The sequence below is a fragment of the Vulpes vulpes genome, chromosome 9, assembly GCF_048418805.1.
Source record: "Vulpes vulpes isolate BD-2025 chromosome 9, VulVul3, whole genome shotgun sequence".
In the NCBI taxonomy this organism is placed as follows: domain Eukaryota; kingdom Metazoa; phylum Chordata; class Mammalia; order Carnivora; family Canidae; genus Vulpes; species Vulpes vulpes.
The window spans coordinates 26461695-26750052 of record NC_132788.1 but is presented as its reverse complement, the minus strand read 5'-3'; the positions used below and the strand labels follow the sequence as shown (position 1 = coordinate 26750052).

General features: G+C 34.6%; 1 protein-coding gene, 3 long non-coding RNA genes, 1 other non-coding gene and 1 pseudogene across 8 annotated transcripts; 5 read left to right on the top strand and 1 right to left on the bottom strand.

Moving 5' to 3' along the window:
* The first annotated feature begins 63737 nt into the window (after positions 1-63737).
* On the top strand, positions 63738-100471 carry LOC140593847 (uncharacterized). Its single transcript, XR_011994182.1, has 4 exons — positions 63738-63851; positions 91864-92006; positions 95345-95552; positions 96650-100471. It is a non-coding gene; the product is annotated as an uncharacterized lncRNA (long non-coding RNA).
* Positions 81685-265398, bottom strand: GLRA3 (glycine receptor alpha 3). 2 transcript variants are annotated; one of them, XM_026017550.2, is made up of 10 exons: positions 264851-265398; positions 228025-228152; positions 210497-210564; positions 160711-160934; positions 152506-152588; positions 131319-131456; positions 124153-124367; positions 105984-106127; positions 103718-103762; positions 81685-89094 (listed from the first exon to the last, which is right to left on the bottom strand). In XM_026017550.2, exons 1-10 carry the CDS (start codon positions 264919-264921, stop codon positions 88816-88818), a joined length of 1395 nt encoding a protein of 464 aa, XP_025873335.1. In that variant the 5' UTR covers positions 264922-265398; the 3' UTR covers positions 81685-88815. The 2 variants fall into 2 exon arrangements, with proteins under 2 accessions (XP_025873335.1, XP_072575755.1); XM_072719654.1 differs by lacking the exon at positions 103718-103762.
* Positions 119310-119443, top strand: LOC112908195 (small nucleolar RNA SNORA70). The gene has a single exon (XR_011994595.1). It is a non-coding gene; the product is annotated as a small nucleolar RNA SNORA70 (small nucleolar RNA).
* Positions 132973-140395, top strand: LOC140594053 (uncharacterized). The gene is made up of 3 exons (XR_011994581.1): positions 132973-133276; positions 133809-133863; positions 140312-140395. It is a non-coding gene; the product is annotated as an uncharacterized lncRNA (long non-coding RNA).
* On the top strand, positions 148598-164625 carry LOC140593848 (uncharacterized). 3 transcript variants are annotated; one of them, XR_011994184.1, is made up of 4 exons: positions 148598-148688; positions 156460-156533; positions 158300-158384; positions 162302-164625. It is a non-coding gene; the product is annotated as an uncharacterized lncRNA (long non-coding RNA). The 3 variants fall into 3 exon arrangements; XR_011994185.1 differs by lacking the exon at positions 148598-148688 and adding an exon at positions 155637-155722; XR_011994183.1 differs by lacking the exon at positions 148598-148688 and having other exon boundaries at positions 156398-156533.
* Positions 265399-282451: 17053 nt separating the features above from the next.
* Positions 282452-288145, top strand: LOC112934174 (cytoskeleton-associated protein 2-like pseudogene; annotated as a pseudogene).
* Positions 288146-288358: the final 213 nt, after the last annotated feature.

Genomic DNA, 288358 nt, shown 5'->3' with positions numbered 1-288358 from the left:
ATGAACCTCATGTGTTTGCTACTTTATTATGGCATCCTTATTTCTTGTTTAGCAACGTATTAAACAGGCTCTGCAAGATGCTCAGAAATTGGTTTCATGGGTGTAGTTACAGGCTAAACAGGAATGCAGAGGAAAGAACTAACAGGCCCTTCTGGTTTCTCAGAAGCAGTGCTATATATTGCAAGAGCCTTAGGAGAGATGCACCTCCAAGCCAATCTGCTAGCTGTAATGTCAAACCTGCTTACAGCTCACCCCTCTACTTGTTAAGATGTAATCAAATAGTCTTAGTGATGTAAGGAATCTTCACACAATAAATTCTCATCATTCTAATGCAATCATCTTGTAAGACTCCTCATCTGATGCTTGAATCCTAGGGCAGCATCCCTCATTATTATTGACTAGGCTCTGTTTAACATCTTCAATATTGTAAAACTAGTTACCCTAAGCAATCTTTTATTGAACAGCTCAAAATGTTATAAAGTTGTTGTTTTGAGCAGCACAGTATTTTCCTAAATGGAAAAAGACCTATTGTTCAATTCTATCCCTCGGGATGGCTTAAAGTAACTCTGCTCCCTCTTCGGTTATTCTTTCAAATCTTTGGAAGCGACAGTAGCATTTTGCCTGAATATCCTTGTTCTCATCAGAGATATTTACAGTTTGTTCATCACAAGGTTTCCAGGCTCTTTGCAATCCTAGCCATTTTGCTCTGCACATATTTTGAATTAAACAGTTTCCCAGATGCTGACAAGAAATTTTAACAATATGTGCTACATGTAGTAATGCTGTGTGTATTCCCATGGTGCTTCAAGCTAAATGCGAGTTTCAAGGCCTTTGCAGATGTATTATCTTACCTCTTTCTCTCCATTGTACAGTTTAAAAATACTTCTTCTTAGTGCACTATTTGAATTTTATTCCTAGCCCTGTGGAATCTAACAGTTGATGCAATATAACAACCCAAAGATCCTTTTAGATCTCAAATTCTTCATGCAAAAACGTGTTTGTCTTGATCAGCTTATAGGACATGTGTTTTTCCTTTGTACTTGGATATGATGGCTCTAATGGAAAGCTCCATCCACTTGGCATAGGAAACACCATGTTGTAGGCTAAGAGTGGTGCCAGTTCAGATTTCTTGTTGCCCTAGCCATACTGGTACCTAAATACTTTGAATGTTACCCACTCCTGCTTTTAGATATGTGTCAAAGACATTAAACATAGATTGAAGGATAGGTTTAATATAAAACATCATAATGATACCCATATGTGCTCTCCTCTAAAATGAAGAAAATAAATTTGCAGATGCTATATTTATGGAGATATTCTTCAGATTAGCCAATTTCTCTATTTTTTTTTAAATGATGACAGTTACAAAAGTTAAAGGTTATCCAACCTTCAGGAGTACATCTATTTGATTTTTTTTTTAAGTTCACCGCTTTTAAGCAAAACGTATTATTTGTAATGTTTAGTTCTTTCCATGTGGCTTAGTCAAAATGTAAAATAATGCATTGTTCTTGGTTAAATTTGCTCTCTGTGACTATCTTCTTTCAATCTTTGCCCTTCGTACAGTTTTGAATCCGGATACATGATTTTCCTGCCAGAAGTTCGTGCTTACTCCTCATTGGTTTTCATTTCCTGTTGCCTTCTGAGCTCTTCAGAAAAAAGATGGTACATCTGCACTCTCTAAGATGTGTGGCTTTCCCAGGCAGATTGTTTATTTAACAAAAAGGATGGAAGAGAGGTCCACTCTTTTTGTTTGGAGTTATATAAATATTTTTAAAAGGGAAGATTTCCTCATTTATTTCACTTTAGCCTTCCTGTTCAGGGAGAGGATGAAATGCACGTTTAATCGCTATATGATGACAACCTGAGTTACAATTTCTTATTTGCACCAAGTATATTCAAGACATTGGAAATAAGGGAGGTAAAATGGAATGGTAATTCTGAATTTCTCCCAACATATACTATAAATGTAGGATTATCACATATGTACAAATTCAAAACCAACTTATCATTATTAACCCAATGATAAAAACATACATACTGTTATAATAATAGCTGAATTTAGATGAGAATTATCAAAGAAAACTCATAAATAATTGTTTTTACATATTTAATATTAATAAACCTCAAAACATCTAATATGATTGCAAACACATTGAATTCTTAATATGTAACTAGGATAGGACTACAGAGAGAAGAGAAGCAGCAATGACAATAACATTCAGAATAACATTTTATAATAAATCATAATATTTAATATAATAAATATTGGACATATATTTCTATAAACATATTGCCTATTACAGATAACATATTATACAATACATATAGTCCTTGTAAAACATATAATTACAGTTTATATTTTAATACATAATTTTTATAATGCATAACACATAACATTTTAATACATTATACTTAGTATAATAAAATCACATGATAGTATTTTGTGTTTGATATTTTTCAGGACCATTTTATAGGATTTATATATCATCTCCTTAATGTTTGCGCCTCTCACTGAGGTAGGTCCTACTTTATCTCCAATTTATTCATGAGGAGACAAGAGAAAATATGTTAAGTAATGTGCTCATAGCAACAGAGATAAGTATGGGTGAGGCAGTGTCCTACTTTTAGTGGACCCCCATGTTTGTATAGAACTCCGTTATGTTAAAAAAGCAGACAGTTTAGAGAAGTATTATCCTGAATTTGTAATTTGCCACAATTTTGAATTTTGTCTTAGATTTACCTTCAAAACTATGTTTAGCCTAGTACAATATTGGAATAATTTTGTTGTTCCAGAGCTCAGAATTTACTGAGTGACCAGCACTAACTGGACTGGGATATTTTTATGTGCTGGGGCTAACCTGTAAAGCAAATAATTGTGTATACAGAGGCAGAGACTGATGTTAAAAACTGGGCAGAGGATATTTGGAAAGACTGTTTTGACAGGACTTCCTTGGTCCCTCTTAAAAAGTTAATTTATGATTTTATTAGAAGTGACTAAAAACCATAACAAAAACTTGTTCTAAATCATATTTCTTATAATGTCTATTACCATTACTAGCCACGAAAGAAAAAACATCCAGATGAAAATAAAAACAATAATCAAGCAGAAGTTGTAAAATGAGAAGAGTGTTAATACAATAGCTATCAATGGATACTATGTTTTTTTTTTTTTTAATTGAAAAATCTCTACAAGAACTGATGGCAAAATCCTTTGATAAACTTGTATAAAAGGAGAGATATAAAACCATTATGCAAAATCCCTGAGAGTTAATTATCAAACTACATTTACTTTACAAAGCTAGCATACAAGGATCTTTAAGGCACCACTGTGTAAGAAAAGTAAACATGGACACTGATTCATGAGATGTAATTCAGTCCTCACAAAATTAAATCTGGTTTCTAAGTCATTTAATATGGTTATTACTCTAGAATTCCATATGATATTAATAGTATAAATACCACTTAGGCAATATTTTTATTGCCTGATGGAACTTTAACTTTTTCTTTAATTCTTTTTAAGGATTTTATTTATTTATTCATGAGAGACACAGAAAGAGAGGCAGAGCATAAGCAGAGGGAGAAGCAGGCTCCCTGCAAGGAACCTGATGCAGGTTCCCAGGACCCTGGGCTCATGCCCTGAGCCAAAGGCAGATGCTCAACCACTGAACCACCCAGGAGTCCCAACGTGGGATTTTTTTTCCAACATGGGAATTTTTAAGAGAATAAAAACATGTACCCTTTTATACCAGTTTTGTCTTTTGGGTATAAAGGTTGATAGTAGCCTAGATTGGTGGTTGGGCAATTTTATGCTATTGAGCTCTGAATTACATTAATGCTTTTTCATTTTATAGGGTGAATAGTTATAGATTGGTTACTGATTTTTTTTTCTCAGATCATTTTTGTAGTACGTTAACCATTCTAGAATAAAAACAGTGAAATAAAACCACCTAAATGACTATACTAGCTCAATATAATTACTCAAAGAAAAGAAGGTGAAGTTAGCATATAATACTTACTTAAATCATGATATCAGATGACTTTATTTAAGGAGAAAAGAAACATTCAAATCATAGTGACACAGCAGGGAAAAAGATGTTACAGATTTGATGTTATGTTTGGGACACATCATGTTTCCTTCAAATAAAATCAGAAAATAAAATAAAATAAAATCAGAGCTTGTCGAGTGTTTTACCACAGCTTCTTGAAGTTGACACATGACCTTTAGATTTGTCAGGCATAGTACATGATTTTCTTGTAGAGTTGCACTGGTCTTGTTCTGCAATGAGGTACATTAATTATTCTGCAACTCTTTTTAATTAGAATTTTGGATATTATTTTTAGAAGGGTCACAGTTTGAAGTATCACAAAATCTTTGAACTCAGAAAGGTAAAGTTGCTCTAATGTAATTAAAATGCAAGGTAGAGACATAGGATAGTCACTGGAAGTTCATGGTTAAATGAATGTACCTGGTGACATCTGTCACAGTGAAAAATACTCTTCTGTTTTTCAATGCTGTAACAGTTACATTCCGTTTCTTGAATAATAAGAATCAGACTCAGATTTTAAAGAAACCTAAAATGTCATCAAAATGAGGGACTGTGTATATCTTATTACTGCTTGACTGTTTCTCTTTTCAACTCTTTTCGGCTGATTGTTTTGACAGATAGTAGCTATGATACTTAGCTATGAAGGGTTGCTATTGATTCTAGATCATGGAATCTGTTTTTCTACTTGCTTTAATCTTATCAGGGAATTCAATCAGCTAGGAACTTGGTACACATTACCACTAGAAAACTGAGGCCATGGTTATTGTCAACGATGAGAGATTATTTTCAGAATATATGAATATACACAAAGAATAGACTTCTACTTTTTTTATACAATTGCTTTAAAAATAAATTCGAACGTATTTACTAGAGGTTTTGCTTGTTTCAGAAATGAGTTTCAAACTTCAGTTACCTGAATTTAGTTATTTCCCAATCTTCCCTCTATGGCAAAGTTCAGTTGGAATTTATGTCAAATCCATCAGATGCATATAGCAATTGTGTGCAATCAGGCAAATCCATCTAATATAACTTATTAACAATAATAATTTTAATAACAATGGTTCAGAAGACCTAGTTCTATGCAGAACTTGATTTATATCAGAGAAAATGAAGTAGAAAGATTAAACAAACTAAAATAAACTCAGCTTCTCTATGGTATTTTCTTTTATAAAATATTTATACATCAAGAATAAACACTGTGGAGAAACCATTGAAATAGATAACAGTGTTCTGTGAATCTAGTGATTATAAAGGAATGCAACTAACTGATAAAGGGAATGTGTTTATATATCTTCAAGACTGTCACCACACTTTTACAACAGACTTGATTATTTTCTGGTAATTATGTTCTATCGAAAAACAATACAACTCAATTGTGCTTTATAATTTAACTTTGGAACACAAAGCCCCAAATAACTGATGATGTTTGCTTTGTTTCTAATTGAAAGTTAAACTTAAGAAGTCAAACTTAGAAGAGTGAATACATCTACTGTGGGAGAAATATTAAAAACAAAAATCTTCTGCAATGCAGGAAACCTCTCTACAAAGGTAGTATAGAAATAAACCAATTTTATAATTGAATAAGTATTAAACCAGAATGTGATGTGCATCATGACAATCTGCAAAGGGATTGCAAAGACAGAAAGGAACCTCACCCCCTACGTGGCCAAGCACATCTGACCCATTACATACGTGTTTTCAATGTAAACAATAATTAGTCCTTGATAAAACCTTTTGCCACACGCAGTTCATCTGAACTTTATCTTGGTAACTGGAAGAATCTCCTGAATTGGCTTTATCTGGAAGAGAAATGCACTTCCCATAAATTTAGGCAAGGATCCAAAGATATTATTCTTTTACTCTCTCCCACAGGTTGAGGGACATAAGGTAAATATCTCCTTCCATATGTGCATTGCAGAAAGATGGCTCTGAAGCCCTAGTCAAAGATTCATATATATCTGAAGAAGAGAGAGAAAGAAATTCTGAACAAAAGGGAGCAGGGGAGAAGTGTCTTCCTTTTTTTGAACAGGGGGAATTAAGCTTCTTATTTTTAATTTCTATTTGCCCTTATAGCACTTACAGGGACATAGAAATATGTTATTTCATTATGATTCTCCCCCTCTTTTTTTTTAATCATCTGAAGACCTTTCTATAGATGCTACTTATTTTTTAAACAGCTTTATTGAGATATAAATGCCATGTAATCACTGCCCATATTTAAAGTGTGCAATTTGATGTTTTGACATATGCATGCACCTGTGAAATCATAGCCACAATCAAAATGGTAATTTTTTCCGTCACCCACAAACATTTTCTCCTGCTCTTTGTAATTCCTTCCTTCTACCATTTCTGCCCCTCCTCTCTGTGCATACATATTGTTCTACTTTCTGTCACTATAGATTAATTTCATTTTCTAGAATTATTCTATATGTACTCTCTTTTGTCTGGCTCTTCACTCAGCATAGTTATTTTGAGACTCATCAGTGTTGTTACAGGTAAGAATAGGTCTTTCCTTTCATTGCCAGATACTGTTCTTTTTTGTGCACACCACAACTAGCTAATGCATTCACCTTTGCTTGTTTCCAGTTTTGGGATTACAAATAAAACTGCAATGAATGGTGTAGTATGTGTACCAGTCTTTTACTTAGCATAAATACCTAGGAGTAGAGTGACTGAGACTGAATTACATGGTATTGAAGAGTAGCAGAATACCCTAACTAAAATGCGCCTTCTTGGCATAAGGATTTTTCTGAGCTCATTATTTCCAGAAAGAGCAGACACAGCAGAAGCTCTGAAAACAGAGTAGAGGTTACCTTTCTGCAGGGGAAATATATTTTATAAAGGAAATCTCCATTTGGAAGGATGTCTTCTTGTCTACCAGAAAGAGAAGGATGACTCAATTACAAGCAAGGTTTTTAGTCAATGAAGAAAGAACTGACATAAATCTACCTTTGCTTGCCATGTTTCTCTCAGTAAGCTCTCTCTATTTTTTTTTTTTTATTCATTTATGATAGTCAGAGAGAGAGAGAGAGAGAGAGAGAGAGAGAGGCAGAGACACAGGCAGAAGGAGAAGCAGGCTCCATGCACCGGGAGCCCGATGTGGGATTTGATCCCGGGCCTCCAGGATCACGCCCTGGGTCAAAGGCAGGCGCCAAACCGCTGCGCCACCCAGGGATCCCAGTAAGCTCTCTATAATTGGTCTACCAGCCCCAGCACCTTTCTTTTCTTTTCTTTTCTTTTCTTTTCTTTTCTTTTTTTTTCTTTTCTTTTCTTTTCTTTTCTTTTCTTTTTTTTCTTTTCTTTTCTTTTCTTTTCTTTTTTCTTTCTTTCTTTTCTTTCTTTTCTTTTCTTTTTTTCTTTTCTTTTTTTCTTTTCTTCTCTTTTCTTTCTTTTCTTTTCTTTTTTCTTTTCTTTTCTTTTTTTCTTTTCTTTTCTCTTTTCTTTTTTCTTTTGTTTTCTTTTCTTTCTTTTCTTTTCTTTTCTTTCTTCTTTCTTTTTTTTTTCTTTTTTTTTTTTTTTTCTTGGTTCTTAGCTGAAGATGGTATCTGAGCTGGAGTTCTAAGCAACCCTGAAGAGTTACTCATTTTTCCATGGGTTTCTCCCATGTATATGTGAGGTACACATGTTAATAAACTTTTGTTTATTTTCCTCATATTAATCTGTCTTTAATTATAGGAGTTTTAACCAAGAACTCAAAAGGTAGAGGGAAAATTATTTTTACTTCCCTACAGTAAATATATGCTTTTTAAAAAATATTTTATTTATTTATTTTTTAAATATATATATATTTTAATTTTTCTTTATTTATGATAGTCACACAGAGAGAGAGAGGCAGAGACACAGGCAGAGGGAGAAGCAGGCTCCATTCACCAGGAGCCCGACGTGGGACTCGATCCCGGGTCTCCAGGATCGCGCCCTGGGCCAAAGGCAGGCGCCAAACTGCTGTGCCACCCAGGGATCCCCAAAAATACTTTATTTTTAAGTGATATCTACACTCATGTGGGGCTTGAACTCACAGCCCTGAGATCAAGAGTTACATGCTCTACTGACTGAGCCAGCTGGGTGGACCAATAGATGCTTAATTTTTTAATGAACTGTAAAAGTGTTTTTCTGGAGTATCTGTATCATTTTAAATACCCATTAACAATGTATGGCACCCTCTCCCACACTTGGTTCAATCTGTTTCCGTTTTTTTTGTTTTAGCTAACATCATACATGTGTAGTGGTATCTCATTATGGTTTTAATTTGCTTTTTTCTAATTATGATGACCTCGAACATGTTGTCATGTGCTTATTTGCCGTTGAAGAGTATCAGAATATGCCACCCTAAAATATGCCACTTTGGCATAAGGATTATTTTGAGCTGAAGGCAATTAGGAGCAGCAGATACAGGAAGAACTCTTCTCCTCAGTTTGCTTAAAAGCTGGGCACAAATTTCCTTCTGTAAAGGAGACCCTCCTGTACAAAGAAGAGGAGTGTTCTTATCTGCATAACAAAGCTTACTAAATAATCCTTATCCATCATCCATTTCCTACTCACTTTTTCCACCCCAGAACTCAAACCTTCTTCTGTTTTTGTCCAGTCACTTTTCCAATGCATCACTCTTTTGAAGTGGTATACAAGCCCTTGAGTCTAACTGCCTTTCGGTTTTTTGCTTCTTTCTCATGAATACTCTGTGCACAGAAACTTAAAACCTTGAATACAATGTGTGTAAATTTTGTCAATCTGTCCTTTCTCACCTCAATTACATATCTTAGAATGCCAACAAAGTGGAGGAAAGGCTTTTCCTCCCTACAGAATCTATACATCTTTGGTGAAGTATCTTTTCAAATGTTTTGTCCAATTTTAACTTTTAATTGGGTTTTTTGCTTTTCTATTATTGAGTTTTAAGAGTTATTTACATATTTTTATGTAAGCCCTTGCAAAAACAATCCTGTCTTTTCATTTTCTTAACAGTGACTTTTAAAGAGCAAAAGTATAGAACTGTGATGAAGTCTAATTTATCAATATGTTCTTTTTATGGATTGTACTTTTGGTGTCCTTTCTGAGAAAAATTTCTCTAACTCAAAGTCACAAAGATTTTCTTCAGTATGTTCTTCTTAAAGTATTATAGTTTTATTTTTTACCTTTAGGCCTATGATTCATTTTGAATTACTGTTTTGCATATGGTGCAAGATATGGAGTGAAAATATTTTTTGTTAGTTTTTGTTTTTACAAATGGATAGCTAATTTTTATAGCACTCTTTTTTTATATATAAATCTATTCTTTGTCCAATGAAATGCCTTTGTCAAAGCTCACTTGTCTATATACATATTGATCTATTCTGGACTATTTGTACTATTTTTGTTATTTCTATTTATTTCCATAGTACTTTTTTAATTATTTCAGGTACTGTGTCTTAAAATGCACTAGCATTTACCCTCCAATTTTATTTTGCCTTTTCAAAGTTGTTTGGCTATTCTAAATCTTTTGTATTTTCATAAGAATTTTAAGAATTATTTCCAAAAAACATTTTTTTTTTTAAATCTGGGCTTAGACTGGAATTACCTTGAATCTATATAGCAACTGGGGACAATTGACATCCTAACAATTTTGAGACTCCAATCCATGAATGAGCTATGCTTCTGTATTATTTATTTAGGACTTGATTAATTTAATTTATACACATATTAAAAAGCTGCAAATTAATCATTACAATAGAACTGTGATCCTACAAGGGAAAGGCTACAAAATTATTGCCTTATATATCAGAGTAATTTTTGAAGAGAAGGTGAATTTTCTTCAGACTCTTGTAGTAAATAAGTGGTTATTGGGTGAACAAGTGGGCTTAGAGAGAAGAGAAGCATAAAAGCACTGGGATATGACAGGAGTAAACATTTAAAGATATGTACCTAGTTATGGTTTGACATATTTAAAATCACTGTGTATATGGGGGAATAGGAAGGGAGATGCATGGCTGGATACTTATCTTATGTTCTCCTTGAAAACAATTGTTCTTTTTCCTGTAAGCAATGGGTGCTATTGAAGGATTTTAATGGAGAAGTAACAAGCATATTTAAAAGATCAATCTGAAAGTTGAATGACTTGTTTAAACATTTTAAAAGATATTTATGCTTTATCTGTTTGAATTCCTGGGAGAAAAGTCTCCACATTTATGGAATATCAGTACATTTATACTGTATGAATGCTATTTGTTTTTGTTTGACTTAAATTTATCTCTTTATTAATATTACAAAATACATATTAGCTTTATAGACATTGGACTTGGGTGAACAAATTTAACTCAAATTCTGTACCTGATTCTAATGGTATCCATATCTTTCATGGTTTCAGTTCTTTCAGCATATTCCCTCATCTTCATTTAATGATACAAAAGTATTTAATTGTTTTTCTTTTTTTTTCTAAGATTTTATTTTTAAATAATCCCCACACCCAATGTGGAACTTGAACTCACAACCCCGAGATCCAGAGGCACATGCTCTGCTGACTGAGCCAGCCAGGTGCCCACTTGTTTTTCTTCTGCTGTTATTGTTATTGTTTTTCTTATGCTCAGTTATAAACTCCCTTGTATACTTAATAACTTAAATTAGTTACCTCTATACGCATTTCTCATCAGTAATACTTGCCCATACTCAACACTGACGCCAAAGATGTCATTTTCACGATGTCCTGTCACATAATTAAAGAGTTGTGATGGTATTCTATTACATTATCTCTTGTCATTAAACTCTCTTCATATAACTAAATCAGTTGCTTATCTTCTTAAGCTTTTCACTTTAGAGAGGCAACATTTCATTTGTTCTTTGATCCACTTCCTCCTTTACTATAATCTAAGTAAGTGTGGAAGGCTTGGCTTCTTAATGTTTCCTTGAATTCCTGTGTACCTCTTTAAAAATTGCCAGGCTACCAACATGCATTTTGTTCAGTCACATAAAGAATGTTGACAAAGTAGGTAAGACATGCATTAGGGATGAACAATTGAGTCAGGTTGTAGAGACAGTAAAATCCAGCCTTCTAAATTTCCAATCATAATTCTCTTTCACTTTTTAGGTTTCAAAATTAAGTTATACTATTTTGAAGAAAACTATTTTTTGTAGGTAAATATTATTCCTTAATATGTTTCCTCCCCTTATATCATTTCTTTTGGTTGTTGACTTTCTTTCTCCAACTTTGAACATCTGGTTTCCTTGGCTGAGTAGGTTCCTCATTGACCTTAAAACAAAACATTGACCTTAAAACCCCTTTTCCCTACCTTATTAGTTTTGTTTGTATACCCTGAAGAAGGTGAAAGAATATTTCAGATTGAACATAACTTCTCTGTTTACCCAAGTACTTTCAAAAACAATGCTTCTTAAAAGTCATTGTAGGATCTTAGAATACATGTCCCTAGGCTAAGCAATAAGAGTCAATTTACCAAATTCCACATCTTCCTGGTAAACATTGCTTATCCTCCTTAATCTTCTGAACATTGTTGACTCTGGTCTTTGATTAGCTGTATCTTCATGTCTAGAATACTGTATGCCAGCTTTATCTTAATCAAGTATTGTTCTATTTTTTTTAAATATGGAAACTTGGATTTACTTACTATATCACTGAACTGAGTCTTGATTATTAGAATGTTTTATTATAATTTATTAACTTGCCTCCCTACGTATATTTAAGATACAGTTCATGTAAGTCATTCTGTACTTGACAAAAATTTCAGTCTTTTGAAACTAATTTTCTAATATGACTTCTTGAATGATATGGGTCTACAGTGTTTTCTGCTTGTATTATGATTAGTTGTCATAAGACTGAGAGATATGGACATGTGTATAAAGGTGGTGAGTAGCTAAGAGTTCTTTTCCTGAGGGTATTTTGGATAAAACTTGAGCTGGGTTGCTTAGTTTAGTGTGGGTTCATAATTAGAGTAATATGATATTTGCTGAAATTTGTGACTGAGACAGACTAAAATACAGAATCAAATATAGTTCTACTTGAGACTAAAACAAACATTGTGAATAATAGATCAGCCTTTTTTTCTCTTGATTACATGCTTCCTAATATTACATTGACCTTTCTCTCATTATATTTAAAAAGATATGTAATTCTTATGGTGTCATGGTCTGAAAGTAGTAGTAATATAAGTTTCAGAATCTTTTAAAGTATGCAAAACATTTGAATCAACTGCTTATAAGATAAATAAACCATGACAATTTTCTACTATGAATCCTAAAACCATTTTAGATTAACCAATATTCTATGAATCATAGCAGTACCCTCATTACTTAAAGTAGTAATATACAAATACAAATATGTCTGAAACTTACCTTTTATTCATCTGCAGACAATGTTTGGAACATATGTGGGTTCCCAGACTCTTTGAATTAAAAACAACTGATCAGTGTGTGGAATATAAATGGCACAGCAGGCATAGGTCAGGGGAAAGAATTAAGGGGTTCATAGGAAAAAATAGGTCAGTGGGGTAGAGATGGTCAAACTCCTGTGTAATAAGAGATGCCAACTTTTGTTTAGACATCCATGCATTTGGCATTTGCAAAACTAATAATGCACTGGGCATTTCAGGTCAAAGGGATGCCAGGTCAAATGTTGAGATATGTCAGGCAGGAAATGCCCTGTGCAGTTAATGTGTAGCTACGTGTTCTAACTTCTTTTTACAGATTCTCTGTCTCTGGATAGAACCAGGATTGTAATATTTTTGAGATTTGTTACAAATATGATCATATCTAAGTGTTTTCTGGTGGAGTTTTTACTAGCCTTAGCTCCACTGAATTGTAGCTAACCAAACTGACCACAGATGACATTTTGCTACAAAGAGTTCAAGGGTATGGCTCAATTAATGGAAATAGATTTGTGGCGCCTCCACATAAATCCAAGAAATTTTAGAAACCATGCCAAGTCAACCAATATGAGTTTGAGCCAATGATAAGTGAAAATAATTCCTTAGGCCACTGAGTACTACTTGGCATTGAATAACAACAATTTGATTTATATTGCCTTTATGTTTTTACAAGATCAAAACTCTTTTTTTTAAATTTTTTTTTTCCAAATGTATTTTGAAGAACAATTAACAATCTCTTGAAAGTAACTGAGAAAATGTTGGGAAAGGCATTCTGTCAAGTTATTCAAAGCAAAGGGTATAACTCTTTTTCTGCCTTTGTTTTATGCTTTGATCTCAATAAGCCATTTTCCCCTTCTAGGCATTTAGGTTAAAAACATTTAACTATTTCACAATAAATAACATCCCTATCCTGCTGAAATTTTCAGATATGATTACTTCTCAATGTATTGCTCTTAAGATAGATATATTATTTATAGATATATTATTTTGATTTACACATGTCACTAAGCATTTAAAACAAGATGAGGTGGGATAGATGAAAGCAGCAGAGATCAGGATAATCTTCACAAACTCTCTTCTATCTTTCCCTGTCTACCCTTGGTCTCCTCTAGCATGTACTTTGAGGAACCATCAAATGTAAGCATTATTTTTTCAATAATACAGAAGCATAGGGAATAGTACTCCCAAAATGTTTAATTTAAAACTTAGAAAAAAAAATGGGTGTTTTTGCTTGTTTTTGTTTTTGTTCTTTAATTTGAACAAAATAAAATACAGTGCATGCAGCAGATTTTAAGGAAAGGGCAAAGGTAACATTATATTTAGCTTTAATTTTTTTGTAAGAAATGCTATACAAATTAAAGAACAGCTAGAATTTTCTTTTTTAAATGTTAATCTGTTTAGGTCAATTTGACATGTACATAAATAAGAAATTAAGAAAGTACTGAATAATTAATAGAAAATAATTTGTTTCCCCAATATTCTCCTCACCCAAGTTTGTTTTTCAGAGAAACACTCTGGCAAATATTTCAGGTATTTTAAAGTATTTTGTTCTATATGCATACATATTATGCCATTACTGTTATTACTTAATTTATCACAAATCATATGGTATCATATATATGATAAATCAAGTAACAGCAGTAGTAGTATATATATAATTGTATATAAATATATAAACAGTAGTATTATATATACTGTATATATATTCTAGTTTTATCTTCTGCTTAGTTAACATAACAACCTCTAATATTTTTCCAAATGTTCCACCAGATATATTAAACACCTATCAGTAGGTTTACCAGAAGTTCAAAAACATCAAATTATCTCTTAGTTACACTTGTCTTCTTGGATTTCCCCTTCCACTCATTTCTAGGCCTCATACACAGCTGTCTTTGTAGGGCTTGCCTTTTATTTTCTTATTTAGAATCAATATTTTTCTCTTTTTTCTTTATTTTTTTAAAGATTTTATTTATTTATCCATGAGAGACATAGAGAAAGGCAGAGACATAGGCAAAGAGAGAAGCAGGCTCCATGCAGGGAGCTCGATGTGGAACTCGATCCTGGGACTTCATCCCGGGACTCCAGGATCAGGCCCTGGGCCAATGGCAGACACTCAACCACTGAACCACCCTCAAAAAAGAGCATCCCTCTTTTATCTTTTTCTTTCTTTTTTTTTTTTTTTTGATCTCATTCTTTCCTCATTTCTAATTTACTCATTTATTTTTACCAAAAATTATTGTCTAAGAATTTTTAGATTTTTAAAGCTTTGTTCATATAAAATTATCTTTATATCCTCACATTGATTTATAGTTTAGCTGAGTATACAATGATAGTAAAAAATCATTATCCTCTGGAATGTTGAAGACTCTGCTTTACTGTCTTTCAGCCTCCAATGTTATTAGCAGAAAAAAATCAGTTGTTATTTGAATACTTCTATTCTTTTTGAATGGTTACTCACTCTATACTTTCCTCAAGCTATTAGAATCCTCTTTTGATCCCTGATGTTTTAAACTTCCCCAGTGAAAGTCTTGAAGTGAATGTGTTGGGGAGGATGTGTTTCAGTCTGAAGATTCAGGATGGGGATGTTCTGTTATTAATCATTTGATCATTTCTCTCTGTTAGTTTATCTGCTCTGTTTCCGGAGCTCCCTTTAGGAAGATGTTGGACCTTCTGGACTAATCCTCTAATTTTATCTTTTCTCTCCTATTTTCCTTCTATTTGTCTATTTTTATGCCCTTAAGAGATTTCCCTAAATTTACCTCCATTCTTCTGTCACTTTTACTTCTATTTATTTTCCATTCTAAATGCTCTTTCTTATTCTCTGATTATCTCTTGTTAAATGGATATGGTTTTTTTTCCTACCTTTAGAACCATGCCACATTCCTGCCCCATTATCTGCTGCTGTGAGTGCTAGCTAGTCTTTAGCATGACTGTGGAGCAAATTCATTAGTTCTTATGTCATAACTTCCTCATTTTTCCCACATCAGTGAACAATCCTCTATCTAGTTTTAATTTTATAAATACTTATTCAAATCACTTATCCTTTATTATTTCTTTTTCCATGTTTCTTTGGCTATGTGGATAATGCCTTCTTTGGTACTTTACTGATATTTTAGTTTTATTTTTGGAATATCAATTTCAATATGCCATTTTTAACTGTATACTATGCTCATCTAACTTGAACCAACTCCTGAATGTAATTTCTGGAATGGAGAGTCATCTTTATACAATTTGGAATTTGAAGTAAAAATATTTTTTCTAGATTTTTCAGGACTTATTAAAATAAAGATGTGTTAGATATAAAAGTCTTTGTATGTGACTAACTTGAAAGGAATGTGAGAGAAATTTTTTAGTATTTTGAAATTTCCCTTAGTAGTCAATGCTGAAGGAACTTGTCTATTTAAACCCCCGTTGTCTCACCATATGATTAATAAAGTAGACATGTATAGAATATTCCACTGGGCAAATCTAGAGTTATTTGTAATATCCTACATATAGCAGCAACTTTATCCCTTTCTGTTTTATCCAAAAAAAAGGATATTTAAATATAAATGTGGATAATATTATTAATACATTTACTGTATTAAAATTTGTGTCTTAGATTAAATAAATTATCTGTTTGGGAAAACATTGACTACCTACCTCATTTCAAGCACAAAACCAATTTCAGATGGATTGTAATTCTAAATATAAAAGGTAACACAACAAAGATTCTGGAAAAAAAATGTAAAACAATTTTTTCATGTCCTTGGGAGATGAAAAGTTTTCCTAAACAGAATGTAAAAGTCACTGTCTGAGAAGAAAAAATTTTGAGGAAATTGGACTATACTGAAACCAAAAACTTTGTTTATCAAAAGACACCATTATGAGAATGGATAAGCAACAGAATGGGAGAAAACATTTGCGACTTACTTATCTTATAAGGAATATGAATAGAGAATATTGAAAGGACTTTAATAAAAAGCTGAGCCCTGTAGTAGAAAAATGGACAAAAGAGTCAAACAGGAACATTACAAGGGGGATATTGAAATAGCCAAAATACTTAGGAAAAATGTTCAACCTATTAATAATCAGGGAAATGTAGATGAACACCAGTGAGATACATACCACTATGCCTGCATCAGGATACATTTGCCAAATGTAGCAAATGAAAATATGGAATTCCCAGATATATTTGAATTTCAGATAATGAGCACTTTCTTAGTATAAGGATGTCCCAAATATTTCAAATAAATGGAAAACTTGTATTTTATCTGACAACACTAAACAGACAGGCTAAAATGGACATGATTAATAATATCAAGCATTTCTGTAATGTGGAGCAACTGGAATTTCCAAGCCCTGCAGTGTGGAGTGGCAATCAGTACAAAACCACTTTCAGAAGATCTTTTGGGATTATTAATTAAAGTTGATCCCAGTAAATCTTAGGACTCAGCAATTCCTCTCTAAAGAATATACCAAAAGACAGGTACACTAATGTTCACCATAATACTCTTGGTATTAAAATTATTTTCAAAAAAGCAAAACAAAACCAATGTCTATTAATAATGCAACAAACTACAGTATAATCACAGAATGAAATGTCAAAAAACAATAAGGAAGAACAAACTATTGCTGCACTCAGCTCATTGGTCATATCCTAAAACACGATGTTAAATGAAAAGGAGATAAGCAGAAATTAATACATTTTAGATGGTTCCTTTTGCATAAAGTTCAAGGATAAAGCAGAATTAATCACAATGTTACAAATCAACATAGTGGAGGATCCTGACTCAGTCAGTTAAGCATCCAACTCTTGATCTCAGCTCAGGTCATGATCTCAGTATTGTGAGATCCAGCCCTGTGTGAGGCTCTGTGTTGGGTGTGGAGCCTGCTTAAGATTCTCTCCCTCTCCAGATGCCTGGGTGGCTCAGTGATTGAGCATATGCCTTCGGCTCAGGGCATGATCCCATAGTCCTGGGATCAAGTTCCACATCCGAGTTCCTTGAGTGGAGCCTTCTTCTCCCTCTGCCTGTGTCTCTGCCTCTGTCTCTCTCTCTGTCTATCATGAATAAATAAATTAAAATCTTAAAAAAAAAAGATTCTCTCCCTCTCTCTCTGCCACCTGCTTGTACACACACCTTCTCTCTCTCTCTCAACAAAACAAAACAAAAAAAAAAAAAGAGAGAGAGAGAGGAGAGAGATCAACATAGTGGTTCCGCGGAGGAAGGCAGTGATTGGGAGGGGGCACAAGTGGGTGATCTGATAATATTTTATTTCTTGATTTGGGTATTCAGTACTGGGGTCATGTTCATTATGGAAACCATCATGCTGTATAGCCTTTTGATTTGTGTACATTTCTTTGCGCAAATTATATGTCAGCAAAAAGTCTTTTTTAAAAACAACCTAAATTTGAAAATTTAGTAATTTGTTTTTAGTCATAAAAAATTACTCTGATACACATGATTAGTGATTTCAACTGGTGAGACATGAGGACACATTCAAAGTGAGGCACTGTAAATAGCACCTCAGCCTGTGCTCGGGGAGTGGTGGGGTCCTGGCATTCCTCCTGTGTCACCTGGGGGAGGAGGAGCAAACGTGACTGTTCCAGCAAACACCCACAGCTGCACGTGTCAGCCTGTTGAAAACAACTGTTCCTCAGGTTTAGTTCAGTGTACTGATATCTGTGTCCTTCACTCTATTTTCAACATTCCCTCTCTCTTGTGCTCTGTCTAGTTTGTGTCCTTTGTTCATCTTCCTAACAATCGGCTAGGATTTGACTTTGCTTTAAAGTTTAAATGTTTCCTCTTTGTATGCCTCACCTTCATGCTGTCTGCTTATTAAAACATAGGATAATCTGAATCAGTACCCATGTCCTTCTTTCATTCTGTGCCCTGGGATTCTATTCATCTAGGATACAGATAAAAATTAAAAGCATTGTAGTATAATGAAGGGGCATGGCTTTCTAGTTATAAAACTCTGGGGTCCCTTTATCTCAGAACATTGTGACTCAACCATTTATCACTATCACAAACTCTAATGAATAATGAGGAGGAGGAGGAGGAGGAGGAGAGAGAAGAGGAACAGGAAGAGGAGAGGGAGAGGCAGAGGGAAAGGAAAAAGAGAAGAGAAGAAGAAGGAGAGAGAAAGAGAAAAGGAAAAAGGAGGAGGAGAAGGAGAATTCATTGTGTCACTGCTCCTGGTATGTGGTCCTGGCGCCTTACTTAGTTGAGGACAGATTCCTAGTCCCCTACTGACTCTTCCTAAAACTCCCCATACTTTAATATTATTTTAAAAATCAGAAACAACTCTTAGTTTCATATGTTCTCCATGATCCTTTCCTGACCTTCTATAAAGTTGAGTACAGATCGTTTGGAGTACATGTTTCTCATGTAGTGGAAAGAATGCTTTGGAGTTGGACAGACTTGGCTTTGTACCCAAGCTCCCCCACTTGCCAGCTATAAGAACTTAAACAAGTTATTCTCTGAGTTTCCATTTACTCTGATGTTAAAGATGATATTAATAGTAAGACCACAGAGTTATGGTTTGATGAAATGAAGTATAAGGCACTTACCACTTTATTTAGAGCATGACAGATTTTTGTGTTTTTTGTTTTTTTAAAGATTCTATTTGTGTGTGACAGAGAGTGAAAGAGAGAATGAGAGAGAGAGAAAGAAAACAAGTGGGGAAAGAGAGGGAGAAGGAGGGGGACAGCAGACCCCTTGCTGAGCATGGAGCCCGCCTCAGGGCTCAATTCCAGGACCCTGAGATCATGATCTGAGCCAAAGGCCAAAGTCATATACTTAAGGGACTGAGCCATCCAGGTGCCCCACAACAGATTTTTTTTTAAGTCTAAGTTCTTGTCCTTCAGCCTTTCTATTCTGTCCCTACACTTGTGTTCTTTGCTTAGCAGGTCATTCCTAAGTTGATCAAAGGCACAAAAATGTATTGATTGTGTGATCAGCACAACATCATCATGTACATAGCTGCTCAAACATTCCTTTCCTACAGGAATGTCTTCAAATGATAATCTTGGAATATATTTATTGAACCCCATGTGTGAAACATAGGAAAATCACAGCCAAATAAAATGATAAGAGATGTTTAGAAAGAGATGTCAGATCACCTGACAGATGAGGACAGGTTAGGGTTGGGGGGAAAAGGGGCAGCAATCTAAACTGTGGGCGGGGCCATGTCAAAAGAATAAAGCCTCACATTCCTTTCCCAGTCTTCTTGTGAATCTTTCCAACATAGAATAGACCAAAATTCCCAAACTATAATTTCACTTTCCCCAAATATTCTTTTTTTGTTCTCTCTCCATGACAAATGCAAAGGTTAGAGATATGTAATAAATACTTCTTTGTTGAATGAGTTAGATGAATGAATGCTATAGTGACCATTATAATGTATAAAGGGTATGAATTTTGGTACAAGAAAAAGTAGACTTAAATCCATGATCCACCAGTTACTAGCCATGAGCTATTGGAAAATGTAATTCAGTTACTTGGTCCAAGATTCAGTTACCTAAGTGCCAAATAAAGAGAATGATATCTATTTTGTAGGACTGTGGCGAGGATTAAGATGATACTTATAAGGTCTGTGGCACATTACTTAATAATGTTTATTACTAATCTTACCACAACTATTATCAGCACTTCTCTTACGTCTCTTGTCCATTTCACGTCTCACAAACAAATATAGATCCCTTCTTCTCTTTAAAGGCATCAGAGACCCCAGGCTTAAATTCCAATGTGATAGGTTGCTCTACAGAGGTACATGCTCCCTTGCTACTTCCAAGGGTCCTGATTTCCTTTTTCCAAGATGAGAGTCCCTGGAGTCATGGCCTCTCTTATTCTAAGTCTTCAGGAGTCAAATGATCACCTCTGTTTTCTTCTCTGGAGAACTGGGAAAAAGCTTTAGTTCTGGACAGCCTGGGTGGCTCAGTGGTTTAGTGCTTGCCTTTAGCCCCGGGGCGTGATCCTGGAGTCCCAGAATCGAGTCCCATGTCGGGCTCCCTGCATGGAGCCTGCTTCTCCCTCTGCCTGTGTCTCTGCCTCTCTCTCTCTCTCATGAATGAATAAATAAAATCTTTAAAAAAAAAAGCTTTAATTCTTCTATATTCAGTGTTTGTATCCATGGCTTAATGAATTTACTGAATTTATATAATCCACATACCCTTCAAACTCGAGATGAAAATAAGAAACACTGGAGAATCTATTCAAACACCTAACATAAAATTTCCCTGGGTTATTTAAATCAGATGTATATGTGGTTCATTTATTGTGAATAGATGGTAGTTTGTTTTTGTAACTTAGCTTTATTTATGGCTGAGCCTCATTTCCCATCACATTTATATAGGTGTAAATACAATAAAAGCTGCAGTATTGTAAACAAATATTTCTGAAAGCAAAGAGCTATATTTCCTTAAAATATGTCTCCCTGATGACATTTCCCGTTGTTTTTGACAAAAATATTTCTGAAGTAAACTCTATTATCTTGTAGCAGGAGCTTCTTTTCCCTTTAAAAAAATCACTTCCATAATTTTTAAATGTTTTGTTGACAATGCTTATGTAACCAGTTGGTGACATCAGTAGGATTGAATAGGCACAAACATAAAGCATCTTAGTTTCTTCTCCCTAAATGCTCCTTTTGACTTCAACTTTTAAATGTTCACTTCTATCCCTGGATGGAAATTAAATAGCTTTCCCAGCAATGCTCAGGCATTAATGAACGGTGTCATTTTTTAGTGAATAGAAAGTGCAGCCCAATAAATTATGGTCAATTTCTTTTAAAAAAAAATATTTTATTTAATTATTTGAGAGAAAAAGAGAGAGAGAGAGAGAGAGAGAGAGAGAGAGATAGCAAGAGAGAGAATGAGCAGTGGGGGAGGGAGAAGCAGACTCTCCTCTGAGTAGGGAGCCCAACCTGGGGCTCCATCCCAGGACCCCAATCACAACCTGTGCCCAAGGCAGATGCTTAACTGACTGAGCCACCCAGGTCCCCCTATCATCAGTCTGTTATCAGATTTAAACCTTTTCTTCTTCTGCAGCTCAGTCCTGCCTCAGGAAAACCTGTAGAAGGAAGGATTTTTGCACTGTTCTGCCATTCCCCCTTCCCTGCATTCACCAAGTCACCTTGACTCAAGGGTTGGGTCATCAAGAAGTTAAAGGACACACAGATTCTACTTGACTGGTGCAGTTATAATCTTGTATTCGAGTCCTTGGGTGTGGCCAATTTCAAGGGCTGATTATTTCTCCCCTGAAGAATCTGTGGGTGGGCTCTTTGAAGTTCCCCTATTGGAAGTCCCATCAGCAGATTCCTGAGGTGGGTAATATATCTTAGCTGGCCTCTTTTGATGCTTGCCTCAGCTGCTGGCTTCTGGCAGCACTCCATACTGACTCCATCTGTTGGGTCACTTAGTTCTGGACAGTACTCTCATATAACATCTTTTCAAGATGACACAAGCTCAGTTCCTTTAAATATAGCTCTCATCTGGTCTCTGGAAGACAGGACTTACAGCTCTGGAACAGCAGGCCATGTTCCAAGCCTCCCTCTTTGCTCTTTGCTGTAGAGGGCTCAGTAAGCCTCTTCCCTCTAGACTCCTGAGACACAAGATGGGTACCAGACGCTGCATCCCTCAATTCTCCAAGGTCGCCAGATCATCCTCAATTCATCCTTTTCACTTAGCATGGTGCTTTGGGACTGGGGCTGGGAAGGGGAGCAATTATGAGGTGCTCTCATGCTGTAAACGCTTCCTCTCAAGCTTCTTTTGATATACACTTGAGATAACAATAAGAATGCATTAGGGATCATGGGACTTTAAAATTTTATTTATTTATTTATTTGAGAGAGAGAGAAAGAGAGACAGATCACAAGCAGGGGGGAGGGCAGAAAGAGAAGTAGACTCCTCGCTGAGCAAGAATCACAATCCAGGGCTAGATGCCAGGACCCTGAGATCATGACCTGAGTCAGAGGCAGAGGCTTCACTGACATTGCCACTCAAGTGCACTCTTTTTAGATACCCTATTAATAAGTTCCGTAGAGATGTTAGAACTTCTCTTTAGACTGTGTGAGCTTTGAAATCCTTTATTTTCTATTGTGGAGGCTCAGCTGAGATTAAGACAAGAAATATAGTACATATATAACAAAATTCTGTGTCATGCATGGCAGAAAGTTCTTATAACAAATTTCTGATAGATAAAACGTTAATCGTAATATAGTTGAAATTTGATAATGAAAGTATTGTCATTTATGGTACTAATATGAAGAATGCAATGGTACATCAATTAAATGTTAGCTATACTGTTTTATCTCTCTCTTTTTTTTAAAGTTTGAAGATCCTTTCTTTCTATTAATGTGACCAAACTTATCTGGATAGCTCATCATTTTCCTTTGTAATGGAATAAAAAATAGTAAGACAAGGTTTCTTTATATACTATAGTTATCAATCAAAACACCCTTTCTTGAACAGTATAAAAATATCACTTCAAAAGTTATTTGTACTAACACTTAACAGATTTAATCATAAAATAGTAAATGTTTATGTAGAAAATCAAAAAAATATTAGATTCATAATAAGAAGATTGAAACCAACAAGGATTCAGAAAACTAAGGAGAGTTTCTTTTAAATGTTGATGTATATAGTCTTGTAGTTTCTACTTTCACAATGCATATTTTGTTTCTAATCATGAGATCACATTGTGCATATGCAGTTTATTCTACTTTTTAATACTGTACATTAGCATTAATGTATGTATACATTATATATACAGGAATATAGAATATAACATAAATATTTTTAAAGATTTTATTTATTTATTTATTTATTTATTTATTTATTTATTTATTTATTTATTTATTTATGTGACAGAGAGAGAGTATGAGCAGGGACAGAGGCAGAGGGAGAAGCAGACTCCTCACTGAGCAGGAAGCCCAATGGGGGGCTCAATCCCAGGACCCTGAGATCATGACCTAGTTCTCAGGTTTTATTTTATAAAGCATACCAAGAAATTTCTTTATACACAAATCCATTTATATAGTTCTTATTATTACTTTAGGGTGCATGCCTACACTGCATGAATCAAAGATCAAAGGGTTTGAACATTCTGAGCTCCTGAAAAAACTATATAATTTCCTTTTAGATTCTAAATCTTTTTTTTTATAAGATTTTATTTATTTGTGAGACACACACACACACAGAGAGAGAGAGAGAGAGAGAGAGAGACAGGCAGAGGAAGAAGCAGACTCCATGCAGGGAGTCTGATGTGGGACTGGATCCTGGGTCTCCAGGATCAGGCCCTGGGCTGAAGGCGCTAAACCGCTGAGCCACCCGGGCTGCCCTCATTTTAGACTCTACCAGCCATACATGAATACTAGGATTACCTAACCCTCCTAGATTGAGTATCGCTTTTCAAATTTCAATAATTTCACATGTGAAGATGGTATTTTATTGTTTGTATTTTTACTTCTCTAATAATCATGCCTTTTCAGTGGCTTCCATTTACAGTACATGAAAATCTGAGACACTGGGAATGTTAAATCTGAAGCTGCCTTGTTCAAAATGAAATATTTAATAAGAATCTTTTCTATTATTATTATTATTTTTCAAAGAACTGTATTGGCCCAGTGTAGGGTGGATCGGTAACTCCAGAAATCTGGGCCCAAACCATGTCACCTCTGGCTTATGTTCAAAACTATGTGGCCTTAACTTTTTATGTCCTCTGTGTGCAGGGGAGCATGAAATTACCTGCTTAATTTGGTTCTGGCCCCACTGTGAGCACAACCTGTATCAGTTCCTTGCAGGGTCAACCCTTCCTTTCCTGTGAGGGGCGCCCTAGTGGCTCCCCTCACCCTGGTGGCACCTATGCTTCGTCCCTTCCTCCAGGCAGCAGCTGAATGTGATTTGCAGCTTCTCCAACACTTGCAGAAACAGCTCCATCACATTTTACCTCTAGAATTTCAGCCCGGGGCCATTTAGAAGGCCCCTCTGGAGAAGCTGGGGAATCAGGCCCAAGGAAACTTTTTCCTAGCTCACAGGCAACTGGCATCAGTTGAGCAGCAAGCTTCTCCTCCTCAGAAGTTTCATCTTTACGGGACTCCTCCTCCAGGTTTCTAAGTGTTAATCATTTCAACCTTTTTTCTTTTTTCTGCAGCCTAAGAATATTAGCTGTTTCCTGTGGTTGTACCCAGCCCCACCCCATGGTACCTTCCAATTCTCTTTTTCCCCTTTTGTTAACTGGTTAACAACTTTCTATCCAGTTAGCCATTCTGTGTGTTAAATAATTTTTCCTTTAAACAACAGGTGAAATTTCTCTCTTTGTCCTGGACTCTGACAACTTCAGGAAAAGACAGGAGCAGAAAATATGGACATATTTCTTGGTTGAAAATAAAAAGCCAGATGTCTACTATGAAAAAGGACCAGATGGTTGACATTTTACTCATGGATGGGAACCTTTGAGTTAGATTTGGATTTCATAGTATGAGACATAGAATCACACCTTGTAAAGTTGAAAAGATGAAGATGGCACAAATAAAAATTATAGTTTTTCATAGGTGCTATGGACTGAATTGTCTCCTCCCCAAATTCATATATTGAGGCCTACCCCTAGTATAATGGTATTTAGAGATGGGTACTTTGGGAGGTAGCTAGGTTTAGACGACCTTATGAGGGTGGGGTCCTCATGATGATTAGTGAGGTTTTGTTGTTTTTAAGTAGGCTTCATGACCAATGTGGGGCTTGAACTCATAACCTTAAGATTGAAAGTCACATGCCTTACCTCTGAGCCAGCCAGATGCCTGAGATTAGTGCCTTTTTAAGTAGAGATACCAGAGCATTTTCTCTCTTTCCCTGCCACATGAGGACACATCGAGAAGGCAGCTGTCTATAAACCAAGAAGAGAGTTCTCACCAGAAACCAACTATGCTGGTACTTTGATCTTGGACTTCTCAGCTTCTAGAACTCTGAGAGAATGAATTTCTATGATTTAAGCCACCTCATCTGTGGTATTTTGTTAAGGCAGCCTAAACAGCCTATTTATAATATTCTGTTTATCCTCCGTAATAGTTTCTACTCTGTTTGAAAGAAATTATTAAAATGTAATGGTTGGTAAATTAAGTAATGAATGAAAACATTTTTAGGGAGATATCTAAAGGAGAGGAAATGTTCACCATGCTCATTAGATCAGAGAGATTCTATGGTCTGGGATGCCAAAAACCTAAGTGACTTTTATGACTGACAGTCATTAATTTAAAACACCATGATATTTCATTCACTTATAAAACCATTGACCTTTTAATATAGTCTTTCAGGGTAGTGTGAAGCATATCCAGAACATCTTACTTTCTCATATGAACCACATCAGTGACCAAGATGGTATAAGAACTTATTGGAAGGTACATGGAAAAGAGTGATCTTGATCAGAACCTGACTGAATGTGCAACTACAGCTTCTTTAGCATTGTATCCTACCTGGCCAAAGTATTTTAGCCTTAATTTATAGTATTTTATTACCCAAATTTCTTGGATCAGACATTTGCCATCCTGATAAGGAATTTCAAGGGACAGAGCATTGAGAGGCCGGTTTAAAATCACCTTTTATTCTGGAAGTTGGTGTAAGACACTATCCATTAAGGAAATATCAGGAAATAGAGCAAGAAAATAAAGTACTCCTAGGGTTAGTATTACCAAGAAACTGTTTATTACCACTCTACAATATAGGAATGAGGCTTCAAAACCCATGCAAACCTGCTAAGAGGAGATTCATGGCAGAACAAATCTTCATATAAGAACTGGAAATAGTATAGAATAAAATATTTGATTAAAGAAAAATGACATATAAATCAGAGATACACAATAAAAAGCGAGCAAACACAATAGCATTTAGAGCATTTAGATTTGTGGCACATAAAACTACTGAAAAAGAGCTGATTGATGTAGCATGGGGTCTCCTGAAAAGATTCTTTTGATTTTACTGTTGGTTTGGGGACAGAGCAGAGCATAGAGACAGAATGTGAATTTGTAGTTGTGATTATTCATCTTGTATTTTAATTCTCATATTTAAATCCATATAAGAGTAAAAATAAGATATAATCTGTAATACTATAATTTTTTTCTCACATCTGAGCTAAATTAGGTATTTTCCTGCTTTTTTCATTTTTAAGAAGACTGCATCTAGAGCTATTATTTCACAAATACAGAGATGGAGAAATATAGAAGTAATATATTGCAGAAATAACAAAGCTATTTCTATAGTAACGCAACTGCTTCACAAGAGCTTAAAATTATTTTTGGAATATTTAAGACAATCTTTTTCTTATTAAATCTTTCTCAGTTCTCCCTAATCTATGATCTTGTTAGGTGGAACTTGACATACATGATACAAATATTTCTGTAGCAATTGTATAGCAGTTATTTGGCAGAATTATTAATAATTTTATTTTAAGTGACTAACAGATTCAAAAATATGTATATTACCTTTTCCTCAGTACCACACACAAAAATAAGGGATCATATACGTCTTAAGATTTAGATTGTGCCTAGCATCTTCCATGAATGAATAATGTATCACTCTCCCAAAACCAGATTGAAGGAAGGAGTAAATCCTAGAGTCAAAAGAGAATGAGTGACTAAGAAGTATCTGAGCCTTCCTTCTACATTTGCATATCCCAGTTGCTAAACTGCCAATAATTCAGAAGAATTGGTTTCCAGATGGAAATTATCAAAAAACAACCCAGGTTTTAGAAATCCTCAGGATCACAGTGGCCTGAAGTAGGAGATCAGGATTACATAAATCATGGAAAGTATAAATAAATACAAGAATATAAATGTCAGGCCTGACCACCAGTTGCTTTTCTGAAGCAAGTAAGTAAAATGCAATCTAGTTACTGAAAACTTTTGTGACTTATTATCTCTTGCATTAACTATTATTAACTATTATTTGTATGTATATGTACATATAAAATGCATAGGGAGTTGTACTTCTATTTCTTTATTTGCTTATTTATAGGAAAATAACATAGAAGGATGCTTAAAATTGAGGGAAAAATCACCTGCAATCCCAGAAAGTAAGTAACATACTATTATTTTGTTTATTGTCTTCAGGTTTACTTTCATATATATATGTGATATATATGTTCAGTGACTGGAAGATTTTTTAAAATTATATATATATATCATATATATATCACATAATTTTAATCTCAGTGAAATGCATTTTTTCATTTTAATATCTTAAAATTTATTGAATAAAAATCCTATGTAAATATATAGATATCTCATATCTATATATTTTATATTTAATATGTATTTTATAATAATTTTATAGTATAATTTAAATACCTTGTTAGTATTTAAGGCTTCTGATTATTTTTTTTCTAATTTTTTTTAAGATTTTATTTATTTATTCATAGCGATGCAGAGAGAGAGAGAGAGAGAGAGAGAGAGAGAGAGGCAAAGACACAGGCAGAGGGAGAAGTAGGCTCCATGCAGGGAGCCTGACGTGGGACTCAATCCAGGGACTCCAGGATCATGCCCTGGGCTGCAGGCGGCGCTAAACCACTGCGCTACCGGGGCTGCCCCTTCTGATTATTTTTTTATTAAAAACAATAATCCTATGAATACCTTTATTCACATAATAAAGTTTACAGTTTTTTTGCTTTTTCTTTTTTTTTTTTAGATTTTATTTATTTATTCATGAGAGACACAGGGAGAGAGAAAGAGAGAGAGGCAGAGACATAGGCAGAGAGAGAAGCAGACTCCATGCAGGGAACCCTATGTGGAACTGGATCCTGGGACTCCAAGATCACTCCCTAGGCCCAAGGGAGGCGCTCAGCTGCTGAGCCACCCAGGCGTCCCAGGGTTTACAGTTTTTAAGTCTTATCAAACACCGCTATATGTTGGCAAATTGGACTCCAATAAAAAAATAATAATAATCCTTTGCAAAACAAACAAACAAACAAACCACAAAACACAGCAAAGATAAAAACCTATAATGAGAGTTAAGTCTGTAGTTTGGAACTCATTAATACAGTAAGCGTTAGCCAATGTAAATTAACCAGCTTTGCTAATGTATTCTTCATGAGCTAAGTTGGTGTTTTTTGTTTTTTTTTTAATATGACCTTCAGAAAATTATGAGAAAAGAGCAGGAGGCATTTCAGGGTGACTTTACTTCCTGACTTTAATTTCTAACTCTAGATAGTTTCTCCTTTGCCTGATTGAAGACCCCTGGGTAAATGTGGTGACTGACCACTGTGGAAAATGAAATCAGGGCAGTGGTAAGCTCTGAAATAAATGAACTTCTGAAGCAGGATATTAGTGGGCTCACTGGATGAGCTCAACGTGAGTGGGAAAAGAAAATATAAACAAAAATCAAGAAATTCCAGTGAAGATGGTGAGAGCCTGAGGTAAGAAAAACAAATTCTATGAGGTTTTTCTTCAGAGGCTCTTAGATTTCACAACCAAAATGGAAGTCAAAGGAAGAAAAGAAGACTTTGGTTACATTTTCACATCTCCAACTACCATTCAAGTATTTAGAGTAAGGAGAGGAAGTGTATTTTGTCTGAGTGTAAGAAAAATTAATTTTGATTCAGTAGAGACTATTTAAAACAGACATTTGGCTACTTCATAGTGACCTGAGACTAACAAAATCTGTTTTTGCCAATTTATCACTAGCTCTATTTGAATCAAGGGGCCAAAATATCATTTTAATGGATTTTGTTGGTCAATTTTGCCTCTAGGTTAAATATAGACATATAAATCCATTTGACCTCAATTTGGTCTTATTTATGGTATACATATAGCCCACATAAATTCTTAAAAGATCCTCCAGTCACTGAACATATTTTTAAGATAAGTCGAACTTGCTAAATTTTCCAAGAATGGTTTCCATGGATTTTTGAAAATAAACTTGAATATGCCCACAAAAATAGGACATTATTAAGATACTCTTCTGATCCTCTCTTGACTCTTTCCAAAACAAAAATTGAAACTTAGCTTGACCTCTTGTACCATGGTGTTCACCATGTATTCCAGAACTAAATTATATTATCACAAGTGAAACATTCAATAAAACAGCTGCCATGGAAAACTGATTTTGAATGGGGCATTCCAGAGTTTAGCTGTATCTTTAGCATCAGCATCAGACAAAGCTTAAGCTCTCACAGGGTATTTGGTACTCTGATAGACACTTTTCCTGTTCCTCCTCCTTTCCTTCCTCCTCCTTTATTCTGATTAACTTCCTATTATTTAATACCATACTAAGTAATATCATTTGTTACCTAAATGGAGCTTTGACTGGAATTGAAAAAAATCTAACAGGAATCTTTTTATTCAATTGATGATGTAGAAAGGGCATTTTAAGCTGACTCATTGGACTCCTACAAATGTTACTTGATTCATACAAGAAAGCCCCTTGATTGTTATACATTTTGAGTTGGTTTTAATGTTTTCCCCATCTTTCCTGAAACAGCAAGGAGCAGATTGCCATTATGCCACATGAAACCTCCTTGTCCAGGCTCTGGCACTTGGGGTTCTCTCAGGAGTGGACTGCTCAGGGACTTGGGCACCTATCCTCCAAGCTGTTTTACTGATGGCAAGTCAAAAGCCAGGATACAGTCATTCACTGAAGTAGGGTTACATGCTTTTGGTTTTCTTCCTTCAATGATGAGATAAAATTATGAGCCAGAGTGTGTTTTTTAAGGGGACAGTGCAGAGGTAGTGGGGGGGGGGGGTGCTAAAAGGTAGGGGCTATCTTTTTTTTTTTTTTTTTTAATTTTTCTTTATTTATGATAGTCACACAGAGAGAGAGGGAGAGAGGCAGAGACACAGGCAGAGGGAGAAGCAGGCTCCATGCACCGGGAGCCCGACGTGGGATTCGATCCCGGGTCTCCAGGATCGCGCCCTGGGCCAAAGGCAGGCGCCAAACCGCTGCGCCACCCAGGGATCCCCAAGGGGGGGGGGCTATCTTTTAAATTTCCTATATCTTCCCAGATATAATCAGGTCACCATCTCAAACATTGGGTAATGTCACTATAGACACTCATTTAACCTCTGCCATCAGATTTAGATGGTAACAGTACCTATTGTAAGTAGTTAATACTTATGGCACAACATTTATTGTGTATCAAACAGTATAAACAAAGTCCATCATCTGAACTTAGGTGTGGTGCATTATTACCGCACTTTGTAGATGAGACATCTGAAGCTGAGCTTAAAGAAGTTTAAGTAGCTTGCTCAAGGTCACACAGAAGATAAGTATCAGGGTGGAGATCCAAACCCAAGTAGTCAGGCTTTAACCTAACATGTTATGATGATCTTTGGTAATTTGTCCCTCTGTCACAAACCGAAATTTTAAAATAAATGACTTTGATTTTTCTATTTGTCGTTTTCAAGAACTTAAAACTATAGACTTTATTTATAAGGACTGCTTCAATCTCTTAAGCAGAAAGCATGATATATCTGAGAATGTTGAAATTGGTACATTCCTCAAGAAATTATTGTACACGGGGTAACTTAAAAAGCTATAGTTAGGAAGAGCAAATGAAGAGACAAATGTGGTATCTGATCTATGACCCAGCCCTATAGTCCCAGGAACATCTTCCCTTGTTCTTTGTGGAATGGTAACTAATTATCAGTAATTGCTAAGTGCCATACATTGTGCTAAACACTTTGATTGTAAGGTATCACTTAATCAGTATCTTTTGTAATTTATAGATGACACAGCAGAGGTACAGGAGGTTATGCAATTTACCAACTCTCCCACAGATAACAGGTGGCAAAATATTGCCTACCATTCAGTTATGTTAAAAGGATTAAATACAATGTATGTGAAGTTCCTGAAACATAGTAGTCAAATAATAGTTTCTGTTATTATTGAAAATTCTAACATTTTACAAGTTCTAGTCTTCTTGCCAGAACAAAACAGATCCAAATCTATTGTGAAAATTAATAAAGGGAAACCTCACCAAAGTATAAGGGGGTAGCTAGAAAGGGGAGCCCTACCACTCAATATCAATTACAGGAAGAATTGTCAATTACAGACTCCAACAGAGATGTCAACTACAGTCCCCAACAGAAGAATCCTAAGAGGAAATAATCATCAATTAAGTCTCCAAAGAAAAAGATGTACATTGCATCTCCTACATGAAATTGACTACCCCTTCAACTCAGCCACTGAGAAACCCTCATCACCCTGAACTGTTGTTTTTCTTCAATGGACTTTTCTTCAGAACAAACCCTGCCAGTTCCCACCCTCTTCTCCATAAAATAACAGTCCTTTTCTTTGTTTGTTGGATTTGAACTCCAGGCACTTTGAGTCTAGAGCTTGTGCTTTGGTATGAAGTAATGGTACCAAACTTTCCTACACTGTGGATCTGGCACAAGGAAGACTGAATGTAACATAGTACACTTTGGCCTATGTGGATTCGCTGCTTTATAAGCTCTGGAATGTCATTAACCCTGGAAGAGATATTTTCCACAAAGATGCTGGCAACATTGGCAAGCAAACCACCATCCTTGTGTGGCTTTGCAGTAACAGACATGAATGTGTTAGAGGAAGGAGGAGAGCAAGTATGAAACTTTCCTGGAGACTCCCCATCAAATGTGGGAACATTTCAACTGAAATCTCATAGTAAATAGCAGCAAATACTTAGTCAAATCTCAGCATTAATGTTACTGTGCTCCATTTGCATCTACATGCTTGAGTAGTCTAAGGACATTTGAGTTCTCAGAGCTCTTTTTATAATTTAAATTACCAGAGATTTGTTAGGCTCAGATTAAATGAATATCTAAGCATAATAAGAACATCTAGAGTATATGAAACATGGATCATTAGAGAAAGAAATATTTTTTTATGTTTAGAAATAATCTCTGAAGTATAAGGTATAGACTATAGAATACCCAGTCCCTCCACCTCTTTTTTGGACTTGATATTTCTTTCTACATGAGAAAACTGCAAACACTCCTTACTAATTGGGAAGCTATTTCCACTTATTTTTGAGTGACCCCCTTTGCCCCAGCCCCTCCCCCAGATTTCCTAGCTAAGTGTACATGCCTGTTGTCCCTTCTTTGTCTATCTTTATCATTTCCTGGGAGTGTGATCTTCCTTTGATCTGGGACAACTTCTTAGCCTTCTCTTTCAAGACATGTCTATGATAATGCATTTAAAGCATTTAGTGCCATACCTCTGGCAAATTTCTAGACTTTCTATGTAACAGATGCTGAGGACAGTAATCTTTTTTTTTAAGGCAGGGACCAGGTGGTTTATTTTGGTACAATGTTTGCCTAGAAAGCACACTTGCTGTTACTTGCATGTGATATTTATCTGAAGTGGCTTTGGGAAGGTTGTTGGAGAGTGTTAAGGGACCTCGGGCTTCAACACTTCTTGTCTGAATTGGTGCAAGTAGCAAGTATTTAAAAGTTGGTGGAAATTTATCTGAGCCATTTATTGTGGTACAGGAGATTTAGATATAAATATTTGACAGGTAGCATCAAAGAAAATGCATTAGTTAGCTTTCATTTAATAGAATTTGACTGAATCCTATTTTATTCGTTGCTAGAAGAGTAGAGCAAGGACATGAATGACATTATTACTTAATATCTTATCTGTTTATATCTGTGGAATACCCTGTATACACAGCTGACCTTGTACTTAAGTATTCCTTTTATTTAGTTGACTTACATGAGCCAGTGGCTATAACAGAGTTATAGTGGAGATTTGTTTGCTGTCTCAATATCCACCTTGTCCTTCCTTTATTGTGTAGCTGCAGTGTGATTGGGTTGTGTCATCTTCTCTCCCACTCTAAGAGTGAGTCCAGGGTATTCTGAGGCAATCAGAACAGTCCCTTATCCCTTGGTCACAGAATGCTTTCTTGGATGGCTACGGAATCCGGACAAAACAATCCACATGGCTCCCAGGGATTGGATCAGAAGCAAACATGTCATGAAGAAGAAACCAGTTGGAACTGAACTCAGAAATTTCTTTTTTGCTGCATGTGAGAAGAGATTCCTTCTCTCTCCCTGCATGTGAATGAAGTAGAATATACCCAGGAGTGCTATAGTACTTCTTTTGGCAAGCGGTGTATGTGGAGGACAGAGCCTGGAAAACCAATCACAAAGAAGTAGGGTGTGAACCTTGACTAAATCGTGCCTAAAGTTTATCCTCCTGGGTCTTCTGTTACATGTATTAAATATAATACTTGTATATCATATCATATCATATCATATCATATCATATCATAACACATCATAACTAGGGTTGACTAGACCTGATTTTTTTTATTACTTGCACCCCAAAGCATCATAACTGTTATAAAAATATACAGCCAATGCCATTTTGGTGTGCTTTCATAACAATAATATGCTTTCTGACCTTGGGTGAAGAACTTTGAAATTTGTTTTCAAGGAGTTACATACATATATTTCTTCACTCATATTTATAATGGTTGGTGCAGCAGGAGTACATGGTTTTATGATTATTTTGGCTTCAAAAGGAAGCCAATTGCTCTGTGATACAGAGCAATTAAGCATTTTGTTGCAACCCACTCCCTAATTATGTAAAATTAGAGAAGAGGGTGTGTAGGAAAATAGAGGGGGAAAAGTTAAATAACACAGTTATTTAAATGGGGAAAAACATAAATGGAAAAACTCATTTTATTTCATTTCTCTTGTTACCAAATTAAAGAAAAAATATATGGGTTAGGTCTCATAGTCAGAGAGAAAATATTTATGTCTTTAGTCTCTTTTCAATACTTCAAACTCCACAGTAATTAAACTCTTTTAAAGCTTAGTATATTGAAGTGGAAGAAGGAACATAGGCCTAGCTGAAAGCTGGATGCAAAAGACAATTACTAGTAAAATGATAAGATGATGACCTTATTAATATCTTCTTTATTATTCTCACTTTTGGGATTTGCCAGCTTCCCATATTATTAGGAATAAGATTGAATAGTACTTTTTCTTTTTATGGCAATCTATTAACTAACTATAATCTAGTTAAAGGAATCCTGGCACACAGTAGCATTCCTCCCCAGTTTGGGAGACTAATCCAGGGGCATTCTTCATAATGAACAGGATAAGCCTGGATCAGGGGCTGTGGCTACCACTATGCCAGCTTCTAGTTTTTATTTTCAGCACTGACTGGAGCCTCAAAGCTATGCTATAAGCCTGGGTGAGTCATGGTTCATTCGCTGATAGTCATTTCGTTGCTGAAACTTTCCATCTTGCAAATGTCAGAATCAGAGTGCTCAGAGGTCCCAAGAGTTAAAGAAATGAGCTCCCAATTAAAGCTCAGCATTTATGTGGATTAACAAGAGAGAAAGTACTCTCCAGAGTACTAAAATGCTCTCATCTGATAAAGTAGGGGCAGTTTGAGACAAGCAAACATGTGGCATTCTCAATCTTCTTGGTTGCAAAAAGTTGAGCTCCATTTGTGGCCAATCTGGCTATCTAAGTTGGCCATGGTAAATTATTTTCTCATTTACATTAAGCAGTGTTATATTTTATGTAGGATTGTTCAGATTTTTTCATAAGAAAAATTGTATTACCTAAGAAACTCTACATCACTCCCATGCCTCTAAAATGGAAGCACTATTTTTTTAAAGACATTAAGACCTTTTATATTTGGCCATATGTAATACTGAATCATATTATTATTACCGATTAAGAATAGCTTCCAGATTGACTTAGTCTTCTATCATAGTCAATGACATTTACCCTCTGTGTACTTTAAGCTCCTGAGAGAGACTGGCATTTGTATATAAAGCTTGTAATAAAATGCCTGTTTTTTTTCTCCAGATAGTACAGACACTGCAATTCTTTTTTTTTTTTTTTTTAAGGATTTATTGATTTATTTGAGGGGTGGGAAGAGAGGAAGAGGAAGAGGGAGAGAGAAACCGAGCAGACTCCCCACTGAACATAGAGCCCAATGTGAGGTTCAATCTTATGACCCTGAGATCATGACTTGAGTGGAAACCAAGAGTCTAGTGACTGAGCCATCCAGGTGCCCTACAAACACTGTAATTCTTCTCTCTGACCTTGACCAAGATTTCATTACTTTATAGCTCAAGATTGTGGGAATATTCTCATTACTGGCTTTCCTTAACACATCTTTTTTGAGTGCTTCATTTGGTAAGGAACCATACCCTCGACACTCTGAAAATACTTTTCTCAAGGTGCCATCACATTAAAAGCTAGCCATGTCCATATTGTTAAATCAGATGTCATAAAGTCACAAGTGTAAGGTCCATATCTTATAGCGCTTTACTGAAACCATCAGGAGCAATATGGAAAGCTCACACTGTCTTCTAGGCTCTTATGAAGACCACCATATTTTTCTAAGTTGACTTATTGTCAGTAAATCAGAGAAAAGGTGTACTCACTCTGTCCTATTGACAAAGTGGTTACTTATATCATTTTCATTTGGACAGATAAGAGGACCTTTTTTTCAGTGCATGTGTTGTGGTATAAAAAAGGGACAATAAGATTATCTAGTAAATACTCAGGCATGCTTGAGACTCATATTTGGCAGATAAAGAGAATATAGGTCTTCCTTCCTGTGTTTTTAGGCTTTACTCCATTTGTAGTATCCTGCTATATATATATATACACACACACACACACACACACACACACACACACACGGTTCCTTCATGGCAACATACAATTAAGATTCCTTCCCCCTACCCCCTCACCAATTCCATGAGAGAAGGAGATTGAAATTTTTTAGCATAATGCATAAAAATTGAAATCAAAAGAATATCAATTCTCATTTATCTCTAAAACATAATGTAAAACAGATACAATTTCATTTAAAAATAATTTTATCAATAAATCAAAGTATCTTAACTAAATTTTTATTTTCACCATTTGTTCATGAATATTCATAAATTTTTATGGATAAATATTACATAGAATGTAACCAAGTAATGCATGTTTCTTTATTCTATAAAGTTTATAATTATTTTTTCCATCTATGTAATATTTTACCTAATTGATGAGCCATAATTTATTTGAACACTCCTATGGAGTCAGATATGTAAATTTTTGGTAAGATTTTGCTCTATTGGGTGCCGTTAGGCTTAGCAACTTCATTCATAAAGCTTTTGCTTTTTCAAAAATAAATTTCTAGGGAAAAAGTTACTAGATCATAGTGAAGATAATTTTCATCTTTTCTAATACAATTGCTAAAAGAATTGCTTTAATTAATTAATTAACAGTGCTGGGGAGGGCAGAGGAAGAGGGAAAGAGAGAATCCTAAGCAGGCTCTATGCCGGACTCGACTTGGGACTCCATCTCACAACCCTGAAATCATCACCCTGAGATCATGACCAGAGCTGAAATCAAGAGTTGGACGCTTAACCAACTGAGCCACCCAAGCACCCCTAAGAGAATTGCTTTAATTTCCTATGCTTCAGGCAGTGTGAATGAGTTCTCGTTTTACCACATGACAGTCAATAGTTGAGTATGGCCATTCATGCAATCCTTCACAGAATATTTATGCCAGGCAGTGTCTCAGGAGTTGGGATATATCAGTGAACAAAAAAGCAGGCAAAATCGTCTAGTCTACCCTTATGGAGAGAAAAAAAGAAATCTATTTAATATGGCTAAAATAGGCTGTATGATTGGTTCTAATTTATATTATTTTAATTGCTAATGAGAATGGACATTTATCCATGTATTTATTTACATTTTCATTCCTTTGTGTGTAAATTTTCTGCTTTATTCTGGAGTCAGTCTTGAAAGCAGTGAGTCTATGGTCACAGGGCCTCACTGACCTAAATAAACTGCTCCACCATTTTAAGTAGGTCAGGACTATCATTTATCACCTCAGTTTCTTATGCTCTGATCCAGATTCATACTTCAGGTATCTGGTGGCAAAGATTTCTGGTAAAGTCTCACAAGTAGTTATTACTTCCAGAAAAAAAGGTCCTAAGGCAGTGTAAAAGGGAATGTTTGTAGCCATAGCTATCAATCACCCAGGAGAATCCACAATACCATTCCCCATTCCATCAGCTTTTGGAACTCACCAAACATTTGGAGTGGATTAAATAGATGATGTAGACTTCAACAGCTCAAAAATATCCATTTCTGTCACATTTCCTGCTACCCTTTTACTTGTGTTGAGTTAGTGAGTTGTCATGTTAGATGAGTGTGAGCTATCCCTCCAATGAGTCACAGAACAGCTTGGGTGTGCCTTATAGAGGAAAGGGCAGTGCCTGAAAAGCTTGTAATCAGGAGCTGCATTGACAAAGTATGGCAACAGTTCCTTGTCAGATGCTTTGCCTCGGCTGATTTGACTAGGAGCACTCAAAGAATAGGGAACAAACTCCCAGGGCACAGAGTTTAAACATAAGAACATTTTGTACTATCATTTTGATAACAAAAATAAATGGAAATACCTCTAGGGACCAATATTCAAGTTAGGGTGGGTGATTTGCCCAACATTTTTTCAGACTTAAGCATCCCCAGGCTCACATGCATTTCATGGAATGGTAAGTCCATGAAAAATGCCCTGTGGTCTCTGTAATCCATTTCTTTCAGAAATGCAGTGACCATACACATGGTGAATCTGCAGAGACAAAAATACCAATATATAGAGGTCTGAATCTACTTCCTTGGTAGATTTTGAGAGTTGTGTTCACACTGGATAGCTGAATATTGTTCATGTTTATTTTGTTTTTAATTGGCAAATGTGATCTTTTCAAAATAAAAATTTGGTAATGTCTCTGTCCAGCCCCAGAACTTAACATTTTCCACCTTGTACTATGTCCAGCTACTCATGATTCTGCATTGCCCCTTGTTTTCTGGGCCTTTGCCTCTTCTGCCTGTAAAGATGTTTTCTTCCTCTGGATAGTACCTGGATCATTCGCAAGCATGAATTCCCCTGGAAAGTCTTCTTTTTCTCCTTTTCCCCTTTCCCCCAGGTTTGGTGAAATATAATTGACATATAACATTGTATAAGTTTAAGGCATGCAACGTGATCATTTGATGCAAGTATTTATTATAAAACAATTACCATAATCAGGTTCGTTATCACCTCCATCACCTCATGTGATTTTATTATGTGTGTGTGTGTGTGTGTGTGTGTGTGTTGAGAACTTTTACGATTACTCTCTGAGAACTTTTAAGATTACTCTCTGAGTGTATGTATGTATACTTTCAAGTATACAAGACAGTATTAGTAACTATAATCACCATCTTATACATTAGATTCCCCGGAATGTATTTATCTTATAACTAGAAATTTCTATTTTGGGGGGCATCTGAGTGGTTAGTGTCTGCCCTTGGCTTGGGTCATGATCCTAGAGTCCTGGCTCCCCGCATCGAGCTCTCTGCTTACAGAGAGTCTGCTTCTACCTCTGCCTGTGCCTGAGAGCGCCTCTGACACTCTGCCTACTTGTGCTCTCTCTCTCTCTTTCTCTGTCAAATAAACAAATAAAAACCTTAATTTTTTTTTTCTATTTGTACCTCCATGCCCAGCCTCTGGTAACCACCAGTGTATTCTGTCTATGAGTTTGACTACTTTTTTAGATTCCCAATATAAGTGAGATTTTACAGTATTTGTTTAGTTTATTTCACTCTATATAATGCCCCCATGGTTTATCCATGTAATCACAAAAGGCAGGAGTTCCTTCTCTTTTATTTTCATCTTCTTTTTATGGCTGAACAATACTCCATAGTGTGTGTGTGTGTGTGTGTGTGTGTGTCTGTTTATCATATTTTCTTTATCCATTCATCGATGGACACTTAAGTTGTGTCTATGTCTTGGTTATTGTGAAAAAAATTGCAGTGAATCTGGGGTATAAATATCTCTTTGACATAGTGATTTTATTTTTTTCAGATATATTTATGAAGTGGAATTACTGGATTATGTGGTACTTCTTTTAATTTTTTGAGGAGGCACCATACTGTTTTTCATGGTGGTTGCACCAATTTACATTTCTATATCTCTCCTTGCTCTGTCCCCCTAAGCTAACTACTCTTATAGTATTGTTTATAGGATTAATTATACCACACCATATTTTAATATTTAATTTCCTATTTGTTTCCCTCATTAAACTGAGAAACTTGAAGAAAATATTTATTTTACTATGTTTCTGATAGTGGTTGGCATATACTAGGTTCTTAATAAAAATGAGCTGAAGGAATGTATGACAGAAACAAAAGAAGTAAGGATTTCCAGATAATAAAACCATTTTCACAATTGGAAGAGGAAGAGCATGTCAACAAAAAAAGAACAGGGCAAATGACTGGTAGCTCCTGTCTGAATCTTCTCTCTTAAATTTCTTGTGGACCTCTTTAACAAATCTTTTATCAACTAAGTGTATACTGTTATAATCATTCATTAGCTGCTTTATGAATCTCTACAATATAGTAGACCTGCTTAAAATGAGAAGGGATTTACATAATCAACTGTTTGATGTTTTAATAACAGAGAACAAAGGAAGGGTATTCATAGGAAATGACAAGTATACTCATTTTTTAGTAAATACATGAACTTGTTGTCATCTTAAATAAATTATGATTGAAATGTTGAACAATGACTGGAGTTATAATGCAGTGCTGATGGAACAATGGGATTGCTAGAGTGAAATCTTTCTGTCATTTCTTTTCTGTATTGCTAAGGTGGTATATGTGAGATGAAAAATCTTGGGTCATTTTTGTTTGTTTGTTTTTTTGTCTTAGCTGGTATGGCCAAAAAAAAAAAACCAAAAAACAAATAAACAAAATATAAAACACTTTATAGATATTGCCAAAAGTAAGAATTGTAGTTATTTACAATCAGAGAAATTGATAATATCTGTTTGGGTCCTCTGCCCATTTTTATTTGCATTATTTGTGAGTTTTTTTGATGGTGAGTTGTAAAAGTTCTTCAGATAGTTAAGATATTAACTCCTTATTGGATAAATCATTTGCAAATATCTTCTCCCATTCAGTAGGTTGCCTTTTAGTTTTGTTGATGGTTTCCTTTGCTTTGCAAAAGCTTTTTATTTTGATATACTCCCAACAGTTTAATTTTTATATTTGTTTCATGCCTGAGGAAATATATCTAGAAAAACATTTGTATGGCTGATGTTAGAGAAATTATGGCTTATGTTTTCCTCTAGGAGGTTTATGGTTTCAGGTCTCACAGGTCTTTGAGTTTATTTTTGTGTGTGGTATAAGAAAGTGGTCCAGTTTCATACTTCTTCATGTTGCTGTTCAGTTTCCCCAACATCATTTACTGAAGAGACTGCCTTTCCCCCACTGTACACTCTTGCTTCCTTTTTGATATGGATTGCATTAAATCTGTAGATTTATCTGAATAGCATGAACATCTTAACAATATTGATTCTTCCAATTCATGAGCATGGAATATCTTTCTATTTGTGTCATTCATCTTCAGTTACTTTTATCAATATTTTATAATTTCCAGAGTATAGATAGTATAGGTAGAATGGTTGTGGTATTTCTGGTGGAAATTTTGGCAATAGTTTCAAAAGTAAAAGTGTATGTATGTTCCCTTTTATTCAGCAATCTCATTATTAGTAGGTTTGCCTATTTTTTTTTTTTTGCAATCCCTGGTTGCATCTTTATTTAGTTATTAATATTTAATAATAATTAATAATGGACATTTCTTTCTTTCATTGTTACAATGTCAGGATGAACATTCTTATAAATACATCTTTGCATACTTAATGCTTATTTCCTTAGAAACAAATTACCTTAAGTGAAATTACTGAGTCTAATACTGATCAAAAAGCATATACATCTTAAAAGCTTTTGATGCACCCTAGAGCAAGAACATTTGTATTTAACAGTCTCCTATGTTTGTCAAAAAAAAAAAAAAGCCGGTAACCTGGCGACATAATCTATCTATAAAAATTCACATAAAGGACTGATTATATCTTGAAGGCTGGCTGCCTTCCTAACTATCTGCCAAAAACTCAATCAAAACTGAGATAGAGAGACTTGCTTCAGTTGGTCCAAATCAGTCTTAGTGCTGTGTTCTTTGGGCTTAGCTTTGCCTAGCACACTTTAGGTCTTTTTAAACACTATGAAATAAGAAGCAGCAAGAGATTAAAAGTTAAAAATTTAATAGAGAGACCCACTTGTCATTATTGCAGGATGATTGTGTTGATGAAATTGTCATTCAGAAAAGTTTTCAAACACACAAAGGCCTTAAATTTAATCTCTAGTGCTTAAGCTTTTAAGATTACTATTAAGAATTTTTTTTTTGAGACAGAAAAAGGGCATCAGCAATTTGGTATGTCGGGGTCAGCATCACTGAAAAAAGTTGCGAATAGGCATTAAGCAATTTTTCCTGTGCTCACAAGTGGAGATGTCTGCCAGTGCACATGTAAACGATATTTGTTGAACAGAGTTTATTTAAAAATTAAAATGATAAGTAGAATTGTCCATCAGTGGTGAATGGGAAAATACATTTAATCATTACATGTAGTAAGTAGAATGCTTTCCAGTCATTAAAAAGAAGGGAAAAAGTAGACCTAGATGTACTTATATATACACACATGTATATAGATAAAATATATTCTCTTTCTGTATGGTGAGTGCTGGAACTATGCCTTAAGAATAAAAGATGTTGCAAATTGATGAGCATCGAACATCTCAGTCACCACTTTTCCAAGCCAATATTTGTAGGAAATAGCCTGGATGTTGTGAGCACCGCTGATACTCCACCCAGACTCCTTGGACATTCTTTCATATTTTCACTGAGGGGTGGCAGCGTGCCCTGAAATGTGCTGTTAGTGGCAGTGGCTCTGCTTCAGAGAACTGCCCTGGGACCATTGGGGCTGATGGGCCAGCAGTTGCAGAGTGGAAGGGCCTGGAAGTTGACCACTCTGGTCCCTGATGCAGTCGGACAGTGACTGTGGGGTGAAAGAGTACGAATGCCCAGCCTCCTCACCTCTTTCTTCCTTACCTCGGGGGTTGGAATATGAATATCTCTGAGGTGTAACTTACATCACAGTTTGTCAATGGGAGCAAGCTGAAGTTTATCCAGTTGTGGGACTCATGCCTGTGGTCACATCTTTGCTTGGTTTCCCCATTATGCTCTGACGCACCTCCTTCATTTCCTTACCCTCTCCCTTAGGAATCCTTCTTTACTAAATCATTCACAAGTGAATCCTGATCTCAGCATCTACTTCTGGGGAAGCAGACTCTTATCCAAACACATGTTGTTACCGTACTTGTTGCTGTACTACCCTCCTTCAAATATGGCAGGGCCTTGGGCAATCTCAGATTTCCCAAATTATTTTATACGAGAAAACAGAAGTAGTTAATTCATTGGAGACAGAGCAATTCTACTTTTAAAAAATACATGAACATTATTACCCTACTAAAACAAGTTACAACTTTCGACATGGGTTTTTTCATAAGGTAATGCCAAGTTCTCATGAAATGATGATATGATAGGGCTGTTCAAACCAGGATACTGGCTTCATTCCTTCCTTTCCGAACTGCTTAGGCAGTGTAGCGAAAACATAAATGCCTTAGGCTCTTTTTGTTTTTTTTCTTTGGGGCTTTCTTGCCTTTCTCTGCCAATTACGGTTGGGTTTTGTACTACGCACAATTGTTCATCAGAAACAAGTTTAGGGCATTTAGTATCAAACAAGTGCCAACCAAACTGAAGTGGATAATGGAATTCTAGGCTCTGTCCCAGCTCCTCCCATTCTCTCCCCCTGCATGAGAGATGTGTAAGTAATAATCAATTTTGTAAGTAGCTCTTAAGCTCCATCTGATAATTTTCATAGTCACAACTTGAAATCATGAAATGAGACTGGATTTTAGGGAAATCACTTTTCGTTGCAGCAAGTTTGGTGGTCTCTGCTGACATTCCTTTAACTATTCCAACCAGGCTTATTGCAATCGTTTGATAGAATGCATGCTAGCACAAGAGCTTGCTGCATATAAAACACGCTTGAGACTAGGCCAGATATATAATTAAAGCATTTTTGGTGTTTTATGGTCAGTACACAAGCTGTAGTGTACACAAACTGTGCACTATAACACTTATTGCCAGTTCCCATCTATCCCTTCAGGAGAAGAAATTCCCAAAACATAAAAGCACACAATTTCATGAGTTTTGACAAATGTTTACACCCATGCAACCACCACCCCATCAAGCAATCCCAGCAACCTTATTGCCGGAAAATCCCCCCATACCTGTTCTCAGAGAGCTACCACCCTTCCTCACAAGCAGAGGCAACCAGTGTTATGTTTTTGTTTCTGTTGTTGTTGTTAACCACAGATTAATTTTGCCTCTCCTGGAGCTACAAATGAATGGACTCATACACTGTGTACACTTTTTTTTTTTTTTTTTTTTTTTTTTGCCTACCTTTCACTTAACATAATTGCTGGGAGAGTCTTCTATGCTAGTGACCATGCTAGTTCCTTTCTTTTTATTGTCAAAAAATTTTCCATTGGATGAACACACCAAAATTTGTGCATTGTCTCATTGATGGGCATTGGGGTTGTTTACAGTTTTTGGCCATTATGACTAAAGCTGCTATGAACAGTCTTGTACCAGAGTTTGTGGTCATATGTTTTCATTTCTCTTGGGTAAACATGAGGGGGTGCAACAGCTTGATCATATCGTAAGTGTATATTTAATCATGTAAGAAACTGCCAAACCTTTTCCCAAGTTGATTGTACTGTTTTACATTCCTACCAGCAATGTATGTGTGCTCTGATTGCTCCTCAACATAGCATAAGGTAGTACCAGTGTTTTATTTGAGCAATTCTTGTGTATATGTTACAGTATTTCACTGTGGTTTTAATTTGTAGTTCCAAAAAATAAAAATAAAAAATAAATAAAAAAATAATTTGTAGTTCCCTGATAACTAATGATGTTGAGTGCTTCTTAAATGCCTTTCAGACATTCATATATCCTTTCTGAAATATCTTTTGACCTATTTTAAAAAATGGAACTGTCTTATTAATTATTGGGTTTTAGGATTTCTTTATATAGTCTGGATACATTTTTTTTCCAGTTTGGGATGTTATGAACATGTTTACACATTCTGTGTCTTGCTTGATCATTTTTATCAACAGAGACTTTTGTGAGAAGCTTTTCATTTTGATGAAGCCTTATTTTTTCTGTAATAGTTGTTACTTTCTATGTCATACTCAAACAATCTTTATCTACTTACAGATCAAGAAGATATTATCCTATGGTTTATTCCCAAATATTTATGGCTTTAGGCTTTATCTTAAGGTCTATGATCCACCCTGAATTAATATTTTGTGCATGGTATGAGGCAGGAGTTGAAGTTAATTCCTTTTCCTAGAGGATATCCTATTGTTTCAACACTGTTTGTTGATAAGAATTTCCTGGGATTTCAGGATAGCTGGAAATAACAGTAGCTGCTCTGGTTCCTGTCTCCCAATACTTCCTCCCTAATACTACAGAATAACAAGGAGTTTTTTTTTTTTTTTTAAAAAAAACCTACCCCCAAATGATGACCCCATGAAACTCAAAGACATAGAATGTTCAGATCTCAAAATAACTAGAAAATTTAAAAGCAAAGGCATAAAATGTTAGTGAACAATCCGTGACTCTCCTGTCTTGCTGTCAGGCTTTTGGGTAAGAAAAAGCAGGCTGAGAAATAATGTGAAGAGAGAAGAGAGAAAGTGGTGGCCCTAAAATTGATCCAAACTGCCACTGAACGTTCACCCTTCCTCTAAAAACAGCAATAAAACCAACAACAATATAAAACAAACAAAAAAGTGCCCCAGTAGACCAAAAAGAAGTGGCAAGTGGCAGTTCAATGGTGGAGAAAAAAAGAAAGGAAGAGATTTTAAAGAAATTCTGCAAGAAAAAAACTAACAAAATCAGGAAACAAATGATCCCTTTCTCCCTACCACCAGAAAAAATAACCCACCGAAGAATCTGGATTTTGCTATATTGAATGAAGTTCATGTCATTGAAGTAGGAATCTTTTAAAGTTCCCCAATACCAAAAAACATGAGCAAAGAAAAAGCAATATATCCATACAGAGTTCTTCTAATTCCTATGAAAAATTAGAAAATGAATTTCAACATTCCTTGACCAGTGAAAAATCCTCCCCTCAGAAAACAAAACCCCAAAAACAAACCCATGAAGTAGACTCAGATGATGATCCCTAAAATACTTTATTGTATAATTTGCAGATTGAAAGGGTTTTACTATTTAGTTCTGCCATGATCTGAATATTTGTCTCTTTCCCTCAAATTTATATGTTGAAATCCTAACTCCCAAAGGTAATGGTATTAGTAGATGAGGACTTTGGGGCATGCCCTTCCCACTATGTGGGGGTACACACTGTCTGTGAACTGGCAGAGTGCCCTCATCCAGCCATGCTGATACTCTGGTCTTGGATTCCCATCTTCCAGAACTATGCAAAACAAATTTCTGTTGTTTATAAGCTGCCTGGGTCTGTGGTATTTTGTTATAGCAATCTGGACAGACAAGAAAGGGTCTTCTTGGCTAGGACCAGCTCATAGTGATTCCAGAAGCCTCTGAGGGCCTACAGCCCACACAATGGCTAAAATATGGTATATTCTGGTAACTACTTACATTGGGTCAGGCTGGGCCACTAACCAAGACTGGTTATCCAAACTAATTGGAAGGTGGGAAATTGAGGCATGAGGCAGATACCTGGGTTTGGAGAGGAACAGATTTGACTCAGTCCCATATTAACCCTACCCCAAGTTGTGAAGCCTTCCTCTTGAAGCATTGAGGTGTGCAGTGGACAGAAGCCTAAGGGCTTGGAGTGGGACATAGCTCATGCTCCTTTCAAGGTGTTTTTCCTCCCCCCCATGTGTGAGGAGCCCCCTATGTTCTTTGGAGAACACTGTTCCAAGTGGTCAAGTCAATTGTTCCCATTCCACTGGCCTGGTTACATGGATTTTCATGGGGAAGGGGAGCCATACCCTACTCCTTTTTCATCTTTTTGAATTTGTAACTATTCTGTGTTCTTAACAACTACCAAGCTTGTCCATACTGGAAAGTTTTGGGGTTATTTTCTGAATTTTAATACTACCTTACTGTTTATTCTTTTAAGTACTTTTTACATACCTTATTTCTTAATTTTCCCTTGGCTATTATGTCAAATTAATACAATATATGTTACATTATATATTCTGGGAAAGAATTATGTTTGACTATGTTGGTCTTTAGGGAAAGGTGAGAGGAATATATGTCATTATAATTAGGCATTAAATGGTAAATATTTTAAAACAGTGATGTAATTTTAACCCACTGAAAATCTGGTCCAAAGATTAGATTAAGGGTTGGAAAAGATGTTAATACTGGACCTGAAATCAAGGACTACAAGAGGAAATATGGCACAAGTAAAGATAGGGTTTTACATAAAATAAACCGAGAAAATTTCTACCTAAGGGAATTTAGAGAATTGTGTAACTACTAAAATTTGAAAGATACTCATATTTCAAGAGGAAGATAAAAATTTAGGTTGAAAATAATAATTAACTATGGATATAATATTGGAAATTTCAACATGGTATTTCCAAAGACAGAGTCATTTTCGTATGGTCTAGGAATACATAAATGTTTGCCAAGAATTTGTCAGTATTACGTAATACTGACTCAAAAACAGCCTTCTCCCTATATTTGGAGGACACAAATGCTCAAATCACTAAACAATGTACTCTTCGAGGAATAAGGACTATTTAACTCAGACTGTCATATTGCCTAATTAATTATTACTCTTGCCTAAAAATTATACATTGTTTAAGACCACGCATCTTACTGTGCTGATTCAACATACACTTAACAACCAACACTGGGAACCTTCTAGAATGTAAGCACTTGGGGGTTGAATTTCTTTTATTTACCACTGTAACATCAGTTCCAAGACAATGTCTAGGAAACTAGGAGGCACTCAATAAAATTAGTTGAAGAAAACAAGGAAGACTTACATTTAAGTGCTATAGTTTACATCTTTCTAGCTCCATTACCTAGCACATACTAGGAAGTCAATGAAAGCTTATTGAATTAAGCTTCTGACCTACTTTCCTTGAAATGGTGAACTGGAAACTATAAAATTAAAATAGAAAGGTACCATCGAATGTCAGGGATTTCTGGACAAGGAAGTCATGTTTTTATGGGAGCCCTAGAATCTGACTTTATTTTGAATATTGCTCTAAAATCAACCTCCTGATTTTTAAAAATAATTATTGAATTTAATCTTTGTTTGTAAATGCATACTTAATCAGTATTCTGAAATTATTTTAGCAACATTTTCCCACCCTCACTTGTACACCTAGCAAAACTAATGTTTTTATACCTGATTTGCAAGATAATTTTAATAAGAAAAGAGATGTAGATTTTGAGAGATCCATTCTACCTCATGGCTTCACAGATTATCTACAAGCTAATTATTCTTCAATCTGTATCTTCAATTTCTTTTTTTTTTTTTTGTATCTTCAATTTCCACATCTCTCAAGCTCCAGACTCATAAATAGACACATTCAGAAAAACACATGCAAAAAAAACCACATTCAGAAAACACATTCAGACAGATGCAGAAAAAATAGACACATTCAGTTCCATCCTTGGGAAGACAGCAGATGTGCCCCATATGGAATTAGTGACCTTCCTGAACCTGCTCTCCAGGGTCTAGTGTCTCTATGCCAAGTCATGTTTCAAAAGTTTCCCAAGTCAGCAATTTTCAGTGTCTTCTCAATGCTTCCCTCTGGATTCCCCTTCATTGGGCTTAGGGTAAAACATATTAACAAAGAATAATGTGGTATGAAGAAAGTAAGAAGACCCTTCCTGTTCCACCAATCACTGTCTGCATAGCATAGCGCATATGCCCATCAGCTGCTCCTCAATTTATTTATCTGAAAATGTCAGGTGTTGGAATTAATGATTACGAGGACTCTTTCCAATTTAACATTGACTACTTCAATATCTCTCTGGGGAAGGATAAATATCTGACTTCCTGTAGCTGCCAAATGTAGTTGGTGGTGAAGACCCATGTTTAATAGTAAATTGTAAGATAGTTAACTTATTAACGAAGAGGACAATCTCTAAATTGTCTTCTGCTCCATGGGTGTTGGATGATTTTTGCAGTTTCCTGTCATTTGAGTCCTCTCATTTTGATGGCCACAGCTTCTTTTCCCTAAGTATTGAAATCTGACCATTCCTGCAAGGCTTACTCAACCTCCATCACAAAGCCTTGCTTGATTATTCATATCTTTCCTGGAACTTCTATGCCACAAGTCATCGCTATCATTTTAAAGGCACTGATCATATCCCGGTTTATTATCATCATTTGCTAATAGAATCAGCAACAAATATAAAGGAAAACAAATGTAAAGGAAAATCTCCAACTCAAACTTAGAGAGAGACAAAATTTAAGTGCTTTCCTTAACAAACATAGCCAAAATAATTTCAAAAAAAAAACTTAACTAAATACTATGATGACTTTTAGATCTGTCCTGTGGAAATTGAATTGAGATGTGGAAATTGAAAGTTATTTATAAACATTCTTGGATGTTAGGCTTTTGAATACAAGGGTTATGAAGCATGTATCTGTGGATGTTCCACAGCAGCAGTAGAATAACTTACACAAAATGAGAATTTGTTCAATAAACAAATGACTGATTGCATAGTTTTTGTTTTTTGTTCTTTTCCAGGGATGGCTGGATGGTTTTGTTTTCTTGTGGTTATAGCCATGTTTCCTAGGGGAAACATAAGGGGAATGGGACCCCTTATTCCTTTCTGCAAATCACAGCTTGGCTTGTTGGGGAACTTGCTGAGTGGTGTGTCACTTTGCTGCTGAATGGAGTGAAGCCTGCTGGTGAACATAGGATCTGAAACTGGACCTTAACCTAACTGATTTGTCCTCAAGCAGATGGAGCAATCATGTCATAGATAGAACTGTGACAAAGATTCTCTCCTTGACCAAACTCTAACATGGCTCCTAGAAGCCTAAGACTCTGTCCCTGTGATGGCCCAGCCCCCGTCGAGTTCCTGTCTGGAAAAGCTCAAAGCTGTCAAAAGAATTTACCATTTGTTCCAACTAACACCTGAAGATAGGGCCCCCGACCTCCCTGTCTTAGGGCACTTATGAACAAAAACAAACAAGCTTACTATTGTAAATTCTTCCTCTGTCCCTTTGAGATGTGTGTGTATCTTCCAAAACGAAGTGGTCTCTTTTTCAAGAACTTGAAAGCCATTCTTTTGAAATGTAATCATCAGGAAGGATGGGGCCCCTGTCTTCAAGTCTAGTGGGAGAGTAGAACCTAAGTTCAGTAAATTCTAGTTAGCAGGCACAGATGGTCTGAAGGCATTGACATTGACCTTTTCTCCCACTATTTATAATTTTTCACTTTCCTGACTCTGCAGGGGCCTCTGCTTACTGCCCCTCCCTACTCTCTCATTCTCCCTTTAAAACCAGTCATCTCTTTACATCTCCAGTCATCTCTTTACAAATCTGAGAGCTCAGTTTACACTGAACTCTTCCCTACTGCAGTAGGTATCACTAAAGAAAACGGGTCTTTGCAGCCTTTAGCTAGTACCCAGCTTTATCTTTGACAATTGTTATGTACCTCGTGGAAAACAACTTGCTCTATTGCTTTTTAGGGTAAACTTTAAGATTTATTGAGAGATTATTTCATTTTTGCCCTCTTTTTCATTGTCCTTTGCAACTGCTAAGTGTCCATGATTATTATAGTTTTAGATCTGTCCTGTGGTCTAGACATTATTAGCTAGTTAACTGCCAGGTATGGATTTGCAGAACTTTGAAATATTGGATGTAAAAAATATTTTATCTCCCAGTTAGAGATAATCAGGACCACCATCTGACATTAATTAACAAGTTGTTCTGTACCTGGTTTTAAGATCTGTAAATATTTCCTACCTCAGTTGCTTCTGCGTTCATAAATTCAGGTCATTTGTTACAGTTATATGGTATTTAGGATTACTCTTATATCTATAATAGTAATATAGATAAAATATTAAAAATATTTCTACATATAATAAACCTAGATTTGTTTTGTCAACATAAGTATCTGCATTTTTTCAATTTTTAATAGTATGGTCCAAGCAGAAAAAATATGTACATACTATATATTATACATATATACATATACATATATATGTATATATACATAGGTATATACTATTCATCTTAAAAATAAAACTACCAGTTACTTTTTACCACCAAAAATTATTTTATTCAGGAATAGCAAAGAATTGCAGTTCAGATCAAGCAAGCTTCAGCAAAACCGTAAGCAAGTCCAACAAAAGAGAGGAATGTTATTTTGTGGAGAAGAAGGAGGACGTTAGGAGGGTTTGTTTTGAACAAAAGTCCATTAGAGAAAAACAAGAGTTCAGGGTGATACTACTCAATGACTGAGTTGCATGGGTGGTTGCTTTCTCATAGGAGATGCAATATACATCTTTTCCTGTTGGGTTGTGGTTGATGATTCCTTCTTATTGAAGATGCTTCTGCTGGGGTGGGTGGTGGACACTTGTTGGGATCTGTAATTGACAATTTCCCCTATAATTGACTTTGAGTGGTAGCCCTTTCAAACCTATCCACATTACTGACTCTACCTCAGTGTGATTTCTCTTTATTCATTTTCACAATATATTTGAATTAATCATTTTTGTTTTGGCAAAGAAGTAAGCAGAATAGACTGTTGGAATTTACAATAATAACAGATGCTATTTATTATTTACCAACTATGTGTCAAGGAGCTTTATGTACATTACATTTAATCCTTACAACAAAACTACAAGGTAGGCATTACTTTCCCAACTTCGGAAAGAAGGAAATGAGACTCAGAAAGGCTTTGTAATATGGAGTTTCAACCTAAGTGTGTCATTCCTAAATCTGTACTCTTCTTACTATACCATACATCATTTGGAAAGAAAAAATATTTTGCTGACCTATTCTCACAAATTTGCGAATAGAATCAGCAACAAATATAAAGGAAAACAAATGTAAAGGAAAATCTCCAACTCAAACTTAGAGAGAGACAAAATTTAAGTGCTTTCCTTAACAAACATAGCCAAAATAATTTCAAAAAAAACTTAACTAAATACTATGATGACTTTGTTTATTCCAAATTGAATTCCTCGGGACTATGGAGAAAGATGAAAACTTAGCTGTTTTGCACCTAGAATGAATATATTGTATACTAGTTATTAAGGTTGCAAAGAGCTGCCCTAGGAGGTACATTAACATGACATAAACAAAGGAAAAGACAGCAGTACAAAAGGAAATTGACAAGAAAACATAACAAAAACAAAAATACCTTCCATAAAAAGAAGTTAACTATTCAACCTGTTAACTTATACCTTTTTTATGGTTTGTAATTTGTTTTTATTTATCTTCTTGTCAGATTTACTGCTGAGGTAGAAATAACTGCCCTCTTTTTTCCCATCAGTGTGTTATTACTTATTTTGGTTTCTGCTACGTCTTCCAACTATTTGTAGTTAAACTTCACTAATCTATTGGAAATCATGAATGTCCCACACTTAATGAAACTATTTTGCCTATTTGGTAAAGTAATTTATCCCCATCCAAAGAACTTCTAGTCTTACAAATTAATGAAGTGTTGTATCAGGGTTTACTGTGTGGTCTATAAGGGTAACTGTGGCATAAGCATTTTTTTCAAATCACAAACAGAATTTCATATTTTTGAGGGCTTCGGAAGAGCTGAATCTTGTAGATCAGATTACATTCAGAATCCATAGCTCTTTTCAACTTGGGAATTAAACATAATTCTGTGCAATTATGAAACCTATCATTTTGCTTTTGTAGGGGAGGGAAAAATTTTTTTCCACTACGCATTTTAGGATCATTGGCTGGGGTCCTATAAGTCAGACTGGCAAAAGACAGATTACCAAGAGAAAAACAAACAATTTTATTAACATGTGCACCACACATGTACACATGGGAACACTCAGTGATGAGTAACCAGAAGAGTGGTGAGAACTTAGGTTTATCTACCATTTTTGGCTAAACAAAGGAAAAGGAGTTTGGGGGTTCTGAGTAGGGGACACAAGTTATGGGAAGGTGATTAGGAAAATTGTGGTAAAGAAGGGTAGTTAAGTAATGTTTGTTATGTAGATTTATTTAAGTCAGTGCCTACTTCATGGGGCCTCAACCTGGAAAGAGTGTGGACTCTTGACCAAAAGGCAACTCTGAGGTTTCTATCTGGCCCCTGCGGTTTTGAAAGGAGTTTAGGGTAGTTAATCTGCAAAGGAAGTGCAGTGGCTTGCAACATTTCTTGATCACCTGCAGACTCCCCGATGCCAGCTACAGACACTATCCCAGTGTGAGGAAGTCCTGCAAGGGGGTAAGGTTCTTGTTTCATAAAGTGCACTAATACTCTGTTCTTTCTGCAAAGGAAGGCCAGGTCTACAAATGCACAAGGAGAGGTCAGTAAAATCATTTGTGTGATCTAAAAAAGAAAAAAACAATTTACTAAAAAAAATTTTCAGCCAATCCGAAAGCTAAGGCAACTTCTAACTTGTTGGCTTCTGTGGCCTGGGAAAGTTCTGGTCCTTCACCCCTCAAGGCCCGTGGTCTTCAACCCTCAAAGAAAGTAAATTGGTTCTGTTACAGATCTAGGGAGTTAGGTCAACAAGTAAGGAATGTGTTAACCAGAAGTAAGTTAACCCTTAAGAGCAGCTGGAGTACTGTTACAGGAAGAGCCCTCTACCTGGTACTGGAGCGGAAGACATCTTTACAAATAGACATTCCCTTTATAAATAGAAGTTTCTTTTACTGAAGGAGAACTTGTGCCTTGTTTTTAGAGCTTGTCTCAGGTTTATTGGTCTTACTGACTTTTAGCTCAAAATAATCTGTATACTGAAGAGGCATATTTTGAGGTAGCATATCCTGGTAAATTTCAGTGTCTATTCTTTATGCTAATTTTTTAAAATCTATGATTTGTTTTTCAGCATTTGGTCCACAAAATGGTTTTAGTATCCCCAACTATGTAAGAATAAATTCCTAAATAGTTAAATTATTATTTTTTCGTTTGGACATAACAGAGTTTTATACTTTCAGAAACAAAAAAAATTGTCAGGGAATAATCTTTTAAGATAATTCAGAAAATCCAAATCAATTGTTGTATTGTCTTTCTGTGTATGGCGCCTAATGATGATCCTTTTAGTACCTGTCAATTATAGTACTCATGGGGCTTCACTGTAGCTCAGATTTGGAATGTAGCTTTGATTTCAGACAAAAATACAACTGCATTTTTCCTTGTTATTTAAATATAATTTTAAAATTTTGTTGTTAATGACCTTCTTCTTAGTTTCAGAGATCTTCATCTAATGCTTTTTAATGTTTTTCATGCTTTTAATTTTAAAAATTTTAACATTTTGTATTTATAATTGAAGCATAGTTGACATATAATATTTGTTTCAGGTATACAGAATAGTGATTTGACAATTATATATATTCTACAATGCTCACCATGGTAAGTGTAGTTACCATCTGTCACCATACAAAGTTATTACAATATTATTGACTGTATTCCTTATGCTGTATTTTCATCCCCATGATTTATTGATTTTATAACTGGAAGTTTGTGTATACTAATTCCCTTCACCTATTTTATCCATTTACCCATTCTCTTTCCTCACCTCTCCCTACCAGTCTCTGTATTGAGTCTGTTTTTCTGTTTTTGTTTGTTTTTTAGATTCCACGTACCTGACTTATGTTACTTAATATAATACCATCCAGGTCCAACCATGTAGTTGTGAATGGCAAGATTTTATACTTTTTTTAATAGCTAACATACCACTGTGTGTATATATACAAACATGTATCTTCTTCATCTATCAATAGACACTTAGGTTGCTTCCATATCTTGGCTGTTGTAAATAATGCTGCAATAAACATCGGAGTGCATATGTCTTTTTGAATTAGTGTTTTTATATTCCAGCAATGGAATTACTGGATTATATGGTATTTTTATTCTTAATTTTTAGAGGAACCTCCATACCATTTTCCACAAAGGCTGCACCAATTTGCATTCCCACCAACAGCACCTGAAGATCCCTTTTCTTCACATCTTCACCAACACTTGTTTTTTCTTTTCTTTTCTTTTTGATACTAGTCATTCTGATTGAAATGAGATGATATCTCATTGAGCTTCTGTTTGCATTTTCCTGATTAGTGATATTGAACATCTTTTCATGTGTGTTTTGGCCATCTGTGTATCTTTGGAAAAATGTCTATACAGGTTCTCTGCCTGTTTTTAACATGTTAACATATAACATGTTGTGTATGTGTTTGGTTGTTGTTGTTGTTTTGGTATTGAGTTGTATGAGTTCTTTATATATTTTGGATATTAACCCCTTATCAGATGTGTCATTTGCAAATATATTTTCCCATTTTTATTGTGCCGATGGTTTCCTTTGCTGTCCGTGCCAAAGCTTTTTAGTTTGATATACTTCCAATTGTTTATTTTTGCTTTTTTTCCTTTGTTGGTGGGACAGGTCTAGAAAACTATTACTAAAGCCAAAGTCTGAGAAATTACTACCATGCTTTCTGTTAGAAGTTTTATGATTTCAAGTGTTCTATTTAGGTCTTTAATCCATTTTGATTTGGTGCAAGAAAGTAGTCCAGTTTCATTCTTTTGCATGTAGCTGTCCAGTTTTCCCAACACCATTTATTTAAAAAAAAAAATCTCTTTTCCTCGTTGTATATCCTGGCTTTCTTTGTTGTAGGTTAATAGATCATATAAACATGGATTTATTTCTGGGGTCTCTATTCTGTTCCATTGATCTGTCTCTCTCTCTCTCTCTCTCTCTCTCTCTCTCTTTGGCCAATATCATATGGCCAAAAATATTGTTTTGAATACTAAAGTTTTTAGTATAGTTTGAAATCTGGGATTGTGACACCTTCAGTTATGTTCTATCCCAATATTCCTTTTGTTTTACAGGGTCTTTTGTTGTTCCATATGAATTTTACAATCATTTGTTCTAATATCGTGAAAAATACTATTGGTGTTTGGATAGGGATTGCATTAAATCTGTCAATTGCTTTGGATAGTATGAACATTTTAACAATATTAATTCTTTCAATCCACATGCATTGAATATCTCTCCATTTATTTGTTTTGTCTTTGATTTCTTTCATCAGTGTCTTATAGTTTTCATCGTATAAGCCTTTCACATCCTTGGTTATATTTATTCCTAAATATTTTGTTCTTTTGATGTAATTGTAAATGGGTTTTCTCAATTTCTCTATCTTCTATTTCACAGAAACACAACAGAACTTTGTATATTAGTTTTGTATTCTGTAACTTTACTGAATTTATTAGTTCTAAATGTTTTTATGCTTTTTCTTTTTTTTTATTCATGCCTAAAGTGAAATAAAATAGTTAATGCTTGAAAACTGAAAAGTTTAAATAATTTTTATTGCCAAGAAAATTGGTTTTCTTAGTCTTGTTTCTGCCTTCACTCTGTCTTTTCCTCTCTCTCCATCCTTCTTTTCATCCTCTTGTCCTCTTTCTTTCCATCCATGATTCATTATTTTCCACACTTTTAAAAATATATTTCAAATACATTAAATATTAGCAATTTTGGGCTTCTGATGCCTCCTAAAGGATCTAGTTTCATCCTGAAGACTTCTCCCATTTCTTCTATTTCTTATAGTTCTGTTATTAAGCACACATTATAACTAAAAGAAATACGAATTGGAATAGGAAAACAACAGAAATTGGCTCTTAGATACTTTGATATATGTAAAAAGCTTAACTGATTAATGCTAATATGATTAGAAATTAGCTTGGCCCCCTAATTTGATATAAATATTCTCATTTATCTCTGCCTTGAAAAAATGTTCTCTTTTGACATTTACCATATTCTACTTTTCTTGCCCTATAATGTTGAAAATGAACATATTTAAATAATACAACCAGGTGTTATTGAAATCCAGATTATGAAACACAATTATTTTAATGACCTTCCTCACTAGTGTGGTTTTTCAAACATGAAAACAAGTCCTGGTCCAAATGCCCACGTTTGACAGAATGAAGGCAGCAGATACCCAGGATTCTGGGGATACATAGAGGGAAAACATTGTCAATCTGAAGAATCACCTTTCTTTCTTTCTTTCTTTCTTTCTTTCTTTCTTTCTTTCTTTCTTCTTTCTTTCTTTTTCTTTTTTGAGTTTCCACCATAAGAATATCTAATTAATTTCTACTCTATCCATTTCAGATTGTGATGTCTTACACCTAATAGAACACCAAAAAAAAAAAAAAAAAGAATTAGACATGTGAGGGGGACAGAAAGGAGAGTATTGATAAGAGTGAAAAGGGGGTCAATTGAGTACTGAGAGGAGGATGTTGTGTGGAGTTCAATAGTTTGAATGCTGTTTATCTAAATTCTATCACTTACTTATTTCTTCTTTCTCAGACTTTGAGGAATGATGTTAATTTGTTTCCACTATGTTATATAAGGCTTCTTCAGGTACATATTTTATTTCTTATTTTCCCATTACTTGGTTTATTATTTCATTCAATGGGCCATATTTGAATTTATAAGTTTACATATTTCATATAAGTATAGTTTTATAATCCACAAGGGAATAAATTAAATCAAATCAAGTTACTGTACAGGAAGCAAATTCTTAGACACCTAACTGGGGCCTTTATGGACCTTCAAAATCTATTCAACACCAACCTGATCCTCTTTTTGCCAAGTTACTTACAGAGAAACTTACTCTCTTTTTAAGGAGATAGATACAAATATAAGCAGAACATAGAGATTAATTTAACTCTGACGATAAAAAAGAAGTGATATATGAATTTGGCCTTAAAGGATGTCTAACATTTCAATAAATCTTGTTACCATATCAGATTCTTTTTTGTCATCATTAGAGCTACTAGCATACTAACTTAGGTACAACAGCTGTTCATACTTGTTGTGAGTTTGCCTGTGCTGTACTACTTTGTATTTAATCTTTCCTACATTTTATTATTTCAATATTACTTGAGAATCTCTACTCAGTTCAGGCACTAGGAATAAAACTAGGTAGAGAGAATACCTTTTCTTTCCCCCATGAAATTTATGCTATTATAGAATAAGATTTCATTTTGTAACAGCTTAGTCCTACCACTAATGTAGTCACTTTGTACTATATACAAAAAAAGAAGAAAGAAAGAAAGAAAGAAAGAAAGAAAGAAAGAAAGAAAGAAAGAAAAGAAGAAGAAGAAGAAAGAAAGAAAGAAAGAAAGAAAGAAAGAAAGAAAGAAAGAAAGAAAGAAAAAAGAAATTCTGGAATGAATATGAAATTCCAATAAACTTGAACCTTAACTGAGGTTTTTATATGAAGGACAATATAAGAGAGTTGGATTGTATTATTATTATTTTTAAAAATGTATTTCCTGCCTTCATTATGTAGATTTCAGATCTTTTAGGCTACTATACAAGTATTCAGTGATACTGCTTTTGCAATCTCATAGAGATGGAATTCTTACGGCTTTTATTAACCAAGCCTTAAAATGATATAAACAAGAGTATTTGCTAGCTCTAATTCTCTGTTAAGTTCTCCTTATTCTAGATACTACTTTAACATATATATGTTGCTTTTAAAGCATGTTTATATGAATTTATGCATATACATATATTATATTGCATGTTTATTATTTGCTATTTTATCTTTAAATTATAAGCTTCTTGAGAACAAGGATTCTGTTATAAAAATTTTAGTTTTCTGAATAATATCACATTTGAAGTGGATTGTTGCTTTCTCTAGTAGTTGATAAGGAAATATAACAGAAAACTTATTTTGTCTTATTTTAGAATCTATATTTAGCTCTGTAGATTGGAGTAAGGAACATGAAGATGAGTATGAATGTTTATTCTAAAATATATATTTCTTGTTGTTCATTTGGATTCTAAAGTCTTAATGTTACAAATCTCATTTATTGTATTATGTTTCTATATATTTGCAGAAATTCAAAGAACAAATCAAAATTTTTTAAATTTGGGTAACAAGAAGGTGAACTCATTCTCTAATTTTTAATAAAAGAGGGAAAATTAATCTTTGTCTTTTTTTAACAGGTTGTGATACAGAGAACTGAACTTTGAAAAAAATCTCATTATATGGTTCTATTAATGTCTCTCTTTCCTCCACTTACCTCTACATGAATCCAAATCAGAGCAATTTTTTGACACTTAAATTGTATTTTTTAATACAAGTATAATGAAAATCTCCAAGAAAGAATAGTGGTTAGTTGTTTTTAATGGTAACAGGGTATATACATCTTCTGACACTTGGCATAAATACCAATTTTTCTGTAAGCAAGTTAACCTATGACTATATTTGAAAACTATTAAAATACCAAACACCTGTTTAAATACTTTGAAAAAAGAACATAATATTTTTAAAAAGAAACCTTTTAACTGAGCTTCCAAAATTATATATAAATGTATGTATGTATGTATCTATCTATATAATCCTTATATTTCTTTTGTGATCTGTCCTATGATTTTCACTGGAACCTGAAATAAATTCTAGAACCCTGGTCTTAGGAGAAGTTACAAAAGTCATACAGATTAAGAAATTTGCAAAACTAATATTTAACATCTGTGATAACGAGCTCAAGATGGTTAACTGAAAAAAAATTAACTGACTAGCAAGGAAGATGAAAGTAGATCAGGGGCACCTGAGTGGCTCAGTTGATTAAGCATCTGACTCTTGGTTTCATCTCAGGTCATGTCCTTGGGATCATGAGATAGAGCCCTGTGCTGGGCTCCATGTTCAGTGGGGAGTCTGCTTGAGCTTCTCTTTCCTCCTGCCCATCTCCACTTGCACAGGGGCTCTCTCTCTTTCTCAAATAAATAAATAAATCTTTAAAGAAAGAAAGTAGGTAAATATTTTGAATATTCAGTTATTATCTTCTTGATTTTTCTATTTTGCTTGGGAAAGAGAGAAAAGAAGCATGGAATTATAGGACAGAAAAGCCATATAAAACAGAAATCTCTAAACTTATATAAAAAGTCCTTTTTTATCAAACAGATTTCTGTAAATCCAAATATATCTGAGAGGCTTAAGGCAGCAAAACGTATTTTCAATAGTGGAGATGGATAAAATTTATCAGACCTATTTGTAATAAGAAGAAATGAAGTTTTTTCCCCTCAGTGAGTAGGACAGATCCCTGAATTATACTAAACACATCAGTAAGTAATTATTTTTGAAAAGACACTAACATATTCTTGGATGTGTAGGTAGCTATAAACCACATGTATTATATAACACAGTTTCAAACAAAAAGTGGATATTTAGGAACTTTTAATTTTATGTTTCTAAAAAGAATTACAAATTAAAAATTTAGAGCTCTAAGACCTATTTTCCACCTCCACTTCCCCCCCAAAAAAATCTACTCTCATTTCCATATTATTGCCATAATATGGCAATAACAATTCAGCGGGCTTGCTTACTTCCTTGTGTACCTTCTTTTATTCTTCCTTCAAGAAGTCATTATTGAGTGTAACTGAGTGCCAGGCAGTATGTTAGATGCTAGTACTTAGAGATAAAAGATTCTTCCATTCAGGGAGATCAATCCAGGGCAGACAGACAAGAAAACATGCAATGACAATGCATGAACATAAGTTCTAGAAGAACTGAGGATATTTGCAGGAATTTGAAAAACCCAGGTGAGAGAAATAGAGTCTTTAGGTTGAGGATGCAGACTGCGTGTGGGTGTGTTGTGGCAGACATCTGGTAGGAGGTGGTGCCTGAGCAGAGTTTAAAGAATGAGAATGTCTGGCTGGATGAGAAAGGGTATGAATTTTCAGGAAATGGAGAGACATACAAATACAAGGTGGCATGAAGAGTATGGCACATTCAAAAATTGTTAAGAACGACTAGAGCCAAAGGCACCTGAGTGGCTCAGTAAGTGTCTGCAACCAGACACTTGGTTGCAAGTGCTAGGTGACCCCACATCATAGATGACAATATCCCACTCAGAATTTTATGTCAGGAATAGGACCAACACCCTTTTAATTGCAGCTCTCCGTCTAACCTTTACATCCTCTTTGAGAATTCATTCTAGAGGGAACATGAATCTTTCACTCTGTGCCTGTCCCTATCTCTGTGCCTCCCCAAAACTTTCATACTTCCCTGATTGAGGAAGAGATGACTTTTTTCCCCTTTCCCTTATGGCAAGGATTTCCCTTCTGTCATATCTTTGTTTTTATATATCCCTGGCTTATTGAAATCTTAACAGTCGATTTGACCAGATACTGGGCCTTGGATTATTTAGCAAATCCTGTTGGTAAAGTTTTTTATTTAAGTCTATAGGCTTATTTCAGTCTTAAAAATGTTATTTTGTATCTCAAAATCTGAATATTGACTCTTTATCTTTAAATTCTTTATTAGCAATTCTAGACCATCTTGAGGCAAAGCACACCTTTGGTAGAATAGAGATGAGGTGGGTAAAAGGAAATGCAAAGGAGAAAAGGCACATTCAAATCATTCTACAAATAATGCCATGCTCCATTGGTGATGCATGGATGCTGGAAGGAACAAAGCAATGTCTCAGGAGCCTAATCTTTTGATAATAGAGATCGAAATTCACAGAGAACAATGAGGTAGAATTTTGGCGGGAAACCTTCAAAACCAGTGTTTGGTGGTGCTACCATAAAGCAGAGTAACAAAACCCACTACAAAAATGGAAACACTAAATAGAGCATAGAAAGAAAGGAAGTATGTTAAACAGAAGTATTGTAGGAAGCCCACAACTTCTCTGAATATTTTAGCTTCCATTTTAAACTATGACATTACTCGTTGATTCTCTAGATTTCATCTGAGAAGTGATTAATCGAGAAAGTAATTAGATAATAGGGCATTCCTTCCATGTGGTAGAATGCAAGGCGTACCTTGTTAATTTGGATGATATTTCTTGAAGTCTTTTCTTTTCTTTTTTTCTTTTCTTTTCTTTTCTTTTCTTTTCTTTTCTTTTCTTTTCTTCTTTTCTTTCTTTTTTCTTTTCTTTCTTTTCTTTTCTTTCCTTTCCTTTCCTTTCCTTTCCTTTCCTTTCCTTTCTATTCTTTTCTTTTCTTTTCTTTCTTTTCAGATTCTATTCATTTGAGAGAGAGAGAGAGTACAAGCAGGAGGAGCTGCAGCAGGAGAGGGAGAAGCAGACTTCCCACTGAGCAGGGAGCCTGACTCAGGGTTCATCCCAGGGCCCTTGGGTCATGACCTGAGCCGAAGGCAGATGCCCAACTGACTGAGCCACCCAGGAGACCCTCATGTGTGTTTTTCTATAAAAAGGAGGAATATCTAGAAAATTGAATTTAGATCTTGACCATATTAAGCAAATGATATAGAATGAAAGCAAAACCAATCATATAACCCAAGGTCCACAAGTTTAGATCTATGGAGAGAAGGTACAATGACGATTGCTTTGAAAAGTTTAAGTTGAATATGTATCACCTGGGGATTTTGTTAAAATGTAGATTCTGATTTCGTAGGTCTGGGACACAGTGTGAGATTCTGCATTATATCCACAAGCCCTTGGGTCACTCCAAGACCCCAGTCACAGATCCTTCTTTGAGCAAGATACTAGAAAAGAACACTCTGACTTGATTGGCTTACCTAGGTTTCATAATTATCATTTTTTTGGATTTTATTTTTCCAAATGAATTTTAGAATTAATTTATGTAGTGAAGGGTGAGGTACTATGCCATCTCCAAATATACCATTTAGCATAAACAGTATTTTTATCCAAAGGTACCTGACAGACACAGAAAGGATACCCATGATCTCCTCTTTTCTTCCTAAAAGCAGGAAAAAAAATTCCCATATGAAATATACTCTCTCTGTACCAGAGAAAAAGGAGCATTCTACTACCAGAGACAGGGAATTGAGGCCAGAAAAATCCATACAAATAGACCTTGTTAAAATAACTCTGATCTTCCTTTAATCTCCCTATACATTTTAGTTACTTTTTTTTTTTTTTTTTTTTTTTTTACAACTGTCATTCTGTCTGTTGAGTGTAGCACTGGGGTCTTGCTACTTCTTTGGGTCTTCATTTTCCTATGGAGGCTCCCATGTAAGAATAAATTTCTGTATGCTTTTTCCCTGTTAATCTGTTTTATGTCAACTTGATTCTCACGCCTAGTCATGGACCCTAAGAAAGTAGTGGTAAAGTTTTATCTTTCCTATGGGCTTCATAAAAAATTCCCTGAGTGTTTTAATTGCAATTACATTAGACTTGTAGATAAATTTGAGGAGAATTTGAAAAATATATAATGTTGAACTTTCTTCAATTATCTAAATGGTATTTTATGTCCATCTATAATACTTTGCAAATTTTCTGTGTTGCAGTTTTGCTTATCTTTTATTAATTTTGTTCATAGAAACACAATGTTTATGCTATCACAAATAGAATATTTTTATATTATTACATTTTCTAATGTGTTATTGCTGATGTATATAAACACCACTCACTTCTTTGTATTGATCTTTTCCTCATGATTCCTGCAGAACTCTCTTATTTGTTCTAACACAGTGTATGTGTGTGTATTTTAAAATTTTCTATAAAGACATATATTTACAGATGTCTCCTCCTTTCTTATCCCATAATACTTTATTTCTGTTACTTCCTTCTTTTATTGGCAAGGCACTCCAGTAAGATGTTGATTTATATCAATGATGGTAGGTATTATTGTATTATCTTCTCTTACTAGGAGATAAAACTATTAGCTTCTAGAACATGCTATAGAATTATTTCCTTTCTTAGGAAGTTTTCACATCCTTTTTCTCTCTGCCTGTGATGCTGCTCCATATTCTTCACAATTGTTTCATTTATGTCATTCATGCCAAAGCTTAAATCTCACTTATGAATAATTAATTCATGGACCTTTCATGAATAATGGTATAGGAATCAATGACAATCCAACAAGCAACTTAGGAGGAACTTATTGGCCCCAGACTGAAATGTGCCGAGGTGGATTGTGGCTTTAGTCACAACTCTGTTTGTTAAGCTCTCCCTCTCTCTTTCTCTTTCGTTTCTTAGACAGACTCCCTCTAAGTTGTCACTATGACACAGCTAACTTCTCACAAGCTTAGCACCTCCACTGTAGTGGTAACGTTTTCCTTATTAAAGTATAAGATTCTGGTTGTCCTCAGTTGAGTTATGTGCTTGTCCCCAAACAAATCACTGTTGGGAGGGAAAGAAGCCATGATCCTACCTCTATGGTAGGTGGAGCAGGCACCTTGGCCAATGGTCTGTCACAATTTCTCAATGCTGAGAACAAATAGTTCACTAATCACTGAGATACAGGCTGGATAGACCAGAACATCTGAAGTTCACTAAACTTGATCCCAGATAACCTTTCTGACACACCTCCAACCCTTTTGTTTTCTATGTCAGCTGTCTGTAACTTTATATCACTGATCCTGATTGGGAATTATTTCATTTATCTGTGTTTCCTGAACTGGAATGTCAGCTCTGCTACAGAAGGGATGCTGGCTTCCTCGCTTACTGTTGCAGCTCCAGGGTATGTGATGATGTATGCCACATGGGTGGAATTCAATATATGGTTAAAAAGAATAAATAAGCAAAACTGTAAATATCAGGAATCCATAATTGTAAAAGTTAAGATTCTAATATTTATTAAGAGATGATTATACTCAATATTATTGTTCTCTTAACTTTTTTTGAGAAAAGTTGGCGAGAACATTGGCTTTTTTACTTCTCTTTTTAAAGAAAGTCTTTGTCAGAGTCCTACTTACTGCCATGCAGATCTATTAATCTCACCCTGAATTGGAATGAATGAAATATTTAGGTTGATGTATATGCATAATTTAAAATTTTTCCTTTTTTCATAGCTATCCCTTGCCTTGTACATATGTGATTATTAATGTATTTTCATATATGTCCTTGCTATGTTATCTTAGGCATTTTAATTTTCTAAAAGTTTTCATTTTCTTCTCAGTAAAATTGGAGTCTTAATATCTACCTCATAGTGTATCATGAAGATTAAATAATGTATTTTTAAAAGCTAGCACAATACTGGGGTGCCTCGGTGATTCAGTCCGTTAGGCATCTGACTCTTGGTTTCGACTCAGGTCATGATCTCAGCTGAGGTTGTGAGATTGAGCCCCAGTTCAGATTCCACGCTTAGCGGGGAGTCTGCTTGTCACCCTCTCCCTGTGCCCCTCCCCTCACCATGAACATTCTCTCTCTCAACTAGGGGTGGTGGAAGGGGAGGAGGACAGGGGTGGGGTGAATGGGTGATGGGCACTGAGGGGGGCACTTGACGGGATGAGCACTGGGTGTTATTCTGTATGTTGGCAAATTGAACACCAATAAAAAATAAATTTATTATAAATAAATAAATAAATAAATAAATAAATAAATAAATAAATCTTAAAAAAAACAAACCTAGCACATTCTTTGCAATAGTCAGAATTAAAAATGATAATTATTATTTCAATTGTTATTTGCCTTTAGGTGTAGGATATCTTTTTTGGCAGAATATATGTCAACCATAATAGAGGTATCTGAATCCCCTTATAAACCATCCCTCATAAAGTCATGTTTGATAACTAGAGAATATGTACATATACATATGTACATATAATTCCTGGCAACTTCTGTCTTTAGGTTAGTAGTTTAATTTTTTTTTCAGTTCTCTAAAAATCATATTTCAAAGAGAAAGAAAATAAAATTGGTTGGGGCCATTTTCTCATAAGATGTCAGTGTCCATGGCAGGCACCTAGGTCTTACAAATTCACTGATGTTCACATCATTGGTAGAATGGTGTAAGCGAGGAACACTGAAATTTGAACTTCATTCATGTTTTCTGCTATCTTCATGTCATTCCTTTCAACTGGCTTATGAAATATTTTCTAGGGTTATTATACATCAATATATCAGATGGGTTTACCATTAAAGACATTGATTTACATGTAAAGTAGTCTAAAGTATACCAACTACACAAACAAGCAAAAAAGGAAATAAGTGCACATTATCCCGGGCAGCAGGGTCTGAGCTGTCTAGATCTGTTTGATGGAAGTTTTCCTTTTGGCAGGTACACTCCTTCATCTGAGCCAGGTGTCTCACAGTCTTGCTCCCAAATTCATACTTAGATTTGTCTCTCTAGAACTTTCCAACTGAAGATATTAGAAGCAGGGTAAAAGGCTGAGCTCAGCCAGTGGGGAGCTGCAGGAACTCACTCTTGCTGGGAGAACTTCATGCCAAGTCAAAGATCAGTAAAGGTGAAGACAGCTGGAACCAAAGAGCAGGGAGAAGCAAATATTGAAAGCTTGGGTTCAGAGCCAAGAATTGCAGGGCAAAAGAAACAATAAGAGAGGCAAATTAAGGTGTTCCAGTCTATTTCTTGGAACAGGTTTTGTTGTTTTATTACTTCCTTTTATGTGTAAGCCATCATAGGGTGTGTGTATGTGTGGAGGGGGTATTAAGCGTGGGTGTGTGCATAAGAACCATGGAGGAGATAGACACTTATCCCAGCAGAAATCAAATAGGGCAAGTGAGATCAAAGCAGCCAGCCATCTCAATCATTAAGCTCTCAATACTGGTGCTATGTGCTTATTTGCTTTTCCACATTTTGTGGATTTCCTATTTTTCTTTTTATGCATTTAGTTTTTCTTTTATTTCTATCTGCTTAGATACTTTACTACTGCATGTCTGCATGTTTGACGTATCTTCCAAGGATCAGTTTCACTTCACATTTTCTCTTGGCCTATCCTTATCCATTCATACTCTTGCCTACTTTTCTGTTTAGTAGGTTTTCTCAGTTTCTTTTGTTCCCGTGTTTATCCAGGTGTTGATTTCCTGTTCATCCTGACTTTAGATGCTGGTTTCAGCCTGTAAGTTTTGCCTGAGCAATGACTCACTTCCTGGATCATGGGACAGGATTGGGTGGATTTTTCAAACCCTGCAGTGGGCAGCTCTAAAAAGTTAAGAAGTAGTATATGTCTAGTCCATGAGTGGGAAGAAGGGAGAAGGTCCCTAAATGAGTACCACCTCTACACATCTTTGGTTCTGGTATAGTTTTATTCAAATCCAGCCCAACTGAGTATAATTTCTTTTAACATCTATAATTTCTTTTTAAGTGGCCTCTGTGTTATCACTGTTTCCAGTTCACCTATATTTCACAAATAAGCTTTGATTATCTTTCTTAAAGGAAAGCAAGTTATGGTACTCTACTACTAATGAGTTCTCCTTGATTCCCATTACCTAAAAGAAAACCTTATAGCCAAGCTTGATTAGTAGGAGTTTCACAATTTTACAAAAACACCCCTGTCTTTCAAGCCTTATCTCCCACTACCTATCACTCTTCTCTCTACACCAGGAACCAATACTCTATTCCAGCAGTACCTCGTCAAATCATTGGTGTCATCTTATGATTTTTCTTTTTTTTTTTTTAAAGATTTGATTTACTTATTTGAGAGAGAGAGAGAGAGAGAGAGAGAGAGCAAGGGAGACCACAAGCAGGGAGGAGAAGGAGAAGATTTGTCTCTGAGCAGGGAGCCCGATGTGGGCCTTGATCCCAGGACCCTGGGATCATGACCAGAGATGAAGGCAGACACTTAACCAACTGAGCCACCCAGGTACCCCATGTCATGATTTTTCAACGTTATACATATTCCTTCCCCTGAAATAATTTTCTTCCATTTATTTACCTCATTTTTTATTTTTATTTTTTTTATTTTTATTTTTTAATATTTTATTTATTATTTATTTATTTATTTATTTATTTATTTATTTATTTATTTTAATTTATGATAGTCACAGAGAGAGAGAGAGAGAGAGAGAGAGAGAGAGGCAGAGACACAGGCGGAGGAAGAAGCAGGCTCCATGCACCGGGAGCCTGATGTGGGATTCGATCCTGGGTCTCCAGGATCGCGCCCTGGGCCAAAGGCAGGCACCAAACCGCTGCGCCACCCAGGGATCCCTATTTACCTTATTTTTAAAAACTCACTTTCAAATATCATCTCTTCTTTTCAGGCTGACTCTTTGAAATGTTCATTCATTTTTAATTCTTTTTCTTTATATCTGTGTTACATATATTTAGTCTGTCTTTATAGCTACCACACAAAGAAAAACGTGAACAGCACTACCATTTGGGCACTGGACAAAACTCAGCATGTGCAGAATATCATTTATGCTTCACAACTCCCTCAGAAAGTTCCTCTGTGCCTGTTTTGAAGCCAAAGAAACTAAGGCGTGGAAGGGTTACTCACAGAGCTACTACACAAGAGGTACAGCTCAGACCTGTACCAATCTTGATGAACTTTAACACCTGAGTTCTTAATCATTTAAGAACTTAATCATCCTCTCCACTGTCTCCAGTTCCAATCTTCTGGTCTCTGTTAACCATTGGAAATGTAATAAAAGGAGTGTTGTCATTTTGATTTTAGTTATCTATATACAGTAAAACTCAAGTGGCTTAATGTTCATTCAGTATATCAGCATTTTTATGAAAGAGAAGGTGTCCTATCTCAAAAACAAAAACAAAAAAAGGAGAATGGGAAGTTATAGTACCGAACATACACATTTAATTTTAAATACTAAAAATAAGAGCATGCCCTAGGTTTCTCTAAGGTATACACCAAAGTGATTGTTTGCTTAAGACTTTCTTAACTTGGTACAAAATGTTTCTACTTTAAACTTCAAACAGGATTGCAAGGAATTTCACAATCAGTTGTCAGTGTGCTTAAAATAATGAGCTTCTGGAGGCTTACCCCATAGGCCATGTCCTAATGACAACAAAATGACTAATGAAAGTAAAATAGAATTCTACCAAGAGAGATTGGGTATTGTAGACATTCCGTCATGGAGAGATTGATTTTATAATTCATTTTGTTATTATTTTCTCTTTAGATTTGGTCTCCATTTTTCTAGACAGGCAAATAGAGGCATTTTTCCCCTCAATCATAGAATTTCATTGAAGTTGCTAGTTGTGTTTCTTGTTTCTTGTTGAGCCCTTGTTTCTTTCCATGAAATATTCAACTGAGAGCCATAACTGTGTTGAAGCCTTAAATTAACTTATGCTGTTCATTTTTATCTGATTTTGTAATCCTTTAGTGTCAAGCATATATTTTCTTAATTGCCTTTAACTTGCTGTTTTCATGCAAATTCTAATATTCTCATTCAATGTCCAATACATTTAGACTTTTTCATCACTTATTTGTCCTACCTTTTCTGATTTTGAACATTATCCCTGAGCAGTTACATAAAACATATATCTCACAGAAAAAAAACCTTTATAGTTGCTATATTATGAATAGCATGGCAAGAAAAGTCCAGGAGATTAAAAACAAACTGAAAGATCCCATCCAAAAAACTTAAATTATAAAGTTCATAAATACATTAATCTATATTAACAATATTAACATAATGTAAAACCTAAATTAACCAATAACCAATTACTATAATAATAAGAAGAAGGCTTAATTAATGGGGTATATATGGATTTACTTTCCTGATTTAAAATTCAAAAGGAAACGTAAATTAATCATGTGTTTGCTAACTATGTACTTCTGTATCTCTATTTTCATACAATTTAAATTGTTGATAAATGATTATCTTTTGACAAATTTTCATCTTTTCAGACAACACAATTTTGCAGTCTGACTGGATTATACTTACTATAGCTGAAAAGCAAAGTACCGAGTCTTTGAAAAAATTTCTATAGCAGTGCTCAAATTACATAGGTTCTTATAGAGCAGCCCGGGTGGCTCAGTGGTTTAGCACCGCCTTCAGCCCAGGGCGTGATCCTGGAGACCATGAATCTCGTCCCACGTCAGGCTCCCTACATGGAACCTGCTTCTCCCTCTGCCTGTGTCTCTGCTTCTCTCTCTTTCTCCCTCTCTCTGTGTCTCTCATGAATAAATAAAATATTTTAAAAAATAAATAGGTTCTTATATTAATACTCAATTTAATAAAGAACACCCATTCTCCAAGCATATAGGTTCACTGCAGGTAAACTACATCATGTTTATAGAGCACTTAGTAAATTATGTCATAATTCTAATACATGACAATCATATGTTACTGCCTTAGAATGGTCTTACTAAGTAGCAGAAATGTATTTACATCATTGACAATGTTTAGGACATCTCTGGTATATGATAAATATATTTTAATATATATTACAATCCTGTAATTTGACTAATAATGCAGATATGACTCAATCCCAAAGAATCTGAAGAGCATGATGCCTGGATTCTTTCCATATTACAGTTGGTAACAATGTGTGATCTACAATATCTTACATTATCTTCTTATCAACTAAAAGATTCTGTTTAACAAGGAAAACAAAATAGGATATAATTCTCAAAGATATGAAGGGATAAAAAATCAACTATTATTTTTTACATTTGAATACTTTACTTGTACTGAATACTTTTCTGAGATAAGTGTTCAGTTAAATCAAATTTTGAGTTGCTACTTTTAGATTCTTATAAAATGAATTGATTGACCATTTTAGCCCAAACAGTTGAAGCATATTTGCTTGTTGATAGCATTTTTACCTATCTTTTCTTGCCCAGAAGGGTGCTCTGCACAATGTTATCTCAGCAATTCTGTTCATTGTATTTCTAAATGCTATAACAAAACTCTACAAGATCTGTTATGTTCATACAGTGGGCTATTATTCTGCTGTGAAAATGAATAAAATATTGATTCATGCTACAACATGGATGAACCTTGAAAATAGTATGCTAAGTGAAAAAATCCAGAAACAAAAAGCCACATACTGTAGAATTTAATTTACGTCAAGTATTCAGTATAGGCAAATCCATAGAGATAGTGGTTGCCAATGGATAGGAGAAAGATAGGAGGAAATGAGAGAGTAAGTGATAATGGGTAGAGAGTTTCTTTTCAAGGTGATAGAATGTTCTGGAATTAGTGATGGTGGTTACATAACTATGATTATACTAAAAACTACTGAGTTGCACATTTTAATTATGATATGTGAGTGACATATCAAAAATGTTATAAAATTTAGTTAGAGCTTTAAATCTTCAACTTTTATTAAGCACTGATTAATACAATGTGTATCTTTTACCTTTTTTGCAATTTATTCATTTTTTAAATGCTTTTTCTTTTAAGATTTTATTTATTTATTCATGACAGACACAGAGAGGCTGAGACATAGGCAAAGGAAGAAGTAGGCTCCCCGCAGGGATCCTGATGTGGAACCCAATCCAGGACCCCAAGTTCATGACTTGAGTCAAAGGCAGAGGCTCAACCCCTGAGCCACCCAGGTGCCCCAGCAATTTATTCTAAAGAATGTGTTTTATGTATTCAATAGGATATTACTCAGCCATTAGAAATGACAAATACCCACCATTTGCTTCAATGTGGATAGAATCGGAGGGTATTATGCTGAGTGAAGTAAGTCAATTGGAGAAGGACAAACGTTTTATGGTCTCATTCATTTGGGGAATTTAAAAAATAGTGAAAGGAAATAAAGGGGAAAGGAGAGAAAATGGGTGGGAAATATGAGAAAGGGAGACAGAACATGAGAGACTCCTAACTCTGGGAAATGAACAAGGCGTGGTGGCAAGGGAGGTGGGTGGGAGGTTGGGGTGACCGGGTGACGGACACTGAGGGGGGCACTTGACGGGATGCACTGGGTGTTTTGCTATATGTTGGCAAATTGAACTCCAATAAAAAAATATACAAAAAAAAAGAATGCTTTTCTTAGAGGAAAATATGTGACATGGTACATGGGTTAATTAACTTGATTGTGGGAATCATTTCACAATGAAATGATTATATCAAATCAGCACATTGTACACACCACATTGTACATCTTTTTTTTTTTGCCGCTGCGGGCCTTTATTCACATTATATACTTTATTTTTTTTAAATGTTTCATTTATCTATTCATGAGAGACACACACAGAGAGAGGCAGAGACATGTGCAGAGAGAGAAGCAGGCTCCGTGTAAGGAGCCTGGTGTGGGACTCAATCCTGGGACTCCAGGAGAATGCCCTGAGTTAAAGACAGATGCTCAACCACTGAGCTACCCAGGCATCTCCACATTATATACTTTAAATGTTAAATGTATCTCTAAGACAAGAAGAAAAATGAAAGGCTTAGAAAACTGAAGTTGGAGAAGAGAGGATTGGCAAAGTACAGACACATGGCTAGGAAACAGCCTAGTAAGAAGGAGTATGAAGGCAAGAGGAAGATTTTGGGGGAATTTCTCCATGCCTCTAAAATGCCATCTTAGCTTTTGGAACATAGACATCTTTTCTCATGTTAGAACCTCTCTGCTCAAATAAGAAAGATCCAGGGCACAATAAAAACAAACCAAAACAAAACCAAAGAATGTGTTTTCTTGTGCCAATCATTGTGCTAAAGAGTTATCAACTGAAAACACTTTAATAAGCTATAATTGAAGTAGTTGGAGAAAAAAATTGAACTTCAGATATATCCCAGCAATGATAGTAGTGGTAGTTTTGAGTTATAATGACCTGTTTTAATAAATTAAAGATATGATGTTTTGTAAAGTAATTTATGGGCGTGTGCAAAATAAAATAGATGTGCTATATTTAAATAGCCATGGGAGGAGTTGTAATAGATGAATATATGCCCTAGTGGGACCTAGTTTGTGTTCAATGTCTACAGAAATACAACCCCTCATACTGCAACTGGCTTTGTTTCAAGGATCTTCATATGTACAAGAATGGATTGGCAAAAGGACAGGCAGCCCTTGACATCTAATGCTCTTTCCATAAGTTTTTACCCAGTCCCATTGTGTTTTGGTGGCATGACTGGTGAATAAAGGGATAAGTCCTTCTGCATCCCTCCTACAATTATTCCTGCTGGATGAGCTATTTATAAACTATTCCTTTGCATGTAAGTGGTTGCATCTCATCGATGACATTATTATTTAATATACCTGTGGGTTTTCCTTCTTTCCCAAATGAAAACATAACATTTTATGAATTTGCTTGGATAGGACAAGTAAAGGTTTTTACTGTTTACATAGTCCCTTTCTTGGAAACCTCTAAATGAGTGCTCTTCTACCGGTCTTCTTGATATTTTCTCACGCAGATTGCATGCCATACTGATGCTAGCTCTGTACTAGATGATTCTCTTATATTATCACAGCTCATGAAACCAGTATTGGTTGCCTAAACCAAATTAGGACCACTTATAAAGTGGCTAACAGAGTAAGAGGTAACCTAAATGTAAAAGTCTCTCCAATAGAAGCAGACTATAGTGGCTGAACCTATTAAATTCTTGCTTTGGAGGGTTGACTAGAGGACTCATGGGGAGATTAGCAGTTGGTAATGGGAGTCGGAGCTGAAAGACATTAGGAAATGACAAGTCCAGAGAAGTCATTATACTTAGAGAAAAAGCTAGGGAAGACTCAGGTGTTATTCATAGGAGCAGTTGGAAGTAAAGACACAATATGTTTGAGGCCCGCAGCCATGAAACCATGAGCCATGGTGCATAGGAAGAAGTATATGCCTGCTGCGAGCATATGACCAAATAGTTAGTTATTGCTAGTGTTTTGGCATATACTGTGAATAACTTTCCAATGTCTATAAATATTGGCTTTGTGATGTTATTCATTCCACAAATACTTATCAAGTGTCTATGTACCAAGTGAATATTCTAAGTGGGGGATTCATTAATGAACAGGAGAGCTCTCAGCGTGTGGAGTTTATATTCCAGTGCCCAAGATTATTTTCATAATTTTCTCTATCTCTTTATAATAAACCTGTATTACCTAAATTAATACAAGTGTTCCTTTGTTCCTTGCAGCCTGAAGAAGTCTAATAAAAATGCTGTTCCTATATCATTCTGCAGGCATTATATATATATCTGTATATATATAATTTATGAATTTAAATATCAATTCATTAAATTTTCACAATTCTGGAATTTTACAGAAGATGAAATGAAGGCAAAAAAAAAAGACAAAAAACAATTTGCCTAAGTAGATGGTGCTGTTAGTAGCATCTACTACTAGTAGATGGTGCAATGAAGTTTTTAAGTCAGGTAGCCTGGTTTCAATGTTCATGTTCTTCATCACTTTTATATGCTGCCTTTTAAACACTTGTAGAATTCCCTTTGTGTTCTATGGAGTTACATTTATATGGATATGATTCTTCTAATCTAGGACTCCTCTTGCATCTCCTAATTAATTGTATTTTTCTTAAGGACAGAGTTTCTATTCAATGTTTAATACATATCATTACAAGGATCTATGGCGAAGGGACTATAAATATTATGGATGATGAAGTGATAATGCTACTGGTTATGTTGGTCACCACTTATATCAGAAAAAAATCATTGTTCTTCCTTGAAATCTTCCCAGAATCATCAATCATGAGTGAAGCACGTATTATCACATACAGTAACATCATGGTGAATCACGATGATTCTCAGAGGGATTTGTATATTAACATATCGCTTATATATATATATATAAGGTCTGAGTCACAGGGGTGACCTCACTTAACACAACTAGCCTCCAGGTACTATGGTAATTCTTCTGAAAGGTGACTTATGTTGTTTGTTATATAACATCAGTGGGAAAGCTTTCCATATTATACTTGCCTCTGTTACATGGTAAATCTGTATTGGTTTAGGGACCTTTTTTTTTTTTTTGCATTTTCTTTAGGTTATTTTATTATGTGGAAATTGTGTGATATAGTTGAAAATGGTAATTCATAAAGATCCCCAAATCTACCACAGATGTTTTTTATATTTACCAAATAGCACCATCGGAGCAGCTTGTTAAAATTCACAGTTGAACATACTTCATTGAAATTCCCTAGTGCAAAAGGATCAAAATGTTCAAGATGCTGCAGGTGGCTTTCAAATTTATTCCCTGAGGTATGAATCTGTTACCAAGGAAACATTTTGCAAATGTTAGTAAAGCTCTCACTTATTTTGATTTTTCACACATCCCTGTAGTTTGTGTGTGTGCTGAGCCCATTTCACAGAGTGCTGCTGGCATCTACCATCCTCACTATAAATACATTATAGCCCCACAAAGAACTAAGCAGAATTATCTGGGAGAAAATTCTGGTTTTTTTTTCAGTGAGAAAGCAAAAATGGAGGATAATACTGATTAGAGATGGTTTTACCAACTCAAAAAATCCTGAAAGATATGGTTGGAGAGAATTTGGAGAAAACAAAAACAAAAACAAACAAACAAAAACCCTCAGCAAATGTAATGGTCATAGTAATTTTTTAAAAAGATTTTATTTAAAAAAAAAAGATTTTATTTATTCAGAAGAGACAGAGAGGCAGAAACACAGGCAGAGAGACAAGGCTGCCTGTGGGGAACCCAGTGTGGGACTCAATACCAGGACCCTGGGATCACTTCCTCAGCCGAAGGCAGTTGCTCAAACACTGAACCACCCAGGTGTCCCATAGTTCACAATATTTAAATGAAATCATACTAAATAAACTGTATAATTGTAAATTTGAGTGCTGATAATTCTAGGAACAGGATAGATACTAAAGTTTGGCTTATAATAATATCATTTTCTGGGACAAATAAAATACCATTTGATATTTTTAAATGATCTTCTTAACCACATTAATTGTTCACTAAAAAATGTACTAATTACCTTGTGATCCAAATTTTATTCTACTCTCAAATTCTCAACTTCATTGCATGAACAGACATACATTCTCAATATTAGAGGTCTCCGGGGTACTAAATGCATTGTTTTGTCTATTTTGAAAAGGTAATTTAACTCCATCTAATATAATCTGATAAAGCAAATTTTTAAGGAAGCTAAGCTATGGGCACACTAACAATCCATTATATGACTCAATTTCTACAATAACCAATATTTGGTAATTTTCTATAACTCAATAATTTATAAAACAATAATGCATTAATTGATCACTTGCCAGGTAAGTGTTTGATGTCAAAGTTATAAAACTAACATACATCTTCTACTTTTAAAAATGCAGCTAGTTCTAATATGAACATGATGAATGATAGTCATGTGGTATTAGGGATGAATTAGGGAGAACACGTGGGTTTTTTATTGATCCTGATACTTATTACTAAACTTTTAACTCTATCAATAGGGAGATTGTATAAAATATGAGTCTTGGTGCATATGAAGAACAGCTTATTCATGATTTCATGCCTGGAGTGATATTTATATGTTTTAAGAAAAGGTCTAGTGACTGAACAAGTCTAGTAATAGGTAGAAGGCTATGACTTTCAGCATTTATAACAAAGGAGAATGCACTTAGTTTTGGCCTTGAGCCCTCTTTTTTTCACTCTTGATTTTTTCCCCACAGACGACCAGAGAAAATTAATCTGCCACAGAGGTCATTGAACTACTGTTAGGTCATCTCCAAGGTTTAGATTGATTTTACATGGACAATTGCCTCATTTAGTGATGAGACACACTAATGATACACATTGAGTAGAGACTCTGAACTAAATTAATCTCCCTTAAATTCTAAAATATGAGGATGACATAGGGCAGGTATGAATTTAAAAGTGGTACAAGAAGATAACATATTTATCTTGGAGCATTCCAATTAAACTCTACTGGATGTTATTGTAATAGTTTCTAAATTTCCAGAGTCATATAAGAATTATTTTATTCATTGAAAAATCCTTGGGATTTATTTCAACCATGATTATCCCTTGATTTATGTACTTGCTTCTCAGTTTTTAAAAATGTCCACTTAAGAAGAGTTTATAAACTACACAAACATCCTAAGGAAATTTTATTATTAATAAATATTCAGAACTGAATGTAAACTCATAGTTTCAACATTTATACTCTACATTAAACAAGCAACAAAAATATCATAAATTTGTTGAATAAATACACACTTAAAGAACTTAAAGAGGTAAGGGTGAATAATGAAGAGCACAGAGGTATCCAAAGAACTTTAAACAGTTTAATTAAAAAAATTTCATGTTAACTTTCTCTAATACATGTTTCTCTGTATTACAATTTTAGCAGATTCAGCATAATTTTCAGGCCTGATGCCAATTCCTGTGTTTTTCAATTATTATGATAGGAGGGATGGATTATTGATGATTTTTCTTCCTAGATTATAATTTTGCCATGCACAAAAGATGTTGGTTTAGAATATATTTTATTTTCCTTTGAATGACATAGGACAGAGATGAATCAAATAATTTTATACAAATATTTTCAAAATTAGAGATTCAAGCATAAAAGTTTTTTTTTTTAATTTTTATTTATTTATGATAGTCACAGAGAGAGAGAGAGAGGCAGAGACACAGGCGGAGGGAGAAGCAGGCTCCATGCACCGGGAGCCTGATGTGGGATTCGATCCCCGGTCTCCAGGATCGTGCCCTGGGCCAAAGGCAGGCGCCAAACCGCTGCGCCACCCAGGGATCCCAAAAGTTTTTAATGTCTAATTAAAATATTTCTTTTTTATTATTAAATAGAAATGGAGTAATAGTCCATTGTATATATACACCACATGATAAAGAAGATGTGGGGTGTGTGTATATATGAATATTTCTCAGCCATAAAGAAGAATGAAATCCTGCCATTCACAATGACATGGATGGAGCTAGAGAGTATTATACTAAGTGAAATAAGTCAGTCAGAGAGAGACAAATACCATATGACTTCACTCACATATAGAATTTAAGAAACAAGACAAAGTAGCAAAGAAAAGAAAAAAAGAGGGGGAGAGAGAGAGAGAGACAAACCAAGAAACAGGTTCTTAATGATAGAGAGCAAACTGATGGTCTCCAGAGGGGAGGTTGGTGGGGAGATGGGTGAAATAGGTGATGGGGATTAGCACCAGGTGTCATCTGGAATTGTTGAATCACTATATTGTAAACTTAACACTGATATAACACTGTATGTTAACTAACTGGAATTTAAATAAAAAACAAAACAAAAAAGAATATTGTTTATTCCTTTAGCTTCAAAATTATTCAATTTTTATGTGATTGGGAATTTGTGAATTTATGCAAATGACATCATTGAGGTGAATTTATTCAGTTGACTAAAAAAGCTAGAAAATGATAATGTTAAGAAATAGCTGAAAGTAGCAATTTGAGTTCTCTTACAATGCTAGAGCTGAGTGATTATGATATTGTGGTTGTAAATAAATATTATAATATCACAGTGTTCAGATTATCCCAATGCTGGCTAGTGTTATTTCATTTTAAAAATCCCAAATTTTGTTTTGTGGAATATACATAATTTCTTAAATTTGATGAAAAACATGGTGTTAATTTGAAGCTGTTCTGTCTCTGAATAGAAGTTGTCAAGTTTATTAAATTTGAATGAATTGGAAATTCTGTGGCTTTGTAGCAAGATAAGGCACTACATTTAATTTGGAAACACGTATGTATTTTGGGCTTGGAGAAGAGAAACGAGAAAGGAGATAACAAAAAAAGTAATATGATAGAAAATAGAGCCAGAGAGAGAAAAAGAGAGAGAGAGAGAGAGACAGGGAGAAAGAGAGTGGTGTGGACAGAAAAAGCACTAATAGCATTCCTTATTTTTTAATTCTATTTTTTTAGCATGTTATTGTGATTGTGTACTAGTACGTTGCCTGAAGAGGACATTTAAACAAGGTTTACAATGTTGTGTACTTCCATTCCTGGATAGTTTGTGTACTGAATTTTTTTTTCGTATTAAAGATTTTGATGAACACTTTAAAAAATAAATAGAAATTGAAATTAAAATGAAATAGCCATATACTGAAAGACAGAAAGAAATAGTAAAAGGAAACATCTGAGGCAACAAAGCTTTGCTGTCATGGTTTAAATAACATAATTAACAGTATTGCTACTTTGAAGGTAGAGATTTTAAACCATATGTTGAAATAGGCGAACTATAGGGTACAATTGAACTTGGTCAACCTGACAACATATTTTAATTTCCCATGGATTATTTTCCCTTAAATATTTGACATGCTGGGGCCATGTCTTCTACAGTATTATTGGACAGTTAACTCAGTCAAGAAATTAAGCTTAGTTATTTCAGTGTTTTAAGATGGAGGACTTTTATGTGCTCAGAAGAAAGAGACACTAAGTAAGAACGTTTCTTATCTCTTCTCCTTTCCTTTCATGAAAAGTTGTCTCTACATCTTGCCTTCCCAGCCTTTTGGCATCCATTTAGGTGGGAAAGAGTATGTTGACACAAAATGAAGCACAGGGAGGAGGAACATGAACTTAATGTTAGGAGGTAAATAGTGATGAGAATCCCTGGATATTTTCTTGACTTCAAAATTAATACCTATCCTCTGTAGTGGCGACCCTATATTTGTACTTTTTATATTAGCTCAAAGAAGGACTGCATGATTCCCAGTGATGGCTAAACATTTCCAACAAGAACCCTTCATGAAACTGGAATGGAATTGGAAAACAAAATGGTACCTGTAGCAGATTTTCTTCTAGAATATCAAAATTTCTTTTCTATTTCTGTTTCATATTTTACAATCATTTTCATTTTAGATTTATTTCATCATATAGGTTTCTTGAAATGTCATAGTAAAGTTGTCAATCTAGGAAGACACTAATGTTTTGCTTGTAGCTTCTGATCACAGCAATCTAAGGCCCTCTTACCTTAGCTTGAAGATCAAGAACAAGGATCACCTGGGATGGTAGTAGTAGCTCTGGCTTCGATAGTTACTAGCTCTACAATACCAGAGCTTCAATAGTAGTAGCTCTGACTTCAATAGTGGTGTTGGCTTCCATAGTTCAACAGTGACATTAAGCACAATTGCCTTATATTTTTAGGCTCCATTTTATCACTGGTATAATAATGGTTAGGAGGAGGTTATCCCTCAAAACCCTATTTAAAGATGTTAAACAGAAGAATTACACTGACTTGTATAATTTCTTAAAACTGTAATATACTTCTTATGCCTAAATATTGCCCTCAATCATTAGTGAAATCAGCCTTATCATTTTAAATGACATTTGAAATATTCTGACCAATGAGAGGGAGCCATCTTGTGGTTTAGGCCCAGAGTGGCTTACATTTATTAGAAAAGAATGTATAATCTGTGAAAATATAATAGCCTTAGATACCTTATGAATGTGATCTAAAATTTTAACTTATAGGTAATTGAAAAAACTCCAATTATGAGTATGAATAATGGTTCTTTAGGCAATTTGAGGGATTTGCTGGAAACTAAGGGTATGTAGCGTATAGCATATTACTGCTTGTGATTTATTTTGTGAAAATCTTTCAGTATGTACTAAGTTAGTAGTTAAAATGCTTACTGAAGGTACCAAAGGGATTTGTGCCATCTCACTTTAGGAAATAACAGAATAATGATATTAAAATAGATAATTGTATATTACTTTTTATATTTTATAATTATATTTCTGATTCATAAGATCTAACTTTTTAATAATTTAGGGATTTAAACATGCTAATAATGGCATATGAGTTCATCAGACTTTGTTGCTTAAGAATATAATATATAACACATACTAAAATGTATGCACGTTTAGCATAAAAATACCAATGTAAGAGTCCATGAAAATATGCTCACAATGTTAAATGCTATCACATTAATATTACTTTTTAAAGTTTTAGAAAATAAATTATATTTTCTATTAGGTAAATAAGTCATATGAACACAGCATCTCTAGATGTATTTCTTTATGATATAAAGTAACATCTTTTTTCATTAGTTAACTTTCACAGACAATATGGAAACATGATCTCGAACATAACCAATTCAGTTGGGTTCTGATTTTAGAGATTCAAATTAGATTATAAAGAATATACAATCCTTTTCTCATTATTTTCTTTATTTTCATTCAAAAAGGGATAAAAACAAATAGCTGGAACTGGAAAAAATATTTTAATTTGCTATATGCAACATTTGAATCTAAACTCCATAATTTTATACAAGAATGAGTCTTATTTAGAGATTATTGATTACCTAGAAATAGTATAAACTATATATGAAATAAGCCTCTTGTCCATGACACATGGTTCCTGCAGATGTTATTTCCTTCCTTGCTTTGCTCCTGAACTTGGAAGAAGCTTTCCTGTTTGCCACCCCTTGAGATTTTCATGGCCTAATCAGTAAAGACTCAAAAAGATCTGCTGCTGATGATTAGGAGAACAAAGGGACCAGCCAGAGATAACAGCTTCCAGTCAACCATGTGCCGGAGTGAATTTTTTAGAGTAGTCCACTGTTGCGTAAAGAACATCTACTAAGGTAACTTAATAAGACAACACATGGACTCAAAAATTAGGAAACAGAAAAGCAAAGTATCTGTTATTTAGTATACTATCGTTCAGTAATGATGGCTCCATTTCTGTTTAAGACTTCCAAGGATGGGTAATTAAAAATGTAAACTGTACAAAATTACAAAAAATATATTTAGCAAATAAGCTTCTCAAAGAAGAAAGCCACAGTCAGCAAGAATAAATTGTGATGAAATACCTGGAGAAAAACAACCAATTTAGTGGTATCAAAAATGGTAGATATAATGAGAATAATGAAAATATTTTAAAACGTGGTAGTACACATTGGTTTTTTAAAAAATAAGTTTACCAATAAACTATAGTCACACTATGCTTATTCATGTTCATTTTGTTGAGCATCTATCACTTGTACTTACAGAGGTCATTGCCTAGATTCTATGGAAGCATTTCAGTAAAAAATCTGCTAATGTTATATGACTATTCAAGAACAACTCAAGTGTGTAGTGAAGGTCAACCCATCAAGGAAAATCATAATATCAATTGAGCAAGGAATTTTCAGCCTATCAATGTTCCTCAACCTTGTGCAGCTAATAAATATATGAGATTCTATAAAATACTGTTACATATAAATTATAGGTGCTCCAAAAATGAGACTAGTTATAAACTAGTTATAAACCATACTGCAATATTTTCTTGGATTTTTTTATACATTAATTTTCCTCTTATTTCTTTACTATCATATTATCACTAAATTTCAGTCTTCTATGTAGAGGAAAAAATTTCTGGATTAAAAAAAGAAAAACAAAACACCAATGTTCTATTCTGAAATGGTCCTTTTGGGGTAGTGAGGTATAAGTGGTTTATTCAATAAACATATTTAGAGGAAAAGGCTTTCAAATAAACGAAAGTTATAAATATGGTAATGTCAAATCATTTTTCTAGATAATAACACATCTCTCTATTCTAAGTAGAAAAGCTCCATTCACCGTTTCCTTTATCATACTTTTCCTGTAATGGAAGGCATATGTTAAAGCTTCTCTGAATGATATATCACTGGGCTTGTGACCTAGAAGTGATAGTTTCATTCAGAACAGGAATCTAGTATGACTTTTATCAGGAAGACAACGTGACCCTTTGATAAAATTTGATCTTCATAAAAATGGAACAAAAGAGGTATCCACATTCTTGAAAAGTGTTAACTTTTATTATTTTTGATCAAATTATCTACAGTTACATGATAAATACCACACACCATACATGAGTTAATGACTCTGACTAAAGAATTTGTTAGTTGTAAAATTGAACTAAAGACAGTATCATGAGAAACAAGTTGATAAAATCATGCATACATTTTTAAATATATTTTCAGCATAATTTTCTGAAAAAAAATATGACATCATCTGGACAGGAAGACAGACAGACATCAGACCTAGGAAGACATGTTTTGAATCTACAGAAAAATAGTTAACACCATAAAATAGCAATACTATTTTTTTTGGTAGTCTTTTAAACATGTTGGCTCACTAATAATAAAGTCACTGTATGTGATATTAAGATGGCACATTGAAAATATATGGCACATTTTCTTTTTCTTTTGTTTTCCACAGCATATTATATAATATTCATAAAATGGTGGGCTACTTCACTCTATTCCCCTCCAGTATTATCATCTGTCATACTCTAAAATATAAATTTAAGGAATTAAGGAATGGTTATTGCATAATTCATAGAGGTGAAAGTGAAGGAGTGCAAAATTATTCAAGCATGTTTAAACACAGTCTTACATCTGAATCGTTTTCTGGCCTTTAACCCACAACTCCTTTCTCTTTGTTCACATTAACAAAGCCAGGCTGGATAATGTGTGTGCTAGTGGGGCTGCCTGAAGGCACCATCGCAAAAGCTGCCTCAAGAGAAAAATCAACTATTAAAATGAAACAACTTAATCCATTATATTTTTATTATAGCTTTACCCTAAAAATATGATTTACATTAGGCTGATAGTTTTTTAAATTCAGGTCATTTTGGAGAGTTTTATGTAATATCTTTGAATGATGAAATATATTTTTAGGGACTTAATAGGATTGTTGTACAGCGAGACGTTTACAGTTGCTGCAAATAATTTCCATAGAAATTTGGGTCAATTTCTACTTATCTAAATAGACAATTAACTTTAACTTTATATTTCATTATGTTATAAACCTGAAAATGTCTCATCATTGTTTAATAAATAGTGTTTATAAATGGCTTAAAAAAGAATAAAGCCACTTGTAAGGGGTTGAGAAAATGGTACTGACTGAGCCTAAATGTAGACAAAAGATATGAAAAAATAAACAAAGCCCTGTCTCTAGGGAACGGAGTAGACTTATTTGCAATTTACAAAGTAAAGTCATTTCTTAACAAATATAAGCTTTCTTTTATCATTTAGATCTATGTCACAATGGGACAGGCTGCTTTCAGAGTAATGAGCTACGTGTTACTGAAGAATTTTGGAAGAATGTGAATAAATTTGTATCAGGAATGTAATGGTGGGAAGATTCAGACATTGGGAAGGAAGTTGATCTGAAACACCTTACAGGTTTATTTTTTAACTTTAAGGATGTAATTGAGAGTGAAAATGAATTTGAAGAAAGAAAAATTAAAGAAATTTAGATTTAAATCTAGTCTTAGAACAACAGGTTTATGTATGTTCACATCAATTGTTCTCATTTGTGGAACTTTGCCAATAATCCAGATTTTCATGTCTTACTCCAAACACACTGAATTCAGCACTTAGAACAATGGCAGGTACATAGAAGTGCTTGACAAATATTTGTTTAGTCAGTAATTGAATTATAATCTTCCGTGTTGAGCCTCAGCCTGAATATATTTTTAAAAATGCATAAGGGAATTTTGATGTACAGAATCAGAGTCTAATCAGAATCATTAGTTTTTTAAAACAGTACACTATCTGATTCTGAGAGATGCTTCTCCAGAATATTTTCCCTGCCCTTGTTATTTTCAAATTCTAGGGAGTTATATTTTATGCACAGGCCTAAGCATCTTTATAGTGGAAAAAATAAGCATCACTTTGCTTTTTTTTTTTAAGTAATTAGAATAGCAGCCCTCTCCCTTTGGAAGTTCACTTCTAATATCAGTATGTTTCTAAAGAGGAATAGGGGCTGGGATAAGAGTTTAATTTTAAAGTTAATTATATCAATACAACTCATAGTATACACTGTTTATTAATGAAGAGTTTATATAGCAATGAGAAAAATGGGACTGCTATATTTTACCACTCCCTGGTATACCTGAACAAGAAAATGAAAGCCAATGTATCTGCTGAGGAAGACGTCTCTTAGAAAGGATTAAAAGTACAACTGGTATAATGGATATTTCATTCAATCAATAGGGAACCTGTGTGTCCATGTATGTTGTAATTTTTAAAATATTGTGTTAAAAATCACCAGATTGTCTTGTTAGCCAAGCAGTAATTCTTCTTTCAGCATCTCTTTAAAATCTCAAAGTGAATGAATTGATACACTTTGAGGCCTAAGTATGGAAACTAGAGCTGACTGTGTGCTTAAAGATTATTTGATGATTATAGAGATGGATATGATTATTCCTACACTGCTCAGAATGGCATTGTGACCCAAAACAGAGAATGCAGTCAGGACTTATGAAGGCATTGTGGAGAGCAAGACTTGGTTATCATTATATTCAAAATTTTAGTCTCTTACAGAATTCTAATCTTCAAGTCAGACCTTTGCATTGCCCATTATTCAGGTAAGTCCAGCTAAATAAAGTAGTCTTGACAAAATTATTTGAAAAACTATACTAGAGAGTCCTTTAATTTTGCTTGAGCAGATAAGGTAATTGGGGTACAGTTTAGAGACATTAAAATTTGTCATTTAAAAAAAATGTGCAGTCTTTGCAACTAAATTCTTCTCTGTAATGCCCATGAAGCCAGCAAGTTTATAATCTGTCAGAACTGAGTGTACTGTTTCAATACTCTACAATAGCAAGTAACAGTTTAGAAGTCAAGCATTGGCAATAAAATTATCTAGTTCCCAAACTGAATACCTAAATTAACCAAAAACAGTAGTTATCATAATTGTGCTTAATGGGATGCCTGGATATCTCATTTGGTTAAGCATCTGTCTTCAGTTCAGGTCATGATCCCAGAGTTCAGGCTCCCTGTTCAGTGGGAAGTCTGCTTCTCCCTCTGCCTCTTACCCTGCTCATACTCTCTCTCTCTTTCAAAAATCTTCAAAAAAAATCACTGTGCTTAACAGTGAGTGCATTTGAAAGACAAGCTTGCAATTATGAAGATACAAAAAAATATTCTCTGAGTCACTAGATAATTTTCGACCAATCTCAGTGAACTAAGATTACTATTAGTTTATAGGCTATTTTCTATTGATTATATTTGCTTTGGCTAGATCATAAAAATGCAAATTTCTGTGGTAGAAACCATATTTATTCTTTTAATTTGTTTTAACCCATCTAATTATTTTATAGCCTTTGCTTTCTCACTATCAGTGAATACTGATAGACTAAATGTGCTGCATACATGGAATGGCTTGGTTTTTTTTTACTAGTTCAGCATCAACTAGATGAGAAACACGGATCATTTGTGCTGATAAATTTTGAGAGGTTTTGCTATTACCTTTATTACAAAGTATGTGAAATCTGTCTTGGAATAACATACATGACCTCAAAGATTGTTAAGGATTGACTGGTTTAAGGACTGTGGCACAATCTAAGAGTTTCATTTTTAGAGTGCTCTAAGCATCTTTGTAGTTGTTTTAGAGACATCTATGAATATCAATATTGTCAATTTCCTACTTTTAATATGATAATATTTTCTACTTTTAATATTGGCAATTTCCATATTCCCTGGAGTCCATGTCATGGACTATATATATATATATATATATAGTCCATGTCATGGACTATATATATATATATATATATATATATATATATTTAAATGGGATGTATAGTGTGAAAGATATACCTATCTTTCTCTTAAAATCACAGCAATGTCAGTCATACAGAATGCTAACGTAGTTAACAACTTTCTTCTGTTAAATATGTTGGCTTACTTTTTCACATTTTCTTTCTAAAATTTCCATGGTCTTCTGTAAGATCCTGGGAATTCATAAGCTCATTGTATTCATATTTTAGGGATAAATAGATTTTAAAGCACTTATAGTTCGAAATTAAGGTAAATGTTATTAGAATATATCCATAGAATAAGAGTTAATTATAGAATAAGATAAGTAGTCATACAATCTTTTAAACACAGCAACTGGGAGTTGGTTGGTTCTGCAGGTGAGTAACTGTCATGAAGAAAAATGTGGAAAGGTTAGAGATAAAGATCCTTGGCTTTCTTGCTTCTACAGTTTCTTCTGGAATCTAGTTTAAGTAGTAAAAAAAAGTTCTAGATCCCCACAATAGTTAAGCTTCAATTCTAATGTTTGGGGAAGAAAGAAGTATGTCATATACATGCTAAGGTATAGGGTTTCCTAAAAATTCATATGCTATGGAACCATAAATTTCAATGATTGTGATACATAACACTAAGAAAAATTGCAATAAACTGCATACAGAAGTTACAAACTTTCCAATGTGGTCATTTCAAAGCATTTCTGTATGTTTTGTATGAATGTCTGTATTAGAATTCCAACTTGCATGTGGGTAATTAGTGATATGTACACATTTGAATTTTCTCACAATGAATAGTTTTTCGTTGGTTTAATGTGCAATATTAGGGTTTGACCTAGGGCTTATTCAAACAACTACTACCTTGAGATGCTAATTGCAATGTAATTTTCCAGTTTTAAACAATCTTCATTGTTCAAGTGTTCATTCGAGGGTATGCATTCCTTTAAATATTCTGGTTTCAGCCATACAAATACTATCATTGTTGCCATATGAATCACAACCATCAGAGTATTTCCTTAGTATAGTAAGACAATAATAAACATATATACCTCAGCAAAGTATAATACTTTTAAGGTAGGGATTTTTACCATACCAATGTTCCTGTGACAAATTGTCTTGTGGCTAGTATTTTTACATTCCAAGTCTCAGGTATAAAAGAGACATTTTTTAACATTCTCAAATATGAAAATGAGCAATATCTGTGAATTTCTCTTGGGGAATATGTCCATTACATTTCTGTTTGCTCCTGGCAAGAATTCACTTAATTGAAACAATGATGGAGAACTTTTGAAATAAGATGTGTAAAGTACAGAAAAATGTATTCAAGTATTTCAGAGACATATTAAGACTATATAGTTCATCATAACTTCAAACCACCCAGCTTATCCTCAGGGAACACAAACACACATCTTGCTCTAATCTATCTTTAGTACAAGAATACATTTTCATGATTTTGATTCATACACACCAAGTGAAGTAGACTTTGTCCAACTTTTGGGCTCACAGTCCTCAAAATAAGTAAAGAGTAACAATTTCTTCCATTTGTGACATTTTCATTTAATACTGAACATGATTTTTTTCCCTAGTAGTATTTTAATTTTTTATAAAGGAGAACAGTTTGCTCCTTCACTTGCAAAAAATGCTGAATAATTCTTTTTTCAAAAGTTATTTTTAAAAACTATAATTGGATGGACCAAAATTCAGTAACATTGAGAAACTTTTAACTTTAAATGGCAGTTCTTGCTTTTAGTTCGAGAATGATTAAAGTTCAGAAAATAATACCATATGATTCAAAGACTGGCTTATTTTTTCCTCTTAAATCTGAGTTGTTTTCTTAATGTTTAAACCTTTCTCTGTCAATCATTTGGCACATTGAGTTTCCATTTAGCAAATCTGACCAATAATTAAACTTACTAAAATGCATTCTAGAGCTTTTTAAAAATACAACAATAATGACAAAAATAATGCAAAATTTGCAAAACTGAAAAAGAATTGGAGTCTGGTTTAATTTCACCAAGAACTCTATCATATATTTGTATTTAATCACACTGCATGGAATGAGCCATTGCAGTTAAAATAATTCCATTGGGGTTGCTGATAAATTTTAAGTAAAAATTTTATTTAAAATTATTCACAACCAGTGAATGGCACAGATATTGAAATCACTAATTCATAAATATAAAAACAATCCATCCTTACTTTATAGAAATGACTTATTTATATAGGTTAGAATTAAAATATTCCCTTGTTACATTGGGAGCTAAGAGTCTGAACCCATATAACTTTGATGGGAAAACTTTTATTAAAAAAATCTTTCATAAATCCAGTTTTGTTTTAATTAAATTCATTTTTATCAAAATGTATATACTATAATCCCATTGAATTTTAAAGTCTCATTCTAAGCTAAAATATAAAAATCGTACTGAACTTTGTTCAGTTATATCAAAACATTAAACATAATTACGTACAGACAATTAAGCAGCTATTAAAAATCTAACAAAACAAGGGTACTGGCTTGCATTTTGCAGTGTTTGGCAATAATTCAAAATATGCAGCTTTAACACTTATTTAAAAACAATGCTGTTGTTTTCAGTACTTCCATCTTCATTCATAGAGATATAAAGTTAAGAAAGTAGATTTTGTGTATAATAGGATCTCTTAAACCATTTGTTTTAAATTTCCGAAGAGGGAAATTTTGTATTCTAAACAATTAAATTTAGTTTGTAAATACTAAAATTTTTTAATTTTAATTCTAATTTTTTTGGTAGTACATAAGTTTTAATTCTATAATTTGAATTTTTTGGAATTACATAAGTTTATTCATAGTATTTGTATGTACAATCCTTTATTACTGAGTTTTCTACTGAATTAATTGATTATTTTTCTATTTTGTAGGTACAGCATAAGAAAATATTTTAAAACCTCAAGCTACTGATTTTTAAAATCTTCAACATTTCCACTTTTCTCCATTTATAAAGTTAATTGTGCAAATTTTACTTTTGTAAGATTTAATGTTATTGAACTGAAAACCAAAGATTTTCAAAGTAGTCTTCACATGTACTATTATGTGATATTATATAACAACACAAACACGTTGGCAATAATATTTCCACTTACATGATATACTATGAAAGGACAGATAATCTTAAATTAATAGGAAATAGAATCCTCATAATACATATTTTTGTATTCAGTAAAAGACTCTTAATCTACCTTGTGACTCTGCATAGCAAATCATAGTACCTTCCGATACACCATTTTAATAGGATGGTCATCATTTGTATGCCACACACACACACACACACACACACACTCACACACATACACACCTATGGCAAAGAAACTTTCTTTTGAATTGCTCATTTGCACTTGCGTGCCCCTAGAGGCTTAATCTTGTTGCTGATGAATATCCTCATGTCTAAGAATTTTATAGATAACCCAGTAGAAAATATTAAAAATCAAAAAGGCTAATGGGAAACAGGCTCGAGAGATGGTGTCAATCTTCTTGGCTCTGTCGATAAAAACCTTCCTCATTTCATCAGGGCTTTTCGGCATTACCTGGACAGGATGATTTGGGCCCTTTGGGGTCACACCATCTTTTGCTTGCAGACAGGGTCCCATTCCATAGGCTGTGAAGCTGAATCGACTTTCCCTTACCTCATCATCCTAAGAAAAACATGAGAAAATACTTTAGTCAAAGAATAGATCACGTATTTCAGAATCATAACTTAAACTTTATCGTGATAAATGTTACCATTATTGTATTGGAAAGATAACTGAAGCATATAAAGATTGAGTTGCTTTTTTTTCCCCATTGAAGTTTTACTGATTTATCCTGCTCTATCATATTAATGTGTCCATTAAGAAATCTGAAGCTCTTAAATATGTTTTGTTGGAAAAGCAGAACATTTTGGTATTGTCTACATATTGCTAGAACATCAAAATAAATTCAACGAGAAAAAGAATCTATTGGGATATTTTATATTTTCACAGACTAGGTTTTTTATGTGTTTAAATGTATAAATATATGTTGTCAAAGGGGACAATATCTTTTTTTAATTTTTTAAATTTTTTTAAAAATTTTTATTTATTTATGATAGTCACAGAGAGAGAGAGAGAGACAGGCAGAGACATAGGCAGAGGGAGAAGCAGGCTCCATGCACCGGGAGCCTGATGTGGGATTCGATCCCGGGTCTCCAGGATCGGACCCTGGGCCAAAGGCAGGCGCCAAACCGCTGCGCCACCCAGGGATCCCCCAAAGGGGACAATATCAAGATCATTGACTGGATTTTTCTTTTTCATTGCGGCAAATTTTAATGTTTATTTCCTATGATTTTAATGTTATTTCATTGGAAAATACAGTCTAGCTCAAGAACACTGCCTGGTTTTTGTTATCCTCACTTAATAATACTTCTCTGTTTTACAGTAACCCGTTTGAAAGACTAAGGTAGTCACACATTCTAGTTTACATGCAATTACTTTTCAGGTACATTGATTGAGTTGAAATTATGAATGAAATTCGGCAGGAATTTATTTCAAGTTAAAGAAAATTGTTTAACCTATTATGTTCTGAAAAGGTATTGTTACTTTTCTCTTAAAAGTTGCAAATTAAAGAATCCTCCAGATATGCATTATATGTACATGAAAAGAAAACCAAAATTTAAAAGAAAAATAATTTAATAAAAATATGATAAATGAAATGTGTTCATTATAGGAAAATATGGTATTTAGAAATTTATGACATTCATTAATGAGCAATTTAATTTAATGCACTTATTTAGAATGTAACAGTAGATGATTGCCAATTAATTGGATTGTTTTGCTCCTAAAACTGAAAGTTTAAAAGATGACATTTTATAAAGTTGTTACAGCTCTCCTTTATGTAAGTAATTTTTAATGGTATAATAGGAGACAAAAGGAATTGACTCAAACTCTTGAAAAATAATTCTGGGTCTGTGGAAGTAGAGGCTCAATAAACAGTATATTGCAAAATACGAAAATGAGAAATGGAAATTAAAATGTGTTCTAAACATGAAAAGATGATCAAAGTTGATGTAATAATGTGTAAAATAGTTTTTTGGGGGAATTATAGAGTAAGGCAATTTCACATGACACACAAAAACAAATAACTATTGGAAAATAGCTTACCTGCATAAGCAATTGAATTTTGAGGTAACAAGTCTGAAATAAAAGCTGATGATCCTAATTACATAACTACTATTGTAATCTTATAAAAGTTGGAAATTGATTTTTCAGTACTCTTTAATAAGGATGTTGATTTATACTGGCAATTTTTTTTATCTACCATGGAAATTTTAAAGCTAAATTATTGTTTGCCTTGAATTTTCTATTCTTGGGGAAAAGTGTATATACAAGAAATTAAACTTTTTATGTAAGTGCTAAAGTAGCATCCTTATGGTTTAGAAAATCATGCTGGTGCTTATATTCCAGAAAGAAAGTGTAGTTTGTTTGGATAATTTGTATAATTTTTGTGTGTAAATCAGCTGAATGCTAAAGTACAAAATAATTTATTAACTTATATAGACCCATGTGTTGAAAAAATCCGTCTCAAATGTAAAAAAGTAATTTCTCAGTGAACATTTACAATGAAGGCTGCTTGTTAGTTGAGGTAATGAATAGATAAATTATAAAAATACTAAAATTTTAGGATTCTAGCTGCTGTGTTTAATAAAGTAGAATCTACTTTGTGTTTCCCTCTGGTTTTACTAAGAAACAATTGACATGTATCACTGTGTAAGTGTAAAGTATACAGCATGATGGTTTGATTTACATATATGGTGAAATGATTATCACAATAGGTTTAGTTAATACCTACAATCTCATATAGATACAAGAAAAAAGGGAAAAAATCTCTTGTGATGAAAACTCTTAGGAACTACTCTCCTCCCAACTTTTCTGTAGATCATGTACCAGTCATAGCTCTAGAGGTCATGTACGTTATAGTCCTAGTACTTATCTTATAACTGGAAGTTTGTATTTTTTAACCACCTACCCCCACTGACTACCTTTCTAACTATTCTGAAGAACTTATTTTCAAACCTTTGGAGACACCCCCTCCCCGCCCCGCCGTTGCTCATCTCAAAAAAAAAAAAATCTTTTTAAGATTTAAGATATTCAGTGATCACCTACGTTATTTTCAACTGCATCTTTCCACATAACTGCGAGTAGAGGGTTAACATCAGGTCCGGGCTGATGAATGGCTGCTGATCCTTTCAGCATCATTTCCTTGAAAACAATAGTTAAGCTAAATGGGGAACGTGGAATTTGCTACATTTACTGCACAGGGGTTGCTGTGTGGGGCCTGAAGGCCTCTGGCCTACGTGACCAGAATGTATACAAGCTTGGTAAGAAATCAAGGCTGTGGCTTTTCTGTGTCAGTGTGATAATATGTGCCTTGACGTTTGTCCTTGGCAGTGCAACTCCTGGCACCTGTGGATGAGGGTAAAAGCAGCTGTGCTCTTCAGCCAATGCCCTGCCTCCTGATGAGATGAAGATGCTGTGTCTGATGTATCGGCTGTCTCACATGCTCCTGCAGGACTGAGCAAATTTTACAATAGGTTAAAGCCTATTGTGTGTCGAGGGTTTGATTGACGATTTTAACCCTGAATTTCAGTGGTGGTGACAGAAGTTGGCTGGGCTTTCCAATCATTTCAGACTCAGTATGGCCCAAAGTTCTGGGAGGGAGTTTGAAGAGAGTGTGATCCTGATTCACCTTTGGGTTTGAGGTAGCTAGAGCTCTGCAGAAAATAACTGGGATAAATCTTATGATTGTAATGTGAATGACACAGAATTCTCCCTGGTTGTGTTGGCAGATGGGTGATTAATGAAATAAAACTGAAGGAGACCGAGGTAACAGAACTGAAGGGAAAGTGGCTCAGAATACAATTAATTTCTTATATCCTATTTAGTTGATTGTCTGTGAAACTGAAACTACTTGGCAGAAAGAGAAATTAGAGCAAGTAAAGCAAGCAGCTTCATGCCTGTTCTTGAAGTCCACTTGGTACTTGGAAGGATGTTGCATTTAATCCTGATAGTACTTCTTTGCAACCCCAAGCAAGCAACACTGGAAATGACTGAGTATCCTGCATCCCTGTCCAAAAGAAATGTAATAATGTAGGATGGCTCAGTGGTTGAGCATCTGCCTTTGGCTCAGGGTTCTGGGATCAAGTCCTGTATCAGGCTCCCCGGAGAGAGCCTGCTTCTCCCTCTGCCTATGTCTCTGCTTCCCTCTCTGTGTCTCTCATGAATAAATAAATAAAATCTTTAAAAATTTATATATGAAAGAAATCTAATGTGAACCACAGATGAAAGCCACCTGTATAATTCTCAGTTTAAATTTTAGCTACATTTTAACATGTTAAAAGAAACAAGTGAAGTTAATTTTACTATTATATTTTCTTTTTTAACTTACTATGTCCTAAGTATGATTTATACATTAGTCAAAGTAACAATTAAAGAGATATTTTACATCCTAAGTCTTTGAAATGAGTATATATTTTTAATACGTCTCAGTTCACACTCTACATTTCTAGTGCTCAATAGCCGTGGCTTATATCTACCATTTTGGATAAAGCAATTATAACAGAAAGAAGCTGGGGCTCTTTACTGTGAAGTACCAGACAATAACTGGGGAATCTATGCCTTCTAGCATCCTTAGGTTAGAGGACATAGGAATGAAAAACATGAAAACAATGTTGTCTGTGAATGCTAACTTCTAATTTGCTGCAGTTCCTGGCAGGCATGTAATCAGTGACACTTTTGGAGTGGGGAAGGCCTAGGATGGTATGAATCTGCGCTGAGGAACCAGCTGCCTGCTTCTCTCACTGCTGTGAAATTGAACAGCCCTTTGGAAGAAGTAGCTATGTTAAGGGTAGTAGCAAACCTGGGCTGGCCACATGATCAATAAAAATAAGCCTACCCAAACCACATTCTCTGATTCAACTCTGGTAGACAGGACAATTAGGGGAGTCCCCCAGGGCATGGGTTTCCCATGTGGCTCTCCTTTTGGAAAGGCAGGAGGTTAGGTGCGATTCACAGGGACACTTTATAGTTGCCATGCTGGGTTTCACTGATGGGAAAACTATCTGGGCTATTTAGAAGAAAGATCATGGCCAGAGGTAAATCTATTAGCTCTCTTTAGGTAGCTTTTAAGACACAGAATGAATATTAACAGGAGTCCTATGAAAGATTTCCTGGCACATTATTGCCAGCTGAGAGGAAGGAAATCTTGCAGTTCCGGCAGCTGCTTCCCTTAAGGAACCCTGTTAAATCTGCTGCTTTCATCTCAGAAGTTAAATCAATGATGCTGATGGGGAATGGAAACAAAAGGCACTGATATGGACTGCTGAATTTACTCCATCCATTAAGTCATTTGAAACAAAAAAGACTGGCTTGAAGGCCAGGCTCTCCTTGCCCAGTCCTGAATTTGGTATCAGTGGATGGTACCTCCTTCGACTCAATGCATATTTGGAAAGGACGTGACACATGATGAAGTATCTTGTCATTTCTGGATTGAACTTGATCTTGGCTCTCATTTCTTAGCCTAGTTGTAATTGGATAGATGTACTAAAACAAGAAGCCCTAAGAATGGCCTAAACCTTCCTCTATGGGAACTATCAAACAGTACAAGACCCCAGGAAGGTAAATGAAACTCTTAGTTCTGATTAAGGATATAGTGGATGGAGGGGTGCTAGTCCTTCATTAATTTTCTCTAGACTAGCTCTATCTGGCCTGTGATAATGCCAAATGGGGCCTTCAGTCTGACTGCTGACCACCTGGGGTCACTAAAGAAGTCACCCACCAGCTTCTACCATGATAAATGGTAAAACCCAAAGAGTTTCAAGAGAAAGGAGGCTGGTATGCCGTTTTTTGTTGTTGTTGTTGTTGTTGTTGTTGTTTGTTTTTTTTAAGATTTTAAGTTCTCTTTACATGGCCAATGTGTGGCTCAAACTTACAACCCCAAGATGAAGAGTGGCATGTTCCACCCACTGAACTAGTCAGGCACTCCAAGGCTGGTATGCTTTGACAGACTTGAACAGGGCTTCCCTTTTAAGGTCGATAAAAAGGAAAAAGTATGACACTGTGTGTCTTCATATGGGGTAGACCCAATTAACAAACCTGAGTTCTCCAGGATATTATCACAAGCTAGTTGGAAATAGTTTGGTCCAGGCCACTGTCAAAAGAAAGTTAGTGATAAATGGTACTCTGCTCTCTGAGCAGAAAGTCAAGAGAGAGTTTGGAAACTAGTGACCCATGTGACTAGGTGAAGGAGGTTAACTAATCCAGCTGAAATTCAGGGCTCAGCCCCATCAGTCAGTTTCTGGAAACAATCTAGGTAAAGCACTAGAAACAATTTACAAATGATAAAGGACAAACTGTTATGTCTTCTGCATCCCATTGTGAGAAAAATTACTGTAGCACTATTTGAAATTTGGCAGATACATCTTTATTTCTGTTGGCCCTCTTGCATAAAGTGACTAGAAAACAGACTGAACAGGGTAAACTATGAGAGGTCTGAGGCAGGCAATAGCCCATGGAGCCTCTCTGAGGCCTAACATTCATCCACTCTAGGGAAATCTGCTATTAAAACCCATGTAGACTGGAATTTCTGCAAAAGGCTCAATAATGGTACCTTAAGATTGCTGCCAGGATTCTAGACAAGAAAACTCTGGATACTCTGAGTAGGTATAATCTATTTGAATGATGACTACTGACATTCTCCTGGGCTCTGGTAGAAACAGTCCCCAAACTGAAGGAAACTGGGGGCATCTTAGGTATATTTAGGCTTCAAATATCTAAATATTATGATGGGTAATACCAAAAAGGTATTTCAATAGAAGTAAAAATTATATCATTTAGGAACAAGCTAAGGGGAATTACTTATGAATTACTTCAGGTGAAGTAAATAATACCCATGAGAAGGTGGCCTATATGACAGTGGACTGGAGATTCCATCTGAGCCACTCAGAGTGGTATGGACCTCCTGATTCTCTTCTCACTGAGACAAAGAAGGTCACCTGGCCCACTGAAGGAAACTTATATGGAAAGTCAGCACTCATACCATATCTGCAATCAAATAAAAAATTGTAGTTGAAGAAAGCAAGGTAAGTCTACAAAATAGGCTAACTTGAGAACCAATATGCACGGCAGTATCAGAAGAACTGGTTCTTGCTCTGGGAGCAATATCTGGATATTCAAAGACCCCTGGCCCTAGCCAATGGCATTGCCTTATGGTCAGGCAAATGGGCCAGTTTAAATGGACAACTAAGAACAACAACCGGGTGGGTGATGAAATTCCTTATAAACATTCCAGGGTAGAATTAAATTAGGTCAAGTAATCCCTGCCTAGTCACTGACTCAGAGGGGAACTAGAATGCCAAGGCAGATGTCTTGGACTGGCCGTGGATGCAGCCATGGTGGTGTCCAAGCCATGCAGCAATGGACAAAACCATGACACATTTCTCTGTTGTGCAATAGAGCCACTGGTGTAGTGAGAGCTTGACCTGAATATTAATGAAAGAATATATTGCTTGAAAATTGCCTCCGAGCTAAATCTCCTGAGGATGAGTATTAACACATAGCTGGCAGATGGAATCCTAAAGTCTTTGATTATGGTTCCTGGAGGATTCAATGGATTTTGGCAGATATAAGACAGTCTATCTTGGGCTTTGTTTGTACTGTAACAAGCCAAAGCTGAAAATACTGTTAATGGCTTGAAACAAAGCATTTTTTATATCAGTTTGGGCTCCTGGAACAGATCTCATTGGACAAAGGAATACATTTAAACATGACCAGTGTATAAAATGGCCCAAGAGAACAACATAGCAAAGGCATTTAAATAGAAGTTGAAATGAGCAATTGAAACACTTACTATTAATGACAGGGTGACAAGGACATAAAGAGCTGGCTGTTTCCCTGGATGAGTGTGCAGATCATGTGGGTATGAGTTACAGTGATGAGGAATACCTTCAATACGTTTCTAGTTTCTGGTGGTTCAACTAGTTTCTAGTTTCTGGGTCGGGAGCAATGCTGGGATACAGTTCTCTTTCTGCCTCACAGGTACTTTTGTGTTATAATGGTTCTGATGCAATATATCAGATACATATTATATACTTGATATAATGGTTCTGGGTTCACGATTGCATTTTCTAGCTCTAGGAATCATTGCTGCTTATGATACTATATCTCTTTCTTTAACTAGGAAGACATCTGTGCTCTCTGTGGGTGAGGGGACAAAGCATCTTGTGCACTTGAGTCCTGTGAAGCCTCCCAATTAGTGGAAGATTGGGAACTTTCTCTGCTGTTTCTCCTGCCTTTTATCCTTCTGTAAAGTTAAGTAAATGACATATGAACTGAAAGCTTATTTCTGTCTTGTAAGCATGATTGCTTCCTCAAACCTGTAATCAGAGCTCTAGTGCTATAATGAACAAAGCTACTTGACATTTGGATGTTGGTTTTAATAGAAAAGATGACACATTTGAACAATTTAAACTTAATTGTCTTTATGTAGCATTTGTCCCTCATACAATTTGGCAACAGCTTGTAAGATTGCCATCATTCTATGTTTATGCAATAATGACAGGCTAGGGGAAGGCATTGTTTCTCATACAAGTCTAACACCTGTCTTGGAATCACTGGGAGGGGTTGTGAGATCCAGTTTTCTGGATGGGCAATTGTGGAAGTTTGTACTCTTTAGCCTTTAGGTTGTTCCAATAACTGCATCTCCACCAAACTCTCTAGGTGATTAGAATGCACAGCCAAGTGTAGAAACAAGGGTTTCCAAGAGGCACAATGTGTCTATCCTGGTAGGCTTGAATTTTTAGTGAGGTCACACTGTTTGGATTCCTCTCCTACTCTAATTTACATTTTAAGTGGCAGTTTATGAAAACATACTCTGGGATGACTTTTGTGTTAGCATTTAACTATTATTATTTAATAATTTCTGCTTTTCAGTAAAGCTGTTTCTAGATAGGGCTATATGTCAGGTAATCTAATGATTTGTATCTTTACCCATTTTTAAATCTATGGGGCCTAAGGATATCCTCAGCAATAGATTTCAGGTAATTATATGTTACAGTGTGATTTAGTGCTTCAAAGCAACTGGAATATGATTTCACTCATATATCATATTTCCAATTAGTTGTAGAATTGGAAAAGTAGAAACTTTTAATTTCAAAGAAAACATTTCCCCTATGAAAATGTCTTGTTCAAATATGTATTCCTTGGTAATGGTAATAACAAGATGTTGAGGAGAACTTAGGTTCTAAAAACATGAAAATAGCTTGGGTATTTGCATTATAAAAAATACATGTTACGGGAAGTAATTTTCAATTATTTCCTATGTCACAAAAACATTAAATGATCCAAGTTGAAAATCTGACTCAAGATTGACATACAAAGTGCAAATGTATAATTAAGGAATTCCACGGCTTTATCATCTATTGCCAGGAGTCTGGATCATCTTAATTATTTAACTCTCAGATTCTTGGTTTCTTATTCCAGGGAAAGATGACAGGCACTTTCTAGCAGAGTTTTTTTTTAGGGTGAGGGAAAGAATATAAAATCTTTGATAAAGTACTCAAATTATAGCTGTAACATTTTTAAAAATATTTTTCTTATTATAATTATATTATTATGGAAATTGCATAATGCACACTCTGAAAGGAAAATACTAATAACAACCTGAATCATTATCCAGTTAGATATTTTAAAAACCAAACTAGCAACAAAGTACCATGTAAAATAGGCCAGTGCAGTTGCTTACTCTGCAGACTGTCTTGTACTCCCGTACTGTTGTCCTAAAAGTTAACCAACCTCTTAAAACTGAAAAGACCACCTTGCTGCCTGCCATACCCTCCACTGTAGAATTGTTATAATAGATGGGTTCTGCTCTCTGGCTGCTAAGGTTCTTTGCAAATCTAGTTTCTGGAATCAAGAATCATTAGTGTTTTGAATATGTTCTATGAAACAGCACAAGTATTTTGGGGGTGTGCCCTTGAGATAGGGCACATGGAGACATCTCACTTCTTCAGAAATAGAGTCTCAGCTCTGTTGGGCCAGACTTTGATCTGCAGTCCAGGAGGCCATAGAAGGAGAAAGAGCAAGGACCCTTGGACTGTAAAAAGTCATGTGATTTTGTCATGGTTGTTAAATGACTGGCTTATAGCAGTTTTTATCAAAGGCTGCAAAAAAATATTAATTTTAAGCATGGGGCAGCCCCGGTGGCTCAGCGGTTTAGCACCTCCTTCAGCCCAGGGCCTGATCCTGGAGACCCAGGATCAAGTCCCACGTCAGGCTCCCTGTATGGAGCCTGCTTCTCCCTCTGCCTGTGCCTCTGCCTCTCTCTATCTCTCTCTCTCTCTCCTGTGTCTCTGCCTCTCTCTCTCTCTCATGAATAATTAAATAAAATCTTTTAAAAAAAGTTAAAAAATAAAAAATATTAAAAAAATAATTTTAAGCATGGATGAAACATTTCTAATAGTTCACTATTAGTATTAGATTACTATATTATAAGGTGCATTAAACTATTTTATGACTAAACTAATTTCTTTGTTTTGTAAAACTCAGTCATAAAATTATCATGTGTTTATGTATGTTTAGATGTGCAGAGAGTGATATTCTTTATTCCAATTAGTACTCAAATATTTCTTGAAAATATTTCAGTTTTCTGCAGGTATCTTCAGCTTGAGTTTCTGATTGTCTGAAGGCCACACAAGCAAATATTTAGACAAATATCTAAAATTTTTTACTCTGATGCTATGTGTTAGCCAAAATTTAATATTCATAAAATTAAGCACTTAATTTAACTCAAAATATAAGCAGTAATAAAGATTAAATAGAATAAACTAAAAATGAGCAAAAGGACGTGGCTGATTAGAAAGGTAAAATTGAAGACATAGCTTAATTTATTTACAAGTAAAACCTCCTAGTATACTTTAAGCAAGTTAGAAGGGTAGGCAATGAAAAATGTAAAAACCTATTTAGTTAGTATATAATTCTTTCTACAGGAGGACCTGTTTTTACTGTTTGAAAGAAAAATGTTTTGGTAATTAAGCATCAGTACTGCATTGTGAAATATTCTATATGTTTTTTCATTTTATTAGAGAATTAGGCCAAGACTGACTCATGCTAACATGCATATTTATAAGTAGAAATATTAAAAATAGAAAATTCAAGGGTAGGCTTAGTCATTCAGTTGAATGGTTTCATTTCCACCACAAAAAAATACATATTAACATACATGTAAGATAAGATTTAATTTCCTATCCTCAAAATGACCAAAAAGAAGAACAAATCATATTTTTGAGTGTAGATTGGTGAAGACATGAAGCTTGCTAGTGAGTGGTAATAAAACATGAAGCCTCTAAGACAGCATGAGTGATGATTTATTGTGTGAACTGCTGTGAGATACAATAGCATTAAATATATTATTTTCATCCTAATGTTTCTCCCCTGGTAGGTGCCTTTGAGTGTTCTATATATAATAAACATTTTTTATTATTTATTATTTAAATAATTTATTATTTATTATATTATTTACACAGAAAGACCTGTTTAAATAGTTTTCTGTAACTTCTAATCGCCAAATAGGAAAGTGACAAAGGAAGGAAAAGTTAATTGCTATTAATTTCCACTTGCATGATTTCAAAGTGTGTGGATTTTGAAAAAAGTTACTAATAAACATAACAGCGGCTTATTTTTGTTGGGAAAAATTGCCATCACTTAGAAAATTCTGAGCTAAGATGAAATATGTGAATAAATTGAAAATGCTTTTCTAAAATAAATGTCAGCTTAAAATAAAATATTCAGTTTAATACATCTGTATACATTTCATTACTTTGAAATGGAAAGCTAAGAGTATAATTATAGATGAGGTTAAAAATACTATAGTTGCACATCAATTGTCAATATAAAATTCTTTGAAATCTAGTTCCCAGGAGAATTTTGCATATCATTGGTGACATATAAATTAGTTATGAATTAGCCAAATTTATGTTTGGCATATTGAATTTAGATTCAGAAGTGGTTTGGAAATTATTAAAAGGTAAAATGTAAGCTTAAAAAGATGAATGCTTAAAATAAAACAATATAAAAATGGAATACATACAAAAAGATTGATGAGAAATTAATGAAATAACTTTTTAAAATACCTATATATTTATTTCTAGCACAATATGCTAGATTCATTCAGTGCCAACTCAGAATTATGGAGTGACACAAATAATACATTATAATAGACAACATGTGTAAAAAGCACTATATGTATTTTAGTTAATTTTGAGATGTAATTCACTAAAACACATATGAAATTAGATTAAGTAGAGATTAGTTTGAGTACTATTTTCCTAAACACATATTTCAGAGGGAATATAGCTCTAAGAATTAGCTCTGTTTATTTTTTTATTTTTATTTTTTTTTTATTGGAGTTCAATTTGCCAACATATAGCATAACACCCAGTGCTCATCCCGCCAAGTGCCCCCCTCAGTTCTGTTTAACACAAACTCTGAATATTTGTTTGCAGGAAGTCATTAAATTCTTACTATTTTTGTTTTCCTTGAGAGGATGAAATTTTGAACCCCTATATATCAGAGTCATTCAAGTATACTTTAGTTTGAAATTATTGGAAAACTGCTTTTCCTTAGGCATGTCAGAAATTTATAGGAAACATTTTCCTACTAAAATAATATCTTATACCCCATAATATTCCTAGGATGGAAATGTTATGAAGTAATTTAGAATATATGGGTGCCACATTGCTTTCAACTATGTAGAGCCTCATTCCTTCAAAAGAGTTTCCATATATATTTGTGTTTGCCCTAAGACAATAGGGCTGAAAAACTGTGGAGGGCAGAAAAAAACAATTATTTGTTATTCTTAGAAGTTACCTTGAGTTATTTTTGAAGTAAGACAGCATGTAAATATGTAAGGCAATAAATAATGACAAGTTTTTTGTACAGGTAGTCAAAATGTAGTCAATGATATCTTAATCTTAAAAAGATGACCATCGTGCCTTGCAGAATAGAAACTTGATCATTGTTTCTCAAATCTAGAACTCAGAGTCCTTTTTTATTTTATTTGAGTATGTAAATAATAATTAAATATACAATAAATCAGGAAGATAAAAGTGTTAGAATACCATGTGAATGTTTTATCTCTGCAAACCATTGCATCATTACCTCGTGATGCAGAAGAAGCTACGTGAAATGCAACCCTAAATCCATTTATCTCAACAAATAACATATATTCAGAAACATTATGGCACGTCTTTATAATCCTGCAGGCTAAAGTAATTATATCAGATGTGGGAAGAGCAAATTCTCACCAAAACACTTTCATATCATGCACACACCCACACAAATACAGCACTGGGAATAAGCGTCTATGACATGGTGCAGTGGGTAACCAACACATAACAGGCTATGACAGTGTGGGGTGGGGAAATTTGGATATAAGAGCAAACTTGTATTCTTTCACAATAGACCAAAGATTCACCGGCTTGTACCTTAATAGAGAAAAAGTAAGATATGAGAGATTCCATATGAATGCTAAGCCAATGCTGAACCAAGTTTAAACTTTCCGAGGAATAACATTTACATCAACGTACGGTCCTTTGTTGTGACAAACTTTTTATACTGAAGTTATCTTATTTACTTCATCTATTCTGCCAACTTAAAGTGCTTGGGAAAACTATATAAACCCATACTCATGAAAATAAAGGGCTTTGGGTCAGTGTTTAGACTCATTTAGATTATTTTGATTTAAAGATTTAGATTGCTCATACTGTTTCTAAGAAAAATACATACTTTTTTTTAAATGATGAATTCAGTCAGCCCAGAGAGTTGTTAGGTTGAGAAAAACAGTTTTCAAAAACTTGAAATGATCAACCCCAAATCTACACAAAGATGGGAATATTACAAAATAAATGGAATGCGTATAATTTCTAACAAATCTATTTGCATTACCATATTGTTTCTTCTTAAAAAAATAAGTATGTATTGATTGTTCCTGAGATAAACCTAATTTTTCATCAGACTTCTTTGTGCATTGTTTTGTAAAGCAATATTTAGTTAAATATATATTTTTTATACTAAAGCTCCTATAGGCATTAACTGCTTAGTAACCAGAAATTTAAATATATTCTTTCCCAAAGAGGCCATTTGTGTTATGCAAATACAAAGCAATCAAAAAATTTTCAAAGTTATAGTTACGATAATTAAGTAAAACTAGTCGTATCCAATTAATTTTTTCCCCCAGGGGTGAAAAAAATAGAGTGGCTAGCTAGGTTGGGAACAAATATGCAATTTAGTAGAAAAATATTAGTTGAATGATTACATATTATTACATAAGAAAACTTAGTAAGTGCTTATAAATAACACTGGCTCTAGATACCTACTATGAAATTGAGAATCCTTCAATTAGATGAATATAACATGTTTCTGGTCTGTTCATCTAACATTATTTCTTCTTAACCAAGATGTGCAACAGAGTTATCTAGGGAGGTATATTTAAATGCACTTTATTCCAGAAATTTTAGTTTAATAGACTGGACTGTTTGTGATTCCCCAGCTTGAATTCTTGGTTTGTGTATGTTTAAATCCAACATTGAATGCTATATTATGGTGGCCAAGTCCAACGACCAATATGCTGTAATATAGACTACTTTTCTAACTATTAGCTACTATACTTGGACATGTGACCTTGTGATTGCTCTGTAATCAACATTTCAAAGGATGCTGCTATCAAAACCAAAATCATTAATTTATTATAAAGAATCTCAACTTATCTTAACATTAAAAAAGGATTCTAAAAATACATAGGTTGGACAAAGTATTTTATTTTTGACTTATTTTTAGGCCTCTATTATCTGACCAGAAAGGATGCATTTAGAACTTCTTTGTACAAATAAATTTTCTATTAAATTTGGAACTAATTTTGTCAAAACAAATGACTACTTCTTTCATGGAGACTATTATAAAATTATATATGTTATTTTTGCTTAATATATGTTTAAAAATCACTTTGACCAATCAAATAGCTCAGTTGATTAGGTGAAGGGTAATATTTAAATATCTTTTTACTGAGTGAGGGAAGACAACTGGAGTTTGAAAAAGAGAATATCCTTGGTTGAAGGGAGATGGTGGTTGTTTGGCTTTAAATATGCAAGGGGCTGTGTTTCCCCACCAAACACTGCCTAGGTGCAGAATATGCTGTCTGCTTTTTTCACTGATGACCACATTCCTCTACTTAGAGTTAAGAAAGTGAATTTACCGTGTCTGAGAAACGGTAAAACTTCTCCAATGCAAAAGCTTCTGTCTGTGGGAAGGTAAAGTGGACCAAGAGGGATTGAGAAACCAGAGAATCAAGTCATATATGAGTAAATATAATTGCACAATTGGTTTAAATTGCATATATCATTTTCACATATATGTGTGTCAATTATTCGATTTTCACATATGCAAAGTATCCAACCCTCAAAGTATGAATTTAAAAAAACCCAACCCCCCCCGAAAAAAAAACCCAAAAACCAAAAAACAATTTTTCCCCACATTAAATCTCAATTACAATATTTGCTCCTTGAATATTTCAACTGGTCTTTAGAAAATAATAAGATGTTACTATTTTTGCATTTCTTTATTTTCCTGGAGAGCCACTCACTAGAAAAATGAATCTTGCCATCTTCCTGTGAGCTAAAGAAGAAGGGGCTTCACTATTTACCCTGATATTCTTACAGGTAGTAAAAATAAAGAGCTGCTTTGGTAGGATAATTTTTTTTTAAAGGAGAACCAAAATTGAGCCTCTACACTTATACTCTATCCTGTTTCTCTTGGGAACTGTGGTTGTTGGATGCATGGTGGGTGTGGAAAGAGTGAGCTCTCAGCCCCCATTTGGGCACCACATACCTAATACTTCCCAGCACCTGGTTGATACATTCTAAATTGTATAGGAAGGGGGAGAGGTAGAGAAGTGGAAAATAAAAGTGAAAAAGCAAATCAAAATGAGGAGGAGAGGTAAGTATTACTTTACTTTGGATTCATGATATTAGAAGGGAAAACTTGTCTTCATCAGTCATTTAATGGGAAAGGAAAACAGGAGATTTCCTATTGTGATACAGAATTTTTTTGTCCTGTGATAGTGTTACAGTCAGTGCCAAGTGTCACGAAAGAGGAACAGATAGGCAGCAGGGAGGAAGAAAGGAGAGGAAAGGGGCAAAGAATGAGAAACCAGTAGATGGGGGTGTGGTGGGGAGAAAGATTATTAAATTATGTTTCCATATACAAATGATGTGCTTTTATTTTCATAACAACTTGATCAAATAGCAGCTTGGGCACTGTTTTTGTCTCATGTGTCACTCAGAGTATCATAGTCCCGAAGTTCCTTCCACACTACTGTGAATTGGGTATTTATTATGATTTGGGAGAGTCAGTTAGACATGACTGAATTTGTTATTACTTTAGAATATGTTAAATGCTCGGTACTGAGAGATCATGGGCTTAGGGCTTTAAAAAATCTTATGAATATATAAATCACAGTAAATAATTCAGAAGCCAAAGGAAACCTTTAAAAAAATTAAATCCTTTCAAAATCCTTTAAAATGTACCTATATGAACGAGACTATTATTTTTAAGATTTGAGTATGTTTTGACTTAAATATTCCAGTATATTGGATTCTGGCCATAATTTCTCCTATTGCATAAACTTTGACATTTCTCTGTTGCAGTCCATCTGCTTTTAAATGTCAGTTCTCACATTCACATTAACAGCAGTAAACTCCTAGATATGCTGATCAATAGAAACTCTCCCTTCCAGAAGAGGAAAGGGAGTTGATGGAGCTTATGTGCACAAAATGAGAGATGACATTACAAGTCTTAATAGAGGGGAGCAAATCCATTCTGTCCATCCAAATTCAATTTTGAGATTACTTCTACAACTTCCTGTGGTCTCCTAATGATGTTATCAATACAATTTCTTCTGGGTTTCATTTAACAGGTACAGCAAGGCACCAATAGCCTTTCTTGTGTTTCCCATAGGGATTCAGAATAAATATCTTAACAACATGAAAATATGCATGAATGAGAGACCACATAGTTTTACAGAACATCATAGCATTAACAAATAGGTAACCTTTTATGGAAACAATGAAAGGAATTACCTTGATAAAGGGAACAACTTTAATAGCTATATTTGATGACATGTTAAGTAAGACCATCAGGAACACTCTCATGTTGCAGGTAAGAAATTATATATTTTGTTAATTGAAGCAAAAAATGGTATTGTTTCAGGGAGTACATTAGAAAGAGGTTGATAAAGCTCTCATGTCACCAGATATGCTGTGTAAGGTAGAACTGGATGTCACCATTTTATTCCTGAAGCTATTTTTGACAATTTCAGTTTCGATTGGACAAAACCAACGGAAAATTCATATCCTTTGGTTCCCAGACTCCATTTCCTCTCTGCACCACTGTATTAAATTTAACAAATTTACTTTCTGGTGAAAATCAGTATCCCTCCGAACCCGATGCATTTAATCATGTACCTTATTCTTTCTCTTCCGTCGAAATCGCAGAAGTTCTTTGTGTTGTCTTGATACAAAATTTACAGCTGCGTATTCCAGAAGTGCTGAAAACACAAAAAGGAGGCATACTGCCATCCAAATGTCAATCGCTTTGACATAAGAAACCTAGAAAAGAGAGAAAGAGAGAGTGAGCAAATTGAGTTGTATTATTGTTTCCATTGAGAACAAAACTGAATGTCTGATTCTAAATTATACCATTTATTTCAGCTTGAAAAAGAAAGCAGAAAGACCAAGACTTTTTTTAACTTAATAAGTGATTTTTTAGAAATCAATTATGCAAGTTTGTATATTAGTCATATATTACAAACTGGGTATGTTTTGCTAAAAATTGTTGTTCAATGAGGCACAAGACCAAACATCTGATGAAGAAAAAATAAATTGAAGTGTGACTTTACCTTCAGTGTAGCATAGGATAATGCTCAAAAAATTATAAATTTTGTACTTTGAAATACAGATAATGCCATTTACCTTTTAGTTCCATATTTTATTTACTATTTTTTTCATTTTGAAATAATTTTAGCATTGACAAACATGTTGCAAGAATAGTCCAAAATAATAATAATAAAAATAAAAAACAAACCATAAAAACCCTCCCAAGTCCTCCAGTTGTTAACATTTGACCAAATGTTATATTTGTCTCTATCTCTTGAACTATTTGAGTATAATTTACAGACATCATGCCCTGTTACCCCAAAATACCTATGTGTATTTTCTGAAAGAAAAAGACAATCTCCTCCTACATAACTCTAGTACACCCAACAAAATCAGATTGACGTTAATAAAACCCTACCATCTAATCCTAAAAAAGCCCATTCTTATTTCGGCAATTGTCCCAACAATGGCATTTTTAGCAGAAAAACATTTTTCCATCCAGTCCAGGATTTAATATAGAAGTATGTGTTGCGTTTTGGCATCGTATCTCTTTAGGCTTCAGTGTCTTCAGTTTAGAATACTTGGGTCTGTCTTTTCCCGCCTACTGTGACCTTGATATTTTGAATGAGTGCAGACTAGATATTTTTTGAGTGTCTTCTATTTTTTGTTTATCTGATGTTTCCTCATTTTAGACTCAGGTTAGGGGATTTTAGTAGGAACAGGGATGCCCTGTTCTTCACAGTATACCATATCAGACCGCACTCAACATTGATCAGTTGGTTAAAGTGTTACCTACCAGGTTTCTCTATTATAAATTTACCCATTACCCTTGGGTGGAGGTTATTTGAAACTACATAATATCTTCTTCCTCCTTAAACTTTCATCTTTTAGACACTGATGATTTTTGTCTGAATCAATTATTACAGTGATGATTTCCAAATGTGACCTTTCTGATTCCATCATCCCATCCACATTTATTAGGTAGCATTCTACAGTAAGGAAAGTTTCTGTCTCCCACATTCCTTTATCTATATCAGTAGAGACTAATAAATAACGATTTTGTTCAATTAGTTATAAAACATTAGCATCACTATTTTGATGCTCACATTATACAGATTGGATCAGTAGGAGCCCCTAGAAACATGCTTTTGGCAAGTCTCCATCATAATTTCAGTACTTTCTCACTTTCTGGCACAAGGCCTTCCTGACTCATCTGTAATTTTGTATTCCAGTCCTTGATTAAGACCTTTCACCTAGAATCTTTTTCTTAGAAAGATTTCTTCAGCTTTTAGAAACTGAGGATCTGGGCATTGGGTGTGTTCGTTGTTTCCTAGGTATTACTATTTCTAGGCCCTCTTAACAGACAGAGTTAGGGATTACGCACACACACACACACACACACACACACACACATAACTAATGTATCTCAAGACCCCGAGATCATGACCTGAGCCAAAATCAAGAGTCAAATGCTTACCAACTGGGCCACCCAGGTGCCCCTTTTGTGTATCTAGCTATCGTCTATCTATCTGTATTTAAAAACATGAGTTCACACTGGCATCTCTAACTCCAATGTAATTCCACAGGGTTAATTCTAGCTTTCACCTTTTTTTATGCATGTAACACTTTCTCAGTGACAAGTTTGTCTTTGATTATCTTTAACATATATTTGAAGAGTCTTCCTGTATGGAACTAATATCTTAATTCTGCTGGCCACTTCCAGCCTGAGCCCCATTAGCTCCCCTTAGCCCATCATTGGCTCTGGCCTCACACCCAAAGACTCCACTGGCCACCTTGGTCCTGACCATCTCCTCAACCCATGGATCCAGGTCCTGCCAGCCAGGTGACCTCCTTCACCCTGACTACCTCCTCAAAGGTAAGGAAGAGAAGATAAAGAAAGGAAAAAAAGAACAGAAAGAACAAAGAATTATTATTATTATTATTATTATAACTATTTTTAAAGGGAAAACATACACAAAGAAGTGAAACAAAGGGAAACATAAAAGGAAGAAATATGTTCCTATTTCCTAGAAATAGATTCATATATATTGAAGACCTTTGGAGGGAACAATTTAGTAACATTTAAAAAACTGCTTTAATTTTTCTCTCAGCTTAAGGGGGCAGTCATTTGAGGATCTAATTAGACAAATATTGCTGTATACGTCAGTTGCTTAAGGATGAAAATTTTCTGGAAGCTTCAGCATCCTTTCTTATTGTATATGTGTCTGTATCACACATGGTGTTATATCATGAAAGTGATATTGGTAAAATCACCACCTTTTTGTACTATAAGCAAGAGCCAGTTCATTTTGTTGGGTACATTAAGAATGTCAATTAGACATAGGGGAAAAAAATTCTCTCATTTGCCAGGAATCAGGTTAAGAATAAGATACATTTACGTGAAGTGTTTTTTCCCCCACTTTTTCCTGGGAAATAGACAATTACCTAAAACTTTGCTTCCCCAGTGATAGAAATAAATGTCCCTTCCTCAAGATGGTGTGGATCCAGCAGAGCAGAACTCTAGATTAGATGTAAGCAAAGACCCCTAACTACTTCTTTGACTCAATGTATAGTTATCCTTAGGATCAAAACCTTACACTTTGAAATCTGATCATTTCTGTAGTTGTTTGTATATTCTGCATTTTTTTTCTTTCTTCATTCTTAATATTTAGTGGTGTTTTTGTCAATGTCAACCTGTGGAAATCTTGATCAAATTTAGGTTGTGGTGAGGAAAAGTGGCTCACTATTCAGGGGTAATCTATGTTTGGGGGAGCAATAAATAAAGTAAGGACAAACCTCTCTCTCCCTCTTCTCATTTGGCCTTTTCAGTCTCAGGCTTGACTGCCCAAGTCTGGTTCAGAATCCCATGGCACTTGTGTGCTAACTTGACCACAGTGTTAATACCTTGGATTGGATTAATTCTCTTTTAAAAAGAGGCCATTTTGGGGATCCCTGGGTGGCGCAGCGGTTTGGCGCCTGCCTTTGGCCCAGGGCGCGATCCTGGAGACCCGGGATCGAATCCCACGTCAGGCTCCCGGTGCATGGAGCCTGCTTCTCCCTCTGCCTGTGTCTCTGCCTCTCTCTCTCTCTCTCTCTCTCTCTATCATGAATAAATAAATAAAATCTTAAAAAAAAAAAAAGAGGCCATTTCTTGACATTTCCAATGGTGTCAATTTACATATGAAATATGCAAACAAAAGAGTCCTCTGCATGTCCTCCTTTTTTTTTTTTTTTTCATGATGGTCACACAGAGAGAGAGAGAGAGAGGCAGAGACACAGGCAGAGGGAGAAGCAGGCTCCATGCACCGGGAGCCCGACGTGGGACTCGATCCCGGATCTCCAGGATCGGGCCCTGGGCCAAAGGCAGGCGCCAAACCGCTGCGCCACCCAGGGATCCCTGTCCTCCTTTTTTAAGTGTAATTTCTGTTGATCAGAATGACCTTTACTGAGCAAAGACAGGTATGCCCTCATTTAATTCCAGTGCTGTGCTAAGTGTCCAGTTGTTTATAAAATATAGATTTAAATCTCATAAGTTCTGCAGTTATGCCAGAAATCTTTGGCTGCCCTCAAATACATACTGTCCTGAAAGATATAATACAGATTTCAAAAGTGCTGTCTCAAGCCACACCATTCCTGGAAGAATATGACTCATAAAATATGTGCTCATTCTTCAACAACCTGAATCTATAATGACATGAACCAGAGATAAATCAGAAATTTAATTTCCATATTAATCCAATGAATATTTTCAATGAGATCAGAGAGATGCAAACATCTTTTATGACTGCCAGGATTCTGCTGACTGTGAATAACTCCCAAGTGTTCAGTCCAAAGGGTCTACTGTCTTCATCCTTTCCTCTGACCTCCTTCAATTTCAACTTTTTTCTCCTCCTTCACCCTCACTACTCATCCAAATACAGCAAACTTGGGACCTGGGAAGTTTGGAACTCTAAGGCTCAAAACTAAAATAAGGACAGCAGTCCTTACTCCGACACATGCCCAATGTACTCATGACATACAACATACCCCATGTGATTCAGAATTATCACCTTCTTTCCAGCCCCTTCTGGTTGCTGCCCTTTGGGACCACCTTGTCAACAGTACCATTGTCCAGTGTGCTGTTGAAACCCTGATTCAATTTTAAGGAACAATCTCTCCTCAATATTACTCCTTGAATATAAAAATATGAGAAAATAAAACCTAAATGTTTACTAATTAGATGCACCAGTCAGGAGGACCTTTGTCCTAGAGACCTGTTCAAAGCCACCATATTGAAGACTGCTTCCTTCTTGGAGCACTCTTCCCATGGATCCCATGACCCATGTTTTTCAGGTTTCCCTCCCTCAGCTCCACCCCACTGTGCTGTGTAGGCCATCCTCCTCGTCCTGAGTTCCTCAGGGATAGAGTCCAGGCAGTCTTCTATTCTGACTGAAGCTCCTCACTAGTCAACCTCATCTATTACCATAGGTTCAATTTCTCCTCTGTGCTTATGGCTGCCAAATCTCTCTTGGCTGACTGGATCCTTCTCTAGCCTGGTTCTTACTTGATTGCACCTTTTGGAAGTCTTTGGCACATCAAATTTACTCTGACTAAAACCAAAAGTTATGAATCTCTACCAGACTCCACCAAACAAAGAGCAAACAGACACAATCGTCTCTTCCTCCTCATTGAAAGGTTACACTATGTCTACTGTTGTTCATCTTCACATTAGGGGTCCTCTCCTTCTCTCATTTCAGATTCAGCCCTGTAAATGATACTTTCTTGCTACTTCTCAAATTTATCCTTTTCTACCCTTCCTACTGTTGTCCCATTGACCTCAACCACAATAATCTGTTCCTCAGTCCCTCAAATCTATCCATGACATAATAATAAATGATTATTTTAAAATGCAAATCTCACTCCTTCTCCTTAAAATTCTTCATTTGCTTTCATTAAATTGAGAGTCTCGAATCTGTTTTATGGTATCTAAAGCCCTTCATGATTTGCCACCCGCTTACTTTTCTTACCATAGGCATTCAGTCTTTTTTTTTTTTCATTCAACGTTTATTGAACACCACTGAGGTACCCAGGTTTGGTTTTCAGTGTTGCAGTTATGGAGATGGGGAATATAAATAAGATCCATCTTCAATGGAACTTATATTTAATTTGGGAAAAACATACAATAGAAATACAAAGATAATTTTAAAAAGTGCAGTAGAGAAGTCACAATGGGGTAATGGGAAGAGAGGGACAGGGCGAAGGGGACTATGTTAGGTGGGGATGGTCAGGCCTCTGAGGATATGATAATTACCATCTTATGCCACTTTCTTACTTGCTTATTATGGTAATTATTCTTCCCTTCTTTTATTTATTTTTTTTTTTTGGAAACTGGAAGCAATTGACAATCAATTGACAGCAGCTTTTATTTCTGTGATTTCTGTCTAAAATACTCCTTCTTTTGGGTAACTGCCCTTTGTCCATCAGGTCTCAGCTTAGACAACATATTATTAAGGAGCTTTTTCCAAATGCCAAGACAGCCTTTCTTAGCTTCCTACCTCCCCTTTCCTCATAGAAACCTTTTCTCAGTTCACTCACTACTGTTGTAATTATATTTATTTGTAAGCAGGTCTTACAAGGTGACTGCTGTCACTTGCATGTCCCACCTTCAGTTAATTATTCTATTCCACAATCCCTAAGTGCTTTCTATTTTTCAAAAATGTTGACTAAGAGGATATAAAAATGAACATGTTCTTGAAGATTTCAAAGTGAAATATCTATACTGATATTTTAACAAACTGTGTCTAAGCTAACACCAAATAACTCATCCTATAATTGACCTTGCTCCACTGGACTGACCTTATACACTTATGTATCTTTCTCTTTTTAGGCTAATATATCCCTTGAGCTAAGACAAAGGCCAAGTCTTATTCATCTTTGTGTTTCTAGGACCTTTAGATGTACTCATCATACTGTGTGCTCTCAGGTCATGTTGAACTGATGGAGTCATGTGGAATCACTTCAAATCACTGGCCATTTGTTATTAGAGAAATAATTATAATAATTCACATGCCGGGAAATGTTCCTGATAGTGCCCACCATAGAACTACTGAGTCTTCTTAGTGGTTTTCTAAAACTAACATCCTTAGTCCTCACAACCACGGAGGAAAGTATTCCCATTTTAAAGATTTAGGCACAATAAAACAACTTGTTTAAGTGAAATAACTTATCACATAGTGACTATTATGGACTGAATATGTTCTTCCAAAATTCAGATGTTGAAATCTAACCCCCAAGGGGATGGTATTAGGAGATGGGACCTTTGGAAGATGATCGGGTTGTGAGGGTAGAGTCATGAATGAGGTTAGTGCTCTTGGAGAAAGGGTCCCAGGGAACTCCTTTGTCATCCTACCATGAGGAGACATGGCCAGGGGAATCACCATATAGGAGTCAGGAGGGAAGTTCTCACTAGACACTGAATTTGCCAGTGTCTTGATCTTGGACTTCTCAGATTCCAGAATTGTGAGATTAAATGTCTGTGGTCTTTAATTTTTTTTAATTTATTATTTATGATGGTCACACACACAGAGAGAGAGAGAGAGGGGCAGAAACACAGGCAGAGGGAGAAGCAGGCTCCATGCACCAGGAGCCCGATGTGGGATTTGATTCCTGGTCTCCAGGATCGGGCCCTGAGCCAAAGGCAGGCGCCAAACCGCTGCGCCACCCAGGGATCCCTGTCTGTGGTCTTTAAGTCACCTACTCTATGGTCTTCAGTTACAGGAGCCTGAATTGATTAAGACAGCTACCAAGTTGCATAGCTAGATTTGAATACAACTCATCTGGCTCCAAAGCCCATAAAATTAACTATTCTTTTTTGTCATCCAGTTTTTAGGCTGCTTCCTTTTAGGCTATGGCTACATATCAACAACTGTAAACACACTAAGTACGAATACTCTCTGCACTTTAATATTGCAGTCTCTAACTTTTATCTGATAGTTAAGACTAAAATCAGTATGCAGAATACATATTGTAAGGCCCTCTTTATTTGCCAGTTCTAAAATCTGACAAACAACTCTAGCGGAGAATGTTGAAAAGGGGACATGAGCATTGTATTTACCATATAAAAACAAACTAGCTGCTCTAAGGAAGCAAAACTAGATCAGGAAAACATTTTATCCTCTGAAATATAATGAAAGTCCCCTCGACAACACTCTTCCATTAATTATAATGAAGTGTTTTTGTGAGCCAGGAAACCACTGCCTACCTGCCATGTGATAATCTAAGAAGAGATCAGCTCGATGAATTATCATTTGTGTATGCAGAACTAGTTACTGCAAGGCCTTGTCTTTTTCACTCTAAAAATGTTTTATAATATAGGGAAAGGAATATAAGCATTATTATGTTCTATAGAGTTCTTATGCCATTTTTTTCCAGAAAAAGTATGCATTCATTCTACTCTTAATGTCAACATTAGAAAGTAGAGACAGTCTATTTTTGGAGTCCCAATTATTTATATATATGGTTATAAAGGCTAGAATCAAATCACTTTGACCTAGGGGGCAGGCATGTTCCGGGAGCTCATCTAAGTATGAATTTCTCTACACCTACCCTTCCAGTGATGCAAGGAAGTGGGAACAAAAGGGATTTGAGCTAGAATAGGATATAGTAACCAACAATCCTGAAATCTTACTGGCTTAAAGCAAAGAAGAATAAAAGACACTGCATGTCCACTTGAATTTTTTTTAATTTTTATTTATTTATGATAGTCACACACACACACAGAGAGAGAGAGAGAAAGAGAGAGAGAGAGAGAGAGGCAGAGACACAGGCAGAGGGAGAAGCAGACTCCATGCACCGGGAGCCCGACGCGGGATTCGATCCTGGGTCTCCAGGATTGCACCCTGGGCCAAAGGCAGGCGCTAAACCACTGCGCCACCCAGGGATCCCCTCCACTTGAATTAAATAGTGACTTGTCACTATCATTATCACCGTGACAGCTGACAAGGCAATCACATCTGGAACACTGGCAGTGGCAACAGTACAGGAAAACTGGGCACTGATGGCTCTCATGTTTGCTAACAAATACTCTAGGCTAGAAGTGGCACAGGTCACTGTGCTCAAGACTCATGAACCAGCACTACTTACAGCAAGTCCCTACCATAGAATTAAGAGGTACAACCCTACCATGTGCCTGGGATGAAGAGAAAGCCAGCATGAGTGGTAGAGGACTAGGGGTGGAACGGTTTCCACTATTTTTATTTTTGAAACAGAAACAAGGATTCCTGGGGTGCCTGAGTGGCTTAGCCATTTAAGTGTCTTCCTTCAGCTCAGATCATGATCTCTGGGTCCTGAGAACCAGCCCCAGGCTCCACGCTCAGGAGGGAGCCTGCTTCTCTATCTCTCTCTCTCTTTCCCTCTCTCTCTCTCTTTCTCTCCTCCTCCCCATCACTTGTTCCCTCTCTCTCAAATAAACAAATAAAATCTTTGAAAAAAGAAATGGATTCCTACAGGTACAGGATTGAGGACACTGTGGATTATGATCTGATCACTGTGATATCTTCATAGAGAACTACAGCAGGTGTGCTAAAGAGCAGAACTGACTGCCTTATTGAAAAAAAAAAGCTGTTAATTAATTAAAGTGTGGCACAGAAATGCCAAGTTCCCTTGATCTTCAGCCAAAAATTTCTTCAAACCCTAATGTCAGGTTAAATTTCAGTACAATCAATTGTAACGGGGCATGAAAAATGGAGTTCAGGTAGCATTCTAAAACACAAACTTAATCTAGGATAGATAACAGATTGACTAGCTCGTGGAGAGTAAAGACAGGCAGGCTACAAGCCAAACTTAGGCATAGAAACGAGTTTGAATGAGCTGCATAGAATGCACCTTACCACTTAACCATAATGCTCCTCCCCACCCCTTCATAACTATACCAGAACACTTTGTTGCGTGACTTATATGTGCCTATGCCCTCTGAAGCCATTTGATTTTGTGTTCTCTAATTCAGAAGAATAGATGAGTTGCATTTATCTCATACAATCCATTGTAAATACACTTCCTTTATGCTAGCTTTTGGTAAGATTATTGAGTAGTAACAGTTTTAGAATACATTCCTCTACAAGTATATTGGGTGAGCTGTACCACAAGTATGGCACCAGACGGTGTAGGCAAGATGCCTGCCAAGATACATGGCTTTACCTTACTCTGCATAGGTAAAGTTTCAAAAGATTACCTGTTATGCTCCTGGCCACAACTCATAAATGACAATGCATTAGTGGGTATTTATTAGATTATAACCCAGACTACTTATTTATTGTAAATTATGCTTGTTAAATTATAAAAATTATAATCCAAACTATTCTTAGTCAATGGTTTACAGAAGTAGAATTTTAAAATGCCTTTACAAACAGCACAACTTAAATTTAAGAATAAGAAATGGGTTAAACCAGAACCAGGAGGTAGAATCACAAAATCTCATAATGTCAGCTTTATTTTAACCATATACTTTCCTGTTCACTTTATCTCTGAGGTTCAGCTCTTCATTTACAACTTCAGACAGGAATTGCAAAGACAGAGAAAGGCTGTTAGTTGCTTAACAATTCTGATGTTGGGACTCTCTTTATTTCACTGGTGGGGGAGTTTTATATCCATTTTTATCTGTTTGTAGGATTTGTGGTATGATTCTGGGATATATATGAATACAGTAAAGGGAATTTCAGACATTATTTACGTAAAGTTGTCTCAAAGTGGCACATACTTGTTTTGTTTTTAAATTTAGTTTGATGACAAAGCCATTGTATTACATCCTTTTAAAAAATATTTAAACTTTGTGACTTAATACATGCTTTTCCCCAATTTTTCCATCAGATTTAAGAGTTTATGCAATGGCTCTGCCTCTATGTCACCTACAAAGGAATGCTTGATAACTGTTAGTTTTCAGCCTAGTGAAATCTCAGTAAGCCTAGTAAATGTAGGTTCTAACATTAAATGTAGAACCGAGATATCTATCAATTTCTACCCTTGCTATTATAGGACCTTCTTTACGTTTAGAAATTATCTTTTTACAGATAATAGATAAAACACTAACAAAATTGAATGACATTCACATGCATTATGGTCTGTGATTTTTAACAAAAAGGGAATGAACAAATGATTCTTTCATTTTCTAAACTTTTTTCTTTTTCTCTCTTTTCCCTAAGTGAATCTAACATGAAACCAAATTCTTAGTATTTTCCATACTTAAAAAAAATAAATATATTGCTCACATAAAATATGATATTGTAAGTTAAATATAATTATTAAAATTCTGTCACTTTAAGAAATTAAAAATGAACTTACTTGCACCATATTTGCACTGAACTGAAGTAATCTTAGTTAATTATATTTTGAATAAATATTAGGGTGTTGCATTTAAATGGCAAGGACCAAAACATTACTGACAGTAATAGTTATTGCTATATTAATAGGATTATTATGCAGCCCCTCTCTCTCATTTATATTATTGTTGGCATTTACAGCTTACTGTCTCTCCTTTAAAACTGCAGAGTACTTTTTTTCTTTTTTGAGAATGAGAACTAATTACATAATAAAACAATAGTGAGTATAGATCCTCAATTTCCTTCACATCCCTGCCTTTTCATTCAATGTAATCTCACATATAGATCTTTGTATGCCCATACAACCATAGCATGCAAATAAAAATATAAGAGTTCAATCGATATTTTCTAACAGTTGTAATCATTTCTATAGCCGATGTCTTTAGAAAGAGTAAAACCTTAATATAAAAGTTATCTTTGTTACATCTTCTAAAACCAATGTTTTTATTACACTGTAAGGTAGATATATTGAACGTTTATTTTTTTTCATTAATTTGGTATTCTCAGGGGAAAAATGATACTATACAAGAGTAACTCAATTTAGCTTTTATATTGTCTTTAGAAAGACATGAAAAGAATGGCAGACTCTCTTGTTACTCAAGATTCAAGTACTAAGTAAATGTTTAAAATTTCTTATCTTTAAATATCTGCATGATATTTACTCAGGTGACATATATCCTATACTGAATAGGCTTTGAGGATAGAAATATATAAAAGATCTTTTGTTCTCTCAAAAAAATACTCCTGATGTGTTTCACAAACTTAAGGGGGAAAAAATTAAAATAACTTATTCAAGATAAACAACTTTTTGTGTAGAATTTGAGATTTTCATAGGCTACAGGCTTTTGAGCTTCTGTGAAATATGTAATTGATTATTCACATTTGAAATTTCAAGTGTTTCTTATTTTCTAACATTTAGTAGCTCTGCTCCAAATGAGATGACCATAGTGGTGGGGGCAGAGTGGGAGAAATTTACATAGAACTTTCCAGAAATCCCTCCCTCTTTCCTCTCTCCATCTCATTTTTTCCTCTTGTGTTCTTGAGTATTTACTAAAATGGCAGAGTCCAATCTGGGAATGGAGACAGAAAGAAAGGTTTTTTTTTTTTTTTAAAGATTTTATTTATTTATTCATGAGAGACCCAGAGAGAGAGAGGCAGAAACACAGGCAGAGGAAGAAGTAGGCTCCATGCAGGGAGCCTGATGTGGGACTCCATCCTGGGACTCCAGGATCACACCTTGAGCTGAAGGCAGATGCTCAACCACTGAGCCACCCAGGTGTCCCAGAGACAGAAAGTTTTAACAAATCATTGTCCTTGAGGTAGACAAGATTATTTGTTGACAATCTTGTTTTTCTCTTTCCCTCTCCAGTGCTACCCTGTGGGTGGAGTACACTCCCCCCAACCCCTTGATTTCGGGTTTGGCTGTGAGATCTGGGAAGACTTACAAACTAACAGTAGTGACTGTGCCAATTCTGAACGAGAGCATTGCATGCCTCTGTTTGCCTTCCTGTTTTCCTATATTTCATGAAAAAGCATTCTACCTGCACCTACAGTCCCACAATGGGAGACATAGGAAGAAGATGTGAGCCTACTCCACAGCCTAGATCTAAGTCCACCCAAGTCAGCCAATCTCAGACAAACCTAGAAGAATCACAGGCAACTCACAAGCCTGTGAGCAAGTATAGATGTGGTAAACCATTGAGACTTGGGATTATTTGTTATATAGAATAATTGCAACCTAACTATACAGAAATAATCTTGGGCCCCAATACTATATTGTGGTAAGAGCTAGATGCTCTTGGGTGCACCTAGGATCTTGGGTGCACCTAGATGGCTCTGTTAGTTAAGTGCCTGAGTCTTGGCTTCAGCTCAGTTCATGATCTCAAGTCCTGAGACTGAGCCCTCATAGGGCTCCACACTTAGCATTGGGTCTGTTTGCCCCCTCCCTCTGCTTTACCCCTGCTACCAGCTCAGGTGAGCACCCACTCTCTCTGTCAAATCAATCTATCAATCTTTACCCCCCACCCCCCAAAAAAGCGCTAGGGCTTGGATGAACTTGGAGTCTAGAGATTCTCTGGCCCCTGCCAAGCTTGTGTCTGGGTGTGTGTGGGGGTGGATGGCGTGCACACACGTCTATCTGTTTAACATGTTATGTTCAAAGATCTCTGGTATGACAATAGTTTAGAAACCCATTTTTAAAATACTAAACTAGTGTGTAATGGTGATATTTGTGTACTTCTGCAGATGGTGTGAAATTGAAAACATGTAACAAAGCTGCACCTTGGTTGGTCCCTAAAAGAGAATGAAAAAGAGGTGGGAATAGGTCCCCAATAAGAAATAACTGTTCTTTGAGAGCAGGAAAGAAAGGATAAAGTGTATATGATATTGCTGTATAATGTAGATCTACCCAGAATTCCCTGGTGTGGAGTCTTGCTAGAACCTATAGTTTCTAAATTAAAATTATATTTTATCCCTTCTACTGATTTTCTCTCTTCTGACCCATTTCTATAGTTTTTATTTATTTTTTGACCCATTTCTATACTTAATAAAAATATAATTCTCTCTGCAGCCAATTAAGCCGACTGTGCTCTTTCTCCATGGGGGCCCAGTGTGCCATGGCTGCAAACAGTAGCCTCCTTGGTAGTGTATGCAGCCTGTTGATTGTATGGGTTGCCCTAAGGGACCTTGGAGACAGCCCTTTGTGGTCTGACTTTGAGGTCTGACATCATGCTATCTCCAATCTAGGCTGCAGACAGGTATGCGAGGTGCCTTTGGGAAGCCCCAGGGCACAGTAGCCAGGGTCCACATTGGCCAAGTCATCATGTCCATCCGTACCAAGCTGCAGAACAAGGAGCATGTGATTGAGGCCCTACGCAGGGCCAAGTTCAAGTTCCCTGGCCGCCAGAAGATCCACATCTCCAAGAAGTGGGGCTTTACTAAGTTTAATGCGGACGAATTTGAAGATATGGTGGCCGAAAAGCGGCTCATCCCAGATGGCTGTGGGGTCAAATACATCCCTAATCTTGGCCCCTTGGACAAATGGAGGGCTCTCCACTCATGAGAACCTTGCACCACCCGAACCCTATTCATGCCCACCAATAAATCCTGCTTCCTGTCAAAAAAAAAAAAAATATATATATATATATATATATATATAATTCTCTCAATGCCAAGATCTTAACTAAGTATTAGTATAAATGAAATGTAGACTCAAAAATAATTAAATGATTGTTATTATCCTCTCTTTGAACCCCCGATTAACCCTAAGTCTTCTGGGGAGGATTGCTTTTCCACATCTGAAAAGAAAAAAAAATCACAGAATGTTGAGATCTCAATGAGTTTGAGAGTAAAGTTTTAGAGTGGGTCTTGCCTTTAGAAAAACTGTCTAACCTATTCTGTGGGGGAGGGGTGTGGAGAGAGGGTTAGGGGTGGAGAAATGGCCCTGGGAAAAGAAAGGAGAGAGAAGACTGAATATTCAGGTTCATTTCCAATTGGAGGAGGACGGCCAACCACAAATACATCTTTTCTATTCTTTCTGGGATTTCTTTCATTCTTAGAAAAATTATCCCTATTCTGCTTCCTTATCCATCTATAGTTTTATTTCCTGAAGTCTGAGGCATGAGTGTCCCTGTCAAAACTTCTCAAGTTCTGACTTTTTGACCATTCCACTTGGCTGTTTTATAAACATCTCAGAGTTAATATGTTCAACCATAGATCAGTTACCTCCCCCAACCTTCCTCATTAATTATTACCATTACTTGCCCAGTTACCTGAATGCCACCATTGACTCCTGCCTTTTCCCTTACTCCTCAAGGTCCAGTTCATGAGCAAATCATGTCTATTTCACTTCCAAATACATTTTCTTTAAAATGCCCACCTCTTTCTAAATCCATCTGCTACTCTCCACCTTTACTGCTACCAATCTAGCCAGCCTAGATTACAATAGTTTGCTTGGCAGTTTCTATACTTCCATTTCTACTCTACCCCTTATATCTAATCTTCAAATAAAAGTCAGAATGATTAATCCTCTCATTAAAATCCATCCAAAATCCACTCAGAATAAATCTAATCTTTATAAAAGTTTTAAAAACCCTCCATTGACATGGCTCATGATCATCACCATTTTTTCTCACTCATTCTGCTTCAAGAACACAGTGTTAGGGGATGTCCCTAACATTACACAACTTTGAACAATTGCTGGTGATAGAATGTACTGTCACTCCTTTCTGGTCACCTAATGCAGGCACTGCAGAAATGCCAAATAGCTTCATGTTCCAAGAAATGAATCACATATGTCTTCTTGTTTTGGGCCATTACATGCTTGATTTATTATGACACTGTAGAGGGCAATGCAATAGGAAATATCTGAGTGGAATCTCAGCTCTGTAGTTCTTAAGGTGCTGATTAAGTAAGGTATATCCTTTGAAATCTTCTTTTTTTTTTCTTTTTTTTTATTTATTTATGATAGTCACACAGAGAGAGAGAGAGAGAGAGAGAGAGGCAGAGACACAGGCAGAGGGAGAAGCAGGCTCCATGCACCGGGAGCCCGACGTGGGATTCGATCCCAGGTCTCCAGGATTGTGCCCTGGGCCAAAGGCAGGCGCTAAACCGCTGCGCCACCCAGGGATTCCCTTTTGAAATTTTCTACCCTGAGTCTTATTTGATGATTTCCAAACTCCTTTGTATCCTACAGGAGATGTATTGGCAAATAGCTTTGACAGAACTCTGAGCAATTATCATAAATTAATGATTTATTGTTTCTTCCTCCTCTGATAATCCTCTATTGGTTTCTTGAATTTAATTTTGTTTCCCCACTTCCTAGATTTTGTTAGTAGGAGAATGGTGGATATTTCAGTGGCAAGACTTTTAGACATCTGAGGGTTCTTTTGTGAGATTGAGAATATAGCAGGTCCTAAGGTATATGATTTAGCCACCTGTTCCTAAAGGCAAGTGTGGGCCTTCCCTCTTGCCTTTCTAGCCTTCCCAAATCACAGAATCAGAATCATATTTTTCAAGAGATTTTCTACTTTTTGGAGTGGTCTCTTCCAATAGATTAATTCTTGTTGTTTATCCTGGGTTTTCAGTGTCTACCTTCCCGAATTCTGATGTACATAACTGAATATTCTCAACCCCCCATTCCTTAACTATCGCAAAACCTAAAATGATATAGTTACTTTCTCTTAAGATATCATTTTGTTAGTCAATTATTTTTGTGGGTCAGAAATAAATCTATTATCACATTTCTAGTGGTCATTGTTTCTATGGTCTGAGAGATGTAAAGGCTTTGTGTGCATCTGTGTATATAATTGAGCACATGGTCGAAAATTTATTCTTTCCCTGAGATCACAGTGAAATTAATGATTTCTGAAAAATCTTTCCTAGGTCTTTAGGAAAAGTATGAAAAAAAAGAAAAAGAAAAAGTATGAAGCCACCTCAATATTGTCTTTCCTTTAAAAAACAAACTTGTGTCTCCACTCTGATATGTTTTTTTTTAAATGTGTTGCTTTATTTCTGCTTCTTCCACTCTGATCTCTATGCTCTTCTGATAATGCCTTAATGTTTGTATTTAAAAATTGTCTTTATACTGTGTCTCACAGAAGCTGTAGCTTTCTGAAATGGAGCATTTTGTTCTCTTCTTTGGTTGACAACCTACAGAATGAATGAGCTTTTATTTCCATTTAGCATTTGAGGAAAATGAATGAGTAAACTGGCAATTTTCTTTACAAATTGACTATGGGACTTCAACTATTACTCAGAGTCCTTGAAACATTTACACATATATAAATAAGCATTGAGACTTATTAGTTTAATCTTATAAGCAGATTTATAATTTCCATTTGAACAGTATTTTATAAAGCAGTCGTTGATATGGATCATTTTGAAAATTCAATTAAATGTTAATAAAAGTAGACTTTATTTTGCAAGACAACCATTAAATTTTATTTAGGCAGTGTGAGCATTGTTAAATATCAAGTTCTTCCTTTGTGAAATAACTTTTTTAGTGATAAAATGTGCTGCCATCAACTTGTATTTATTTAGGTATTTTAATCTAATAAATTGAATTATACAATGCAATTCATGGTAAGAGTTAAGGAAGCCATGACAATAGACTTATAATTTGCTTGGCATTGCAAGTAGATAGCATCAAATGCACAAGAAAAGTTAATATAATTTTATGACATCTACATCATTGTAATGAAAATAATAGTGAAGCCTGTTGGAAGCTGGACAGGATTACTTAATTTAGATAGTAGAAATTTTTCTTAGATGTCATTTAGGAGAGGAAAATAATTTTCTATTGTTATTTGCTAAATGAATTAAGAAAGAGCTTCCTATGCTTTATTTCAGCATATGCTGTAAAAAGAAATACCGTGTTGTGTTTTTGTTTGTTTGTTTTTGTTTTTGTTTTTTTATAATGTCACAGAGAGAACAGTTTATTTTAATTCTGGCAGCTCACGTGGACTAAAATCATATTAGATAAACTTTCCTTTTTGTTGACCTATGACAGCCTAAAAGCCAGGAGGGACAAACACACACACACACACACACACACACACACACACACACAAATAGTAAGTGCTATATACAGCACTATGGGCTCCCTCATACTATACCTTGGACATCTAACTGCTGTAAATTTTTCTGGAGGGACATTTGGCAATTCACACCAATATATACAGCCATCAGTGCAATATTTCCACTTCTAAGTATTTATACTAAGAAAAAATGCAAAATATGTGTAAAGCTATGCATATCCACACCCACATATATTCATGAATATACCATGCATCATATAAATGTTCATTATTGTGTTAGTCCTAATAGTAAGTAGATTACCATAGCACACCCATACAATATGATAAAAGTTGATGATTATATATGTATATGAGTTTTCTATGTAAAAATAATCTTTATTATTAAAAAAGATTTTATTTATTCATGAGAGACACACACACAGAGAGGCAGAGACACAGGCAGAGGGAGAAGCAGGCTCCATGCAGGGACCCCAATTCAGGACTCGATCTGGGGTCTCCAGGATCACACTCTGGGCTGAAGGCGGCGCTAAACCGCTGAGCTCCCCGCCACCCCCCCACCCGCCCCGGGCTGCCCAAAATATTCTTTTTTTTTTTTTTTCATTTTAAGATTTTATTTATTCATTCATGAGTGACAGAGAGAGAGAGAGAGAGAGAGACACGCAGAGGCAGAGACACAGGCAGAGGGAGAAGCAGCTCCCTGCAGGAAGCCGGACGTGGGACTCGATCCTGGGACTCCAGGACCACGCCCGAGCCAAAGGCAGACGCTCAACCGCCGAGCCACCCAGGCGTCCCATATTCTTTATCGATAAGTATTTGCACAAATATATGTATAGGCACTAAGACATGTGTATGTCCATTTGGTACGCTTACCTTTGGTAAGGAAGCTCGTGATCCTGAGCTCTGGGTGGTCATAGTCAGCACAGTAGTTATCCCCAAGGCTACCCTGGCGGGTGCAGCATCCATATTGATCCAGAACGAAACCCATGACAGAATAACAATCAGGAGGCTGGGAATGTACATCTGGATCAGATAGTATCCCATTTGTCGTTCCAGATGGAATCGCACTTCTATACACGTAAATTTTCCTAATTGATTGTGAAACAAATGCAGCGGTTGGTAAAAACAGGTCTTTGTTATGACATAAAATGTCACATTTCTTCCCACATTTTGCCCTAAAATTTTCCATTCTGATGAAAAGGGATTCTAGAGCATGTATGCAAATTGATTTCTGAAAAATATTTTTCTTATTTTTCTGTTAGCATCCGGAAGCAACATGAGGGTACACTTTCCAGGAAATAGTATGTAATCTTGTTGCTTCACATTTGGTTAGCACTTCATACTTTGAAAGTCCTCAGAAATCTATCATTTCACTTGCTTCTAGCAATTGTTTCTGAGTCAGACCAGAGAAATGTCTATCCCTTCCTCATTGGTTCTGTCTGGTACTTTTTAGTACTTATTGACAGCCAGGTGCTATTTGTTCCAGAGGCCTTTGCATTTATTTATCTAAAGGGTAAGTTCAATTGAAGATGAATAGTTCCTTAAATGTAATTTATGTAAGTTATCTTATGCATTTATAATTTGGAAACTGTTAGCAAAAATAAGCAAAATATGTTATCTCTATTAATAAATTTGAACATAATTTAAAAGCACACTTACTAAAAAAACCTGAGACATATTTGTTCTATATATTTATGCCTGGTGTTTCTATTATGGTAAGTAATTAATAGAGGAATAAATTATGTCTTAATTAACCATTTTGTTGATATCTCTGCTTATCCTCTGGTTAAACTTCCTAATACCATGACCATGTTGTCTTTCCTTAAAATAATTGTTTATGTGAATAACCAAATTCTTGGTTTTATTTTCTCCTTATTCTAAGTATTTTAAGAAGGATAAGGTCAGTGAATTAACATGCTAATCTTTTTCTAAGTGGCATTCTCTGATCTAATTGTGAAAGAGAATCAAAGAGCACATCTAGGGAAATTGCTAGTGTATTTTTAGATAAGTTTCAGTGCAAAACTTCCAGGATTGTGACTTGAGTCATGTGCTACGTGATTCACGGGCACAACCACTGGCTGAAGGAATGGATGAGATTCTAGGGCTTAAAATTCCTAATAAAGTTTCAGAAACTCTGGGAAAGTCAGATCCCACTCCTAGATGTTTAGTGATCAGAAACACACATGCAAGTTCACTGTGATTCTTTTATCAACTACACATGAAATGCCTAAAAATTCTTGAAATACATGAATATACTTTAGATTTTTAAGATTCTATTAAAATACAAAATTTTTAAAATAATGAAATAGGGCAGGAATAATTTAAACATTTTCAAGATACCACTGTTAAATTATCAAAGTAATCTCAGGGCATCTGAGTCTCACAGTTGGTTGGCATCCACATCTTAGTCTCAGATTGTGCCCTCAGGATCATGGGATTTAGCTGCCCATCAGACTCTACACTTGTCGTGGAGTCTGCTTAAGTTTCTCACTGTCTCGCCCTCTGCCTCTACCCCCACTAACCATCCCCACCATCCCCTCTGGCTGGCTCATGGGCATGTGTGCATTCTCCCTCTCTCTCTCTTTCTCAAGTAAATAAATACATAAAGCTTTAAAAAATTATTTAAAAATTATTCAAGTAATCCCACGATGAAATTAGTAATAATTACTGACCTTTTGAGTACTTAAAAATTCTCATTTTGACTTATAAAGAGTGTGTTCATAGCTAACATGGGGAAGAAAAATAATGGCAATATATACATACACACACACACCACATGCATATGAGTGGCTCTAGAGAGAAAAACGAACAAGTTATACAAGTTCTGACATGGTAACACTAGTAAAATAAGACTGGAGCTTCTTTAAGCACATTTATATTTTGACTCTCATTTTTTTAAATTTATTTAATTATTTATTTTACTTTTCAGACTTAAAGTTTATTTCTTTTAGGTGATTCAAAATTTATTTTGATTAATTTATTCATCTTTATACAAAGAAAAAAAACAAAAACAAATGTATTCTAGTCTCAATTCTCCTTCAAACAAGAGACAATATAAAGAATATTACAATTCACTGATGAAAAGACAAATAATCCAATATAAAAATGGGCACATGATTGACTATTTTATGGCATTTGAGCTACTTATTTTTGGTTGTCCATGATTTGCAATTAAAAGTATCCTGGCTGTGGAGTGACTGGGTGGCTCAATTGGTCAAGCTTTGGACTATTGGTTTCAGCTCAGGTCATGATCTCAGGGTCATGATATCCAGCCACAAGTCCAGCTCCTTGCTTAGCACAGAGTCCCCTTCAGATTCTCTCTCTCTCTCTGTCTATCTCTACCTCTCCCTCCCCCTCCTTCTTTGTCTTTCTCTAAAATAAATAAATAAATAAATAAATAAATAAATAAATAAATAAATAATAAAATCATTAAGAAAAAAGTATTCTGGCTGAGATAGATGAAGCAAGAAAGGAAGGAGAATCAAATTATTAAAATTAGGTATGAAAGAGGACATCACTACTCAGAGAAATAAAAGGATTATAAGGAAATATTATGAAAAACTGTATACCAACAAGTGGAATGTCTTAGATGAAATGGACAAATATATAGAATGATACATATACTAAAACCGACTCAAGAAGAAATAGAGAAAAGTAAAGAGATTAGATTATCAATTTTAAAACTTTACACAAGGGACAACTAAAAACCACAAAGCTTAACTTGTGAATTCTGTTAAACTTTTTAAAAAGAATTAATAACAATCCTTCAAAAACTCTTCCAGGAACTAGAGAGCAAGGAATAATTCCTAAGCCATTCAATGAACTCAATATTACCCTGATAGTAAAACCAGACAAAGATATCATAGGAAGAAAAAAGTATATAGACAATTTCTCTTATGAATATAAATATAAAAACTTCAGAAAAATACTAGCAAACTGAATGCAACAACATATGAAAAGAGCTATACATCATAACCAACTAGAATTTATCATGGAATGCAAGTAAGTTGGGCTTAACCTCCCAAGTCAATGTAATACACTGTATAAATAGAACAAAGACATATAAAAACTATATGATCATCTCAATAGAAGTAAAACTGTCAAAAATCCAACAGTCTTTCATAACAAACACACGCAACAAACTAGAAACAGAAAGTAATTTCCCCAACTTGATACAGGGCATTTATAAAAAAACTTATAGCTGATACTGTATTCAATGGTGAAAAGCTGAATGCTTTCCAAATAAATTCTGGAACGAGGCAAAAATGTCTTTTCTTACCACAACTATTAAATATTATACTGAGAAGGTCTAGCCGGGATAATTAGGGCAACAATATACGTAAAAGGTTTAGATAAGAAGGAAGTAGTAAAACTATCTATAGGCGGAACATTACCTCACATATAGAAAATCTTAAGGATTCACTAAGAATGTCTTAGAACTGCTGAGCTCAGCAAGGTTATAGGGTACACTATCAGTATACAAAAATCAACCTTGTTTCTATACACTAGCAATAAACAATCAAAAAATTAAATTGAGCAAACAACTCCATTTACAATATAACCAAATGAAATAAAATGCTTACAAATAAATTTGACAAAAGAAATGTAAGGCTTCTACACTAAAAAATGCAAAACACAGCTGAGCAAAATTAAAGAAAGTTGAAACAAATGGGAAATCATTCTGTAGTCATTAATTAGAAGACTAAATATGGCCAGATCAAAATATTTCCCATATTGCTCTACAAATTCATTGTAATTTCTATCAAAATTTCACCTTGATATAAGAAAAAAGATTTTATTTATTCATGAGAGACACAGAGAGAGAGAGAGAGGCAGAGAGAGAGGCAGAAGGAGAAGCAGACTCCATACAGGAAGCCCAATGTGGGACTTGATCCCGGGACCGCAGGATCATGACCTAGGCTGAAGGCAGATGCTCAACCATTGAGCACCCAGGGGTCCCAAGTTCTTGTACTTCAAATAACATCATTAAGAAAATGAAAAGACAACATATTAACTGGAAAAAGCATATGTAAATCAAAAATAGAAATAACTGACTTAGAAAATGGACAAGGGAGTCTAATGAACATTTATTTTCCAGGAAGACATGCAAATATTAATAAACACATGAAAAGATGCTCAGCATTACTCATTAGGGAAATACAAATCAAAACCACAATAAGATATTACTTCACTCACTAAAATGGCTATAATAAAGAAGACGAACAATAACAAGGGTTGGTTAGGATGTGGAGAAACTGGAATCCTCATTCATTGCTGGAAAGATTGTAAAAAGATGTGAATACTTTGAAAAACAGTTTGGCTGCATAGATTTACCTTATGATCCAACTTCCCAGTCCTAAGTCTATACTCAAGCTATATGACATATATCCACCCCAAAACTTGTATGTGAGTGTTCATAAGTGGTCCAGAAGTTGGAAATACCCCAATGTCTAGCAACTGGTGAATGAATAAACAGAATGAGGATTACCCATACAATAGAGTACTTGGCAATAAAAATGAATGAAGTATTGAAGTATGCTACCATAGAGATGAATCTCAAAAACATTCTTCTAAGTGAAAGAAAACTATCAAAAAGACCACATATGGTTTCATTTATATAAAACATCCAGAAAATATAAAGCTATAGATGCAGAAAGTTGATTAGTGATTGCCTGGAGCTGCTAGTTGGGAAGGACTGCTAAAGGATATAAGGTTTATTTTTACAGGTGATAAAAGATTTCAAGATTATGGTGATGATTGCACACATATGCGAATATACTAAAAGTCATTGAGCTGTATTCCTTAAAAAAGTGAATTTTATAGTATGTAAATTATTTTTTTTATTTTTTTATTATTTATTTATGATAGTCATATATATAGAGAGAGGCAGAGACAAGGCAGAGATAAAGGGAGAGGGAGAAGCAGGCTCCATGCACCGGGAGCCCGACATGGGATTCGATCCCGGGTCTCCAGGATCGCGCCCTGGGCCAAAGGCAGGCGCCAAACCGCTGTGCCACCCAGGGATCCCTAGTATGTAAATTATATCTCGATAGAGTTGTTTTTAAAAAAAATCTTCAGTTACAAGATGAACAAGGTCTGAGGATCTTATATAACACAGTGACTGTAATTGATAATGCTATACTGAGATTTGCTAATAGAGTAGAACATAAATATTATCTCACACACAAAAGGTAAATATGTCAGGTGATGGATGTGTTAACTAACTTGATAGGTATCCTTTCACAGGGTATACATATATTAAATCATCAGGTTGTACACTGATTATCCTATTAATTTATGTAAGTTCACCTCAAAAAAACTGGAGGAACAAAAAGCCTTCTTGCTGATACAGATCTAAAGGAAAAGTTTCCTGTTTAGAGTAAATCTGCTCCTCCCAAGGAGGCAAGTTGTAATAGTCTCACATGTACAGACAAATTTTCCAGGTTCAAATCCACTTTTTACTTATTATTTTACTCAACAAGTATTTATTGAGCATCTACGTACTTCAACAGAGTGCAGTAACATAGAAACAGAAAGAATATATATAATCCTTGGCTTTAAAAACTTTTGGTAATAAGGGAAACAATCAATAAGTAAGCATATAAATTAAATATAAAATTTCAGACAGTGAAAGCAGTAAGTGGAAGGTGGGATGTTGAGTGTTTAACATATACTTGTTACACAGACTCATTTGAGGACTGGCATTTGAGCAGTCTTGAAGTATGTGAGAATATTTGGTTTAGGATAATTTGGGGATACAGTATGTATGTAGTATAGAAGTACTTATGTATAGGAGAGTATAAACAGAAAGAAGAGAAAGTACAAAGGCCCTGAAGCAGGAATCAGTGTGGCATATGTAAGAAAGCAAATCATGGTGGCCAAAATATAGCATAAGGGGACGAGATAGAAGAGGATCTTGGGGAGACAGTCAAGGGATACCACCAAGTTTGTGGTACTTTGTTACAGCAGCCCTAGGAAACTAATCCACCAACTTAAGCCAACTCTTGAGGCCTCTTAGCATCTAAAACTTGCTTGTCATTGTAACTGCCCCTAGGGAGTTGGGCAGGATACTGACTGATATTGACCTGTTCTCCCTTTCTCTTTGTGTTCAGATGTTAACTTTGAACTCGCCATTAAATATCAGCCTCATCCCTGGGTTAAGAAAATGACAGTGACTTTTTCACCAGATCATGTGAATTGATTAAAGAGATAAAAAAGATTAAAGACCTTGTATAGTGAAAGGTCAGGTCAGAATCCTGGAAAATGATGAGCCAAAGAGGAATCATAGTTACTGTAATGAAATAATAAGAGCTGCAGTTGATGATAGTGGGATGCTGTGGACTAGCCACATTGAAGTGATGGCCCATTTATAGGTGATCGTTAACGGAATTTGTAGGAATAGGCTGGGCAGCAAGACTAGATATTATGAGAATAGCCCATGATGGTTGAGAGAAGCGAACAGGTCTCATGAATGTGCAAATGTCACATTAAGTCTATCAATCCTTAATAACAATATCTTATCTCTATCCACAAAAACAAAAGGCTACTGTGTCAATGTGAGTAGTAGGTACCTAAGTAACAATAACTTGAAATGCATGAAATTGTAGCCAAAGAGAGATTTAGACAAATGAAGCCTTAAAAACAACAACAACAACAACAACAAAAAACAGTTTCTTTCATTTTGTTATCAAACACAATGCATATTGCCCTAGAAAGGTAAACAGTACATTTTACTGCTCACACAGAAATGAAAGGAACTTGTTTTGGAAACATTATTCATATATAACTATGAGCTTTTCACACACACACAAAAGAACCCCCAAAAGATATAATTGAATATGAAGCATTTCTTTGAGCCTATACGAATCAATTATATAACAGTATGCATTGAGTCTAAGCATATGTAAGTTTCATATGAATTCATTTTCTGCTCTCTGACCATGAAAAACACTGAGCTATAAATAGTTAAAATAATTAACCTACCACTATAATTAAGAAGCACTGAATATCATAAAACCAAAAGTCACAATTGTAATTACCTGTGTTGTAATGTTTAGTGCAGTATCGTAAATCTTTCTCTTCTTTTAGCAGAAACTGGGGCAAAGTGAGTCCTTCGGCCACTTGTACAGGTGCCTCATCTTGCCATTCAAAAATGAGATCATTCATTGTGTACCCAACTAGGCAAAACATAATAAAAATATTTATAATATAAAAGGGCATTCAAAGAAATAAATTTAAAAAAAAAGCTTGTACATTCCCAAGGGTGGAAAGACCAGTGTCATCTTAACTCAAAAGGCTGAGTTATGCATCACACAATCCCATCTCACCAAATTCTGTTGAAGTTTATTCACATAGAATACTCATCAAATAATGTAAAAAAATGTAGCAGGCTAATAAAAACCATAGCACAGCATATATAAACTTCAAAGGACATGCATATACAATCTTTCTTTGGAATGGGCAGCTACTGGATTAGTTCAAGAATTCATTTTGGTTCCATTCCATTTCTCACCTACTCTGAAATTATTCAGGGCTCTTAATAACAAAAACTGAAATTTTTACTGGTTAGGAAAAGACCTAAATTATAGTATCTGTGGGGAAAGTACCAAGGCTTTTATCTTTCTCGATTTAATCATTAACTATTTTAGTTCATGGCATCTGCTTCTTTGTTCCAAATCCCAAATGAACAAAATGATATTTTAGATAGAAATGTCAGCTATTCAGAGAAAATCAGAGGACAAAGAAAAATCCATGTGGAACAGTTTGTGGAGGAGGAAACCCTTGCACGTGCTATCAGTGAATTCAGGATAGAATTAGCTAACATATTTTGTAAAAATAAATCAGCGTCTTTTAGTAAATGGAAAAATTTGTATTTATATAGGAGAGGTATCCAAGAAAAGCAGGATCCCCACCCCCACCCCCTGCATTAGAAGCTGCTGAAATGTGCACTTAAAGTGTGCTGTAGAGAGGGAATCAAAAGTGAATGGAGCTTGTAGGGGGAGATTTTTGTTACAGGTAGAGACAGAGAGAACATAGGATCTGTTGTTTGTTTGTTTTAAGATTTTATTTATTAGAGAGAGAGAGAGAGAGCACAAGCAGGGGAAGCAGCAGGCAGAGGGAGAGGGAGAAGGAGGGGCCCCACTGAGCAGGGAACCCAATTCAGGGCTCCATCCCAGGATTCCAGGATCATGACCTGAGCTAAAGGCAGACGCTTAACCGACTGAGCCACCCAAGAACCCCAGGATCTGGCTTTTGAACTCAGTCAAGTGGACAGATCAAGGAAGCAGAAGCTCTAGATTCATGAAGCAGAAAACAAAGGAAATTTTCCCAAACAAGTTATCCTGGAGGCAAGCTGGTATTGTAGGGAAGAGGCTGCTGAGTGATTAAAAACAGCTGGCACAAGCAGAATTGGCTGGACACAGCAATGTGTAGGGAAGGGAACTGATCATCCTCCCTTCTCCCACAATACCTGGCAAGGAATCTTCTAGAAAGAGCAGAATCAGAAGTAGCTGTGATAGTAGTGACTAGAGTCAGAGACTCAACTGCACCCACCTAAGCCTTGGGCGTAGTCAGCAGAATCTACTCCATTGGCAATGGGGAGGGATGGTGGTAGTAAAGGCATCAGTGATCAGAGCATCTCTTCATATTCTCTGGGAGTCAGCTGTTGAAGTTGCAGCACAGTACCATCAGAGAGATGGCTCCTTATGGTGCAATGACTATTTGGTAGATGTAAAGTCATCCAGATTGAAGAGGCATGTCTGAATTCTGGTTTCAGAATAGATATGGGAACCTATGGGGCTATATTTGACTCGCTTCTAGTGGAATACATTTCACTGGACCTTGCAATTAATGATTTGGTTGCTAATAATCAGAAGGATTTTCCTTGTATTCATAAGCCCTCTGATAAATCCATTATAAATGTCATTTTACCTAGGGAGAAAATAGATGCAATCTCTTAGGGATCTAAGGATGGGCATCAATACTTATCTGCTTCCAGGTAAGACATGTACCTATTCTTCCATACAATCACTAAGACAAAATATGTGAAATTATTTTGCCCCAATTTAGGCAGACCAATAGAGAAACTCCATTTTGTTTTTATATCCTGTTTTTTTTTTTTTTGTTTTTTTTTTTTTTTTTTTTTTTTTTAGGGACTTCCGTGAAAAGAAACAAACTCTCTGAGATTCTCTCAAAGACAAGCTTTATTCTCTAATGCCAATTTTAGGCCTTGTATTTAGCTTCCTGTGTTAAATAATCACCCACACCAGTTATTTAGGTATGGGAAACTCCTAATCAAAATATGCTACTTCCTTATGGCCCCTAAAATAGTTGTTTGAAGCCAAAAAGAATATAGTGAGATGGCATGTGTAAGGGGTAATTCTTTTGTTCTGAGTAATTTACATGGATGTTCAAGGAAAATAACTAAATGGTAATTTTGTCTCCGTAAACCTTCAAACTAACCTAAAAAAAATCAATACTCTTTTACACAGTTCAAAGTGTTTTAACATCCTTATGCTTTTGGTTGGCAGATCTTTATACAAGTCTGAGAATGTGAAGAACAGATCAGCTAATGAGATCAAGGTGGTGAGTTGAACTGCCTTATACCATAATACATTTCACAACAAGAAATACTTTATTTGGGGAAGAAAGACAAACCCTAATTTCAGCCAACAATCCCATATGGTAATTGCAGTGAAACACATTAAACAAATGACTCAATGCAACCAAACATTTGTTTCTTCAAGTATTTATTGAGTACCAACCGCATATAATATATCCTACTAGGCTGCAGGGCCCGAGAATGTTATTACAGGGTAGAAAATAAGTGGTAAGTGTTATGTGCATTGGGAAGAAAGAACTATGATACCCACTTAGGCCTCATTTGAAATGGACCCTGATAAAAGACAGCGGCTTCTTACAATGAATGTGAGAAAAGATAAGGTACTCAGGCAAAGAGAACAGTATAATTAGTTGAAAGAAACTGCAAATCCCCAGGGTATATAGTAGGAATAGAAATAGCTTCATTTGTCTAGGGCCAATTGGCATGAAGGAACATATGGAATGAGAAGATAAATTAATATAAGGTTGCGTGAATTTTAAATTCCAGGTTGAAAACTTTGATTTTTTTAAAATTCCTTGTGGGCAATGATGAACAATTGGAGTGTTGAGCAGGGGAGTGACGTGACAGAAATTATGCTTTAGAAACTGTAGCATGAGATTCGCAAGGTCCAAACCACTTCCATAATCAAAATGAGACATTTGCTTTTCTCATCATGTTGACATTTGCCCAGATTGTCAAACAACAATGGAAAGGTAAAACTTCAAGTGCTTTAGCATAATTACAGACAGTGGCAACAAACTGTGTTGGTCCTTATTGTGTTCTTTACTGCCATATCTTGTAGTGCAGGAATAACAATGCAAATTTTAAGGAATGCCCACGATCCCTGATGAAGCACTAACAATTATAATTTTATTAAATTTTGACCTTATATAAATGCTCTTTTAATATTCACTCTGTTGGGACACCCGGGTGGCTCAGCGGTTGAGCATCTGCCTTTGGCTCAGGTTGTGATCCTGGGGTCATGGGATCAAGTCCTGCCTCAGGCTCCCCACAGGGAGCCTGCTTTTCCCTCTTCCTATATCTCTGCCTCTCTCTGTGTGTCTCTATTGAATAAATACATAAAATCTAAAAAAATAAAAAATAAAAAAAATTATCGGTCTTAAAGTGTACATGTAAAGTACTTCAGCTGCATATTTTATTATAATGATTCTTTTAAGGAAGAGAACTGGGGATGATTGATTCACAAGTTAAATCAGTTTTTTTTTTTAATGAAACACTATTTTTACTTGAAAAAAAAGATTAGCAAATTATGGTTATTATATATGGCAGACCATTTCTCAAAAATAAAGGAAATGAGCCTAGCATATTGAGGGAAACAACTGAGAATATTTATCAGCAATGATAGATTTTGAACTTTCAAGTCAAAATTAGAGTTTTGAAAAAAATCATTTGCCCAATAAATAATGATTTTTTGAGGAGATTAATGGTGATATTAACAAAAGTGACCTTTCAATATATGGTCAATGACATGCATTAGTGTTTGGAAGATCTAAATAACTCTTCAAAGTAACATTTTCCAAATGTCCGAACCATGATGTTAAAAATTTTACATAGGCAAAATATCCATTCAAAGGGCAAAATAGACAAATGGACTTTAACTTACAAGAGTATTAAGAATTTGTTGATACAGTTTCCAAATTTACATTGCAACTAACCTTTAGGAAACTATTACCTTAGAAACTAAAGTATTTTTGCATAGTGCAGATTTTTTTTTAAAGGCTGAGTAGTATTGCATTGTATATCTATACCACATTTTCTTTACCCATTATCTGTCAGTGGGTATTTACATTGTTTCCACATTTTGGTTATTGTGACTAGTACTGCACTAAACATAATAGTGCCAATATTTTTTTGAGATCCTGATTTTATTTCTTTTGGAAAAATGCATGTAAGATTACTGGACCATTTGGTAGTCCTATTTTTAATTTTTTAAATTAAGATTTTATTTAAATTCAGTTTGCCAACATATAACACCCAATGCTCACCTCATCATATGCCCTCCTTAATGCCCATCACCCAGTTACCCCATCCCCCTCCTCCCCTTCTGTAACCCTTTGTTTCCCAGAGTTAGGAGTCTCTCATGGTTTGTCTTCTTCTCTAATTTTTCCCTATCCAGTTTAACATGGATAAACCTTGAGGACATTATGCTAAGTAAATTAAGCTAGTTATAGAATAACACATACTGTATGATTTCACTTATTTAAGGTGTGTGAAATAGTTAAATCAATAGAATCAAAGAGTAGAATAGCAGTTGTCAGGAGCTGGGGAGAAGGCAAAATGAGAATTACTAATCCACAGGCCTAAAGTTGTAGTCAAGCAAGATGAATAAGTTCTAGAGATCTTCTGTAAAACAGATCTGTTGTACCTACAGTCAACAATTATGTATTGTATACTTAAAAATTGAAGAGGGTAGAGACACCTAGGTTGATTCAGTAGGTTAAGCGTCTGACTCCTGGTTTCCACTTGGATCATGATCTCGGGGTGGTAAGATCAAGCTCCAAGTTAGTTTAGTGGGGAGTCTACTTGAGATTCCTTCCCTCTGCCCCTCCCACTCCCCCTCTCACTGCTCTCGCTCTTTCTCTTTCTAAAATTAATAAATTTTAAAAATTTAAGATGGTAGATATCATGATAAGTGTAATCACAATACATACAGTAAATTAATTTTTTTAAACAGTCATTTGCATTCTTGAGATGCCAAAGGAGAAAACTCTCATTCTTTTCCAGTGGTTGTTCAGGAATATAAGTCAGAGGCAAATTTCAGTAGCTCATTTTGTCAAAACTGGTGATTAAATATATATTTAAGGAAGAATAAGAAGTTGGAGCAACTTCAAAGTTTCAAGTCTAAGTCACTGACAGGTAGCTATGCCAGTCTATAGCTCATATCTCATGTCAATAGAGCAGCCTTCTCTGTCTTATAAAATACCTTTCCTCCAATCAGTAAGCATTAGTTTTTTTCTATTCTCTTTTCCTGTAGAAATTATCTTCACTTGACATTGTATATATTTGTCAAGTTTTTTTTAATTTTAATTTTAACTTTTTAAAATTTATTCATGAGACACACACACACACACACACACAGAGAGAGAGAGAGAGAGAGAGAGAGAGAGAGAGGCAGAGCTAGAAGCAGGCTCCAGGCAGGAAGCCTGATGTGGGCCTCGATCCTGGGTCTCCAGGATCAGGCCCTGGGCTGAAGGTGGCGCTAAACTGCTGAGCTACCCAGGCTGCCCTTCATCAAGTTTTGAAGTATTTTTCTACCTAGATTCTAGGACTGAAACTTCATAAAAGCTGAGATTATTTCATTTTAGTCACTGGAATATTTTTCAGTACATAAAATATTATTTGCCATCTAGCAGGCTGTTTGAATATCTGAATTAGAAATAGAGAAGGAAGGAAAACTTGCATGGCTCAGTGGTTGAGTGTCTGTCTTTGGCTCAGGTCATGATTCTGGGGTCCTGGGATGGAGTCCCGCATCAGGTTCCCCACAGGAAGCCTGCTTCTCCTTCTGCCTATGTCTCTGCCCCTCTCTGTGTCTCTCATGAATAAATAAATAAAATCTTAAAAAAGAAAAAAAAAAAGAAATAGAGAAGGGAGAAGGGAGAAGGGAGAAGGAAGAAAGGGAGGGTGTGTGGGGGGGTTGTATATGATGATCTTATTTTGGGGTATCTTGAGCTTAAGATGCCAACAGGATGGTCATAAATCTGAGCATTGATATATATGTTGAAAATAGTTGAAATCACACATATATATTGAAAGTGAGGTTAAGATTATTGAAGATAAAGGTTTGAGAGTCACCTATTTATAGGTTATATTAAAATTACACAACTAGGTTTGCCAAGACAGCCCTACATTACTTTTTTTTTCTTCATATCCTCTTTGGTTTAGCACTTGTTCTAGATTTTTCATTTTTAGATTAGATATTATTAATTACTGTGTTAAAATACTTCATTTTTGGTTCAATAGATCCTTCAATTTTATTTCTAGATTCTCCTATGGCAGAAGAGTATGAGACTACTTTAGTATCTTAATATTAGGTTAAATCTGTACAAAAGCAAACATCAGGAATGGTCCATCTATCTTTACTGGACCCTTTCAGTAACAAGAAACTAGCATCTCCCTTTCAGAGGCAGCTGAGTTTTGATCTGAGTAGTGGCAGAAGTGTTCAACTTTTCTCCCCCACTGCTCCACGTGGTGTACAAACCAGTGACGTCTGTAAGGTGTCAGTTAAGGTATCCAAGTGTCATGGAAAATTAAAAGTTACTTGTAAGTAAAAGCAGAGCAGTGCTGCTATGGAGCATATAGAACGCGATCTGAATGCTTTGAAACCTAGACATTTATTTTATTACTTGGCAACACTCATATCTTTCAATAAATCTTTCTAGCAGCAATGGGCTAAAAGAAATGAAAATTCAACATTGAAAAATTAAGCACCAAATTTCCATTTTACAAGAGAATTGATGAATGTGCAGCTTAAAACAAGACAGTGTTTATATTTAACATTCATGAAATCTTACACCTACATAAAAGCCACGAGACACACAGCATTGATTTCAAAAATTACAGTCTCTTCAAAAATAAAACAAAAGATGGTCATTTGATATGTGTATTTGTAAGGGCAGCATTTACACATTACTCTATAAAAATGAGTTTTTATTTAGATCAAATCATTACTTTTCTGAATTAATTTCACTTTTTTTAAATTTCATTTTTTCTTGGAAAAGTGCATGACAGGAAATTTGCAAGCAATTAAATGATGTTAGGCTTGTTTCAGTATCATTTCTTGCTTTATAGAGAAAATTGGTCAAATTAATTTTAAATTAATTTTTAAATCTAATTCTGTAATCAAGGTAAAGCTTTTGGAATTACATTTGTCAAAGATGAACTATGTAATGCTATCATAAATTCTATTGTGAAGTCCTTCTTACATTCATTTAAAAAGTTCAACCTTGAGAATAAATGTACTCATGACAGATCTGAATAAAATATTTGTTGGAATTCATCATTGTTGTAAAAAAGCCAGTAAGCCGGGAATGAAAGTACAGCATAGGGAATACAGTCAATGGTATTGTAGTAGTGTTGTATGGTGACAGATAGTAGCTATGCTTGTGGTAAACACAGCATAACTTAAAAAGAAGAAATCTGTGGAGCTGCAGTGTTCTTGGAATTATTTGTGATGCATACATGATTTATTTCATTTTATTTCTTATTTATCTTTCTTTAGAGAAGGAGCGGGGGTAGTAGGGGGAGTGGCAGGTGAAGATGGAGAGAGAGAATTTTTAAGTCAGTAGACTCCATGACCAGCAGGGAGCCTGACCCAGGGCTCAATCTCACAATCCTGAGATCATGACCTGAGCTAAGAGTCAGATGCTTAACTGACTGAGCCACCCAGGCACCCCATATATAATTTATTTTACATCCATAAACTCTTGTATTCTATCAATGAAAGAGAAGCTGTAGTTGTTAACATTCATAACTTTTTTATTGGAACAGAGTACCTGAAATACAAATTTTGTGTGTGTGTAGGAGAAAGCTAATGTCGAATTACAAATTATATTTCATTATGCCACAACATGCTTTTTCTATTTACTGCTTGTTGTCAGTTAAATTTTTTAAAAATTATAAACATTTGAAGAAGCATTTTGAAAACCAATTTATATGTTTTGAAATGTTATTGAATTTTCTGTAAATAGATTCTCTAAATTTTGGTTGCATTTGTTCAAAATCAGTTGGAAATATTTAATTAAATTATTTTATGAATGGAACACTAACATTTTGGATTCTGATGGTTTTAGCAAACAGCAACTAAAAAAATAAAGTTTCTAAACAGGAACACTTTGAGATTAATCTCTACAACATAAGGGAGAAAGGTCTCCTATTATAATTCGATAACTATGTTTTGGAATGAAAAGACTATATTGACTGCTTGTTTATAATTGGATAACTTAAATAGAAATGGAAATGGAATTAAGAAGACACATTTTCCAGCATCTAAATTACACAAAGAAATAAAAAAAGATTCTTAAGAAGAAACAACTACTTTGACTGGGTTTTGTCCTAAAAGCGTGTTTATTGATAAAAGGTACTCTTATTCAAGAAAAAGACAACATCTGTAAAAATGTGGCTTAAACAGTTACCTGTATCAATATAAAATACGTAAAACCAACCTCTGAAATTATCAAGTATTGATAATTGAGTTGAGCTACCTCAACAACAGGGACTATTTTCTTATTAAAAAAATCATAGGCTATATAGCAGGGTCCAGTGACAGTGTTAACAACTTCAAATTCAGTACCAAAATTGCAACTTTTAAGATGATTCCAATTATTTTGATTTTTTAATATATGTGCATATATTCCTTTAGAAATGATATATTTTATTTGTCTGCTTGTTTGTTTGTTTGTTTGTTTATGACAGGAGGTGGACTAATGGAGAGAATGTGTACTGCCACCCTGGCACTTAATCATGTTCATGGTGAGGAGAGAGGCACCTTGAAGTCGTCCTCAAGGTAGAAAGGATATTTTTAAAAAAGAAACAGTTTGGAACTATTGAATTCATTCACTAATATTAAAAAAAACTATCAGCTAATAGACATTATAAAATATAATAATTGAAATATCTTTGGTGCCTTTCTTTTAGTCTCAGATGTGTCCCCATATTTGGATGACCGGGTGGTTCAGTGGTTGAGCGTCTGCCTTCCGCTCGGGTCATGATCCAGAGGTTCTGGGATTGAGTCCCGCATCAGGTTCCCCACAGGGAGCCTGCTTCTCCCTCTGCCTAGGTTTCTGCCTCTCTGTGTGTCTCTCATGAATAAATAAATAAAATCTTTAAAAAAAAAACCACACACACAGAAGAAAAAAAGAGGTTACTGTTTAATACTTCATTCCATGAGTAGTATGTAAAAGAAATACTGGAAGGGAGAATACGATTGAGAATACATTTAAGGTGACATCAGTTTTAAGAACTGTAAATCAACTATAGATTCAGTTTTAGGTGGTTAAGAATGACATTTGGCCAGCTTTCTCAATTGAAAGAAGAGAGAGAGAGAAAGAGGCTGAGACTTCTGGGTTTGACAGAGCTTACAGATGCTAATGTCCTTAACTAGCAGCTGGAATTTAAAAAAGAAAAAAAAAAAGGAAGAAAATCCTCACACTTGGCACATACTTGCTGATTATTGCCAGGAGGAATATCACTCAAGTAAATTTTATTGACCTGACAAGGAACAACGGCTATGTCAAAATGTATTTAACTAAAACATTTTTATGTGTAATTTGTGCATTTAATTTGAATAATCCTACCATTAGCAGCTTGTTATGTGGTTTCCTTTAAGTTATAGGTCTGCTCAATTGTCTTCTTAGTAATTATGCTCTCCCTAAAACTCTCTGGTATAACTAACCTCTAACTATTATTCTATACTAGTGGTTCTAACTTTGGTTACTGAAGGTTTGTGAGCTATTAATTTACAGACGTTTGGTCTGTCCACTTCATCGTTAGGTGACTTTGGGAAACTCACTTAACCTTTCTTGACCTTAATTTGCTGACATTTACGATGGAGATAGGACCCATCTCATTAAGTTGCATTTAAGATTAAATCATAATAACATATGTAACACATAAGAAAATGAGTGTGACATCACCTTTTTGTAGACTTGTAACTACATTGTTTTTATTATACCACCGTACGTTTAGAATATCTGATAATCAGCAAAAAGTCCAAAGATGAGAACAAACTAGGAAAGAATAGTCACGGGGTTAAGTAGGATGGAATAATGTTTAAGTGGGGAGTAATTTTAGAAGTAGCTAGTTCATTAATGAATATTTGTGTCTTGGGAAAACTTGCTTTCTAATTAACATTGTAACTGCAGAAGCTTCAGGAAAATAAGAACAGCTTATATCTCTGACTAGCCCTGCAAAAGGCATGGTATTATTCTGAATACTATCTACACTGTTCTAAATTATGAAAGAGCTTGGAAACAGCAAAGATTATTAGGAAATAATTGTGAAAAATCTTCACCAAATTCCTAAATAGCTTTGGCATAAATTCCAGAGTAATGGTCTGAATCATATCAGATGCGGTTTTGAAATTCATCTGAAAATAAAATAAGAAAAACTTCTCATCTATCATTAGATATTCCTATCCAAAAACCCCATTAAAACATATTTTGAAGGCTTCTTACAATTTTTTTGGCAATTTAATTGACCTTAAAATGATCTTTTCTATAATTTTAGGGATTTAGGCTGCTCTTTGTGGAAAAGAGTCCTTTCTTCCCTGATTTATTTCCTCATATTTTCTTTTCTAACTGATAAATTAAAATTTCTTTAACTTTCTCACATTGGTGGGGTTTTCCTGTGTTGTTACCTACATTCCTCTTTAGATATGAGATGAGGAATTGGACCTTTTATAGATACAGTGATAGTTTATATACCCATGCCATCTTTGTCTTTTTATAAATAAAAAAGCTTTATTATGACATTAGGAAATTATTATTCAATGTTCTTCCAAGATTAAAAATATCTTCAGTCCTTTTTTATTTTCACCTTGGGAAAAAATGGTCAATTTAGGTAATTTTCCTATGGTATATATTAAAGGCTGAAAATTAAATCTTTAGTTTGATTCTCATCTTTCTTCCTGCATAGCAATTCCACTGTCAATCCCTTAGGGACATAGTTTAACTCATAACATAGTTGTGTTTCCTTCTCTCATAGATTAATCATTTGTGAAGCAAAGAAACAAGATGCATTTATAAATAAAATTATTATATCAATGGAAAATTGTCTTTTGAAAAGATAGCTTTAGGGGCACCTGGGTAGCTCAAATGGTTGAGCATTCAGCTCAGTTCATGATCTCCAGGTCCTGGGATCAAGTCCCACGTCTGGCTCCCTGCTCAGTGGGGAGGCTGCTCCTCCCTCTCTCTGTGTGCTCTTCCTCCCTCTCTCACACTCTCTCTCAATAAATAAGTAAATCTTTTAATAAAAGAAAAAGACAGATTTATGTTTTACTTCATACAGTCAATTAAAAAAAAAAGATTATGTAGTAGATCTTGAACTTCAGTAAATTCATACAATCTAATCCTAAGAAGAATTTAATATTTAGTTTATCTTCAGTAGAAATGTCACTTAACCTTACCCATTACCAGCAATGACACACAAAAATTGGGACACACACTCTTAAAAATCACACACTACTCTTAAAATTAAATAAAACATATAACGACAAGTAGGGCTTCATTACAGAATTCTCTCTGCAGCATATCTGAGTTGATATTTTTTATTGATATTTTAATAGGTTTCTACTGGTGTAAATTTTGAAGATGCAAATTGTCATGGTAATTGGCCTGTATTTTCTGACTGAACTTGATACTAAAAAACAAAAAAAAAAATGAGTACTAGAAAGATAAATGAAACTAATACAATTTCTATATACCCAACAGCAAGCACTCACAGTATTTCTTCTAGAATTCCCTCATGACGGTGAATGAGGATGTTGTAGACTGGAGGAATAACAGTATATTGCTTTTATAAAAGCAATGAGGTAAAACTCTGGAGATTTGACAAATAAGCACACTATGGGGTAGACCTTTAGATTTGATAAAGGAAATGTTTGAATTTTGAACCTATAGGCATCCTTAGAGATACAATGCAGGTTCAGTTCTAGAATACTGCAATAAAGCAAATATTGCAATAAAGTGAGTCAAATAATTTTTTGGCTTCCCAGTGCATACAAAAGTTATGTTTACACTATACTATAGTCTATTAAGTGGGCAATAGCATTAAGTCCCCCAAAAGGAAAACCTATACAGTGTACATACTTTAATTTAAAAATATTTTATTGCTAAAAAATGCTAACTATCAAGCTAATCTCGTGGAGGGTCTCGCCTTGATGCTGGTGGCTACTGACTGATCAGGGTGGTGGATGCTGATGGTTGAGGTGGCTGTGGCAATTTCTTAAAACAAGGCAAATGGAGTTTGCTGCATCAACTGACTCTTCCTTTCACCTATGATTTCTGTGTAGCATGTGATGATGTTTGATAGGATTTTCCCCACAGAACATTTTTCAAAACTGGAGTCAATCCCCACAAACTCTGCTGCTTTTTTATTGACTAAATTTGTGTAATGTTCTAAATCATTTCAACATTCTTCATAGCATTTTCACCAGGAGCAGATTCCACCTCAAAAAAACACTCCATAAGAAAGAGATCCTCAGCTGTTCAAGTTTTATCATGAGATTGTAGCAAGTCAGTCCCATAGTCAGGCTTCACTTCTAATTATGCCTCTCTTGCTATTGCTGCCACATCTGCAGTTACTGCCTCTTCTGAAGTCTTGAAGTCATCCATGAGGGAATGGAGTCAGCTTCTTCCTGACTCCTCTTCTTATTGATATTTTGATCTCTTCCCAAAAATCACAAATGTTCCTAATGGCACCTAGAATGGTGAATCATTTCCAGAAGGTCTTCAATTTGCTTTGCCCAGATCCATCATAGGAATCACTATGTATGGCAGCTAGAGCCTTACAGAATGTATTTCTCAAATAATAAGACCTGAAAGTCAAAATTACTCCTTGATGCCTGGGCTGCAGAATGAATATTGTATTCTCAGCCTTATTAATTTCATTGTCCATCTCCATCGGGGCTCTTGGGTGACCAAGTGCATCGTCAAGAGCGGTCATATTTTGAAAGGAATCTTTTTTTTCTGAACAGTGGGTCTCATGATGTGCTTAAAATATTCAGTAAACCATGTTGTAAACAGATGTGTTGTAACCAGGCTTTGTTGTTTGATTTAAAGCACAGGCAGAGTAGATTTAGCATTAATTCTTAAGGATCCTAGGATTTCTGGCATGGTTAATGAGCATTGGCTTCAACTTAAAGTCACCAGCTGCTTTAGCCCCTAACAAGAGTCAATCTGTCCTTTAAGCTTTGAAGCCAGGCATTGACTTCTCTTTTCTAGTTATAAAAATCCTAGATGGCATCTTCTTCCAATAAAAATTGTTTCATCTACATTGAAAATCTGTTATTTAGTGTAGCCACTTTCATTAATGATCTGAGCCAGATCTTCTGGATAACTTCCTGTAGCTTCTACATGAGCACTTGCTGCTTCACCTTCCATTTTTATGTTAAACCTCATGAACCAACTTCTGCTAGCTTCAGATTTTTCTTTTTTAGCTTCCTCACCTCTCCCAGGCTTCATAGAATTGAAGAGAGGGCCTTGCTCTGGATCAGGTTGTGGCTTAAGGAAATGTTGTGACTGGTTTGATCTTCTATCAGACCACTCAGACTTTCTCCATATCAGCATTAAGGTTGTTTTGCCTTATTATCATTTGCCTTCTTATCACTCCAGTGAACACATCACTTGTGTTCACTGGAGTAGCATTTTTAAGTTCCTTCAAAAAATTTTCTTTGGTTTTCAAAACTTGGCAAACCAGCACAAGAGGCCTACCTTTCGACTTATCTCAGCTTTTGACATGGCTTCCTCGCTAAGTGTAATCATTTCTAGCTTTGATTTAAAGTGGGAGCTGGGTGAGTCTTCCTTTGACTTGAACACTTGGTGGTCATTGTAGGGTTCTTACCTGGCCTAATTTCAATATTATGTCTCAGAGAATAGGAGGCCCAAAAAGAGGGAAGGAGATGGGGCAATAGTTGGTCAATGGGGCAGTCAGAACACATACAATTATCCACTGAGTTTGTCATCTTATATGGGTGCCATTTATGGAGGCCCAAAACAATTACAGTAGTAACATCAAGGATCACTGATCACAGATCACTGTAACACATATGATAATAATGAAAAAGTTTGAAATATTGTGAGAATTCTCAAAATAACCCAGAGACACAAAGCGAGCAAATGCTGCTGAAAAAAGGATGCCAAAAGACTTGCTGGATGCAGAGTTCCCAGGAACTGTCAATATGTAAAAAAAAAAAAAAAAAAAAAAAAAACAACAACATAATATCTGCAAAGCACAATAAAGCAAAGTGCAATACAATGAAGTGTGCCTGTACACATGGGGCCTCATTCTTTCCTTTGGCTGCAAAGGAATTTTTGGTGATGAGATGTAGCTTTCTAGGTTAATCTAAGGGCAAAGTTTCAGTTTTACTGTGGTTATTTCATTTTGCTTTTAAATGGCAGCAGAATGAATCACTACAATAAACATAATTTTGTAGCTAATACATTTCTATTTATAGTTAAATATTGAAAAAAAGTAATGTTGGTTTTCTGATTTTTTTAAGTTCAGTGAAAGTGCTATATGAATGTACACTCCATGAATAAAGTAGATAATAATATTTGAAAAACAGTCTCTAGGAAATATGTTAAAATGTCACAGGAATTTTCATTGTCTTTCTCTGCTTTACTTTTTCCATTTGTCACTCAACATTTCTTAAACTCAATGATGCGGTCTTCCTTGTCCTCTCTTTTGCTCTTTATTTTAAAGACTATCTTCAGAAATCTCATTTATCTTCATGTCTCCAAGCAACACTGCCAACTTTATTTCTCTATATTTCCACAACCATTCCTTATTCAAGTTGTATCGCAAAACCCCCAGTAATCTAAAATACATTTCTAGTGAAATCTGTAGTTTTACAAGAAAACACAGCATATTTAAGCAGAAGTCGGCTTCTGCACTACTTTTTCCATTAATCACTGACTTTTCTCTAATTCATGTAACTGAAGCAACATTTAGTTTTGTGATTAAGAGAAAACTTGAGAGAATTATCCTTATGTTTAATTCTTATGCAAATCACAGAAAAAGTCTTCTAAGTGTTCTCTGTTTTCCCCATTATTGTCTCAGCTCTTTGAATTTCTCATTAATTTGTGATGAAATTAGCTATCTGCAGTGTGTCAATTTCTTTTCATTCCCTTTTTCAAATAAAGCTGTTGCCTAAGGTTCTTTTATAATGTCAGATCAGTAAATGGAACTGGAAAAGATGGAGTGCTCAGGATTTTTCTTTATTGTTTTCAATCTAGTATATTTACCGTAATTTCCTTCTCTTCACTCTGTATCTGTTATATGTAACCTAATTTCTGTTTTCCTTAAAGAGTTTCTCCAGGGGTGCATCTAGTTTTTGGACTTTTCAAAGTACCAGTTTGCGTTTTTTATGTGATTCTTCGAATGCACTGTTATTCCTTGTCAGTCTTCTTGAATAAAAGGCCTAGCTCAGTGCGCCTGACTTAGTTGGTTAAGCATTTGCCTTCTGCTCAGGTCATGACCTCCGGGTCCTGGAATCAAGTCCCACATAGGGCTCCCTGCTTAGTGGGGATCTGCTTCTCCCTCTCCCTCTATTCCTCCCCCTGCTCATGCTCTCTCTTGCTCTCTCAAATAATATAAAAAAAGGCTTAGCTCAGTAGTTTTTAGTAGAGAAAACTACTCTATGTCTCAAGATTTTGATAGTTAATGCCTTCAATATCATTTAGTATAGAGTTTTCCTTTATTTCTTCTTTAAACAAGGAGTAATTTATTATACTCTTAGTTTCCAGATCTACCCTTGTATAGTAATAGGTAATAATTTATGTTAATATATAGTAATTTATAGTAACTTTATATTGTTACTAGTCATATTGCATTTTAGTGAGAAATCACATTCTATCATGCGCTGATTTTTAGGATTTATTAAAGCTTCCTTTGTAGCTTACTACATAATTTTAAAACTGTTCTTATAAGCTAAAAACAAACCATGAGTGTTCTCTTTACCTATAATTACTTTTGTTCCAATATTTGTATCACTATTTTCTTTTTTTTTTTAAGATTTTATTTATTTATTCATAGACACAGAGAGAGAGGCAGAGACACAGGCAGAGGGAGAGGGAGAAGCAGGCTCCATGCAAGGAGCCCGATGCAGGACTCGATCCCAGGTCTCCAGGATCACACCCCAGGCTGCAGGCGGCGCCAAACCGCTGCGCCACCGGAGCTGCCCTGTACCACTATTTTCAAGTAAATTACTCATTTATCTATTTTTTAAAGATTTTATTTATTCATAAGAGACACAGAGAGAGAGAGGCAGAGGGAGAAGCAGGCTCCCTGTGGGGAGCCTGATGCAGGACTCGATCCCAGGACCCTGGGATCACAACCTGAGCCGAAGGCAGACACTCAACCACTGAACCACTCAAGCACCCTTCTATTTTTTTTAACTTTAGTTTTACATGCTTTTTTGCTTTATGTATCTGAAAGTTATATGGAAGATATTTCTATAATTATTATAGGTTATTTACATACTTAAGCATTTCTGTCTTATAATTTTTTTCTCTACTTTTTTTTTCTGATATTGAAATTATCATCCTGGAGTTTTTTAGATACATTTTTCTGATACACATTTTTCTGGCTTTTCTTCCCAAATGTTTTCGAAAAGTGTTTTTTTTTAATAGATTTTTTTTTTTAATTTTATTTATGATAGTCACACAGAGAGAGAGAGAGAGGCAGAGACACAGGCAGAGGGAGAAGCAGGCTCAATGCACCGGGAGCCCGACGTGGGCTTCGATCCAGGGTCTCCAGGATCGCGCCTGGGCCAAAGGCAGGCGCTAAACCGCTCTGGCACCCGGGGATCCCCAAAAAGTGTTTTTTAAAAGAGTTTAGTTGACAAGATATTGTTGAGTCTTAATACTTGTTAATGACTAGGTGGAGAATCTCTTTATCTTGCTATGTTAATATAATTTTCGCATTTATTTTAAGTTTTTTTGTTTTGTTTTGTTTTGTTTTGTTTTGTTTGAAGTAGGCTCCATGCTTCAATTTGGGGCTTGACCGCATGATCCTGAGATTGAGATCTGAGCTGAGATCAAAAGTAAGATGCTCAATTGACTGAGTCACCCAGGTATCCCACATTTATTGTAATTATGGTAATAGTGAGCTAACCCAGGGTTTTAAGTCCAAGTCACGAATATACACTTTTGGAGGTGTGGGGTCATGGCTAGCTTAGACAAAACATGCTTCTCTGAGTTATTTATTGACTCTTAGCACTATTCTTAGCCTTTTTCACTCTTCCTTTTGTACTAACAGTATCCATTAATATATACTTATCTTTAATGCAAGTCTACATAAAGAACTTCTCAACTGTCCTCCAAGTTCTTAAAAAGAGGGACTGTTGTGCTTTACGAATTATTAGGTCACCTAAGATATTATGTGGAATATATTAGGTACCTGATAGATATTTTTCAATCGATTCTTAGATGAATGAACATTCCTCGGGCCACTGAGAACAGTCTTGACCATTGACAGACATCATGGAACACTCATTGAATTTAAGAAAGTTGGATCGTGACAGGCCATTAAAACCTTTGCCTTTAAATTATGTGCCTTTTTTGCTTGTTTTCTACACCTCTCAACCCAATTTGTTTTCTTTTTCCCCTCTGCAGTCAGAATTTCATCAAAATACTAGGTTCCTTACAGCTCTTGCTTTCTAGTAGGTTAACTTGTTTTCCAGCAGGTTCACTTGTCATTTTAAGCCATTATAAAAAAAAAAAAAAAGAAAAAGAAAAAGTGAGTGATTGCTCTAAAAGAGTTTATGAAAAATATCTTGAAGGATTTGACTTCAGTAGCTTCCACTTTGACAAGATTTTCTTAGCATCTGCTAAAGAAGTTTGATAAACAGTATCTCTATTGTGAGCTCAGTTAATTTTTAATGAGAGCCGGAAGTATCTAATGCCTGAAATAGGAAAGAGATGTGAGACAATCTATTCATCCCTGATTCATTCCTGATAAGGAAATAAGAAAATAGAGGGAGGAGGCAGTAGGCTCTGTTTTCCCATGTGGAGATTTTGATTGATTTGGGAATGTTCTGGGAAAAGCAGACACCATGAAAGGTCTTGTTATGTCAGCTTTTTGTCCTGCAAAATAGCTCAGTATGCTTTCCTTATTCTAGAAAAAAAGTCCAATGACCCAGTTATCCCTCAGGCATTATATTCTTTCCCATCTTTCTTCAGTAACTAACATTCATGGAGTAATAGATTTTACTCACTGCTCCCACTTTCTCATAAAACTCAAACATTTTTTTTGGGGGGGGGGGGAGAGAATCCAGATTTGACCCTCATCATTCTAATCACATTTGTCTTTGCTACCAATAATGATGGCTCTTTTTTTCAATCACCTTAAAAAAATTTTGTTTTGGTAGCATTTGATACTGTTAAAGAGATCTCAGATGTTTCTTTTGGAATTGAATGATACTGACTTTAGTTTGCTATCCATGACCATCCCTTGCCTGGAAGTCCTTCCAATAATCTCCAAATGCAGGCATTTCTAAAGGGTCTGCTCCTCTTTGTTTCCCTCTATATTCTCTCCTTCAGAAATGTTATCTAGTTGTTTGAATCACTTTCTTTATGGCTTTCAATAGTGTATCCCCAATTCTAATTTCTCCTTTTTGCTTGATACCTAAATCCCATAACTCAGATATATTAAGATGGAACTTATCAATATTCCCTTCCACATTTACTTCTCATCCTGTCTTCTTTCTCTGTTAATATTTCAAGTTTGACTCTATTCACCTAAGCTCTGAACTCATCTGCTCCCAGAGACTTCACATCCATTTTGTATTGAAGTAAATGAAAGGTGGTAGATTTTACCATAAAATATGACCCTTTAGCATAAGGATTATTTTGAGCTAAAGGCCCTTGAAAAACAGCAGATGCCAGAAGGGCATTCTAATCTACTGTTTTGCTTTGTTTTTTTTTTTTTTCTTTCTGAAAACAGGAGATAATAACTCCCGTGGAAAACAGGAGATAGAAACCCCCTTTCTATAGCAGGAAAAAAGAAACACCTTCAATGGGGAATGGAAACTGAGAGAATTCGGTACAGATCTTGTTAAACAATTTTTTAGCTTCCTTTAGCTTCCTTGCATAGTTTAGTTACCTTTTCATATTTGCCTCTCCTTGTTCAATCTGGTATTAAAACATTTAGGTTTTGCCACTTCTCAGAGTCTTCATTTCATTATGAAGGATCTCATGTTATGTAAAACTTACATTAAATAAATTTGTATCCTTTTCTCCTGTTAGCCTGTCTTACGTCTTTAATTTTCAAGCCCAGTTGAAAAAAGGTAAAAGGGTAAAGATAAAATGTTACTTCCTCTATGGTACCAACCTCTATGTTTCTACTTTCCACATCATTCCCCTTTGACCCTACTTCTTTCTTTTGAAATATTATGAAACCTTCTTAAATAACCTTGGTTCATTTGGCTAAAAGAATCTTTAAAGGCATAATATTGAGCAAATCACTCTCTTGCTCTTATATCTTAAACAGTTGCTCCCTGCCTATTGGATAATATCAGCACATATGGTTTAGTAATTAGGGTAGCTTTTTGTCTTATACTATTTTGCACATGATTTTTTGCTTGACACCCTTCCATGTACCCAATTTTGCATCCAAGATATAGAATCGGCCTGTCCTCAAAATGCCTTCATGATATGGCTAAAAAATCTTCACTGTTTGGAATCTTTTGTTGCCTCTCCCCATTTATATTTCTAAATAGCTCCCCCAACTAAAACTACATTATTTTATTTTATTTTCCTTTGCTCAGTACTTTATTCATGTGTGTGCTTAACATTTAGGAACTACTATAAAAGTAATGCATTTAAATTTAACAAGAAGGAGTTATTGTGAGAGAGATATTTCCACTTCCTTATCTTAAGAGAAACCAGAGGCATGGCCGCATTCCCCCATGAAGTAGGCTCGCCATCTAGTGACAGCTCCATCTCACTACAAACTTTGCCTCTGAGGCCTGCAAATCTGAAGACCTACCTTTAAATTTTCCTCAAGGGATATGTCAACAGACTTTTTTGTCCCCTGATATAACACTGTACCACAAGAAAAAGACTGCAGTGCTTACTTTTTTTATGCCATTAAACATTTAAAACAATTAACTTTGGGTTGATTCCATAGATAAGTTCAAAGAAACAGGAAGACCTGAAATGTTTGTGTTAATGTTAATCAGTGATACACACGGATCCACTTTGAAAGATGAAATTTAAAAGAATGCTTCGAAGCTTGGAAAGATCTCTGATAAAGTGTGAGAAGTTTCTCTTCTCCTGAGATAACATGCACAACATACCCAGCAGAGTACGCTCTGAATAAACATTAGCAAAATGGTTCAAAGTAAGCATAAGTTTTGGAACCAGATGAGCTGTTGTCACCGCCTCCATAAGTTGGATCACAGTATCCAGGTATTCAAAATGACCGTTTTGACATGTAGAAACATGAGGACAATAACATATTTTTTTGAGTATTGAAAATAACATGTAAAATGCTTGGTCTGTAGCCAGCACTCGAAAAAAATGATGGTTTGTTTTTAATGATTATTATCTTTTTTTAGCTTCAGTAATTTGTATAGAGATATATAGCTGTTTGTCAAGCTTAAAAACTGTTATTCCTAGGTCCTCAATTTATTTATCATGGTATAGACTATATGTGTTGCCTAGGTTCTCAATTTATTTATCATAGTATAGACTATATGTGTTGATAGAGATTACTTTCATTACATGATGAAAGATAACCTGCCTATTTAGTAAATATCTGACATAAAGAGATCACAAATTATCTACATTTATCTACAGATAAATTATAAATTATCTACATAATCCATTAAAATTTATATTGACTACACTTTTTAAAGTATTCAGAAAAGGTAAGTTGTCTATACTTACAACTTTCCAGTTGCATTATACATGTTTGTACATCCATTGGAAAATTCTTGAGATCCATTGGACAAGAAAGTGTTAATGTCAATCTGAAAGAATTCAAAGTAATTATTTTTAAAAATAAATTATGATATCATATTAGTATTCTATTGTTCAGGGTACAACTGGAAAACAAGCTTTGGTTAGTGACTAACAACTCTTCAAATAAAATTTACTTCAGATTGGGTATTTTTTTAACTATGAAACAGCTGTATCTTTATACATAAATTTTCAGGGAGGAGAAAAGCTGTATATTTAAACATCCAATCACATTTATTTATTTTACTCAACTTTTCATTCCTTTATGGAGGGCTGTAGGTGTCTACAAGAGGTCTGTATTTCCAGAAAAGACCCTCAGAAAGAAATTTGTGAGTAGGTTCTATAAAATTAATGCCAAATGCCAAAGGGCACAGTTCCCCAAGATCACATGTACATATGTTTGAGAAGGCATGTATATCCAGGGAACTGGGAAAGCAGGGTACAGGAATCAATCCTGCATGACAATGTTCAGTCATCTTGAAACATTGAAGAAGTCAGTGAATCAGAGGGGAAAAAAAATGGAATCTGAGGGACTTGAAAAGCTGTTAGAGTGAGGTCCTCTACTGTAGGACTAGGGCATTTCACCAGATTTTACCAGGGTTAAGAAAGAGCCCTCTGGAATATGTGTAACATAATCCTATGCTCACCAAACTTCTAATTTAGCTCTACACAAAATAGAATGACCTGGATGGTATGCACAAGCATTATGTCCATTTTTCTCTTGCAGAAAGTATTTGTATGTTGGCATTCCAGATAATTCATAACCCAAATTCATTACTTCATTACTCATAATGCATAACTCATGAAAAAATATTTTTCATTGGAGAAGTATATTACTACCTTGAAAGACTGGCAAGAATTTGTAGTTCTTGAACCTGAGAAAAAGAGGCGCACATCCAAACAAACCCAAGTTTATTAAAATAAATTTCTTATCTGAGAACTCTCCAGCCAGCCCCTCTATTTAAAATATTCCTATTGAAATTCAGCATATCAGTGAGCACCCTAGGTGGGTTTGTTTACCTAGGCTTTGTGACCATAGGTAAATTACTTCACTTCAGTATATTTCAGGTTTCTCATCTCCAAAATGAATACAATAATAGTATTTGCTCCAGAGAAATGTGGTGAACAATATGGGTTAATACATGTAAAGTGCTCAGACAAGTGTCTGACACATGGTAAACACTCAATAAATATTACTTATTAAGGATTACTAGCATCCTACCTCCCATCTTCCCCACCCCAGAATTACATGGGATGGGCACAAAGATGACTGAACTAGATCACATACAAAGCTGAAGCACCTGGGAGGCTCAGTTGGTTAAGCATCAGATTCTTGGTTTTGGTTCAGGTCATAATCTTACGGGTCATGGGATTAAGCTCTGCGTTGAGCTCCCCACTCAGTGGGGAGACTGCTTGAAGATTCTCTCCCTCTGGGCAGCCCGGGTGGCTCAGCGGTTTAGTGCCGCCCTCAGCCCAGGGCATGATCCTGGAGACCTGGGATTGAGTCCCACGTCAGGCTCCCTGCATGGAGCCTGCTTCTCCCGTTGCCTGTGTCTCTGTCTCTTTCTCCTCTCTGTTTCTCATGACTAAATAAATAAAATCTTAAAAAAAAAAAAAAAAAGATTCTCTCCCTCTGCCCCACTCCCCACTCATGCTCTCCCTCTCTCTCTTCCTCTCTCTCAAAAATCAATAAATAAATCTTTAAAAAATATTTTTAAAAAATCACATACAAAGCCTATTTAGTGTTAACAAAAAATAACCAGCACTACTAAATGTAATCACATTCTCCAAAATAACATTTTTGTGTAGGCCATAGACATAAAGTTATAATAATTCCTGTTTTACAGTGAATACTCTTCGTGAGGTCCAATTAACATAATTTGAGAGATATAAATGGACAGACATGTGAAGCTGCTGCGTTTTTTAGAGTCCCAGGAGGATCACTTGACAATTCCTTCAATTCAGAGTCCATAACACACTAAAATAATTCATATAGTTCATTCTTCAAGAGCAATTTTCTCTTGGCTAGGCTAGCTTAAGTGATTCTGTGAGTATGATCTTGTAGATTTACAAAGTTCTCTCTTAAAAAGGCAACTGTAAAATCAGGTGGACACAATGTTCTCTGTCTTGTGAAAGGGTTTTTTAGAAGTGTATGCACAAGTATATTTTGAACATACGCACATTAATTTTCCAAACATCCAAGGCTCTTGGGACAGCCAGTTTCAAATATTGGCTTGGAGAATTAATTCTGTGACCTTTTGTATGGAAGTGAATAGCATTCTCAGAATCTTTTCCAAGCTCTCACCATGCATGTGATGTCAAATTCATATCCTGGCTATTTTTTTGGCATAAAATGAGAGGCATTACATAATTCTTTTAAAAAGAAGGGCTTGAAAGGAATTATTTGGCAAAGAAAAACACTGTTTGTAGAACTTCTGTCATAAATCATATCCTGAAAAACATCTGTTTATTGACATTCTTTCTTTTGTTTAAAGTACTATACAATTACCTCTTTAACAACATATGGATGAAAAAATACTGTCAACCTGGTGGGTGTGATACTGAATTTCTTCATCGAAACATTACATACAAATTAAAGATATGTTTTGACCACATCAAAAGAAAACTAAATCAAAAGACAATTAATCACATTCTACTGTTTTGGAAATGAATATCTTCTTGTGTAAGAGAGGACACTAAGTTCTCTTTCTGAGACAAGACACATAAACAGGATATGGTGTTTTTTATTTTCTCTTAAAAAGTCTTGGCTCAGTGAAGTAGTAATGTTAAAAAAAAATGACTATAATCCATGACAAACAGTTGACCTGATTAAAATGGAGGTATTGCCCATTTTTGAACAAGCATTGCCTAGAGTACAGTGGCTGTCTCAACCATTAATTAAATATATTATATATATTATATATATATATTATATATATATACACTTTTTGGACTGCATTTTTGGCTCTTTATGAAACTGGTAAGTATCTTTATTAGTTCCTAATATTTCTGAATTTAATGTCACAAGAACAATTACCTTTTTTTTTTTTTAAGATTCATTTATTTACTTGAGAGAAGGAGCAAGAGCATGAGTGGGAGGGCAGAGAGAATCTCCAGAGGACCTTGAGCTAAGCAGAAGCCCAATGTGAGTCAGGATCCTATGACCCCAAGATTATGACCGAGCCAAAACCAAGAGTCAGATGCTCAATGGCTTCTAGCACCCTGGCACTCGGAACAATGACCACTTGACTAATTATAAGCTTTGCAATATTATCTGTAATATCATAATTGGGGTAATACATCCATTGTACTTGTTATGTAGTAGATGCCATTTTAAACCCTTACATATTTCTCAACTCATTTATTCCTTACTACAAATTTATAAGACAGGTAAACTGTATTACCCTATTTTAGAGATGAGGAAACTAAGAGGTCAACTCACCTGGCATTACAAAGCAGAGATTGGTAGAGCTTAATTTGCAATTCTGGGAGTCCAGTTCTAGATTACATACCCTTAACCTTTAAGTATACTGCCTTTCAAAGGCATTAAAACATTTTTCATGAAAATGGTTTTTTTAATTAATATGGCTTTTCAAATTTTGTATTTATATAATGTAAGAAATGATATATTTCATTCAGTATTATTACATTTAAAATAAAAGATACATAAGTGATTCTTCCAAAAAAATCAGAGAAATGTAATTAGATTTTAGAAAATATAAGGAGTTTCTTCATGGATTTTATACATTTTCTCAAGTGATTTGGCATTTTATTAAGATTCTATATTGATTAAAAAACTCAGGAGAGATTAGATTATTGAAGCACTAGAAGGAAGATTGTAACTAATGTTCTAATCGGAATTTTGTTGTCATCTGGTTTTAGAGATGATTTTAAAGAATATCAACCCATCGCTAGTGGAATCTTAGTGTTGTTGATGGTTCCTTCAAGAAGCTGATGTAAGCTAAGGACCTCTTCATCTTCAGAAAAATATGCATAATCACTCACATGCAAAATTCTCCTAATAACATGTATTTTATGGTACTGTAAATCTATTGCCCCTGAATGAACAACATTTTAAAAAGCATCTGTTGATAAGCTTGCTTTTCCTATTAAAAATTAACGTTCAAAAAATAAACACATGTTGTATAAGTAAGCTTTAATTCTTTTCACAACTGAATTTCAAAGAGTGATTATATTTAGTTTAAATAAAAGTTGAAATTGTTTTATGATCTTTGACAAGTTACTGTGCATAGCATTTCTGATATAAAATTTCTTCCTGTTATTTGTTTTTTAATGCAATAATGCTCCTGTAATATAAATAGTAAAGTTGGATATATTAGTAAGTATTAGTAGTAGTAGTAAAGTAAGTAGTAGATAATATTAAGCCTCCTCTGATGTGTTTGCATTCTCTTGTGATGAGGATTTTGCCATCCTCACTTTACAAGTGACAAAATGGAGACTTAAGTTGATAACTTGCAAGCATCATTCAGTGGTAATTTAAGGATTCTGGAAAATATCAGCACTAATACTTTTTGAGGGGTTTTGTTTTCTTTTGAGGAAAATGCAGATAACAACTTTACTGTCTATTATATGCGTGGCACTATGCTGGGTGCTTTTTATACATTATTTCAGGCTCAAAGTAATTAGCATTTTCACTATCATGCATATAAGAAAAATGAGCCTTTCACAAGTAGAGACTTGCTCAAATCACAGCTGGTAAATTGTAGAGCCTAAATCTGACTTGGAAAACACAGTGGTCCATGGTCCGCTGTGCATTTTGGTACACATCTTGCTGGGTGGTGCCAAGACTGTAAGTCCCAAGCTATTTTTTATCTGAGTCATTTCTCAGAGATGTTTATGGAACTGTTAGTTTTGAGAGATGAGATAATGTTGTTCTTCTGGACAAAAAGAAGGTTTGCTTATAGTTTGCTATAAAGGCAGTGGATTCCCCAAACTCAATGTTCCACAGCTGTGACGCAGATCCCCAGTGTATGTTACATCCATCAGGGCCTGATGCATTGTTCCAATGAAACTGGAGGGCATGGAAGAAGTTAGGCAAATTCACTGATGCTTGTGTTGCTTGTTTACAGTAAGTAATACATTCCTTCATCTCTGACCCAGAGTCTTGTATCTTCTGTTAGCATCCATAAAATAAATGAGGCTAATTTTATAAGTAGAGTAAAATGAAATCCCAACTTAGACAATCTAAAAGTCATGTGTCTAGCTCCAAAGCCATCACTTGAAATAGACTTCACTTGAAAATTATGAATATAATTCAAAATATTTTAAAGGTTATTAATATAATTCTAAGTTCAAACACTATAGAAAGCATATAAAAAACAGTTGTATTTGTGCCCTACCCATTCTACCTCCAATTCAGTTCTAGCATCTCAGAGGCAGCCTTCTTTAGACACTTGTCTAAGATTTATAGTCATGTATCTCAATTGCTATTATATTATGTTTGATTTTTTAAGTTTGCAAAATTGTCTATTAATTTCCTACAAGGAAAATGTTTCTTTTATACCACACTCCATGTACTTAACTCTCCTGTAACACTCAAAATTTAGTCACATAAATATTTACAGTTAAATTAATATTCAGCATTTACATGTTACGAATAAGTAATTACTGTTTGTGGTTAAGCATAATAGTTTGCTATAATTATAACTCTCATGTAGCATTTTGTTTTCACTAATAGTACTAATAATTGTTTCATTTTCAGAGTCAACAAATTCCCTACCAGAGCCACAAATTCAACAAACGCCCTTTCAGAGCTACAAAGTCCCTCTCAATGATCAATATAGCAGGTAATCTATCAATTCCTTGTTTTTCATGGACACCTCTTTATTTTTCTGTTCTTTCTTTCTAATCAGATATTAAACGTCTGTTTTGATGTTCTTATTTTCATATTGTTTCTCTTCTATTTCTTTGTATCTTGATTCTGCTTCTTGGGAGACATCTTCACTTCATCTTCCAAATATTCTACTGATTCTTTTTTTCTTTTTTACTTTGTTTACTATTTGCTTCTGTTATGCTCTGAATGATTTCTTTTGTTCTTTTCTTATTTTGCACATGCAGTTGTCTCATCTGTCCAGAGATTTCTTTTTTTATGGTCTCTTCTCTCTGCATTTTCTCAAGTCAATCCTTTTCTCTTTCGTGAATTTTTTCCTCTTTTTTCTTTATTTCTGCTTCTTTTTTCGTTGTTGATATTATAGAATGTTCTTGAATGTCTGATTTTATTTAAGAATGAGGCAAGAAAAACTATTTGGAATGCAGTTAGTAGCAGATGGTTCACTGAGTAATGGTTTTAACTGTAGGATAATAACACTGCTGTGCAGATTTTTCCTTGGTGGTTCCTCAATTGTCAGTATCTGTAGATCTTTTCCCAGAGGTATACTCTTCTGACTGCTACTGCTCAATGGAAGAAGTTTAGGACTGGTTTTCTGCAGTTTAGGGAAAACAAGGGTTTCACCACACAGTATGCAAACCTCACGTAATCACCATTTTCTTAGTAAAATGATGCATGACAGATGCCAGCTGTGCCGGGAGCCACTACTCCTGAAGCTTGTGGTACAACCTCTTCCAGATTTTCTGTCCTTTTTCTGCTCATTTCAGAAGGCAAAAAAAAGTACATGGACAAGAAAATCAGGAATAGAAAGCTCAGTCTTGTTTCTTTAAATTTTAAATCAATTCTTGTCCCTTTCTTTTCCAGCTCCCACTTTCTGAAGTCCTAGCAGCCTTAAATTTCTAAAAGATTGAGGATATTATTGTCTTACTTCTGAGTTCCCTGGCTGTAGCTTGGATTTCAGCTGTGCCTGTTAAATCAGTTTTCACAAGTGCATTCATTTTGCAGCGTCCTAAAATATGTCATCATCGCTCATCGGTCACTGTCTTCTTTCCCATTACTTTCATCCCCTGTGTGCTAATGCCATTTTTATTCATTATTCAGTTTATTTCTTTGTTTTAGGAGGTTTAAGAAGGAAATATGGATAAATGGATAGGTTCAATAGTCAGGTTTGCCAGGACAGTCTTTAAACAAGCAGGAAAGCCAGGTCCCTCATGAAATATCACAAATGTTCCTTTGTAAATTGAATGAGATTTTTTTTCTAAAACAACTTTTGTTAACAAGAAACTGTTTACCATTTGAAGATTTTAAAGTTCTATGAGATTTCTAAGAACAACTCACAAAAAAATGAATTTAGTTTGATTAAGTGAACCAGACTATAACAAACAGGAGCTAGGAGCTGAGACACATCCTCTGTTTCATCTGAACTCATACTGAAAAACAAAAGATGAAATTCAGAATCATTCCATACTTTTCTCAAAAATATTCAAAGATACGTAAGCAATTCATAATGCATGGCACCATTTTCCAATTCCAGTAAGACTTGATATGAACAATGAAATATCCATAATCTATTCATAAACTATTGATAATGTCTTAAGATAATCATTTTATTTTAGAATATTTTTCAGATGTGACACAAATCAACAAATATATCCTCTCAAGTTATTTATTGAATTTACACCTTTTTGATATTTAGTAAACAAAGTTGAATGAGCTCTAAAGTTCAACAGTCAGGAAATTTTAATATTAGTGTTTATATTTTGGTATTATTGTTATGTTTTGGTACTAGTTTTTAAAAGCTACATAGTCTTCTTAGAAAAGCATAATATATAACTAAAATGTAAATGGGATCTTTTCTAAAGAATGACCAAAGAAGCCCAAGGAGAGAAAAAAAATACAAATACTTGAAAAATAACTCATGAAAAATGAATCCCAGACAAGGAAATACAAATATTCCTCCACTTACAAATATTTAAAGGAAGTATGCATTCATAAAAATATAATCACAGTGTATGAATCAGCTCTCATTCAATTTGTCTTTAAACTGTCCACCAATTCGGCTGATATTTAGAAACTAAGTCATTTGTTTAAAAAGTGGATTTTCAAAAATTATTCATACAGTTCCTAGATCTGGAACTTGGGTCTATTATTGGTGATTAGACATATTTGGGAAATGGTATATTATAAGAACTCTGGTGGAACAGTAAAAACACTCAAAAATCTCAAAATACTCATTAAAAAAATGACAGTATTTCACTGAAATCAGGAATTTGTCTGTGACTCACCTTATTGAATAAAGAACATTACCATTCTTGAAAATTCTTAACAATTTATTATCTGTAGTAACTTCATGAAAGTTGGCACCCTTTTCGTTGGCAAAGAACAAATCAGGTTTCCAAATGGAGTCCAACATGGAAGGGTCTAGGTCTAAAGAGTCATCAGGATATTCACTATATGCAAGGCGAGGATCATTCCATTTCTGACGCAGAAAGATATTCACTCTGTAATCCTGTGATAAAAGAAAGGGGGGAAATCTGCTTTAAAAAGTTTAGAATCTAATGTGCTATTCTCTGGTGTCTCTGAATTTCAGCAAAAGCCACTGACATCTTTGTGCTTTTCATACCCTACAATCCTCACTCATTACTACTGACAAGAATCATTTTAGTTACAAGGCTTTGCCCACATTTTTAGTGATATATATGTCTCTAAAGAAAAGGTCACAGAAGAGTACAATTTTATTATGCTTATATTATGCCATTCCATGAAAATTTCACTTTCCTTGTTTGTCAGAATAAAATGTTGGATTGCTATTAGTTGAAGTAAAATCTCTTCAGCTTTGCATTTATTTCTAGAACCATTTATCTTAGTAGATATCCAACAGAATCCAGAATGCATTTAATGAAATTTTCTTGAAAGCTATCTATTTTATAAAAGTGATTACATACACTTCTTTACAATGAAGACACATTTCCTCATGTTTAATATAGCATGTAAGTTCCATGAAACAGATGACTTAAAAAAATAAAAGGTGATTTTGAAATAATTAAAGAATAATAAAGGAACATTATTACCAGTAATCCTTTAAGAAGATTTAGCTAAAGAGTTTTCCCAATTAGACTATTCATAGTCAAACTAAAAAGGGAAGAGTCAAAGATTTCAATCAAATTCTTGCTCACAATTTCTTGACTAACGTATATAATGACATAGATTCATAGTTGGGTGTATGTGTGGGTTTTGTACATAGTATATGAATATAAGCATTACCTATGACTGTATAAATACAATTTTCCCCTTAGATTTTCGAAATGAGTGAATAAATTAAACATGCAGACTTCATTATAAGCATGAATAAAGTGAATATTTTAGGAAGATTTTATTTCTATGGAAAATACTCAAGGCTGGACATACTCAAAGAAACTGAACAACTTTCATCTATTTTTTATTCCTTGAAAACCAAATTACCAGTTAACAGAATATAATGACCAACCAATCACAAAGAATGTTTCCATAGTATCAGGCCTGGCAGACTGCTTCTCTTGCAGGGAGGTCAAATTCAGAGCAGTGAAAGTTACAAATCTACATGTTGCCTTGATTATTATTTATGCACTGAGATCCTTATCTTTTTTTTTAAAGATTTATTTATTTATTTATGATAGACACAGAGAGAGAGAGAGAGAGAGGCAGAGACACAGGCAGAGGGAGAAGCAGGCTCCACGCCAGGAGCCCCATGCGGGACTTGACCCTGGGACTCCAGGATCGTGCCCTGGGCCAAAGGCAGGCACCAAACTACTGAGCCACCCAGGAATCCCCAGATCCTTATCTTCTAACTGTAACTGAGATTACATACCAGCCAACATTTTTTTTCTGCTTGCTTAGGTGCCCCATGTATCTTCCGAAGTGACAATGGAACAGAGTTCACTTCAGCTTTTACCACAAAGTTCACGATAATGTGGATATCTCACCAGCCACAAGGATCTGCAGAACCTGTAAATGGGGATATGTGAACAAGCTTCTACCAGCCAGACAGGTCATCCTCTCTGAGCCTAGAGTTCAGAATGCCAAGAAGCATAGCATAGGTTGGTGGCCAGTTCTTGCATCCCTTACTGATGATCTGTGCTGTAGGCCTAACCACCAAAGGGATAGATGACTCTCTCTACCTTAACTATAGGAGAAGATGGAAGCCAACTCCAGTTATAATGATGCCTGCCAGGAAACATAACTGACAAGTAAGGAATTTCCTTTGGATTGATTCTTAAGATATTATGTATATATAATTGAGAACATTCTGCAAGTGTTGCCCACTGTGAGGTTGAAATAAAAGTACTTTTAAGCTGCAACATATGTAATAAAATTTGGTTGAACCTCCTTATCCTATGCTATTGGTTTAATGTAAACTTTATAGACAGAATCTCAGATCTTCCAGGAATACTTTTTGCTCCAGGAATGAGCTAAAAAACAAAAACAAAAATAAAAACAAAAACAAAAACTACCCAGGTACCTTTTTGTTTCTAAATCATACAAGGCAGAAATCAACTATCACCTGTCACCAAGGCCAAATATTATCTTATATCCATTGAGCTCTTTCTGAGAATAACGAGAATTATCTTTGCTTACTAACACATTTAGGTCTTTGGTTTGGGGCCAGAGTCCAAAGGAAAACTCAAAAATGACCATATCCTAAAAACCTACACACTTAGGTTTTAACAGTTCTCACAGTTTGGGTTTTGATCTGCCTGCAAATGAACATTGTGCTGGGAAGTTTCCCTATTAAACAACCAAATTCAGCATTTTGAAAATAAATTTTTAGAGCAAATTCCTCATAGCCAATGTGTCCCATTTACACTAGGCAACCAATATTATTTGTGAGTCCTGATCATTTGTGAAAATGTGCAAAGAAAAGGGTAAATAAAATGACATAGACAATGCCACCTAAAAGAAGTCCTTGTAACTTGATTTGAAATAACTTGCCTATACTAAAAGGCCATGAACTAAAGCAGGAAACAGTTTTGTAAAATAGATAATGGATGTGTATGCAGCACATTACAAAAAAATTAAAATAGACTTATTAAAGCCAGTTTAAAATGTAATCATTCCTTGACTATACATAAATTAGAGACTAATATTTTTTATAAGGAATGTTCCCTATTCACCTGGGCTATGCTCCTATAAGGGTGAAAATTTAGAAAGGTTATATGTAGTAAAAAAAAAAAAAGACAATAATAAATGTGAGATAAGATATATGAAAATGAAATAAATAATTATATTTCACATTTCTAAAATCTAGACTTGAACTCATTCATAATCTTATAAGGCAATTGAATTGACTTTTATATGGAATCATAAAATTTTAGGACAGAAACATTTAATGATTCTTTGACCCACAAACTCCTTTTGCAGTAAAGCCTTCAAAAGTTAATCTTATTTTTTCATCATTTTTTCACATTACAAAATAAACTGATTTGTAAGTATATGTTATACCATAAATCATATTGTGCAGTAACAGTAATGAAATATAGCTATTATTTCATAATATAGAAAGACTAATTTTGACATTTCAGAAGTCAAAATTTATTGTTATTATTAAAACAGAATGATACATTTTATTCTAATTACTTTAAATTAGTTTTGTAAGACAATATTTTGTTGACAGAGTAAAGTTATTTATCATGTTTGGTTTTGAAAGTAAGTATCCAAAAAAAAAAAAGAAAGTAAGTATCCATTACAATGTAGTTTAAGTTCCATCTCTTTGGCACACAGTAAATAATAGACCTTATATTTGAAGTTCTTACATTGTGAGTACAAAAAATAATAATTCAATTAGCCAACTTTAATAATGATTCAAATACTAGACTCAGAAGTAAGTCTTCTTGGGATCAAATCTCAGCTCTTCAAGTGAGACAGCTTTCCAATCTCCCTATGTCTTGTTTTTTTCTTCTGTAAAATAGGGATAGTATAATAGTACTTCCTTTCATGGGGGTACTGTGAACATTGGATTGATCCACACAAAGTACTTAGAACTACACTCATTAAATATTAGCTTTTAGATCCTCAAAATTAAAATTCATATCAAATGGAAATTTGGTTATACTTTCTGTTTATAAATTCATTTTTTAAATAATGGAGCATTTTGATATGCCATGTAAGAATTTGGGACAGATAATTGTAATGTTGAACCTGGTGAATAATAAATATCTTGAAAATTTTCAAACCGGTATGATAAACTTATTATTAACTTTTTGTTGTAATGACTTTTGCGTTTCAACATTTATGTATTTTTGTATTTCTGGTCTTAATCCAACTGCCCCTCTTCCCCTTCTCACTATAGAATGGGTTTGCATTATAAAGCCCTTTTCCATAATGGTGAAGATAGTTGCTTATATTTCACTTTGTGCCAGATGTTATACTTGTTGCTTCATGGATTATTCCTCATAGCAAATTCATGAGGTAAGTGTTATTATTTACCCAGGTTTACAGATGTGGACTATGGGACGAAGATAGGCCAAGTAACTTCAACATGATTACAAAGCTAATAGGTGGCAGAGTTGTAATCAAGACCCATCAATTCTGGTTTCAGGGTTTTAAAGGATAGATACATGACTAGTACATCGCCTACTGCCACATATCACCAGTCATTATTGCTTTGTATGCAAAACAAATGTTTGTAAACTAATGCAAAGATTCCAGGTTTATATGGTTTATGTTTGTAAGGTTTTTTTTTTCTTTTTTGTTTTTTGTAAGGAATTTGGGGGTTTACTGATCAACATGCTTACTGACGGGAAATTATACACCCTATGCCTAAATGTTATCCAGTTAAATCTAATAGATGCCAGGTTGCCATTTCTTTATAATAGGTATCCTGGGGAAAGACCAAATTTAGTAAAAATCACAGCCCAATGTAGCTCCTAAAATGACATAGAATATAATATTCATCTTTAGCTATATAGGGAGTATAGGATTGCTAGAATCTAACTAAAATGACTGATTAGGAAAAAACTATGGAAAAATAATCTTCTAATGTTAATAAAAGTTGTTAAGTGCTTCTCATCCCTCTAGTCTATAATCTAGTTAAATTTGAAGTTTCCTAGTGCTTTCAGGTCATTTCCAATCCAGCAGACGTCTCCCACTTCTTCCTTTTCTCCCTGCCTTCTTACTTGTTTCTGCCCTGTCCTCTCCTTGCTTCTGTTTCTTTCTGCCTCTGTGTCTGTCTCTCTCTTTTCTTTTCCACCCACTCCCCCACTTCAATACATGTGCACATGCACTGCCTCTGTAGAACTAGCTGCCACATTTCAATACTGGTGATGTATGCAAGTGGTTTTCAACTGTGTCATTACAGAGTAAAGGAAGCAGGTCTCTACAACACTATCACTATTGGTATCTTGATGCCTTTTTCTTTTCTTTTCTTTATCCTACACATTTAATGTAGCTGAAATTATATTGCACATGTGTTTTAACATCTTTCATTTTCATTTAATGAATTTTATGCATTTTCTGGTATTCTTAATTATCATTCTATTACATCAATTACTATCTGATGCATCTTTCTTTCTCTTTCTTTTCTTTTCTTTCTTTCTTTCTTTCTTTCTTTCTTTCTTTCTTCTTTCTTTCTTTCTTTCTTTCTTTCTTTCTTTCTTTCTTTCTTTCTTCTTTCTTTCTCTTTCTTTCTTTCTCTTTCTTTTCTTTTCTTTTCTTTTCTTTTCTTTTCTTTTCTTTTCTTTTCTTCTTTCTCTCTCTTTCTTTCTTTTAAATTTTTATTTAAATTCCAGTTAGCATAGGTTGTAATATTAGTTTCAGGTGTACAATATAGTGATTCAACACTTCCATACAACACCCAGTGCTCATCACAAGTGCTCTCCTTAATGCCCATCACCTCTTTCACCCATTTCCCACCTACCTCCCCCATGGTAACCATCAGTTTGTTCTCTGTAGTCAGAGTCTGTTTCTCATTTTGCTTTTCTCTCTTTTTTACCCTCCCTTTTCTCCTTTGCTTTGCTGATGCATTTTTTCTTATATAAATAATTTATCATTTGATTTATTAGGGTCTAGCCCATATGGAATCATGCAACTGGCAAAAAAAATGTGATTTGTTTATTATAATTAGAAATATTTTTGCATCATGTCTCAGTAAATTTGAGCAAAAATTAGGCATATAAAGTATTCTTGAAAATGAACATGCTAGGCATATTTTCAGAAGATAATATTTCTAAAAAATACTTTATTTATAAAAATAATCATCACAAGATAGCACAAAAATAAATATTATCACCATGTAGAGTATTTTTTCTAAATAACCTGAATGCCTTCCAATGATTGTAAACATTTTCATTTAATATTTTTATAGCAGAAACTATCACTGCCTTATTTATAAAATGACTTAATAAAAATGGTTTTACAAATTCAACATTTAGGATACTAATCTTTTGAGGTTTTTCAGGTTAAATAATTCAGTTTCAATTATTGTTTTTAAAATTGTTGATGATGTTGATGCTGTTATTAGGAAATGGTATTTAACCTTATTAAACTATTAGAAATTTAATTGAGGGATCCCTGGGTGGCGCAGCAGTTTGGCGCCTGCCTTTGGCCCAGGGCCCGATCCTGGAGACTCGGGATCGAATCCCACGTCGGGCTCCCGGTGCATGGAGCCTGCTTCTCCCTCTGCCTATGTCTCTGCCTCTCTCTCTCACTGTGTGCCTATCATAAATAAATAAAAATTTAAAAAAAGTATTTTAATTGAAAGTTATGTGATTTTTAATTTGCTATGAATTTTGCCATATTACATCATTATTCAATTACTTCTTGTAAAAGTAGAGTATATATGCTTAATGGCACATGCATATATTTGAGCACAAGATGGATCATTTATTTTTGCTAAAAATTCAATAGAATTTGTTTAAATTAAAAATATTAAAAGACCAATGTTAATCACAAATTTATTTAGATTAATTCGACAAATGTTTGTCACATATTGCCAACCTGGAATTTAGTTAAGTGCTGATGATACAATATTGAGAGATGATCTCTGCTGTCAAATTATTCATTATATTGTGGAAGATAGATTGTAAACAGACAGTTATCTTTCCACATTATAAGTGCTGTGTTGGAGGCACACACAGCATGCTATGGAAACATAAGGTAAGTATAGCTAATAGGGACAAAGGTGGAAGAATCAGAGAAGGTTTTCTGAGGAAAATCTAATTGGGCTTGGTCTTCAAAATAAAATAAAAAAAAAACAGTTACGAGGCAAACATTGGGAACACAATAAAATGTGTTCTGTATTTTGACACAAAATCCATAGTCACTGTGTTTTTGTATGACTAATACAGGAATTTGGCTGAATTTTAATATTATAATTTATTTTTTTATTCACTATCTATTGAGCACCTTCTGTGTAGCAGGCAATGTGCAGAGGGTTATAAAGTTGAATTATGCATAATGCCTGTCACCTCCAGGCGAACAGTCTAGAGGAAAGAGAATGGAACACAACATGAATAAAAGCAGAGGATATGGAAGGAATATATCATGAAATAAGAACTAAGAACTTTACTGATTTTTACCTGGTAGTCTTCCTTAAAAAAAAATAAAATAGAATGAAGAGTATGAGAAAAGAAGACTTGATGGATGAGAAATATAGACATAGATACGAATATAGGTGAAAAACATATTTATAAAGGACTTATATTTCCAATATAATGGTAGACTAGACACATAGAGGGCCGTTCTCCTGCACATTATTTTCTGGATAAAGGAAAAAAATATATATATATTAAAAATTTGCTGTCTTACAAGAAAATGAAGGTATTCTTAAAGACAAAAATGGTAACAAAAATAAGAGTGAGCAAAAGCTAAAGTGAAAGCAGTGGTGGTAAGTAAATACAAATGCCTAGATTGGGAAACCAAGTTTTAAACCACCACAAGATGGAAAAAGTGAAACTGTGACTAAGGATTCCTTAATTAGACCCTCAAGAATATCATAGATTAAGTTCAACCAAAAAGATGTTTATAACTACAAAAATAATTTACTACAGACAAAAGAAAGTAGACATGAGCAGATGGGGACTTCAAGGAAATTCCACGTCAAAAATACAAGATAAACAGGTAAAATGTATTTAAAGAAATAAAAGAAAAATTCTGCAATAGAAGCTGATCATGACCAAGAATATTTGAAAAATAATAAAATAACAATACAATTGTTGAAATTAATGACTTAATGGATATGTTAAAGCATACAAGAATTATCTGAATAAAGAATTTGATGGGCACTGAGGGGGGTACTTGATGGATGAGCACTTGGTGTTATACTATATGTTGGCAAATTGAACTCCAATTATATATATAATATATATAAGTATATATTTATAATATATATATATATAAAGAATTTGAGCAAATTATAGAGCTGGAAAAATGTCCCAGGCATAAATAGTGGGAGAAAAGGAAAGAGAAAATGAATGTTTTTTTTTTTTTTCTAAAGGGTTAAGAGACTTTCAAGATAAAATAGGAAAGTCTAAAGTAATCTACATCTAATTGAGGTCCCAAAAGGATGAAATAGAATAGTGAAAGCCAACAGTCAGAGAAAATGACAATAATTTTGCAGAACAGACAAAAGAAGCCAATGCAAATATATAGGGAACTCAAACATCCTGATAACGGCAAATAAAAAAGTCAATATGAAGACATTATGTATGAAAACTGTAGACTATCAAAGGTAAAGAAAATGTGTTTAAAAGAATCATCTTTCTACTGACAAACATCACATTTTATTTACCCATGCATCAAAATAAATGGAGTAATGATACATGCTGCAACCTGGATAAGTCTTGCAAATATTATGCTTAAATAGCCAGTCACAAAAGATCCTGTATTGTAGGATTCCATATAAAATGTCCACATTAGACAAACCTATGGGGACAGAAAGTAAATTGGAGAGAGATGGGGAAGGACTGCTTAAGTATACATGGTTTCTTTTGGGGCGATAAATGTTCAAAAACGGTTGTGGTGATGGTTATAAAGATCATTTAATTATAGACTTAAAAGGATGAGTTGTATGATATGCATATAATACATATATAATTACCTTTAAAAATATTTATTTATTTAAGTGGGGTGGGGGAGAGGCAGAGGGAGAGAGAGAGAGAATCTCCAGATTCCCCTGTTAGTGTGGAACCCAATATGGGGCTTGATGTCATGACCCATGAGATCATGACCTGAGCCAAAACCAAGAGTTGGATGATTACCCTACTGAGCCACCAGGTGCCCCTATAATTACTTTTATGGGAAAATATTGAGACTGGTGGCAGACTTGGCATCAATAATGAAACCCAGAATATAGTGGGTTAACATGCTCAAAATATTAAGAGAATATTATAGTTAATTTGCTTAGTGTACTCAGTAATAATGTTTCCAAGTTGAAAGTTAAAGTCATTAAAGAAAAACAGTTTTCTCTTGAACATTTATAAAATGGACTTTTAATTAATGCACTTCAGAAGGACAGAATAAAGAAAAACCCACATAATGCTGTTCTTAAATGCAAAGAGAGGGGATCCCTGGGTGGCGCAGCGGTTTGGCGCCTGCCTTTGGCCCAGGGCGCGATCCTGGAGACCTGGGATCGAATCCCACATCGGGCTCCCGGTGCATGGAGCCTGCTTCTCCCTCCGCCTGTGTCTCTGCCTCTCTCTCTCTCTCTCTGTGACTATCATAAATTTAAAAAAAAAAAAAAAAAAAAAAAGATCTTAAATGCAAAGAGAAATGAAGGGTAAGAAACTGGTGAACTTTGATATAAATTTGATTAGACTTCCATATAAAAAATGCTATGAATGCATAATTTATGGGGTTGAAATGAACTGAAATACAGAAAAACCAATATATACTATGACTGATTACAACAAATATGTAGAAATAAATCTTTAAAACTTTGAAAGACTTCTATCTAGAACATTTTTCTAATTTCTCGAAAACTTAATAAATAAATGGGGGGAGATGCCATGGTTATGCAAAGAAAGAGTAAGTGTTATAAAGGTAACAATTATTTACAAACTAGTTACTAGATTCAATGTCATTTTTGTGAAACAAAACACTTTTTTTGGGGAAGAAATTGATGAGCTCATTCTGTATAACCTCTATAGAATACCACTGAAGATGTAGGGTAGTCAAGGCACTCTTATAGAACAAGTAAAAAGTTGAAGAACTTCCTGTAGTAGGTATTTAAAATGATTATCAAGCTGTAAAACATTATGGTTGGTGCAAAGACAAACTAGCTAATGAGACAAAATGAGGAGTCTAAAAACAATTTTATTTAATACATAAAGGAAGTAGCATTTCAGATTAGTGGTGCACACATGGATTACTTAATAAATGATTTTGCTTACTACAAAATGGGTAAATTCTGTCACAACAATAACACTCAAAAAAGCCAGTTTGGATGAATTAAAAGCTCAAATAAGATGGGTTAAAAAAAATAGAAAAAAACATAACAGAGTATTATAACCTTGAGGTAGGGCATATTTTTTTAAAAGACAATAGTAATGATCATAAAATAAAGATTAACACATTCTATGATGGAAAAGTAAGAAATTCTACTCATTAAAAGGTCCCTTAAGGATAATGAAAAGGCAACCCATACTGGAAGTAGATATTTGCCACACAGGTAAAACTGACAACTGGCTGTTGCCAAACTATAAAGGATCTCATACTGACCATCAAGAAAAAGACAAAAAACTGAGTAGAAAAGTAGTCAACAGACACATTTCACTGGTAAAGAACACAAATGTCCAAGAAATATGTGAAAAAAATTTCAGATTCACTGATAAGCAAAGAAGTGCAAAATTAAGACATTATTAAGATACCATTTATACCCATAGGCTTGTTAAAAATAAAACGTTCAATGATATCAGAATTTGACATGAATTTGGAGGAAAGTGATACCGTATACATTACCATTGAAAGTATAAAAAAGCAGAAAAGATTGACATTGTACTGTAAATTAGATTTGTAAATACTCAAGAGACCAATATCTTATTCTAAGTATAATTCTTTTTTAAAAATAATTTATTTATTTATTCATGAGAGACAGAGAGAGAGAGAGAGGGGGGAAGAGAGAGAGAGGCAGAGACACAGGCAGAGGGAGAAGCAGGCTCCAAGCAGGGAGCCTGATGCAGGACTTGATTCTAGGACTCCAGGGTCACGGCCTGGGCTGAAGGCAGGCACTAAACCACTGAGCCATCCAGGGATCCCCAGTTCTAAATGTAATTCTTAAAGAAACTCTTGCACGTGCACACCAGAAGACCTAACACAAAAATATTTATAGTAGGACTGTTAGCTATAGTAAAAAACAAAACAAAACTGGGAACCAACCCAAATATTCATTGGCAGGAAAATGGATAATAAATTATGATATGTCAACAAAATTAGATATTACATAGCAGTGACATGAGTTGATGCTATGATTTACAATAATGAGGATGAATTTTAGCAATGTTAAATTTAGTGAAAACAAAGAAAGTTTCATAAATATGCTATGGCATTGTTTTGGTAAAACTCAAAATCAGACAATCTCTTTCTCTCTCTCTCTCTCTCTCCATCTATTTATCTATCAAAACTGTGAGGGCAAACAAGGGAAGAATTAGAAACACAAAATTCATGATCGTGGTTACCTAGGTAGATACTTGGGAAATGGGATTAGGGTGGATTACACAGGTATGTTTAATATTGGTAGTGTTTTTGTTCTGAAGTTAGGTGGTGGTTTCAATAGTTTTTGTTTTATTAAACTATATAACTTGTCACTTATATATATTACTTATGTAATTATATACCAAAATATTGATATCTGAACATGAAATGAATCATTGGAAATGCTTATTGGAATTGTCTATTCATTTATGGGAAATACACTACACATTGCAATGTTTTGCCATTGATATACTTTTGGTAATAAATATTTTAATTTTAGCACATCTTATTAGTATATTTTTATTGAACCTCTTACACGTTGTGGCGGGTGGAGTGATCGCCCAAAGATATACACATCATAATCCCCAGAATGTGCTTCTAACTTAGCAAAAGATATTTTGCAGATGTGATTATGAACCTAGAAATGTAGTTGCCTAGGTGGGGCCAATGCCATTACAAGGATCTTTATAAGTGCAAGAGAAGCAGAGTCAGCATCAGAGTAATGTCATGTGTGACTGACGTGGGTTACCATAAAGGAAGAGGGCGATGAACCAAAGAATATGGGCAGCCTCTAGAAGCTGTACAAGGCAAGGAAATGGATTCACTCCTAGAGGTCCCCAAAGGAACATAGCTCTGCTGACACCCTGATTTTTGCTCTGTAAAACCCTTTTGTACCTCTAACCTTCAGAATTGTAGCAGAATGCATTGGTGTTGCTAATCCACTAATTTGGTAACACTTTCTCAAAACAGCAATAAAAAGCCCTGACATATATTTCCAGATTGATCTGCATGCATTATCATTCTCATGTTTTGAAGAAGTTTCTAGAACAATGGAATTTTTTTAGCCAATCACTTAAGAAGATAGACCATTTTAGGAAAAAAAAATCACTGAATTCCTAGCCAAATGGAATAACCCAGAATTCTTCATCTTCTCAGGAGTTCTAGTGAGAGACCCTGGATAATTTAAAAATGATCAGAAAATAATTTTCCTTTCTCAAATAAATGAAGATAAAGTGCAAACTCCCTCACAAAGTCTTGCTGGTTTCATTTTATATGATTTGCTAATTCTGAAGTACTGCACACAAAGGTTCCCATGCATCACAAAATGTAGAACACGAATACTCAATGGAGGAATAATTGCTGCTAATGTCATCTCCATAATATTCCCCATGTTGCCTGCACCATCTGCTCTATAAAACCCCACCACAGGGAGGGTGATCATCTGGGGCCACTGATTCTGAAAATAATGGCCCATTGGGAGAGTGCCTTTCTATTGTCAGTTAGTAAACCAACAGGGAAAAAAGCCATTTTCTAAGAATTGTTTAGAGTCTCAGAAAGGTTATTTAAAATCTCCCCTTGACTTCTTCATTATCCATATGTTTAATTATTCTCTAGAAAAGGGTAGAATTGTTTGAGAATTATGAAAACATGTTTTAAGCAACCCTAATTATGTAATGATTCTGGAAGCATAAAGTTAAGAATTCCCAGGAATTAGACTCAAAAAACATGTAGTTGACAGAATAAAACAAAACCAATCCCTATTTTTTCACAATTGGAGGGTTTTTTTCTTGTAATGATAGTATTTAAAGGAAATATTAGTTATTGTCATTTAACAGAATCGATCATAAGCGTGTTGAGTCCATGAAATAACACCTGTCCCATTCAGTGAACTCTGATTTGTCTTAGTCTCTTTAAACTGCTATAACAAAATACCATAAACTGGGTGGCTTATAAACAATGAACATTTATTTTTCAGTTTTGGGAGCTGGAAGTCTGAGATCAGGGTACCAACATAGGAACCAGGGCTCTCTTCCAGGTTGTGGATTTCTCATTATATCTTCACATGGGGAAGGGGGTGCGGGAGCGCTGGGCGGCTCTAGGATATCTGTATAAGATCACTAATCCCATTCCTGGGGGTTCCTTCATGACTTACAGACTTTTCCAAGTCCTACCTACTACCTTAATCAGGATTAGGATTTCAATATACAAATCTTGGAAGGACATAAATATTCAGACAAAATGACAAAATTGAAAACTAAACCACTGGCAAAACCAAGAAAGAGCTATATTCCACAGCCCAGTGTTTCACACTCCAAGGTAAGAACTTCTGGGGAGGTAAACTTAGTCCATGGGAACATTCTTGCAGAAGTTGATAGACATTTAGTCCACCTAATATTCATTCAGTTTGGAAATGCTTGGTTTAAGAGGTAAAGATCTGGATGAGCCAGAACTTCCAATGGCTCCTTCCTTTCAATGAAAACCAGTAATCTATGTTCCTCTTCGGTAGTAAGGTAACAAATTATTCTGTCTTAATATGCTCATAGCAGTGTCATTTAATTAGGGACACCCTTCTGATTCCAGCGCTCTCTTGCATTCCTATTCAATTCCCCTTTGTCTGCAAATTGTATGCCCAGTCCTCAACCTTCTCACAGCCAGGTAGAATGCATTCTTTCCTACACAGCAATTTGCCAACAAATCTAAAAAACAAAAGACAAAATAAAAAAAAAAAAGCCAAAAAACCCTAACTGGCACAATCTTATTTCCCTCCAAATCAGTATCTAAACCTCAGTTTACTCCATTTGGTATTATACGAAGTAGGAACAGGAAGCTTATATGTTTCTCCTGGTTTAAGCAAAAAAGACATGGAAATTCTGTGACTGCTACTTCCACTCATGACAGAAAATTTTTATCAAAATTTATATACAAAATAGTACGTGCTCACCTGTTTGACTTTATTTCTACTTAATGTTACTCTCACAATCTGTATATTCAAATGAACATAACCATTTACACATAGTGCTTACCAATTTGCAATGTGACATAGCACTTACTAATTTACAATTTGTGTATTTAATAACATGTGGGCAGTGATCTGCTTATGATTATTTGTTTTTGGAACTTCCATTAAATAATTGGTGCTCCAGGGCAGCTGGGTGGCTCAGTCTGTTAAGCCTCTGACTCTTGATTTTGGCTCAGGTCAAGATCTCACAGTTGTACTCCATGCTTGGAATTCTTTTTCCCTCTTCCTCTCCCTCCCCTATTCTCTTTCTCTCTCTCTGAAATAAATAAATGAAATTGTATATTTATAATAAATAAATTTGTTTCACTATTGGAATATATGACTTGGATCATAAAAGGATAAAAGCCTTTTTGAAAGTCAACTATCATTTCGTCTTTAGGACACCCTACCGTCAGTCAACAATATAAAAGCTCTTTAAATCAAACAAGAAATTCTAAGAACTCATTAACAGGAAGAAAACTTTACTGAGGACAGCTAAGAGATACTCCACACTAAAAGGTGAATAGTAGTGCTCTAAAATAATGTTTTTTTGAAGATCCTTTACCTAGTATGTTTCCATGAATGTCTGATGTAAACTATGTTATATTTTATTATATGTGGTTTTCTTCTTTAAACTGTCATCAGATATATACATATAACATCCACCATTAGTGGCATTTAGTACATTCTTCACAATATTTTGTAACCGTCACTGGTATCTACTTTCTAGATGATTTTCATCACTTCAAAGGAAAATCTTGTGCTTATTGGGCAGTCACTTGTTTCCAGTTTAAATATATTTAGATTTTTAGTTAGACACTTACATATTTCTAAAATTTAATCTATTATTTTGGGATAATTCTCATACTTCCCTTCATAGTTTTAATTAACTATTAATACTTAGCAATATGATTTTTGGAAAAAGACATGACTTAATAAAACAGAAATAAAAAAAAAGAAATAACTATTATTGGCAAAAGATTTTTGTTTTGTTTTTTTTTTACATTTGTCTTCAGTTAGAAAATTGGTCTTATAAATCAATGATTTCAATAAATATTTTTAATATTTTCAAGTTGTTCTCCACATTAAGGCTTGTTATCACAATTTTACATTTTAATTGATATTTAAAAATTCAGTGCTTTTCCTGAAAAATCCCCATGTCTTCTGGGAATCTTTCAGTTCATGAGGGCTTATGTTGTATATGATTTTCTATGAAGTGAGAAAGGGTAAATATTAACAGAAGTTAACTTTAGAAAAAGATTTTATGTGTTATATATATATATATGTATTGTATATTCTATGTTGTATTGTAGAATATACAATACAATATATATGTATTGTATATTCTATGTTTCAGATGCAATTACATTTTATTTGGATTGATTCCCTTCTGAGAAATCCAGATACTTCTTATCTAGCTGTTTGTTGATGCGAGGAGAGGCCAAAGAGCTGTGTGGAGGTTATCAACTGCACAACTGTTATCTATCTATCCCTTTAGAGCTATAGGGGAATTAATTCTTTTAGGAACAATTATTGAATATTATAGTAATGCTGCCCCTGCCCCTCGGGCCAATCTAGTATTTCTTTAAGCTTTAGCAGTCATTCTTAGCCTGTGTGATTGATTCACTAACTGTTCTTTGTATACCTGTAGATCATATATTCTTACCAAGAAAGAACAGAGTTCGTCTGTACATCACGAAACAGGAACTAGATGTCTTTGGATAACTCCCTTGCACAAGCTCCAAGCATCCAAGATAACACCTGTAGCCAGTACCATTAAGTCTGCATGTAATTAAGAAAATGTTTATGAACCAATATACTCCCTTTACTGTATGACTGCCTTAAACTCCTGTAGAAACCTCTGAGCCAGGCAGAAACCTCGGAGTGGGCCTTTGGACAAGAGTTCACCTTCTTCCAGGGTGACCAGCCTCTTGAGCAAAGCTCATATTCCTTTCCATTCAAAACTCATCTCTTGAGTACTGGTTTGTTGAGCAATGGGCAGCCCAACTTGGGTGTCGGTAACAAATTTTGGTAAGCCAGACTGGAGGCAATACTACTGTGGCATCCAGTTCCCCTGGGAACCTCAAGGCAGCCCAGGCTGGTAATCTGGATGGCCACAGGAGGTTAACAGATGGGGATTAGTTGGTCTCAGGGAGGGAATCTGGGGGATCTGTCCCTGCAGCTGCCAAGACTATTTTTGTCTCAGGAAAACTCCCTGCTGATTCTCCATTGATGCTAGCTGCCGATTTCACTTTTAGGTTTGAGTGTAAAGGAAAGGAGCATTTGGGGAAGGTGACCAGCTTCTGGACTGGGTAAACCTATCAGAGTGCATATCTATCCCAGTATGTCATCTGTGAAGCAACTGCATGCATTCTCTTATTGTTCTAATGTTTTCTCATTAGAAAGGTTTGGCTTTTGGCAGAAACTAAAAGGGACTTGAATAATGGTCACTGGATTTGGAATTTGAAACAGCTCTGTTTTGGTGTAGGTGGGGGTTGTGCGGTCTTATGTCTAATTTGTGTGTAATACGAGGGTACACTTCTTTGCCACCAAGTAGTCCACTGGGCTGAATTCTCAATCAGTAGAAGGAAAGTGGCCAGGAACCTATAACTAAAAATATATATATATATATATATATTTTTTTTTTTTTTTTGTAACACACCTTGTCATGCAGACTAGGCTCAGAGGAAAGATGGTCACAAAATGGTTCTCTTGAATATCTTCCTTCCTTTGGATTGCTTCAAAACATGGAGTTTCTGTTTGGCTCTCATATCTTGTCTAGGGAGCCACTTGGTTTAGTTAGTGGAACTCTGACTTTTTGGGAAGTAACCAGAAACTGGGAAGCCATTTGGTTTAGTCGGTAAAGCCCCAAACTTTGGGGGGAAAGTGAATGCCAACAGAGGTGCTCTGAGCTTCATGTAGTCATGGTTTTGTTTCTTCTGTTCCCAAATAAAGTCCATTAGGACATATTTTCAATAAATCGTGCAGAGGACTAAAAAGAAATCAGAAAAACGAAACAAAACAAACACATAACACAACACCTAGTTTGCAACAGGGACAGACAGGTGACCGAGAACTGGCTGCACCCTTGAGCCTCTGCCTCTTCTTCCTCCTATTGCACCACCATAGGCCAGACTCATATACCAGACTCCTAGACCCTCTTTGGTACCTTAGGCACCATTCACTCCTGTTCTTCCTATCCTCACTGTCAGGGAATGAAAAGCACCTCAAACTGTGAGGCTGCCTTCTAATGAGGTTCAAACTGAAGCATCTGCCAAAGCAACAAGAAATGGGGGTTGGGGGGTGGGTGGTAGAGGTTCCCTTGGGACTTAAATGGCCCACTTCAGATCTCCCCACAGGAGCCCCAGGTAAAAAATTGACAGTGTGGAACAAACTGATGGAATTTTAATGGACTCAGGTACAATGTATTCAGTATTGAAGCTAGTTTAAGTGTATTGAATTAAAATAGACATATTTTTAGAGCTATCCACATTAAATATTATCTCAGTGCTTGGGGTTCATGCAAGGAGGTTGCCTGAAGGGGTCTGGTTCCTGTTTCATGATGTACAGATGTGCTCTGTTCTTTCTAGGAAAGAATGCAGGATCTACAGATATGTGAAGAAAGATGAATTAATCACATGGGCTAAGGGTGATTACTAAAGCTTAAAGACTACTAGGTTGGTTGGCTGGAGGAGGCAGAGGTGGCTTCGATACTCTTCTGTCAATTTCATTATTCTGTATCTATGGGATTAGGGCAAAGGTCTGTCTTCTGTAACTACCTTCTGCTGACTGGAGGCTATATAAGGGATTTTAGAGTGGAAGATTTTTAGAGAGTGGGAGAATCTGGATTCTTGCACAAGAATTATAATCATCTTCCTCCATTCAGTCAGTCCCATGTTACTAATTCTTGTACATTTGAAGACAGCTTTTCCATTATTTCTGGAAATTCTTACCCAAGTTAGTTTTATGGTCTTAAAGATCAGGAACCTATATGGTCAAGTCCTTTTCAGCAATCTCCTTAAAGACTTAACACATTTGCAGGAGCATCAGAACAATAACTGTAAATGGCAAATAACCAAAAATGGCCATGACTAAAGATCTTATGAGAGTTCATTATAGTGCAGTTGACAAGGAAAACTAGTTATTTTTGTGACACCAAACATTTCAATAATTAGAATGTCAAATGCTGGCCTATACCAGGATCTCCTAAAACTTCAGGAATTTATATATTTTCGAGAACAGCTAAAGCATTTACCCATAAAATACAACCTAAAGTTTATCATCATTTGTTTTACAATACTTCCCAAGAATTGGGACATACCAAATAAACAAGCTTAAGTAGTCAAAAAGATTGTTTAAGATCATTAAGTAGTCAAAATCCTTCGTTTAGGATTTTAGTGTTGGGGAATTGTTAAAAAAAACCTCAGCAAGTTTCAAAGTACATGCTGAAGTAGGATTACAGGTCATTACAAAACTTAATATTTAATTATTCATTTAAGCAAGGTGGCAATAAGAGATTTTACACAAGTTAAGATAATCATTAGCAAAATTAAACTCTTTTAATATTGAGATGTTTTAGTTTCCTTAAATAATCAAACACCTGAAGAAAAAAATCAAAGACCTGATAAAGGCAAATCAGAAACTTTGGTTCTTTGGGCAAGAGTAAAAAACTTTGTTTATAATTTCTTATCAAGTGAAAGCCAACAACCCAAGAAACCTTTGTCTTTTTAAAAGAGAGTAAAGCAAAATTTCAGTCCTACATAGCAGTGTAGCTCTACAATCCATTCATTTCAATCTGAGTTAGTCCTGACCGCACACAAAATTATTTTCCAAAGCTTTCCCTTCTCAAACGTTCTACAACTTATTATTTCATTCAGATTTTATCCTAAACCTTCTCTCTCTAAATAACTAGTCTCATTTCAGAACAAATTTATATCCTTTTGCCTCAACAAAAATGAATTCTCCTTTAGAATTCTTTCTTGCATATCTCCTTTCTTGCATATCTCCTTTCTTGCATATCTCCTTTCTTGCATATCTCCTACTTTCCTACATACTGTTACCTTCCTATTATTTCTGTCAGATTTAAATATATTTAGCAGAATTTTAACTCTAGAAAATTCAATCTTGAGGAAACATCAAATTGTAATCAATTGTGAACTGTTACACCAGAATTCTTTAGATGAGAAATTCATGAATACATTTCATAATTTCTAGGAATACGAGCTTTTCCACAGTATAGTCTTTTAATAAATCACAAAGCACATTTACCCACAGACCAAGTATCCTCAGTTTCTCTGTAATAAGAAGCCAAAGTAGACAAACCTATGTTCAGTAATCAATGCTTTACTATTCTATCTCATTTGGAAAAGACCTACCTATCCAACGAATTAAGTCCACTGATCATTTAACCTAGCAAAACTGTAAAGTTCCATATTATCAGTGATTTTGAAAGCTATCTTAGGAATTTGCATGATAAATATTTCTTCATTCCCTCACTGGTGTCTGAGTCTGAATGTGTCTGTTGCAGGCAGCATGTGTATGAGTCTTGTATTTTTTATTCATTCTTAATACCATATATCTTTTGATTGGAGTGTTAGTACATTTTCATTCAGAGTGACTATTGGTAGGCATGTATTTAGTGTTATTTTATTACTCGTTTTGTCATTGTTTCTGGAGATTTTCTTCTATCCCTTTCTGTGTCACTTTGGTCTTTCCTTTACACTCAGTCCCCTTTCTTTCATGGCTGGTTTAGTGGTCATGAACTCCTTTTTGTTTTTTGTTGTTCTGGCAAACTATTTATGTCTTCTTCTGTTCTGAATGATGGCCTTGCTGGATAGAGTATTCTTGGCTAAAGATTTTTCCCTTTCAACACTTTGAATATATCATGCCACTCCTGACTTGCCAAATTTCTGTTGAGAAATCTGCACTAGACGGATACATCTTCCCTTGTAAGTTTAGGACTTCTTTTGGTGCTTATGTTTTCTTCTTTATCACTATATTTTGCAAATTTAATTATAATATGTCTTGGTATTGACCTGCTTTTGTTGATTTTGATGGGAGGTCTTTGTGTCTACTGCATCAGGGTGTCTGTTTCCTTCTCCAGATTATAGAAGTTTTCAGTTATGATTTCCTCAAATACATTTTCTGCCTCCTTTTCTCTCCTTTTTCTTTGACTTTATAATACAAATGTTCTTACTTTTGATGGAGTCATCAAGTTCCTTAAATCTATATTTGTGTTCCAAAATTTGTCTTGTTCAGTTTTATTATTTTCCATTATTTTGTCTTCTATATCACACATTTGTTTTTCTGATTTTTCAGCCTTACATGCATTGCATGAATCTTGTTTCCAATCTAAGTTATTGCATTTTTCATTTCCACCTGATTCTTTTTTAACTTTTTTTAAAAAGGATTTTATTTATTCTTGAGAGACACACAGAGAAAGAGGCAAAAACATAGGCAGAAGGAGAAGCAGGCTTCCTGTGGAGAACCCAATGTGGAAGTTGATCCCAGGACTCCGGGATCATGATCTGAGCCAAAGGCAGACACTCAACCACTAAGCCACCCAAGTGCCCCTCTTTTTAAACTCTTTTATCTCTGTGGTAAATGTCATCATAATAAAGGAGTAAATACAACAAGTAAATCTAACAATTGTAAATATTTATGCACCCAACCTTGGAGCATACAAATATATAAAATGACTAATAACAAACATAAAGGAACTAATTGATAATAATACAATAATAGTAGGAGACTCTAACACTCTTCTTACATCAATGGATAGATCATATAAGCAGAAAATCAACCACAAAACAATAGCTTTGAATAACACACTGAACCAAATGCACTTAGACATATTCAGAACATTCCATCCTAAAGCAGCAGAATACACATTCTTTTCAAGTGTACACAGGGCATTCTCCAGAGTAAAACACATACTAGGTCAAAAACCAGTACTCAAAAAATACCAAAAAATGAGGTTATACCATGCATATTTTCTGACCACAATGCTATGAAACTTGAAGGTCAACCACAAGAAGAAATTTGGGAAGACCATAGATCCATGAAAGTTAAACAACTGGCTACTATCTACAGTAGCCAAATTATGGAAAGAGCCCAAATGTCCATTGACTTATGAATGGATAAATAAATGTGATATATATATATATATAAATATCAAATATATATATCAAATATATATATGATATATATATATTTCATACACAATGAAATCTCACTCAGACATCAAAAAAAATGAAATTTTTCCATTTGTAATGATGTGGTGTAGCTAGAGTATTATGCTGTGTGAAATAAGTCTGTCAGAGAAAAACAAATATATATGATTTTACTCATATAGAGAATTTAAGAAACAAAACATATAATCATAGGGGAAAAAAGAGAGGCAAACCAAGAAATAGACTCTTAATTATAGAGAACAAACTGATAGCTACTATAGTAGAGGTAGGTGGAGGGATGGGTTAAATAGGTGATGGGAATTAAGAAGTGCACTTGTTATGAGCACTAGGTGTTGTATAGAAGTGTTGAATCATGGAGTTGTACACCTGTAACTAATATTAAACTGCATGTTAATTAACTGGAATTTAAATAAAATTTTTTAAAAAAAGAAAGGTTACAGACCAGTGTATTTCCATTACTGATCAACTACCCTAAACTCCTTTAAAAATCCCTGGGCCAGGCAGAAACGTTGGAGTTGGCCTTTGGACAAGAGTCCACCTTCTCTGTGGGTGGCCAGCCTTCTGAATAAAGTTCATATTCCTTTCCAATCAAAACTCATGTCTTGAGTGTTGGCTTTTTGAGTGATGGGCAGCCAATCTTGGGTTTCAGTAACAGCAGCCTCATTTCGGATACTTTTAAAGGAATAGATGAAATATTTGCTTCTTCTACATGAATTGAAATAACCACTTAAAACATCCAAAATTGGGGCACCTAAGAATTTCAGTTGGTTAAGCATCCACTTTTGGTTTGGATCAGGTCATGATCTTGAGGTTGTGGGATCAACCTTTTTTTTTGGGCTCTGTGCTCAGTGTGGAGTCTGCTTCAGCTCTCTTTCCCGCTCCTTCTCCCTCACTCTTTCCCTTTTTTTTTTTCTCTTACCCTCTCAAATAAATAAATAAAATCTTTTTTAAAAAAACAAAATTTTCCTCTTAAAGCAATCACCTAATAATATATGTACAACCCATCAAAAATAGTCCAAAGAAAATGTAATAAATAATTAGATATTTTGTTTAGTAGACAACATCACACACATTTTAATATTTCTACATTTCTAGATGTTTGAAATTATGCTTACATCCTCAAAAATATTTGGGTATAGGATATAATCTTAGGTAAAAGAATAATTGCCAAATTTCCATGAGTTTTCACTTTTTCATAAAATATTTGGCAATCTGAAAGTGTGCTCTTTTTATGAATTTGTTTACTTGAGGAGATCATATTTTATCAAATGCAAATTCTAGAGTAGGTTTAGCACAATGTATTTGCTAAGAGTTTCAAAAGTACTTAAAAGTGATTATTTTATCTCCACATTATAGTTGTGTTTTGGCCCATTTCTGAATCTATTGTTATATTATTTTCTCTATGAAATTAGCTTGCTATTTATGCTCAAGTTTTTTCGTGGCAGGAAAATTATTGTTTTTACTTCAGGAGGTTGAAAAAGTTGCCTCCTAAATTTTCTGAGCTAGATTAAAGGTGTCTAAGAATGTTAAGAGCATTCTCCCACAGAGTCTTGATTCTCAGTCCAAAGTAGGGAAACCTAGGAAGCCCACAAAAGTAGTAAGAGAATTCAATGAGTAGAAGTACCATCAGCCTCTATTAAAATGGATAAGTACCATTAGCCTCTATTAAAATAGATAAGTACAGTTCGAAGTGCAGACAGCTTCAAAAATTCTCAAATTTCTATTGGCAGGATGTGGAATGAATGTCTATTTAGCAGCAAACATGGTTCATTTTTTATAGCAAAGAAAGATGACTCAGAAAGCCAAACCAGGAGCCCAAATGGTGAAGTCAAAATCCACAAAGCATCATTTGCAGGGAATAGAGATGGGTTCCAATCATGTGACTAGAAGAAAGTGCTTGCCTAGACTTAAGAACGGCTATGGGGATTCCTGGGTGGCTCAGCAGTTTAGCGCCTGCCTTTGGCCCAGGGCATGATCCTGGAGCCCCAGGATCGAGTCCCACATCAGGCTCCCTGCATGGAACCTGCTTCTCCCTCTGCTGTGTCTCTGCCTCTGTGTGTGTGTGTGTGTGTGTGTGTGTCTAATAATAAATAAGTAAAATCTTAAAAAAAAAAAAAACTGCTATGAACCAGTGACTAAAGGAGGGTGGTACTCCCCAGCCCTCCCCTACCTTTAAATGAGAGTGTCTATTTCAGTTACCCTATTCCTGTAGCACCTTTGCATGTTGACTAGGTGAAATGGAGAACTTCCTCTTGAATCCTTGATCTTTTGATAAAGAGGAAACAGAATCAAGTTTGGCCCTTGAGGAGCCTAAAATTTACCCTTGGACCTTATTTAGATGGCAACATCCCAGACCTTAGGACAATGTCATAATGGGACAAGGAAGTTAGGGTTTTTAGGAAGGGGTGTGTGTATTTTACATGTTGGAAGAATGTGAATAATTGTCACTAAAAGGAAGATTGCCTCAGATTAAAGACGGCCAAGAAGCCTTACAGTTTTTACCCTGTCTCTTAAAACTCTGGAGCAAGCCAGATACTTGACTTATACTCCGGATACCCCTAATAAGCCATGTGAGAGTAGCCACATTTATGTCTTTTTTAATTTTTTTTTAATTCAGAGAGAACTTACAAATACAGTTTTAACAATTGTACATATTATCAGAATGCAGAACAGATCCTTTACCCACAAAAGTTCCCTTATGCGACCCTTTATAATTAAGCCATTCTGCACCTAACCCTTTAAAACCAGTGATCTAGTCTTCATCCCTGTCATTTTGCTTTTTTTAGAAGGTTATGGAAATGGAATCATACAATATTTAATTTTTTGAGTCTGGCTCTTTAACTTAGTGTAACTTTTTGCATGTATCAGTTTATTGTTTTCAGTTGCTGAGTAGAATTCCATTGTATGGACAAACCACAGTGTTTATTTGCCCACTGATGGACTTTTGTTGTGTTTCCAGTATTTTGTGATTATTGAAAATTTTTCTGTAAGCATTTGTGCACTGGTTTTTAAATGAACACGAGTTCTTGTCTCTTCAGTCTCACCTAGGAGTAGGATTACTGGCTCATATGCTAAGTATATATTTACATGTAAAATAAAATAAACTGTTTTCTAGATTGGCTGTGTAATTTGCACTCTCACCAATAATACATGAGATTTACAGCTGTTTCCGTATCCTTACCAATACTTGGTATTCTTGACTTACCTAAAATTTAATTTTAGCTATTCTAATATGTGTGTACTGGTAACTCATTGTAATTTTAATTTGAATTTTGCTAATGACTAATTATGTTAAACAGATTTTTGTGAGCATATTTGCAAATTATATAAATATGAATAAATATATATTATAAATAAATATATCATATATTTATTTAGTGAAACATCTGTATAAATAATTTTCCCATTAAAATTTTTTTCTTAACCAGTTTGAAGATTCTTTATATATCTTAAGGTATGTGACCTTTGCCAGATATGAGATTCGCATTTTTTCTCCACAGCATATAGACTGTCTTCTCCTTCTATTAATAGCATCTTTTACAGAAGTTTTTAATTATGATAAAGTTCACTTTATCAACTTATTTTATAATTTGTGCTTTTGGTTTTATATCTAAGAACTCTGCCTAACCTAAGGTCACCAAAATTTTCTCTCATGTTTTTGTTTTCTTCTAAAAGTTTCAGAATATTAGGTTTCATATTTAGGATTATGATTCATCATGGGTTAATTTTTGTATAATGTGTGAGTTGTGTTGAAGATAATTGTTTTTATTTTGTATAGTTGATGAATTGCTCTAACATTATTTGTTGAAAAGTCTATACTTTCTTATTGAATTGCCTGTACAGCCTTTTCAAAATTCACTCAGTCATGTATGTGGGGGTCCATTTCTAGATTCTATTCTATGCCATTGATCTATGTTACTTGCCTTCACTAATACCTGATTCTCTTGACTCATGTCACTCACTATAAGTGAGTTTTAATACTGAGTGATGCAAGTACTCTAACTTGGTTCATTCTTTTCAAAATTATATTGTCAATTTAAATTTCATTTCTTTATGGATTTGAGAATTAGCTTCTTACACTTGAAAAAATTCCTGTTAGTATTTTAGTTGAAATTGCATTAAAACCATAGATCAGTTTGAAGAGAACTGATATCTAAACCATGTGTTGAGACTTCTGATTTATAAACAATGCACATCTATTTCTCTGATTTCTTTTATCAGCATTTTATAGTTTTCAGTCAGCCCATAGATCCAGTATATATTTTGTTAGATGTACATAATTATTGCATTTTATTTGAAAAATCTATGTCTGTACTAACGTGGGACAAAATTGAGTATGCTTATGATTTTATATTTTCTTAATTTGGAGAAACAACTAAGTAAATTTTAAGTACGGACAATATATTTGACAAGTCATGCTGTGAAACTATTTCTCAAATAAAGGCATTAAATGACTATAAGTACCACATCTAAATATATTTGGGCTGAAATATTTATGCATTTTAATTCAAAGAAATTATAAATTGGAAATATCTTTCATTTAGTAGATTTTTTTTCACTTTACCAAGTACAATAGAGCAAATATTTTATCAATGAAAAATATTGTTCTATTATAAGTCATTTGAAGGTTTCAATGTTTTCTAATTTAGTGATCATAATTCAACTCTAAAGATTTCAGGTAATTTTATTAAAAAAAAAAACCTTAAAACTAAAAGTAATAAGACTGTATCGGAAAAAAAAAACCTCCTTTTCCAGAAAAACATCAGTGATACAGTAATAGAAGCATGCATGTTTGAGGAACTAAGAAATATGACTGTTTGCCAAGATACTTATTCTGCCTCTGTTCTATTTTAGTGGTCAGATAATTTACATAAAAAGGTTTGATTTTTTTTGTTTGAATACATACATACACATATATATATGCATACATTATTTTTATTATTTTATTTTTTTAAAGATTTTATTTATCTATTTCACAGAGAGAGAGAGCACGCACAAGTAGGGGGAGCAGTGAGAGGGTGAGGGAGAAACAGATTTCCTGCTAAGCAAGGATCCTGATGAGGGGCTCAATCCCAGGACCCTGGGATCAACACCTGAACCAAAGGCAGATGCTTAACCAACTGAGCCACCAAGGGACCCCTATTTTTATTATCTTATAATGAATTTTATTAGTTGAAATAGGTTTGAACAAATATTTTGTAAATTCTCAATATAGTAAAACTAATTTGTTAGGCAATAAATAATTATCAAAAATGAATCTATTTTGGTTCATTTATTCTCAAATTTTTCCTATTTGATAGATATGTTCACCTTAACATAGAGCATAGTAACAAGCTCATTATATTATAATGACCCTTATAAAGCCAGCTGTCCAAACACCTAAATACCCATAGGATCAATCGTAATTTATGGGTATATATAGACTCTGTTCTAAATGTAAAAGTACTGTGAATGTCTGCATTCAGAGTTCAAATGTTGCATCAATTATCTTTTGCTGTGTAACAAAGCACTCAAAACTTAGTGGCATAACAGCACTTTTATTTGCTCACAATTCTGTGGATCTGCAAAATGAACTAAGATCAGATGGGATAGGGTGGAGTTCTGTTGGGTCTTGCCTGTGATCACTCATGCAACTCTAGTCATTTGGTTGCTTGATTGGGGTGGAATGACCTGAGATGCCTCAATCATATGTCTAACATTTACTTGCTGGCTGTTGACTGAGGCACCATGGTTCTGTATCACATGGTTTCTTATTGCCCATTGGTCTAGAGATGTCTTTACATGTCAGTCTTGGGGTTCTAAGATAGTAAAAGCAGAAACTGCAATGCCTCTCCAGCTTTTAGGTTCAGCTCAGCAAATTGTACAGTGTCACTTTTACTACACTATTGAGTTAAAAATATATATTCATGAAAGACACAGAGGGAGAGGCAGAGACATAGGTTGAGGGAGAAGCAGGCTCCTTTTGGGGAGGCCGATGCCGGACTGGATCCCAGGACCCCGTGATCACAACCCAAGCAGAAGGCAAACGTTCAGTCACTGAGCCACCCAGGTGCCCTTACCACACTGTTTTTGATTAAACCAAGTAACAAAACTGTCCAGGTTCAAAGAGAGGGGAAATAATCTCCTCTCCTGATGAGAGGAAGAGAAAATTCACATTTATTTTTTAAGATTTAATTCATTTCTTTGAGGGAAAGAGTGAGCAAGTGAGAGAGAGAGAGAGTGAGAGCATGAGCAGAGGGAGAGAGAAGGACAGACTACCCACTGAGCAGGAGGCCTGACGTGGGGCTCGATTCCAGAATCCTGGGATCATGACCTGAGACTAAGGCAGACGCTTAACTAACTGAGCCACCCAGGTGCCCAGAGAAAAGTCACATTTCAAAGAGGTATAGGAGGATATCTTTGCAAACAATTTACCATGAGTCATTAAAACGATGGATGGAAAAGACTGTAAAAGATCAGGAATTGGTGCATGAGAAAAGTTGATCTGTATTTTCCTCCAATAAGCATATCTCCTAGAGATATCACTACTTTGTTATAGCATTTCTTAGTAGTAAAATAATTTTTAAATAGTATTAGAGAAAATTACAAATCAGTCAGACATACTTTAGAAAACAAGAGGTTGGCAACTTTCTTCTGACCAGACACTTTGCTCACAAGAAGGATCACAAAGCATTTTAAAAACAAGGACTTCTTGTTTCCATTTATATCCTCAAAATCACAAATACTTTATTATTAAGAAATATGTGGGGAAAAAAGCGAAGGAGGGCAATTTAATAAGGGTATTCTGTATTTTGAATCAGGTAGGTATTATTTTAAAACTAAAAGATTGATATCACTTTATGGTGCAGACCAGGAAAAACACATCTAAAAATTTATAAAGTAAGATATTATTTGTTCATCTCTGAGTTTTGTTTAGTCTTAAATCCAAATAAGTAAAACTGTCCAGTTCTCAGCATACAGCATAATTGGCATTAGCTAGAAATTCCCTTAGCATAGTTTTTGTAAGAGTAAGAAAATAGAGAAAGTATGACAAAACATAACTCAAAAATTATGTTTTTAAATGAGATAATTTGGAAGAAAATACCTTTAAGTTTTAACAAATGTTATTCATTACGAAGCTGATAGGCCCCAGATTGAGTCAGTGGCTCAGTATTTGCAAGCATAGTAATCAGGAGCATATCTAAATCATTTGGGGTTAAGAGGATCTATTGTCCAATGTTTTAAATATGAGCTATTTTGAGAAATATGATTTGAAGAATAAGAGCACTAAAGCTTGCTTTGAGTACTGAATTGGTCAGAATGAATTAAGTTTTATAACATATTCCACGGTAACTGTAGTACTAAAAATTGTTGAGGGCAAACAATTTAGCCCTAGTGAGTAATAAGAAATAGAAGCTTCAGCAAAGAAAGAGGATTACAAACACATTGCATTCTGAATCTAATGGCCAATAGGCTTTTATAGGGCAAGATACTTCTAAACTCATACAGAAATTTAAGAAAGTAAAATAATCTCCCTCTCCTGTTTGAAATATTTGCTTTTTCCTTTCTGCTCAAGAGTAAAAGGAGTGTAGACAGAAATTCAGATTTGCAATGTAAGTCATTTGCAATTGTGAAGTCTCCATGATCACAGCAGACAAATGACAGTTCTTAAAGCCAGTCTGCTGGCGTTTTATCACTTTTCCCAGAAGGACAAAAATTACCAGAAGAGAATTTCTATGAATACATCCCTCCTTTTGTCAAGATACTCTGATCCTTGTAAAACTCAGTTTGCATCCTAAGGAGCAGAGTGGAAGGGAAGGGATGATGCCATATAAGAGAGATGCTAGATTATTGGAGGTTCATTCTTTTGGCTCTTTTGTTTTATCTTACCCTTACCCTTCACAGTGGCAAGAAAGAACAACCTATTTGATTGTATGAAGCCCCATATATGTTGTGGACCTGAAATTATTTCTTTAGGAAACCCAGGTATATGGTATTTCCTCCATTTTTATTTTAGATTTCAGAATAGCTGCACAAATAGCACAAATTGTTTCTGTAAACCTTTCACCCACCTTTCCCTGATGTAATATCTAACAATAGCATAATTTTAAAACCAGAAAATTAACATTGATACAATCCTATTAACCTGTCTACAGACTTACTGTGAATTTCATGCATTTTCTCTCTAATGTCCCTTTTTTTTCTTTTCATTTTTCTGGCCTAGGATCCAATCCAAGATCTCACATTGCATTTAGCTGGCCACAGTCTCTTCCAATTTGTGACAGTCTCTCAGCCTTCTTTCTGTCTTTCATGCCCTCAATGCTTTCAAAGCTCATCATTTTGTAAAATGCCCTTCAGTTTATCTGATGTTTTCTCACAATTAGATAGATATTATTCATTTTTAACAAGAATATACAGAAAGGACATTCTTCCTTTCTCATTGCATCATATCAATGGCATTCTATGTTAACATGTCTCATTATGGATGATGTTAAGCTTGATTACTTTGGTAAGGTGGTATTTACCACGTTTATTCATGGCAAAGTCATAGTGAAATTTATTTGTCACTGTTTGCATTGGATCTTGGGTCTCCCAACTCAGATCCTGGCTGATTTCAATTATTTATTTGTTTCCAGTGAGGTGAAAAATTGCCATGCTTCTGTAAGTGAGAGCCATACAAAATTATTCTCATAGATGACAAGGGCATTTACATTTTGGCATTTCTGAAATTTGAATGTGACATCAAAGAGATGTTTATACGTAAGTCAGTGTTGCTATAATTTTCAAAAAGCTGTTGTTAAAATAATGGTATGTCTTAAAAGTGGCAACACCTTAGAATGACATGTCAACTCACAGAAAGAACGGAACCTTAAAGTTGAAAAATTTAAGTTCTACCTGAGTTACATTTAGAATTTATATTTTACATAATTGCAACCAAACTAGATGGACCCTGCTGGGATATGTTCTATTATTAGTCATTAAATATTCTGGTTTTCCTCTCCATGGTTCTTTCTTTGAAGATGAAATATAAATTGTATGTTTATACAATTGTATATTATACATTATACATTAAGATGTACAATATAATGATCTGTTACACATATACACAGAGAAATGATTATTACAGTTGAGCCAATTAACATATCTCCTCACAGAGCTATATTTAGTATGTGTGATAAGAATACCTAAAATCAATTCTCTTAGCATATATCACTGTTCAATTCAGTACTATTAACTCTAGTCATCATGCTGTACCAGAGATCTTTAGACTTATTCATCCAATATTATTACAACCTTGTGCCCTTTGATGAATAGCTTCCCATTTCTGGGATTATGGTTATATTGAGTTTTTCTGCAGCAAAGTTAGGAATTCCTGTTTCCTATCACCAGCTTCATGTTTGTTGAAAGAATAAATATAGAATATTTAGTAAATAATGCATATCTAGCACTTTATGGTGGCCCAATTGCTGTGATGAATTCTTAATTCCTACATTTCAGCAGTGTGTCTTCCTGGAGCCTCCTGCTTTCCCATCCTCCTGAATCAGGCAGGGGATAGCTTTGCTGATAAGCAAACTCTGTAGTATAATTCTTCTTTAGTTTTCTAGTAATTTTATGCATGTCTAATTCCCAGTGTTGAGTCCTTTTATTTATGTGTGTGTGTGTGTGTGTGTGTGAAGTGGTTTCTGCTATAGCTGCTGAACACCAACTAGATTAGTATTTGTCACCAGAGGTAAGTTACAGGAATGGAAACCATGGACTATTTATTGGCCTGTTTTTATTTGAAGGCCAGGCATATTTCAACCCCTGTAAGGAGAGAACACATGGAAATCAGTGGTAAAATTAACTGAAATTTTTACCTATGACCATCCAAAAAGAAGTGTATGATTTTGCAGACCAAGTGTTAAAAGCCAAGCAAAATATAATGCCACAGCCCTGAAGGACTCAAGAAATGAGAAGTGGGATGTTTGCTTCTAATTGTGAGTTCAAAGAACAAGTATCCAGTCCAGAAATTTAAATTCTTGGGTTAAGGCATGACTGGAGAACAGGAATTTTTTTCATGATTTTCCTCAAAGACTATCTTATCTTCTATACCTTTATGGTAAAGGACTCTATGGCTGAGAATCAGATGCAAAGGATGAATCTGTGTGTTATTTAACCAGAAAGCACATTATATTCATACTCTTGCAATGTTAGGACTTTGATCGGAAAGAGGGAAACTTCAACTATTAGAATGGTAAAAAATGGGAGGATTTGGAAAGCTCCTGAGCAACAAAACTCTACTGCCCCTGTGTTTGCAGAGTAGTTCCTCATCTCCAGTGTGATGAGGGATATGCTTATTCTCATTTTATTCCGTCTCTAGCAAGCATCATTGCTCTTGCACCTGTACCTAAGATTAGATCTCTAACAGCAGCCAGGAAGTCAATTATATCTAGTTTATATGTGCATAAATACTTACATGGGGTAATAGATTCTGAGAGTACTAGACCATGGAGTGTTGAAATAAACTTTTAGGAGAGACTAAATTTATTGATAAGGGTGTATCAATAGAGATTCTGGATTCAGTGTGTTAGAGAGCTAAGAGTGGTTCTAATTATTTGCTCATTTGGTTAACAAAAGGCTGGAGACAGGAGTGACCTATGCTGATAAAGTTGATACACTCATACATGTGTTAGTCAATTGTAGAAGAAGATATTCAAAGATTTAGGAAATAAGGGATATAGAAATGGATTTTAAATGTGTGACTGATTCATTCATTCCCCACAGCTATGTACCCCAAGAGGACCCATTTATCAGGGCTTTGAAAAATGCCGCTGGTGGGCAGCCCTGATGGCGCAGCGGTTTAGCGCCGCCTGCAGCCCAGGGTGTGATCCTGGAGACCCGGGATTGAGTCCCACATCGGGCTCCCTGCACGGAGCCTGTTTCTCCCTCTGCCTGTGTCTCAGCCTCTGACTCTCTCTCTCTCTCTGTGTGTGTGTGTGTGTCTCCATGAATTAAAAAAAAAAGAAAAGAAAAAAGAAGAAAAGAAAAGAAAAGAAAAATACGCTGGTAAGGGAAGGGACATTTTTAAAACAGCACTATGATAGCTGTCCTCTTAAGCTAGAAATATTGCCACTGAAATGTGCTCCCAGATTTCAATAAGTAATGAAAATTATCAGAGTGACAGATATCACTTAGCATTATTTACTTAATCCCCAAGGCAAAATAGACATGATTACAAAACTGGAGAAGAGTTGAAGTGGGTATTCAGAACATGTGAATATCCTAGTGATCTTTGATTATAAATGGTTGATTAATAAGACTTGAAACATAGAGGTAGTTCATTAAGGAAGATTCTACTTTTTCTGAACAAATAACTTGAGAACTGACAAACAGGATTTATCTGAGTTACCAAGAAAGGCACAAAACTTCATGAAATTAGAAAACATGAATGAGTTCACAGATTCAAACTCCTCTGGAGTTGAACATCACAAATGCGTGCCGTGATTCTTCTTACAGAGACCCACAGCAATTTATTTTGACTGTATGTTGAGGAACAGGAGCTATGAGGAACAATGTTTCTGAGAACACTGGACCATTGTTCTGAGTTAATTCCAGTTCCTAGGCATACAAAATTCTACTCTTGTCAACTGGTCAGAGTAACAGGGTATGAGAGGCAGATAATAATGGAATTTTGATAAGAGTTTATCTGACATTGGTTCCAATGTTTCTGTGAATCCATTGTTTTTATTTTCTCCTTTCCTAAGTGAATGGCATATATATAGGTGTATATATAGCCAGCTGCAGAATTCTTATATAATCTCTTGAACCTGTGGAGCAAGAATTTTGTAGGTGGAAAGACCCACATGGAATTCGCTAAAGCCTTTTTCTTCCCAATAGAGTTAGTGATGAGCAGTGGTGGATCCTGAGGGAGCCAAAGAAATTAATGACTCTTTCAAGTGACTTACATGATATGGAGTAGTGATTTCTTTAATACTCCCATTTAACTTTCCTTTTTTGGCCTACGCAGAAGATACTTTAATCTTGGGAAACTACAATGGATTTTCTTAACTTTGTCCAGCTTATTACTACAATTTGAGCTGTTCTTTCCATGTATATACTCTCTTTGTTGGAGTAAACCAATAGAACCATTGGCACTTGGTTTATGACTAATGTGTTAAATACACTTCTAAATTCTTAAGCAGAGGACATCAGAAGCATTAGCTTTTATCTGGTAGAAATATCTTTGCTGTTTTGCAAAGAAGGGGTAGATCCATCTCTGCAGGCCATTTGCCATCATTAAGCCTAGGAGGAACACTGATCATCCCGCATCACAAGACATCCTGATGGTGTACTATATTGACAATATCATGCTGCTAGAGTAAATAGGTGAGTAGAAAATAACAGAAAATAACAGATATCCTTATAAGAGCCAGAGAATAGGAGATAAACCCTAAGAAACTTTAACAATGTTTCAGAGCATCAAAGTGGACAAATTAAGGAGGGAGAAAGTGGGAGATGCATCATAGGTGAGAAAAGAATGCCCCAGAATGCTTTACTTCAAGTGCTATTCAGGAAAATACAATTGTATGTGAAACATGACATCTGCAACCAGCAATAAGTTTTTGAAAAAATAACTCCCAAGGCACATCCTGGTTAATGGACGTGGGAGGAAGAGCAGGATAGAGGCCTGGTATCTGGGGTCTGGGCATCGCTCTGTTGGAAGCTTAACTAATAGAGGAATTGACCTTCAAGTACTTATGGAAATTTTCAGGCAATTCTTTAAAAATGCCTCATGAAGAACTTTCCCCTCAGAAGTCTAAGACAGTTTCTTCTATTTTTGAAGAACTTCTATTTTTGAACTTCTTCTGCCATAGCCATGACAGTAATATCATATGTACCTTGGGTATCTTGCAAAGATTTGTTGCCACTGGAACAGAGCTTGTGGAATGCACTACGTGGGAAATATTTTCAGATCAATTTTATTAAATAGCGAGAGATATGATGCAATGACGGTTATATGAGTAAAAGCAAAACATAAAAAGGAAACAAATCTGGCCCTCATGTCAGACATGGAAAATAAATCTGAAACAAATCTGAATGTATTTACAATTAGTCTAGGGATATGTGTGTGTGTGTGTGTGTGTGTGTGTGTGTGTGTGTGTTTATATGCAGGCATGCCTATAAAGTTTGAAAATAATATCTAAAAAAGAAATGAACACATTAATAAGACAAAGAATATAGCTTGGACTCCAGTTCACATGAATTACGAGTTTTGCAAATAGCTAAGGGCATAAAAATGTATCCCTTCCCCCTCAGAATGCACAGCGCTTTTGTCCCATTTTCTCCTGTTGTTATGTATGCTACCAAGCAACGAGGATAAAAATATTAGCCTTGCACAATTGGACTCCTGAATACCCCTGTAAATATATACTTTGAAGTACACATTCTCAGCAACGACAATAGTCATCCCGAGGGAGTAAACGTGGTTCTTGGTAAATTACAAAAGAATATTACTCCTTTTACACATAATTCAGAGATATGCATAGAGTATATAAACAGATACATGGTATATCTGAAGTATGAAAATTTCATAAGGAGGGCAATTAGGGAAATCAGTGTCTAAAAAGGCTCATTTGGGAGGCATAAGGGGGGAAAAAATGGCTGAGGAACATTACCTTACAGAAAACTAAAGAAAAAAATGTGAAGCAGAGCTTATTCATTTCTTTTTTGATCAGCTGTCATATTTTGATTAATCATATTTAATTTTATAGCACATGAGTGAGGAATAAAATTATCTTTAAAGCAAGTTAAAATATGATAAAGAGTAAAATATACCTAGAATCAGAATTTTTAACCATTTTAGTGGCTAAATTTAGTGGGGTTAAATTCCATCCCATTAGCTCAAAGAGGGATCAACCTTTTCCTTACTACCTCGGAGGTAGAGTCATGTGCCAGGCCAGAGGCTTCCTGGAGGTCTGGAAGTGATACATAACCTCCTAACACCATTAAGGTATGGAGGCAACTCTCACTCAGTGGGAGAGAGCAAGATGAGAGTTCAGATAGGGAAAAGTAGAGAGGATTCTTCACTAATTCCAAAAATCTGTAGAAAGAAGAGTCCTAGTAGCGATGGAAATGTAATGGAGGAGAAAGCACTCCCAAACTTACCCTAAGGGGAAAAATAAGACTTCATTATCATCTAAGAGATAATTGATTGGGTTTTAGATGAAGGTTGCCCAAGACTCATCCGTGAATATTTGCAGTCTATCTACTTCATGTTGATATATGTTACAAGCTCATTTTTGTTAATTAAGCATCTTAATGTACCTTTATGAAAGGATTATTTGTCCTATGCTTTAGCTAGTTTCTAGAGTACTGGCAACATTCCAAGAAACTACTAAGGAGAATTTTTAAAAGATGATACAGATCATAGATTTATTACGAACATATATATATATTCAATTATATATGAATATATATTATATAAAATATATAATATTTATTTTAATATAATAAATTATATATTATAATAAGTATTATTATATAATATATAATATATTATAAATTATAATATATGATAAATCTATATGCCTTCATGCTCTCCCGTAGAACAGTAGTTTGTTATTTCAAGTCTTCTTTTTTGAGATGGAGAATAAAATTACTTTCCTTATATATTTAAAACCAAATCTTGAAGTATTAAACTCATTTGATAGACACACACACACCGTCATTGTTATGTAGAAGTTTTCCATTTCCCAACTGACTCCCTAAACAACTCAAACTGCTTAACTAGATGCCTACATCTGTTCTGTTTGACAGGGCACTTGTGGCACAGCCCCAGGTCCCTGTCGTCTGGCTTGTTTGAGCCCTTGTGAAGCATAGTTGGCTTGTTTTGTAGATAGGCTGCTAGTTTCATCACAGCAATTGAAACGTGTCATCTAACTGGTCTAGAGAGTGTCAGTGCTAACTTTAACTCATTCATCTGTCAGAGATTCAGCATCACAGCTGAAGAGCTATTTGCAATTTAAATTGATTGCCAAGTACTTAACATTAATTGACATGCTAAATTCATGACTAAGTAACAAATTATGACTAGTGCCAATCATCTTAGAGAACACAATTCCCTATCTCGATGCCCATTTTATCTTTAGAGGTTGAAATGACATTTTGGAGTGTATTCTTTTAGAAAATCAAATTCTCTTAGAAAAAGGTACATGATAATAAATACCTTGAAGATGAATACCATTGCTGTGAACTGTTCATGAGAATCAGATCTTTTCTATGCCATGTGAGGTGGCCAACAAGTGCCTAACTGCTCTGGTAGCAGGTGAATTCTATACAACATTGTCCTCTAGAGAGGACCACGTGCAGATAATAATCACTTTCCATTATAAATTAGCTTTACTAGGCTGAGAGGAGACTTAAATTAAGTGACACTATATTTACCCCTATAATCTTCCTCATTTTTACTTAACCCAAATATTTCAAATGCAGAAACAAAATACAATTAACCTTTCAATATGCTAGCCAGAGTAACATAAAATTCTACAAAATTCTACAAAAATGTGTGGTCCAATAAAAGAAAGAAATTGAAGAAGTGTGTGCCTGACAACTCCCTTCACATAAGCTTTCTTTCTGTGGTTATTAGTTTCTTTGGCACTTCCCCCCATAGAATTGGAAATATGTAAATATCATGTTTGTTTTAGAACAGTGCAGCATAATTAGGCAATTGTATTCTTTGTGATATTCTTTATGAGAAACTTTACCTGTGTGAACAGGATCAGCAAACAGGATCAGCAAATCACATTGCTGTGAATGTAAGGATGGTCCTGTGAATGACCACATCAGGCAGAGATTTATTTGTATTTCAGATGGGGTCACCAGGATGTGTAACCTTCATGCATACTTCTCTTTCTGCAATGTTTTCCATAAATATGCCCTATTTCCAATTCATTCTTATAAATGATGGTTCAGAACACATTCATGCTGCCACTCACTGGTTACTCATGCTTGAAATTAAAAATCTTTCAGACTAATGCCATTGCTATATTTGGTTAGGCTTTACCCATTACTCAAAGTAGGAAAAATAAGATAGGATAAGATGTTAACAGACATAATATTAATGTTAAATGGATAGCAGAATGCTTTCAGGCTATCCTAAAAGGAAATGGAATAGCGTCCATCTAATCATATGCTACATTAATATTATTAAATCTAGAAATATGATTTACATAGGAATAGTCATTGAATACTATTATGACACTCATTAAATGAATCTTTACAAGAACTTTAGTCATTGACAATAGATACAAAGGACCAATAACTCAGTTTTGGAAAAGTTTACCAAAAGAAAAAATGGACTTTCCTTCAAATTACACACATTGCCTTCTAATTGCCATTTAAAAAATATTGTTAAACCTAGTTGGTATCTGAAATATTTGCATCTTGATATTTTAAATTTTCAAAAATTATTCTTGATTACCATAGCACAAATGGTAGGAGTTCTAATTTATCATAGAAAACTCTCCATACAATTTTTTTTTAATTGAGCAAAGGAGAGAGTGCATGTCTATGTTCGTATCTGTGCTCTTCAGTGAGGTAAGGGTAAGGGCAGAGGAAGAGGAGAGAGAATCTTAAGCAGGCTCCGGGCTCATCACAGAGAGCATCATAGGACTTGATCTCACAAAGTTGAACTCATGACCTGAGCCAAAATCAAGTCATATGCTTCATAACTGAGCCACTCAGGCTCCCCCATATAAAATTTTAATGTTTTAATGAAATTGTTTCTCTTCTGAAAAAGCAAATGCTTTTTGAGGAAAGATAAAATTGCAAGGAAATTTTTTAATAAAAAAGCTACATTTTTTTAGCAAAATTAGCAAACAGTAGCTTCATTGTACACTTAATCACTTAGCTCATATTTAAGAGACTGTAGCACCAATTTAAAACAGTGACCAGGACCAGAACTGCAAAAATAGGTTATACTGGGGAGCCTGGATGGCTCCATCAGCTTAGCATCTGATTTCTGCTCAGGTCATGATTGCAGGGTCCTCAGATCAAGCCCCATGTCTGGTTCTGTGGGGAGTCTGCTTCTCTCTCTCCCTCTCTCTCTGACCCTCCCCTCACTCCTGTGCACTTGTAGGCAAGCATTTGTGCACGCGCGCGCACACACACACACACACACACACACACTCTCTCTCTCTCTCTCTCTCTCTCTCTCTATCAAATAAATACAAATCTTAAAAAAAAGAGATCATATTGCAAAGCAGTATAAATAACAAAGTGTTTATATGCTATGACAAGGACATAGTAGCAAAGTTTTCTTTTTGGAAAAAAAATACTCTTTGTTAGCTAGAATACATGTATAAATATATTCAACAATAGATATTCAAGAGTTACTTTGTGCTAAGAATTATCCTAGTTGTTAATGGCATAATAATGAATATTGCAGAGTAGATTGATGTTCTATGGAGCCTATAATAAAAAAAATTCTAAAAAAATGCCTGTGGATTTAAACAAAATATTAAAAAGATACAGAGCTTGGCAGCCTGGGTGGCTCAGCGGTTTAGTGCCTCTTTCAGCCCAGGGTCTGATCCTGGAGACCCGGAATGGAGTCCCACATCAGGCTCCCTGCATGGAGCCTGCTTCCCCCTCTACCTGTGTCTCTGCCTCTCTCTCTCTCTCTCTCTCTCTCTCTCTCGTGAATAAATAAATAAAGAAAATCTTTTAAAAGAATAAAAAGATAAAGAGCACTTTAAATTGAATAAAACAATAGGATGTAAATGAAGTCTAATTTGAATCAACTCAAGGAATTAAATGCCATCCTTAAAGTCAAATAAAGTAGTATAAGAAAAATTTGCCACCATCATAGTGCGTGAATGAATTGAGGTATTTGCTATGAAGGAGTCTAAAATGGACTGATAGGAAAGTGCAGCTTTGGGGGGATTTTTATGGATTTCCAATAATTTACCAACGATAATTCCTAAATATAGGGAATGTACATCACAGAAACGGAAAGAGATAGAAATTCTGATGGAGAGAATGAGGTGCTGAATATTCAGTGTAATAGATTTTACAGAAAGAACAGATGGAAAGATAAAAATTGAGTATTATTATTCTTAAAAGATTAACATTAATTATAGGTTCAGAAAGCAGCAAAAATTCCTAGCAGATAAAGGAAATCCATATATAAACTAAGAAGAAAGGGAGCTAAAACAAAATTTTTAATGAAAGGATTGAAAATGGAGGCATTAATAAGATCCCCTCAGATGAAGTGCTATGGTATTATAAATAACTTTATGTCAATAATTTGAAATTTTTAGGGAAATGGACAAATTTCATAAAAACAAAAACTTTTGCTAAGTGTACACTATAGAAAAAGTGAATAGTCTTCTATCTGTTTAAGAATGGAATCTATAATTTCAATCATTCCCCAAGTAGAATGGCCAGCATAGATGGCATTACTACTAAATTTTATCATACTTATTTAAGAAATGATGACAATTTTACACAAATTATCTTACAGAGTAGAGGAAGAATGAATATTTCCCAACTAATTTTTTGAAAATAGTATAATACTAATACCAGACACTGCTCTTGACAATGCAAGAAGAGAAAATTATAGTTAAATAATCCAAAATGAACATAGAAACAAAAATCCTAAACCATATCAGATAATTAAATCCAGCAATATATAAAAATATGAATATATTATGATCAATTGGAGTTTATACCAGAACTGCAAAGATTATTTTATATTTGAAAATCAATATATACTTGATTGATTAAATATAATTCATAATACTAACAGAATGATGGAGAAGTCAATCATTTCCATGAATGCTGAGATAGCATTGAGTAAAATTTAATGCCTATTCATGATTTAAAAAAAAAAAAAACCTCAGTGTACAAGTAATGGAAAAAACTTCCTCAATCTGATAAAGAGCACTTAAGAGAAATCTACAGTTAACACCATTCTTAATTGCAAAATATTGCATGCTTTCTCACAGACATCAGAAAAAAAGACAAAGGTGGTAATTCTACATCCATTTTATTTATCATTGTACAGGACTTGTGAGCCAATGCAATAAAATAAGAGGGAAAAAAAGGGAAAGAAGGAAGAAAAGAAAGAGAGATTTAAAACATAAATACTGGAAAAGAAGATGTACAAATATCTTAACCGTTTGTTATGACATCTTCATAGAAAATACAAAGAAATTGGCAAACTACTACTAGAACTACCTAAGTTATCAAGTTCTTAGGATGTATGTTAATATTCCAAGATATAATTGTCTGTCTACATGTTCATAGAAACAATTGGGAAATATAATTTAAATTATAACATTTGCACACACACACATTTCCAAGCTGTCTGCTGGGAGGGCACAGAAACAATGACACTGTGTTAGCAATGACCATACCTAGTAACCAGATCTGGGTTTCTAATACTGTTCTCCAATAAAAGGGACCAGGGATCCTTGGAGAAATTGCTGATTCTAGGGCTGGAGCAGGGAATATACAAGATGAGTCTGGAACATCTTTTAGTGGCAGGATGCAAGAAAGTGCTCCAAAAACAGAACTATGGGAATATGTGAAAGGACACAGGACTCAACTGAATGGGCACCCAATGGCCAAAACCGTAATGATTTGAACATCATAGATAATATAGTACTGAATTCCAACCCAAAGTGTAAAATAAATATCTATGAATCCATACTGGTATAAATAAATCATCGGACAAATATTTAAATGGGGAAGAGTAGATAAATGTTCTATATAGAAGAATGCCAAAAGATATGCAGACATGATCCTTGCAAGGGCATGGAGAATAATCCTCCCCTATCCTTAAGTAAAGTCTGTACACTGCTTTTCCACAGAGGTGAAAAAAGGATTAATATTAAAGTGGTGAAGTCTGACAAGTCATTATTAATGAGAGTGTATACTGTCCTAAGTGATAGTACATACCCTTGATATAAAGTAAGGAGAATGGCACTTTACCTCCATGGTCTTCCTTCCCAAATTACATGATTCCAGGCTACTCATTAAAAAAAGTCAATTGAGGGACATTCTACAAAGTACCTGACCCATATTCAAAATTGTTAAGGCCATAAAATACAAGGAAAGTATAAGGAGATAGGACACCTAAATATAATGTAGTATCCTGGATCAGTCCTGGGACAGTAAAAGACATTAGAAGTAATAAGTAAATACTAAAAATATATATAGATTTCAGATAATAATAATGTGTCAAACACTTGTTCATTAGTTGTGACAAATATATTAATTCAAGATGTTAATAGAGGACACTGGGAAGGAGGTATGGGGGAACTCTATGCTATCTTTGCAATTCTTCTGTAGATCTGAAACTATTCTAAAGTAAAACTATTTTTAAAAATTAAAAAATGTAATATTTATGACCATACATCAACACTTGGGAACAAAAAAAATATATGACAAGCTCTGAAAAATGTAACTGAGAATAACGGAAGAAGATAAATTGATACACTAGCTCATGGATTAGAAGATGTACTACTTGTTTTGGGGATTGTTTTGTATTTAATGATTTATGTGTTCTGTAGAAAGAGGGCCCTAACTTTGGTAAAGGAGATGTATACCAAATTGAAGCAAACATTTATTTTAGAAATACCATAAATTTCCCCTTTAAAGCCAGGAACAATATAAATTTCACTCAATACTGTTTTTGCTAAAACAGCAAGATGAGTAAAACATGGACAGTATATAAGGACCAGGAAGAATAAATTAATATATTATTCATAGATAAAATGATTGCATGAAGGAACTAGAAAATCTTAGGACTAAAATGAAAGCATATTAAAACAATGTATAAAACAATCATATTCCAACATACCAGCAATAAAGATTTAGAAAATATGACAAAAATGTTGCAATTTAAAAATATATATTTTTAAAATAAAGGAAAAATTAACATTAAAATATATGCAAGAAAAAAAATAAAAAAATAAAATATATGCAAGAAATTTATGAGAGATTGTGTGTCTTTGTTGAATAATAGTAAACAATATTTCAATAAAGAAGAGATATATTCACGGATGGGAAACTCAATATTTTAAGGTGACCATTCTCTCAACACTCGTCCATATATTCAACTTTATTTTGTGGAACTTGACAAGATAATACAAAAATGATACGAAAAAACAAACTTCCAAGAGAGTCAAGAATACTTTGAAAAAGAATAAACTGTGTATTAGGAAAGTTGTCCTATTAAATATCAAATCCAATTTAAAACTACATTAAATAAAACTATAATATTGGTGCAGGCATAGAAAGATTGACCATTGGCAGAAAATTAAGAATTTTGAAACAGATTCATTTAATATATATAATATAATATAATATATATATTATATAATATATAGGTATATATGTATATAATTACATACGAAAGAGGTACAATTGCAGATTAGTAGAAGTAATTATTCGATTGTGAAATAAATAAAAGTAAATGCCTACTGCACATCATATATAAATATACCACAACACAAAATTCCAGGTGAACTAAAACCTAAATAGGAAAATCAAAAATGCTTTTAGAAGAAAATGTCTTTATGAACTTAGATGAGAGAAGGATTTCTTCAGACAATGAAGCACAAACCAATGAGTAAAACAAGGGTAGATTTTGTAAATTAAAATGAAATAATTTATACATCAAAAGACATCATGAATACACTGAAAAAAAAGCAAAATTGGTATTTCAAATGCATGTAACTGAGCATTCATCTTCAGAATAATATATGTGTGTGTGTAGTGTATGTTGGTGTATACATTATAAAAACAAACAAGCATAAATGTATAAAAGATATAAAAGTCATTTTGCACCAAGGACACCAGAATGACAAAAAAAAAAAAAAAATCAAGAAAAACACGTAACCACACTATTTAATCAAGGAAGTAGGTAATAACAGAAATTATATCCAAAGTGAGTAAACATTAGCTGTGGGAGATGTAAAACAATAGAAAATCTCATAAAATTAATAGCAGGTGTTTAAGACAGAATGGCCACTTTGGAGCACAATTTAGTAATATTTGAGCCAAATAATTTCACTTCTGAGAATACAGCCTTTGGCCAAATAATTCCACTACTGGGTATATATCCTATAGAATATTCTGCATATGCATAGTAGAAGAAAATGTGCAACAATTTTCAATCCAGGGTTTTCATAGTGGTAAAAACATTAAAAACAATCAGAATGTCCAGCAAATGTAGAATGGATAAAAACAATACAAATACAATATGGAATACTTCCTGAAATGAAAATGAATGGAAGAGCCTAAGGCTTATCTCAAAAAACATAAATCTGAGCCCAAAAATCAAATTACATGTGGACACTGCAGTATGACCATTTTATTCATGTTTTCATGATTGTAGAATGGAATTTATGTCTTAATATCAGGCTCAGTAAAAAAGCTTCTTTTGGAAAAGTAGGGAAACAGTGTCTGGGGCAAGAGTACATGGTCAGCTTCAATTTATTTTTGATGTTTACTTTCTTAAGATGATAGGCACATTAGTGTTACTTTTCTATGCAAAGTGTATTTTGCATAGGTAATAACTCTATTTGATTAAAACAACTAAGATATACTTCAAAAAAAAGAATGTGTAGGATTTTCCATTAAGAATCTGTAATGGAACTGTTGGTGGGAATGTGAACTGGTGCAGCCACTCTGAAAAACTGTGTGGAGGTTCCTCAAAGAGTTAAAAATAGACCTGCCCTACGACCCAGCAATTGCACTGTTGGGGATTTACCCCAAAGATTCAGATGCAATGAAACGTCGGGACACCTGCACCCCGATGTTTCTAGCAGCAATGGCCACAATAGCCAAACTGTGGAAGGAGCCTCGGTGTCCATCGAAAGATGAATGGATAAAGAAGATGTGGTTTATGTATACAATGGAATATTACTCAGCCATTAGAAACGACAAATACCCACCATTTGCTTCAACGTGGATGGAACTGGAGGGTATTATGCTGAGTGAAATAAGTCAATCCGAGAAGGACAAACAGTGTATGTTCTCATTCATTTGGGGAATATAAATAATAGTGAAAAGGAATATAAAGGAAGGGAGAAGAAATGTTGGGAAATACCAGGAAGGGAGACAGAACATAAAGACTCCTAACTCGGGGAAATGAACTAGGGGTGGTGGAAGGGGGGAGGAGGGCGGGTGTTGGAGGGGAATGGGTGACGGGCACTGAGGCGGACACTTGACGGGATGAGCACTGGGTGTTTTTCTGTATGTTGGTAAATTGAACACCAAAAAAAATTAATTAAAAAAAAAAAGAATCTGTAATGGACACTGTAAATCTTTTATGGTATACTAGTTTTAGATTTCTTTGGAGACTATAATCATCCAATGATTCAAAGTAGCATCTACATATGCATGATTATTGTTGCAACTAAAATGTGAACCCATCATTTATGTGAAAAATAAAGAAAATGTACAGTTTGACAATTCTGTGAGATCACAGCAGATCTTCAGATGCTCTTACCCAAACCTCCCATACATTTCTGTCTACAGACACCTGAAAACCTATTATATCAAAACTATCTAACCTTTTTTGTTTTTATTTTGTAAGAATAATTTATTCTTTCAGCACTACTGAAAAGTAATGGTTCAATGAGTAAATATTGACTTAAGGCAGATAGCCGAGTACTTCTCTAACTCTAACATATGTGTAACAAGATGGAGAGCCATCTGTTTTCTGAAGATAGGAGGTTAAGCTAGTATATTCAGTTTGAGAAAGTGCTATACATACACACCCAAATTACTACATTCAGATATGTTTGTTTTTTTAAAAAAAAGTCCAAATTACAACTGCTTTCATCTTAGCATTTAAGCCTTATCCACAACTCATAACAGGTTTTTCAAGAGTCACATTAATGTGATCTTAAGCTTCCTTCATAGAAGCAATAAAAACAATCATGAGCCTCTTTCATTACCACATGTTTAGAAGGTAGGACAGACATACCTCCCTTACCAAGGTCATATCACAAAAGGCGAACAAGAATGACTCTAATGATGGTAAACCACTTTTATCTTTAATTAAAAAAAAATTTTTTTTTAAAGAACTGTGGCTTCCAATAGTTGTTAAATCACTGCCTGCTTAAGAATGTGAACTTGGAATAATGGAGGCTGAACATGTCCTTAGAGAATCTCATTATATATGACACATAACTCAAATGTAAAACAAATAAGGAAGTTTAAAAATTTCAGGATATTTATAGAAAAGCATTCACCACTATGTGTCGAGAATAATAAAATTGTACTCAAATGAGAATGGTTGGAACTATATTAGGTTAATTAGACAAATAAATATTGGGAAATAACAAGTTCCACAGTTAAAAATAAATTATAATTTATGTTATTGGAAAGATGCACATATAATTTTTTAAAAAGATTTATTTATTTATGTGAGAGAGGAGGGGAGAAAGAGCACAAATGGAGGAGTGGCAGAAAGAGAAAGAATTCCAAGCACACTCCCTGCTAAGCATGGAGCCTGATGATGCCAGGAGCTTGATCCCAGGACCCTGAGATCATAACCTGAGCTGAAATCAAGAGTTAAACTCTTAACCAACCAAGAGACCCAGGTGCCCCAACACACAAAAATATTTAAAAAAAAATTTCGTGCAAGAAGAAAATGCAAAATACATTAAAATTTTGAATAACTTGTTTTTTAAAACAAATGGGTAAATATATAGAATATCTACTAGAGAGATTTTCTCAAGAATCAAATAATTATCTCAAATGGAACTAAAGATGAATTTAAAAAAGAGGAGAGATACAATGGTGAGAAACTAGACCAGCAGTGGGAGCTTAATTATTTGGTCAGTAAACAGACATTGAAGACAGTTAAGGTCTTTGTTAAGCAAAGACATATAGATTGGGAGAATTATTTGGATTTATTGTAGATATGAGATCTCAGGTGAAACAACATCCACTAATGATTATAGGTAATTTGAAATTCCATCCTCACAATTTTAATACATTGTCATAGTTGAATTAGGTATTTGTGTTGTAAAAAACAAAAATAAACTATATTAGTATAAGAAGTCTAAATATTTTTAAATATATATAAATGGTTTTATATAAATAAATTAATTTGAACAATATTATAGCAACTACAATAACAAGACAAAGTTTAGTTGCAGAGCTGTGATGGCAGAAACTGAATAAAATATACCAATCTAAACAAGTTGTAGGAAAATATTCTATGAATCTTAAGATATAAATATAACAATAAGTCTTAATTCTCTCCATTCCTATGCACATGGACACCATATTGCAGCTCTTCTATATGATATCATTAAATTTTTTTAAATATTAAATCTGACTATATGAGTAGAAATAATATCACCTGTTTAAAAGTTTAGAAGACTAAAAAGAAAGATAACCAACATAGACATAGTAAATTTTATAATACTTAACCTCTGAGATGCCTGATTAATGTTCATTGATGTTGCTTGATTCTGAAGAGGACGATGATAGATGCTAAAAATGATTTCCAGAAAAATACATTATGATAGAATATGTATAGATGGAAAGAATTCCTATGTTAGAGAAGGGAAATTAAACCAAGAAGAGTCACTGCAAGAGTATATTTGCAATATTCTGCAAGCTTTTTGTGTAAGATTATTTTAATAATATGAATATTACACAAAATAAAGGGAATCTAAAATTATTAAAGGTAAGACATTTAATTTTTTTAAAAGATTTTATTTTATTTATTCATGAAGGACACACACAGAGAGGCAAAGACACAGGCAGAGGGAGAGGCAGGCTCCATCCAGAGAACCCAATGGGGAGTTCTCTCCATCCAGAGAACTCAATCTGGGGACCGGGATCACACCCTGAGCCTAAGGCAGAGGCTCAACCACTGAGTCATCCAGGCATTCCATAAAGGTAAGAAATTTTAGCTGGTGAAGTCATCCTCTATATAGTGCGCCACAACCATTTAGCAGTAGATTGATGAATTACATTATAAAAAGCAAAGACCTTCCAGAACCTGACAATCTTTCTGGTTTTAATGAGAAGAAAATTTGGTGACGTCTTCTCTTTTTTCCCAAGACTCTTCCTTCACCCCAGAAAGACAAGTAAGGCTGTAAATCTTTCCAACTATTGCTGCCCAAAGTATTTTGTGAAAGAGATCTTGCTAAAGAGAAAGTATAAACATATTTTTAGGTTTTCAAGATTTTACAGTGTGTATAGCAGCTATTAAAATGAGAAAGTTACCAGAGCTCGAAATACAATTTGAAAAGTCTAAGTAGAAAAAAGCCAACAGAGATTCTTTCATCTTTAAACACAATTTGGACTAGGAATGTATGGTAGAGGAAAAAATTTTCCACCCCAAAATGTGTCTCTTTGGCATATGGATTGTTTTAGGTCGATTATTTTTAAGAAACAGAAAACTCAAGAAGTTTTTCTTTTACTAACTGCTTAAAAGAATTTAGATAGAAGACCTGTTCCAGGAAGGGAGCTAGGACCATAGTTAACTATAGTTATAATATGAAGTAGGATGGGTAGATAGGTAGGAACCAGCAAGGCCTGTTTGATCAAAGTCCTCTCAATATCCCACAGTTTCTGAGTTGGCCAGCAAACATTTGTTTACCAAACATTTACTCTTTTTCATCTTCCTGTAAATTGCTTTCCTTAGCTTTGAGGTCCCAGACTTCTCTCCCCTTCTGTTCAGGATGACCTATGTACCGCATCTTGCCTGTCTTTGGAATCTTTTCTGTTTATGTGAATCCTTCTGATGTATGTTATTAAATTTGATTTTCTTCTGTTACCTGTCTCATGTCAATTTAATTCTTAAACCAGCCAAGAGAATCTTGAGGGTAGAAGAAAATTTTTCTCCCCAATAGTACAAATGCAGGACATAAATCACAGCCAGATATTCAATGAGAATCTAGAATGCATCAGAGTCTAAAATAGCATTATAGTCATTTTGGAATCAGAATTGCACCAGAACAACACTATGCTTATGTAAGCAAATTATGTGCATTTTCTCTGTGTTTACACAAACACACACATTCATATTATTTTTTTAAGGATTTTTCTAAAATTTATTTATTAATGAGAGAGAGAGAGAGAGAGAGAGAGAGAGGCAGAGACACAGGGAGAGGGAGAAGCAGGCTCCATGCACCGGGAGCCCGACGCGGAACTCGATCCTGGGACTCCAGGATCACGCCCTGGGCTGAAGGTGGCGCCAAACCGCCAAGCCACAAGGGCTGCCCACACATTCATATTAATTTATACACTGTATTTAAGATAATTCTATATAATGCAAATATGTGAGCTCAGTTCTTCTTCACTGATGTTTTTACTATAGTTGTATTATATTGAGTTTGATAAAACCACAAAGATGCCACTAAGTGACTAAATATTGCATACATGAGAAAAAGAATTAAAAAAAAAAGATGCCTAAGTCTCTTCCTATTGAGATAGATCCTGTACGCATATGCGCATCTCTACATCCACCCATAATAATTTACATATTAGATTATTTTTCCTTAGAAAATTTTCTTTTAAGTCGTTCTGAGGTATGTACAATAACATAGCTCTCTACTTAATAATGGTTTTGGAAGCTAATAAATCTTTAAGTATTTTACATCCTATTTTAGCTAAAATCAACTTTGAAAATTAATGCAAATTATACTCGCTAAATTTAGGAATGGAGTATAATTCTAGGTAATTTAAGAACCACCATACAGTTTCAATTTAAAAAAAAAAGTTGCCTGCTAGCTGATTTTACAGATATCCAGTGATTCATGAGTCTATCTCTGCATTTTATTTCAGCTAAAATGCACAATAAAGGCTGCAGTGCAAAGTAGAGATACAACATGATCTTTAGAGAAAGCTATAAAATTCAAATTAGAATAAATTTGCTGTGTAATGATAATTTTTCGGCCTTAATAACTTCATTATATAAAATGTTCTCGATTACATAGTAATGAAGTCTCTGTTCAATGAAATTCAGTAAAGTAAGGCATATACCACAATTCACAAAATATTTATGATATTTTAGCAAATATTATATTCATTTGGAAAAGAAACAAAATAAAATGCTTAAAATAATATTATAAACATATTATAAACATACAGAATTATTGAACATGAAATTATTTAATCCTATGTTTATGTCTGGTTATTAAAAAGCATAGAAAAGAAATAAGTTATATGGTAAAATTTTAGTTTTAATTTGAGGTAATATTTAAATACCAAAATGGGAAAAATCAATCTTGTTTTCACTTATATTTATTTCTCTAATATACCATCACCAAATGAAAAGTTATTATTTGCAGTTGATTATAATTTAATTATACCATTAATTTTATTTTTAAAAATCTAATTATATTAATTTTGGCTTTAAATTACATAACAGCAGAAAATTTGTCATTCATGTAATTACAAATGACTTTAGTATGAAACTTGTTACAAAGTAAACATGCCTACCATTGTTGTCTCAGCAATGGAGCCAAAGCTGTTTATGAATATGTTGCATGTGACATTAACAGGAGGACCTGAAAGAGAGATGAAAACATAAGGGCTCTTTATTTTCAAATAATCCCATGCTTTTCATTAATAATTTTTATTTTATTTTATTTTAATTATTATTTTAAAAAGAAAATATGTATTTTTATATTTGTATACGCCCTGATTCTGTGAATAATCTGAATTGAAAAATCACAAATTCATAGTCTCCTTTGAACACTGATGCTGGCCCTTATACAAGTCATTAATCTCATTTAGTCTCAGTTTCCTTGATTTGATATCTCTAGTAACTTTGTAAATGTCTGATTTGGTAAATCTAACATCTGAACACCTTCAGGCTGTTTCTATTGATTTTTCCCCCTTATTTATGGGCCCTATTTTGCTGCATATTTTTTGTCACATAATTTTTGTGAGGTTAAAAACTGGATACATTAGATAATACAATGTGGCAACTCTGGAAACCAGACCTTCACTTGCATCCCACAAATGGTCTCTGCTGCTGTTCTTTGCTGGTGTTCTTTGCTATTTAGTGACTTATCCAGGTAAGTCACTAATCACACTAAATAATCACTTTACCTAAAAAATGTCTGCATTTCCCTATGGTGTGCAGCCACTGAGGTCTCTGCTCAGTGACCTTAGTGGTCAACTAGTGATTGGTCAGATTACCTTATTGCCCTGAGTCAATACATCTTCCACCCTTTGCCAGGGACTTCATGTTTGTTTGGAGGGATGCCTTTAGTGTTCAGGCCTTTACCTTCACTTCCTTTCTTGCACAGGGTTTGAAGTCAGCCAGAGGTGAGAGGTTGGGGACCTCCCAGGTCTTCCCTAGGCATGGACACAGCCTTACACTTGTGTGTACTCTCTAGACCTACAAGAGGATATTAGAGCTTTTCAAAGCTGCCTTGGAGCATCTCATTCTTCAGATCTTTTAAAAATTTTTGTTCAGGCTCTTGTTTGCCCAACTGGTATCACAGCCTTAGGCAGCTGCAGCGTTAAACCTTTTCTTGTAATCATTTTCAACAAATGCCCAAGGATAGGATTGCCCTACTGGGAGAATTCCCAGTCATAGCCCAATAACAATAAGCCCTCTGAGTGGGACTCCTCTAAGGAGTAGGCCAGGTTAAAGTAACATAGCTGTGGAGATGGACTTTCTGAGGGGCCAGCCTTTGACACATGCTGGGCTCCTGGACTGTACAGCTTCTGTGGTTGAGAGGTTTCTGGTTTTCAAGGCTACCAAGAGCTCAGGAGTGGAACCTATTTAAATACTCTCTGTTTCTAGAGAAGCCTATTGGTTTGTTAATTACACATTCCTTAGTGTGTTGCAAGCTTTTCAGAGCCTTTAAAGTTCATTTTGACCATTTTTCCAGTATTTCTGTTGCTTTTTTTTGGAGGAGTGAATTTACAGAGAACATCGCTCCACCATTCCAGAAGTCCCCTATAAGTGCCTGATTTAGCATTCATCATAAAACCAACAAATTTTGTTTTTATGAGATCCATTTATTCACTCCTTTACTAAATATTTAAAACTGTGTACACCAAATTGAAGAAGACGCAATGAGATTATTACCTAGCAGAGTAGAAGGAATAAGATCTTATAAATTGGTGATTACTTCTCGTTACCAGGTGTTGTGCAGATTCATAGATACCATTTAATCCATATCACATTGACAGTGGGTAATATTACCATTTTAAAAATAGTGAATTAAAGCTCAGAGAGGATGACATAAGGTGCTAATAAATAGTACGTTTAGATTTGAATCATCAGTCTGATTCTAGGAATCATTCTTTTTCCCCATCATATCAGGTTGTCCCACGATCTTCACATAACATTACATCCAAAGGATTCCATTATCTGGCTACTGACTTTGTTATGAAGCTGAAATAGTATGTGGTAGGGATTAAAATAACTCTATGAGTTAAACTCACCTAATAGATAATGCCACACACAAAAACCTTATCTAAGATAGCAGCCCCTTGCCCTGTATCTCTATGTCCCCCTCACTAAAGATAATCCCTTCAATTTATTTAATGGATTCTTTGGGGATTTACCTAATTTTCTTTAAATAATGAGTTTATTTTGCTACTCTTAAGTGTTCCAGTTTTGGATGCCTCCACAGCAGAAGAGGATTTAGCTTTCTATCAAGCATTATCACCATCCCTATTAACATAAACCTTTTTTTCTGTCCTCCTAGGACACAGATACTGTTGCATTGTCATTGTTGTTAGATTTGTATATACTTTTTCTATCATGACAAGGTGAATATTACCTCCAACTAAGTCATGCAATAAATTATGACTACTTTTCCTGTCCTGACAAACATTTTCTGGAGGTTGATAATTGCTTTACGTATTTTACATAGTTTCCTCCATATGTATCATTAACTTACCCACAAGTTCTAAAATGTCTAAATTATGTTTCAATGTCAGATTCATCACATATTTTATTAGCTTTATCGTCCTTTGCATTTACTCCAAAATGAAACTTTTTGTTTTGGAGCCTAGCAGTGATCTTATGATCTCACATGATCATTATACTGGGGATTACTTCTATCTTCTCTTTGGTGGGATCTCCTTTCTTGGCCCGCATATTTTCCTTTTTCTTCGTTTAATTCTTCATTGTATTTTTTTTTAAGATTTTATTTATTTATTTGAGAGTGAGTGAGAGAGAGAACAAGCACACAGAGGGAGAGGGAGAAGCAGACTCCCCACTGAGCAGAAAGCCCAATGTGACGTTCCATCTTGAGACCCTCGGATTATTCATTACTGAATGAGCCACCCAGGCACCCCTATTTCTTCATCTTAGTAGAGCATGTCCTTTAGTAATTTTTGGAGAAATGGTGCACATGGATATGAAGCTTTGGAGAATTTGCTTGTTCACAATTTGTTTAAACATCCTCTCAATTAACACCTAATTTTGGTATACAATTTTAGGCTGAAAGGGTTTTTTTCTGAATTTTAAAGATATTTCTCATTGTTTTTTTATTTTTTGTATTGCTATTAAAAATATACAAAGCCATTCTAATTCTCAATCCTTTGTAAAGATAAAAAAAATCTTTGTGCCAATATTTAAAAATAAATTTAAAAAATAAAAACATAACAATGCCTCATTAGTTAGAATAGCTGAAAATTATTTGTGGTTTCAATTTTCATTTTCTTGATTGCAGGTGCACAATTTTCATCTTTGCTTTTGTACTCATTTTCTCATATCCATTTGTCTTGCTTGAATAAGACAGGGGGAAAAACAATAAAATTATTCAAAAATGAAGCTCATGATCCATAAGCCAATGAATTCTATGCACATTGAAATAATCTTTAAAATAAATCTGTACCTAATTCTATGCACATTGAAACAATCTTTAAAATAAATCTGTACCTGATTTTAACCTAGATGATATGGCATGCAACCAAAACACCAATATTTGTAAAAGTTCCCCAGGTGATTCAGATGTACAACAATGCTGGAAACCACTGGCCTAAGGAACTTCAGAGTAGGAACCTCTGTGGCCATTATACTATAGGGCTAAAAATGAAAGATTTTCTTAGAAGTGAAGAAAAAGGGAAGAGTCAGAACTTGGAGTTAGGCCTTGAAGATGCAAGGCCATTAATTTTGATTAGAGAGTGGCCTATTATAAGTTTGATCAACAATGCTAATAAAACAAGTAAATGCTGCACAGTTAGAAAGAGCCCAGAATCTATTGACCATCAAGATGCATAGAACATAAAATTAAACAGAAATAGAAAATAAATTATTTTAAATATGAAGGATGGACATTAAAGAACAAGAAAATCTCATGAAAGTCCTGAATCCAAGAGGTGCTATAATTATTTGACTACTAGTAGACAGATTTTTAAAAAATATTTCTTTCTTATTTCTAAATATTTACAAATGTTTAAAATTTTTAAGACAATAAGGGTGTCTTATACATCAATATGTGACAGAGGAGAAAGCATGAATCTTTTATATCCTGATTATTTTATCCCATCACAAGAGAAGTATGAAGTCACAATTAACTGTTAGATTCCTTTGACTTAATATAAGTCTAAAGTACTGAACCCTAAAATATGTACAAGTACCTGGCAATTTTGAAAAGCTAAAAACAATCATTCATATTTTAAAAGTTATTGTTTTCTAGAGAATGCTCAAACTTTGCTATTTTCTTTTGCTGCTAACAGTAATATGAATATAGGGAATATTGCTTAGCTTGAGACAAATTCTTCTGTGCTCTACTGACACACAGCCTTTGGAAAAGGAAAAACACAAGGACATTGGTATTTGGGTTAATTCATCTTTCACAAAAAATCATCTTTCAGGGATCCCTGGGTGGTGCAGCGGTTTGGCGCCTGCCTTTGGCCCAGGGCACGATCCTGGAGACCCCGGATCGAATCCCACATCGGGCTCCCAGTGCATGGAGCCTGCTTCTCCCTCTGCCTGTGTCTCCGCCTCTCTCTCTCTCTCTCTCTCTGTGTGACTATAATAAATAAATAATTAATTAATTTAAAAAAATCATCTTTCGATAAAATGTTGATGGAAGTGCATCCATGTTGGGAAACATGGCCCAGTATATTCTTGTCACTATAAGACCGCCTGCTCATCTGACTGTGAACTCACTGGGTTAAATTGGAATTAATAAAACAATGAGGGGGATGGGCAGTTGATTTTTCTTATTTTAATTTAGCAAGAGGCAGGGGCTTTATTTTAGGGACTTTAATTTCTTTGTGGACATTGAATAAAAAATGAGGCATTTTTTATTATGTTGTTTCATCTCACCCTTTAAATTTAATTATTACTTTATAATTTTACATGGTGGTGGTGAAAATAGAATGAAAGTGGAAATTCAGTATAGGCTTTGGGAGCCTGAAGTGAGTGCTATTTGTTTGGATACATTTCAGTGTCTCTTGGGCTTTATGGCACTTCCTAATGAGTCCAGGAAGATTCTGAAAGTAGCAGTATTAAGTTCGGTGGAAGGCTCCTCTGAGGAATTTGCCTTCTCTCTAAAATGCACTGGCATCCCAAGTTGATCAGAGGCTTGCATACAAGGTCAATGAGTAAAATAAGGAAAATAATGCATTTCCATAGAAGAGCAAAGGGTCATAGGAGGAGTAGCTAATTGAAGTCTACTTCTAGTTGGGAATATGATGTTTTATAATATAGGAAATGGACTCACAGCCCTTGCCTCTTCAATATGCCTCCAAACCAATGCAAAAAGCTCCTCCTAATGGCAGAAAGCCAGCCTGGTATCAGAGTCTAAATTTCATGTAGCAGTACAGTAAGTCACTGAGGTATAGCCTTTGGTTCATTCCATTGGTTGTCACATGTGTTCTTTGCCTGATTATTAGAATACACAAAAGTGCCATACAGTTCCAGTTTGACTACTTATGTGTATATTCTCTTCTTCAGCAGAAAGAAAGGTGAATGAATTCAGGCACTAAGTTTCTTTCTTTTTTTTTTTATAAATTTAATTTTTTTTATTATTTATTTATGATAGTCACAGAGAGAGAGAGAGAGGCAGAGACACAGGCAGAGGGAGAAGCAGGCTCCATGCACCGGGAGCCCAATGTGGGATTCGATCCCGGGTCTCCAGGATCGCACCCTGGGCCAAAGGCACGCGCCGAACCGCTGCACCACCCAGGGACTAAACCTTAATTCCAAATTTCAAAAATAGAGTAGACATGCCCTTGAAATATGTGTTTATGTATATATGTGTGTATATATATGTACATATATAGATATATATGTATAGATATAATTTTATTTAAAATTTTTTTAAAACATTCTAAAAGTGTAAAGCAACTTGAAAGTGAAAATCATGTTTTTAAAGGTAGTCTTGGGCTATATCATGGAATGTCTTTGATGTGATACAATGTAATTGGAATTTATTTTGTGATGATGAGGGAGCCATTACAGATTTCTTTTTTTTTTTTTAAGATTTTATTTATTTATTCATGAGAGAGACACACACACACACACAGAGAGAGAGAGAGAGAGAGAGAGAGAGGCAGAGACACAGGCAGAGGGAAAAGCAGGCTCCATGCAGGAAGTCTGATGTGGGACTCGATCCCAGGACTCCAGGATCACGCCCTGGGCCGAAGGCAGGCGCTAAACCACTGAGCCAACCAGGGATCCCCATTACAGATTTCTAATCAGGGTTGTATAGTGAATCAACACAACACAGCGAGTTGTTAAATAGATGGCGAAAGCTTAGAGACAGAGAACACATGAATTTATTGTTATAGTCTAGGTGGGAGATAGGATGTCCTTGACCAAGGCAGTGACAGTGGAGATGAATTACAAAGAAGGAAGTGGATACAGTACCATAATGTTTATCAAGCCCTGTATTTATAATTTAAGCTTCTGGTCTATGGCAAATCAGAGCAGCAATCTTAGAGTAATCTTTCTACCTTAGCTATTGATATGTACACTCAAAAATTTTACAGAGAATGAAGCTCAGAGAAGACTGGAGATATTCTATTGCCATTACAGAGAGCACCTGTTTAGCAGTCTTTGGCCAATCTGCTACTTCTCAGTGCCAGTGCAAAAGCTGTTACATCCATCTAATACACTGCTATGTTTAGCAGCAGAGCAAAGAATTGCTTTAGCATCCATATGGCAAATTGTGCCTTTAAATTGTTCATTACATTAGCCATCATTGGCCCGAAAAGTAAATGACAGTACTTGCAGATGTTTTCAGTGGTATGTTTTCTTTTAGATGTCCCTTGAAGAAGTAGAACATGCCTTTCAAATTCAGATATAGATAAAGGCAAAATGGCAAAGTACATCGCAAAGCCTTGGCAATTAGATTATTGCTATTCATACTAGGGAAAAACTATTCACAAGGCAAATCTCAAGCAAACAAACAGAGAAACCAACAAAAAAATAGCCCAAGATTTCATAGAAATAATTCCAAGAAAATTTTAACATAATGTTGTATTAAAATCTCACCCTTTTCAAAGACATAGAATTCAACTGAAAGACTCAATCTCAAAAAAAGGTTGTATTTACATCTATACACGTGAACTTACGTGTGTACATGTCACATGTATGTATGTAGTCATGTCACAAGGAGAGACATTATTTATTTATTTGCTTATGTTAAAGATTTTATTTATTTATTTGTGAGAGAAAGTGGGGGGAGGGGCAAAGAGAGAAGATGAGGGGGAATTCTCAAGCAGACTCGCCGCTGAGCATGAGGCCCTATGTGGGGCTCGATCACAGGACACTGAGGTAATGAACTGAGCTGAAATCAAGAGTCAGATGTTTGACTGAGCCATCCAAGTGCCCTTTATTTTATTTTTTGATTGACAAAAATAAACTTGATGACTTTAGATCCAGATTTAAATTATTTGTTAGATACTCGAAAAAAGTTTGAAATTTATGGCATAAAAATAGGATCCAGTTTCTTCTTTCTGTTCCCTTTCCTTCCATTTCCTTCCTGCAAATGCAGTCCTAAAGCCATTCAATCGGGCAACACAAGGTGGGCATCCGTGTTGGGATGGCTATGGGGAGCGTGGTAGACCAGACAGGATGAGAAGGACATCTGGGGAGAAGGGGTATATACACAGCACACACAGGATATTACAGCTAGAGGATGTTCCTATAGGGAGACAGCTGGTGTGGAGTATTAGAACCAGAGAAGGGTAAGGAGAGTGTCCACATGGGGGCATCTGGGCATGATCTGTCAGAGTCTGAATAGGAGGGACTCTAGGGCATTTGTGCAGGAGAGAGAGTGGCCAGTGACTGCAGACAGGGAGAATTATTATATATTGATCAAATAAATCATTATTTTAATGATATAGGGAGCCAGGTTTCTTACTGTCAGATGAGGAAGTTAAAATACGAAAACTCAGAAACTAGAATAAACCTATGGTATCAGAGATATTAGTATGAATCATAGTTTTCAAAGAGAAGTAAAGATAGAGATGTAAATTAATATACATATGAATATAAACATGTGTGTATTTATGCAAATGTGTGTATGTGTATAGATAAATCCTAGAATATATCAACTTAATCAGTTAATCAAAGTGAACATTAACAGTGATAGCAAAATTTAACATGGTCCATCATCTGATAAAATATAATCAGAACAAAGCACCACTTCTGTGATACTCCTATTAAGATGCATTACTTAAAATGAATCATGAAGAAAATTACTAATGCAAACTGAGATATATTCTGCTAAATAAAGGAATAATAATATATTTTCTAAATGTCATGGTCATAGAAAGCATGAAGTTTTGGTTCAGACTGAAGAAATTAAGGGGAAATAGTAAAATAAAAGACATGATTCTAAACTGGATCCTTTTGCTATGAAGTCATTGTTCAGGTAATTGATAAAATTTGAATGGGAGCACACAAATTGGGTGGTAGCAATATATTCACTTTTATTTCTTATTTCAATGGTTAGGATGTGACTAAGAGAACGTTCTTACTTGTATGATAAACTCATATATTGGGGCATCAAGTCAAAAACTTTCAAGTGGTTCAGGAAAAAAAAAATTGTGCTGTACTTGCAAATCTTGTTAATTTGAGAACATTTTAAATGAAAAAGGGAAATTACTACATAAAATACATTAAACACTAAAAATCAAGGAAAACATAAGATCTAGGGCATACCAATCTAAATTTGTGAGCATTTCATGTGAACATTTATAGTTTTAGAAAGACTTATCATTAAAGAGATTCTTCTGTTAAGATGACCTTGCATTATGTAAAACTGCAGGAGGAAACCTATATTTTTCAAAAAAATAAGTGTGAACTTTAATCAAGAATAATGTCTGGATAAATATAAATAGTTAAAATGGATAAAGAATATGCTAATACTTTTCCCTGAAAAAGAAGCCAGGTAGGAATTAAGTAATAGGTATACATGCCATCCTGGGGGATAGAATGTGTTTTTGCAGAATAAACTATTTGAAACCTGGATTTGTGATGTGAGAGAAAGGGATTAATATAGAGAAATATTAAAAATGAAAAAACAGAAACCATAAAGACATTGTGAAGGCAAACAATGGTATTTCTAGATAAAGAAAATAACCATTGGAGATTAAATTTTTTAAAAATGGCAAAAAGCAATAAATGTTTGGGAAGGATATGTAATTGGGTGATTCCTGAGAGAACACTTTCTGCCTGAATCCAAATTAGATGTAAGGGTTATCAAACAATAAGGTCAAAAGAAAGAAGTAGAATCCAGAAAAAGTTGGTAAAATGGCCTAGTTAAATAGAATTTTATTGTCTATGGATGTACATTTATTTGCTATCTGATTGTCTTTCATCCACTATCCTGCTTCTAGTTTCAAATGACTCCTAGATGCTTCTATTTCAAGATGGAAAGTTAAACATAGTTTTCTTTCTCTCTGAGGACATAAAATGATGTTAGCAAATAAAAATGAGACTAAACACATCACACAAAAGAAAATGGGAGGGAAGTCATAATTAGTTTGATAACACAAAATATAGAAGGCAGGAAAAAAAAAACAGTTGATCAATGAAACAGAGCAGAACCTAAAATAAATGTGCATTAGGACAGCATGAAGAAGGGAGCTAATGTGGTAGGACTGACCCAGGGAGGCACAGAGCTTAGGGTCCTCCTCTTCAAGAAAGGAGGTGGGAAGTTAAAAGGGGTCTGCAGGGAGAAACCAAAGGTACCTGTCTTAGAAGTTCCTTGCATCCCATCCATATTCCTACAGAGCAGGAATGGCTTGGGGTTTAGCCTGAAGACATTTTTGAAGGCATGGAAATAACTTTTTTTTTTTTTTTTTTTTTTTTTTTTTTACTTTTTGCAAACATAGTTCATTAAGGTGATTGGGAATAATATGGTTCTCTGAATCAATGCGGACTTTTAAAATGCTTTATTTTCCCATCTATACTGAGATATCATTGACATACAACATTGTTTAAGTTTATGGTGCACACTGTATTGATCTGATACAGTTGCATATTGAAATATGATCACCACCTTACATTTACACATCTCCACCATGCCACATAATTACTCTTTCTTTTCTACAGTGAAAACATCAATGATATATCCATTTAGCGACTTTTAAATAGCAACTTAGCAATTTTTAAAAAAGATTTTATTTATTTATTCATGAGAGTCACAGAGAGAGAGAGAAGCTGAGACTTAGACAGAGGGAGAAGCCAGCTCCATGCAGGAAGCCCTATGTGGGACTCCATCCTGGGACTCCAGGATCACACCCTGAACTGAAGGCAGACACTCAACTGCTGAGCCACCCAGGCATCCAAACAACTTAGCAATTGTTAATCATCCAGTATTAACTATAATCACAATGCTGTGCATTAGATTCTTAGAATTTATTCAACTTCTCTTATTTCTTCTCTTTGGAGAAAACAGAGTTCTGATACTACATTAAAACTAAAGCTGTCTGTATTTTGGCATCTGAAGGACTGAAAGATGCCAGACCATAGCCTAGTTGACACTCAACACTCATCTAAAGCACAGTTCTGTTCAGGGCAGGAATGTCTCTGTCAGATTTCCTTTTCTAGTGAAAAAAATAGCAGCAAATCATCTCCTTACACACACACACACACACACACACACTGCCACCACCAGACAAAACCTGTTATCGGCACCCAAATCAACTCAATCTTTCCTGAACTACAGAATATTTCTATCACATGTAAGAAAAGTAGCAGCCTAAAGAGAGGGAACAAGATCAATAAACATAACTATTCCTGCAGGAAGAGAAGAGGGATCATCGGGCAGAAAAGAATAACAGAAGAGGTGAAATGCATGAATTAAGGCATTAAATAAGAAGTTGAGTTAGTGCAATGGAATCTTATCGTGCCATTTTTGTAAAAGGCAATTTTTTTGGAGTGTTTGCTTTAAAGAAGTACAAGTGTACATAAGAGCTGTTGAGGCAAGGAAGTGCTCCTTTTCATCACTAATATATTTAGACAATTGAATTTTTTTCCCAGTTCAGGCACCTGTTTCTTACTACTGTTGTAAACAAAACAGCTAAACATACAAAATAGCACCTGCCTACCAACCTGTAACACAGTCTGAGATGTCACATTCAAGGAAAATAGTTTAGGATAAAGAGGACTGTGAAGATACCAAGACATAATCGCAGAGTTAACATCTTCTGACACACTCCAAATGATGCCAGGTGAAACATCAGAGTCATTTACAGAACAAATCTGAACAATCCTCCCTAAATATAGAGGAAAAAGACAAAAGGGTAAAGGGTATGAGTGGGAGTATGTTAGACGCAGATGAAAAAAGATCAGATTTTTTTTTAATTTTTTTTTTATGATAGAGAGAGAGAGAGAGAGAGAGAGAGAGGCAGAGACATAGGCAGAGGGAGAAGCAGGCTCCATGCACCGGGAGCTCGACATGGGACTCGATCCCGGGTCTCCAGGATCGCGCCCTGGGCCAAAGGCAGGCGCCAAACCGCTCTGCCACCCAGAGATCCCCCCAATTTTTTTAAATAAAGAGAGCTGTTTTGGAGAAGAACTCAGAGCCATACTTTAAAAAAAATAAGAAAAATATGAAGAGTTAGAAAAAAATAGTCTACATATAAGGAAGCAAAAATCAAAATAGGATTTTCAGTTTTTTATTATAATAGTAAATGTCAGTAGGCAATGGCACAATATCTGCAGACTTTGCAGTTAGAATTCTGTAGCTTGATAATTGCATAATGTTACTTTCATGTCAAATGTATAAACAAGAGATTATTGTATAATACTATTCAGTGATAAAAAGAAATGAGCTATGAAACCACAAGGAGACATGGAGGATCCTTAAAAGTATACTGTCATTCTGAAAAGTCTTCACACTATAGGATTCTACCTATATGACATTCTGAAAAAGACAAAACTCTACAGACACTAAAAAGATCAGCGGTTGCCAGAGATTTGGGTGGAGACAGAGAGTGACATTCATAGCTGAAGCACAGGGGATTTTTAGGGCATTGAAACTTCTGTAAGATACAATAATGATGGTTATATGTGGGTTATTCATTTGTAAAAACCCACATAAAGGGATGCCTCGGTGGTTCAGTGGTTGAGCATCTGCCTTTGGCTTGGGGCCTGATCCGAGTGTCCTGGGATCTAGTCCCACATTGAGCTCTTTGCAGAGAGTCTGCTTCTCTCTCTGCCTATGTCTCTGCCTCTCTGTATGTCTATCATGAATAAATAAATAAAATCTTTTTAAAAAAACCCACATAAAATGTATAACATAAAATGTATAACACAAAGCGTGAACTCTAATGTAAACAATGGACTTTAGTTAATAATAATAACACATCATTATTAACTGTTGATGAATAATTAATAGTTAATGTTAATTCATAAGTTCTAACTAATGTACCATACTAATGCAAGACCTAAACAATAGGGAAAACTGGTGGGTGAGAGAGATGTGGAAATTCTCTGTACTTCCCAACTGATTTTTCTGTAAACTTAAAACTGCTGTTTAAAAAGTCTAGAAATTTAAAAAAGGAAAATAAAAAAAGATAGAAAAACCAGAGCTCAAAAAGTGTATCTATCAACTTATTCCTGTTCTGAAAATGAAGAAAAAAAAAAGGGTGTTTTATTCTATCTGTGTGAAAATGAAGAAGAAAATGAAGGGAAAAAAAGGGTGTTTTATTCTATCTGTGTGTGTGGAAAGAGAGGAATAAAACTTGAAGAAAAAAGAAAGAAAACTTGAAAACTAAAAGAAGAGTCAGATAAAAATATGAATTCAAGAAACTTCTGGGGGTCCTCCCTTAAATCATTTGGCCCTCCAAGTCGGTAACATGATAGGATCGTGTGTTGACCACTGGCTCTACAGGCTGTGTGGTCCAGGCTATAGTGAGGTGTGCTCTCTCTCCCAAATGGAAGTGCCTCTTCCATTTCTGCTTTCCCCTAGATAGGAAGAGTTCTAAAAAGAAAGGATTTCAAATTCCAGGGAAGAAATAGTGTTGCCTGACTATTATTTTCATCTTTCAAAATGGAAATAACTATTTCTACACATGTCATTCCTGCTCTCTAAGACCAAATTTTTGAAATAATGATTTGTGCAAAACTCTAATATTTGTCGAAGGATTAACAAGTTTTGTGACATTGGAGCTTTACTTGCTAATTCTTTTTAGCAGGCTCTCAGATTATTTATTTATTTATTTGTTTGTTTATTTGTTTATTTATTTATTATAGGGAGGTGGGCAGAAGGAGAGGGAGAGAGAATGTTAAGCAGGCTCCATGCTCAGTGAGGAGTGCAAAGCAGGGCTCCCTTTTACCACCCTGACATCATGACCTTGAGATTATTTATGACCTGGGCTGAAATTGAGAGTTGGATGCTTAACCAAATAAGCCACCCAGCTACCCCTACTCAGATTATTTCTAGACCTTATTGTTATTATTAAGTGTATTCTTTATAATAGTTCAAGAAATCATTATATTAAGCAGAACAAGATATGATCTAGATTTGGAATTGTTTTTGTACTCAAATTATCCTAAAGGCAAAGAGATTTTTTTTTGAGAAGCCTGATTCTTATCAAAATTTAATATGTTACAAGGATTCTGAAGAGGAAGAGAACAATTGAATAATACCGAACAAGAAAGATAATGTTTAGTGAGTTAGGCATTTAAATGTTTTAATTTCTATCAATATTTATTTTTATAAGTAGCTAATAGTTATATTTAATTTAATTACTAAGATAATTTTTGATGGAAGAGGCTGTCCTATCTATGCTTGGTGCCAATTTAAGGAGTTTTAAGATAACTATTTATTACTATTTTTGTGTGTTATATTTTAATAATTTATTTAAAATATTTAATCTTAAACAGGTCAGATTTTTTTAAAGGTATAGGTTGTTTTAGAAAAATGTGACATAAAAATACAAATTGGGGGATCCCTAAGTGGCTCAGCATTTTAGCGTCTGCCTTCAGCCCAGGGGGTGATCCTGGAGTCCCGGAATCAAGTTCCATGTTGGGCTCCCTGCGTGGAGCCTGCTTCTCTCTCTGCCTGCATCTCTGCCTCTCTCTCTCTCTGTGTGTGTCTCTCATGAATAAATAAATAGAATCTTTAAAAATATATATAAATAGTATCATAATTTGCCTTAAAGAAAAATGTCTACATCTAGATATTTTTGTTAGCAGTATATAAAAGAACAAAGTCAAAGTAACATTTTAATAAAGTCAATTTATATTGTTTCATAGTTGTTCTCCACTATAGTCTGCAAGATACCTTGATGTATATGTACTTGTAAAAACAATCATAAATTTGAACTCAGTATTTCAGAAATAAATTTCATAATAATTCATTTGAGCTGGAATAGTTAACATAATTTTAAATGTTGATATTTTGAAAGGTGAAAATACTATCACATTAGTAATATACTTTGTATTTCACTGAGATTGAAGCTAATGAAATTGAACATTCTCACTTATTCTCTGTAAATTGTCTGAGAGGATCAATACTGAGATTTTGTTTTTCTCTCACAAAATTTGTAAATCCCTGAGAGAATAAACCCCCGAGAGTTTTTTTTCCGATGCTTTTATATTCTGAATACACTTGCCCATTGCCTGAGCAATTATCCAGGTAAATCATCTTCTACTTATAGAAATAATAGAAATAGAATAGAAATAGAAAAAATTTCTATTAATAAAAATGTTATTTTTATTAACATATTAACATTTTAATCTATGAAGATGAGAGGACTAAATCAATTAAGTTATTGTAATATATTGTTACATCTGTTTTGGCGAATTCCCACCCCTATTGTTTTTTTTTTTAAATAAAATTACTTAATTTTGCTTATTAAGGAAAGAAACAAGAACAGACTAGTGGAATATCTGCTACTGATATTCATGTCTCTAAAGCCTTAGAGTATTAATTTCTTGTCTGACAAATTGAGAGGTGGAGTATATATATAATACCCAGTTTAAATTAGTTTATTTGATTAGCTAGGTAAATTCCTTTAAAAAAAGATAAACAATGGGAAAAACAATCAATATGGCAGGTGAGGGAGACATGTATTTTTAGTCTTGTGAGCTACTACACAGAAATACTGAGTGGAATGCTACTAGAACAGTTTCTCCACACTTTTTATGAGCTTCTTTCTTAAAGAGGGGTAGTGGGTCCCTAGGTACCTGACAATAGAAGGGCTGACCTTCCTTTCTGTCTAATCATCTTCTGACAGATCTTGGATTTAGTTTGTTAGTATATAAAACCTCAAAAAATATTTAAATATATTTTATTTATTTCCAATATTAGGCAATGAAATGATGGTCAGATTATCATTTATTTTATTCAACGAAATGACACTCACTTTTGAATGTGCCTAATTTGGGGACGAGGCTATGAACTACCCCAGAGACAACAATATTTGACTCTAGCAAGAGGTGAAAAAACAAGAGTGTTAGCTAAGAATTAATCCATTAAGGTATCCTTTTTAAAGACTGACATGATTTATGGTAATCAAATGAGCATCCACTTGCTTTTCTGATACTCAGAGTATAAGATATCTTGAAAAATCTTAAAGGAGAGAAATCCCCCCTCCCCTTTCTTTTCTATTCCTTTAAAGGCACTGGGAAGTAAAAATTGATTCTCCTATACACAATTAAAAAAATATACTAACTTCTAAACTGGGTTTGGTTATCAGCTAGTTTTTAGAAGTATATTTTTATTTTAAAAAATCAGCACTTATTTTAAGAAAGACCAAACCTTTTCAGTCCTTTCCCAGCCTCACACATAAATAGAAATATTAATCACATTTAAGATGATTTAAAATTTCCTTTGTTAAATAATTGAAATGATAAAATAAAAGTAAATTTTCCAAGAGAGTAGCAAAGGCACAGGTGCTATTTTGTGGTAACTCACCTGCATTTTTATCAAGATATCCATTGAGTCTGTTTACGTGATTTTTAAAAACGTTCACATACATTTAAAAACTGAGTACATTTTCCTCATTAGTTTTCAGTGAAAACAAAGCAATACTTCTGAATCACTGAATAGAATCACCATAATGAATCCAATAATTACTGATTATGTTTCTTGCTGTTTACTCATATGACAACTGAATATTTTTCAAGATCCATTCAAAGTTAGTTTTCTACCTAATGTCAGGCATACTGCTTTTCCTCATTTTGTAGAAGATCCTCATAATGTCAAAAACTCATTTCATTTGTGTATGATATCTCTTAAGCTGTACTATTTTCTCACAGCTTACATTTAGTGTTCTCCTCTCATGTAGTTAAAAATATTTATGGTTGGGGCACCTGGTGGCTCAGTTGATTAAGCATCAGACTCTTGCCTTCAGCTCAGGTCATGATCTCAAGGTCATGAGATGGAGTACCCCCCCCTACAGCCTGGCACTGAGTATGGAGCCTGCTTCGGATTCTCCCGCTCCTTCTCCCTCTCCCTCTACCACTCCCACTGCTCATGCTCTCTCTATCTTTCTAAAATAAATAAATAAACAAAATCCTAAAAAATATATATATATATTTATGTTCAAAAAATATAAAAATAAAGTAAAAATATTACAGTCAAAATGCTTAAAGACAAATCAAAGCATGCAATCTATGGGTCAAAATCATTTTAAAATTGAAGCAATTCATAATTTTTACTTAAGAATTATCAACAAATTTTACTATTTTTTTCTCCTGCTATCCATTCTTGGCTTTTATTAGTCTTTCTAAACAATCCTTAAACAACTGCTAAGCAATTCTTTTTCTTTTTTCTCCCATAAAAACAAATTCAGGGAAAATAATTATAGACTACATTGTATTTCCTTTCTCTTTTAAGAATGAAAATAGCTTAACTGAATCTCATGGAAACGGTAGGTATTCTTATAATTTGGATTATTTTCTTTTTTGAAATAGAATAATATCCCAGAGATATTAAAGAAGTATGAGCATGGAAGTAGCTTTTTAATCTTTTACCCTAGGACATATCATGGTTCTGAAAAATCTACATATGACCTGTATAAAAATGTTGCTTATCACTATATTAAATAGAAGATTAAAAAAGAGTACATATGAATTGGCAATTACACTCTTTCCTATAAATTTAGGTAAAACATTTGGTAGATGGAATAATTTTTTAAATGTTATCAGTCGTTTTTAGTTATCCAGACCCTTCCCAGTACAAAAATTCAACAACTGTTTGGTTCCCCACAATATAGAGTCTTGCTGTGGGGAATTTAAAATATGGTTATTACCAGATTTAAAGAAGCTTCCTTTCCAGTGACTAGGAGTATATTGTAGGAATATCTACAAAAAATAATTTCCTAAAATGAATCATCATGACACAAGTATTATAACAAAGAAAGACAAAGAAACACTATTGGTCCAAAGAAGATAATTTCAGAGAGCTATTAACATGAGAATAGATTTTTTTTCTCTCAAGACATATCTATGATACCACAGTACTTGGAAGATTACTGGAAATTAGCATGAGAATTTTTGGTGGAATTAATCTGAAGATTTATCTTGTTAAAGCATATTCAGAACACATTTCACATAGAATAGTAAACAGAACAATTACCTTTAAAGTTGGGTCTAATTCTTGCATCATATCCTGATGTTCTCCCCATTAATTTATCCAGAAAGTCAGAAGGTGACATTGGAGCACTTCGAGATCTTGCACTGTCTGTTTCCTTTGTTGCAACCAAGCTATAAATGAGAACATTCAGATTTTACCAAAAAACGATAACAAAGTCTTCCTAATAATTGTCACCATAAATAGCAAATAAAAATGGTAAGCAAAAATACCTTTTAAAACAAAAAGGAAAACTTTCTCTACTATATACAGTGAATGTTATCATAATGACAGATAGGTCTTTATAGATCTACAGTCAGTATTTATTAGGTTTCACATGTATTCAGCCCAAAGATCAGAGGTGACATTATCTTGTGGTAAGTCTGGAAATAAAGGCATTTCCAAATTAGTAGGCTTTCAAAATTTGTAGTTACCCAAGTTTGACTTCTAATTGTAATTTTTAGTTAAAAGTGTCTTAGGGATTCAGGCATAAGAAAAAAACAGAAAATTAAGCTGTGAGATATAATTCTTACTGCTCTTATTGAGGGAAAAGCATCACCTTTCAACTTTTGAGAAGTCTTCTCAATGGTAATAAAACTTCTGTCCTACAGATTAAGCAGTAATGTTCTTTTCTTCAATTAGAGGCTTCCTTTATTAGTAATATACCCAGTTAAATTCATTCTGCTTTCACTTTATATCATTCATCTACAGCACCTTTTATTCGGATCTAAAATTTGTGCATTAAGATTGAGAAATCACCATCAATGTGATCAGTGCACCTGGTTATTATACAATAAGAATGTGTGTCCAGGAAAGTAAAGAGTTACTGTACTTTTTTTTCATTCAGACATTTTCTGCTTTATGCAGCTGCTCATCCTAGAAGCACAAAAGTGTCGCTGCACCCCATCCAGCTCCTCATTTACCTAGGCTGGTCCACAGAAGGCCAGGGTCTGCTTGTTAAGATCAAATAATTCTTTTTATCCATAGAGCTTTGCTCAGGGAAGTGCAACAGACTTCCTGAGCACACATGTGTTTGAAACTGATATATTCTAGCTGATGTTACTTCCTGGAGATTGTCAGTCATCAGATCCTCCCAGCTCTGTCACTCAACTCAGAGCATTGCCAGGCCCTGAGCCTCTGTGGTCACAGCTTGAACTCAGCAGTATCAAATTCCTCCTGCCAGAATTTTTAATAAGTGGTGAAAATGGGTCTTACAGCCATCACTGTTGAATTGTCTACCACACACAGAGGCACAATTTTAAAATCCAATATCAATCATAATGTGAGATTGATGTTTCTGAAAGTGGAGGATCACAGCTAACAGCATCCATTAACTATTGTGCAGCTCCAAAGTTTCTATCTAGTTCTGGACATTCTAAGCCACTTATCAGCCCAGCGGCTCTCTTTCTGACTCTCATGCTTTTTGCCTGACAAGAAGTTTCTCTTCTCCCTATTGTTTTGGCTCCACATTATTTTGTAACCTTTTACCTCTCATTATTACTGGTCAGTTGAACTCCCTGTCACCCAGATCTCTGAAAAGTTTATTCCAATGTAATAATAATGATGATGATGATGATGCTGATGATATCATAAAAAGACCACTACATTCTCAATAACTCTAGAACTTCCTCTACCATCTGGTTTTAAGTAACTTTCACCTGTCCTCTTAAGTAGTATTTCCTTATTTCCCATAGCCCGAGAACTCTCATAACTACAGATTTCTGCTTCTAAACCATTCCCCACATTTCTTTTACAAAATCCTTCCTTTCGGTTATCAGAAAATAAACTTCTACATTCTCCTAACAACAAATAAACCAATTTACTTTGACCTGAACGAATTATACCCTTTGCTTCACCTTTTAAAAAACGATAGAATACTATGTATGCTAAACTGACAATCCCTCACATTTTGCACTACATGGGGAAGATAATTCTAGATTATCCAAATTAGCCCTGTGTGCAATGACCTGTATTTTTATAAAAGAGGCAGAGGCATATTTGACTACACACAGGAGGGGGAAGGCACTGTGACCAGAGAGGCAAAGAGTATTAGAGTGATGTGCATAGCCAAGAAATACCAGCAGTCAACAGAGCCAGGAAAAGGAAGGAACACATTCTCTCTTCTAGAGCCTCTGGAGGGCACTCGGTCCTACTCACACCTTGTTTTGGTCCCAGTGAACTGACTTTAGACTTCTGGCCTCTGGAACTATGGAAGAATAAATCACTGTTGTTCGTTGTAATTGTTATAGCAGTCATAGGAAGTAAGCACTAGCCTTCCAGGGAGTTTTTCATTTAGTTATTCCACTTTTTTTTTTTTAATTTTTATTTATTTACGATAGTCACATAGAGAGAGAGACAGAAGAGGCAGAGACATAGGCAGAGGGAGCAGCAGGCTCCATGCACCGGGAGCCCGACGTGGAATTCAATCCCGGGTCTCCAGGATCGCGCCCTGGGCCAAAGGCAGGCGCCAAACCGCTGCGCCACCCAGGGATCCCTATTCCACTTTTTTGTTGTTGTTGTTATTCCAGTTTTCAACTCGAGAACTGCTCTTTTGTTCTTCTTTGTATTTTCTATCTCTTTGTTGGTATTTTGCATTGCAGAGATATTATTGTCATACTTTATTTTTAGTTCTTTGGACAGAAGGCTCTAGTTTTTTAAAAATGTATTTAAAATAACTGGTTTAAAGTCTGGGGCACCTGGGTGGCTCAGTGGGTTAAGCAGTTGACTCTTGATTTTGGCTCAGGTCATGATCTCGGGGTTGTGGGATTGAGCCCTGTATCAGGCTCCAAACCCAATGAGGAGTCTGCTTCTCTCTCTCCCTCTGCTATTCCCCATCCTCTCTAACATAAATAAATAAATCTTTAAAACAAACTAGTTTAAAGTCTTGTTTAGTAATTCCACTGTCTTTGCTTTCTCAGGGAAGATTCTGTTGATTGCCCTTTTTTCCCCTGTGTATGAACCATACTTTTTTTTCTTTAAATATCTCATAATATTTTTACTGAAAATGGGACATTTTAAATAATATAGTATGGTTACTCTCTAAATCATATTCTCCCTCCTTCCTAGGATTTGTTGCCACTGTTTTTTGTTTTTGTTATTTTTTTTCTTAAATTGTCCTTTCTGAACTAATTCTGTAAAGTCTACATTCTTTATTGTGTATGACTATAGAAATATCTGTGTGGGTGGCTTAGAAATCACCTAAAAATTGGACAGGGATTTTCTTAAATTCCTAAAACCAATAAATCCCCCAGTATTTTCTGGAGGCTCTGTGTTTATGGGGTCACACCTTCAACACTGAGTCAGCAGTTGACAACTCTGCCTTCACCTTGATTTGCCATTTGCACAGGGGTTCAAGGCCAGCCAGTGTTCAGAACTTAAGGTCTTCTCAGGTCTTTCTTGAGTATGCACACAACGAACTCTATGTATATTAGTTTGCTAGGGCAGTCTTAACAAAGTACCACAGACTGAGTAGCTTAAACGACAGAAATTAATATTCTCACAATTCTGGGGGCTAGAGGACCAAGACCACATTGTTGGCAGGGCTAATTTCCTCTGACAGGTTCCCTCCATGGCTTGCAGATGGTCCTCTTCTATTTCTTCCTCTCTGTGTGTTTGTGTCCTAATCTCCTCTTCTTAGAAGGACACCAGTCCTTGATTAGGACCAACCCATAGAACCTAGTTTTATCTTAATTATCTCCAAATAAAGGCACATTCTTAGGCATCAGGAGTTAGGATTTCAACATATGAATTTTGAAAGGATTCAGTTAGGCCCATAATGCTGGGCATGCTCACAGCCCCATACATATATGTAGTCTTCTAGATACCTGGAAATGTGTGGGCTTTTCCAAACCCCTATGGGCATATCAATTCCATTGCTTTTCCTTTTAAGCTTTTTGGTTAGTCTATTGTTTGCTCCCACTGTTACTCACTGCCCCAGGCACCTGTGAAATTAGAACATTGCCTCTAAATGCTTTTGACAAACATTCCCAGGAAAAAGACTTATGCTGAGTGAGCTCCAAGTTAGGTCTAAAGGAGTCTTGCTAATGGAGTCTTCCAGAGAACCTCCAGGCAGGTCAAATAGTGACAGTTCTTCAACAATGAGGCTTTAAACGAATTCAAACTCCTTCCTATCCACTCTACTAGCTTCCAGGTTGTTGGTTTTTACTGTAATTGCAGGCCATTGGTTTACAATGCTACCAGGGAGCTAAGTAAGGAGGACAAGAATAGGATAAGTTATAGCCACAAATCCCACTATTCTTACCAAGATTCAGCTATTTTTCTTGATTAAACTACTTCATATATTCCTGCAAATCTCTGGTGAAATGCCAGAGTTCTGAAAAAAATTGGTTCTCACATTTTTTGGTAGTTTCTCACTGCTTTTATGGTGGAAAGGATTTAAAGACGTCTGTAAAACTGAGAGAACTTTTTATTTTATTTATTTTTATTTATTTATTTATTTTTATTTATTTATTTTGAATCTAAAGTTATAGTGCATTTTTATTATGTAAAAATATCCTTTCTCATGTCAAATGCACTTAAATATCTGTTAAATATTGAAACAATGAATTTTGAGTTCTCATAATTTATTAGGTGCAAAGCACTGTGCTAAAAAGCTAACATACATAGAACACAAATCTGAAGTTTTACAGTATTCATAGTTCAATAGATTACTCTGTTTTGGCCCATCTGAAGTCTACAGAGAATCCCTGAGAAGTATTAGTGAGCAGGAGCTGAAAAGTGAGGTTATAGTGAAGAGAATGATTGTCTCCCTTCTTCCTACCACTGAGAGCAAAATCGCCATGCTTTGTAACAGGGATTCACAATCAAGCTTTGCAGAATGATGCTTGTAAAAAATGAGAAAATTCGGAGCAGAGAAATTTTCCAATTCTATTAGTTATGTTCCTTTCAATGACATAAGAACTATCCAAGCGCTTAGAGACAATTGATTTTATTACTAAAGATTCACAATTTTGACTCAGAAGGAATTATTGCCCACAAAACAACATGGAGTAATTGGCTGAAAAGCATCTCTCCATCATCTATCCCTTTTTTCTGAAAGGCATACAGGCTATGGATATGGGAGATCATGACCTGACGCTTAACTGACTGGACACTTAACTGACTGAGCCACCCAGAGGTCTCTCTTTCTCTAATTTTTAGTCAACATTGTCATCTGTACAAACATATTTTAAAACTTTTTTTTTTGAGTTGTTAAAATCCAGGACAGGAGAAGGCAGTGAGAAGACATATAAGATTAATGTAGAATGAATTTGGGATAAGAAACTGTTTATTAAGAAATTCATTATTTTTGTCCAAATATCTATCAATAAAATTACCATAGTTATAGCAAGTTACTAAGGTTCTTAGCAAATTACTAATGATCAATACTTTTGAAAGAAGCAGCTTTGAAATTGTTAGAAGGCTTCTATTTATGAATGTCTCAAATCTGTTCATTCGTCTGCCTCCACACTTGGCTCTTCTTTCCTCTACTGCACCAAGTACTGTATTTATTATTTTTACTATTTCTTATATTTACTATTTATTCTTACCTCTTATTAACTATTTACTATTAACTCTTCTTGGAAACTGTGTGTGGACTCATATACAGTCCCATCAATAAATATTTGTTCCAGCTAAGTATTTTATGTATTCTTATTTGTATAAAGACAGGCTACTTGAAAGTTCAGAGACTTCAATTTCTGAGATACTTGCAGAAACCTGCTTTCTTAAGATTTGAAATAAAATATCAAAATTTGGGGCATACGGGCAGCTCAGTTGGTTATGCTTCTAACTCTTGGTTTCAGGTCAGGTCATGCTCTCCTGGTCAAAAGATTGGCTCTATAATGGGCATGGAGCTTATTTAGGATTCTCTCTCTCCTCTCCCTGTACCCCTCCCTGCCCTGCTCATGCTCACTCTCTCTCTCTCTCTCTCTCTCCCTCTCTCTCTCTATATATATGATATATATATGATTATATATATTTATGAACGTATAATTATGTATAAATAAATATATATAAACGTATTATGAACGTATTTATGAACATATATATGATTATATATATCATATATATTAAATATGTATAATCGTATAAATATATATGATTACATATTAAATATATAATCATATAAATATATATGATTATATATTAAAAATTGTAATTTAAAAAATCACAATTCATCAAAAACATGTCCCTTTCTCTCCTCTTCTCTTCCCTTTGTCCTCCTCAATGAGATAAGAAAATAAAACATCTGCTTTTGGAGGACAGAAATAAAAATTAAATATGGATGCTTTTAAGATGAATTTAGGATAATTTTCAATATCTATTTACCTCTGCTAAATGCACCTTAAAATTGAGAGAAAATATGAAAAACATAGCTGGGCAACATAAAGAGAGTTTGAGATAAGTCTTGCTCACAAATCTCCATGCATCTATTTTTGTGAATTGATTTGCACAGAAGAAAGGGTGACTTGTGGGGAATAAATCAATGCCCAGACTCCTCAGGCTCAGGGTATGATGGAGAAAAAGAGCTTATCCTCTATTTTATGGCTCTACAACCATTCTCATGGGGCTATAGTTCTTTGTGAAAAAAAAAAAAATTCAGTTACTATTAGGAACTTTGTGAGTTTTACAAATATAAGCAATTGATATCTGTTCAAAAAACAAAGCAGAATGGAAAAGATGTGCATTCTAACCATTTCTTTATGGCTTCAGTCTCATTAAGAGAATTAAAGAGAAACTGGGACATCTGGGAATATGTGAAGTTTTGAGTATTTCACATGAAAGCATTCTGCCTTATAAAAGGAATCATTTTTTGCCATGAAGACACATGCAGTGAAGCAGGCTTTAAGTTGATAGTTTGATGGTACTAATTATTTTAAAAGGAGACCATAGTGAAGGAATATAAAAGGACTATTGTAGCATACCTCTGGAGACTCTGAAAAATAACTAAAAATTAACAAGGCACTAGGATCTTGATTCTTGCTACTGTGAGCAATATGCCAGTCAAATACGATTATCATTTTAAAGTTATCTCATTTCTGAACTCATATCTGCAGTTTGGTGGGGCCTAGGCTATTTTAATTTATAATAAATATGATAAGTATTATAGCTGCTTCCTGATCTCTCAAGCATATATACATGATATCATTTAATTCTCATAACAATGTTGCAGGTTAGATATAACAATCCATGTATTACAGGCGAAGAAACAAAGGTATAGAAAGTTTTATTGCCGAGCCACTTAAACATTAAATGTATAAAGCAATATTTTAAACAAATGGAACTTTACACTGAAAACAACTAGTTTAAAACAAATCTACATTGAAGAGCTAAAAATACAGTAGAAAATAACATGGCTGTGACCTAAGATAAAAGAAATTCACAGAAAGGAGCCAAGTATCTAAGAGCTGCATTTCTCAGGGGTGAGAATAAACTTGAGTGGTGCCTGAGTAGTTTACAATCTGTGTAAAAGTTCTGAAAGCTTTATGGATTTATGGGGACAAACACTGTATTCCAGGACTCATTCAAAGGATGAGCTCTTATAAGTGGTTTTAAGATCTCAAAGATATTCTTTGAGTAAGAATGAACCAGAAATGTAGAGGCCTTAGCAGGAGAGTAGGCATAGCTTAGAATCATCTCAATTTCTGAAACTAGAATAAATTAATCACAGATTGCTGGCAACCCAGCTCCCTAATAAGAGCAAACATAAATCAAACTTACATTCCCATACACACTTGTTCTTTTTTCATTTTTTTTCAAACTTGGGTAATGGCAACTCCATCTTTCCATTTCTTGGGATAAAAATCTTTGGTAATCTTGCCTCCTCTTCTTATTTCACATCATATCAATCAACTTGGCTCTACCTTCTAATTTAGATCTGTAATACAACTACTTCTCACCATGTTCTCTTCAATGCCTCTGGTACAATCTAACTTCTAATTACCTTTATGATCCAAGCTTAAGTATCATTTTCACAAGAATTCCTAACTATTCGCTCTGATTTTGTAAAACCTTGCTAAAATATTTCCCACATTTGTGCTTCTTGATTAGTAGCACTTAATACAATTGCAATTGTCATTTTTTTTTGCAATTGTCATTTTAATAGAATTAATCAATCAATGTCTATCTCCTACTTTTTAGGATCTATTATTTAAGCAAATCATGACTGTTCCAAATGTTTTAATAGACCCAGAAGAAATCCAGGTCATCCAAAGTAATAACTGAACAAATATTTTTGAAAAAAAAAAAAGAACTAAATATAATGATGGAGAGGTCAAACATTAGACTATGACCCTCCAAGTCTAGCAGTAATCATGCCTAGAGTATGTGCTTAACACGAGAGAGGGTCCAACTTTCCTTCTATCCAAGTTGGGAGTAATGCTAACAAATAACCAAAGACAATCTTAGAATAAGTATTTAGAAATAGAAAAAAATCAAGATATAGAAATCTGCAAGACAAACTTAAATCATCAAATCATGAAATCATCACTTAATAGTAGAACTGGAAGGTTGTAAATTGGCATATCATGGTGATATTGCAGTTATGTCTACATTCAGTGTTTACATAAATTAGTGCTTTTTAGAGTCTATGGTGTCTCTGTTCAATACTTGCTAGTTGTTAGTGATAATTACATGTTGTTTGTGCATAGAAGGAGGATTCCATTTAATAGTAAAAATACAAACAGAGGATTAGATAATGCAATCATTTGAAATGTCTTAACTCTAATCTTTAAACAATCTTTTTTATCTACAAAATTTATTTTTGTCATGAACTTACTTAGTTTTACTAGACACTTGTAGAATATTGTGCTTAAAATTTATGCTAATTGTTATAACTTCTATGAAAACTTCTGCTATAACTTCTATACACTGTTTATCCTCATGAGTAATATTTTATTTCTTTATAATTTTGGCATTAGCTTATTTCAACTGAAAGAACTAAAAGGCCATAACACAGTTAATTAACTCACTGATTTATAGCTCCTTAATGACTTATTTATTTTAAAGAAAACTAATTAAGTGTTTCAGAAACATTGGAAATTACTTAGAATAGACTTAATAGTTTTTGTTATGTGTTCAGTACACAGGATAATTAATTGGAAGTCATCATGGTACAATGGCTGAGGTTCCAGATGGATAGTCAGGAAGCTTTGTTTCCAGTTTTGTCATTAACTAATTGTTTTGTATTGGGCAAGACAGATATTCTTTTACCAGTATTGAAACAGAGACTTTAAGTGGCACACATTTTTTATAGATAAGTTTAGTAAAACGAATGACACAATCTATATATATGTTTCAAAAAATGGCCAAGTCTTTATGCTAAATTTTGGACTTTGCATTTGATACCATGACTCCTTTGGTCAGGGATATTTTTAAGTGAAATAAGAGAAATTCACTCAAGCTAATACATAAAAAGGCCCTGAATTTTGTTATAATAGTATTCCATGATACTCAAGTGTAGAAAATCACAGGGAATATTCAGGAAAGATTGAGCAGCATAAAAGAAAAAGATATGATTGACCCATCATAGTTCATGGATTCAACTTATGGTTGAAACTACTTTAGCTGAAGAGGTTCAAAGTCACATTGCAAATGTACGGTTGTAAGGGATTCAACTGACACACTAGTTTGCTCTTAAATAATTAAATTCTCATTCAGAACATTAAGTCTTTCAGAATTCAACTATTGAGTGAATAAAGTAATCTTGAGTTTATGCCATTTCTTGTTTAGTAGTTTGGTTTAAGTTTTGGTATTCTAGCCAAACTTTAAATAATTCAAAAGAAGTCTATCAAGTTATGTAAAAGTCAGTGAAAATTTCTAGGAGGAGGGGCAGTTGACATGGTAGTCCAGAATTTCACACAGGAAAAGACTGAATGGATATATACAAGATAAAATATCTCAGAATTCATGGTTTCAATAAAAGTACCAGAGACTAAAAGAATATTAATGTGTCTGGAATAGGGTCAAGGAGTGTCAATATTAATAACAAATGAGGCTGGAGAGTTGTACGTATCAGATCATGAACCCCCTTATAGATCACACATGGACACTTGCTTAAAGCCCCATTTGGAAACGATTCCAGTGGTAAAGAGGAAAGCTGAGGATAGTTTGAGTGATTAGATAGCAACAGAGTTGGAGAAGAGTAGAAGAATCTAATAGATATACACAACATCCACAAATTTTATGATGGTTTGGTACCAAATGTGAACAAAAAGAACATCTCAAACATAACTGTGATGATTTTAAAAGTATTTAATCAAGGCTTTTTTTGACACTCCTCCCTTCCAAGGGTAGAGCCCAATTTTTCTCCTGTTGAATATTCCCTATACAAAGTGACTTCATGATGGCACATGAATTCTGTAGTTAGGTCATACATAAAACATTGCTCTTGCCATCTAGCTCTCTTTTGGATCACTTACTTCTCCCAGCCACTCAAGTAGCTACATGGGAGAAATTGAGGGCTTCCAACAAACAATTCACCAAATTGTTAGTTATTTGACTGAGCCACTTTTAAATCAGATTCTCTAGCCCAGTCAAGCCTTCATATGACTGTAGCCATGGCTCACATCTTGACAGTAACCTAATGAAAGATCCAACTTAAGCTGTTCCCAAATATTTGATCCACTGAAAATTTGAGGCTAATAAGTATTTGTTGTTGCTTTAAGTCATTAAATTTTAGAATACTGTGTTATGCAGTTAATAGATAAGTGATATATTGAGTCACCTTTTTGGCTTGAGCAACTATATATATGGACATATCATTCATTGATACAGGACAGAGTGAAAAGGGGAACTAAATTTGAAAGTTATAATAATGGGTTCAATTTTGGATCTGTTGAATTAAGGATGTTATGAAATATCTAAGAGAAACTTATCTCCTATGATATGTTCTCTATATTGAGAAACAAAAAATTGCAATGATATTTTACTGGGTGATTTCTTTGAAAAATTTTAATGAGCATGCTGGCTTTTAAGGGCTTTCATACTAGCCATTCCTTCTGCCTAAAACAGTCTTTTCTGGATAGCCACATTAATTGCTACCTCACCACCTTTAAGTCCTCACTCAAATGACACTTTCTCCAAAGGTCTAACTTACTTAGCTAAAAATGTCTTCCATGTCACATTTTCTCTTTTCTTTCTGCTTTACTCTTCTCCATAAAACTTATTATCTAACATATTATTTATTTTACTTTATTTTGATGCTTTTCTCTACTAGATGATAACTTCACAAAAACAGGTATTTTGCTGTTTGCTGCTGTAATCCTGATACTTGGAATATTGATTGGCAAATAGGAGACCTTAAGTAAATATTTTTGAAATAAATAAATAGTACTTGAAGTATGTCACTAGAGGGAAAAATACTATATATTTTAAACCAAGAAAATCCTGTGTAATAATTAAAATAGGTTGATATGGAACTCAGCAAACTAACAATAAATCATATAATTATAATATTATTTTATTTTCATAGAAGTTGGATCTTCAAGAGAGTAGTTCAAATAAGGTTATATTTTTCCAGTGATGCTATCTGATAAAGTTAGTGTTCAACTCTTTCAATTTTAGTGTAGCTCCAGAGAGCAATAAAAGTACCCTTTATTTGATTTAGAATATCACTCTTTGGAAAGTAGAGCACATAGAGTCTTTGTCTGGATAAAACTTCATATTTCCTCTCTGAGTAAAAATGCCCTCCTTAAAAAGATTAAGTGAAAACATAGCAAAGACTTTCCCTGAAGTTCATAATTCATGTTCTTCTTCCATTGTAAACATTGTTGATAAATCATTTTTTAATCTGACAAGTTTAATGTTATTTAGGCATTTACAATAATTAAGTTTAAAATTATAAACTTAAAGCTGTAGCTGTATACATATATATCATTACACTAACAGTTGCATGCATAAGCCTTTCAGCAAAACTATGTTTAATTCCCCCAAACGACAATAAAAGCAAGTTTTTAAGATCTCAGAATAAGCTAAACAAACAAAAAAAAATCAAAATTTTGATGGAAGAGTAAAATAAGCAAATTGTCAAGATAAGACAAAAAAAGAATTTGTTCCTCAATATTTTATTTTATATATATAACCATATGTACATATATGTTAAGTATATGTGCATATACATATATATGTACATTTATATACATTAATATATACATATTTATATATACATATATTTATATAGGCACATATATACATACAAAACACATATTCTTGTATTCATTTAATTGCTTATATGCAGTAAAAAGCAGTTACCTAAAACTCTGGATGCAGATAGAGGAGAGTACCAATAAAATCTCTATACCCAAGGAGTTCATGTTATGATAGAAGAAACACAATAAACAAACAAAAAAATGTAAGTAATAATGATAATTAGAAATTGTTCTATATTCTTAGAAGATAGTCAATATGATGAAACAGAAAATAATGAAAGAGGACATATGGAATGGATGGTCAGTAAAGACTTGCTAAGGACTTGAGATGTGAGTTGAGTGTGAAGCAGAAGGACGAATGTTCAAGCAGAGGGAATTGCTACTTCAGACTAATGGTCAATAATCAGTCAATAATCTTTTGGCAAGGGATCCCTGGGTGGCGCAGCGGTTTGGCGCCTGCCTTTGGCCCAGGGCGCGATCCTGGAGACCTGGGATCGAATCCCACATTGGGCTCCCGGTGCTTGGAGCCTGCTTCTCCCTCTGCCTGTGTCTCTGCCTCTCTCTCTCTCTCTGTGACTATCATAAAAAAAAAAAAAAAAAAAAATTTAAAAAAAATAATAAACTTTTGGCAAATAACTAAACTTGATCTCCTATTTTATAATATAAATATAAACAAATTTCAGATGAACTAAAGCTCTAAATGTAAATATGTAAATAATTAAAATATTTTAGCATAGTTTAATAGCATTTATTTCCCCGTTTTGCAAAGTCCAATTAAACTAATACCAAATGACAAAAGAAGTATAGACTGAAACTAAAATACAACAGAAAAGGAGATTCAGCAAATTAGAAATTCCTACAAATTTTGGAAGGTGAAAAGAGGAAATAATAGAGAGGTAGGTGAAAGGGTGGGAAATTTTTCAAAAATGGATAAAAACAAGTATTTTCAAAGTGAGTGAGCTGTCTGAATTCAACAGAGACAACTATGCCTAGAGCCATTGTTGTAAAACTGCCAAATATTAAGAATTAAGAGATTCTGAAAGATTCTGAAAGTAAAAGTAAAATGCAAGATTAGACTGGCTTTAGGCTTTTAGGCTTTAGGCTAAGCCTAGTATTTAGTATTTGTATATGTTATAAAACATCAAGAAAAAACTTTCAAAATTATTTTTATTTTGGGCAGCCCAGGTGGCTCAGCAGTTTAGTGCTGCCTTCAGCCCAGGGTGTAGTCCTGGAGACCTGGAATTGAGTCCCATGTCAGGTTTCCTGCATGGAGCCTGCTTCTCCCTCTGTCTGTGTCTGTGCCTCTTTCTCTCTGTGTCTCTCATGAATAAATGAATAAAATCTTAAAAAAATTTTTTATTTCATATTTTCAACCTAGCACTTAAGCCAATATGTGAACCAAGTTAGCAGTAATGAAGCGCCACAAATACAAGGAATTGAATAGTCTACCTGCATTAATGCTTTCTTCGGAAAATCATTGAGACTATACTGCAGCAAAATGAGGGAGTAAACCAAGAAACAGAATCCTAGAAGGAGCTGATAGAACTTATAAAGTAGTAATGTGATTTATTCAGATAACATCTATGCAGAAGGCCTCAACAAACAAACAATATAGTTTTGATCAGAAGAAGAAAAAACTCTAGGAAGGCCATTTTGGTGTGGGGTGAGTGAGGTTTGGAAAACAGTGTGTAAACAAAGCTGTAAGATTAAGAGGGCAAGAAAAAAAAATGAGTCTTCAAAGAAGTATTTAATGTAAGTAAAGCCAAAAAGAAAAAGAAATTAGAAAATTGAGGGGAAACAAAATGTAAAACAATGACATAAGGATATTATTTAGATGTATGGGTATGGAAATAATCATCAGAATAAGGAAAATACATGAGCATTTAAAAATGGTTGCTCTCCAGAAAGAAAACTAGGTATGAGGAAGATGAGATTGAGAGTGCTATGAACACATCTGAGCTCTCTGCACTACATAATTTTAAAAATTCATATGAAAATTCTACCTTGAAAATAATCTAAAAGATTGGAAATATGTAAAAAATTGTTTAAAAGTTATCATAGATGAGACAAAATGAAATCCTTAAGGGAAAGGCAGATTTATTTAGTACTCACACTCACTCTTTTTCTTTATTAAATGTTTCCTGAAAATGTACAACATACATTGTTATGAGGGTTTTGGATTTAGCAACAAACAAAACACAACAAACTCACTGATTCCAGTGAGTTTACATTCTAGCAGAATGGAATATAACAAGAAACATAATGGATTAGTAAATTACATGCTATTTTAAAGTAAAGAAAAATTTAGAGCACCGCAAATGATATTCTAGAATGATAGGATATGGGGTGGAGGGAGCTGTTAAAATTTTAAATATTCATTGAGAAGGTGAAACTTTATCAAGACATTAAAGAAAGTCAGGGAATTGGCTACCTGAGTATCTGAGGCAAGGGTATTTATTCCAAGCAGAGAGAACAGTGATGACAAAGGCTAGAGCCAGGAACAGGATTCACAGAACAAAAAAGAACTAGAACAGAGTTAGCAGGCAGGATAATAGTGAGAAATTAGATCAAAGGGTTGGATGGAACATCAAATCATGTAGGGGCACAAAAACCTTTATATGGAATTTGGCTTTTATTCTGAGTGAAGTGGATGATTTTAAGACATTGAGTAGACATTGGTTTGCCTTTCTTTCATAAAGAATCACCACGCATAACTAATCTGTTCAATATGTACTAGGGTGGGGCTAGGATGGTTGACAGACACTAGTTAGATTATTGTTACAGACCAAGTGATGATGGCTCAGACCAAGCTGCCACACTGGAGGTAAGATGTGATCATATTTTGGATGCATTTGGAAGCTTAAGACAACATGATTTTCTGACAGATAGGAGGGAAAAAGAGAGTGGTCAAGGATGGGTCCATGTTTTTTGGCCTAAGTAACTGGAAAAATACATTTGATATTAACCAAAAAGGGGGAAATTGTGAGTAGATTAGGTTTGGGGCAAGAAACTGGAGATTGGGAGCACGTGCAATTTGAGATGTCTATTTGACATCCAAGATGCTAAGTAGGTCTGCAGCTAGTTTAATGGGTCTAGAGCCTGAGGAAGGACATCTATTTATTGGTTAAGGTGCAAATTTGAAAAGTATTGTAGATAAGTAGATAGCATTTAAGGTCTTGAGCCTAGAGGAGGTCACCAAAGCATACATATAGATAGAAAAGAAAAGAGATGGAGAAGGAGAGAAGAAAACAGCAAAGCCACGTGGGAAGAATAGCCAAGGGAGTCATAGGAAAAATGCAGTGTGGTCCTAGAAGCCAGTTGGAATAAGCATGTCAAGGAGGAGGGAAGCATGGCACATTAAATGCTGTTAACTGACCAAATAAGATGAAGACTGGGAATTAGCCATTTAATTCTGCTAGGTGGATATCAACAGTGATTTTGACAAATGCAGTTTTAGGGAATTGGTGGAGGTAAAAACATAGATGTATGAGTTCAAGAAAAAAATTACAGAGAAATTGTAGCAGTGAGAATGGTACTCATGTGAAAATCATTGAAGTAATGCATCAGTATTAAACATTTATGAATGAACCTTTGTGCGTGGTTGGTGGGAGTACAAATTGCTGCAGCCAAAACAATATGGAAGTTTCTTGAAAAATTAAAAAATTATTTTATGATCCAGTAATCCCATTAATTAATACTTAGTCCTCCCAAATAAAAACCCTAATTCAAGAAGATATATGCATCCTTGTGTTATTGTAGCATTATTCACAATACCAAAATACAGAAGAAACCCAAATGTCTAACAATAGATGGACTATCACTCAGCCATAAAAAATAAAGAGATTTTGCCATTTGCTAAGATGTGGATGGACCTAGAGGATATAATGCTATGTGAAATAAGTCAGACAGAAAAAGACAAATACCATTTGACTTCACTCATATACAGAATTTAAGAAACAAAACAAATGAACAAATAAAAAGAAAGAAAGAAACAACAACCAGACTCTTTGATACAGAAAACAAACTGGTGTTTGTCAGAGGAGAGGTGGAGGGGGAGAACGGTGAAATAGATAAAAGGTATTAAGAGTACACTTATCGTGATGAACACTGAAAAATGTATAGAAATGTTGAATTATTATTTTGTACCATGAAACTAATATAATTCTGTAAGTTAACTATAAATAAATAAATAAATAAATAAATAAATAAATAAATAAATAAAACTGAAGGGAAAAATTATGCATGACAAGAAGCACCACAACAAATTAAACAAGCAAATTAAATAGTAGATACCTAACAAAGCACTAATATCTCGAACATATAAAGGAGTCCAACAAAACATTTAGGAAAAGATAATCTAAGGGCACCAGTTTGGCTCAGTTGGTAGAGCATGTGACTCTTATTCTCAGGGTTGTAAATTCAAGCCCCATGTTGGGTGTATAGATTACTTGGAAAAAATTGAAAAAGATAATCCAATGGAAGAATGAGCAAAGTATATAAGTAAGCAATTCACAGAAAAAGAAATAGAAATGCACATTTAGTATAAAAGAGAATGCTCAAAATCAGAAGTAATCAGGTAATGTCTGTTTATTCATTTGTTTAGAGAGGGAGAGAGATGAGGGAAGTGGGGTGAAGCGAGAGGGAGAGAGAGAATTCTAAGTAGGCTTCATACCCAGTGCAGAGCTTGATATGGGGCCCAATCTCATGGCCTTGTGAGATCATGACATGAGCCAAAATCAAGAGTTGGACACTTAGTTGAGTCACCCAGGCACCTCACAATGTCCATTTAAATAGAGACTAAAAACCATTACAACAGGCCAAATTTAAAACTTTACCAATATCAAAAATTGATGAGTATATGGTAAAAGTTCCTTTTATAACCAATTGATACACTGAAGGATAGCATATATAGCCATCTTAACGGGGAACTTCAAGGTCTATATTTAAGTTAAGGCATCCTCCTTATGACCCAGCATTATTTAATGCAAATTTAGTTGTATTAATAAAAATAGAAAATGACCTAAATTGCTATAGATGTGCCTCTAAAAATCTCTAATATGATTTTACTTTAGATTTATACAGCTATAAACAAAATAAGGTATTCTGTGTGTTCTAAAATAGAAAGCACTTAAAGAAATACCTTTGGATGAAAGAAATAGCAAGTGCAAAATAACATTTTTAGTATAATCTTGAGATCCAAGGGGATTCAAACTAGCATTCACCCTTCCCCCACCTTTAAATGTGGAACAATTTGAGAATTTTTTTCAAGAGAATAAAGGATTTGGGACCATAACATGACATTGTGACTAATAAAACTGATACTATATGAGGACACATTGGCTTTCTAATGAAAATCGAAGATAATGTTTATACATTCACACATTACTAAAGGTTCCAAGTGGAAAGGGGAAAGAAAAGCACTGGGCTATGCTTGCCCAGATTTTCCTTTCAAATCCCTCAAACAGAAGACCCACTTCTCTCTTTTAGGGTAGTAAAATGAGTGAGAGAATGGAGAGAGGCCAGAACAAGACAGTGGTTATGACCAACAGGAAGTTTCAATTTATCTGAAATATTTGGATTTTTTATACTGAAAACATAATCATGTATTATTTAAGTAATTATTAATAAATATAGTTAAATTTACATAAATATTTTGAAATGCATTTTAATTAAGTGCCTATAATGATTAAACTCAAATTATAAAAACAGATTTATAATCATTAAACCTCAATTATAGCAGTTGCATAAATAAGCTTTTTGAAAAATGCTAGTTACATTCCGAATCTCTCTAGCAAATACAACAGAAATGTGTTGTCAATATTACTTTTTCTTTTTTTTTTTTTAAGACATTTATTTTAGAAAAAGAGAGTGTGTCTGAGTTGGGAGGAGGGGCAGAGGGAGAGGAAGAGATAAAGAATCTCAAGCAGACTCCTCACTGAGCAGGGAGCCCAATGTGGGGCTCAATCTCGTGACCCTGAGATCACAACCTGAGCCGAAACCAAGAGTCAGTCATTTAACTGACTTGAGTCACTCAGGCACCCCGTATATCACCTTTTCTTTCACAAATCAGTGAAATAACACTCAATTTCTCAAAATGAATCACCAAACATCAAAATGTTTCTCATAAATACTGTTTCCCCTGTCTTCCCTCTGAGAATGGGTATTCATTTTTTTTTTCTGATTTATCCAAAAAGATTTCCTCTGTTAGCCTGATTCTAGACCATAATCTCTATGGAAGGAGCAACTTTTGAAATTCTCTTATTCGGGATCCCTGGGTGGCGCAGCAGTTTGGCGCCTGCCTTTGGCCCAGGGCGCGATCCTGGAGACCCGGGATCGAATCCCACATCGGGCTCCCGGTGCATGGAGCCTGCTTCTCCCTCTGCCTGTGTCTCTGCCTCTCTCTCTCTCTCTGTGACTATCATAAATAAATAAAAAAAATTAAAAAAAAATTTTTTTGAAATTCTCTTATTCTAGTTATGCTCACACACCAACACGCCCACACTCATACCTCATATGCACAAAGTTCACTACCTCTAACATTTTTTTCAATTGAAAAATGATAAAAATAATTTTGCTCTGACTCTGAAATACAGTGTATTCTTGGGTAATAAACAATAAAAATGCCGGATTGGGGGGTGTTTGGGTGATTCAGTCCGTTAACTGTCTGTCTTTGGCTCAGGTCATGATCTCAGGTTCCAGGGATCCAGCCCTGCATCAGGCTCCCAGTTCAGCAGAGAGTTTCTGCTTCTCCCTCTTCCTCTGTCCCTCACTCTGCTCATTCTCTCTCTCTTTCTCTGTCTCTCAAATAAATAAATAAAATCTTTAAAAAAACATAAGAATGCTGCAGTATCAACAAAATCAAAATTAGCAGGGTAAGGGGATCCCTGGGTGGCTCAGCAGTTTGGCGCCTGCCTTTGGCCCAGGGTGCAATCCTGGAGTCCCGGGATCAAGTCCCATATTGGGCTCCCAGCATGGAGCCTGCTTCTCCCTCTGCCTGTGTCTCTGCCTCTCCCTCTCTCTCTCTATCATAAATAAATAAATAAATAAATAAATAAATAAATAAATAAATAAATCTTTAAAAAAAATAGCAAGGTAAAATATCCTTGGAATAGTAGACTTTAGGGGGATCCCTGGGTGGCTCAGCAGTTCGGCGCCTGCCTTTGGCCCAGGGCGTGATCCTGGAGACCCGGGATCGAGTCCCACATCGGGCTCCCGGTGCATGGAGCCTGCTTCTCCCTCTCCCTCTGCCTGTGTCTCTGCCTCTCTCTCTCTCTCTCTCTCTCTCTCTGTGACTATCATAAATAAATAATAAAAAAAAAAAATTAAAGGAATAGTAGACTTTACATTTCCTTCAGTCAGAAAATGGTCAGGGGACTCTAGCAGTCATAATATTTATCTTTCAAAATCCGGAATGTGCCCTGATCACATGTGTGCCTGCCTTATGGAATTTTATCAATTCTTTTGCTTAAATGGCACATCCTCTACATTGCTTTTCTTTGCTTATCTGACCTGAAAATGATCCCTCCACTAAATTCTTACAGACCATTTGGTTCTATTAGTCACTGGTTTCCATTGTTGATGGGTGATGCTTACCTGCCAAGATCCCTCTTCACTAGCTCATCTCTGCCCATGTCGTATAACTCATGTCATTGCAACTCATCTCTTAGCACTACTATACTACTTCACCATAATTTCTAGAGTCTTTCTAGAGTTCAGTTTGACAGAATTCAATTTGATAAATTTGTTCCTTATATTCCAAATATACTTCAGTTTAACCTATCAAAAGATCACTGGTTTCAGAGCATTTTTCCAGCCTTTTCAGATAATTTGAAAGTGATTACATCAAATCGATGGAGGAAATGTTGATCAAGAATTGTCCCTTTCCTCCCTGGGTGGCACAGCGGTTTAGCGGCTGCCTTTGGCCCAGGGCGCGATCCTGGAGACCCGGGATCGAATCCCACGTCGGGCTCCCGGTGCATGGAGCCTGCTTCTCCCTCTGCCTGTGTCTCTGCCTCTCTCTCTCTCTGTGTGACTATCATAAATAAATAAAAATTTAAAAATAAAATAAAATAAAATAAAATGAAAAAAAAAAAAAAGAATTGTCCCTTTCCTACAGGGCACCTGGTTGGCTCAGTCAGTTGTGCATCTGACTCATGGTTTCAGCTCAGGTCAGGATTTCAGGGTTCTGAGATTAAGGCCCCCAAGATCAAGCCTGGTGTTGGGCTCCCTGCTCAGCTCAGAGTTTGCTTGTCTGCTTGAGATTCTTTCCCTCCTTTCTCACCCTCCCTCTCTGCTCTTCCTCCTACTTGTGCTATCTCTCTAAAATAAAAAAAAAGAATGATTTATCTTCTGAATCTTATTTGCCAAAAAACCTATTAGACTTTTAAAATATGCACAATCTTGTTTCAGAAAAAACACTATAAATTTTATTTAATCTATGTTTACTGTATTAAAAATTTCATAAAAAGTATAAAAAGAAAAAGACATCTTATAAGGGCAGCTGGGTGGCTCAGTCAGTTACACCTCTGACTCTTCATTTCTACTCAGGGCATGATTTCAGAGTCATAAAATGAAGCCTGGCATAGGGCCTGCTTAAGATTCTCTCTCCCTTTCTGTCTGCCCCTCTCACCCATCCCCACTCCACTTGGATGCACACATACACACACGTGCTCTCTCTCTTTCTATAAAAAATTAGAAAAAGATATTACCACCCAGAGATGAATGATACAGAAATCATGCCCTTACCTGAGATTTTAACTGAGTTTATAAAGGTAAATATTTATAAAGAAACAATATAGCAGAAATAGTACTGCTTTATTTTGAGCTCTCCACTTTCTATTTTTAGCTAATTGCGGTTGTATCAGTGCCTAATAATGAAACACATTTTTGTAAATCCCCAAATCAATAAGATTCAGGACATAAAAGCATGATATTTTAAATCACCAATCTCTGGAGTCTCTGAATCTGAAAAAGTTGTACAGTGAATAATGAAATGGAATCATAGTAAGTTTCTTTTCCTGAATAATACTGAATCAGCAGAGCATGGACTTATTCAGATTTTGGTCGATATTCCCAGTTATGTGACTGCAGATATTTATGTAAATGTCACCTTTCAATGGAAGGTATTCTGACTTAAGCAGATTGGACCTTTCTCTTCCTGTGATGCAGGAAACCTCATATTTGCCTAACCATTACATCTCCCTAAGGAGAGAGAAATAGCACAGAATGAAGGAAGGAATCAAACAATAAGGCAAAAAAGAGTTTATAATTGGAAATGGTAAGGAAAGGTGAATACTACAATGAGTATGATGGTATTCAATTCCCCTCAGAAATTCTAACTACCAAGGGTTTTTTGTTGTTGCTGTTGTCTTCACCAAGGTTTTTATTGGGCATTGTTGTGCTTTTTAAAAATTGAGAGATGAAATGAGAAAGATACAATCACTGGTGTTAACATGATACTTAAAGCTAATGCATAGCTGACTCTCCTCTTGTCTGCTCTCCCTGCCTCACCTCTGTCTCCTCCTCCCCCCTTCCTTCCTTCTTTGTATATGCCTAAGCTATTTTGGGAAACATGTTTATGGTTTCCCAGGAAACAAAAGGATTTTAAAGCCCTCTAGATTATAGAAGTTATTTCCTGTGACAGTAAGAGCATATGTTTTCTTTAATCAAGCATGACAAAATCCACAGAGACAATGTTTTTATAGGAAAAGGCTGGTCACATTTGGAGACGCAAAACAGCTCAGAGTTGTGAGCATAAAATGTATGCCAATGTTGCTAAACTTGGTGCTCATGTGTAGAACTATAAGAACAAAGAGGAAAATTTTGAAAGTGGCTTCTTTCTTGTATTTTTTGATGAAAATGTCAAAAAACAAACCTCCCTATCATTCTAAGTGATGGAGTCGCACTTCACCTTTTAAGGAGTGATGTGATCATTTCTTTTTCTACTTTAGAATAGCCTTGGAAAAATAATCAGTTAATCTGAATTAGATGAGACAATGCCTCTAGCTTTGTCACGTAAATTCGTGTGGTCTGAATAATGATCATGGTCTCTAGACTTCATCCCCTCCGCTGCAGAGTGATAGGGCATCTGCTATGAGGGGGCTGAGTGGAATCTTCTGACACAACTTGGAACACAGTGCTACCAGGGTACCAGCAGTAATGGAGGCTCAGCTCTATTCTCTTTGGTAACTGGGAAGTCAGCCTAAACTTGTTCACTTCATTATTTATCTCAGCTGATGACCTTGCCTCCTCTTCAAAGAGATAATTGAGCATTCAGCTGCTGAATTATGAAATCACAATTCCCATATCGACAGCTTGCCATATTCTGCATCTATTTTAACCTTCTATCTAGCCACAGAGAGAGACCTGGTACTTCTCTGGTTCAAAGCTATCCTTCAACTATGGCTCTTAAAACTCCTCTTTTTCATTTTTTCAGTGACTACCCCTCCTCTTTTGTATCCCTCTCGTCTCTTTCTAAAGCATTTCCTAATGTCTTGGCTTCTTTCTTCTTGATAAAAACAAGCTTAAAAATCCTGCTATTTTATTTTTTTTATTTTTTTTTATAAATTTCTATTTATTTATGATAGTCACAGACAGAGAGAGAGGCAGAGACATAGGCAGAGGGAAAGCAGGCTCCATGCACCGGGAGCCCGATGTGGGATTCGATCCCGGGTCTCCAGGATCGTGCCCTGGGCCAAAGGCAGGCGCCAAACCGCTGCGCCACCCAGGGATCCCAAAATCCTGCTATTTTAAAAACAAAACTAAACAAATCAACAAGCATGTGTCTCAACTGAATCTACTCTTAGTTCTCCTTCTAGTAGCCTTCCAGAAAAAAAGGAATTTATATTTATCTTTTCTTTAATTCATCAACATTGTGCTATCATATTTTTACATATATATTTGTACCAAAAATCCACTTGAAAAGGCTACCAGTAATCTTCCATATTTCTTTTGTTTCTCTGGCATTTGATGTTATTGATCATTCTTTGTAGGACTCTACTGTTAGATTATGTGACATACTCTGTTCATTCTCCTTTTCTCTTACCATATCTGCTTTTTTTTTTTTGACAGTACTTCTCCTTCTGCCCATCCCATAGAAGATGTTGTTCTAAAAATAGTGCTTTCTCAAACCTAAATATGGTTATGAATCATCTGGAGGGTATGATAAAATGCAGATTCAGATTCAGTAAGTCTGTGGTGGAATTCAGACCCTACAGGTCTAACAAGCTCTCAGGTGACAGTTATCATGCTGGCTAAAGGACTACATTTTGAGTAGCGATGCCCTAGGCAGAGAAGGACTTTTTCATATCTGCATGCCCCGGTGATTACAGCTGTGCTATCCACAGCTCAGCCTGGAGTATGTGAGATGGCATCTGGGGCAGCTAGAGCCAGGCTTAATGATTCTGTGTCATCCATTGGGGTGAGTTCATAAGCAAACAAGTTTTACCCCAATGGGATGAAACATCTGTGTGTGCTCAAGTAGAAAAAGCCCTGACCCAGAATGCTAGTCATCCAATCTGATCTATTCCCATGTCTTACACTCCCTCCTCCAAGCTGAAGCGTTTCAGTAACTGGCTACCTTACAGGTATGACATTCACTATACCTATCGGGAACTTAAACTAGGATACTTTTCTACATGATTGTTCCTGTTTTCTTATGTTTTATTTGTGTCCAGGCACTACTGTTTACCTCGTTACTAATATGATTACAAGTATTATCCTATACTCTTCTCTCTGTTTCCTCATTCCCAATTAGTGGATAAGTCTTTTTTTTTCTTCCTCCTTTTCTTTTTGTTACTTCTTTCATCTGCTCCTTTCTTTCCATTTTTAGGATGGTCTGTTGCATTGACCATGATCTAATTTCCTTGCTGTTAGCTTTGCCCCTCCCCACCATCAACATACTTTTTCAGAGTTCTCCACATTACTTCTTTGGTGAAATTTCTGAAACACAATGTGTTTATGCTCCTTTCCTACTTATAATAGTTCCCTTTTGCTTTGGTTAAAGACTGAGTTCCATAGGGCAGAATGCAACATATGGTCTGGAGCTTCTGGATTGCCCTCCAACAGCACCTTACACAACTTAAATATGCCACTTCTATTTACAACTTAGTGGCCAGAACCTAGTCAAAAGGACACACAAAGCTGCCAAGAAAGCTGGAAAATCTGTAACTTCTTGGAAGTGTCTTTAAATAGAAGCCTCTTTCTCTTTTCTGATAACTGGGAAATACCTATGTTGACTGGATCAGAGCATCTATCTTGGATCTCAAGGAAGAAACCCCATGTTAGGGATGACAAACAACAGGTAGAAGGAAGGATTGGTAAACAGCCATTCCAGACTTGGCCTGCCCACTTCCATAGCTGTTCTTTTCTTTTTTGATTCTTGGAAAAAATGAAATCTTTATTAAGCCAATATTATTGTGTACTTTCTGTCACTTACAGAGGTGAGACTAAGCTAAACTAACACCAGTAAAGGATGGGTCTGTTCATCACTTGTTTATTTTCCTACCACTCAACAGGTCTCACATCTATAGCAACAATGGATTTTAGGGGAAAAAATAGATTTGGAAAATTAAGGTCATTAATATTAAATTAGGTCAGAAACTATAGCTATAATGCTTGGTACATATTTTCTGTTAAAGAGAAATGATCACATTTCTATGTTACTGAAAAAAAATTGTACTCTTTAGATGGATACAGCTCTACACATTACATTTTTAACATAGCATATGAAATACAATCACTTAGTCTATGGAAAGGTCACCCAACCCTTCAAAGACAGGACTGAACTTGACCCTGAGTCCTCTTTCTCCAAATTTCTTCTTGTTTTTGCAAGTACACACAAATGCATGCACAGAGAAGACAAAATGCAAGAAAAATTAAATTAGAAAACATCTAAAATAGACTAGCTCTTTCCTACAGAGGTATACATTTTATATTCTTTTTATTTTTTTTTTTGAGTTTGAATTTTTATTTGCTTCAGGAATTTGAATTATTTTTTTCTATCAATCAAGCTTTTCCAATGTAATCTTTGCTGTAAGTTGACATATATGATAACTGTACATGTACACACAAAGAATGGTATATACTTTGGCTTTTTTAAGTAGAGCAAAATTTTAAGTTCACGTGTTATTATTTAGAAGGACATATTAAGGCTACACATAAAGCCTAATTCTCTACTATAGTCTCAGGAGGTATCAAGTGAGGCGTCTGCAGCAGAGTCAGTGTCTTTGATGGTTCTCATCCTATTTAAGATTCACAGGAAGAAAGAGATATCCTAAATTTCAGGGATTTAAAGGAGAAAAAAAAGGATTTCACAATCTTTTAAAGTGGTTTAAAACTGTTACAAAGAAACATCATAAAGCAGATGCGAGATACCTGATAATTTTATCCATATAATGCTCTGCCATTTGTATTATTCCCAATAAATAAAACAAGAGGTTAGTTAAGGACACAGGAGGTTCATTTATTCTTACCATGCAGTGGAATATACTGTACAATGTTTTAATAAGGGTCAGTGTTTTAATACAGGTAAGTCTCTTCCTAAAAAGGAATAATTTAAGAACTGGTGGAAAATATTATATAATGCATATTAGAGTCTTTTATAATTTTTTAGTAGAAAAAAATGCATAGAGATAGACTGTTTTTTTTAAGTTTTGAAAGTCAAGATTTCATTACATATGTCATTCTTCCTTTCGTTGTCAGGAATGTAACCTTTTGTTTACAAAACTATGAAGTCATAAATCTCTTCTTTTCCTGGATTTTTGCTTTATTTATTCTAATAATTAAGTTTCAGTCCTTAGACTTCTGATACACAGAATAAACACATTTAAGTAATACAAATTAGTAGAAGTAGATGTATACTGATGTCAACAAAACAGCGGATATAAAATAGCTTATTCAAGTATTTTCTTCCTTCATAATCAAATGATGACAATGAAACATTTTGTTTAGAAATAGTGAAACACGTTATCTGCGTAAACATTTGTTGATGCTTTTCTAATACCCTGTGATAGTCATATAGATACTCCCTATGAAGTTAGTCCTGAAACAACTTAAGCATGGATTTATAAGAAAAGAGAACTTAAGGCTCTCCTGGTAGAATTGTCACTATGGAGTTTATAATATCATCCATTTCACATGGAAGTTGGTTTGTTGCCTTTGCTAACAATGCTTTTCCTGCCTGAGATGATCCCTCTTTTCTGCCTGTCCAAACTCTGTCAACTGCTTAAGGTCCATTTAAATTCCTTCCCTTTTCACGAAGAATCTCTACCCCTTTCCATGCCAAACAAGATGTTTTCCTTTCTCAGTATTTAAAATTGATACTTTTAGGTAGTTGTTCATGACTATCTTTTTTATAACTGCCAGGAAAAAAAAGGAATCATTGTTCATTTACCCTTTATAGGGTAATTTACCCTTGGGCCTAAAACATTAAAAGAATGTAAATAAACAGGGCAGCCCCAGGTGGCTGGGTGATTTAGCGCCTCCTTCAGCCCAGGGCATGATCCTGGAGTCCCAGGATCGAGTACCGCATCAGGGTCCCTGCATGGAGCCTGTGTCTCCCTCTGCCTGTGTCTCTGCCTCTCTCTCTGTGTGGCTCTCATCAATAAATAAATAAAATCTTTAAAAAAAATGTGAATAAACAGATTAAAAAGCAAAAACAAATATTATGTGCTATCAATGATCTCAGTTTATCCAGGGAATTGGAATATTGTCAGTGATTCTGAATCCAGAACTGTGATAGATATAGGTATAATAATAGAAAAGTAAATATGATACCTTGAGAATACGCATTTGATTACTATTTAGGATGTTCCTTTAATTATGTCTTCTCTTTCCAGTGCAGAGATCTTATAAAAAGTAAATAATTAAAAGTTATATATTGAGGGGATCCCTGGGTGGCGCAGCGGTTTGGCGCCTGCCTTTGGCCCAGGGCGCGATCCTGGAGACCCGGGATCGAATCCCACATCAGGCTCCCGGCGCATGGAGCCTGCTTCTCCCTCTGCCTGTGTCTCTGCCTCTCTCTTTCTCTCTGTATGACTATCATAAATAAATAAAAAATTAAAAAAAAAAAATTAAAAGTTATATATTGATTAAAAAATATATATATTTTATATGTGCATATATATGAATATTTTATACATACATTTAATAGTTATTTTAATAACTATTATTATGTTAACCATTATATACAATCATTATTATATGAAGTGTTATTTCTGTTTTTTTCAATTTTTAAAAAAGAAGGAGCTATGGCAACATGAAAACTCAGTACATAGTATCGCAACATACTAACTGCTTTATTTAGTAGAGGTGGGGACAGATCCAAATAGTAACAAGTGAGGCATAAATGAGTAGTGAGAAAACAAAAATGTGTAGATGATTTTTTTTCTAAAACTTTTTCTGTAAAAGAGAGATAAGAGATGAGTGGGTAAATATATTACCACAAAAAAAATTAAGTTAGGAATACAGAAAAAGCAAAGCATCATATCACTCACCAAATTTTCTCCTGAGTGCTAGAAGCAAAGAAAGTAAACACAGTACTTTTAGTTGTGTCAAGAAAGAGTTATTTATTTGGAATTGTCAATCCGCTTTTAGAAATAAAAGCCTCATTTGAGAAATGAGTGAGTACTTTTAGTGTGCTAGACACTCTTTCAAGCCCTGGAAATAGAAGTGGACATACGTTATTTTCCTGCCTTGATGGACTTCACAGTTCGAACTAGAGGTAATATTAAAGCAATGACCACCCCCACCCAACCTCCCCAGGATATGTGCATTAAAGGCATTGGATGCTTGGGAGCACAGAGATATCCTCACCCTAGACTTAATGAAGATCAGAGAAGGATTTTTAGAGAAATTAAGTGAGTTGAGGAGACATTAGCCAGACAAATGGAACTCACTTGAGTCCCAGTCATTTGATGAAGCACCTTTGAGTGGTCATTTTATTGAGATTCAAATCACTTATCTTCTCCCAGGTCTCCACCCTAAAGTATTGTATGGACAGTCTGAACCCCCAAACAACAAAAACAATACCAATAACAATAACAACAGGACAAACTGTTTTCTGATGATTTATGCACACTCACTGACCATTAAAAACAACTTACTTTCTTTTCTGTTAGTAGCAGTTTACATGTAAATACAATTTCTGCCATTAGTTTTTATTTTTAGTAGTAACATATTCTCAGCTTTCTATACATATCCCTAACCCCTGCATTGGAGAATATCCAGAGCTAACAAAGGTACTAACTGTTGATACCCTGTTTTATCGCAAGTAGAAATTTAACTTTAAAAAGAAATGTGAATTCTTTCATTTATCTAACGTCAATAACAAAAAGTCAACAGAGTCTAAATCAAAGAAAAATAAACAAACCTCAGATGATAATAATGCTAAGATTCTTTTTAAAATATAGTTATATGAAATTATGACGGCCATCTAACAATGGCATTAGTAGGGGCAGTAGTGATTTGAAATTTATTGCTGAAATCCTAATGGTTTTAGGAAGCCATATATATTTATGGAAAAAGATGTTGCTAAAGTTCTCTAATGCCTTTAGGATTAACTTATCTTACAGTTTGTCAATGGAAAAATGACATCAACTATATGTTCATTTTACAAAATTGCAAAGCCCTAATAAGATCCAAATAAGTAAATCCTTCCTCTATTGCTTTATTTCTAGGTCATGACTCAAAATGGTAAAACTATACAACTCTAGTGTAAGCAGCATCACGAAAAAGTGGCATTCTCAGTAAGGATGAGTGGAATGGGTCGAAGTTTTATATTGGGCTAAAAATCATATTCTTTTATGTATAAAACCTTTATACACATATACCATATATGAACAAACATTTAGCATGCTGTGGTATTATAGTTTCATGAAGACCATTAGAAAGGAAGTCTAAAAATATATTTAATGGCTCCTTAGAAGGAAATAATGGAAAAAGAAAAGTTGAAAATTAATTAATTATACAATATAAATTTTGATTTCTCGTGGTAATAATGAGAAGCAAATCCATTATTTTTCCACTAAATGCTGTCAGAGTAATATCTGAGAGTTGTTTGATCATATATCTTTTGTGAGTTCTTGAACATAGACTCCCTTTTTGCTCCAAGTAATAACATAGATTTAAATAGAATTCAAATCTAAAGTCATAGGTAGGTAGAGAGATGTGACAGGCAAATTTTATCTCTGTGGTTAGTTGCTGTTTATTGAGCATCTACTTCATGCATGCATGACATTGAATTAAGAATTACAGAGGTACAATAAACATCAGAATCAGTGCTATCATCGTGAGACTTACAATTAAGAGGGAGAGAGAAGACTTGTATGAACATCTAAAATACACATGTACCCTCTATAGTGGTATATTGTTAAAAGTTGAAGTTCTGTTTCCCCAGTACCTCACACACTGCCTAAAATGGAATCAATGCTCTATAAATTTTTATAAAATTATAGAGAAATTAAGGCCGACTGCCACAGTCACTCTGAAACTGGAGAATCCAAGCTTCATTCATATAACAACTGTACAGAAAAGGTTATCAATTCAAACCATGCCTCAATAAAAGCACACTTTTTGTGAGCAGTAAGGTCATTTTATTTTATTTTTTTTTAAGATTTTATTTGTTTATTCTTGAGACACACACAGAGAGAGAGAGAGAGAGAGAGAGAGAGGCAGAGACACAGGTAGAGGGAGGAGCAGGGTCCATGTAGGGAGCCTGACGTGGGACTCAATCCGGAGTCTCCAGGATCATGCCCTGGGCTGAAGGCAGGTGCTAAACCACTGAGCCACCTGGGTTGCCCAGTAGGGTCATTTTAAATGGAGAAACGGTATAAAACACAAGTAGAAAATACAGAGAAAATATTTTTAGAGGCACGTATAAGGGGAAAAAAAAAGTTTACTTTGGCCAGGAGAAAATACAATGGCATTTTAGTAAAAACCAATCAATAAAAATTTATTAAAATTATTTGATAAATATTTTCCTTTTGAAGTAAAGGCATCATTATTGCAAGAAATGTTAAGGTCTAGAGGATGACTACATGTCAGATATATTTTTGAGAGATTCTTAAATTTAAGTAAGATATTAGATGTACCAGTTACCTTTAATGTAAGCCCAATAACTCTACTGTAGTGATGGTTGTATAAAAGTATCAGAAATATCTGTGTTTAGAAGTAATTTCTAATTGGCTATGGCAAATGTTGGACGCACTCATAGAGATTTCTTCATTGTTTGCCTTGAAAGTTATTCCACTCAATAAACTATTTCTAGAGGATGTTAATAACCTTTAGATTTTATGCCATTCTTATTTGTACCACTAAAGTTACTGCAATTTCACTCTAGGACAATTTCATGTGTCCTAGAGGTACTCCTAATACTTCCTCCTAAAAGCGTCTCTAGTACAAAGATTATGAAAGAATTTCAGAAATGCAATATAATGAAGCTGCTTTTTTTTTTTTGCCATTGTTTACATACATTCTGACATCTGAGAATTCCAAACTTAGTCTCCTTAAAATGCCTTAAGTGGTTGCCTGCAGTTAGAATAGTTTTGCCTTCTATAGCTGAATAGCTCATTCTATTCACATACCTCTGTTTGTTGCCAAACAGTTGGCTCTGTCTTGGAATTCCTGCCTTCATTCCAGAACCAGTTCTCTGAAGATGATTCATATATCTCTATTCCTGACCCACTTCCCCAAGCAAAACAAAGCTACTGCTGTACTATTCTCCTAGTGGGGAAAGACAAATAACCCATGTTTCCACATAGACATTTACCCACACATAAATTTATTTTCAATAAATTCCATTAATCCATTGTGAAGATAAGCATATGGAGAAGGATAAGAGACACGTTTATTGAAAGAATCAAGAATGATCCACTCTATATCATTCATGAAGTAAGGAAAAGTAAAAGATGTAGTTATTCAAAATAATTCCCTAAAAGGCTCCTGAGAAAACTAAGTGGATAGTATGTATCATCTGTGATTGTGAAATTTTGAGATTAGTTGAAATTAGAACATTGAAAAGTTCTATAGAAAAGTTTCAGAAAGATATATACTGTTGATATGAGCAGGTCTTTTGGATCTACTGTATAAAACTGATAAATCTGTGACTTTGTCACTTAGTTATAATCAGTCTTACCTCCAGTTTACCATGGGGCTCTCTGTTTTCTTCTCTGTGCCTTGCTTTACAATGTTCTACTCTTACTGCATATAAATATTTTCTCTATTCTTTCTTCTTTGCAGACAATATTATCACCTTCATAACATTTTGACTGTTAATTCTACAGTTCAAGCATCATCTCTGCATCCCCAGCTGATGGCAGGATACCAAGATCTACAGCTAGCATCTCGAGCTCAAATATCCCAAACCAAGTTCAGTGCCTTCTTTTCTTCCAACAATCCAAATCCTCTACTTGGTTTTCTTTCTTTAAGACCATATTTTGATGAAAAGTTCAAATACAATTTATAAATTTTAAAATTCTTGTAGTTTTGCTATTATTGTTTGTTTATATAGTTCTTACTATTACTATCTATTTATTTATTTGTTTGTTTGTTTGTTTGAGAAGAGAGAGCGACACGACACGGGAGGGGTAGAGGCAGAAGCAGACTCCCTACACAATGCAGGTATAGATCCCAGGATCCTGGGATCATGACCTGAGTTGAAGGCAGATGCTTAACTGACTGAGCCACCCAGGTGTCCCTACTACTAGTAATTATTATTAGCAATCTTATCGAGATGTTATGAACCAAGTTAAAAGATCATTCCCATAATAACAACTATCCAATTATAATTAAATTATTTCTTCTAAATTTTACCCATGTCTATTGCTTCTAAATTTTATCCATATTCTACTGTTGCTTCTTCATATTTCTGCAGGTTTATTGTTGCAGCCAGCTCAGTAGTTGTCGCAGGTACAATATGAATGCACACTATAAATCAGAATTTCTTCAGTGATTTCGACCATCACCACTCCCTAAGCATGCTATAAACTTATTATCATTTCCTCTATGTCTCATTTCTGCCCAGTGAACAAGCATATTAAGATCCAACACAAGTACAAAGCCTTCTAGATAGCTATCCTACCTCACGTTTCTAAAACATTGCTATTTGTGCTTTTCTTTTGTTAACTTGGTTCTTGGTACTTTCTTCCCTGCTGTGTTTTAAGTTCCATCATGGGAAAAGTGGTAGTTCCCAATCAGCCAAAGTGTACCTAGGACAAAAATTTGTGCACAGAATTTGGTAATTTTGTTGAATTGCTTAACATTACACATTAAATACATATTTGTTGATTGACTTGCCTCTGTACATAATTATAGTTAAGGGAAGAAAAATAGTAGCATAAGAAATATTTTGCAAGCTGTTGTCTGAATCTGCAGGGCAAATTGCCTGAGGCACTGACCAGAAAACTGGGCCATGATCCTTCTATACTTCGGACATATGAGTATTTATAGACATAAAGGTAAGAAGCATATATTATGTGCAGCATAATTTTAAAAACTACATAGAATCTTGTTACTGTACCTGCATATAAGAAATCATTATGGTAAAAAAGTTTATTCATTGAAGGACATTTTTCTTAGTATCTTACATAAGAAAATAGAGCCAACATTAAAAAGGATTTTCCCCATGCTCCAAAACATACCAAAAGCAAAAATAAGAAGTTCTATGTCAAAATGTGTTTTTTAGGCTTCAAAATAAACCAGGAAAGCATTTTATTTGTGATTATCATGAAGTCTGAAATTCACACATTTAGTTTTTGACAGAGTGTACTATAATTTATTCAAGTAGCAAGTCTGTGTTGGTATCAAATTGTAAAAATGAAAAATAAAATTGTATCTTATGAAAATAATCAATTTAAATGAAGTATTTTTGGCAGTTCTCCTGTTTTTAGAATTTGTTCTGCAAGCTCCTCATAATCATCACTTTATCTGCATTTCAAAGAAAGCTGAACACTGGTATTTTGTTCTTTATTTTATTGATATGAGGACTAGAACCCAAAAGCCTAGAAGGATTATTTCAAAAAGCAGCAATATCTGAGTAAAGTGTGAAACTTTAAAAAAACTCTACTAGGAAATTCAGATTTCTTGAGTCTGTTTACACAATTTTCTTACTTGTATTTTTAAAATCATTATCTTTTTAAATAATTCCCCTTCAAAAATTGTATTTTTTAAATATCTGATATATTCTATTAATTAATACTTCTAATTGTATTATAGAAATAAATAATAAATAATTTTGTTCTACTATTTTTGCCTTAGTAAAACTCATTTACTAAAAAGTAGAAATTATGCCAAAATAAAAGAATTAAAATATCATCTGTGGGCCTGCAATAATAGTTTAAGAAAATGCTAGAAATGCTCATAATAATATGCACTTAACAAATTTTGTACTACTAAAAACAGAAACCCTCATACATTGCTGATAGAAGTATCAATAGGTACAACTACTTTGGAAAATTTTCAATCTCTAATAAAGCCAAACATATTCATGCCCATCCTGTGACCCAGAAATTCCTCTCATAGAGAACTCGTAGGTTCAACCCATACTATCCCCAAAATGCATATATTCACATGCATTAACATGTATTCACAAAAAGACATGTTCAAAGATGTTCATAGCAGCACTAGCCAAAACTTAAGATAATACCCAAATATCCTTCATAGGACACTGGATAAATTGTAATATCTTCATGTAATGGAATACTATACAACAATGAGAAAAACAAACTATTGCTACATGCACTAATATGGACAAATCATATAAACATAATGCTCATAAAAATAAAGCAGACTTAAATAAGTATTTATATAAAGTTCCAAAGGAGAAAAACATATTTATAGTTGTAATAGGTCAAAATAGGGATTATTTAGGGTCAAGTAGTGCCTGGCAAAGGTATGGTAGTGGGAGGGTGAGTGTGTTTGTGATATTGGCAATTCTACTCCCCCCCCCCCCACTTATGGAGTACTTATCTTTATATGCCTAGCTTATTTCACTAAGGATACTGTCTTCAAAATCCATCCATGTCATTGCATATTGCAGAATTTCCTTCTTTTTAAAGGCTGAATAGTATTGCCTTGTATCTATATACCACATTTTTTATCCATCACCTGTCAGCAGACATTTATGTGTTTTCACACCTTAGCTATTGTGAATAGCACTGCAATAAATGCGAAATTACTAATCTCTTCAAGATCCTGACTTTGATTCTTTTACATAAATAACCATAGTTGGGACTACCAGATCATATGATAGTTCACTTTTACTTTTTTAGGGAAATTCCACTTCTTGATCCATAGTCTCTTCACATGACTGTGTTACCCTTGTGAAACTTTACATAGAAGCTTATTATTTGTATACTTTTCTGAGTGCATCTCTCAATAAGATTTTTAAAAATCCTTAAAACTTGTCAAAAGAAGCTTGTACTAGTAGATTATTTAATTAAAAATATCTAGTGTTCAGTCGTAGTTCTTGCCTCCAAATTACCCTAACAGAATATTTCCAAATTTAAAAGATAGATTTATAAATTAGCACTAAATACTTTTTGTCTTTATTTTTTTCTTTATGTTTCCTTTTTCCTCAATACATGAGAACAGACTTAGTGAATAAAGAATAGTTTTCATAAAGGCATTTCTTTTACAAAATATTACCAGTAGAGGGAGCTTCACTTTTTTTTTCTTTTTTTTTTAACTATAGGAAATTTTCTTTTAAGATCCATCACTGAAAATAAATATATTAACATTTTAAAATATAATTAAAGTTTTTAATAGAGTGATGAGTTACTCTCATCTAAGGGAAAAATTTTATCCAATTTATAAAAGAAGAAAAACATGATAATAAACCACACAAATTTCTATACTGGGTATGTATTATTCAAGAGATTACATTTTTGGATTATTCATAAAAAGCATTCTTATTATTTAATATTAATGAAGGTAAGTTCTTATAATTATGATCATCATTTTGAAATAAAATTTTGTAAATAAAACTAGACAAAAATTAAAGGATGTGCTGATTAAAACTATATATCTAAAAATATATTATAATGAATATCATGGCAAATTACCATTATACAAATTTATTTTAGAATTTACCATTTATTTTACAAAATACTTCCAGTAGAGGGTGCCTCACATTTTTTTTGGAACTATAGAAAATTTTAAAGGCCATTAGTGAAAATAAATATATTTAAATTTTTTAATATAATTAAAGTTTTTCATATGAATTACTCTCATTCAAGGGAAAAATTTTATTCAATTTATGAAAGAAGAAAAAAAAACCTGATAATAAAGAATATATATATACCGCACAAACTTCTATACTGGGTATATGTTATTCAAGGGATTACATTTTAGACAAAAATCAAAGGATGTACTAATGAAGATTATATACCTAAAAACATATTATAACAAATATCATGGTGAATTACCATTATACAAATTTAACCTTATTGACCAAAATGGTTTAGTTACTGACATTAAACTTTCTAAATCTAAGTGTCTGCAATTATTTTTATTTCTTTGAAAAAAATATGCATATCATCATCTAAGATACTAAGAAATAATTGTAGTAAAATGAACCATTTCACTTATAACATGAATTTTGTGCTCCTTTCCATGAAGTTTTTATAAATATAAAAACTCAACACTATTTGTTTTAATCACTATATATAAAATTTGTGACAATTGTAGTTACAAAAGTTTACAGTCATATTAAAATATTTTTCACTGAAAATATCTATCCTAGTTTACAGTGGTTCAACATTGTACTTGAGGAAAAAAAATTATTTGATTTCAATCCTCTTGTAAAGCTTGTGGGCCATAAAAATGGAAATTTTAGGGTAATTATAAGAGTAAAGTAACATTTATATTGGTGGTTGAGAAGTCTATTATGAGCATAATCATGCTTATATATTGTTTGATTAAGATTAGGGGCTAACCTATCTGATCTTTTGACTAGACTCTCTTTTTTAAAAAAAATAAAAATTACAAAAAAAGAAAGCCCAGCAAATATGACTGGACATGATAAGAAAATTACATATCATAGAAAAATTTTATTCTTCAGTAGGTTTCTTGTAATATCACTTTCTCCAAAAGGATTATTCTTGACATAGAATATATCTAATGATTTATGTATGATTTTTCCTTCGTGTATTATCTGAACTAAGCTCTTTAGAAATGGTACTTGCAAGGCCCTAAATGTTATTGATTTAACTTGACCTCTGGATATACCAACAATGTTCAGAATTTCTCTAATCAGCAAATGCTTACGTTCTAGATTTTTTTTGCCACTTAAAAAATATTATTTCTAATCACTAAATGTTTTGTAACTTCCAAAAAGAGAGTAACACTCAGAATTTATATTTCACTTAGAAAAAAAAAAAGAAACTCTAAAAGCAATTTGAGAAAGAAAATCTAGGTTTTGGAAATAATTTTTCTAAGGTAATCTCAGCTGCAAATAATATGAGAGCAGTTACTATAAAGCAGTAATTAGTGAAAATAGAGCAAAGTTATATGTTTTTAGAGGTCTCAGAAGACTGCTAGACAGTTTTAAATAGAAAACAATGAGATTTAAGGGATACTTTCAACAAGTCAATTTCGAATTGCATTCTTGACTTCATCAATAACAAGTGGTTGCAACACAGTGCACAAGCTTGGATAGTTCTCCCGATGATAAATACAAGCGGACTCACCTGAGTAACAGTGCTGCTTCCCAGAAGTAAAATCCCGAAACTAACGTCCGAAAGTGTCTCACGTGGGCCATGATACGGAGAGATTTTCACGATCCTGAAATTAGTCTTAGCCAAGGCATGGGGGAAGAGAAAGCCAGGAATGGAAATGTGCAACCTAACTCTGGGTGGTGTTGCCGGAGACGAACGCAGGAAAGCTTCAGCACCTTAGACAGCTCTCCGCAGTCAGGAAAGCCCCGCTCTTTCGGATCACTTGAAATTCCCTTTTGACCCCTGCTCTGAGCATCGAGCAGAAGGAAGATTCACAGGGTACAAATGTGCAGGTGATTTATACAGTGAACGCGGAATAAGGGGTGAGATGAAATGTCAGAAGTGCCTAGGTTCTGGGCAACAGTTCCCTGAAGCTCTGGCGGTGAAGAATGCTTGTCCTTCCCTGACTCAGAGACCGGAGAAAGAATAGCCCCAACAGCGGGAACAAGGATGCTTCTGCACCTGCTCCAAGCGCTGCGCGCCGAGTCCCATTCTCCACCTTTGAGAGACCCGACCCAGCTAGCGCGGCACAGGGAAGCGGGGGCGGAGCCAGACGACACTGTTCTGTCTGCCAATCACCGCCGCACAGCGGGACTGACGGACAGACCACTCAGGACCGTAGGCGGTGCGTAACACTTCACCCTTTAAAAAAAGCGGTGAATAACTGGTGCAGAGCCTTAACTGTGACTGGAGGGAGTTGGGGGAAGAAAGACTCAGGAGTCAGCTTTGGGAGAGTCAGAGGTTTTTGTGAATCGGGTAGCAGAACCGCGCTGGGGGGACCCTTTACTGTTCCCTTCCGGGAAAAGGGACAATTTAGGAACGGATGTGACCCTATGTCTTTGACCTTCTATCGAGATGCAGGAGTGAACAGTAAACCCAGACCCTTAGAAAGGGCCAGGGAAGAGCAGAAAATTTGGTGCATGAATCCCAGCGGAACAGGAGGAGCAGCTGCTCTAGAATTCCCATAACCCTGGTCAGCTTCCTTCTGGCTAGGAAGCATTGTTGACTAGAGTGACTTGAGCTTCAGTTGTAATAAGGGTTCTAAAAAGATGAAGGTGGGAAATCTGAAGAAATGGCTACTTGAGATGCAATGCTACCCACCATTTTCCCCCCTTATACGTTTTCCATATCTTAACAGTAAGTTCAAGTGAAGAGTACCCATAGGTCATATGATACATCTTCTATCATCCCTATTCTCCCTCCCCTCTCTCAGCCTCTCTGTCTCCCAGCACCCACCCCCAACCATTTACATGGAAATCTGAAGATCAGAAAGGAAAAGTGTATGTTGTGTGCATGCTTATTCGTGTATCTCAAAATGGAATTTAGAAAGATTAGAACCTATGCTGTTAGATCTTTATAGTGGTTTTTATTTACTATCAACCAAGATTAAAACTTTCACTACTTGAATTTTAGCTTCTCCCTAAAACTCCCATAGATATTTATTCGGAAAGCCCTACTTTAATCACTAAACTTTTTCAGTGACTAAACTATATGCCAGGAATATCTTCTCAGTCTTTCACACAAACATTTTCTTGTTAATTAAATTCCAGCACCAATTGGCATATTGACTATCCTGTAATTCTTTATTTAACTAGAAAGGCATAAGTCATTACCATCTCACCCTCTTGAATGAGGACACGGTGAAAAATATCTATTTTTTACTTTTTAGTAGACAAGCTTATTTACATTCAGTGAGAATAAAGATTTTTTATTTACTTTTATATTTATTACTATATCTGTCTATTTTTGCACCTTAATTTTCTGATAAGTTACAAACTTCCGGAAGTCTCCAAGAAATATCACTAGTTCTACCCACAAATATTTGCACCCAGAGAAAGTTCATACAATTTTAATCAACTCAATTTTTCAATGAACCTTCTGAAAGCTATGAACAAATGCTTTTTAGTTGGTCATTCTTTGAATGGCAATAATTCTTTTAGAAACCACACATAATAAATGAAACAACACTTACTGTATTTCAAGAAGGCCTGGACTCCTTGCCTTGCTTCACCACTACTTAATTGGGTATCTTTGGAAAAGTAATCTACTTTTAAAAATATCTTTATTTAATATATCTTAAAAATATATTTATTAAGGGAATTGAGTTAAATTACCTTTGAGATTCATTCTCTGGCCCAAAGGAAACAACCAAATGGATGTTTAGGTAACTGAGAAAATTAATCTACTATATTTAAAATTCTGTTTCCATTAATCTAGAGAGTTAGGTTACATGACAGCTTAAAAGACAGAATAATTTTAGCTATTTCATCTCATATTAACATGAAAGCAAAAGAAATATTATACTTTATCAAATTAATATATCTAGCCAATCAGTTTTTTGTCATAAAAGAGGTTGGTAATATAGAATCTCCATATTACTGATTTTTCATAGCACCATTATTATTTCCTTCAATTTATTTATGAAAAGTTATTATCCTTCTCATTTATTTATTTGACTTTTCTACTGCAGTGAGGATAATGGCCATTATTTAGCATAAAACCCAACGTATAATAGATACTCAATAATTGTGAATGAATTAATAACCATATTAGAAATGCAATATATATATATTAAGATTTTATTTATTTATTAATGAGAGATACAGAGAGAGGCAGAGAGAGAGAAAAGCAAGCTCCATGCAGGGAGCCTGATGCAGGACTCGATCCCGGGTCTCCAGGATCATGCCCTGGGCCGAAGGCAGGTGTCAAACCGCTGAGCCACTCCGGCATCTCTATTTTTTTGCATTAGATTTGTGTAATTGGGGACACCTGGGTGGCTCAGAGGTTAAGCGTCTGCCTTCAGCCCAGGGCGTGATCCTGGAGTCCTGGGATCAAGTCCCACATTGGGCTCCCTGCATGCAGCCTGCTTTTCTCTCAGCCTATGTCTTTGCCTTTCTCTCTCTGTGTCTCTCATGAAAAAATAAATAAAATCTTTAAAAAATTTATTGTGTAATTGTTACAATACAGTGGGTACTAGGTTAATTTTGATTAAAAAATTAGAAATTAATCAAAGAGTAGGTTGTAGTGCCTTGTTTCCTTTAATCAATATTTAATGGTTAATTTTCCGGGGCTTCTTGTCTGAATTTTTATGTTATTTGCCTTTCATTTCTATAGTATCAAAACAAAGTTCATCCATCTACATATTTGTGACAGCTATTCTCATATATTTCATCCTTTTGGGAATAATAGTCCTGATTGGATGGGTAGGTGAATGAATGTGTTTTTAGAAAAAGGACCATTCCATGGCTGATGACTAACTGACTAGCCCATTTATATAGAATTAAGCTGAATTCTGATTTGGTCAAATCTCTACTTTTCTCCTCATTGCCTTTATTATTTCTTTATTGAACTAATGGATTATATTTTATATTATATAAGACATTAGATTTCAAAACTGAATGGAATATTAATCTTTATCAGATTTAATACTTTCCTTTTACAAAGGAAGTAATTGTAGCCTGAAATGGTTAACTGATGGTTACAAACTCTCACATTCAGCAAGTTGAAAATATCAAGCCTGAATTTGGTGTCACTGGCTCAATGTCTAGCATTTTGTCTACTCCCCCTGCTCTATTTTTAATATTTCTACTATTGTCTCAAGCCAAATGCATATTGACTAACCTATAGATAAATAAATCAATTTCAATCTAGTGATAAAGTTTTTTTTCTATCTTAGTTGTTAATATCTATGTTCTAAAACATATAATATTTTGTATATATTGATAAAATGATTTGCAATTTAGTGAAAGACTTATTTACTTTTTGAAGTCAATATCATATGGGGTTAGAAATAGTTTACTAAAAGTTGATCAGATTCAGTAGTATTTGGTCATTTTAATCATCACATCAAAAACTTATGTATAAGTCAAAATGCCAGTTTAAAAAGTTACAAAAACTAATGTTATTTTTAGAATAATTAGAATATTTATATTTTTGAATATGAATATATATAACACTTTGAGAAAGTTGAAAGAAAGATTTAATTTAGTAGTCAATCAGAAATTTGCTTGTTCAATACAAATCAGAGAGGAGAATTAATCTTATTGCAGAAGTAGACAATGTCACCAAGTATGTGAATCTAGTGAATTTATCTTTTGTATAGGGATCTACCTACCACTAAACAAGCTACAATAATAATGATATGTTAGCTGATCAGGTGCTTTTTTTTTTAGAATAGTGGTAAAAATATCTAATAATTTATCTCCAATTTCTTGTCCAGAATACAACATTTCTCACAAAAGTTTCAATAACAGCCTCCAAATTGTTTCTCCTGCTTGCTCTGTTATTCCCCTTAATTAATCCTCCCGTGTGAATATTAAGGGGTTTTTGTTTGTTTCTTTTGATTGTTTATTTTAGGAAATCAGAAGATGCCACTTCTATTCATAAAACCCTTTAATGCCTTTCTATTGCAATAGGTTAAAATCCATAGTACTCTTCACAGATGAAAACACTCTGAATGATTTTCTATCAGCAAGCTCTTCAACTTCATTTTTTACTATTCTCCCTTTTCCTCACTATGCATGAATAACATAAGCCGTTTTTATCTCATGATTTCTCTACTCCAGACACCCTTCCTCTTGGACTTCTTATGTCTAGTCTTTTTTTCAGCTTTAATTGACAGTCTCTCTCTCTCTCTCTCTCTCTCTCTCTCTTTTCTTCCTGCTAGCACAGTGCCTGGCACATAGTAGGAGACCAGGATATAACTGCTGAATAAATGAATGAATGCATAAACATTCTCTGCTCTTGGTTCTCCCTTTTCTAGAATCCATTCTTATTAATCTCTTCTAACCCATTATTTCTTCAAAATTATTTAGGATATCAACATTATAATGTTCTTTCCAGACCAAATATATTCCTTTGCCATCTAAACAACCTTCAAGTTTATATGTATGCCCTCAGTTCACTCTGAGAGTGCCTTCTTTATAAGTAAGATTAGTATTATCCAGTATTGTCATTTTTACTATTTTAGCACTCTGACCGTCATCTTTTTTTTTTTAAGATTTTATGTATTTATTCATGAGAGACATGGAGAGAGAGAGAGGCAGAGACACAGGCAGAGGGAGAAGCAGGCTCCTCACAGGAAGCCCGATGTGGGACTCAATCCTGGGACTCTGGGATCACGCCCTGAACCGAAGGCAGACACTCAACTGCTGAGACACCCAGGAGTTCCCCAGACTGTCATCTTTTTCTCGAAATTGTAGTGGTAATTTGCCATAATTCTCTAGATGACTTTAAATAGTGGGATATTTGAAGTAGTTAGTTCACTGAATATTTCATTCTTTCCCTGAATACTTGGTATTAAGTAGGCACAACTTGTAAAAGTACCTCCACTTCTTTTAAACAATCTATTTACCAACAAATATAGAGTTTATAATATGCATCATCTTAGGTATTTCCTGAGATATACATGTGAATGAAAACACATCTTGTCCCAGAGAAACTGAAATCTGTATAATATGTAAGATATATGTGAATATTCATTGTCTCTCATATATGTGAATATTCATTGTCCTTCAAGTATTGAAGGATGCAAAGAGAAATTCTATGGAAATTTAATTGAAGTATTTTAAAATGGAAAGCTGAGAACATTAGAAAATTTTCAAAAAGTAGGGGATATTTAATAAAACTTTGAAACTAGTTCACAGTTCATTTTTAGATTTTTTGTGGAAATTATATTTAAAAAAATCTTTGTAAGAGGAGGGCAAAAATCTTCAAAGACATAGAAGCAGAAAAAAGTGGGTGAATATTATTATTATATTTGCATAGTTAATGACTGTATTGGATACTTTGCCTATTATCTTAATTTCTGCTTTTAAGACCCTAAGGTGTACATAATCTGATCCATGTTTTAATGGTAAAGAAATTGAGGTCCAAAACTTTTAAGCAGCTTTTCTAATATCACAATTTACATTATTGATGTATAAAAAAGGGGAGTGACTGAAGGAAAGTTGTGAAAAAGAAGCTTGACATTCAGCAGAGAGGGTCATAGATACTGGGTTAAATAATGCACAAAGTTAAAAATTGTCGTAAATATTCTGGATGATTAATAATATGTAAACATGGTTATAATGTCAAGAGATACCTCCATCCACTCATTAATGAACCAATCAATAAAACTCCCATCTCATATTTATGTTCCTGAAGAGATTTTCTCATTGTGTAGATTTTTCTTTTTTTTTTTTTTTTTTCATTGTGTAGATTTTTCCATCACAGGCTCTTTTATATTGAAATATATAAACTTTCAAACAAATAAAACATAAAACATCACAACTTTAACTGGCATCCTTTTCATTTTTGATCTGAGGTGGCTTATGAGCATAATTTTCTTTCTCAGTGTCATATACATGTCATCATACACTGAATTGCTTGTGGCAGTGAACTACAGATTGGAGATTATAGCAATACCTTATTTCTCAAAATGGGTAAAATACCACTTTATAAGAAATTCAATAAAGAATTTTCTTCAAAAGTCTGACTTAATTTGAGAATGATGAATACGGACATATATTGTTAAATTTCCAGGCTAGGAAAAAAAAAAAAAAATACACCCTGAGAAGTTTAGCAATCCACTTACATACTCATTTATTTCTAAGATAATTATTATTTATTTCATTAACTAAAAGGTTAGACACAGTATGTGAACTACTACTGAACTTTAATTATTAGACAATAGCTAACCACTTGATATTTGAAAGCTAAATATTACAACTTTACTACTTTTAAGATAATAAATTAATGATAGATATATTAATCTCCAAGAGCTTTGTCAAGGACATTAAGAACTTACCTATTGTGAAATATTAACTAAGTAACAATTAGACTGCATAAACTGTTATCAGAATATGTAATGATATGCTATAATTAATAATTTACCTCTATAGAAACAATTATAATCCATCAATTTATATAGCTAATAAATACTATATGATTTTAACTATTAATTTCTAATTTATGAAAATTTATATGCATTTTATAAGAATACTATTGCTCCCAACTTTCTTCCAAATTTCTTTAAGATTTCCTAAACAATTTATTACAGGTATTTTTGACAGAATAGATATCTATGTATATATTTTGTGTGTATATTATTTCATAAATACCTAAAGTACTAGGAAAATATTTGCTTAAAAAGCCTAAATGCTTAGCTGAGATTGCACAGAAATCAGCCCAAACCAATGAAAAAGCAAGAAGCTAAAAAAGCAAGGAAGGACTAATGCTGCACGAATTCCAACCATAACCATTGATCCCTCTTGGACTACAGTTTCGGTTTTTACCAGATATTCCCTGACTTGGAGACAAGAACTATAGCTCAAACAAAGGTCTAAAAGACTTACGACTTTTAAACCAAAAATCCCAAGATTTAATAATCTTTTTTTCCCGCAGCACTTATTTTATTGCAAAAATCAGTTCGTTACAAATACCACTTTGTAAACAGCTTATCAGCATCTGGAGAACTGGGTTCTGTGCAGAGAACAAGAATGAACCATCGCTTAGGGGCTGGCAGTCCTGGCTAGACGCCCTGCTGCCCTCTGGCCGGAGGGATTCGGGCTCCCACATGCAGCCTCTGCGGTCACATCTGTCCCTGTCTGCGTCCCTTACCTGGGAAGTGCCCACACTGTGTGCTCTTGTGCAGAGAAGGGGCCCAGGATGGGAAAACTATCGACATTCCAAAGGATTCTGAGAAGGAAACTTGTCTGTCTCAGCTTTAACTCTTAATGGAGGCAGAAAAATCTCACTGAAGATTATTTGCCAAAACAAACTAACAGTCTTTGAGCTAGAATTAACACCACCTAAGGGCACATAAATGCCAAGTTACAAATATGTATTTAACTGGTGCTGTGATTGTAAAGTTTTAGAAATGTGGCAGAAACAACTATAGATACTCCCTGGAGGAATATATTTTAAGATCAAGTTTGAAAGAATTCCCATAGATAAAGTTCCAAAGAACATATGGTCAATATCAAAAAAACAAAATGCATGAATAGACAGGCCACCATGAGTTAGAGTCAGCAAAGCAGTTAAAAAAGACATAGAAGAGCAAAGACTATAGATGTTGAGCAAAGACTGTAGACTAGAGAATATAAAGCGTGCTGATTACGTGAAAAGAATAAAAATATGGCTAGCACGACGAACTGGCCAGGTGGATCTGAAAAATAACCAAAGGGGTAGCTAGAATAAAAATTATAAAAGCTCAGGATGCCTGAGTGACTCAGTGGTTGAGCGTCTGCCTTCGGCTCAGGGTGTTATCCTGGAGTCCTAGGATGGAGTTCCTTATCGGGCTCCCTGCATAGAGCCTGTTTCTCCCTCTGCCTGTGTCTCTGCCTATCTCTCTCTGTGTCTCTCATGAACAAATAAATAAAATCTTTAAAAAAAATTATAAAAGCTAAAATTAAAATGTATTGAGTAGTTGAAGCAGCAGATTAAATATGCTGAAAGAGAATCAGTGGGTTGGAAGATAGCTCTGAAAAATTATATAATGTGAGCCAACAGAGTGAAAGGTATTCAAAACAGTTTTAAGAACATGGAAAAGAGATTCACAATTTCCAGCAAACATTGGATTTGTATTTCTCCTACTCCCCTCAAAAAAAGTATAAATTAAATGGGGATAAGTAAAATATGAAGAAATAATAACTGAGATTTTTATCAAAATGATTAAAGACATGGTTCTTAGATTTTAGGAGTGCAAAGTGTCCCAGGAAGGCAAGTGGACAGACAACTACAACTAGACTCAAAGCATTCAATGACAACCCATGGTGAGAAAGGCTTTATTCAAGGAGATGGGGGATGATCACCATACAAACATGTCCACTGAGATGGAGTTTTGTAGTGGGGGAGAGATATTAGGCTCAACTCCAATATCACCTGGGCAAGTAGAAATTAATAACCAAGGAGCAGGGTGCAGGTCAGTCAATAGAAGTTACTGAGGTAAAACAGGGGCAAGAGGGGGCGGGTTTCTGGCTAAACTGACCTAAGAGGATTTTTGCTGTAGACTAGCCACCCAACCTGGGACTTGGTGGAGGATAAGAAACATGATCAGTCACCAGTTATTGAGGTTGTGGGGTTCTGATTAAAAGGAGTTAGCAGAATTCTTGTTAAAATTGGGCAAAGCAGAGATAAACTCAAAAGTCCAACAGTCAGGCCTACTTGGAGTAAAGGGCAGGGAAGCTGAGTAGAGTTTGGCCAATGAGAAAACTTTTGTCAATACAACTGCCTGATGTCAAAGACAAGTTCTCAAAATCCTCTACAAAGAAAAGATAGATTATTTTTAAAAATGAAAATAAGGACTAACAGCTATATGCAGTTTGTAAGAATCAGAAGTAAACTAAAGGATATCTGGAAAGATAAAAAAGTAAAAGGTGGGGGAGGTACATCAGTTACTGTTAACCAATAAATAAATAAATAAAAGCCAGTATAGCCACACTAATATTAAACAAAATTGGAGAAAATTGCATATTTGCACAAAAAAAGAATTTTTATATAATGAAAAAAGTTTAACCAGAAATATATGAGGCTTCTAAATATGTATGCACTTAATAACATAGCTTTAAAACATGTAATGCAGAGCAGCCCAGGTGGCTCAGTGGTTTAGCGCTGCCTTCAGCCCAAGGCGTGATCCTGGAGACCCAGGATTGAGTCCCACGTCAGGCTCCCTGCATGGAGCCTGCTCTCCCTCTGCCTGTGTCTCTGCCTCTCTCTCTCTCTCTCTCCCTCTCTGTTTCTCATGAATAAATAAATAAAATCTTAAAAAAAAAAAACATGTAATGCATAAAAAAGGTGTGTTAATATACTATTCAATAGCTGTCATATCAAGCTTATAAAAAATCAGGATATGAATCTTGAAAAAAATATATTTGGTGTTATGTTTTATATATATTATAGTGTGTTATATGAACATACAAACATAGCTAACAAATTTTATCTAATGAATGTACAATGCTACATCCTCAAGTTTTATCATAATTATTCTGTTTAGGAATGTGTTGAATATCTGTAAAAATTGAACATAATAGTGTGTGCTATAAATTTTAACTAATTTAAAGAAGTACTATAATTTCTTAGAATGCTTTATGACTGAAAATTAATCAAATTAAAATTACTGCATTACGAAACTTGTGGTGGAGGGGGGCACCTGGGTGGCTCAGTCTGTTAAGCATCCGACTTGGTTTTGGCTCAGTTCTTGATTTCAGAGTCATGGGTTTGAGCTCTGTGTAGGGCTCTGTGCTCAGGGCGGCATCTGCTTAGATTTTCTCTCTCCCTCTACTTCTGCCCCCACCCTGTGCTCTCTCTCTCTATCTCTCTCTCTCTCTCTCTAAAATAAATAAATAAATCTTTTTTTAAAAAAAAGAAACTTGTTGGTGCAACAAATGTATAAGTATATATCAATATATATGGCAAATAAAAAATAAAGATAATAAAAATAGATATTAAAAGTAGATGAAAAGGTGATTAACTAGAAATGTGTGGCCTTAAATGATCATAAAATACAGGCAAAAATTATTATGTGATACCTCTTTGGATGTTGGAATAAACAACTGGATGCTCATAAATGTAGAAAGAAGAAATAAATGTAAGCAAAAATACAGTAGAAAACAAACATAATATAGGTGACCACAAAAGCCAATTTTTTAATTTAATACTTGATAAATTTAATAATAATATAATTAATATGTTATTATAATACAGTATTTATAAGCAGAATACTTCCTTGTAATATAATAATATAATAGTTGAAGCATTGGTTAGCAGAGTATTTCTTAAAAAATCAAGAATAAAGACTGACAACCCAAAAGAAAACAAACATGGAAAGATTTCATGAACAGGAATTTAAAAAGAAAAAAGAAATAGGTCATTTATGCAATTTAAGATATGACACTTTGTAGGTAAGGATTTCAAATTAAATTATGAGGCAAAATTTTAGAGCCAACAGATTGATGAAGTTAAGTTTAATCAATAATTCCAATTGTTCCGGGAATGTGGGATCAACATAGAACTTATATAAAGCTAATGAAAATATACATGATATAAGACCTATTAATATAATGGCTGTCAGCCCAATTGGTGTGCATTTGATTGCAATAGAAAATTGCCTTTTCTCCCCTTTTAAATTACAAAATCCTCCAAAAATTCTTTTCAGTCTCATATTTAAAGATATTTAAAGAGTCCATTTAGTTAGGTATAGACTGTTTATCCTATTTAACAAAAAATCACATTTAATGTGATTTATTAATTCTTTTACTTTTGAATTTTCAAACTAAAGCTTTTCTTTTCTCTTCAATTTTCTTCCCTCCACTTTTTACTAAACTTAAATGAAATGCAGACTGAGTTGTTTTACTAGAGAGCTCCCACTTGACACTTAAATGATGACGACTTTTAAACCAGGTAGTTCTTTTTCTTTTCTTTTTTCAAATGTATTGGAAAGGCTATATTTTATGCTTTACCTTTCACTCGGGTGAAAAATGCAAAGAAATTACTCAAAGAGTGGACTATAGATAAAATTAAAAACTTTTGTAGTAGCAATATTACTTTTGAGATTTAAAAAACTCTCCTTCATTTTCAGCTGGTAATGTGTGGGATGTACATGTGAAATTCTAGGGTTGCTTATTTTAGTGCTTTCTTGGTTTTCATGATCCCTTCAGGTCATCTGGATGAGAATCTTTTTATTATTCTAGCTCCCTCCAGATTCTATATTGCAATTTGCCTATATTTATGATATGTGGGATCAGGACCAATTTAGGCGTAGTTAATATATTCAATAAAGTATCATGGATAAACAACCTAAATATGGCTGTTGTGAGTTGAATCATATCCCCTGAATGGAGGTATGTTTGGAGTTCGAATCTTCTGTACCTCAAAGTGTGACCTTATTTGGATTTAGAATCATTATAGAGATGATCAAGTTAAGACAAATCATTAGGAGGGGTCCTAACGCAGTATGACTAGTATCCTTATCAAAAGAGCAATTTGGACGTATAGATATTCATAGAAAGAAGATGAAAGAGGCACAGAAGGAAGATGTCCATCTACCAGTTAAGGAGAGGGGCCTGGAGCAGGTCTTTCTTTCATAGCCTTCAGAGAGAAACAACTGCTAAAACCTTAATTTTGGACTCCTAGCCTCCATACCTGTGAAACAATGCATTCCTGTTGTTTAAGCAACCCCATTTGTGGTACTTCTTAAATGGCAGACCTGCCAAGCTAATACATGGGACTCTCTATACCTTTTCTCCAAACTCCTGCCTACTTTCTTTTCCAAGTCAGTGTGCTGTTGAAATCATTCCACTGATGGGAACAGGAGAAGCATTAGGCTTGAAGGACATCTTGACAGAAAAAAATGAATGAGGATTCTTTCTTCCTTGGGCTAGGATAGAATCACCACATTCTCGGCAAAAACCTGGCACACAGAGATGCCTAGAGGAAAATTTGACATCGGTGAAAGTTTATCCAATGTGTGTCACCTTAGAAATAAAGAAAGAACTGGACTATGTCTTCTCTTGAAATTGGGAATATGCCTGGAGACTTGGGAACAGCAAAGGCTTCATCCTGCTACTCAGCAGGGGACTGGCAGCCTTTCTACCCCTGTACCACTAGCTCAGGGTTGTAAAAACTAACCAAGCTGCCCCCACTTGTTTACTCCTACCAACAGATCTAAAGGCTGATAGAGAAAATAACAAATCATCTAAGAGATTCTAACAGCCAGAGAAAGGAAGCACAAACACATTTCATGCCAACAAAATAAAGTTGCTGCAAGACACCAAAAGCCACTTGAACAATTAACAAAAACCTTTAGGAAAACTCAAGTGAATCCCAATCACAAATGCTTTCTGGAGCTAAGCTAACAGGACTTCCCAAGTAAATACTTTAGTAAGTAAACTGAAAGATAGTATGAACCCACTCACAGATTTAGAAAATCTAGCAGAAGAAATGTCTCAAAGGACAGAGTGAAGATATAAAGCTACACAAGTTATGGTGGGGAAAAAAAAAACTTCAAGCAACACGCCATTTAGAGAGTAGATACAATAAAAATAACAAAAAAGATTGGAATTCCTTAATAAAAAAATGATAGAGCTTAAGAGATAGCAACAAATATATAAAGAAATATCTTAATGAGTTGAATAAAGAACTAAATTATCAGATTGATGAGACTCACTGAGCTTTAAGCAGGTTGGGAAAGAAAAAAAAAAGCTAAGCATAATTTAAGTTAACGAGGGATCCCTGGGTGGCGCAGTGGTTTGGCGCCTGCCTTTGGCCCAGGGCGCGATCCTGGAGACCCGGGATCGAATCCCACGTCGGGCTCCCGGTGCATGGAGCCTGCTTCTCCCTCTGCCTATGTCTCTGCCATTCTCTCTCTCTCTGTGACTATCATAAAATAAATTTTAAAAATTAAAAAAAAGAAAAATAAGTTAACGAGTAATTGACAAATTTAAAATCAAGAAAAATACCACAAGCCTTCAGCTAGATTTTAATGCAAAAATCTAAATTAACAATTAGAAAAAAAGAAGAATCCAGCAATTTAGCTAAGGGGGAAAAAGTACTCTGTAACTAAGTGGAGTTTGTAGCAAGAAGACAAGAATCTTTTGATACAAGAAAATATACTTAAAAAAAGAAAATATGCTAACATAATCAAGTTTAACAAATTAACAAATTTAAGAAATAAAACATGATTACTAATGGAGTTTGTCAAATTTGATAAAATTTCTAAATTTCAAAAATAAAAATAGTATGAGTGTATAAAATTTGAATGCAATAAATATTGTCAAACATACTGCCCAAATATTATGGTAAATGTTAAAGCATTACAGCATTTTAATAATATTCAGAAATTAAGCCATTATTATTCTACAGTGCTTTGCAGACTTTTGTAGTTGTAGTAAAGCATTTGGAATAATGAAATGACTCATATTAAACTCAAAACTTAGAAAGCTCATAGAAATAAGAATATTTCGTGTGGTCTATTTATATAATGTCAAGGAGGGAAAATTCCTGTCCCCTTCACGGTGCTTCTAGCTGGACTAAGACCCAAGTTGACATAAGACAGATTAACAGGAGAAAATAAAATTTAATAGCATATGGGAATCTACATAGTAATGGAAATTCCAAAGCCAGGCAAAACGAGATATATATGTCATTCTAAACTAAGCAGGAGGTAGGGATCTGGGTCTTCAAAACAAAGGAATGCAATCCTCAGCAAGAATGAAAAAGTGTAAATGTTTAGTACACAAATGTTTGCTGGGCTACTCAGAAACCATGAGACAGAGGACTTGGATCAAACTGGCCTTGCTTGGTTCCTCCTTGCCTGCTGTGTCTAATTTATATCCTAAGGTAGCTATCTATCTATGGTTCTAGCTCTCTTCCCAGAGCAGGTCCTCTATCTAAATCCTTTTAGGCAATTGAGGGAGGCAAAGAGCTTTTCCTGAATCTGCTGGGTCTTGATTGCTTTAATCTCAAAATAATCATTATGCTAAAGCAGTATATTTTGGGGATACCTGTCTTGAACCACTTCACTAAGATAAATATATTTAGGTTTAAGTGGAGAGAGGGAAATGGCGACATATAAATGGGAAAAAATGCACTTAATGCTTCCCTAATTTATGTATTTTTTTATGGAATTATATTTGATGTGCACAAGGTAGAGAAATAAATAATTTGGCAAGTTTTTCCATAATGACTAAGGCTTAGAAACCTTGGCACACACTGTTTGGGAGATGGTCTTGGCAAATTATAACTGAATTAAACATTTTTAGGCCAGGTTTTCTGTGGGCTACCAACACAAGAGTTTTTCTCATATTCTTTGAATTATGTAAAAAGTGCTTACATGAATCAAAGTAGTTTTTACTATATGTACAATTTTGTCAGAATTTTGTTCCCTCATATTTATTGCTATTTAAAAATTTAAGATTTATTATGTTAGATAGGCAATATTATGAGATGAATTCTATGACTAATAAACAATACATTTTGTTTTATGGGTTACCATCAGAAATTTTGATTTGTAAATAATGACTTAGCCTCATTCTGTGTAGTGTTTAGGAAAATAAAGAAGAGCTATAAAAAAATAAAATTATTAATTGATGTAATGTGTTCTTTCATTTTTGAAGTTAAAGAACATCTATTACATATTTAACTTTTTTGCTCCTATTATCAAAATTATCCTCAGAATATTATGTTTTTTATCTGTGTAATACTAACATAAAACACAGAAGTATCTTATCTAAAGATACTATTTAAAGTCTATCTGAATAAATTATGTACATTGTATATTTTCTTTTGAACTGATTTTTCTATGAATTACATAAATTTGCTTCCAAAGCATTTAATCATATTTTATTATAAAAGATTTTCCCTAGTCAGATTACAAATTAGTATAGTTGTTTTCTTTCTCTTCTTTTTTCTTCTTTCTTTCTTTCCTTCTTCTTCTTCTTCTTCTTTTTTTTTTTTTTTAGGGAGAGAGAATGAACATGTGCAGAGTGGAGAGAAGGGCAGAAGGAGAGAGAGGGAGAGAAAGAATCTTAAGCAGACTGTATGCCCAATGTGGAACCTGACTTTGGGCAAGATCCCATGAGCTTGAGATCATGACTTGAGCTGAATTCAAGGGGTGGATTTAACCGACTGAGCTGCCCAGGTGCCCCTATTCATCCTTTTATTTGTCTTATAATAGAATGTTCCAGATGCTAATGTCCTCAAAGGTATTAATCAGTATATTAATTGAAAAGTACTATAATATCAGAAAAATTATGATACTTTGCATTACAAACACTTAAATGAATCTCATACTCTTAAATGTTCTGTTTTGTATATGGTACATGATCTAGTTGGGGGATAATGTGATTCGTTAAATTTATGTATAATTTTGTGTCTAATTTGTCTAAAACTACACTCATTTCTTTTTCTCTAAGCATGGAAGTTAGGCTTAGTGGAGGGTTGCTGATTTTTTTCTTTTAGTAACCACATTCTACAATACATTCACAGGACTCATTTATAACTGGAAGTTTGTACTTTTTGACCACCTATTCATATTTTGCCCATCCCCTAACCCTAACTCCTGGCAACCACCAATCTATTCTCTGTATCTATGAGTTTTGTTTTGTTTTTAGTTTCCTAAAGAGATCAGACAGTATTAGTCTTTCTCTGTCTCACTTATTTCACTTAGTATAATGCCCTCAAGATCCATTCATGCTAGAAATGGCAGATTTCCTTCTATTTTTATGATATTCTTGTATTTCTATTTCTATTATATTTCTAAATATTTCATATTTTTTTCTTTACATGTCCATTTATCAGTGGACACTTAAGTTGTTTCTCTAACTTGGCTATGGTAAATAGTCCTGCTATGAACATGGGGAGTGCAGATATCTCTTTGACATGGTGTTTTCATTTCCTTTGGATAAATATCTAGAAGTGGAATTGCTGGTCATAGAGTAGTTCTACTTTTAATTTTTTTGAGGAACCCTCACACCGTATTCCATACTGGCTGCATCAGTTTACATTCCCACCAACAGCACAGTACAAATGTTCCCTCTCTTGCACATCCTTGTCAACACTTGTCACTTCTTATCTTTTTAATGGTAGTCATTTAATAGGAGTGAAGTGATTACTCACTGTGGTTCTGATTTGCATTTTCCTGATGATAAGTAGTGGTGAGTTCCTTTTCATGTATTGGGGATTACTTTTTACTTGACACTGGAACAGTTGCAGTTTCAATGATCTTCACAAATTTTTTATTTTGAAAAAAGAAATTCTTAGCTGTTTAATTGATAAATTTTATTTCAACACCGCCATTCATTTATCCACTCAATAGATTTGTGTGTCCCATCTCTATACCGTATGCTTATATCAACTTTAAAATTGTAAGTATTTCAAATTTTTTCATTTTCATGCTTGTTTCTTCAACTAAACTAGGAAGACCTTTAAAGATATCTTCTGTTGGTCTATATCACAGTCTTAAAACTTACTAAAGTACTTGACACAGAACATAGACTAGAGGACCATTTAGAATTAATAAATTAATTAAATATATATTTTAATAACAATTGATATAGCATCTTTTTTGTTAAGTTGGGATTTTTATCCAGGGAGATTGACTTGCCTTCATTTAATTGTGACAGGACTGATGAATGGCCTATTTTCATGCCAAAAGATATTTTTCATACTAAACAGATACCAACAAAAAAGATGTTTCAGAATTCAGTACCCAAAATAAATAAAACAGCTTTCATGCCATGTATACAGACAAATGTTTCTTAGGAGCAGTTTCAAATCTGTGGTCACAATGATTAGAATTCTGTTTGTTTACAAAGCATTTTTATTAGTCATTTTCTGGATGTTTTTGAAATTTTACCTATCTGGGGTATTTAATATGCATTTTTACTTTCTTTTGCCCTGAGGGAAAAATCTTAGAAGTGTAAATATTTTAAAAGTATGAATATTTAACACCTTATAGATTCTTTATTTGTGTCCTAGAAATATGATTTAATATGAGAAAGAAATTTATTTGCTAAGATGCAAGAATTTTAGGACAACTTCAAGAGCAAAAATATATTTTTGAGATTGGCTAAAACTGGCCTGAATTCAGGTACCAGCATGGCCACCTATTCTCCTTGTTACCTTGGCAAAAGTCCTGGCTCTTACTTAGCTTTGGTGACTTATCTATACAATAAACATCATAATTTGTTTCATACATTCTTCTTTACTCTTTAGTCCCTCTAAAAACAGTCTGACTTCTTTTGAGTTCCTTTTGAAAATTCCATTGTTTTTATCTGAAAAATTTGTAACTCTATTACTATTTGATTTTATCCACTTATAAAACAACATTCTAATGTTTGAAGATATTTATATGTTACTAACTTTTAAAATAACAGCTTTATTGGGATATAATTTACATTTGTACCATAAAAATTTGTCTCTTTAAAAATGTACATTTCAGTTTTTTTTAAGTGTATTCAAATAACTATGCAATTATTATTGGTATCTGGTTTTAGAAGATTTTAATTATGAAAAAAAAATCCATTAACAGCCATGTCTCATTACCCTCCTGTCTCCAGCCCCTGAGTATGACTAATAGACTTTCTATCTTCATCGACCACCCTATTCTAAACAGTTCATATAAATGGAATCATACAGCAGGTGGTCTTGTATGACTATTTCTTTCATTAACATAATGTGTTTCAGATTTGTTGTCATACATTGATCTTGATTACTTAAATTAGTTTGATGTCTAATAAACATAAGTACTTACAGTTCTATTTGTTCTTTAATTCATTAGATTTTATTTTTTAGAACTGCTTTTAGGTTCACAGCAAAATTGAGCAAAGGTACAAATATTTCTCATATGCCTCCAGGCCTACACACGCACTGCCTCCTCCATCATCAATATTGTCAGTTTGGTACATTTGTTACAATTGATGTGCCTACATTTGAACATTATCACCCCAAGTCCATAGTTTACATTAGGGTTCACCCTTAGTGTTTACATTCTATGGTTTATACAGATGTAAAGGGCATGTTTCCACTAATAAAGTATCATATGGAATAGTTTTGCCGTCCTAAAAATATTCTGTGCTCTACTCATTCACCCCTATCTCCCCAACTAACCCATGACAACTGCTGATCTTTTTACTGTCTCATAGTTTTAGCCTGGACTAGAATGTCAAATAGAATCATGCAGTTTGTAGCCTTTTCAGATTGGTCTTTTTCACTTAGTAATATACATTTAAGGTTGCTTCCTGGCTTAGTAGCATAGTTCTTTTTAGCACTGAGTAATATTCCATTCTCTAGAAATACATAGTATATTTACCCCTTCACCTGCTGTTTCAATTTCATTGATTTTTGCTCCAGTTTTTATTATTGCTTTTGTTTTGTTTTACTTGGGATTTATTCATCTTTCATAAAGTGAAAGCATAGATAATTAATTTTACATCTTGTTTCTTTCCTGATATATTCATACAATGCTGTAATTTTCCTTATAAGTACTACTTTTGCCACATCCCACAAATTTTAATAAAGTATGTTTTAATTTTTATTTAGTTCAAAATATTTTAATTTTTCTTGAGATTTCTTCTTTGAGCCATATGCTATTTAAAAGTATGTTGTTTAATCTCCACATATTTGGGAATTTTCCAGCTGTCTTTTTGTTACTCGTTTCTAGTTTAATTCCCTTGGGATATGAGAATAGACATTGCATAATTCCTATAATTTTAAATTTATTAAGACGTGTTTTATGGCCCAGAATGTGTTCTATCTTCGTGCTCACTTCAGCAGCACATATACAGAATGTGTTCTATCTTAGAAATTGCTTCATGAGAAACTTGAGAAGAATGTGTATTCTACTGATGTTGGATCAGTACATTGTACAATGGAGATATACATTATATCCAGTTGATTCATGATGATATTGAATTCAGTTATGTCCTTACTTATTTTCTCCCTGATCTATCCATTTCTGATAGAGGTGTGTTGAAGCCTCCAATCCAAAAATATTTGGTTGAATTGAAATGATGAAACAACTGTAAATAGGCCTTTAGTAACGTGATGGTAAGGTGTGAGCCTCTGGACTGCAATCTTCACAAGTGTTTCCCCATTTTTTTTTTCTTTTTACCCGTTTAGTGGTATAGGATGGCTAGAAAGGACCAGAGTTGGGTATTTCTCTTTCATCAGGTCATTTTTAAAAATATTTAAGTAATCTCTACACCCAATGTGGGGCTCAAACTCATGACCCTGAGATAAGAGTAACACACTCTTCTGACTAAGTGAGCCAAGCACACTTCCTCTCAGGTTATTTAGGCTCTGATAAAACACAGAAGCTTAGGCTTTGCTTAAATAGTTTCTCCTAGGGCATATATTAGAATAGAATGCTTTGGTGTATTTCAAAATGGTTCCTTTTCCTCTCCCCCTGCAGTAAGCAGGAAGAGATTTTTCTCTGATACTTATTGTAATACCTGGTAGAGCTCCAGGTCATAAAACTCACAAAAGCATGGGGCCCCTCCTAGGACTCTAAGCCCCCTGAAGTTTTTACCTCTCAGACTTATTCACCCAGAGCCTTCAGCAATTCATTATTTATAGTGCAGGATTTGCTTCCCTGTGATGATTTCTGCTCATGAGTTCCTACTCTAGTGACTAGTGAACTAAGATTCTTTGTATTTGTCTGTTGGTTTCTCCAGCTTGAGGGGTATTGGCTTGCTCTGTGGCATCACTTCTCTCTTTCAGGTCTAAGAAAAATTATTAGTAGTTCAGCTTCCTACTTATTAGAATGAAGTGACAACTTCCAAGTTTCTTACCTGCTGGACCAGAAACCTCATTTCTTATAGTTTCATTTAAAAATCCTAATCTGTTTTTTTTTTTTAATTTTTGAGGTTTTCACAGCTTTGGGGATTTCTTGGCCTTTTTAACTCCCACATATTTTGACCTATAGAGATGACTTCAATTGAGCCTAAACTGTATTCATTTTAATATAGGCATATTTAAAACATTTTAGAAAACAGTAGGGTCTATGTACATGTATAAGTGAATACTAAGAAAAAAAATAATTAAAAGTTATATAAATTAAATGATGAATTAGCTTCATTTCAGTTCTTTAATATACTTAGCTCTGTCTTGCCTAAAGAATATAAATTTGCTCTTGCCTTAAATGGAATATTCAATGCTCTGCATGGTTAACTTTTCTTATTCTTTATGTTTCAAGTTAAATAATCCCCCAAAAAGGCTTCCCTAACATATGTAAAGCAGTCCACCATACCTATTATTTTCTATCACATTACTCACTTCATTCACTTAATAGGTAATGATTATCTACTTACTAACTTTTTTCTATATTTCTTCCCCTAAGATAATTTCCAAGGGGTAAATATCCCTTTTGACTTTCCACTTGCATTTCTCTGTGTCCTAAGACACAAAAACAAGACAACTAAAAATATAGGAAGAAAAATTGTCACAGAGGAGTCATGGCAAGGATGAAGAGTGGCAGAGGAAGCTCCAGGAGTACTTAGCAGCCAAGGGAAAACTTAAGTACCAAAAAATCAAGCCTTATCTAAAACCAAGGGTAGTTGCCTGAATCCTCCACCTTTTTAATAAAAAAGAGATTTACTTATTTATTTTAGAAAGAGAGAGAGAGAGAGCACAGAGGGGAGAAGCAGAAGAAGAGGGAGAGAGAGAATCCCAAGCAGAATCCCCACTAAAAGTGGACCCCCCAGTGCAGAGCTTGAGCCCACAACCATGAGATCATGACCCAAGCCAAAATCAGGAGTTGGACACCTAACCAACTGAGTCATCCTGGTGTCCCTGAATCTTCCATCTCCTAAATCTACTGTTATACCCAAAAATGATGTTACCAATCATTTTGCTTTGCCTATTAAAGCTATAGGACCCATCATTTTTAAACTCTAGCCTGGACCTGCCTATATCACAGGATCCCAGAGGCCAATGTTGGAGCCACCAAAGCTTTTGGGCAAAAGGCTGCCTTCAGGATATACTTTTTTCTTTTAAATCAAACTGTAAGCCTTCTAGCAATAGTCAACAACAGCATGAAGATGGATCATCCACTACTGGAAAACTGTCTAGAAAAACCATGGGGTTACTTAAAATATAGAAATTGAAAACTGCAAAGCAGCAGGTAGCAGATCAAGGAAATGCTAAATGTGCAGACTTTGTGGACAAAAACTATGTTGAAAATGAATCCTTGGATAGCTTTCCAAACTATATGAACAAAGAGAACTTACCCAAATCTTACCAGACTCTGAAAGGAAGCCAAATCCTAAATTGTGGACAATAGGTAAGTTGAATACTAACTCTTATCATCAAACCAAGAGCAGTTTGGCTCATAAACAGGCCCTGGAGAATAGTGCTGTTCTGAAAGACAGAGCTAATAAACAATTTCTTGGAGAAACACAAATTAGGATTCCACTAGTGGTCACAGCAACTCTCTAGAGGAACAAATCTTTCAAGACCGGGAGAAAAACTCCCAAAAGCAGTTCCTTCTCAATATGTTCAGACCCTTAGTAGGCCTTAAGCATCAAAGAAATCAGTGGTCAGGACATAAAGGATATAAAGGTTAATAAGGATAAATATGAAAAATCAAATGAAACTAAATTATAGTCATACACTCTTACTGAGCAGAATGTAAAACAAACCCCTGTGTGTTTCTGAAAAGCTATAACAGACATCCAAACACAAAGCAAGATCAGAAATCCACTCAATCTTGTTTTACATCTTGGACATCATGTGCACTTCAAGAATCAAAAGCCATAAGCCAAAGGCCTAATTTGACCTTTGGCAGTTTTAATTCAGTCATTTCAAGCACCCCTAACACAACAACAAATGGAAACAATGGGAACAAATGCAGTAACAACGATCCACAAAAAGCATGAACTTTGGACTCCATGTTGAAGACAGCTCCCAAAAGCAAGCTGGTAACACAATCATAAATGGAAGTAGAGTCCCAAATATTAAGTCCAAATATTAAGAATATCACAGCAGAAGATGGAAGGAAACAACTGGAAGACTTGTAGAAATCCAAGGGGAAAATCTATAAATGGCCTCCTGTGGAATTTAAAACAAAAAAGGAAAAATAATAAAGCAAATGTTTATTTCTTTCTGGAAAAGAATGGAAAAAATGAAGAAAAGAAAGTACACTTGCTTGAACTGTCCAATAAAATTAACAACACACTCACAGAATGTCTGTAGCACATTGAAGAGTATGTACTTTCCAATGAAATATTTACCACATTGTCCGGTATTCCTGAGGCCAAGATGTTTGCTAAATTCTGGAACTCCAAAGCAAAGTTGTTGGCAAGTCAAGTCACTTTGGTTTTATTGGGCTGTACAAAGAGGCCCTTGGAAACAGGGCAATACCAATACAAGAGTTGTAAAAAAGTTGTTCTTAATATTCTGCAAGACCCAAACAGAATCACGGAAGGATGATTCTGTTACCTCTGACTCTTTAGTTGTGGAAATGTATTAGCATCAATAGAGCTGAACAATAAGATAGAATTTGAAAAGTGTTGTCTTTAAAAGAGAGAGAACAGGTTATAGCAACACCCCAAATAACTAAGGCAGAAAAAGATAATCACCCTGGTATCAGGTTACAGATCATTCCAATCTCTAGAGTCCAAGACCTAAAGCTCATCACTCTTATATGGTGTTGGTAAAGGACTGAGCAAATTGTGTCCCTGCTCTCCAAAAATGCTGTAGGAACACGATTTAGTAGTGGCTTCTCTTAATGAACTATTAGAAGTGGGAGAAACAGAGTGTTTTATATTCTGTAAAAATAAGGCTTTGCCTTAAAATCCTTGAGTCATAATTTCTCAGTGTCTTTTTTAAAGGTGTTTCAGAGCATCCATAAAATAAGAAATCCCCCTGTCCAGGTGACCTGGGGAAAACTATATAATGGATGGGCAGATTATGGGCTCTCAGAATTTAGTAATTCATTGGGCTTACTCAAATTTAATATCACCATGAGACTGTCTTTGGTTTATTTAAGACTATAGTTTGCCATAG

Coding starts and splice junctions, on each gene's coding strand:
- GLRA3 (XM_026017550.2), bottom strand. CDS start 264,921: ATGGCCCACGTGAGACACTTTCGGACGTTAGTTTCGGGATTTTACTTC. Junction 228,153..264,850: donor GAAGCAGCACTGTTACTCAG/GTGAGTCCGCTT, acceptor TCTCATTTATAG/CTTGGTTGCAACAAAGGAAA. Junction 124,368..131,318: donor CACTAAACATTACAACACAG/GTAATTACAATT, acceptor ACAATCAATTAG/GAAAATTTACGTGTATAGAA.